Raw genomic sequence first — 257,166 nt, 5'->3', positions numbered from 1 at the left:
ACTGGTGATTGGTGGCCTTTAATACAGAAACTAGGAACTAAAGTGATTTTTTTGTAAGAGCAGTAAGCACTCCTAACCACTGACCCATCTCTCCAGCCATGCTAGGTAGGTTTTAAAGGGCATTAAAACGTGTCCTCAGTCTCCATAGGGACCTGTCTGTGTGGTTCAAGATGGATCTAAGAATACACCTTACCAGAATATTGATGTTGATTTCAAGAATGGTGTGGTGAGAACCAAGCTATCTGGAGAAGTCCCCATAGTGGATAAAGCTGAATGGCACTACCCAGAAGAGGCACTCTGGTTTGAAGTGACTGTTCCACTCAGGTCACCCAATAACTGGGAAGCAGAACTTGGTGCTCTGAGAGTATCTCAGGACATGTAGGCTCTCAGAACAGGGCCAGCAAATGTGCCCTGAACTCAGCAGAGCTGTGGCAGTTGAGTGGTGTGGAAAACAATTCACTGTTGGGATTGGTGTTTCTGGAGTAGTGTCAAAACATAAAATTGGCCGGGCGTGGTGGCGCACGTCTTTAATCCCATCACTCGGGAGCCAGAGGCAGGCAGATTTCTGCGTTCGAAGCCAGCCTGGTCTACAAAGTGAGTTCCAGGACAGCCAGGGCTATACAGAGAAACCCTGTCTCAAAAAAACAACAACAACAACAAAAAAACCATAAAATTCGCAACCTCATCCCTAGTCAGGATGTATATCTTTAAATGCCAGGCAGTAGGGCAGGTGACACTAGTTACTTTAACAAAAGAATTTAACTGTATTAAAGAGATTAAAAAATAAAATTAAAAAAAAAAGGCTAGTGAGATTGCTCAGCAGGGGAAAGTATTTGCTTATAAAGTCTGACAACCAGAGTTCAGTCTCCAGATTCCATACAAAGGTAGAGAATGGTCTTCACAAAATTGTTCTCCAGCCTGCACACATATATATACCATGGCCTTTGTGTCCACACATCATGCACACATACAATAATAGTATTTTATATTTTAAGAGGCAGTCAAGAGGGCTCAATGAGCAAGTGTTTGCTATCAAACGTGAGGATCCAAGTGTGGATCCTCAGCATCCACAGAAAAAGCCAGGTGTGGTGATGTAATCACACCTGTAATCCCAGGGCTGGGGAAGGACTGGACGATCCCTGGAGCTCACTGGCCACCTATTCAAGCCCAATCATCAAACTCTAGGTTCAGCAAGACCCTGTCTCAAAAACAAAAACAAAACAAAAATAAAAAGGTTGAGGAGCTGAAGAGATGGCTCAGCTGATAAAGATCTGAGTTTATTTCTAGGGCCCACGTGGTGTAAAGAAATAACCAATTTCAGTACATTGTTCTCTGACCTCCCTATGTGATGTGTGCCATGGTAGTACACACACACACACACAAAGTAATGAAACAAGGCCGCTGACATTAGACTCTGGTCTCCACATGTGTAGGCATGGGCAAATATATATACAGTGGACACACAGACACATAAAAAAGATGTTTCTAAGTCAATGTAAATAAAAGGAGAAAGTTAACAGTTGTGACCTGTGTCCTGGATCTGTGCTGGCTGCAAGTTCCATTCAGTTACTGGGATCCTCACTCTTACAAGGTTCTATCCACACTGATTTTTCCCCCCTAATAAACCTGAAACCAACCAAGTTAACTTTTCTTAGCTCAGAATCTGTTTCCTACAGGTCCAAAAAGTCTCAGAGAACAAAGACAACATGAGGCCAGACTCTAAGGCGGAAGCCAGGAAATGCTAGTGTGCACATGTGGGGACACACGAGCATTTTCTTGATCATGGGGATACTCTCTTTGCAAAACTCTGCCTCCTGCCTGCTATTGTTCCTTCATATGGTGGCCTTCAACTTGTATCAGGACATGCAGAGTGTCTGCTTAGTCTGGTCCCCAGACAAACAAGTCTGGGAGGTGTCTGATTCCAAAATAAACATTTCCTTGTTAGGAACATTTGCTGTGGCCAGCTCACTGTGGTTGGCGGAGCAGGCAGGGGTCATTAGGTCTCAGTGACAAACAGATATGGTTTAGTCGTATTAAAATATGGATCACCCAAAAGACCTTTCTGACAGGTCCAACCCAGGTGTGTGGGAGGAGTAAAGAAACCCAGGTGTGTGGGAGGAGTAAAGAAACAGTAGTCTCTCCCTGGAAACCATCACAGGATCCTGGCTTGCAGGAGATGGGAAGTTAGGAGTCAGAGTTTATGCAACCTAACCCTTTAAAAGAGTTTTCAGTCTGGGTCAAGGCTGCCCATTGTTTGGGGACCAGCTCAAATGTCTCCTTTAGAAAACCCTTGTGAGTGCCTGGAGAGAACTGTGTAACCTCAGTGCTATGCATTTGTTGTGATGCAGTCACTACCCAGCACAGAGCAGATCAAGACTTAGACCCCACTCTGCGGGTAGGTGGTGATGTCCTACAGGACAGAATAGTAAGGAAAGCACCTCAGAATCCCCAGGGACTGGTTGCAGACTGGGTACCAGGAAATATGGGTTGAGTAAAAAAAGACAGTTACTGTGTTAAAAAGGAGTCAAATAAAATCCTGAAGATAGACTTGCTTAGAAGAAAGGCAGAGGTTAGTTAGCACCTGGGAGGTGCTGGCAAGAACTCTGACTAGGCTGTGAGATGGCTCAGTAAAGGTGTACGTCACACAAACCTGGGGACCAGCATTCAAGCCCCAGGATCCACACACATAAAGGTGGAAGGAAAGAACTGACTCCACAAAGTTCTTCTCTGACCTCTACTTGTGTGCTGTGACACACACACACACTACACATACCTGCAGCTGTACCTTCCCTACCATGATAGGCCCTGGAACTGTATGCCAAAATAAACGCCTTTCTTTATATTAATTTTGCCGGCTATTTCATCACAATGAAGGAAGTAAAATATACCAGGTGTTAGTCAAGAATTCCTAAACATACAAGTCCTGAAATGATCACCTCCATATGCCAGTATCTACAGACTTATCTACCCACTCACAGCTGTCTGCAGATAAACAGGAAATTAAGATCAACATCCCGCCACAGCAACAGAGGATTCCTACCACGCAGTACAAAGAACCCCCAAACCAAGACTGAGGAGACCTTTCAAACATAAGCAATGATTTGGAAGAAAACACATCTTCCTGGGTCTCAGTTTCCCATTCTGTAAGAGCAAGACATAGCCATTGACGGTTTGTTAGGTCCCATTTTTTTTTTTTAAAGATTTATTTATTATATGTAAGTACACTGTAGCTGTCTTCAGACACTCCAGAAGAGGGCGCCAGATCTCATTACGGGTGGTTGTGAGCCACCATGTGGTTGCTGGGATTTGAACTTCAGACCTTCGGAAAAGCAGTCGGGTGCTCTTACCCACTGAGCCATCTCACCAGCCCCTGTTAGGTCCCATTCTACGTTTCTGTGGGAAATTCTAGATGAAGGCAATATTGTATACCCAGAGAACTCATAACCAGAAAAACAAAACAAAACAAGAGTGGAGAATCTGGTAGAGTACTGACCTTCAGCTTAGTCCAAAATCTGAGATTTGAGTTTCTGGATTCTGCATCAGGATCCAGGGCTGACCTGTCTGGCTAGGCTCTGTGGTTCTGCCAACCACAGAGCTCTTACTCCCAGTATCCTTCTCAGAGAGGCATTCATAGACGGACAAAATAAAGTCCTAGGCACAGCCTGCCATGGAGCAGGAAGGAAGTTAGAGGCCACTGAAGGTGGCTTCGTGTGCCCACACATGAATTATTCTCTGAGTCTGTGAGTGCCTGTTGCATTTGGCACTGTTGAGTGGATTAGATATGACCCTAGCCTGGACCTCTCAATGTGTCTCTCAAAAGATCATCCACTCTTCATTCTAGTGGTATATGCCTGGCCCAAATGAAGCCCATCCGATTCTAGAAATTTATAAAACGATATAAAACCTCAAGGTGGCTGGAACTGAGTCATGGGGTCGGGGTGGGGCCCAAAACCTAGAGGCGTGGCCCAAGAGGTTCTGCTCCTGAAGTCCCTGCTCCTGAGAGCTCCCCCCTGGCCCTGGCTCTCCAGCACTTCCTCTGATAGAGGATGCCACTCAGAATTCCTCCAGCCACCTCTGTTATCTCTATTGTTTTATGTTTCCCTGGTCCTAACCAGAGCCACCATCTTCTAGAGCAATGGGTTTTTTTGTTTGTTTGTTGTTTGTTTGTTTGTTTGTTTATTTGAGACAGGGTTTCTCTGTATATCCCTGCTGTCCTGGAACTCACTTTGTAGACCAGGTTGGCCTCGAACTCTGAAATCCACCTGCCTCTGCCTCCCAAGTGCTGGGATTAAAGATGTGTGCCACCACGCCCGGCTTTAGAGCAATAGTTCCTAACCTGTGGGTCACAACCCCTTTGGGAGTTTATTATCTGATACTTATATTATGATTCATAAACAGCAAGATTACAGTTACAAAGTATCAAGGAAAATCATTTTATGGCTGGGGTCACCACAACATGAGGAACTGTAGTAAATGGCTGCAGCATTGGGAAGGTTGAGAACCACTGTTCTAGTGTCCCAGCTGCCTTCTTGGGTTTAGGTGTTGTTCCTTCACAAAAATCCATGTCTGAATCTTCGCTAGACAATTTCTCGGTGCTTTATCCTTCTGGTACTGGTAGTGTTTCATCTCTTAGCCTTGGCACTCCAGTTATTAGTTCTCTTGCACTTGGTAGCGTAGCCATATTCATCACAGGTTGACCTCTGAAGGTGGTAGGCCTTAGAGCCACACCCGTGGCACAACGTGTGTGCCGTGTTGCAGCAATTTCCAGGGGATGCTTTCATCACCTTGTTTCTGGCCTCTGCCAGTTTAGTGATGGGACTACCAGACTGCATCACTGCCCTTAACCCCTTAAGTATTTCCAGTCATGGCAATGATCTGGAAATCTCTCTTGCCTAAACTGAGCTCAAAGAACCAGATGGCATTTTTAGGATGTTTTTGCAGGAAGCTGGTGAGTGCACTCCAATAGCCTATTCTTCCTTGGGAGAGGCTGGGGAAATGCTGGCACTGTGGACCGAATGGGGTTAGGAAAATTAATGACAAGAAATGAACACACCTCAGCATACTTTCAGTTAGAAAAAGAAGAAGCCCTGTGGGAATGGGTGAGGAGGCCAAAGAAGGTAGTACTTGGCCTCCTTGCCAGTGTGCTAAGCCAATGGGTCCCCTAGGTAACCCATACCATCTCATCTGCCCCAGATGTAGCCGGGCCATTCTCTTTCTGTTAACTGTCATGCCCCATCTCCCGCCGACCCCCGTCATCAGTTTGAAAGCTTCCTTGTCTCCTTAGTCCTGGCCCCTCTCCCAAATCCCCTGCTCCCAAACCCACCAGCTGTCCCTGGGAGAACATCAAGAATTTCTGTTGACAAAATAGAGACCTTAGACCCCCTGGCCACCTGACCCAGACCTAGGAAGTAGCCCATAGAGAGGCTGGAGTAAGACTCGAGTTGGAATCCAAGCCATGTCTAACTTAATTACACACCCTGGTCAAGTAGCCCCTGTCTCTGAGCCCCATCTGTAGGTATTGTTGGGTGACAATACTTACTTCAGAAGGCTGTGTTAACAGTTAAGTGGCAGAGCATAAGAACTTACAAACAAAGCCGAGTGAACGGCACACTGAGTTTACTAGTGTCCAGAATTAAGTTGTGCTCTGTGGCGGCCAGTTTTACAGACCAGGACTGGCAGGTGTGGGTGCCGAGAGCCCTGTCCTCAGGTCTCCTCCACAGAATGGGCTATGGAGGAGCATGGGGTGAATGTGGGAAGAAGGGTTGGGTGCCTTTCCTAAGTCTTCTCAGTTGGTTAGATTGGTCTTTGAGTGAGCTTTGGACAAAATGAAAAAAGAAAATATATCTAGATCCGCAGAACCATAGTGCAAGGAGAGGACCAACTCTTGAAAGTCAAACTCTGACTCATGTGTGCACACACAATAGTAATGATAATAAAGCAGAATATAGACCCAGAAGTTCAGATGGGGCTAGGCAGCACCGCCTAGGAGAACCTTCTGTCCACTTCTGTTTCACCTCTGCGCTGTTTAGTGCAGCTTGCATCAGGTCACATGGGCTCAGAAATGTGCCTGGCCGTTCTAAAAAAATGAATTTTGCCAGGTAGTGGCATTGCACACCTAAAAGCCCAGCAGTTAGGAGACAGAGGCAGGTGGATCTCTGAGTTCAAGGCCAGCCTGGTCTACAGAGTGAAGTTCTAGGACAGCCAGGGCTACACAGAGAAAACCTGTCTCAAAACAAAACAAAACAAAACCCAAATAAACAAATAAACAACAACAACAAAATAATTGAGTTTTAGGGGCTGGGATAGAGTACTCTAGTAGCACACAGGAAGCCCATGGCTCATTCCTAGCACTGCATAAATCGGGTACGGTGGTATATGCTTATAATCCCAGCTCTCGGGACGTAGAAGAAGAAAGGTCAGAAGTTCAGCTATATGGAAAAGTGGAGGATGGCCAGAATATGTGAGACACTGAGTCAAAACAAAGAAAAAAGAACCTGGGGAGGTAGCTCAGTTGGTAGGAACACTTGCTGTGCAGCCATGAGGACCTGAGTTCAAATCCCCCAGAGCCATGTAAAAAACATTCACTCATATACACCTGTAACCCCAGCTCTGAGGATGGGGAGGCAGAGACAGGAGGACCATGGAGTTTGCTGGCTACTAACCTAGCCCAAAAGTTCCACATTCAATGAGAGGCCTAATATCTAGGAGACTAGGTGGAGAGTGGTGGAGTAAGATACCTAATGTCTCCCTCTGGCCTCTATACACCTGTACACTCATGCACTTTTTAAAATGTAATGCAATTTTCCTTAAATAGCTGTGTGGCTAGTGGCTACAACACTAGGCAGCCAAGGATGCTTTGCGCTTGTCTCTTAGGGAGACCAGAGATGCTGGCATGCATCATAATGTACCCAATGTCCCAAAGCTGCTGAAAAATCCAGGAGGATGCCTCCTGCCTCCTCTACAGCTGCTCTCAATCAAGATGGGCTCAGTGAATGCTAGCCTGGGAAAGGATAGGCTGCCCTAGATAGACAGAAACAAAGAGCAGAAACATTCAAATGTTCTGGAAGCCCCACAGGGCTTGGCAGCCAGTTTAGGAAGTGCGGCTGTCCTTGCCCAACCTGAGATGCCCTTCACAGTGTCCTGGCACGTCCAGTGTATGCCGGCAAGAGCCAGACACAGGCAAAGGGACCACACCTGGGGCAGCCGCAACCTCTGGGACCCTCCTGACCAGCACAGTCGCTCTCTACCCCACTAGCCCAGCTTGGCTGGGGAAGGCCACCTGCAGTGGGGGGTGAAGGCCATCTCAGCAGTTAACCCAGATTCCCCCCCAACACACACACACACACATTCCCTCAGCCTGCCCACATAGATACCCAGGTGGAGGAGCAGATTAATCCAGCTCTGTATCCGGGGGCTGGCACTCATATCTTCATCTACCAGGGAGAGTGGGCTGCGTTATGGGCAAGGCTGATGACATCCAAGCCCTCAGGAGCAGAGGTGGGTGGAAGAGAGTCCTGGCACCTCTTTCAAACCATATGCTCCCAACCAAACCACGTAAGTACAGCGGAGTGTTCCAGGCACCCTGAGACCAGGCAGGAGCAGTGTCCGGCCCATTCCTTATCCCACTCTCCCCTTTACTTCCCCACCCCTTCCTGCTCTCTTCCTTTCTTCCCCTTCTCTTTTGTTCAGGTAAGTTTTGAATCGAGGTATAATGAGCACAGAAGAGGACACCAATCATGAACATATGAATCTTCCCGGCCACCTCGGCCTGAAGATTAAGAACTAGGACACAGGGGTGGAGAGAGTTCAGCAGTAAAGAGCACTAGTTGGTCATTCAGAGAATCCCAGCACTCACATGGTGATTCATAACCTTCTGATGCCCTCATCTGACCTCCCTGGGCACTAGGCACACATGTGGTACACATACATATGCATATGCTAAACATTCATAAACATAAAAATAAACGGTCAAGGAAGGAAATACACTGGGCTTGAGACGTCCCCTTCCTGTCCCTTACTGGCCGTTACCTGAATCTTAGGATTACCATTGCCGTGACAAAACATCATGACCAGAAGCAGCCTGGGGAAGAAAGGGTTTATTTCAGATTCTGTTCCACATCACAGTCCATCATCAAAGGAAGTCAGGGCAGGAAACTGAAAGAAAAACAGAAGTTAGCAATGGGAAAATACTGCTTACTGCCTTGCTCTCCATGGCTTGTTCAGCCTGCTTTCTTACACTACCCAGGAGTACTTACTAGATTAGCACCACCCACAATGGGCTGTGTCCTTTTTTGTAGAAGTTCTGTCAGACTGAAGAAGTCAATTTACTATAAACCTACCCCTAGTTTTAAAATTATTTATTTTTAGACGGTCTATTATTTTACATTGATTGATTGATAGGTGTAGGGGTGTTTTGTCCGCACTACATGTAGTCAGTGCCCTCACAGGGTAGAATAGGGTGTCAGATCCCCTGGACTGGAGTTGTAGCTGGCTGTAAGCTGTCACGTGGGTGCTGAGACTCAAACCTGGGTTCTCTGTTAGAGCAGCCAGTATTCTTAAACAATGAGCTGTTTCTCCAGGCCCCAAATTGTTATCTGTTTAATAGTTTATTTTTATCATTATTTTGTGTGCAGTGATGTTTACATGTGTGTATGTGTGAGAGCGTCAGATCCCCTGGGACTGGAGTTACAGACAGTTGTGAGTTACCATGTGGCTGCTGGGAATTGAACCTGGGACCTCTGGAGGAATAGCTAGTGCTCTTGACTGCTGAGCCATCACTTCAGCGTCAGTCGTTGATATGTTGCTATTATTTAATTTTATTTGAATGCATGTGTTGCCTGTCCACATGTCTGTTTACCATGTGCATGCCTCATGTCCTCAGAACTCAGAAGAGGGAATCAGATTCCCTGGGGCTGGAGTTACAATCAGTTGTGAGCTTCCATGTGGATACTTGAAATTGAACCTGGGTTCTCTGGAAGAGCAGCCAGTGCTCCTAACCACTGAACCATCTGAGGTGGTTTGAATGGCCCTCATAGGCTCATATATTTGAATGCTTTAGTCACCAGGGAGTGACACTATTTGAAATGATTAGAAGGCCTAGGAGGTGTGGCCTTATTGGAGAAAGTATGTCACATTTTTTGAGGTTTCAAAAGCCCATACCAGGTCCAGTCTCTCAGCTACTTCTCCAACATAATGTCTGCCTCCGTGCTCCCTATCATGATGATAATGGACTAACATCTGAAACTTCAGGAAAGCCCACAATTAAATGCTTTCTATTATAAAAGTTTCCTTAGTCATTACATCTCTTCACAGCAATAGAACAATGATTAAGAAGCCATTTCTCTATCCCTTATTTTATTTTGATTTATGTATATCTTTCTGAGTGTATTCCACATGTGTACAGGTACCCATAAAGGCCAGAGAGGGTCTCTAGTCCCCTGGAGCTGGAGTTACAGGTAGTTGTGAGCTGCCCATCATGGGTGCTGACACCCAGACTCGGGTCCTCTTCAAGAGCAGATGACCATTGAGTCATCTGTCTGGGCCCCCATTTTTTTTTTTTTCTTAAACTGAAATGTTTGTTTGGTTTTTGAGACAGGGTTTCTCTGTATAGCCCTGGCTGTCCTGGAACTCACTCTGTAGACCAGGCTGGCCTCGAACTCAGAAATCTGCCTGCCTCTGCCTCCCGAGTGCTGGAATTAAAGGTGTGCACCGCCACGCCATGCGAAAGGTTTCTTTTATATTGTGCTTGGAGTGGAGTACAGAAAATACTCTTGTAAAGGTCTGAGTGCATCTGAGTGCTCTTGCTTGTTTGCCTTGTTTCCTGTTTTGCTGACATAAGGTCCTGAGAATCCTGGCCTGGAAGTTACAGATGGTTTATGGTGTAAGAAAGCTTGCCAAGCAAGCCTGATGACGTGAATGTGGTGCCAGCACTGCAAGAGAAGAGCTCTTCACCCAGCCTGCTTCAGAGTACCCTGGGGAGTTTTAGCCAATACCTCCACACTGAGTCTCCCTGTCTAGAACTCTTCATCTGATTGATCTAGGCAAGCTGGGCCCTGGTATTTTTTTAGTGCTCACTAGGGGATCTTGGTGAGCAGGTGAGGTTGAGATGATCAGTTTGTTTTCATAGGCTTAAGGGCATGGCAGTGAGAGGGCTGGGCCTCTGAGTGCCTCCTTTGCTGCCTCTGTCTTACATGGGAGGATGAGAGCTGAGAAAGCCTATGGGCTGATGATAACTGGATTTTCATTCAGCCCCAATGACCTGCCTTGTCATTCTGTTTAGAAAGCGCAGCCTGGCACAGAGCCAGTACCTCATCCCTCACAACAAGTCAGGCTAGTGGCGAGATTCCAGGCCTGGGTGACCATAGCCTAGGCCACACTGGGCATCCCCACTGTCTACCAGACTCTCTGTGGCTGTCTTTCAAGCACCTCACAGGTGTTATTATGCATGCTACGTGGTGACAATTGTTTGGTCCAGTTGGTCCACACAGGATAAAGTGAGCCAGACTGGAAGCATTCGGAGTTGCTTGACTGTGAAGTCTGTGGGTATCTCATTAGTTCTTTCTGTTCCTTCTGTCTCAGGGAAGGAGGCCGTCAATACCGAAGCCAGCTAACTGGGGCCCTTCTGTAGGCAAAGCCATATTCCTTTAGCCTCAGCGTCTCTGGAAACCCAATGTCACCTGGTAATTGGTACAGAAAATATTTCCCAGGTCTCTTACCCAGCATGGTCTGGCTTCTGCAGCTTCACCTCTGGACACCTGCATATTCATCAGCAAATGTCTGCTTATTAAAGGCATGTTTGCTGTTTCACACCCATATGTTCTTCTCTGAAGGACAGACCGATGCTTGCTCTGCTCCAGAAATGAGTGAGCTTCAGCCACATGGCTGAGCGCACACCCTCCCGATTTGCAGGGGGATACATTGTTCTAAAAGGGGGGATACATTGTTCTAAAAGGAGGGATACATTGTTCTAAAAGGTCTCAATCTCGCTTCCTACTAGCAGGCTCTCTGTCCAGGCTCCAGCACCATGAAGATTCGTTCTTTCAAAGAAAATGTTTAAATATGCCAGCAGGAAGAGTATCTATCTCTCCTCACTCCACCTCCACCGCCAGCCACTCATAACCTTCCTCCTAGAAGTGCAACTCAGTTGGTCAAAAAACAAACAAACAAGCCACACACTTCTACCTTTTGAGTTTGAAAAACAAAAATGCCTTGGGCTCATTCAGTCAAATGCTTGCTGTGAAAATACAAGGACTTGGGTTAGAGCCATCCAAATCTATGTGGAAAAGCCAGGCGTGCTAAAAATAAACGCACAACCTCAGTCCTGGAGAGAGAGAAGCAGGCAATGGCCTTCCTCAAAGCAGCCATGTGGCTCCTGATTCGCATTTTCTTGCCTTCTAAAAAGTGCTAGGACCTTATTGGGTCTCTGATAGGGGCAGCCATCACAAGTTCCCCCAGCATCCTAGATCCTCTGAACTGGGCCAGTTACCCGTGATTCCTTCTTCCTTAGCCTCTGGAAAAGCTTATTCTGGAAAGCTCCAGTTGAGTACCCGAAGACTGCGAGGGGGCGTGGCCTGCACATATCATGTGACTTGGCTGAGGGGCCCTCTTGGCAGCCATTACTTCCTGAATCCTGACCTTGGTCCTTTTCAAGGGCATGGCAAGGCTCCTCCAGCAATGGGATCACACAGGTCATCTCGCAGCCAAGGGACCTTCAACTCTTTGTGGCTTTCAGAACTGCCAAGGACTCTGATTTTCAGTGGAGAAACAGCCTCAGAAATAGGCTTCATGTTGCTACTTCAGGAAGGTGGAGAGAACCAGCTTTAAAATACCAGGGAAGGCGGGGCATGGCGGCACAGAGGCAGAGGCAGGAGGATCTCTGTCAGTTTGAGGCCAGCTCAGTCTACATAGAGAGTTCTAGGACAGCCAGTGAGTTTTAGGACGGCTACACAGTGAGATTCCCACCTTTAAAAATAATTGCAGCTTTATACCCCAGTGACTTTCTGGAACAAAGAGAGCCAACACTCCAAAAGGGTCCATTACTAATATGCTCAGTGTTCAAATGATACGAGGCACACTCAGCCCCCAATGTACTTTTCTTTTTCCTCATGGAATCTGCAGTGAACTGGTTAAATGTGAACACGCATGAGGACCCTTCCCTAAGAGGTGCGCTCCAAGACCTGGCCATGCAGAAATGCTCAGCGCCAAGGCCACTTTCCTTTACTGTGAGTTTTGCAGGATAATAAGAAATACAAGACGGAACAAATGGCTGAAGCAATAGCCCAACAGTCACCGTTTGGTTCCCAGCAGCCACACTGAGGAGCTACTAAGGTAACTCTAGCTCCAGGGGCTCTGTCGCCCTCTTCTGGAACCATAAACACCAGCACACACATTAATTAAAAAGCAAAATCGAAAGAACGTTTTATGTGCACACATACAGAACCTTTCTTTTTTGTTTGTTTTGTTTTGTTTTGTTTGTTTTTCGAGACAGGGTTTCTCTGTATAGCCCTGGCTGTCCTGGAACTCACTTTGTAGACCAGGCTGGCCTCAAACTCAGAAATCCACCTGCCTCTGCCTCCCGAGTGCTGAGATTAAAGGTATGCACCACCACGCCCGGCAGAACCTATCTTTTCTTGCCAGTTTAGCTTTTAAAGTGCTGCACTGGAAAGCAGGTCTAGGTTCCTGTGAGAGATAGTAATGAGGTCCATGGGGCGAAAGGGACAAGAGATGGAAGAAGAGGGCTGGAGAGATGGCTCAGCAGTTGAGAGCACTCACTGGCTGCACTTTCAGAAGATCAGGGTTCGATTCCCACCACCCACCTGGTAGCCCACAACCATCTATGAATTCAGTCTCAGGGGATCAAACTCCTGATTCTGGCATCCCAAGGCACTGCACATATCCAGTGCACTCACATGCAGGCAAAACACCCATAGCCATACAAAAAAACAAATCCTAAGAGGTGGGAGATGTCTTCATTCAGGCCAGAAAACTGCATGTGATGCCACGGAAGGTGAAAGCCAAACTTGTTTTTTCTGTACGTAGTGGCTCACATTTGTAATCCCAAGAAGCTGCGGCGGCAAGAGAAACACTGTGTTCAAGGTCAGTCTGGGATACATGGCAAGATCATGTTTAAAAAATATAAACAAGGGCTTGAGAAATAATAGCTCAGCAGTTAAGACTGTATACATCTCAAAGATGGGAGTTTGATTCCCAGCTCTACAGCAGGTGACCCACAAACTCCTGAAACACCAAATCCAGGGGGTACACCGCCATCTACTGGCCTCTAAGGGCACTGCATCCACATACACAAATCTACATTTAGAGACACACAATTAAAACAAACAAATAAATAAATTGAGTTGGATGGTGATGGTGTATGCCTTTAATTTCAGCATTTGGAAGGTAGAGGCAGGCAGATCTTTGGTTTAAAGGCCAGCCTGGTCTACAGAGAGAGTTCCAGGAGAGCCCAAGCTATACAAGAACCCTTATCTGGAACAACCAAAAAAAGGTAGGTGTTGGGTATGGTGGTCTATGGACTAGGTAGGCAGAGACAGGAAGGTCTTTGTGAGCTCAAGGTCAGTCTCATCTCATTGCATAGTGAGTAATATAGTAAAACTCTGTCCCAAACAATATAACCCAAAGGGCTGGAGAGATGGCTCAGCAGTTAAGAGCACTGGCTGCTTTTCCAGAGGTCGTAAGTTCAATTCCCAGCAACCAGATGATGACTCACAACCATCTATACTGGAATCAATCAGATGCCCTCTTCTGGTGTGTCTGAAGACAGTGACAGAGTACTTCTTGCGCGCGTCCGACTCGACCAGCAAGAACAACGCTGCAACAGGATCCTTCTGCACACGTTTATTGGGAGAGCTTGATTGTAGAGGCGAATAGACCCCGAGCCCAGAGCTGGTGCTGCTTTATATAGGCCTAGGAGAGGCGTGTCTCTCACCCGGATTGGTTGTGCTTGGTTGATGCTTACCACCTCATTTGCATGCCTACATCTGATTGGTTAATTTCTCTCTCATCTGATTGGTTAACTTCTCTCTCTTCTGATTGGTTAACTTTTCTCTCATCTGATTGGTTAACTTCTCTCTCATCTGATTGGTCAATTTTGGTTAATTCTCAAAACCTCATCTTGGCAAAAAACTTTTCTGCCTATGTATGTGTGGTGGCCAGCAGAAGCCTGTGCCACTCTGCAACGGCATATGTGGCTTCCCACAAGTACTCACATATATTAAGTCTTTTTTTTTTTTTCTGGATTTTTTTTCGAGACAGGGTTTCTCTGTGTATCCCTGGCTGTCCCGGAACTCACTCTGTAGACCAGGCTGTCCTCGAACACAGAAATCTGCCTGCCTCTGCCTCCCAAGTGCTGAGATTAAAGGCGTGCACACCACTGCCAATGGTAAATTGGCCTTGCTCCAGTAAATAACCCTACAGCCATACTCCTGCAGGCAACCCCATTAAGTGCAGTGGGAACAGAAGCAAAACAGTTTGAGTAGGAGAGGGATTTGGTGGGAAGAAGGTTTCAGTGGGGTGGGGGGATGAGAGAGGGAAATGGGGGAAAATGATTGAAGAACATTTTATATATATGAAATTGTATGAGAATTAAAACATGTAAGTCTCCAATATTAACACAGTTGTCATGCATTTGCTTCAAAATTCATGAATTAAATAAAATTCATGAAATAAATAAAAATTCAAAATTAAAACGGACTGTGGTGACACGTGCCTTTAATCCCAGCACTGTGGAGACAGAGGCAAGAGATCTTTATGGTTTTGTGGGAAGTTCTCAGCCTAGTCTATACAGCAAGTTCTAGTACAGTACAGTACAGTACACTCTATCTCAAAAATAAACCAGTCCCCCAAAACCCAAAATTCATTTTAGAAGTAAAGTCTTCTTTTGTTGTTTTGTTTTTGCTTTTATTTTTGTTTTTCAAGAGAGGGTTTCTCTGTGTAGCCCTGGCTATCCTGGAACTGACTATGTTGGAGACCAGGCTGGCCTCCAGCTCACAGAGATCCACCTGCCTCTGCCTCCCGAGTGCTAGGATTAAAGGCGAGCGCCCCCTTGCTGAGCAAGAGAGTCTTCTTTCATCTGCAGAGTCGTCGTTCTGTAAGTTCTCTTCTCGGGGGCTGGAGGGATGGCTCAGGGGTTACCAGCTCTTGCTGCTTTTTCAGAGAACCTGAGTTATGTTCCCAGCACCCACGTTTGAGGTTCACAACCGTGTGCGACTCCAGTTCCAGGGGACCTGACGCTCTTTCGGCTCACACAGTGAGCATATGTACCTTCAGGTACACAAATATACAGATGAAATAAAACGAGTAGTTGCAAATACATATAGACACAAAATAAAATGAATAAGTAAATCTCTTTAAAATGTCTTTTTCTCTCCTCCTTCCTTCTTCTTCTTCCTTCTTCTTTTGAGACAGCGTCTACTATGAACATCGGGCAGGTCTGGAACTTATGATGATCACCTGTCTGTCCATGGGCCCTGCCCCTCTATAAGTACTCTTTGAAGGCCCTGCCTCCTGGATTCTTGGTGCCAAAGGCTCTTGGTCATTACAAGCCAGCCCTCTGAGATCAGCTGTACCTGCCTGTAATGTTTAAAACAGAATTTGGTGTAGCCATCCAGCAGCTATGGACAAACTGGGTATACCACAGAGGGGGACTGGAAATGAAAAAGGAAAGGGGAGAGAAGGATGAAGCCAAGACAAAAGTTTCTGGAATCAATGCTCAAAGTTTAATATTGAGCACTGTATTTATATAGGGAGAGCCCACAGACCCATCCTTTGTTTCAACTGGATTATGTTGCTTTGTTTCATTGGATTATGATGCAAAGCAAAGTCAGCGGGCAGTGTACTCCTGTAGGAAATGTGCTGCAGGTGCTGCAAGGCTGAAGACTCCACCTAGGTGGTTAAGGTTCAACTGTAGCAAACATTTGCGGTCTATTTAGCCTGCTCAAGGCTGGGGAAGGGCACAATGTGGGGCTGGTGATCATGCAGCCAGGGGAGCTGATGCAGGGCCTCCACTTCTGGCTCTTTTCCTGTGTTTAGCTGCTATGAGGTCATGGGTGCAGCTGCCATGTCAACTCCTGAACAGAGTCTTCCCCGAGACTCTTCCCACCTCCAGCTCTTACATCCTTTCTGCCCCATCTTCAGAGACTCCCTGTATCAGGTGATATAGATGTCATGTGTCATTTAGGGCTGAGCACTCAACAGGCACCTATTCTTAGCACTTAGACCAGCAATGAGTCTCCACATTAAAGGTGTCAACAAAGCAAAGCCTCTTTCTATGACAAGTCCCATCACATGACCCTGAGCAGTTGGTTTAGGCAACTTCTGTGTCCAAAGAGAGACCTGTGACTCTTGTATCCCTATACTAGAGAGAGGAATGGGACAATGGCATCAGCAGTGAAACAAACCGGTTGTGCAGGCTGCCTTGCTCCCCACCCCTGCCACAAAAGATAATAGGCAGGGAAGTGGGACTGGGAGGCAGTGGTGCTGTGGCTGAGGGAGGGGGTGTGGCCAGTACCTTACAACCCTAAGGAGTTGGGGTGCTGGCCAGAGGGGAGACTGGCAGCCCATCCTCATGCTGCTCTGAAGAGTTCCCCAACAGAGCCACTAGAGATAAACTTGGCAAAGCTCTCAGGCAAGTGAGAGAAGGCTGAATGCCATTTCTGAAGGAGTGTGAGGGTGACACAGCAGCTGAGGGTATGAGGTGAGGTCAGCCAGATGGTGAGTCACCTGCATCAGGGCTGTGTGATGCCAGAAGTCAGCTTTGGAGGGATAGCTGGGCCCTTACCACCTCCCCCCCACCCCAAGTCCCCAGTTTCAATGTACACTGAAGGAGACAGCAGTTACAAATCTGCCATCACAGAGGACAGTGTGAAAAGGAGGAGCCAAATAGAAATATACTTGTGGTGCTGTTGTTTGGTAGCTTGTGCTGGTTTGGGTTTTGTGAGATGGGGTCTTTAGGTAAGCCAGCCTGGCTCAGAACTTGAAGTTCACCTGCCTCTGCCTCTTGCTCTCTGGGACTACAGGTTTGTGCCACCACACTCTGTTTCCTTTTGCTCTTCTACTGACCCTTCCACCTCCCTGTTCTAAAGTGAGAGTCGCTGCAGGTGGGGATGGAGATGGGTTGTGGGGGACAGAGAAGATGGACCTCAACTCCTTCAGCTCTGCTTGGGGGAAGCTTCAAATTGGCATAGCATTATGGTTTACCTTGAGCCACACTCTTCACTACTTAAAAGAGGGCTGTTGCTCAACGCTGTCGGTGGGATGTGCTAAGTGTCATCTGGGAGGGGAGAATTAGCAGAGGAGCTCTGCACAGAGGATGGAAGGCCTGTGACTTACTACAAGGTTGAGAATGTTAAGAGGGCTCAGGGTGTGGCTCAGTTGGTAGAGTCCTTGGTTAGTATGCACAGCCCTCCAGGTGATACCCAGCACTGGATAAATGCACATGGTGACCTGTAACTTCATCCAGCACACAGAAGGTAGAGGTAGAGTTCAATATTGGCTAATAGCAAATGTAATAGTACCTAGACTACAAGAGCACAGCTGCAAAAGAAAAAAAAAAAGAAAGAGTAGGGAAAAAAAGGGCTGGGTGGTGGTATAAATTTTTAATCCCAGCAGAGGCAGGTGAATTTCAGTGAGCTTAAGGCCAGCCTGGTCTACAGAGCAAGTTCTGGGACAGCCAGGGTACACAGAGAAACCCTGTCTCAAAAACCAACAAACAAAAAAACAAAAACAAAAAAATAAAAGAAAAAAGCCACATTGCTGGGTACGAAGATGTGCATAATCGTAATCCCAACATTTGGGAGGTGGAGATGGTGTGGAAGTTTGCATGACAAATGTTCCCCATAGTTTCAGGCATGTGAATAATTGGTCCCTAAGTATGTTGCTAGGGCTGGGCTCCTAGAGTCCAAACCTCCCACCACTTCCAGATGGATTTCTCTGCTTGTGGTTTAGGACCTGAGCTCTCAGCTTTCTGTTCTTGCCGCCGATGCTGTCACCTGATGCCATGCCTCAGCTTCACCATCATGGACTCTCATCCCTCCGGAACCAGAAGCGGGAGCAGGGGGGGGGGGCACTCTATTCCTTAAGCTGCCTTTGGTCACGGTGACTTATCACAGCAACAGAAAAGTAATGAGTACAATCCATTACAGAGCAAGATGGAAGCCAGGCAGTGGTGGAGCACACCTTTAATCTCAGCACTCAGAGGTGGAGACAGACAGATCTCTGTGAGTTTGAGGCCAGCCTGGGCTACAGGGAGAGTTCCTGGACAGCCAGGGCTATGCAGAGAAACTCTGTCTCAAAAACAAAACAATAAAAACCAATCCACACCAAATCAAACCTAAGCAAACCAAACAAAAACCAGAGCAGGATGGAGGAGAGCCTGGACTGCATGAAAGACTGCCTCAAAAGAGAGGGTGGGGGGAGAAGGAGAAAGGGGGAGCTACCTGAAGTCCCTATAGCTCCTACTTTTCCTTCACACTTCATTTTAGGGTGTCCTTCTCTGAGGGTCTTTCTGTCTGGCCCTCATGATCACCTCTGTCCTAGAACACATTTGCCCTGCAACACAGCGTTTCTCTGGACTCTAAAGGCTGTGTTTTATATGTAACCATCATGTCTGTCATGTTAATGAATGAAAAGAAATGAAGACAGCAGGTCTAGATGTGAATCTGAAGATATATTCTACAAACAAACAATGACACTTGTCTCTACTCTTTGTCTGGACAAAACATCTACAATTGGATTTGATAGACTGTCACATCAAAACCTGAGAGTGTAACCCGGTGTTTGTTTTTCAGGTTTCTTTCCAGTGGCATCAAAATAGCCCCCAAACAAGAAAGAGCCCCACCCATGGCTATCAGTTAAGGAGGAAGAACACTTTTTGGGCAGTTTCTTTTTATGAAAAAATGCAGGGTTTGTTGCTAAGAGCCTACTGTTATTTCTAAACCAAAGTCAGGAGCCACTGACAATGGATTCTTCAGTAGGTGAGCATGGTTATCAAGGACCATAAAAGATCAGCTACCATGAAGAGTGCAGAGCACAGGGCTTCTCAAGTCCGTTTATCAGAATGAAAGGGAACAACTGTCGTCTGCCTTTTTCTTTTTCTTTCTTTTTTTTTTTTTTTTGACATTTATTTATTTTTAGTTTATATGTATGGGGGTTTGTCTATGTGTTTGTCTGGGCATGCAATGGCCTCAGAGGCCAGAGGAGGGCATCAGGGCTGGAATTAGAGGTATAGATACTTGTGAGTTACTATTTAGATGTTGAGAACTGAACCCGGGTCCTCTGGGAGAGTAACCTAGCCTCTTTACTGCTGAGCTATCTCTCTCCAGATTCTCCAAATTCTCTTTGGTTGGTTTACTTGTTTTTGAGACAGGTTTCATGTATCTCAGGCTAGACCTTAAAGTTCTGATCCTCTTATTTCCATTTGACACCATTTTTTTTTTTTTTGAGACAGGGTTTCTCTGTATAGCCCTGGCTGTCCTGGAACTCACTCTGTAGACCAGGCTGGCCTCAAACTCATAAATTCACCTGCCTCTGCCTCCCAAGTGCTAGGATTAAAGGCATGTGTCACCACTGCCCGGCTCGACGCCATTCTGTGTGTGTGTTGTGTGTGTGTTGTGTGTGTGTGTAGGTCAGAGGTTGATGTCTAGTGTTCATCGTCTTTTACTCTTCACCTTATTTTTTGAGAGAAAAGGTTGTTTCTTTGAACCTGGAGCTCAGCATTGGGCCAGACTGTCAGGATCTCCCTGTCCCTGCTGTCCTGTTCCTGCCTGCCCCTGCTGGATCACAGACACATGCTGCTATGCCTGGCATTTATGTGGGTGTGCAATTCCAAACTCAGGTCTTCATGCTTGCTCTGAAAACACTTTGCCAGTGAGTAAGCCATCTCTTCAGCCACTGGCCTCTTTCTTCTGAGACAGTCTCACAATGCCCAGGCCGGCGTGGAGACTCACAGTCTTACTCTTGAGTGCTAGTCTTACATTCACTGAAATGTCAGCATGAAGAGGGGTGGTTTTCCATCTTATCTTTTCCTGTGTGTATACTTGTCTCGTGTCTTTCTGAGAAACCAAAAGCCCAAGCTCTTTTGAAATAATGAGCTTGCTAAACACACCTCTGATTGCATTAGCCGGTGTGTATAAGCATACAACCCCGTAAGTCTAAGAGGCCTGGTAGATGCTATTGTTACCTTAGTTTAATTTTAAAGATGAAGAAACTGAGCTCAGAGAGATTAAGTGATATGTTCAAGTCATAGAAAATAGGCGGTGAGTCTGGCCAGGCCACCTCAGGAATCTGGCTTCCAATTTCTATGTGGACTTCCGTAACTCCCTAGTGCTCATCATAATGTCCCCAGGGTAAGAAGTGGGAGTGTTTCCAGGACAGCTATGGTTGCACAATGAGACACTGTCACAAAAAAAATAAAAAAATTAAAAAAAAAGTAAAACACAGTCTAATAATGATACGTTAAAATAACTGGTTTGTGGAAATACCTTAAAATTTTATCTGTAATTATCTCTTGTTTTGACATATATAAATAATTATTTTCTTCTTTATTCATACTGACATTCTAAATGTTTTATTAAGATATGAATTTGGGGGATGGTGTATGGCTCGGTAGACAAGTGTTTGCTCTGTGAGTATGAGGACCTCAGTTCAAATTCCTGGCATCCATGTAAAATACACAGCTATGTATGCTGGGAACATCAGCATTACAGAAGAGAGGTAGATCCTAGGGGCTCGCTGGTTAGCCAACCTAACTAAAACAGTGAACTTCCGAACCTAGCTGAAATAGTGAGCTGACTCAGTGAGAGTGCTTCCTCAAGGCAATAAGATGCAAATATATGTCCCCCTGTTATGATACACACATGTACACATACACTTAAATACTCACCTTCATGCAACACACACAGACACACACACACATGAGAGCACGAGAGAGAGAGAGAGAGAGAGAGAGAGAGAGAGAGAGAGAGAGAGAGAGGAGTTGGCAAGAGCTGGTGATAGAAGGGTCCCCGGTTTGCTATCCAACCAGCCAGATCTAGGCTCAGTGAGATAGACTGTGCTTTTCTCTTGTGTGTTGGTGTAATACAAAGGAGTGAACTTAGGACATCTGGGAAGTGCTGTACCACTGAGCTATGCCTCCGGCTCAAGAGATAACTATTCTTTTGTTTTCCTTCTACAGGAATAGAGCCCCAGACAGTGAGCCTGTAGCCAGTAGTGTTCCTGAGAACCCAGGGTGGGATGGGCTGTTTTCTTAGGCCCTAAATCCGGTTTGAAAAGTCAGATAGTCAGGAATGTCCTAGCAGAAAACTAGAGATGTTGCCAATATGTTATTGTCTGGACTAGGCCAACATGACGGACAATCCAAATAGAAAATCCAGAAACCAGATTGAGTCCATAGGGGAGGGAGGCAAGGTGCCACTCACTCTCTTGGACACATGGAGGTTGGGGGCTGATACAGGCCTTTGCCAAGTATGCTTAAATAAGCCTCGAGAGCCGGGCGTGGTGGCGCACGCCTTTAATCCCAGCACTCGGGAGGCAGAGGCAGGCGGATTTCTGAGTTCGAGGCCAGCCTGGTCTACAAAGTGAGTTCCAGGACAGCCAGGGCTACACAGAGAAACCCTGTCTCGAAAAACCAAAAAAAAAAAAAAAAAAAAAAAAAGCCTCGAGTATGCCCAGGAAAGGAATCATTAATATGCTGCCTTGACTGGTACTGGGCTTACAATTGCAGGAATACTGGCAAAGGCCATCATAGGGACCATTGCTTGTTTGGCCTGACAGACAGCTATGCCTGCTGCTCTATAAAGCACCATGTTCAACAGTCTTGGCAAACCCAAGACCACACGGAAACCAGTGTGGTCACATCAGTGACAAAGGCAGGAGCTATGGCCTCAAAGAGCCACAGATTAGCAGGATCTAGGAAGCGCAAACTCAAGGCCAGCAAGGGATGGGGAGATCATGAAAGTGGCTGTAGTGGCTAAAGGACAAAGATCTCAAGCCACCTAGGACTCAGGGGCTCAGGAGATCTGGGAAGCACAGCACTTTCCAGCAGGGAGGTCCAGATTTTACTTTGTCCTTTGGTGGCCCTAAGCCTGGTGTTGGCCCAGGTATGCAGAGCCTCATCAAAACCCCTCTGATGACATCCCATGCCTGTGTGGCAACCCTGCTATTGGACTCCATTGTTCTGTATCTGGAGTCAGTGTGCTCACCTAGATAAATGTTGATTCTTCCTCCCTTTCCCTTCCTCCCTCCCTTTCCTTTTCTTTGGGGGTGGGGCAGGGTCTCATGTGTTCCAGGCTAGCCAAGGATGACTTTAAACTTCTGATCCTCTTGCCTCTACGTCCTGAGTTTGGGAATATGGATAAGTGTCACTTCTGGAACTCTAGTGTAACTGTGCTACATTGCCAGCCCCACCTGTCTCTTTTCTCTACACATCTTGAAAGTTGCTTCCTTGAGACCAGGGGGACCATCCAAACCAGTTGTTCTGCCTCAGCATCTCTACCCATCCTGCAATGGCTGTATCTTAAAGCAATTTCTTTCCGGCTACCAGTCAATCTGCTGTTGATCAAATACCAGACACACACTATGTTTTGTTTTGTTTTTTTCTTCTAGACGGCAGGAGAGAAAACTGTCATGATGTCAGTATCTTATCAAGCCTTCATATTTCAACTTCTTGATTTTAGTTCTTTGGATGAATGAGGTGTTATCCAAATGCTGCAGCAAGTCCTTTTCCTTTGGGATCCAGACTCAGGCTTTAGAATCTCCTGGGGGAGCAGTTGAACAGTTCCTGTTGCCATGACACTGCAAATGATTTGTAAATGGCAACATGCCATGATTACACTAGATTCTTGAAGAATTCATGATGTTGCTACATGAGGATTGGGGCTATGTGTAGATTTATTCACCATATGACTGACATCAGAAACCACCCTCCAGGCATCATCTTTAGGTTTTAATCTGATCACTCAATCTGACTCTTCATTGACTGATTTGCAATGGGTGGTTCAAACAGCTAAATAAGCCACTTGATACAAGGATGCTGAACCACAGCTGCCAGATGAAGGACTTCTTGGCCTTGATCATTCATGGTACCTACTATACTTTAGGGCTGCTAGAGAGTCAGCCAAGAAATGTCTTTGTGTCAGCACTGACAATTGTCAGTCAATCTTTTCAGATATACTGCCTTCTTTTTAGCTCAGACTTAAAATTCATTTCTCTGCTTCTTCCAGGAGCAGATTTTTGTTGCTGTTGTTAAAGACAGAATCTTACTATGTAACTCTGGTCTGGAATTTGATATAGACCAAAAGGGCCTTAAACTCAGAGATCCTCCTGTTTCTGCCTCTGCCTCCAGAGTGGTAGGATTGAAACTATATGTCACCACACCTGACAGCAGCAGTCTCTTGACTCCATTATCAGTCATGCTCAGAATGGCACTCTTGTGTTTGGAAGACAGTGTCCACCCTAGGTATTAGAAGATGCATGAATCCCATAAAAAGATGCCCTGGAGTCCTCTTTTTCTACCCTTTACTTACAAGCTAGCTGGGCAGCCATTTGTTGGTGGAACAATGAAGGTAGACACATTCATTGTAGACATATTGACGGGATGCCTAGATTCTAAATAAGGATGCTACCCCTGAAGTTAATGGGATCTGTGATCAAACCCAGCTTAGCCTTCTTGTTGCCAGAATTTTTGTCTATTATTAGGTGCTAACCACAGGGACATTCCATGAGCTGGCCTTTATTATGGCATAGAGAATATGTACTTGGTAGTTTGGGAGGCCTTCCTTCTTTGTTCCTGCCCCTATGAATAAGAGGGAAAAATGAAAACCAGATGTACCTGTATGCACACAGTGTGTAAACATTCCTATGTGTACACACTTTGTAGAGCATGAACCTTAATTTCTATGTGCTATCATAATATACCACCTTAAGGATTTTACACAACAGAAAGGAATTTGCTCTCACAGTTCAAGAGGCTGAGACTTGGGAACCAGGTCACGGGCAGGGCAATGTTCCCTTCAAGGCTCTAGGGAGGAGGCTTCCCTGCTTGTTCCTAAGTTTTGGCACGCACAGCCATCCTTGGGGTTCTCCAGCTTCTAGGCTCATCACTCCAACCTGTTTTCTTTGTCATGTGACATTTTTGTCTTTTCTGTGCTCTTCTGTGCCTTCTCCTTGTAAAGACACTGCTCAGCCTTCCAGATTCTGTCTCTGCCTGTAGCAGATCCTCTGCCACAGGGCTCCATACCCAAATAGCGCCAGGAGGGATTGAGCCCCCCGGAGCGCAAACAGGCCTGTGAGTGTAGGTCGGACCACCACTGCTGCTCAGAGAAACCACCCAGAACCCTCAGGACACAGGAAAAGAGGGGCTGCCTGGAACAGGAGTCTTCTGGTCTCCATCTGTGTCCAGAGCTGATCCTGTGCCACAGAACTACATACACAAATACTGCCAGGGGAAATCTGGTCTCCCAGGAGTGCCTACACACCTTCGAGCACAGGTAAGACCACCACTTCTCTTCAAATTCCTGGCCCAAGAGGGATCTTCACAGAGCCATCAGGACACAGGAACCAAGGATCAGCTGGGGACAGGACCCTTCTGATCTCTGTCTGCACCCCAGAGCTGACCCTGTACCACAGCTCTCCATATCCAAATTCCTCCCTGAGAGAACTAGTCTCCCAGAAGTACTGACACACAGGCTTGCAGGAGAGACAAGCCAAAGTCAGAGACAGAAAGACCAGCTAAAACCAGAGATAACCAGATGGGGAAGGGCAAGCACAAGAACATAAGCAACAGAAACCAAGACTACTTGACATCATCAGCACCACAATGAACCCTGGTTATCTCAACACACCAGAAAAACAAGACTCTCATTTAAAATCACATCTCATGATGAATATAGAGGAACTTAAGATGGACATAAATAACTCCCTTAAAGAAATACAAGAGAACACAGGAAAACAAGTAGAAGACCTTAAAGAGGAAACACAAAAATGTCTTAAAGAATTACAGGAAAACACAACCAAACAGGTGAAGAAACTGAACAAAACCATCCAGGATCTAAAAATGGAAATAGAAACAATAAAGAAATAACAAAGGGCTGGGCAGTGGTGGCACATGCCTTTAATCCCAGCACTTGGGAGGCAGGGGCAGGCAGATTTCTGAGTTTGAGGCTAGCCTGGTCTACAGTGTGAGTTCCAGGACAGCCAGGGCCATACAGAGAAAGCCCTGTCTTGAAAATATCAAAATAACAACAACAACAACAACAAAAAAAAAAAAAGAAAAGAAAAAAAGAAAGACATCACAAAGGGAGACAACACTGGAGATAGAAGGCCTAGGAAAGTGACCAGGAGTCATAGATGCAAGCATCACCAACAGAATACAAGAAATAGAAGAGAGGTAGCCGGGCGTGGTGGCGCACGCCTTTAATCCCAGCACTCGGGAGGCAGAGGCAGGCGGATTTCTGAGTTCGAGGCCAGCCTGGTCTACAAAGTGAGTTCCAGGACAGGCAGGGCTATACAGAGAAACCCTGTCTCGAAAAACCAAAAAAAAAAAAAAAAAATAGAAGAGAGAATCTCAGGCGCAGAACATACCAAAGAACACATTGACACAACAGTAAAAGAAATTGCAAAATGCAAAAAGCTCCTAACCCAAAACATCCAGGAAATCCAGGACACAATGAGAAGACCAAACTTGAGGATAATAGGTATAGAAAAGAGTGAAGATTCCCAACTTAAAGGGCCAGTAAATATCTCCAACAAAATTATAGAAGAAAACTTCCCTAACCTAAAGAAAGAGATGCTCATGAACATGCAAGAAGCCTACAGCACTCTAAATAGGTTGGACTAGAAAAGAAATTCCTCCTATCACATAATAATCAAATCACCAAATGCAACTAAACAAAGAGTATTAAAAGCAGTAAGGGAAAAAGGTCAAGTAACATATAAAGGTAGACCTATCAGAATTACACCAGACTTCTCACCAGAGATTATGAAAGCTGGGCAGATCTCATATAGACCCTGAGAGAACACAAATGATAACCCAGACTACTATATCCAATTACCATAGATGGAGAAACCAAGATATTCCATGACAAAACCAAATTTAGACAAAATCTTTCCACAAATCCAGCCCTACAAAGGAGAATATATGGAAAATGCCAACACAAGGAGGGAAACTACACCCTAGAAAAAGCAAGAAAGTGGTCTTCTTCCAACAAACCCAATAAAAGATAACCACACAAACATAAAAATAACATCAATAATAACGGAGCAACAATCACTATTCCTTAATATCTTTTAACATCAATGCACTCAATTCCCCAATAAAAAGGCATACACTAACAGCGTGGATACATAAACAGGACCCAGAATATTGCTGAATACAGGAAACACACCTCAGTGTCAAAGACAAACACTACCTCAGAGTAAAAGGTTTGAAAGCAATTTTCCAAGCAAATGGTCCCAATAAAAACGCAGGAGTAGCCATTCTAATATCTGATAAAATCGACTTTCAACCAAAAGTCATCAAAAAAAGATAAGGAAGTACACTTAATACTCATCAAAGGAAAAATCTACCAAGAAGGACTCTCAATTCTGAACAACTATGCTCCAAATGCAAGGGTACCCACATTCATAAAAGAAACTTTACTAAAGCTAAAAGCACACATTGCACCACACACAATAATTGTGGGGAACTTCAACACCCCACTCTCATCAATGGACAGGTCAGGGAAATACAAACTAAAAGAGATACAATGAGACTAACAGAAGTTTTGGACCAAATGTATTTAGACGATATCTATAGAACATTTCATCCTAAATCAAAAGAATATACCTTCTCCTTGGCACCTCATGGTACCTTATCCAAAATTGACCATATAATTGGTCACAAATCAGACCTCAACAGATATAAGAAGACTGAAATAATTCCATGCCTTCTATCAGATCACTGTGGATTAAGGCTCGTCTTCAACAGCAACAAAAACATCAGAAAGTCCACATACACATGGAAGCTGAACAAGCCTCTACTCAATGATAACTTGGTCAAGGAAGAAATAAAGAAAGAAATTAAAGACTTTTTAGCATGTAATGAAAATGAAGATACAACATACCCAAACTTACGGGACACAATGAGAGCAGTACTAAGAGGAAAACTCATAGCTCTGAGTGCCTCCAAAAAGAAATTGGAGAGAGCATACATTAGCAGTTTAACAGCACACCAGAAAGCTCTAGAACAAAAAGAAGCAAAGAAGAGGAGTAGATGGCAGGAAATAATCAAACTCAGAGCTGAAATCAACCAAGTAGAAACAAAAATAACTATACAAAGAATCAACAAAACCAGGAGCTGGTTCTTTGAGAAAATCAACAAGATAGATAAACCCTTAGCCAGACTAAGCAGAAGGCACAGAGACAGTACCCAAATCAACAAAACCAGAAGTGAAAAAGGATATATAGCAATGGAAACTGAGGAAATTAAAAAAAAAAAAATCATGAGATCCTACTACAAAAGCTTATACTCAAGAAAACTGGAAAATCTGGATGAAATGGACTATTTTCTAGACAGATACCAGGTACCAAAGTTAAATCAAGATCAGAGAAATGATCTAAACCATCCCATATCCCCTAAAGAAATATAAACAACCATTAATAGTCTCTCAACCAAAAAAATAAAGCCCAGGACCAAATGGGTTTAGTGCAGAGTTCTATCAGACCTTCAAAGAAGGCCTAATTCCAATACTCCTCAAACTATTCCACAAAATAGAATTCATCTTCTATGAAGCCACAATTACTCTGATACCTAAACCACACAAAGACCCAACAAAGAAAGAGAACTTCAGACTAATTCCCCTTATGAATATCAATGCAAAAATACTCAATAAAATTCTCCCAAACCGAATCCAAGAACACATCAAAACGATCACTCATCATGATCAAGTAGGCTTCATCCCAGGGATGCAGGGATGGTTCAATATATAGAAATCCATTAACGTAATTCACTATATAAACAAACTCAAAGGAAAAAAATATGATAATTTCATTAGATGCTGAGAAAGCATTTGACAAAATCCAACACCCCTACATAATAAAAGTCTTGGAACGATCAGGAATTCAAGGCCCATACCTAAACATAGTAAAAGCAATATACAGCAAACCAGTAGCCAACATCAAACTAAATGGAGAGAAACTTGAAGCAATCCCACTAAAATCAGGGACTAGACAAGGCTGCCCACTCTCTCCTTACCTATTCAATATAGTACTTGAAGTCCTAGCCAGAGCAATTAGACAACAAAAGAAGGTCATTGGGATACAAACCTACATCCGATAGAGGGCTCATATCCAATATATACAAAGAACTCAAGACGTTAGACCAAATAACCCTATTGAAATGGGGTACAAAGCTAAACAAAGAATTTTCAACTGAGGAATACAGAATGGCTGAGAAGCACCTAAAGAAATGTTCAACATCCTTAGTCATCGGGGGAAATGAAAATCAAAACAACCCTGAGAGTTCACCTCACACCAATCAGAATGGCTAAGATCAAAAACTCAAGTGACAGCAGATGCTAGTGAGGATGTGGAGAAAAAGGAACACTCCTCCATTGCTGGTGGGACTGCAAGCTGGTATAACCACTCTGGAAATCAGTTTGGTGGTTCCTCAGAAAATTGGACATAGTACTACCTGAGGACCCAACAATACGACTCCTGGGCATATACCCAGAAGATACTCCAACATGTAATAAGGACACATACTCCACTATGTTCATAGCAGCCTTATTTATTTTTTAAGATTTATTTATTATATCTAAGTACACTGTAGCTGTCTTCAGACACACCAGAAGAGGGAGTCAGATCTCATTACAAGTGGTTGTGAGCCACCATGTGGTTGCTGGGATTTGAACTCAGGACCTTCAGAAGAACAGTCTTTTACCCACTGAGCCATCTCACCAGCCCCCAGCAGTCTTATTTATAATAGTCAGAAGCTGGAAAGAACCCAGATGTCCTTCAACAGAGGAATGGATACAGAAAGCGTGGCACATCTACACAATGGAGTACTACTCAGCTATTAAAAACAGTGAATTTAAGAAATTCTTAGGCAAATGGATGAAACCAGAAAATATCATCCTGAGTGAGGTAACCCAATCACAAAAGCACACACATGGTATGCACTCGCTGATAAGTGGATATTAGCTTAGAAGCTCAGAATACCCAAGATACAATTCATAGACCACATGAAGCTCAAGAAGAAGGAAGATCAAAGTGAGGATACTTCAGCCCTTCTTAGAAGGGGGAACAAAACACTCATATGAAGAGTTACAGAGACAAAGTGTGGAGCATCGACTGAAGGAAAGGCTATCCAGAGACTGCCCCGCCTGGGGATCCATCCCATATACAGTCACCAATCCCAGATACTATTGTGGATGCCAACAAGTGCTTGCTGACAGGATCCTGATATAGCTGTTTCCTGAGGGGCTCTACCAGTGCCTGACAAATATAGAGGTGGATGCTCTCAGCCAACCATTGGACTGATTACAGGGTCCCCAATGGAGGAACTAGAGAAAGGGCCCAAGGAGCTGACGGGGTTTGAAGCCCCATAGAAGGAACAACAATATGAATCAACCAGTACCCCCAGAGCTCCCAGGGGCTAAACCACCAACCAAAGAGTACATATGGAGGGACCCATGGCTCCAGCTGCATATTTACAGCCTTGTTGATCATCAATAGGAGAGGCCCTTGGTCCTGTGAAGGCTCCATGCCCCAGTAAAGGGGAATGCCAGGGCCAGGAAACAGGAGTGGGTGGGTGGGTGAGCAGGGGGAGAGGGGAGGGGATAACAGAAGGGAAACCAGGAAAGGGGATAACATTGGAATGTAAATAAAGAAAATATCTAATTAAAAAAAGGACACTGGTCACTGGTTTTAGGGTCTATCCTACTAATTACATTGAATGATTACATCTACAAAGTCACATTGTGAGGTGGCAGATAGGCATACAATTTGAGGGGACACCATTCAACCTTGTATATGAAATTAAGAAATAAAGAAGACCTTCAAGCCGGGCGTGGTGGCGCACGCCTTTAATCCCAGCACTCGGGAGGCAGAGGCAGGCGGATTTCTGAGTTCAAGGCCAGCCTGGTCTACAAAGTGAGTGCCAGGACAGCCAGGACTACACAGAGAGACCCTGTCTCGAAAAAACCAAAAAAAAAAAAAAAAAAAAAGAAGACCTTCACAGTAAAATGCATCTCATTAAAGAACATTAAATGCACAATATGCCCATTTGTGTGCGGGTACATATGCATGTGTGCATGCATGCACGTGGGCACATGTTGAGGCCAGAGTCAGCATTGTGTGTTGTCCTCAGTCTTCACCTTACATTTTACAGGTTTCTCCTGGAACCTGAAGCTTATTAATTTGAAAGGAATGGCAGTAAGCCCTAGGCATCCTCCTATCTTTACTTTCTTAGTACTGGGGTCATAGTCATGAACCCCCCATGCCCAGCTTTGTGTCTTTGTGTGCACATGCAGCAGTGTATGTATGGGGGGTGGGAGACAACTTTCAGAGTGGGCTCTCTCCTTTCTTCATCTAAGTCCTGAAGACTGAGCTCTGGTTGACAGGATTGGCAGCAGCTATCTCTACCCTTTGAACCATTTTGCCAACCTATGCCCAGCTCTTTTATGTGTTGTGCTGCAGATTCAAACTCAGGTTCTCATTGAAGTGGAAACGTTAAGGGTTCTTTGGAGAGTCAGTTGTGTTGGAAGATGTTTTACTGGAGCAAACACGTGAAGGAGTGTTTCACTGAAGCAGACACAGGTGAAAGGATGTTCTACTAAAGCACACACGTGAAAGGACACACGATGAAGGATTCTTTGCTAATAACATACATGTATTGGTTCACCTTACATTGCATAGTTGAGTTGCATTTGTCAGGATTCTGTGGACTTGGTCTGATTGGATGGATGTGTGTGCTGAGGCAAAACATGTGCTGAGGAGTACACATGGAGGACACCTGATGTTTGGAGGGTATAAATAGGACTCCACAGAGTGACGACGACAGAGTTTGGCTTGCTGGTACAGCTAGCTGTACAACCCTTGTGGGTCTCAAGTCTTCTTGAATCTTCCCTGATGTTCACTTCCCTGAGAAAGGCATAGCTGGGAACTTCTGGTGTTTCTGTTGGTTCCTCCTGCTGACTGCCAGGCTGAGGCCTGGCTGCTTCTGCGAGGTGGTTACTAAACCGACTCTATCAAACTGGACTCCTGGTGTATCTGTGAAGTGTTTGCAAGTGGATCACACTGCCACTATCTGCTAACCTGTGAACTGAACTGTAGATGTCCAGACAACAGAGATGGAAGTTGCTCCAAAGAACAGGTTCACGTCCCCCATATCCTTTCTTCTCCACTCCCTCTGGTGGATGGTAGGCTACAAGGGAGGTTAAAGTGTTTAAGAACCATCATTAAAAATAGGATTAAGGGGCTGGAGAGATGGCTCAGCGGTTAAGAGCACGGACTGTTCTTGCGAAGGTCCTGAGTTCAAATCCCAGCAACCACATGGTGGCTCATAACCATCTGTAATGGAATCTGATGCGCTCTTCTGTGGCACAAACTTTTTTTTTTTTTTAAAGATTTATTTATTATTATATGTAAGTACACTGTAGCTGTCTTCAGACACTCCAGAAGAGGGCGCCAGATCTCGTTACAGATGGTTGTGAGCCACCATGTGGTTGCTGGGATTTGAACTCTGGACCTTCGGAAGAGCAGTTGGGTGCTCTTACCCACTGAGCCATCTCACCAGCCCCTGATGCGCTCTTCTGGTGTGTCTGAAGACAGCGACGGTGTACTTACATACATAAAATAAATAATCCTTAAAATATAGGATTAAAAAAGATTGAAATTTCATCTGTATGGCAAGCATTTTTACCCACAGAGCCATCTCCACAGCCCTGCAAAAAGTCTATTTTAAATCTAACACAATATACGTCTTAATGTTTGTGTGCACACACACAATTCAACAATACAGGTGAAAAATATTTTTCAAAAATTACTTGATGATCTTTTGAGAGATCCCTGGTTGAGGTACTTAAACTTTTGTTTTTGTTTTTTCAAAACAGGATTTCTCTCTGTAGCTTTGTCTGTCCTGGAACTCACTCTGTAGACCAGGCTGGCCTTGAACTTTCAGAGATCTGCTTCCCTCTGCCTCCTGAGTGAGGTGTTCCAACTTTGCTTGAGCAGAGGCACTCGGGGTCTCCAGAATAGTTGGGAGTTTCTAAAAAATATATATTTATTGATTCATGATAAAGTGGATGCTACGGAATTGCTGGAGTCTGATTTAGCTTATTAAGATATCACGGTCATGCCAATGCTTCCCAGCAGTCTAATGTGATAAAAAATAAAGGTTAACATGTATGCAGGCTTACAACTTCATGTCCAAGGAGGGCTGTGCCCACATTCAAATGTGGGTCTAATGGGTTTTGAGAAGTCCCACTATTTTTTGAAAAAAAAAAAAAAAAGCCTCATTACCGAGTAAAAAAGAATAAGTCTTTGTGATTTCATAAATTCAAAGTCTGTTTGCCCTCAGGGCTCTAGCCATCCTTGCTAGGTGGATGCATCTTAGAATCCTACACATGACTTTTCCATATGTAGACTGACTAAGGAGGGAGGGGCAAATTCTAGAGCATTTGATCAGTTTCACATACTGACGAATTTTATACACTTTTTATGGTGGGTCAATCATTTTACAAGGAGTTAATAGACCGTGCCTAGAAGGAAAGGTGTTCATTTCTCTCTCTCTCTCCCCTCTCCCATTCCCTTCTGTCTACCATAGGAAAAGAAGACTTGGGGAAAATGGTTGGTTGGCCGAAGAACTGGAAGGGGACTTTGGGCTGATGAATAACTGAATGAGATTTTTCTGAAGCTCAATCTTGCTTTACCTTCTTTGTCAGGCTACAAGGTGGAGGCAACACACATACTCTTGTTTGGTTTTCCCAATAAATATAAAAAACTACTGTTCTTGCTCCCTAGTGAGTAAACAGAGGTCATCTGACTTGTTGTCTGGCTTAGGAACACAAGTTAGTTTTATGTAGCAGACCACAGCCTTCTTGTTGCGTAAGCCATAATAGTGAAAGGAAGGATCAGATATTGGGAGCATCTCATCCTGGCTTCAAATATCAACCAAAGTTTGAAATAAAGCACCAGTCTTTCAATTTCAATTTTATCTTATGAGTGTGTGTGCCTGAATGTATGTATGTGCACTGTGTCCATGCAGGAGCCCGCAGAAGCCCAAAGAGGGTGTCAGAGCTTCTGGTACTGGAGTTATGGGTAGTTGTGAGCTGTGATGTTAAATATAGTGACCCAAACCCAGCTCCTCTGGAAGGGCAGTAAGTGCTCTTACCTGCTCTTAACTGCTGAGCCACCTCTACAGATCAGAAACCCTGGTTGTTAAAAGTAAATGAAATTAACTCCTAAAGACAATGTCTAGGTGCTCATAAAAGTGACATAGGAAGCAGAGCACAGAAGGGAGAGTGATGTGACCTGAAGTCTGAGGCACAGGAGAGGTCCATGTGCTGTCCCTTTCACTCTGTAGATGTGCATGTTGTCATCTATCATCCAGTGATGCTTTATTCTAGTAACTACTCCAGTTCAGCCAGTGCCCCTGAAGGATGGGACTGATAGTGGCGTGAACCATAGGCTAAACAGCTGGTGTGCTGAAAAGCTAACGGGTCCTTCCTATTAACATTTTCATCAGGACTCAGAAACCATTTGCCTGTAAATCACAGTGCTTTCAGTTTTGCATTTTATTTACCAGCTGCTTGTTGCTTACAATCTGAGTCATGTGTGTGTTTCTGTGTGTCTGTGTGTACATGCATGTTTGCCTGTGTGTAATTATGTGGAGGATGTTGTATGTTCGTTCTCTCTCTCTCTCTCTCTCTCTCTCTCTCTCTCTCTCTCTCTCTCTCTCTCTCTCTCTCTCTCTCTGTCATTTGTTTTTGTTTTGTTTTGAAACAGGGTTTCTCTGTGCAGCCCTGGCTGCTCTGGAACTTGTAGACCAGGCTGGCCTCGAACTCACAGAGATCCACCTGCCTCTGCCACCTGAACACTGGGATTAAAGGTGTATGCCACCACTACCTAGCTGTGTGTCTTTTTAAATCACTTTCTACCTTACATATTGTGCAGGGTCTCTTGATAAACCCAGAACTTGTTTTGGCTAGTCCTGGTAGCCAGTTTATCCTGGAATTATGAGTGAGGCATCATGCCTGCTGACATTCATGTGGGTTCTCAGGATTCAAATTCTGGTCTTTGTGCTTGCATGGCAAACTTCTACCTGCTGAGTCACCTACCCAGCCCCATCAATGGTTTTTGTTTAAAGATTTATCTATTTTATTTTATATATATGCCTTGCATGCATGTCTGTGCACCACTTGTGTTCAGTGCCTACAAAGGCTAGAAGGCAACATAGGTTCCCTTGGAATTGGAGTTAACAGATGATTGGGAACCACCATGAGGTTGCTGGGACTTGAACTCACTGAGCCATCTCTCCAGCATCACCTTCCCATCAGTCATTTTTACTAAGCCAAAGTCAGATATCAATTTTTGGAATTCTTTTGGCATGTTGGAATTATAAAGTCACATTACATAAGAGATACTTTTTTGTCGTCTTCTGGAAGTTTTCTTGTACATATCTACATATGAAACATGATTGTAGCAAGGTTTATATTCAACAGCTTTTGTGATGAAAGGGATTCCCTATCTTTTTTGTCTATTTTTCAACTTTAGCTTGTTTATTTACTTTTATTTTTATTTTTTTCAAGACAAGGTTTCTATGTGTAGTCCTGGCTGTCCTGGAACTCACTCTGTGGACCAGGCTGGCCTCAGACTCAGAAATTCGACTGCCTCTACCTCCTAAGTGCTGGGATTAAAGGCATGTGCCACCACTGCCCGGCTGCTTATTTATTTTTAAATGGAAACAGAATTCCAAATCTCCTTCCACAGGGGACAGGCAGAACAGTAATCTGTATACAGGGATTATCTGGGGTAGTGTTGATAATCTGGGAAGATATTGTGAATAGCATACTTATTTTGTATATGAAATTTTATGTTCAAACCAAATTTTAAGCCAGGGAATGACTTTTATAATGAATGTACCATAATATTAAAGACTTGTTCATGTGGCTACTTCCATTTTATCCATGGAATATAATTTACCAGGCACATATTTTCCAGCAACAATGACATGTGGAGGTGGACTCCACCCCATGGATCAGGACTGCAGACAGCAGGCACATGTAAGTTCTTAGATCATTCCTCACTAAGCTGATTACCTAGTACAGATTTGATTTGACCTCAAAATCTGCCAAACAACAGAAGGCTGTCCCTGCAGCCTGCTGTGTCAGGGAACAGGGATTATGTCCTCAAAGGATGTGCTTAAATGTTATTCTCCAAGTAACTGGACCATAGTTCTCAGGAGTTTGCCTTCTTATTGGCTCTTCTTGTCTGGTTTTTGTTTTTGTTTTCTATTGTCTTTCTTCCCTTAGAGGAACAGTGGGATGTGTTAGAAGATACCTGATACTCTCCTCTTCTGGTCTTTGCTCAGTGTACACAGGTAAATACACTGGGCAAATATGCACACGTGCAGATACATCCACAAACCCAAGTTATTGAGTTGGAGTTTGAGGCTAGCCTGGACTACATGGTACTAGTGAGGTCATCAAAGCAACATAGTTAGTTACATCTTGTTTCAGAAAAAAATTAAGTTCATATTCTTATTCAATTTATTTATTTATTTATTTATTTCTGTTTTTCGAGACAGGGTTTCTCTGTATAGCTCTGGCTGTCCTGGAACTCATTCTGTAGATCAGGCTGGCCTTGAACTCAGAAATCCACCTGCCTCTGCCTCTGCTGGGATTAAAGGCCTGTGCCACCACGCCCAGCTCTATTTTTAATACCTGTATACACCCTCTAACATTTTCAATATCCAGGACATACCAGTAATTATCAAATCATCTAAACAAGGGGAAGTTCATCAGCAGTGCGTTCTAAATGTGTAAAGGCTGACAGGCTGGAGGTCACTATAGAACAAGTCATGCTTTATTTCTTTTTTTTTTTTGATTTTATTCATTTATTATATGTAAGTACACTGTAGCTGTCTTCAGACACTCCAGAAGACAGAGTCAGATCTCGTTACAGATGGTTGTGAGCCACCATGTGGTTGCTGGGATTTGAACTCTGGACCTTTGGAAGAGCAGTCGGGTGCTCTTACCCACTGAGCCATCACACCAGCCCCATGCTTTATTTCTTATGTGGAACAACTGAGGGAATCTGTGCTGGGCAGAAAGGTACGTTTAACAAATGTTTATAGCCATTATAAATCTGTTATATCAAAGGTCACAAAATGCTGCTCTTCATGGTTCCATATTAACCCTGAGGCTGCAAAGTGGGCTTTTTTCTTTGGTCCACTGTTTGAATGTGCATATTGTTTCCGAAGCAAATGAAATCACATGAGTCATTTTAGTTAACTCAAGAAACATTGGAATGACATCATGGATAGTCTCAAACACTTTGAAACAGCTTTAGCCTGCATTGTTTTTACAGCGACTGAAAGGAAAGGAACGACAAATAGCCACACATTCTTTTCTTTCTTTCTTTTGTTTTTGTTTTTTCGAGATCAGGGTTTCTCTGTGTAGCCCTGGCTGTCCTGGAACTCTCTCTGTAGACCAGGCTGGCCTCGAACTCACAAATCTGTCTGCCTCTGCCTCCCAAGTGCTGGGATTAAAGGCGTGTGCCACCACTGCCTGGCTAGCCACACATTCTTAACTGCCCTGTGTTGGAAGTACTTGTAGCTAATTTGCCACTGTACCATTTGGCAAAATGGCAGCATATTTTCAATTCCATAAGTGTTACATGATTAAGACATGTAATGAAGACTTTCAGATCTGTAATTTTATTCTTATGTATGAATTCATGCCTTTATGTACTATTTGTAGATGAGTGCAGGTATACATATATTTATGTATTCCTAATATGTGTACATGTGTGTAAGCATGAATATGTGCTTGGGATGATAGAGATACTGACTTGTCAATAGTGAGAAAAGTGGTTTATTAAAAACAATCAGGAAAATATTGCCTTGAATCCCTGATCTTCCTGACCCACCTATTTAGTACTGGGATTTTAGGCATATACTGCTAAGCCCAGGTCTTGACCTCTGGTTTCTTTTCCCTAAGTATGTGGCTATCCTTCTGCTCAAATACGTGGTTTGTGTGTACATGTATGAATGTCTGCATGTACGTCAGTATACATATCTATGCAGACATGCTTACAGACCTGTGTGAAGGTGCCTTCCTTGGTTGTTCTACACTTTAGAACCAAGAGCTTAAAAACTCTGGCTAGCGGGCTTGATCTGGAAATGCCTTCTCCACCTTTTGAATCCTGGAATGGGCCACCACACTCATCCAGCATTTATAGGAGTTCTAAGGATTTGAACTCAAGTCCTCATGCTTATGTGGCAAGTCTTTTACTTACTATTCTTTTTGAGATGGGGTAGTCTCACAAAACAGTCTTGTCTGGAACTCGCTATGCAGATCAGGTTGGCCTGGAACTTATAGAGATCCATTTGCCTCTGCCTCCCAAGTTCTGGGATTAAATACATGCACTACCACACAAGCCAGAATTACTTTTTTTAAATAGAAAAATATGCATTTATTTATTGATTCAGAGATAGCAAGCAAATATGAATTTGGCATGAATGTGAAGGTGAGGATCCGAGGACATTTACAGGAGCCAGTTCTTTTCTTCCACCATTTGGGTGCTGATGACTGAGCTCAGGCTAATCAGACTTGGTGATAGGTGCCTTTGCTGAGCCATCTTACTAGCTTCTGGGATGATGATGATGAAGAATATTTTTTTGTTGTTGTTTTTTCGAGACAGGGTTTCTCTGTGTAGCCCTGGCTGTCCTGGAACTCACTCTGTAGACCAGGCTGGCCTCGAACTCAGAAATCCGCCTGCCTTTGCCTCCCGAGTGCTGGGATTAAAGGCGTGCGCCACCACGCCCAGCTGAAGAATAATTTTTTTGTAAAGCACAAAATGAATGGCATTACAAGGAAACTGACTAAATTGAAATATTATCAAATATTTTTAAAGCCTGTAATATTCATTCATATGCTTCAATAATATATTAAATGACCAGATCCAATGACAGATCATTTAGCTACCATGGCTTTGAAGCTGTGAATATAAATCATATTTTGAGATGGACACAACCATAAGATAACTGGAGACAGAATCTATGCTTCTGGTGCTAAGCATAGGTCTGCTAAAGCTATTGCAGTTGCTGGTTGTGCTAATAAGTGATGCACATGCTACATCTTGGTTAATAATCAATGTGTATTTCCTTCCCATCCAAGTTGAGGGCCTGCTAGAGAGGATGAAGACCCTTGGGTTAGGTACTACCCCCTCCATCAGCTTGGACACAGACAGCCTTATTTGTCTCTACATTGGCACTTCTTCATACAGTGTCTGGTATAGATTCATTCTCCAAAAACCATTGTCTGATTAAACAAAATAGAAAACAAATCAAGTGCTTGTGAAGACTCCAATGACTTCCTGTCTCTTACCTTGCTAGGGCCTCAGTAACTACCAGGAAAATTGTATTTTGTGATTTTCTTTCTTTTCTTTTTCTTTCTTTCTTGTTTGCTTGTTTTTCTTTCCTTTTCTGAGTCAGACAGCATTTCTCTATGTAGCTCTAGTTATCCTAGAATTTACTGTGTAGACCAAGATGGCCTCAAGCTCATGGATATCCACCTGCCTCTGCTTTCCAAATGCTGGGATTAAAGGCGTGCACTGAAATGCCTGGCTGTACTTTGTGCTTTTCTGTTGAAGAAGCTGGGACTCAGAGAGCAGGGCACCAGATGCAGATGAGTCTAAGTGAACTCAGGATTGTTTGATTCCAAAGTTCATGCTTGTGCCACTCTCAGCTCTAGGTTCAGATGATACACAGTGAATTTATTTCAGACCCTGGCATGTCTTGTTGTTTCTCCCTGACCTCTTCCTCTTTGTTGTTTCTCCCTGACCTCTTCCTCTTTGGGTCTTATGGACCATCAGTCTCAGATTTTCACGCACCGTTGACAAGAGATCATCTACTGAGCTGCACTCACTTAAAAAGAATCAATAAAATAGCAACAATTCTCTCACAACTCAGTGAGTCTAGCTTATATGGACACCTGGTCAGAGAGTTATTAGACACACTTTAGTCTAACCATAGGGTGCTTTGTTCCTATTGCTGTAGGAAACCCAGGGAAGAAACACCAAAGCTGTGTGCTGGGAAGCTGTTTTAGATCCATGCAATAAGGCTCAGAGGATATGATATTAGACCAGTAATGGGCTGGTCCTCTTACTATCCCAAGACTGGGATTTGTATACATTTAAGAACATTTGTTCTCTTTCTATATAGCTCCATACTCTGTGATTGGGTGTTTTAAACTACTAAACAGTGATGGCTAGAATGAAAGGAAGAGAGAAAACAGGGAGCTGCAGAGGAGGCATGTGGTTAGTCTTTATGCACAAGAGTGCGTGCCAGCTAGCGTGTATGCCTGGGGTAGACACAGACCAGCCCACATGGCTGTTTCTTGTTCTTTCTCTCAGTCCTCTAGGGTTTCCTCTTCCCCCTACCATACTATAAGCATTAATTCCTGCCCCCAGGGTGAGACGTGGTATATATATGATGTATGTGTGTGCATGCACATTCATGTGAGTAAAAGTATGCATATGCCAAGGCCCAAGTGGAGGTCAGATGACAACTTTGGGTGTTGAAGCTCACCTTCCACTTTAAGGCTCCCTCTGTTGTCTACTGTAGTGGCTATTCCTGGTTGGTTTTGACTATATTTGGAATGAACTACAATCCAGAATTGGAAGGCTCACCAGTGACCCTTATCTGGAGGCCTGGAGATAGAAGATTCTGATCTGGATCTTGGTATGGAGATCTTGAGGCATAGTGGCTATTGATTCCAGAAGATTAAATCTCCGAGTTTAAGAAACACACCTTTAATCTGGGCTACACCTTTCATCTGGGTTTAAAGGTGTGGTGAAACTCACCTTTAATCTGGGCTACACCTTCTGCTGGAGACAATATAAGGACATTGGAAGAAGGGAGTCTTGCTCTTGCTCCTTCGCCTGCTTGCTGTGTGAGACTGAGTAACTGCTAGATCCTTGGACTTCCATTCACAGCTGCGACTGAACCATTGTTGGGAATTGGGCTGCCGACTGTAAGTCATCAATAAATTCTTTTACTATATAGAGACTATCCATAAGTTCTGTGACTCTAGAGAACCCTAATACATCTACCTTTGCATATGCTATACTAGCTGGCCCATGAACAGGGGAATCGCCTGTTCATCTCTTCCTCCTATCTTGTCTGAAAAGCACTGGGATTACAGATGTGAGACAGAACACCCATCGGTAAATAGGTTCTGAGGATGTGAACCCAGGCCGAAAAGCTTTGTGTGGCAAGTGCTTTTATTGCCCACTGAGCCATGCCTCCAGCCCCAGATGAGCTATATTATGTCTGATGCTTCACAAGTATATTTTGTCTGCTCACAGGAGATTTTGTTTTCCATGCAGTTTGTGGCTGGCATCCAGGAAGGCCACAGGAAAGTACTAGTTTCCCAAAAAGCAGTGTCCTTTGTTATAAGTGCCAACATGCAACAAAAGACTGCTCTGAATTTGACTTCCCTCCACCTTCTCTCCTTTGTTTGCAAAAGTGCTCAGATATACTGAAAACAAAACCTTTGCCTGGGCCTCATCCTTCACTGTGGCTGGTCCTCTATTTCCTGCCTTCCTCTCCTGGTCAAAGCGCCTGGACTGGTAGTCTGTAATCACTGCTTCAAAACCCACGCTCGGTTTCAGCTTTTGAAACTTGGCATCTGTCCCCATCATCCTACTGAGAACTGTTCTCTATAAGGTCAGTGAAGCTGTTTGTCAAATACACTGACCTTTTCTTTGTTCTGAGTTTCAAAATTTGCATGCTCCAATACTATTTGGGAATAATGTACTTGAGGCTCACTACACCTGCACCTTCAAGAATGTTGCACATTTTGCAATGTCCACCTTTCTTTTTCTGTTGGGAGTTTTCTTTCTTTCCTACTCTGGAAATTCCACAGTAACTACTCTATAGACAGACACCTCTGCTGTTCGTGTCCAGGGTCAGCCTAGTTCCTTGCTCCTAACAAGGCCCTGCTGCACTCTTCTGAATCCTGGATCAGTACACAACTGACCTCACCTTATCTAGTTCTGTCCAGGAGTTCCAATGGTCTTCATAGCACAGTCATGCAGTCCTCTGACTTTTGATTCTTTTTGTTGCCCCAGATTCAGGTACTGGCAAACCATAAATGGAAAGGTTCTAAACAAAGGCTTCCTCTAGTGAGTCTCATCACTCACTGCATTCCACTTCTGCCCCTCCTTTCCACTCCTGTTGGATACCTAGGTTTTAGCTCTGTGTCTCTCAATTGTTTTCTGTCCCCATTTCTATAGCTATGTATCACAGACATTCCATTCCAGGAAGGTAGTTCTCATATGGCACCTTATCATGCAAAACCCTTTTTGTGACTATTAAAAAAATATATTTTAAGTTGGGCGTGGTGGTGCATGCCTTTAATCCTAGCACCTGGGAGGCAAAGGCAGGCAGCCTCCTGTGAGTTAAGAGGTCAGCCTGGTCTAAATAGCAAAGTCTAGTTCAGTCAGTGATACCCAGAGAGTCTGAGTCTCCATCTCTATCTCTCTCTCCCTTCACACACACACACACACACACACACACACACATACACAATTTCTAAGTATGTGTATATGTGTGTGGGCATGTGCATGAGTGCAGGTACTCCTGGAATCCAGAAGGCATAGGATCCTCTGGAGCTGGAGTGACAGGTAGTTGTGAGCTGCCTAACATGGGTGCTGGGAACTGGAGTCCAGTCCTACCGGAGCCACTTCTCCAATCCTTGCTTTCCACTATTACAGAACGAAACAGAAGCCCTAAAATGGCAAACCAGAAAACATGATGGGATTATATTTTCCACAGGTAGCTCAGGAAACACCTAACAGAAAAGGTAGAACATATGATACTGCCCCTATACATGACCATGGTTGTAGCCTCCCCTCCCCCAGCCTTAATGGTTCCACTGTTTACACCTGGATGGAGCTTGCCGGCTCAATCATTCTGCCACGCCCACTGCTGGAACCTGCCACTTTACTGTTCGGAGCCATACACGTGGTCACCCTGCTACTGGTCTCCAGGACTATTTGGCGGGAATCGCCCCCCCCCCCCCGTTTCCCTCCTTCATAACTGCGAGCTGATATAGTAAAATTGAGCTTTGATCAGAATCTGCTTTGACTTAGCTACATTTCTTTCTCTCGTCGCCTAGTCCCTCTTCTCTTCCAGGTTTCCAAAATGCCTTTCCAGGCTCGAACCCAGACCTGTGATCTGCTGGCCAGACACAACACATGGTGGTTCTAAGAAACATACTAAAATATTACAGTTGGTGCCTTCAAATACTTCATTCTTTAAATGTGTGTGCCTGGAAGTGAGCAGCCCACTGGATTTGGTTTTTTGCTTCCACCATGTGAATCTCAGGAACCAAATTTAGGTCATCATGTTTGTGGCATGTTTACCACCAGGGAGAACTCTCAGGCCTCTAAATTAGTTTCTTAACTATGACCAAGTCAGTTGTTCTATTAGTTAGCATGTTAAATCACTTAATATTTCTAGGTATCGGTGTCCCCATGTGCAGACTTTGGGGGTAGGACTCCATCAGTAGTTTTCAAACCTGGCTGCACTTCAGAGTAGCTGAAGGGTGTTTAAGACTTATCTATGCTCAGATTCTCCTCTTAGGTGGAGCCCATGTTTAAAAAGCCATACTAGTGATTCTAATGTGTTGCTATGGTTGAAAACTAATACTTTTTTTTTTTTTTTTTTGTATATGTTCCTATGTGTGTATACAGGCCTGGGGCCAAAAGGACAAATGATACCTTGGGTGTCATCCATCCTTCAGGAACATCCACTTTTGTGTTTTAAGACAGGATCTCTCACTTGTCTGGGAGCTAGACTTAACTGGCTGGCTATGGAGCTCAGGGGTTCTCCTGTCTTCTCCTTTGGCACTGACATTATAAGCATGAACCTGGCTTTCTTACATGGATTCAGGGGACTGAACTCAAAGCACTTTATATACTGATCCATCACCTTAGGTCTGAGAACTACTAGATGCCTATCAAGAGTCTTTTTGTCTTCAATGCAGTCTTTAGACTTTGTTCTCCTTTTCAATTATAAGTTGATTTTCACTTTAATTTACTTAGCAATCCCGCTTTGCAATTGTGGTTATTTTGACTTAGCCTCTTTCTGTGCTATCATTTTTACCACTAAGATGGTCCTTCCTTATCTTTGTGTGTTTATTTCTTTTTTTTTTAATTTTAATATTTTTTATTACGTATTTTCCTCAATTACATTTCCAATGCTATCCCAAAAGTCCCCCATACCCCCCCCCAATTCCCTACCCACCCATTCCCATTCTTTTGGCCCTGGCATTCCCCTGTATTGGGGCATATAAAGTTTGCAAGTCCAATGGGCCTCTCTTTCCAGTGATGGCCGACTAGGCCATCTTTCGATACATATGCAGCTAGAGACAAGAGCTCCGGGTACTGGTTAGTTCATCATGTTGTTCCAACTATAGGGTTGCAGATCTTTAGCTCCTTGGGTACTTTCTCTAGCTTCTCCATTGGGAGCCCTGTGATCCATCCAATAGCTGACTGTGAGCATCCACTTCTGTGTTTGCTAGGCCCCTGTGTGTTTATTTCTTGGTGCAGATTTTTTTTTTACAAGACATTTAGTAAATCAAATTTAAAAGCTTCCTCTAAATCATATCCATTTTCTGACTAAAATAAGCTACAACTTGGACATCTTATTGTGTGATTGGTGTTTATTTGGAGGCAACATGCTATAAAGCTTTGATTCAGGAAGAGGAAGTGCATAAAGAAAGTGTTTCCAAAGTGTCAGCTGAACTACTGTTTTTATATAATAGCGTGGGATCCTACCTATAAATGAATTAATTATATCCTTGAGAATGTGTTGTTTTGTGTTGTTGTTTCCATTTAAACTTATGGATACGTTCTCAGACCAGGTGGGGGTTGCTGAAGGCCTCTACCCCATAGCAATGGCTATGGAGAGGAAGCACCGCACTGGTTGTGAAAGATGTTGGTGAGGGGAAAGTTATACAAAGTATTGTTCTTTGATGGCCATGGTACAGCTGTCTTATACCATTTTATGCAAATAACTCAAGACACCAAAGGCAGCTTCACAAAGTGAATTCCCACTCAAGTTTGGGAAACATCAAACTTCCAAGTAACGTGGTCATCGTTTTGGATCTGAGGTATCCAAACAACTCCTAAATGCCCTCCCAGATTGCTGTTAATGTTCCTTCAAGATTCTAATTAATTATTTTTACTTTTAATTATGTGTTTGTGCAAGTGAGTGTGGGTGTTGGTAGAGGCCACAAGAGGGCACTGAACCCCCTGGAGCTGGAGTCACAGGTGACTGTCCTCCACTGCAGTGGCTGCTGGGAGCAGAAAGTGCTCTTACACGCTGGCCGTTTCTCCAGCCCCCATATGACTATCTTTTTAAAAATTACATTTATTTATTTTGTGTGTAACCCAGAGAACAACGGTGGGAGTTGGTCTTCTTCTTCCACTCTGTAGGTACTGGGAATGGAACTCAGGCTGCCAGGCTTGGCAACTTTACCCAGTGAACTATTTCTACGGCCTTTAACACATTACTTTTCTTTTTTGGTTTTTCAAGACAGGGTTTCTCTGTGTAGCCCTGGCTGTCCTGGAACTCACTGTAGACCAGGCTGGCCTCGAACTCAGAAATCCACCTGCCTTTGCCTAACACATTACTTTTCAAGCAGTTTACATTTTGAAAAAGTTTGAAATAGGGCTAGGTGAAGCTAAGCGTAGTGGTGGCGTAAATGCAGCACTCCGGGGGCCGAGGCAGGAGATTTAAGAGTTCCGAGCCAGTCTCAGCTATTTAGAGGGGTTAGAAATAAATCGGGCTACAAGAGAACCTCGTCTAAAAACAAAATAAAATGCCAAGTAAGCAAGGCTTGTCATCTCAGCGCTCTTGGGGAGACTGAGGCAGGAAAATCGTTTAAGAGTTCCAGGCAAGCCTGAGCCCCAGAACGACAGCCTGGGTCAAATTATTGAAATTTAAAAAACTTTTTAAACAGCCGAAGGAACGGCCAAGCAGTCTCCCAGTTAGCAAACAGCTCACTTCTGAGCCGCAAGACTCACGCTTGATTCAAAGCTCTGGCGACTCTGCAGCAAAGAGCGGCCGGCGGCCAGGGGAAGACGGCTCCCACCTCCCAAGTGCATCCTGCACTTAGACTTGAAGACACTCACCCGGGAGGACGCGTCGCGGGACCGCGCGCGCCTTAGCCTCACAATCAGGACGCACGCTGCTGACGTCACGGCCGCAGCCCGCTCCTGCGCCGGGAAAGAGGCGGTCGCCTATTGGCTGCGCCTCCTGAGGCCTCGGGACCAATCACAGGACGGTGAGCAGCGAGGTCCAGTTCCTGACGTTGTGCGGCCGCCGCGGGGTTTATTTAGCTCTAGGGTCCTGACCGCCGCCATTCGGAGTCCTCTGCGCCCGAGGCCGTCCCCAGACCGCTCCGCCCCTGTCCCCGAGCCTCGGCCCCCGCCTCCGCGCCGCCTCTCCGCCCCTCGGGCCGCTGGGAGCCGCGCGCGGGCCCGCGGAGAACATGTCCTGACTGAGGCGGGAGGGCGGAGGCGGCAGCAGCGGGGTGGGCGGCGGCGCCGAGGGAGGCGGAGAGGGGCCGGGCTCGGCTCGTCGCCGCTGGCCGTGCGGGAGTCGCCGCCGCCGCCGCGGCCGCCGGGCGCCGCGCGTCAGACGGGGAGGAGGAGGATCCGCGGCCGCCAGGTAACCGGGCCTGGGTTGGGGGCGCCGCGCCGCAGGCCCCTCGCGGGTCGGCCGCGGCCTGACGGGGCGTCGCGGGGAGCAGGCTGCCGAGCCTCCGGGCGGCAGCGTTGCGGGATAGCTCATCGCAGGCCCGGGGTTGTCCGCGGCCGCGCGTCCATCTTGGGCTTCCCAGCGCGGGGACAACCCGGGAGATGAGGGAGAGTGGCCGCCCGGCTTGTTTACCGACCTCAGTTGGCCGCCTTCGTCAGCGGCTGGCGCTGCCCTTCTGCCCGCCTCATTCCGGCAACCGGGATCCCTCCCGAGTCCGAGTGTGTGGGTCTTATTCCCACTTCTTAGTAGGCCGTAAACACCCGGATTCGTCGCTCTAAGTTGGTGCTGGTCCCCAAACTTGTGTTTTGGTCCCTTGGCCACTTTCTTTCCCCTCATACGGTGGCCTCCGGTTGCCTTCAGCAAATCAGGGTGAAAGTTGATGTCTGGTGGCCACGGGCAGCTGGAACTCCGCTCCCGGTAACGACCGCTCTGTGCACCTACCTTGTGGGTTTTGTTGTTGTTTTGTTTTGGTTTTCTGCTCTAATTTGGCTGGTCAAAAAGAGCTGTAATACTTGCTGTTAGCGCCGGGGAGAGGCAGTTTACGTTAAGCCAGAAGTTTAAACCCGCCCATTATCTTGGAGACACTGGTTTTGAAACCACCTTACTTAGAATTTTGTATCTCAACCCCTGGATTTCCCCTTTCGGTTACCCCCTAAGTCACTTTCTATAAGTCCCTTCCACTGCTTGCAATGTTTGGTCTCTGTATAGTTGACCTGTGATGGTGTTAATAAACGTGATGTACAAATACTTGGAAGTGTTATATAATGAGTGGCTCCTGTACCCCGCAGTCTCTTTCAGTCGACTCCCTACCAACTTTTGCTACATGCATGGTACCTCTGTTGATCAAAAATGGGTGACTTGGCTTATATAGAGAAAACAGGGGAGACCCGAGGATCTTTGTGACAGAGGCCGTTAGAAAGTCGACTGAACTATGCTTGGGAAAAGTAAAGCTGGATCCTGTTAAATATTATTTTAATTAAACGAAGTATTTCGAAAGTATATTTGGAAGCCACTCTCTTGATTTGGAGGCTCTTAAAATAGTCTCATTAAATTTTTGTAACTTTTTCATTTTGGGGGGGTTATGAGGGGTTAAAAGGTAGGGCAGTAATGAGACATTTTACTTTTTTGGGGGGAGGATGTTATTTGAACGCCATGGGAGTTTTTTTCCTGGTTGCTGTTTTAACAACCTTTTATTAGTGCCGTTGAGCATTGGGGCACCCATTTATTTACTCTTGAGGTTGTATGAAGAACTTACAGCTCATGGTAATATATTTTAAACTAATTGGCCTTGATCCATAACTGTGTACTGATACGGATTGTGGCATATCGCTTTTAAGGTCTGAGGATTAAGCCAGGCAAGGTGGTGAATGGTGAACGCCTTTAACCCTAGCACTCAGGTAGCAGAGGCAGGTGGGTCTCTTGAGTTCTAGGCCATACTGGTCTACAGAGCGAGTTCCATGACAGGGTTACACTGAGAAAACCTTTCCCCCCCAAACCATAAACAAACAAACAATTAAAGTAAGTCTGAGTATGAACATTGATTCAGATGTACATTGTTTGAGGTAAATTGATTTATGTGTAATTGATTCAGTGAGAGCCATTACATGTAGTTTTATTTATATTGCTTTTATTAAATCAGTTAAAACTTAAATGTAGTTGCAAAAGTAGGATGCTAACTTTTTATATAACTTGGTTTGGTTTTATTTGAGCATTGCTTATGGCTTTCCCCTCTTCCCTAGAAATACCTTCTTATTTGAACATTTTTTTCTTCCAGTTTGTGGTGGTTTATTTGGAATTTTCATGTCCTCTTTATACCTTGGGTATATTTTCTGTGTTTAAATACACTCGCACCTCTGAGGCGCAGTGGTGGTGCATACCATTATTCTCAGCACTCAGAAGGATCTCTGAGTTCAAGGCCATTGTGGTTTACAGAATGAGTTCCAGGACAGCCAGGGCTACACAGAGAAAACTTGATTAAAACAAAACAAAACAAAAATAAAAACAAAAATCCCCCACAGAACCAAAAAACAAAGTACCCAACACATTCACTTCTTACCACAATAAATAAACCTATAAAAATGAAAAAAAAAAATTCAAACTCCTTTTGGTGTTTAAATTTCTCAGTAGTTTGGTCTCTCTCTCTCTCTCTCTCTCTCTCTCTCTCTCTCTCTCTCTCTCTCTCTCCTTTAATCTTTCTTCTTTCCTAAGTGAAGCTCAGTCCAACTAAACTTTTGTTTCTGTGAAGTCCCTCTTCTTGTCCTTTATTTATTTTACCCTTTCTTACTGTACATCAAGTTAAGTGCTATCTCCTAAGAACCCCTTTGAGAACTTACCCTGGAGGAACCTGTTTGCTCCTTTGTATGAGACTTTCCACCCTTTGTTGTTATTGTTGTTGTTAGTCTATGGTAGTGTAGATTTCTTTCTATGACTTCTGTTTTCCAACTATATTTTTAAGGCTCCGAGATTTGGTGTTAATTTTTTTAAGGCTCTGAGAAATGAGTTTGTATCTATGGAGACAGTATAGTTGGCTCTGAAAATATAGTCTGACAAAGTATTTCTGGCTACAGAGGTATTTCAGGATATACAATTTGTATGCTTTCTACTACTGGAGTTTCTGGGATTTTTGATGATTTATGAGAGAAAATATTTGAAACTATGGTCATACCATAAAAATACGTGGTCAGTTTGTTTACATTTGTTAGTACTGTTTTTACTAATACAAGGGATTGACATTTCCCATTGGCTGTGCTGTGTTACTCAAATGAAAATCTGTTTTTCCCTGAGTCTAAGATAGTTACTTGGCTTTGGCTTTGGTACTAGTGACATGAAAGGTGGCTATTTTGTATTTGTAAGTGTCATTGCAGATGACATTTATCATCATAGGAAGGGGGAGTAATCTGAAGCCTATTGGATTTCTAACCTCAGATGCTGATGGACTGTACAGCTGATCAAAAGGCTGATGAGGAGGGGAGTAGGATTTTGTTGCTCCCTGTTGGAAGAAAACATAAAACTGGCCTACATTATTCTTAAATACCAAAGCTAATACATGTAGTTATGTAGTAGGGATGTGGATATTTAGGCATTTGGAAAATAGGTGTGTGTGTTTCTGTTGTAAGTATGAGTAAGTTTCTTGGCAGTAAATTCTCCTGATAATGTCTCTGCCTTCTGTGAAAACTCACCCTTTTATAGTTTGTCAAAATATTTTTCCCTTCAAAATATTTTGTGTGTATGGGTGTTTTGCCTGCATGTTTGACTGTACCACATGCATGTAGTACCCTTGGAAGCCAAAAGAGAGTGTCATATACTCTGGGACTGGAGGTGTAGAAACTTGTCAGACACCGTGTGTGTTCTGATCCTCTGGAAGAACAGCCACTGTTTTTAAATGCTGAGCCAGCTTTTCAGCCCAAAATTGTCTAATTTTTATAAAATTATAAAATTTTATAGTTAAATTTATAGTTTTTTAAAAATAGTACTTTTTAACCTTTGTTTTATGGGAATGGACATTCAGCCTATATGTGTGTCTGTACACCATCTGCATGTTGGATCTCCTGAGATCTGAGTCACAGACAGTTGTGAGCTGCCATGTGGGTGCTGGGAATTGAACCCAGGTCTTCTGGAAGAGCAGCCAGAACTCTTAACCCCTGAGCCATCTAGCCCCCAAAAGTTGTTTATATAAGAACCTTTTTTTTTTTTAAGATTCATAAATCTTTCCAGTGTAACTGGAGATAAAACTAACCTTTAATAAACTTCCTGAAATGCTGGGTGTTTTTACAAGGCTATTTGAATTTGTAAAAAGCACTTTCATAGACCTATGCCAGTAATAAGAAGAAACCTAGATCAGTTTATCCTATTAATAATTAAGTTGGATCCCTTACTTCATATCATTTATAAATTTTAACTCAAACTGACTATAAATATAAATTTAAGAGCTAAACTACAAAATACTAGATGAATTAAGGTTTCCAGCCTAATTTTTTGAATATGGATGTTCATTCAAGCAGTGGGTTCTGCCACTGCTGTATGTTGAAATTTGCTGAACTTTAAGTCTAATTATTCTCAACTATAAGTTGATTATTTTAGGACAGCATTTTTTAGACGTATGGCAAAATCCCTGTTGTGTAGATGAAAGAAAGAATCCTTATAAATATTATGCTGCAAAAACACATTTGCAATTGAAATTCAGAAGACAGTATAATTGCTGTGATTTTTTTTAAAAAATAAACCACTTCAATTCTTTGCTTTCTTGTTTAGGACATATAATGAATCTTCTTTTATTTCTCTTTGTATTTAATGAAGCTAAAGCTTAGCTCTTTATCTGTCTCTCTGTCATATTTATTTTTATGGTGCTAGGTATCAAATTTAGGGCCTTGTGCTTGTTAGGTAAGCATTCTAGCTCTGAATTAAGTCATACCCCACCTCCCCTGATTTCTTTTTGAGGCTTGCTTTCTGTAGCCCATACTAGCTTTGAATTTGTGATTCCTCTTGCCTTAGCCTCTTGATGCTGGGATTATAGCTGTGTGTCCCTATACTTAGTGTAAGGTTTATTTTTAAATAGGGAAGCTACTGCAGTTCTAGAACTACTTTTTATTTTTCTGGGGAATGTTCTCCTTTGATAACTGGAATATTGAGTTGTTATTGACTTATTAATGAGTAGCTGCCATATACAGATACTGATTGAAGACAAATGAATTTTTCATTGTTGAATATTAGAAACAAACCATAGTGCACTTAGCTAAGAATTATGGGAGATAATTGTCTTGCTTACTGATCATAGTATTTTCACTATTAAGTGTGATGTTAGTGTAGGCTTTTTTCAAAATGTTCTTTAGCAAGTTAAGTTCTCTATGCAGGCTCTTTGTTTTTCTTCTGAGAAAAAGTCTTTCTGTATAGTTTAGGCTGACTTTAAACATGGTCCTTTTGCTTTAGCCTCTTAATGCTGGGGTTATTGGTACATACTAAAATGACTTCTGTCACTGAATTTTTAGTGCTGTTCTATATAGCTTGATAGGAATTTGCATTTCTTCTTCTTTAAGTCCATTGACTTGATAGGTTCCATTAATTTTGGGATATTGAACCAACTTGTTGATTTAATTATTTATCTCACTTGGATATATATAATTCCATCTGTCTATCCATCCATCCTGCCTAATCAGTTTTTCAAGGCAGGGTTTCTTGGTGTAGCCCTGGTTCTCCTGCGATTCACTCTGTAGACCAGGCTGGCTTGAGTTTACAGATATCTGCCTGCCGCTGCCTCCTTGGTGCTGGGATCAAGGCTTGTACCACCAGGCCCAGCTTTTTCCTTTTTCTTTTCTTTTTTACTTTTTGACAGGCTCTTACTCTGGCTCATTGCAGGCCCAGAACTTGGTATGTAGACCAGGCTGGCCTTGATCTCACAGAGATCTTTCTGCTTCTGTTTCCTCACTTGTGTGGGATTAAAGTTTTGTACACTATGTCTAGCTCAATGTATTTTGTAGATTTGTGCTTCTATATAAACTTTTTTCTCCTCTTCCTCCTCTCCTCTTGTTGTTGTTGTTGTGCCTCTGTGTCTACATCTTATAATTGGCAGTCAGGTCAGAGGCTTGATAGCGTTCTATTTCTATTACCATTTATATTACTTGGTACTTTTAATTCCTGGTAGTATACTTTGTAGATGTATGGCAGCATTAGAAACAGAGATCAGGTCTGTTATGTAGTAACAGATTAAATATTAGTTCTGTTTTAAAATTTGAGCTTAATTCAATATACGATAGTGGAAATGGAAAATTTAATTTTCATCATCTTTGGAAATAAGATATTTGCAAAATAAATTCATTTGTTTTCAAAAGTGAGCTTTACACAGAAGAACAGGGAGAGGCTTTGCTAAGTAGTGTAGTACTATGCTGGAGAGCACATTATTTGGCTGCCTTTTATTTTACAAGTTTACATTTTTGTCTCTAACAGATACATAGTCTGCTTACTAATCATATGGGCAATCATTGCATGCTTACCTTTAAAGCATGGTCATCTTTAGGCTCTGAGATTTGTATACATACCATTAAGATAGACTCACTCTTTCACTTGGCTTAATAAAAATGGAAGGCTTTTAAATTGTTATTAACATAGCATTTTTTTGTTTTGTTTTGGTTTGGTTTGGTTTTTGGTTTTTTAGATTGGCAGGGTCTCACTATAGAGCTCTGGCTATCCTGGAACTTACTATGTAGACCAGACTGGTCTCAACTCACAGAGTTCTGCCTGCCTCTGTTTCTTGAGTGTTGAATCTCCCCCCCCCCCCCTCTCTAAAATCTGGACTGGTGTATACTGGTCTAAAGTCAGGCTGTCTGTAGGCCCTCATAACCCCCCATTATAGGTGCTGAATTTAGTGTATTTTTAGTTTGTTTGTTTTGTTTTTTTCGAGACAGGGTTTCTCCGTATAGCCCTGGCTGTCCTGGAACTCACTTTGTAGACCAGGCTGGCCTCAAACTCAGAAATCTGCCTGCCTCTGCTTCCCAAGTGCTGGGATTAAAGGCATGTGTCACCACTGCCCGGGTAGTGTATTTTTTTTTTTTATTAGATATTTTCTTTATTTACATTTCAAATGTTATCCCCTTTCCTGGTTTCCCCTCCGAAAATCCCCTACCCCCAACCCACCCACTCCCATTCCTGGTCCTGGCATTCCCCTATACTGCTGCATAGAACCTTCACAGGACCTAGGACCTCTCCTCCCATTGATGGCCGACTAGGCCATCCTCTGCTACATATGCAGCTAGAGCCATGAGTTCCACCATTATATGTGTTTTCTTTGATTGCTGGTTTCCAAGGAGCTCTGGGAGTACTGGTTAATTTGTATTGATGTTCTTCCTATGGGGGCTTCAAACCCCTTCAGCTCCTTGGGTACTTTCTCTAGCTCCTTCATTGGGGACCTTGTGCTCTGTCCAATAGATGACTGTGAGCATCCACCTCTGTATTTGCCAAGCACTGGCAGAGCCCCTCAGGAGACAGCTATATCAGGCTCCTGTCAGCAAGCTCTTGTTGGGATCTGCCATAGTGTCTGGGATTGGCGGTTGTTTATGGGATGGATCCCCAAGTGGGGCAGTCTTTGGATGGTCATTTCCTCAGTCTCTACTCGGAACTTTGTCTCTGTAACTCCTTCCATGGGTATTTTGTGTTCCCCCTTCTAAGAGGCCCCCAAGCCCCCCCACTCCCCCATTATAGGTGCTGAATTTAGTGTATTTTTAAAAAAATATCTAGGTTTTACTTACTTGTTCAACTTTTTTCCCCTCCCTTCCCATGTTCAACTTTTTAGACATCATTTTTGTAGTTCTCAATCTAAAAAAACAAGATATGAATGAAGTACATCACCAAGTTTTTTGTTTTCGTTTTTATTTCTCAAAATGTTTAGGTATTGCCTATTGGTAGTCTAAGAAGGATTGCTCAGCAAGAAAGGCAAATTAATAGTTCAAGTTTTGGATAGTGGGAACAGGCCATTGAATGTGTGTGCTTGGATACAGAAGGCCTGGATTCAGATTCTGGCTGTACCACGTAGTGATTTTGTTTTAAGGATAGTCGCATGTTTTGTTTCCCGTTTTTAAAATTGGATATGAAAATAGTTCTGAGGAATAAATTGGTTAATATATTGATTTGTACAATGCTTAGCAATATTAGCTGTTATTGTTTACTTGTTGAACAGGGCTGACTTCGGCAGAATTGTGACATAGACAAAGTTGGCCTAGTGCTCACCCACTTAGAACAAACAGTGCTTTCAGTCTGCTGCTCTTCTGCACTCTTCTGCATGATGCCCTTTGTTGTCTCTGCAATGAAAGAAAAAATATCTTCATTCTGTTTTTATTGGCACACTATAGGAACCATGAGAAAAATGATCTAGTCTAGTTTCCATTATTAAGTAAGGAATTTTAAATAACTTATTTTGAGATGGGAGTCTCACTGTGTAACCCTTTTTGGCGTGAAGTTTGCTTTGTACACCAGGTTGGCCTTGACCTCACAGAGGTCTGCCAGTTTCTTCCTGAGTGCTGGGTTTAAAGATACATGTCCCCCTACCTGGTCTAAATTATGAGTTTTAACACAATTTTAATTCAAATAACTTTTATATTTCCAATGAGTAACAGAATTGGAATTGATTTGAGGGATTGGTATTTTGAAACAGATGGTAAATTGGAGTTGGCATTGCCTTGGGGTATTTTAGCTGTTTGCTTCTGCTACCTTTTACAACCTTGTTTCATATTATACTTTATGTAAAATTTCCAGGCACTAACTCCTATCCCTGTCAAACTGGAGCCCCTTAGCATCTGATATCAGCTGCTGTTAGTGAGCTAGATATACTTTCCAATGGCCTTCTTAAGGGTACTTTGTAATTTGGGAATCTGTTTGTAGTCTCTGGAATAATGAGAAAAGTTTTGAGCATGTTAAGCCTATTGCCTTATTCTTTTATGAATCTCAGGATGGAAGCCAGGATTTCAGGCATGCTAGATTGAACTTCCCAGCCCTCTTTTATATTTAAATGCTGGATTGAGAATATACTCTCAAGATTAATTGTCCCATTTCCATGCACATCTAAGAAGACTGTCATTTTTTAACTAGTTCTATCCATCTACTCTTTCCAAGCTGTCAGATGATTAGTTTTTTTGAGATTGTAATTTGAGGTGCATGACTCTAATTATGGTAAAATTGAGTTTACTATATGGTTGAAGGACGTATATGTAGTATTTCTTGCCTCCTTTTTCATACTATATAGCAACTGAAATGCTTAGAGAAAATTAATTTTGTATTTAAACAAAGTTGGTAAGTAAATAGAATTCCTGAAATGACTAGAAGATAGATGAAAAGAAATGTCACTTACTATTTATTGTTACATGCTAAAATTGTTAATAACTATCTTCTAGGTATTTTTCATTCTCACCAGTGGATTGCTAGTTTCTGTTTAATTACGAGTGGGAAACCTGTCAGAATTCTTTTATTATGTTTCCTTCCATAATTAATGTATTCTTACCATATTAAAATAGCAAATTTTAGTGGGGCTGGAGAGAACACTGAGTGGTTAAGATAATCTGCTTTTGCAGAAGACAGGAGTTGTGTTCCCAGTATCCACATCAGCTTACTCAGAGTGTGATGTAATTCTAGTTTCCGGGGTGGTGGTGGTGGTGGTGGTGGGGTGGCGGGGTCCAATACTTCTGGCCCCAAAGGCACCAGCACTCAACATGTACACACACACATAATTAAACTATTTGAAAGAAAGACAGCTCTATTTGGAATGAAGGTAGGTATTCTAGCTGTAGTATGGGTAATTGCCTCAGTTAAATAATAGCACAGTGCTGGGGTGGCCGGTGTCATTCTGATAGTTGTTACTTAACTTGAGTTTATTTTATTTTCTTTGTTCAGTTCAGTGTTTGATAACAGGTGACTCTGCAATAGTTAACAATGAGTTCTATAGAGGATGTATGTAGTATTTTCTGAAGATATTTAATTGACTGGAACTATAGCTCAGAGTACTTGCCAGTACATGCAAAGCTGTGGGTTTTATTCCTTAGTACCACTACCAAAAATTAATGATTGTAAAAAATTTGTACTTATGCCCTTTATGTACTGCTAATACAAATAATCAGCTCATAGATTGTCACAGTAGTTCAGGTTGCTCAGATTTTGAATACAGAAGTCTGGTATAGAATACTTTCAGGTAGCAAAGAATGGAACAAACACTTACTGAACAGTTTGTTATTCTTAGGAATTTAGTGCCTTTAAACCGTTGATAATTAATAATTAGAAGCACTCAGGACATCTGGCAAATCATGTGCAGTGAGCAAGACTTGGGATACTACCTTCACATTTTATTAGAAAACAACAGAAATTAATGAATATTAGCTGCACAACAAAATTTCAGATGTTCAATGAAAGTGTTTATTTTCCAATTCCAAAAAAATAAAAGAAACATGAATTTCTGATGAAGAATTCAGTTTTGGATATGTTAAGTTTGAGATGTATACTAAATAGTTGAATAGATATTCTGTAGGCAGGATTCATTAATCTGAACTTGGGTAGAATTTGGAAATCATCAGCATATAGGTAGTATTTAAACCCCACAGACTGGTGCTGGTCAACTGGCCCAGCAGGTACAAGTATTTGCTGCCAAAGCTGATGACCTGAATTTGATTCCTGTAGTACATATAGTAGAAAGAGAGAACTGACTCCTGAAAGCTCTCCTCTGACCTACAGGTGTATTGTTGAATGCTGTGTGCATGTATGCATGCATGCAAATAAATAAATAAATAAAAATAAAAATAAAACCCACAGAGTTATTGAAATTCCTAAGAGAGTGAGCTGGTAGTTTGAGAAGTGTTGACCAAAGAACTCTTGGTGCCTAAAATCAGAAATAAAAGCCAACACAGATTAAGGGAGGATAGCTAGTGAGAAATACAGGAAGCCAAAGGCAGTTTTTGAAGTCTAATAAGAACAATGTGTTTAGTTGTGGCTTATAGGATCACAAGGCTCTAGACTATGCTGTTGGACAGGTTGTATTTTTCCCATAAGTTATTTATATTCCAAATGTCAAAGTAGCAAGAAAGAAGTGTTTTATAATTTTATTGCACACATTATATTATTTATGTTATAAATTACATTGTATTTATGCAATGCACGTTTGTTTATTTTTGTCATACTGGCTATGCAGCCCGGGCTGGCCTGAAAGTTGATAATCTTCTGCTTGTACTTTTCCAGTACTGGGATTTCAGGCATGTGTCTACATGATCAATATTTATCTGTTTATTTGTTTTTATAAGTTAAAATTTATTACTTTATGTATCTTTATTTATTACTTTATGTGTATGGAAGTTTTGCCTGCATATATGTTTGTCTGTTCACAACTGTGTGGGTGGTGCCTGTGGAGACCAGAAGAGAATGTTGAATTTCCTGGAACTGGCATTATAGATGGTTGACCATGTGAGTGTTGGGAGTGGACCCTGGGTCCTTTGGAAGAGCAGCCCTGCTCTTGATTGCTGAGTCATCTCTCCAGCCCATTGTTTAAAATTTATGGGGGGGGGGGTGTGGAATGGGAGGATGACACAGTAAAGATCATGATTTTCAATGAAACACTTTAGATGTTTGCTGATACTTACACAACTGCCATGGTAAGATTATAGTATAGATTATTTTGGGGAAATCGAGTATAGTTTATAATCTGGCTAACTAGATAGGAATATATCTGAAATGTGTCAAACATGAACCCTAGCCTAAAATCTCAAGTAGAAAGAAGGTACTTCATTTGCTTTGTTTAAATCAACTTGATTTGAACGTTGAAATCTTGGCTGGAAATTCAACCTCAGTTATTCTCGAGGGCTTCCAGTACTTAGGTTTTTTGTTTGTTTGTTTGTTTGTTTTTAAGATTTTTGGCATTATTCATTTTAGGTTCTCTAGATAAAGTGTTGTCTTTCCTTGTATGCCATGGGGTTCCTTCTGGTTTCTCTAGCTCTGCTGTCTGGCTTGGCACTATTTATATATTTATTTATTTTAAAATAGTGCTGGGTACTAGAAATTAAATACAGGGCCTTGGAACATGACAGGCATGTGTAACATTGCTCAGCTATGTCATCAGCCACTGGTTTTTTGAGACACAGTTTGACTGTAGCTCAGGTTGGCCTTGTGCTTGTTGTCATTCTGTCTTTTGATTTCAACTGCTATGATTACAGACATGCACTATCTTGCTTTAAAAAAACAAAACAAGACAACAAATTTAATACTGTCTTGTAAGCACATTTCATCAAGGTCTTGATGCTTCTGCAGCTATATCCATGGAATTGATCTCACTCTATAATTTCTTCTGAGATTGCTCAGAAGCTTCACTGTTGCTTTTTTCCCAGGTCACTGAATATGATGTGATCTGTATTTTGTTGGTCTTATAAAATATAGTGTCTGGTCTGTAGGTCTTGTCTCTAAAATCCCTGAGATGGGGTTTCAGAAACCTATGTTGACCTGTTTGAAAATTGGTGGGAGTGAATGAAGGAAGAGAAACTTTTGAATTGATGTTCTAGAAATTAATCCTAAGAAGAGATGCAGTAAGTGCATGTCAGTAAAAGTTTGGTTGCTTGAAAGGTCCTTGGAGCGATCAGAGAGCATCCTATGAAAATGATGAGAGGTAACTGAGTTTTAAGGATGAGCACATCTAAGGCAATGGCTTCATATTTGCATTTTTGGGAGTGATGACATATCTAGAAGTTGAGGGTATGTGTAGTGTGTTTAGAAGTGGATGAGTAGGCTTGTGTGTTACAGGAGAGAGCTGAGAGCTTATATTGTTAGAGAAAGCTTCAGACAGGAGGATTGCTGTGGTAACCAACAGCTGGATATATTTAGAAAACAAAGATACTTGGGGAGGCTAGGATAGTAGTAGTTCTGACCTGAACTGAGGAAGGATTGATGCCAGCGGGGCAGAAGCAAATAACTGATCAGATAGAAAACCACTGGAAGAAAATTTGGACAGAAGGCAGAATTCAAGGTGATTCTGAGATTCTCAGCTAGGTATAGTGATATGAACGGTGTCATTTGTGGAAACTGAAGAAGTCAGGATAGGAGTTTCTTCTGAGAGGAAGATAAAAGGTCTAATGGGAGATTTGGTAAGTTATCTGAGGCCTAGAATGGGATTAGATTTCTAGTTAGGGAGTTTTCCATGGCAACAGGATACTGCTGTAGCACTACTGTTTTTCCTCATGATTATTGTAAGGAAGACAGTGATATAGGGAGATGAGAAAAGAGAAATTGAGTGGGGATTTTGGCTTGAGTCAAGCAGTGCTTTCAGTTTTTTTTATTATATAATTCAGAATCACTTTGTGATATTTTAAGATAATCTGAAATTTGTGTGTGGAATACCCTCTTTTTAATTTTGTGTAGTCCTTTAAGATGCCTGTGAGCATTTGTAAATCTCCACAGCTTTATATTAATAATTATGTACAGATAGTTAATTTTATGTTAAGAAAGTTAAAAGAGCTGGGCAGTGGTGGCACACACCTTTATTACCAGCCCTAGGAGGCAGAGAGGCAGAGAGGCAGAGAGGCAGAGAGGCAGAGGCAGCCAGAGCTCTCTGAAGCCAGCTTGGTCTATAGAGGGAGTTCCAGGACAGTCAGGGCTACGCACAGAAACCCCATCTTGAAAAACCAGAACAAACAAAAAAGTCAAACAAACAAACAAACACTTTAATATTGCCCTCTTTAATTCTTCTTTTGAATAGTTTCTTATTTGAAAGTACTGGCAACTGAGGTTGTCTGTTTCTTAGAGTTGGTACTTGATGAAGATTATTCACATGTGAGCTTTTCTTTGTTTGCTTATTTTGTTTTGCTTTCTTTATAGTGATGCAGGTGACCTGGAGCTTTTGGGCATGCTAGGCTAGCACTTCACCACTGAGCTACACTGCCATCTCATTGTATAAGGCCTTTAGTAGAGGGTCGGGATTGGTAGTATAATACCTGTTGTTTTGAGGCATGAATTAAATGTGGCCTTGTTTCTTAAATTTGGTTTTGTTTCTTAAATGTTTATTAACACTTCATAAATAAAGCTTACATAATTAAGTAGGAGAACATATTTGAAAAATTATTATTTTATGTGCAAGTGTTTTGCTTGAATGAGTATATATATATATATATATATATGTATGTATGTATGTGTGTGTGTGTATGTATATATATATACATACATACACACACACACAATCAGCTGGGAACTGAAATTAAGTCTTCTGCAAGAGCACCAAGTGCTTTGAAACCGTGAACAATCTCCCCAGGCCAAATGAAGACTAAAGAAAAAGTGGACATAATTGTGTCTCTTAAGATAAATGTTACTTGCTGGGCAGTGGTGGCACATGCCTTTAATCCCAGCACTTGGGAGGCAGAGGCAGGCGGATTTCTGAGTTCAAGGGCAGCCTGGTCTACTGACTGAGTTCCAGGATAGCCAGGGCTACACAGAGAAACCCTGTCCCAAAAAACCAAAAAAAAAAAAAAAAAAAGATAAATGTTACTTGGTTCAAGTGCAAAACATACAGTTTTATGGATAAATAAATCCGAGAGATAAAAAAATATTTTAAAAACCTGTGTTATGCAGATTTTATTGTATCGATTAATTGAAATATGAATCCTTGGATAGAATTTGAAATCCTTAATTGCATAGAGTATTAGAATTATTAAGTTAAACAACTTATCTATAACATGTTAACTTAACATGATATGTATTCACAGTTCCTTTTCAAAATGAAGCATTATGTCTTAAGAGCTGGGGTCTGGATAGATGCTCAGTGGTTTAGGGCATGTATTTTGTGGTAGAGCACTTGATTTGGTTTCCAGCTTACAGCCATCTGTAATTCCTCTTCTGGCCTCTGTAGGCACCTGCACTTATGTGCATATACACCCACACAGACACACAAACATGCACAGTAAAAAAGAAAACAACTGTTAAAAAATACTCTCAGAACTAGTTGCCTTGAAAATAATTTTATATACCTCAAGAGATGATGTGAAAAATCAGGAAGAAAAATGGCAGTGTTAATTCTTAGGAATGTAAAATTCTACATTGTCCTTACTTTGATTGGCACAGGTAAAAATGGCTCTCTGAGATGAGTGTCTCTAATGGAACATAGCTTCCAGTTACTAAAACTCAGTATCCTGTCAAGTTTCAACTCCCCAGAGTATGTATTTCTATTGAAAATAGTCTAGTGTACTTCTCTTGTCTTCCTTGAATTTCAGTTTGGAATTGCAGTTCTACCTATACTTTGAGAATGGGCAGGAAAATTCTTCATTATGATAGTCGTGATGATAATTACATAGTGCTGAAATTTAACCCAGGGCCTTGCATATGGGTAACATGCTTTCCATTGACCTCTGCCTCCAAGGCAGTCTTGATATTATTGTTATTTTGAATTTTATTACATTAAAATTTTCATTTTGTGTCCTTGTATGAGTTGTATACCTTGGCAAGCATGGGAAGGCCAGAGGACAACTTGTAGGAGTCACTTCTCTCCATCTAGAGTGTGGATCCTAGGAATTAACTCGGGTCGTCAGACTTGGCAGCAGGTACCTTTAACTACTGAGCCATCTTGCTCCAATAGGGTTTTGTCAGTGGCAGTTCTTTGTTTTTGTCAGCCTTGAAAATTTAAGTATGACAGTGTACAGGTTCCACAAAGTTTAAAGTCAGATTACATTACTGTTAGTTGAGCATCAGTTCAAGCATATACAAACATGTATCAAAGCAAGCATGAATTTCATTTTTAATGAAATAATGGAATTGCTTTAGTATATGTTTATGACATTTGTTTTTGTTAATAGTATCTTTGTGCATGCTCATGATAATTTCTTTTTTTTTTAATTAGGTATTTTCCTCAATTACATTTCCAATGCTATCCAAAAAGTCCCCAATACACTCCCCACCCCGTCCCCCACCCACCCACCCCCACCCCTTGGCCCTGGCATTCCCCTGTACTGGGGCATATAAAGTTGGCAAGTCCAATGGGCCTCTCTTTCCAGTGATGGCCGACTAGGCCATCTTTTGATACAAATGCAGCTAGAGTCAAGAGCTCTGGGGTACTGGTTAGTTCTCATGATAATTTCAAATACCATGAATAAGAAATTTATTTACATTTTATTTCTGAAAAACTAAAGGGCCTGTCAAATGAATATGAATATTGCCATTAAATTTCTGTTGTCCACTTTATGTATGCTTGTATGATTATAGTTCCCTGCCATTAAACATACTTTCAGATCACCATTAGATGTGTACAGTCAGTGTACAAAGTAAAATTTAAAAATTTAAGTAAGGGGTTGGAAGAATGCCTCAGTGGTAAAGCATTTATTTTGTAAACACAGAACTTGAGTTTGATTCCTATACTCAGGTTTAAAGGCAGTATGTTGTGTTCTTGGAACTCCAGTGCTAGGGAGGCTGGGCATGAGGATCCCTGGGGCTCGCCGACTAAGCTGTTTAGCCTAATTGGTGAGCTTCAGCCGAGTAAGAGAGCCTGTCAAAGGAGGTGGATGGTGTTCCTGAGGATCATACCTGAGGTTGTCATCTGGCTGCCATGCGTACATTTGCACCCGAGCACACATGCATTTCCCCCCCCCCCCACTTTAAATGTCTAAACAAGATTACTTAAATTACCTGGTTTTGAAGGAAGTGGGAAAAACCCTAACAAATGCAGTTACAACAGAAAAAGATTTTAAATTAAATTATAAGTAATTATTATTTTTTTTTTTTTACTTATTTGGATCATCTCACTGTTTCCTTTACAGTAGTAGTACAGATCGGAATTGACTCAGCACTGCTCAGACTCATATTATTGCTGGTTGTATTGGTACATGCCTACAACCACAGGCATCTAGGAAGCTGAAACAGAAGAAGTACAAGTTTGAGGCTAGTCTGGGCTACATGTAGAGACCCTAGCTCCAAAAAATAAGGAAACATGCATACACATGTACATGTGCTTGTGCACACACATAACACATTATGCAGGAAATTTTCTCATGTTTAATTTGGCTGATCAGCCCAGTAAATTAGCTGTTTTTATTGCGTTGTTAAAGTAAAAATCTAAATAGTATGTTATTAAAATAAGTATAATTAAAATAGAATGGATTAAAATTAAGGCTTTCTAAAAATACTTTTGAATATAGAAGGCTATAAGTGAAATTCAGTTTTGGTCTCCTTTACAGGAATAGCTATTCAGTCAGACAGAACCACTTACACGTTTTGCAGTATCTTCCGAGGAAGTCAGAATCTGAGCCAGCATGAAGATTGAATCTTGTCTTTGGTCTGATTTACCTTTATTGTAACCATGTGCAAGGTGGAGGTTATAGCATGGAAACTAAAATCTTAGTAAGTGTGATTTTTTTTTTTTTTTTTTTTTTAATTTTAGCTATCCAACAGTATCCTTTCTATGGTGAAGTTGTCCTCTTAGCAAACGTCACTGTGTATGTGGGCTGTAGATTTAATAGACAGGAACAGAATAAATACACTTATAAAGTGATTTGGCTTTCCAGGTTTAGGAAGGAGAAATACCTATCACTCTGCCTAGGAACCTTTTCTCTTTTCCTTGTTAAAATAGGTCATAGGGAAGTACTATGTTTAGAACAGATTGAAAAATTGAGAGGTTGTTTAGTGTTCTAATTTAAGTCATTAAAATATCATTAAGTTTGCCATATAAACTGCTTCACTTATGAATTAGTTGTCATTAAATAGTAAAGTCTTCATTATTGTGTATTGTTAGTAAATCCACGGTAGAGTCCTGAGAATGTTGACTGACTTACTTGTCTCTCATTACGTAGCCCAAGCTAGCTTCAATCTCAAGATCCTCCTGCTTCAGCCTCCTGGGTGCTAGGACTCCAGGCATGTCCAGCCCTCCCGCTTCTAGGACCTCTTAGATAGATAGCAAGTATATTTTTAATATAAACAAACATTTTAGTGTATGCTAATTTTTCAGATATCAAATATGAACATTTAGAAATAGATTGGCATGCTTATGCTAATAGTTTTCTTAGAGATGGTCTGTCCATTTGAATTTCTTGAGAGTATAAGTAATGTAGAATTTTTAATGTTCCAAATATAATTATATTTTGAGAATACAGAATATCAGAATCATTTCTAGTTTATAAAGTTATTTTGTTAATTGTGATTAGTGCTCATCAGCATATTTTCTGTCTGTGCTAATTCAAAGCAGTGAATAACTAGCCACTTTCAAGCTATTTTCCTCCCTTAGCAAGGATAATTAGGAAAGACTTTGAGCTTCTGAAATCATGGATTAGACATACTACAAATAGCACAGTCTACATTGTTTGCAATTTGTGAGTGGTTATTTAAGGTTCTATTTGGTTTGTGTTTTTTCTCTTGCCTGCAAGTCTTTTTAACTTTTCCTAAACTAATGGTGACAGCTGAGCTGAAATTAAGTAATTTCTATTAGTGACTCGCCTATTTTTATCTTCTTTCCCTGTAGAAAGACTCTGTATTCATCTCCTTTTATCACTTCAGCAGTCCAAAGTAAACTTTCATTAAACCCTGAAGTCTACGAGCTTTTTTTTTGAAATTTATCTTTACTATTTTTGGAAATCCCCCCAAAAAAGTAGAATAATCCAATAAGAAATATACATGTGTCTTTTAAGAAATATATATTTTCTAAGTTGAAGGGTATTTTTTATTTTGGGGGCATATTTTCAGAGATGTAATTATGTAGCTATTATTTTAATAACAATGTCCTAATTATTTATAGCTTCCTGCCTGACATAACTCACTTCAAGAAGTACACAATGTCAGAACATGGGATTAAGTGGGCCTGTGAATATTGTACGTATGAAAACTGGCCGTCTGCAATCAAGTGTACTATGTGTCGTGCCCAGAGACCCAGTGGAACAATTATTACAGAAGATCCATTTAAAAGTGGTTCAAGTGATGTTGGTAGAGACTGGGATCCTTCCAGTACTGAAGGGGGAAGTAGTCCTTTGATATGCCCAGACTCTAGTGCAAGACCAAGGGTTAAGTCTTCATACAGCATGGAAAATGCAAATAAATGGTCATGCCACATGTGTACATATTTGAACTGGCCAAGAGCAATCAGATGTACCCAGTGCTTATCCCAGCGTAGGACCAGGAGTCCCACAGAATCTCCTCAATCCTCAGGATCTGGTTCAAGACCAGTTGCTTTTTCTGTTGATCCTTGTGAAGAATACAATGATAGAAATAAATTGAATACAAGGACCCAGCATTGGACTTGTTCTGTTTGCACATATGAAAACTGGGCTAAGGCTAAAAAATGTGTTGTTTGTGACCACCCCAGACCTAATAACATTGAAGCAATAGAGTTGGCAGAGACTGAAGAGGCTTCTTCAATAATAAATGAGCAAGACAGAGCTCGATGGAGGGGAGGCTGCAGTAGTGGTAATAGCCAAAGAAGATCACCTCCAACTACAAAACGGGACTCGGAAGTGAAGATGGATTTTCAGAGGATCGAATTGGCTGGTGCTGTTGGTACCAAGGAGGAACTTGAAGTGGACTTTAAAAAACTAAAGCAGATTAAAAATAGGATGAAAAAGACTGATTGGCTATTCCTCAATGCCTGTGTGGGTAAGTTTCTGGGTTTTTGTTTGTTTGTTTTGGGTTTTTTGTTCATATGTTTGGGGTTTTTTTTGGCTTTATTTTGAATAAGATGGGAAAAGGCATTGAAATGGCTTGAAAATAAGAGGAGGGTCAGTATTACTTTGCATTTGACTTATTTGGTGTGATAGTTCATGTATGCTTGCATAAAGTTCTGTATCTGTGACCTTGTCTGCCTTGTGCCAAAGTGTCCACATTTACTTGTGAACATGCTTTTTAAGTTAAAGAGACTGTTAACACATCTGTGAGAAAGTATATACTTGGAGTTTGAAATTGTTTCTCTTATTTATTGTAACAAGATGTGACAGAGCAACACCAGCTGTTGTTTCTGAATGTTTGTAAACAGTGTGAGCATCTTGTGATGATAGAGGCTTTAGTCAGAAGTTAAAAATATCATAAAAATGTGTGACTCCAAGAAGTTGAACGAAGATAATATTTATTGACCTTGAAAATGCTGATGTTAACTTAATATGAATGTCATGTAGTAAATATTTATACACTGGGTAGAACTGATTTCACATAGCCAGCTAATGCGAATCCATAGTTCAGATTATGATTTATGGGTATTGTGTTTTTAGTTCTTTCATAAACATATAATGTTGGGCCCGGCTGTTTGTGTAGAAATGTTAAAGGACAGAGACATGTAAGAGGAAGTTTTTCTCCATCTACTAGCTTAATGAGTTAATAACTTGTGCTATAAATCATAAAAGCTGTTAATTCTGTTTTGTTTTGTTTGAGATAGGGGCTTTCACCTTGGTTGTCCTGGAACTCATTATATAGACTAGACTGGCCTTGAACGCACAGAAAGAACCCTCCCATCGGAAGGTGCTCATGTGACTTTAAGTCTCCCCTCCCATTAGTAGATTAGTTGTTTGCATTAGTTATTTATTTCCCAGACAGGGTTTCTCTGTGTAGCCCTGGCTGCCTTGAAACTCACTCTGTAGACAAGGCTGGCCTCAGACTGAGAAATCCCCTGCCTTTACCTCCCAAGAGCTGGGATTAAAAGCATGCGCCACCAGTGCTCAGCAGGTGTTTGGGTTTTATTTAAACTATTTCTATGGGCTGCTTACTTTGATGTTCACTTTTGTTTAGAAATACTTGAGTGGTTTATAAGGTTAAACTTGGTGTGGAACCATAGCTACCTTCCACTCCCCATGTGATTTACCCTTTTTGGATGTAGCCCCATGAGTCTGGAAGATATAGATGTAGTGCTCAAGAAACCTGGAGTTTCTTCTTTAGGCTAGAGACATGGCTCAGCACCAGAGCACTTTTTGCTCTTCCAGGGGACCTGAGTTTGGTTCTCAGCACCTATATCAGATGGGTTACAACCATCCATAACTCCAACTTTAGAGGATCTTCTGACTTTCATGGGCACCGGTACCCAGGTGTACCTAGCCACATGTACATACACACCTACATATAATTTAAAATAATAAAAATGAATCTTAAAAATAAAAGAAATCTGAAATTTTAGACATATTTTAAAAAAATTCATGTGTTTGATTGTTTTGCCTGAATATATGTCTGTTCATCACATGTACAGTCCCTTGCACAGACCAGAGGGGAATGAATTCCCTGGAACTGGAGTTAAGGAGGGATTGGGAACTGCATTGTGAGTGCTGGGAATTGAACTGTGATCCTCTGGAGAGCAGCCAGTGCTCTTAACCCATCTTTTCAGCTCTTAAATTTGAGGTTGGTTTTTTTGTTTTGTTTTGTTTTTCGAGACAGGGTTTCTCTGTATAGCCCTGGCTGTCCTGGAACTCACTTTGTAGACCAGGCTGGCCTCGAACTCAGAAATCCGCCTGCCTCTGCCTCCCGAGTGCTGGGATTAAAGGCGTGCGCCACCACGCCCGGCCGAGGTTGGTTTTTGTTATGATTGTTGTTTTTGTTTTTAATTTATAATGTCCAAAAGTATGTCCTAGCAGTTTGAAGCTTAGTCTTAGCTCCTAGAGTTCAGTCATGATAGACTTTTTTTATAGGTGCTGGGCATCTCAACTCAGGGCCTTTATGGTTGAGTGGCAAGTGCAGCTGACTGAGTCCTAACCTGTCTTTTAAATTGTCTTTTTCTTATTGTTTTATTATTTTTTTGAGCTGAGGTCTTTCTATGTATCCTTGGTTGTGCTATTTAGACCAAGCTTGCCTCCAACTCACAGACATCTGCCTGCCACTATGTCAGTTTTCTCCTTTTTACTATTATTTTGAGACTAGTTCTCAAATTAGTCCAGGTTGGCTTTGAACAGACCACGTAGCTTTCCTAATCTTCCTGCTTCTACCTTCTGGCTGGTAACAATCTGCTCATGTGCTTCGGAGTAAGTAAAGTTTTTCAAAGATTCTATAAGGTCATCTTTGCATTCTGACACCCTCATTCCCACCCCCAATTGTTTACCACGGGATTCATCTGCTGTTATACTTGGCTAATAGCTTTCTCTCTCTCTCTCTCTTTCTTTTTTCTTCTTTCTCATTTCTTCAGTCCTGGGGATTGAATCTAGGGCTTTGTGTATGCTGAGCTTGTCCACTGAGCTATATCCCCAATCCTCTTTTCTGAGACAGGTCCTGAAAAAGTTGTTCAGGCTAGCCTTGAACTCACTGTGTAGCCCGGGGAGGCTTTCACTTATGCTATTCCTGCCTTCAGAGTGTCTGTACCACCTTCTCTGGTAGCTACCTTTATTCTGTTTTTTATAGGTCAACCTCACAGACCTTTCCTCTCTCTGAATTGAATAGTTTGTTAAATTGGTTTCTTTGGGTCTTTTCTCTACTTTGTGTGTGCGCTGGGAGTCAAAACCAGGAATATGCTAGCTAAGTGTTTTATCCCTGAGCTAATACTATAGCCAGCATCAGGTTTTTCTCAGATTACGCCTTCTCAGGGAGACCCTCTTAACATTCCACCCTAGCCCTGTCCCACTGCTACTGGGCTTTCCTTTTTAATCGTATTTGCCACTTTCTGATGCATTTTTCATCTTGTTTACTATTTGTATTTTCTTTGAGATTTATGCTTCTTGAATGTCAGGAATTCTGTTTTGTTCATAGCTGTATCCTCATACTTAGAAAGGTCCATCCTCAATATTGTGTCATGTGTGAAAGTGGGTTACCTTTCTAAAGTATAGTAAGGTATTAAAATGTGCTTTTTTGTCAGCTGCAAAAATATTTTTATATTTGCGCTAATATTTCAGTTCTTATAACTTAATTCTCTGAAAAATCAGTATCTGAAGCAGTTTCCATCTTGATGCCAGTTGTCTTTTTGGCCCCTTGCTAGAATCCTGTGTACTGAGCCCAAGCTAGCTTGCCCAATTGTAACTAGAAACATAGCTTGATGATATAAGATTTGTCAGAATATGTTTGTCCATTTGGTTTTACAAGCACCCTGTTCATTAAAAAAAATACTGTGTAGGTTTTCTACATGGAAACAAATGTAACAGGGCTGAGGAGATGGCTCAGTGAGTTGTTTCCTAAGCATGAGGACCTGAGTTCACATTCCAAATACCCATGGAAAAAAACCCAAAGGCCCTGGTCCTATAATGCCTTCCTGCAATCTCAGAGCTTGAAAGTAAAGATAAGAGGATTCTCTCTGGCCTCCACACATGCACATAAATGTCAGTCCATCTTCACACGTGTGCATATACTTGCATGTAACACACGTATAAACACAACTTGCTTAGGTATTAATGGTAGAGCGATAGATATTTGCAACTTGTCTAATTGAAGATTTTTCTCAAGGAAGTAAACTGGTAAAATTGTATTAGTGGTATTTTTTTCTTTATCTGTGAAATACAAAATGATTAAACATGTAATTAGTCACATATTGTCATTAAAATTTAGTTTTGAAATCCATATGTAGTTAAGTGGAAAGGATATTTTACAATAATGCAAACAAAATTCGATTAAATTACACTGAAGAAAATCAGGCTAGTTTTTGAGAGATTGTTATACTATTACTTGGGATGGTATAAGGTTTTATATCAAGAAAATGAACATGTTAAAACAAAACTATTGAAGATACTTTGAGACTAGGGTGTCTATTTAGCTTAGGCTGACCCCAAATTCTGGATCCTCCCACCTCTAACTCGTGAACGCTGGGGTTAGAGGAGCATACCAGCACACTGGGCTGCTCCGTCTTAAGAGCTTCATTGTTGTAACTCAAGAGAGATCTATAGTAACTTGATAGAGCAGCAGTGGAAAATGAATAAAGCTTTTAATTATATTTAAAAAATTAAAAATATATTTATTTTATGTGTATAAGTGTTTTTCATTTATGTGTGCATGTATGTGTACCATGTGTGTAACTAGTGCCCATGGAGGCCAAAAGATAGCCTTGGAGTTATTGCTGGCTGCTTGGCGGTTTCGCTACCATGTAGGTGCTGGGAACTGATCGTGGTTGGTTGTTTTTGTTTTTTTGTTTTTGTTTTTTTTTTTCGAGACAGGGTTCCTCTGTGTATCCCTGGCTGTAATGGAACTCACTCTGTAGACCAGGCTGGCCTCGAACTCAGAGATCCGCCTGCCTCTGCCTCCCAAGTGCTGGGATTAAAGGCGAGCGCCCCACCCCCCCACTTGATCCTGGGTTTTAAAAGAGCAACAAATGCTCTTAACTACTGAGTCATCTCTCCAGCTCTCAACTAACTGGGGAGGGAGGAAGAGCACCAGAAAGATTCTATTTAGTTAACACCACTTCTCAGGTCCTTTAGAGTTCTTTGGTTGTATGGCAGAAGACATTGTGCAGAGGCTGACTTATGGAGGCATGCTGCTACTAGGCTTTTCTGCACAAAGGTGGTTGAAATTTCTGTATTGCTAGAGTACTAGATTGAAAGGATCAGGTTCTTGAACTTTTGAATAATATTTGATGCCTGTGAATGCTAATGTTTTCAGTGTTGCCTCTTTTTGAAGGTAGTAAAATAAAGGGACATATAGGAAGCTTATTGTTGCCTGCAGTTGTCTGTCTCCTGCTATAGTTCACAGCGTTCCAGGAGTCAGTTCAGTCACATTAGTTTCACTTAATGTTTTCTGTGTGTGTGTGTGTGCGCGTGTGTGCGCGCGAGCACGCTATTTGTGTTTGTATTTTACCAGCCAATATACTACATACACTACAACTATTTGGACAATTTATTTCTCATCTTTAGAGCTCTTCCCTTCTTTAGGAGTTCCTTTGTAGTCATTACTTCTGTGTTGTGGGCTCAATAGCAGATTTTCGTTCTAATGTGTCAGTTTTAGAAATCATTTCTTGGGAATTTAGAGAGGAAGTTAATAAAACAGTTCACTACCTTGTTAGTTTCAGTTGTGGTCAGTAGTGGTTATTCGAGTGCTAAATTGTAAAATGTAATTCATTAATTATTTTTTTTTTTTTTTTTTGAGACAGGGTCCATGTATATGTCCAGATCTGCCACCAACTGTCTTGGTAGTGGAGAGTGACTTTGAATTCCAGTCCCTCATGCTTCCACTTTTTGAGTACTGAGGCAATGTAACACTTTGCCTAGTAAACTTTCATTGTTATACTTGCCAAACTGATTATTTTACTGAAAGATTCCTGATTTAGTGTCCTGTTTCTTTTTCTTTTCTTCCCCACCCTCCTTGTTTTTTTGAGACAAGGTTTCTCTGTGTAGCCCTGGCTGTCCTGGAACTCACTCTGTAGACCAGGCTGGTGTCGAACTCACAGAGATCTGCCTGCTTTGGCTCTTGAGTGCTGGAACTAAAGGCGTGCGCCACCATTGCCCGGTGTGTCTTGTTTCTTAATATGTTACTTACGAATGAAGGCAGACCAAGAAAGATAGATCTGGGATAGTATTAGTTAATAGTCTTTGACATTTAAAACTGGACAATTCTGCCTTTTGATGAAAATATTCTATTAAAGGCTTTTAATTGAAGAAATATGTTCAGGCTCCTGTAGCAAATCTTTGGTACTGTATCTGTAAAAGGAAAGTAAACTTTTAAGATGCTGGCAGTGCATTTGTATGGCCTTACTTAACTGTGTTTGAACACTTCATGACACTGAGGATTTCATAAAACAAAACAAAACAAAACAAAAAACAACAACAAAAACCCAACAAACAAAACCAGAAAAGAAAAACAAAACTTCAGGAATGGAGTATGTAAAGCAAATTGGTGTTTGGTGCTGGTAGATGTAGAACTCTGTCAGTTTTCTTCAGGTTGTTTCTGGTATGTTTGAGACACAGTTTCTGGCCTTCAGAAATGATTGATTACATAGGCTTGCCAATTAGCACTTTGTACCTCTTATGCCAAGAAAGGAGATGTGGCTGACTGGCCGGCCTGCCTTCCAGCCTGACTTCCTTCCTTCTGCTTTTTATCAAACCCAGGGCCCTATGCTGGTGATTCTTGATTATGTATATGATTATATGATATAATGTATGCATCATTAAATTATTAAAGACCTTTATTTAATAAATGGACTGTAACTGGATGTAGTGGCATATATAAGTCTCAGCACTTAAGAATCTGAGGCAGGAAGATTGCCAGAAATTTGAGGACAGCCTGAACTACATAGTGGACTATAGAACTATGTACTTAGACTCCGAGTTACAGTAAGATTAAAATCATTACGTTTTCTTTCTTCATTCCCAGTCCTACAGACAGCTCCTATCATCAGCCTATTCTGAGAAACATCACAGTCTGTGTGAAAGACACAAGCAGAGCACAGGATGATATAGTCTTGCCTTCTTTTTTCATTGTCTACTTTGTCACTATTTGGTGCCTGTCTTCTCTCTTCCTGGCCTGTTGCTCCTGAAACACTTGAGTTAGTCAAAGACCTGTGACACTTTGCTCCTAAATCTTTCTTTTAGTATATTTTCCAATAACACGGGCATTTCCCCCACAAAACTCAGGATATAATTATGCAGGAGATGGAGTACTGAAGTCCACATTCATTAGTTCCTCTGATTGCTCTGCCCCACCCTGTTAAGTCAAGGCAGATGATATTGCATTCAGTTATTTTGTCTGTTCAGTGTTTTAGTCTAGAGCAGTAACAGTTTTTTTTAATTATAATTTTATGGCATTAATGTTTGTGAAAATTTCAGTTTTTTAGAATAACTCTCAATTTGGAATTTTAAGGTTTTCTGTGATAAAGATTCAACTAGGTGTTACTTTTAGGAGAGAGGAATACTACAGAGTTGACGTTATCTAACAGTGCTTCTGAGATCTCTGAATAATGCCTGTGTATCATTGTCTTCTATATTATAAGATTTATTTCTTTTATGTATATGAGTGTTTTGCCTGCCTGATGTACCATATGTATGTGGTGCACAGGAAAGCCAGAAATGTACATTGGATCCCTGGAACTGGAATGATAGGTGGTTGTTAGCTGCCAGGTATGGTGGCTCATATTTGTAATTCCAACTCTTGAAAAGTAGAGATAGGAAGATCAGAAGTTTTAAGTTTCCAGCTATGTAGTGAGTTGGGATGCACAATGCCCTGTCTCAAAAAAAAATTTTTTTTTCATCTTTTAAGACCTAAATATATGGGCCAAGGAGGTGGCTTAGTGGGTAAAACTCTCATTGCATAAACCTGAATTTGATCCCTGGAACCCATGTAAAGGCGGAAGGAGAGACCAGATTCCACGGAGTAGTTCTCTGAGCTCCACATGTGCACTCGGGCACACATGTCCCTCTTTCTCCATCACACCTACACAGCAACACAGTAGTTAATACAGATTAAAAAAAGAACTAAATAATATAATACAAACCTGAATTACTGTTTTAGTTACTTATCTCTTGCTGTGATAATACACCTTGACCAAAGCAACTTACAGAAGAAAGTGAGTTTATAGTTTCAGTAGAAGAGTCTATGAATGTCATGACAGGGTGCATGTCAGCAGATAGGCAGGCATGGTACTGGAGTTTGATCCCTTAGACTCACATGGTAGAAGGAGAGAACCAGCTATTACCCTCTGATTTCAATACATATGCATATCTGCTTCACCCCTCCCCTGGACATGGAATAAAAGAGGGAAAAAAGTTAAGGTAGAGAATGATGAAAGAGTTGACCTGAGTTTTACAGGCAGATACACAAAACTTAAGAGTCAAGAATGCACAGAAAGAATTCATCACAGTTGAACTGAAAAATAAAACATGGTAGACGTGACCTGTAGAAAAGGGTGAACTATTTGAGGTCTATTTACCTGGATAAGGAAATTTAGCTCTTGGTGTATCAAGGCAGCAGCAGCCTTTTGAACTGGACACCTGGGTTGGATAGTTATATAGAGAGAAGATAGGAAAGGACAGGATAATTTTAGACATGATGTGAGGACATATCATGTTTGTATTATGCATAAGGGCTTGAAACTGCTGTGCAGAATAAATGATCATTTTTGTAAGGGCCACCATTAGTTAAGCTATGGAACTTTTTCCTGCAGTAGCAAACGATGGAGACTTTGCTGTTTGATGTTTTTGGCTGTGATAGCTTTGTGCTCGTCTTCATGAACTCAGTATTTATATAACATGCTTTCTCACTTGATGATTCACTGACTGGATGACCACCAGCTCATGGTACTCACATCATATGCCACCAAGGATAGCGCTGAATGTGGCCCAATACAAAGAGCAAACTGAAAATATTCAGAGATGTGTGATTTCCTTCCCTAACCTCCCCCAACTTGATTACATGCTTGTTTTATTTTTGCACACAGGGAGTTGGGTAGGTTAGAGACCTTGGTTGTCTTGGAATTCAATCTGTAGACTAGGCTGACCTTGAACTCAGAGAGATCTGCCTTCTGCTTTCTGAGTGCTATGATTAAAGGTATGTGTTATCATGCACGGCTGATTACATGCATGGTTCATGAACTTTGAACTTTGTAGATGACAGTGTTGTATCCTAGTGTCTTAGTTTGGGTTTTATTGATGTGAAAAGGCACCATAATCCAGGTAACTCTTATAAACAATAACATTTAATTGGGACTGGCTTTCAGGTTAAGGGATTCAGTCCATCATCATCAAGGTGGGAAGCATGGCAGCATGCAGGCAGGTGTTACATGGTGTTGGAGGAGCAGAGAATTCTATATTTTGATTCAGAGGCAGGCAGAAGACTCTTCTGCAGTCAGCCAGGAGGAGGATCTCTCTTCCACTCTGGATGGAGCTTGAGCATAGGACATCAAAGCCCACCCCCACAGAAACACACTTCCTCCAACAAGGCCACACCTACTCCAACAAAGTTACACCTACTAATTTTGCCACTTCTCATGGGCCAAGCATATTCAAACCACCACACTTAGTGTTAGAAGGTTAGACACAGCTACCAGGCCTTTCTAAAATAGAATAATTTTAAACAAAGTCAATCAAGACACTGTGGCAGTATAGGATGTGTGTGTGTGTATAATTTTTTTTTTTTTTAAGATGGTGTTTCTCTATGTAGCATTGGCTATTCTACCCTGGAATTCACTTTGTAGACCAAGCTGCCCTTGAACTCAGATCTACCTGTCTCTGTTTCTTGAGTGTGTGTGTGCGCCGGGGATTAAATTTTTGTTGCTGTTTGGAAGTTAGAGAACCTTTGGGTTTGATTGCACTGGTGAATGTGGGTTTGGCATATACCATTTATGTAAATTCTGAAAGTACAGTTTTAAATTGTCCATTAAAAATAAAAAAACAAGACCCTTCCTTTCAATTGTATAGTTGAGTGATATTTTTGGTTATATCAAAACTGTAGGCCATGTTCATTTCTCTAACTTGCTAGTATTTATAAATACTTCTGATGGCCTCTACTAAAGATGGTTTTTATGATTTGTTCCTTTAAATCCTTTCAGTATGCATTTTGTAGTACTTTTATTTGCCCGTCAAGATCCCCTTTCTTTTGAAAGTACCTGTCATATTTATGACTTTGGAATTTATATTTTCATAATAGTTGGGTTAGTAATCTGATCAGAGATGGAAGAAAGAAAGAGCTCAGAGGTATAAACTATATTTGTTTCAGTGCTGTCATTGTTAATAGGTAATTTTAAAGGATTAGGAACTTTTTGACTTCCTTATTTCATTGAACCTTTCATTTTCCTAAAGAGGATGTTGTTTGTTTGTTTGTTTGTTTGTTTTCGAGACAGGGTTTCTCTGTATAGCCCTGGCTGTCCTGGAACTCACTCTGTAGACCAGGCTGGCCTCGAACTCAGAAATCCGCCTGCCTCTGCCTCCCGAGTGCTGGGATTAAAGGCATGCGCCACCACGCCCGGCTTAAAGAGGATGTTTTAATGAACAGTAAGATTGAAAAGAAGTTAGCCTTGATTATGTGTAAAAAAAAATTTTTTCAGAGAGATGGTCTAGTGTGCTGCTTTTGCAGAGGACCTGGGTTTAGTTCCCAATACTCACGTTGCAGCTTGCTGATTATAACTCCAATTCCAGGGATTCAACACCTTCTGGTATCCTCTGGTCCCAGGCATGTACATAGTACACATACATTCAGGAATGCAGTCAAAACACACATACGTATAAAATATAAATGAATAATTATTTTCAATTTCTGATTTCTCATTTATTGATTTTTTTTGAGGTCATTGTTCTGATACGCTGTTCTAGTAATAGAAATGGCAGGTCTGAGCTTGTTGACATTGGTTATAATGTGAAAAATGCAACTAGGAGGTAGTTTGTCTTGTCTGCTCCAATTATTTCTGTAATTTTGTCTGCTTGTGTGTAGTTGAAGGCACAGTTAAAAATACTAAGGGCATTTAAAATACAATTCAGCTTTTCACCTTGGAGAGATGACTTAATGAGTAAGAATGCTTGCTGTGTGAGTATGAGGACCTTAGCACCCTTAGGATCCTAGCACCCACGTAAAAAGCCAAGAGTAGCCAACAACACGTAACTCCTTTTCTTTATTAACGCCAGGGTTGTGGGCTCTCTGGCTTACCAGCCTATCTCCAGCTTCAGTGAGAGACTTTGTTGTAAAGGAATAAGATGGAAAATGATAGAGCAGGACACTCAGTGACATTTTCTCTGACTTCTGTAGCACACACACACATTCTTTCTCTCACACACACACAAAAATGCAATACTTGTTTGAGCATTAAAAGAGGTTCTTGCAAACATTTGAGTCCAGGTTATGATTAAACTACATCTAAGGATATTTTAAAAAATAGTTACTGGGTGGGATAGTTTCTTATTAGTATCAAAGTCAATTAAATAAGACTTAGGAAGAGAAAACTGCCTAATCAATACAACCAGCCACGTCTGCATCTTTCTACTGACCATCCTGCAGGACATTCTGAACACTACCACTTAAAACTAACTTTTCTCTTTAAGGGTTCCTGAAATTGTGCCTGCTGTCTCCAGGTCTACCCTCACCCCACAGCATAAACCATGCTGTGATGTTACACAGCTACCATAGAACTCCAGGGTAGTGTTGAGCTGGCCCATGTGGGTTCAGGTAAGTCCTGGCTTTTTTTTACCATTTGGCATTTTTTTCAAAGTTAGTTACCATTATGATTTTATGTCATAAAGGAAAATAAGGCAAAACTTTGAAAACTGTGCCATATATGGGGGAAAAAATAAGTCCATTATCTAAACATTTAATGAGCCAGCTCCAGATGCTTACCAATGGAGTTCCATAGTAGCTGTGAAGTCCTCAGTGAGTCTGACCCATGGCTTCAAAATATGTTAGGCTCCACTCTGGCCCAGTTTATTAGACAATGTGATGTGAGCTATTCCTGTTGTGGCAGCCTTTTAAAGATTTTATTTGGCAGCTAGTATTTGCTATACACTTTCATTTACTTAAAGTCTGAATAATTTAAAAAGTACATTAGCATCCTCCTTGTTTCTGATTGCCAGTAATTAGCTAATTTTGAGTGTGTAATGATATTGTGGTTGTTGGTTGGTTTGGAGTTAACCTCAGAGTCCTTCCAGTTCTCTTTTTATTTGCCTTTATAATAACACAAAGAAGGAGGGACAGGAAACACACAATATAAGTTTGTTAAATTAAAGGCTACTAAGGTATTTCAGTTACTTTTGGGAACATTATGAGTGGTCAGAAGCTTAAAGAGAAGGTATAGATAATACCTATCTCTTCTCTTAGAATGGTTTAACTTCCCTACTCCCAGCCGACCCCACCCAGCCTTTGTTCTATAAAGTGAGGGTTTATCGCTTAACATTTATTTGTGGCCCTTTCCTGCCCCTTCAGTGCTTCTGCTTTTTCTTACTTTTATCCCCGATGTTAGAAGTTGCTAAAAATGTAAAGAGCTCAGGGACATCTTTGTGGTTGTGTTGCCCTCCCACCTCCTAAGCAGAAAAATGTGGTGGCTAAAGTTTAATTTTATGACACAAGCCAGGTAGGTACTTTTAAACATCAAACTTACAGTGAAAGCTCAAGTGAAGAAACTCTAAACTTGATCAATAGTTCTTTCTAAGCAATATGTAGTAAAATATAACAAAACTTGGACAGTTTCATGATGCTCTCATGAACTTTGATCTGTAATAAATTAATAAATTTATTAATTTTTTTTTGTTTTTGTTTTTTCTTACAGATTAATTAAAAAATTAATCCTTGTAGATGAAAATTTACCAGTTAAACTATAAGCATGTATAGATAAAGAACACAATGGAATTACATATTCCAAAGTGTTATTAAAAAGAGGTATATTGGGCTGGAGAGATGGCTCAGTAGTTAAGAGTAGTTAAGACTGTTCTTCCGAAGGCCCTGAGTTCAAATTCCAACAACCACATGGTGACTCACAACCATCTGTAACAAGGTCTCATGTCTTCTTCTGGAGTGTCTGAAAACAGCTACAGTGTACTTACATATAATAAATAAATCTTTAAAAGAAAAAAAAGAAAAAGAGGTATAATATTGTACCTGTTTGTGTGCTGGGAGGTTGGAGTCTTTTTCCTGTCTCCTCTGTCTCCGGTCTGTGTTTTGGGGAACAACAGCATAGTCCTGCTTGAGTTTTAACAAAGACTTGAATGGGAGGGGAGAATTCACTATTTTTGATATTCAAATCAAATGAAAATTCTGACTGGCTCTGTGTATGTGACTCAGCGCTCTGAGGTGTGAGACATAAAGTATAGAGTTCAGTTTATAGTTTTGGAAAGGATATGTTGAAGACAGGCAGGCAGTAATGGCAGTTGTAGTTCCAGGTTTAGTTTGCTTAGGTTGGTGTGCCTTTGGTCTGATCTCACCCCATGTGCTAGTGCTAATTTCAGAAGTCCCTCGGAAACAAATGAAGAACTTGTAAGACATCAGCTATATAGTGACTTAACTGAAGAGGAAAGACAGAGTTAGAGGATCTTCTCTTCTTCCAAACCAAAGAGAGAAGTCACTTGGTATTTAGCTTTAGATTACCTGATATTTGTACTTTGGGGGAAAAGGTATTTGAGCACACAGCAGTTTCATACATGTCTAAATATGTGTACACATATGCATAAATCTTCCTCCTTGTCTATTCAGGTATACTGATCAAGCTCTTGGGCTACTTTTAGAACTTGGTGCATTTTATGTGTGATATGTATTTTATAAATAGATAATATTTTTAGGTTTTAAGCCAAAATCTGTAAAAGGTACAGAGATGTAGTGTTTTTTACTTCCTATTTTGGGGATCAGACCCATTGCCTTTTGATTGTTAGATATGTGTGCTATCACTGAATTATACTTCATCCCTAGTTCCTGCTCTGATAGAACTGAACGGGGGAAACACTTGTCTTTGTAAAGACTGTAGAGTAGGGTGCAGTGGCATATGCCTGTAGTCCTGTCAGTTGGGTGACTGAGGTGAAATTGCCTCAAGTTTGAGGTCATCCTTTAGTATACAGTGAGTTCTAGACTTGGACTACATTGAGAGGCCTTATCAATCAAAATAAAATAAATTACAGAAATAAAAGGAGATGGTGAGTATACCCAGTTTGAATACTACAAACTACATTAAATTATTTTCAGGCATTTTGTATACTTGAACATAATTAGAAATAGTAAACTCTTAACCCGATAGACAATTGTGATTTAAGCATTACTACTTATAAGTGCTCTTAAGGTTTGTGCTTCAGAAAGATGTTAGGTTGTCTCATGCTAACTCTACTACAGTTTGGTCCTAGTGACTTCTAGGGCACCGTTCTTCACAAGGATGTTTTGAAATCTCTATGTTTAAAGTGGATTAGGGTTGGCATTATAGTTGAACTGTGTGGCAAGCAATGTATTGACCCAAAATGCAAACTAAAATTTTTGTAAGAAGACATTCTTTTTTGTTTGTTTTGTTTTGTTGTGACAGGGTTTCTCTGTGTAGCCCTGGCTGTTCTGGAACTAGTTATGTGGACTAGGCTAGGTCTAAATGTGTGTGCCACCACTGCCTGGTGACATTCTTATTTAGTAACATGAGAGTTACAGTTGGTTGTTTTGTTTTTCTGGTTTTGAGATTAACCTAGGTCTTCATGCATGGCAAAAGGCTAGCCATCGGGCAAGCTTCACTCCTAGCCTAAATGTAGTCGGCTTTTATTTATAGTTTGAGTTGAAAAGTTTTGTTGTTATTACTTAGGCTCTCCTTAAGCTCTTAGACTCACTGGATCCTCCTGTCTGACAGACCTAAGAACTAGTACTATGCAGTCCACAACATCATGTATGTGCTCTTAGGAACCCTATCCTGAAAAGTTTGTATATACGTGTTGGGGTTTGGGGCCAGAGTTAGATTTGTAGAAAAGATCCATGACTTTTCAGAGTTTGAAAAATTGTAAAGCTGACCTTCATTCATGTCTCACAGATGTGATTTAAAAGGATTTTTGGGAAGATTGGTGTCATGTACTTACTGTCTTTTGTGCTTCTCATATTGCCTAGAGAGCACACCACAGATATCGTGTGAGTGTGAAAATTAAATGATCAATTTTAAGATTGGTTTCTTTAATAAAGAGGGGACTGTTGTGTTATACCAGGTGTAAAGAGCACCTTTATCTCAAGTCCTAATTCAACAGGCAATTAAAATGCCTTTCAAAAGCACACTAAGAATATGTTTAGTTAATTTTAGCATTTTACTTGTAAGAATGTTTTTTTCTGATATAACTTAGGAAACACAGAAAAAGTTTGGTAATTTGTTTTACTGTATTTATTAAAAGCTAGTGTGTATTATCACCCACCTCAAGGCTGTTTATTATCCATGCTGCTCAGTAAGTACTTTCTTTACTTAAAATTAATTTGTGTGATAGTTAATAACATAGTTAAATGGGAATAGAAGGTTTATGGCTTTGAAAAATGGTATTTATTTTATATTCCTATTCTAATTGTTTTATTTTAGCATATTTAAAATTGTATAAGGTTTCTTTTTAACAACTATCACTGCCCTGCCTGTGCAGTCCCCCCCCAACCCCCCCAAATAGACCATGCTGGCCATATGGAGATCTGTCTGCTTCTGTTTCCCAAGTGCTGGGATTAAAGGTATATACTATCCACTTTCTTTACAGACATTGTTTCTCTAGCATAGGCTAGCCTGAAAATCATTGTTGTAGTCCAGGCTTGTCATAAACATCCTGCCCTCTTGCTTTTATCTCCTAAGTAGAGGGCTGCAATGACAGTTGTGAATCAGTACACATAGACTCTTCATGAACAATTTGTAACATATATGAGGAAGTCTTAGGAGATTCTGAAATCAAAATGCTGTCAATTTTTACTTAAAATGAAAATTATTTTAGACCTACACGGCACAGTAGAAAGCTCTGTGTTTGTTCTGCTTTAAAAATGCAGTTAAAGGGGGCTGGAGAGATGACTCGGCAGTTAAGAGCACTGACCACTAGCGGTTCCAGTGGTCCTGAGTTTAATTCTCAGCAAAGACACGGTGACTCACAACCATCTGTAATGGGACCTGATGCCCTCTTCTGGTCTGTCTGAAGACAGCTACAGTGTTATCCTATACATAATATAAATAAATAATTCTTTTTATTAAAAAAAAAAAAAAGCAAGCAGCAGGTAAAGGGCAGAAACAGCCAAATAACAATTGAAAGCTCATGTACATCTCTTTGGGTTTTGCAATCAGGGTCAGTACAAAACAATAAAGATTCATTTCTTCTGTGAAGTCTAGTTTCTCAAACTAGGTTGTCCTCATTAATTTTAATCCATAGAATGGAGCCTAGCCGTGATGTGAGAGGTAAGTGCCAAACTAGGCAGTTCTAGTCTGGAAATTTTGAAATGTAGAGAAATACTAATTTTCCTTATTTTCTTTAGGTGATGTAAATGATATCCCAGGATCCAGGAAGGACAAAGAAATGTTTGAAAGAATTTAATGTGGTCACTTCATCTGTATATACCTTTTGAAACAAAATAAGTTCTTTTCTATGTTGGTGCTTGTTTTAGGTGTTGTGGAAGGTGACTTAGCAGCCATAGAAGCATACAAGTCATCAGGAGGAGACATTGCACGCCAGCTTACTGCAGATGAAGTACGCTTGCTGAACCGTCCTTCTGCTTTTGATGTTGGCTACACTCTGGTACATCTGGCTATACGCTTTCAGAGGCAGGACATGTTAGCGATATTGCTCACAGAGGTAAGTATGGTGTTGGGGTTATTGAATTTAGGGGTAAATAAATGTATTATCACTGAACTGTCACCAGCTTTAATGTTCTTATATATTGAAGAAATAAGTTCTTTAGTTTTTTTCATTATTATTGTTTTTGTTGTTACACTGTGGGTTGAGTATAGGGCCTTATATATACTAGTGTTTTATCACTGAGCTATGTTCCCAGCCCTAATTTTTATTTTTAATGTAACAGTGTTTTCTCAAACTATTCTTAAATGTTTTAAACATTTTACTTGGTTTTAAAAACTATTTTACATTTAAGAGATTTTAATAGTTTTTTTCAAGAAATATTTTTACTTATCATGTATGAATCTTTTGCTTGCGTGTATGTATATGAGTGCAGTGATTTCAAAGGCCGGAAGATATTGTTAGATCCCTTTGGAACTAGAGTTATAGTTGGTTGCTAGATGTTATGTAGGTGCCACAAACTAAACTCATATCCTCTGCAAGAGTAGCCAGTGTTCTTAACTACAGAGCCACCTCTCATGCTAGCTCCTTTCATAGTATTTTAAAGGAGACTCCTTCCCTGGTATGGTTTTTTTGGTTTTTTGATTTTTTGCTTCTTTTTTTTTTTTTTGGTTTTTCGAGACAGGGTTTCTCTGTGTAGCCTTGGCTGTCCTGGAACTCACTTTGTAGACCAGGCTGGCCTCGAACTCAGAAATCCCCCTGCCTCTGCCTCCCGAGTGCTGGGATTAAAGGCGTGCGCCACCACGCCCGGCTGATTTTTTGCTTCTTAAAAGATAGGGTCTCGTGTAACTCAAAGTGAGCTTTGTACGTAGCCAAGGATAGCCTTAAACTTCTGATCCTTCTCTGTTCCATCTCCCAAGTGCTTAGATTATAGACTGTCTTACCAATGTACCCTCTTCCCGTTTTGTGATGAGATATTACTGTGCTGCTTAGGCTGGCCTTGATCTCCCAGGGTCAAGTGATCCACCATGCACACAACATCTTGCTTTGAAATGCGTATACACACAGTTTTCTGAGTTGATGAAGTTGTTCATGTACACCATTGTCCCTAGCAATATAGCCTTTTGAAGCGGGGCTTTTCTCCACAATATTTGAGTCATTAGATTTTATTAAAACACATGGAGACTTATCTTTTATTTGTTCATTCAACTAAGAAATATTTATTCAGTACTTCTGCTGTATGCCAAGCTCTGTGGCTGAGGAGATATAATTGTGAGTATGCCAACTCTTCCTTTATTTAGTTCTAGAAAAGTGGAGACATGAATGGTGATTCTTACTGAGTACTTAGGGAAGAACTTGGGAGGTGTTTTCCCTTAATGCTTAGAGCAAATCCTATTTCAGCAAGTTTCTCTCTCTTCTTGCTCCTGCTCCTCCTGCCTTTCTTCCTTCCCCTTCACAGAATCTCATATATCTCATATGTCAAAACACAGACTAGTTTTCCACTTGTTATGAAACTGAGGATAACTTTGAACTTATAACCCTTTCCTTTACCTTCTGAGCACTGGAATTATAGGTGTGCACCGCCACACCTGTTTTATGTCATGTTAGGGATGGACATTGTGCATACAGGATACCTAAACCCCATTTCAAGTTAGCATGTGAGGTAAGCTTGGGGAGAAATTGAGTTAATTAAGACTATGATGGTATAAGGGATCCTATTCCTGAAGATATGACTTTATTATTCAGATAGGAGACTTTAGTTTTCATAACGAGATATAGAATAAAAGTACAGAAAGATAATTGTGGGTTCAGTTTTTGTCACTGTACATTTTTTGGGTATACTTTATATAAATATATAAATTGATTATTCAAATGTGCCAGTGTCCAGGATACTGTATGGAGATTAAAAAATATGCAAGGTAGATGAAAACTCAGTTTTATTGGCTAGCCATTGCATTTAATTTTCAAGATCCCAGTGACATCAGGAGAAGAGGTTGGGTAGACTGAGGGAAGGGAAGTTCAGAAAGAGTGGATGCTGTGATGAAAACAGTAGGCAGGCTGCTGAGTATTAGATATGCGTTACTAAAAGGGATCATTGTGAGTAGAGGGATTAGATTTTTGAAATGTGGGCTAGAATACAGTATCTTTGTAGTGTCCTAAATGTGACTGTATTGGTGTTGTAATATCTACTAGAATTGTTGCATTGCAGATGATGTCATCGTGATTGGTATAGTTGTCAATGGTGGCATGTGACCAGATAAAAGAAGATGACTGTGAGCCAGGGTTAAATTTTTTAAAGATATTAATAGATTCCTTTGGGCTTTTGAACACAGGGCTCAAAAAGGGACATTCTAGTTACTGGGCTCCTAAAAGCAGTCTGGGGACTAATGGTGAGATGGTGCTAAAGTATCTATGAATTCATAATTTATGTCACAAATTACCTCAAAATTTAGCAGCTTACAAGACATTTTGTTACTTAAACATTTTGCAGGAGTTGGGAATCTTAGCTGAATGGTTCAGGTCAAGATGCCATGAGAGGGCCTGGAAGATGACTCTGTGGGAAAAGGTTTGCCCTTAGAGTGTACAGATCAGAATTTAAGTCCTCAGCACTGACAGGGCTGGAGAGATGGCTCAGCGGTTAAGAGCACTGATTGCTCTTTCAGAGGTCCTGAGTTCAAACCCCAGCAACCACATGGTGGCTCACAACCGTCTGTAATGAGATCTGATGCCCTCTTTTGGGATGTCTGAAGACAGCTACAGTGTACTTACATATAATAAATAAATAAGATCTTAAAAAAAAAATGTTGGACAGGCATGGGGGCCTCCTGTAATCCCAGCACCCAGGAGGCAGAGTCAGAAGATCCCAGAAGCAAGCTGGCTCGATAGGCTAACTGAAATGATAAGCTCCAGGCTCAGTGAGAGACCTGTCTAGTAAAAGAGAATGGAGAGTCATGGCATCAAAATCTAGCTTCTTTAAAGCATTTGAATAATGTGTACGGGTACTCATACACATGTGCATACACGTGCACATGCATGCACTTCCCCATACATACATGGTATTGTGAAGCTGTTGGCCAGGGCAGTTGTCAGAAAACTTGATTAGCTCTAGAGGATCTGCTTTAAGGCTCATCCACAAAGGGCTATTGGCTATAGGCTTAAATCCCTGCTATGTGGGTTCATTCACAATGCTGTTCATGGCAGCTGGAGTCACCTAAAGCAGATGACTGAAGAGACCATGCAGAAATGTTATCAGAGTAGAAGTTGTGCTTCCTGAGGTTTTTGTTTTGTTTTGTTTTGTTTTGTTTTGTTTGTTTGTTTGTTTAAAAAAAAAACAGGGTCTTACTATGTAATCCTGGCTGGCCTTGAACTCAAGGTAATTTACCTCTGCCACCCTGCCTGGGATTAAAGGCAATGCCCAGCTTTATGAATCAATTTAAGAAACTCCTTATTTTCCACTTTTGTAATATTTTCTGGGGCTGATAGGCCAACTTGGGGTGAGGGAAGAGAAGTGTTGGTTGAGGTCAAGAACAAAATTAGTGTTAAATTTTTTCAGTGGAAAGTATAGGTGTTGCCAGCGATTGTTTTTAAAGGGGCCATTAGGGAGGGTACAAAGGTAGGGTGCAAATTTGACCTAAGAGGAGATGTTTATAGAAAAAGCACAGAACCAGTTTCTTCTTGGATGATGTTTATTAAAAGAGAATGCCTTATAGTTTAAGCCATTTGTTAAGGAAAGTGAAGGATTCTTATGTAGTAAACTCTGTGAATCTTTTCCAATTTATGGACTCCAAGTTAAGCACAACTGGCCTAAGGAGGATGGTTGAGGTCATAAGGCTGAAAAAGAGAGATAAGAAACAGATTTCAGGATTTTAAGGATGGTAGTGAAGGGAATATTCATGCTTTTCTTGAAATATATTCAAGGTCCATTGTATGTTGTTTAAAAAAATAATTTGTTAGCAGTGTTATCTGACAAATAGTCCATTCTGAAAATACCCAATAATTGTTTCTTAATTTTTAGTTACTTGAACTTTGAGTTTCTAGGTTCATGGAGCTAGAATGTAATGAAAAATTTTATAGTACTGGCACTCAATAAAATCAAAACAAAGAGTTCTGTAGCTGTGTTAATTCTGCTGCATTCTTACCAACTCTGGCTCCTTTAACATCAGAAATGTGCAGATGATACTGTTACCAAAATGCACTTTCAGTAAATTACTACAAGGCATGCTGCTCCAGGTCCCATTTATAATATGAAGGTATTTTTGTTGTTTTTGTTGTAGTTGTTGTTTGTTTATTTGTTTTTTGGTAAGGAGAAAACCAACTTGTTCTCACCAGATTGCTAACAGCAGAGAGCAGAACTGACTGGCTCACTCGGCATGCACTTTATTACTTACTAATAGATGCTCTTCCTATACTTAGAGTTCCTACAGAGGTTGGTTGGTTGGTTTGAGAGTAGTGAGGCAGGCCTCTTAATTTCTGATCTTCCAACCTCAGACTTTCTAGTGACATGATTACAAGTGTGTGCCATCATTCCCTGTCCATCATACAGTAACTACAATTGGAGTGCTAGATGAAGTCTGTACCATTTGTTGGCATTCCACATTTAATGACTGTTTTCTTGAACAGTCGTCCTGATGATGTAAATGTCCATTGGCAAGGAAATAACACCCAGTATATTTAACATTAAAAATGAATTTGGGGAAAATTTTGCTCTTAAGTGCTGTTGTGTTTTGTTTCTATTTATGATATACAAGATACAGAGGGAAGTTTCTTTCTGTATTTAAGGTATCTCAACAAGCAGCAAAGTGTATTCCAGCAATGGTGTGTCCTGAACTGACAGAACAAATCCGGAGAGAAATAGCTGCTTCTCTTCACCAGAGAAAGGGGGATTTTGCTTGCTATTTTCTGACTGACCTTGTAACATTTACATTACCAGCAGGTAACCCCAAAATTTATTATGAAAAGCACTCTGTTTTCTTAAGGTTACATTTTTATGTGGGGTAAAAATACAGTACAAAACTTACAAAAAGAAAGCAAGTAAGTTGGGAGTTTTAGGGTTTTTTATTTTATGTGTATGGATGTTTTGCCTACATGTATATTTGTGCCCCATATGTGTGCCTGGTACCCATGGAGGCCAGAAGAGGGTGTCAGATCCCTGGGAGGCAATAGTGAACTGCTGTGTGGGTGCTAGGAATCAAGCGAGGGTCCTCTGGAAAAGCAGCCAGTGCTTTTAGCTGCTGAGCCGTTTTGTTAGCTCCATAGGTTAGGATCTTACAATCTGTTCTGTTTATTCTTGAAATGACTCATCCAAGAACTGCTTGTAAACAAACACTTTGGTTAGAAGACAGTAAGTGCCCCCCACCCCACCCCCGTCCCCCCCTTTTTGAGATAGGATCTCATTGTGTAGTTCTGGCTGGGCCTTGAACTCAAAGAGATCTCCCTCTTAAGTGCTGGAATTAAAGGCATATGCCACCATACCTGGCATATTAAAGACAAACATACATATACTAATTTTCCCCCTTTTATTTTTGAATATTCTTTTTTTAGTCTCTTATTTTTAATTTTCCCTTTATTTTTAAGTCTGTCTGTTTACATACTCATTGGCTACTATTAAGAATTAGGATTAGGAAATTAGGTTTTTAATGGGTTAGGTTATTTGAATTAAAAATACTGGTAATCATGTGTATGAATGTTTTGTCTGCATGTGTCCATGTGTACCTGTGTGTGCCTGGTGTCCTCAGAGGTCAGAAGAGGGCATCAAATTCCCTGGAACTGGAGTTAAGGATGGTTATAATCCATCATGTGGGTGCTGTGAATTGAACCTGGGGTCTTCTACAAGAACAACCAGTTCTCTTAACCATTGAGCCATCTCTCCAGCTCCCCCAGAGGGTTTTTAAGGGCAATGCTCTTTATTACACTAGAGTGCTCTATGAAGTAACCTGGACAGAACATGGAATGTTTGAGGAATGTCACCAAAGCACTGTGTCAGAGTGACTTGGTTCATTAACTTTTATGAGAAAATTCTTAATTTTGAAAATAGCAGGTTTGTGCAGAAGCTGCCCATATGAAGAGAACAAATTAAAATGTTTAAGTAATTGTTTTTCTACAACTTTTATATTAACTTTAAATAAGAATTTTAGTAATGAAACCCAGAAAGGAAACTACATACACATAATCATGTTTCATATAATGTTATAGATATCTGAGACAACTTCAGTAAATAGGGGTTTTTATTAGAGGTTAGCATTCCACTTATTAAGTTATTAAGCACAAGATCTGCTTTTAAGTCTGACTTTTCTATGCAGATATTGAAGATTTGCCTCCAACAGTTCAAGAAAAATTATTTGATGAGGTGCTTGATAGAGATGTTCAAAAAGGTAAGGGTGTGATGAGTGCTATAAGGTGCCTTTACCCAGCTAGCTGCTTCATCGTGTGTAATGTCGGGAATGCTCCATTAGAGAGGTGTCCTGCCGTGTTGTAAATTAAACATGTAGCGTCATAGTGGTTTCATATGCAAGGTTTTGGATTTGACCCCCAGCCCTAAAACTTAACAATGTAAAACAGAAAAGACTGTGATAGAGTAAACAAACACAGATATTAAATCTTAAAATCTTTGTTTTCTACAACTTACTCTAGAATGGATATATTTCTGTGTTAAACATTTTTGGAAAACAAAATTGTAAAGTATTTGGAATTTGAATTATTTATTACAGAACCACAATGTATTTCACTTATTTAGAAAGTTTACATTAAGCCGGGCGTGGTGGCGCATGCCTTTAATCCCAGCACCCTAGAGACAGAGGCAGGGGGATTTCTGAGTTCAAGGCCAGCCTGGTTTACAAAGTGAGTTCCAGGACAGCCAGGGCTATACAGAGAAACCCTGTCTCGAAAAACAACAACAACAAAAAAAACAACAACAAAAAAAGAAAGTTCACATTAATAAATTACATATAAGCTGGGCGTGGTGGCGCACGCCTTTAATCCCAGCACTCGGGAGGCAGAGGCAGGCGGATTTCTGAGTTCGAGGCCAGCCTGGTCTACAGAGTGAGTCCAGGACAGCCAGGGCTACACAGAGAAACCCTGTCTCAAAAAACCAAAAAAAAAAAAAAAAAAAAAAATTACATATAAATATTCTTATAGGGAATATTTTTAGCCCATTAAATATTTTGTAATTGTGTAGACATGAAAATGAATGTATTATTTAAATTTCTTATAGAGCTAGAGGAAGAATCTCCAATTATAAACTGGTCTTTGGAGTTGGCTACACGTTTGGACAGTAGACTATATGCACTTTGGAACCGGACTGCCGGAGATTGTTTACTTGACTCAGTACTACAAGCTACATGGGGCATTTATGACAAAGACTCGGTGCTTCGGAAAGCCCTGCATGACAGCCTGCATGACTGTTCACATTGGTGAGCTGACTGCCTTCCTTGTTTCAGTGTAGAGTGGGCTACTTTTCTCACATACAATTTTTTTAAATGTGTACAGGCATTTTGTCTGCATCTCTGTGTCTGTGCACCTTGTATATGTCTGGTACCCAAGGAAGCCAGAATATTTGATCCCTTGGAGCTGAAGTTACAGGCTGCATTGTGAGCCGTAGAGTGCTAGGAATCAACTCAGGTCCTCTGGAAGAGCAGCAAGTACTCTAAACTATTGAGCCGTCTCAGCCAGGTGTGGTAGTGCTCACCTTTAATCCTCGCACTTGAGAGGTAGAAGCAGGCAAATCTCTTGAGTTCAGGACAGCCAGGGCTACACAGAGAAACCCTGTCTCAAAAAACAGCAACAACAAAAACCCAACCAAACAAAAACTATTGAGCCATCTTCCTAGCCCTTACATAAAAAAGTTTTAAAGATGTATTTCTCCCCCCCCCCCCGTCTGTCTGTCTGTCTGTCACATGCACTCACTTGTGTGTCAGTTCCTTCCTATACTATGGGGATGTGATTGGTTTGGTTTATGTGATGGCTCGCTCCCTCTGTCTTCCCTTCTCCTTCCTCCCTCCCCCCTCCCACCCCCAGATCTTATGAGTTTAATGTGATTGCCTTGTATAGTGGATATAGTCTCTGGTGCTGATGAAATATAGCTGGAATTTTATTGTGGTAAATCTTGTCATCTTACAAATCTTTGAAAAGTAGTTTGGATCAGGACATACTGGTGTACATCCCATGTAACTTGGGATGGAAGTGGCAAGAAGGCTACCTTTTGGCTATGTGTAAAGATCCTGTCTCAGATTTTTGCCCCACACAAAACCAGACATATCATCCAAGGCAGACTGCCTAAGGTAGTTTTCCTTTGGTAGTAATTGTCTTATCTTGCAAGGCTGAAAATAAATTGAGAATTTTAGTAGTTGATTCACTCTTTTCCCTAAATGAGAAAGTTTTATTTATTTTTTAATTCTTTAATTCTTAAGAGACATTTGTGGCTAATAATAGTAACTTTGGGATTTATTTTGTCTATTACTTAAAACTGGCAGTAGGGGATCTTCTCATATTTATATTTGAACTGTACTGAGTCATTTGAGATTCTGTTAGTCTAGTGCAGAGTGGGAAGAGGTAGAAAGAGCATGTAAATAGCTCAGTGGGGGCATTTTATTAGAGTTAGAAAACAGGAGATGCTTGTATCATTGTGGCATTGCAGCAGAACTTTCAGTTGTCTTGATTCTAATGTATAATTCAAGGTGAAGACCTAGAGCTGTTATCTCTGTTACGAGATACCTTTTCTTGGTATTTTAGAGTTCATATCAAAAGCTGGATTGAAAGCAAGGATCATAGAGCTATCCTTCCGGTATCTTGGGAATAGGGTCAGGCTAAAGAAAATGGGAAGAGATGGAGTGTTACTGTTATTGATTTGGGACTCAGTGACTAGTTCATTAAGCTCCACACATGACTGCTACCGTAGCAGAATGACAGTGGTGGGCAAACTTGGGTCCTGATCTAGGCTAGGAGGAGCCAACATATCACACTTGTATAGTTCCTTTAAAACTGCTCTTTGCTGAGTTGCTAATATGCATAGTCCAAAGTAACCAGGGTAGATTCTCTTCTGCCCTGTAAAATCCCTAGTGAAGCTGAGAAAGCAATGTTCTATTTTGTGAATCTGTGTCACTCTAGTTAGACTGTTTATATGTCTTTATGTGTTTGTAGCTGTGCAGTTCTGTTGGATACCTGTAATCTGAGCTGGCTGATGCTCTCGAGACTGAATATACAGTACTGTCCTTGCTTTGTTGTTGGGTTGGGTTTGGTTGGTTTGGTTTGGTTTTGTCTTAATGTCCCTTCCTGTTACTGCAATAAAATAACCTGGTGTTGTGTGACAGACTTCCTGGGGAGATGCAACACCGGTCTACTCAACTTAGAAAAGGGAGCTCCCAACAGATTGTGAACCAGCTTGATGAACCAATGAGTTTTATTGGGGGTGGGGGGGCTTACTTACCCAGCGTGGGTGGCAGCTTACAGAAACTGGAAACCTGGAGCACACTACACAGCTCACCAGGTTCTTTTCAGGTGGCTCAGTTGGTCTGAGCTTCTTATAGCCTGCTTCTTCCAGGCAACTAGGCGTGTCTCACTCCTCTCTTAGCAATCTTTACTGTTTATATTTTCTTGGGGAGATGAGGGTCTAATGAGTCTAGTTAGTTTCAGGGACTTTCTGAAGCTTTTTTGAGTTATGTGCTTACCTGTAGTATTCACCTCTCCTTAGAACATCCTGTTTTTTCACCTACCTGTAAACATCTCGTTTTAAATTTCCCTCCAAGATGAAAAATTACTCACCACAAAGGAAACTGTTTTACAATACCCTGAATAAAGCGATTTAAAGATTATTGGGCTCACATTCTAGATTACAGTCCATCGCTATGAGAACGTCAGGGTGGCAGGAGCTTGAAGCAGTCATCCATAGCCATGAGCAGACAGCAGTGGTCAGTGCATGCTCAGTCTCAGCTCTTCCACTCCATACAGTCCTGCTGTCCTGCCCAGGAGCTGCTGCTAAACACAGTGGGCAGGCAGGTCTTCCCAGCCCAATGAACATAATCAGTATAACTCCATACAGGCCAGCCTAGCCTTGAAGATCCTTCATTGAGTGAGCTTTGGTTCCTCAGCAACTCCAGATTGTGTCAAATTGGCAATTAAAACTGACACTATTTCATTGAAATATCTATCCAGTATCTCAGAAGAACAAGTTGGGATAATCTGTTAATAAAGGGGAAAAAATCATTAAGGGTCTTTTAGAATAATTACTGTTTATTTGGTAGTCATTTTAAGTTAGATTTTTCAGTATAGACTGCTACAAATTCTGTCTCAAGTAAAGATACATAAACACCTAGGCCTTCTCTGGATGCATACAGTTAATACTGGGTTGCCACAAATACTATACTCAAAATACTAAAAAGAAGACTAAAATGTTAAGTTCTAAGGCTGAATTTGTAATGTTTTCTAAAACAGTAGCTTTATTGAAGTACTATTTGCTCTAAAAAGTGTTGAAAGCATACTGTTCACTGTCTGTTATTTTACGTACATATGTAACACCCATCACTGCAGCAGAGTTAGAGAGCATTTATTACTGTCTGTTATTTTACGTACATATGTGACACCCGTCACTGCAGCAGAGTTAGAGAGCATTTATTCACCTCAAAAGAGAACTTGTGTCTCTTCTTCACTTCTTTCTGCTTCTTAGGCCCCAGCTGCAGGGAGTTATTCATCTGCTTCCTGTGCCTGTACATTTTTCTTGGACATTTCATGTAAATGGAGTCATAAAATATGTAGTCTATGATGGCAGCATATTCTGTAGTATAAACAAATATTGTTATTACCTGTAAACCAATGGAAGGACATTCGATTTATTTTCATTTTGGCTCTTACAGATAATTCTACTGTGACACATAAAATCTCTGTGGGACAAAATATTTTTATTTCATTAAATAATAGATTTGTGTAGGTACCTAAGAATGAAATTGTTGGATCATATAGTAAATCTATATATTTAACATTTTAACAAATGGCCAAACTATATTTTACAGTACCTGGACCCTTTTAAATTTCTGTCAACAATGTATTTGAAGTTCACATTTTTCACATCTTCACCAATACTTATTATCTGATTATGGCTTGTGAACATCACATGAAGTTGTATCTTTACTGTTACCTCATGGATGATGATACTGAATATTTTTTTCATGTGCTTATTGTTCATTTATACATCTTCTTTGTTGAAATACCTCTCTAATTTACCTAGCTTTTTCTAGTTACTTGGTTTTTGCTTCTCAGATCAGGGCTTCAGTGAAGCAAGCATCTACTACTGAGCTAGGCCCCAGCATTATATGGTCAATCTTCAAGAGTACTTTTTCTATTATGGATATACTTTCTGTGTCAGGTATCTCTTTAGATACATAATCTGTAAATGTTTTCTTCTATCTGTGGCTTATATTTTCTGGGACAAAGTCATTATTAGTTTTAATATGTAATTATTATTTTGTGTGTATGTATGGGTGTTTTGTCTGCAAGTATGTTTGTATACCATATGCATGAAGTATTCCTGGAGGCCAGAAAAGAGCATCGTATTCCCTGGGACTGGAATTAGAGATGCTTATGGGATGCCATGAGGGTGCTGAGGCTAGGACCTGGATCTTCTGCAAGAACACCCAATTCTCTTAACCACTGAGCCCACTCTAGCTTTAAAGTCGTGGTCATAATGACTGTCACTTGTCAGTATTTTTTTTTAATCAAACATGCTATTGTGTCATAGCTAACAACATCTTCTCTAGTTGAAGGCATGTGCTGGCTAGTGTTTTGTCGACTTGATATAAGTTCCCAAAGAATCATTTGGGAAGAAGGAATCTCAATTGAGAGAATGCCCCTACCAGATTGGCCTTTGGGCAAGCCTGTGGGAATTTTCATGTTTAATGATTGATATGGGTGAGCCCAACTCACTGGAAGTGTTGCCACCCCTGGGCAGGTGGTGCTTAGATGATATAAGAAAGCAGGCTGCAAGCCAGTAGGCCTCAATTCTCCTTGGCCTTCTTTCTGCCTTGAGTTCCCATCTTGATTTCCCCTTAATGATGAGGTGTGATTGAAAGTTAAAAGTTGCCTTTGGTTGTGGAGTTTTATCATAGCCATAGAAACCCAAAACCTGATCTAAGACAAGGCCGTAAACTCCTCTGTTTTTGTCTTTGGAGTTTTGTAATTTTAATTTTTGACATTAAGTATTTCATCCATTTATTATGAACTAACTTAATTCTGTAGAAATCTTAATTGTACAGTTTACTGAAAAGATTGTTCTCCATTCTGGGCAGTTTTGTTGAAAATTAACTGACTATAAGAGGTTTCTTACCTGAGCAGTGGTGCCTTTAATCCTAGCACTTGGGAGGCAGAGGCAGGCGGATTTCTGAGTTCGAGGCCAGCCTGGTTTACAGAGTGAATTTCAGGACAGCCAAGGCTATACAGAGAAACCCTGTCTAGAAGAAAAAGAAAAAAACAAAACAAAAAAGTTTGTTTGTTTTCTGGAGTCTTGTTTTTTCCCATCAGAAGTGTAAATCCTTTGACTTTGTACTTCCGTTTGAAGAATTTTTATTCTGAGTCCTTTAGACTTTTTTTTTTTTTTTGAATAAACTTTAGGATCCGCTTAACAATTTTTACAAAATGCTAGCCAGGATTTTGGTTGTATTCACAGAGAGACGTTGTAGATTAATGGCAGGGATATTGTCAGATATGATAGTTTTGAGTCTTAGAATCCATGGACAGGGACTTGATTTTTCAAAAATTAATCTAAACTTGCCTGGCACCACTTGGTTATACATTAGGTTTAGGCTGACTGTCTGTCCTTGTGTGCCCACTGTCTTCAGGGGCTGAGAATTTGGTCTTAGTCCCTGGGTATGATTATTTGAGCGTGTGTGGTGTAGAGAACTCTTAGCTTCCTGGAGTTTTGATTGTAGTCACTGCTTAATTTCTGGCTAATTTAGAGCTGTCTCATTAATAAATAACTTTAAGTACTAACCAAGAAATTTCTGGACCAGTGAGATTGTTCCACAAGTAAAAGAACTTGTAACCAAGCCCGACAACCTGGCTTTAATCTTCAGAACCCATGTGGAAGGAGAGAACCTACCCCTGAAAGTTGTTTTTTGACTCTATACACTATGGTTCATACACTCACACACATCAAATATAATACAACCATACACACACACACACACACACACACACACACACACACACAGAGAAATGTCTAACTATAAATCTTCAGTTTGAAAAAATGTTTGATATTTTTCTTAAGCTTTTTAAACTGTATATTTATTGCCCTTCAAATGTAGTGCTGTGACCACTAACCTATTGTGAAAAAGAAATGCTTTTTTTTTCAAAAACATGTTATTATATTAGAAACCCTCTTGAATATTTTGAATGTAAAAATACTTAAACTTGTTTTCAGATTTTTTTTTTTTAATTTTCGGGGCTGTCTTATAGTTTCAGAAGATCACCATGGCTGAGAGTATGGCAGCATGCAGGGAGACTTGTTGCTGGAGGAGTTGAGAGTTCTTCATCTTGATCTACAGGTAGCAGAAGGAGACTCTGTGCCACACTGGGCATATGAGCTTGAGCATATGAGACCTCAGAGCCTGCCCGCATTGTAATATCCTTCCTCCAGCCAGGCCACACCTCCTAATAATGCCAGTCTGTATGGGCCAAGCATTCACACACAGGAGTCAATGGGGCCACACCTTTGCAAACCACCACAAGCATCATGGTTTAGAAACTCAGAACTTTATAAGCTTATTAATTTTTATAAATAAAAATATGTATAAGCTTAGTTTATAAGCTTTATTAAATTACTTTAAAGATATAGTTAACTTTTTTCTGCCATAGCTTTCTTGTCTTTTATTTCTTGTCTCTGGATTTAAATGATTAGGAAGATGTGGTCTTTCAAATTTAAACGACTGTCCTTACTTCACACAGCTTTGCTGGTTTTTGTTCTGTTGTTTTTGTTTGGTTTTGTTATTGTTGTAGAAGACTGCATGACAGTTCTGGCAAAATTCTGGTCTTAAACTTTTAAAAATGTTAAGATTTGTTTCTGGACTTAAGAGATTTATGTGTCAGTCACTGTATCAATACCAGATTAGCTTTGCTGTTTGCATTTTTAGGTTCAGTTCCATGAGATCATTCATTCATTCACAGATGATTCTAATACTATCACTTTGGTAATTCCTTCAAGTGATCCTCCTAGTCCATGACATTCTAATTAGAATTGCAGCTGGTCACCTTGGCTGGTATGGAACTTGGAGGTCTCCTGTCTCAGCCCCCATAGACTAGGATCACAGGTGTACACTGCCATACCCAGTCTTTGTTTCTAATTTTATACCTAATATAAACTTATTTTGAGTTGTTTGCCTAAATTATGTGAAGACATCTTATAGGTTATTAAATAAAAGAAGGAATTGATTTTCTAGTTAAAGTAACTTTTATTTTAGATTATCATATAATCATGAGATCTTATTGACAGAAAGAACTCTCAGGGGGTGATACATGTCTTGGCCTTTTGATGTGAGGGAGGCCTTAAATAGCCCAAACCAGCCTAAACCTTTCTACATTCTTGATTCTTCTAATGTCTACCTCCCAAATGTTGGTTGGGATTACAAGCATGTCTAGGACCCATGTGATCTTGATATTCTTAAGACAATGATGGGAAGTTTCAGAGGCATTGTCTTTACACAGTGATACATCATTGAAGAAATAAGGCATCTTTGTGTCTTATACCTCAAATGACATTTTGACCATCTTCTTTGTTTTTGCATCAGAGTCTCACTGAATAGCCTAGGCTGACTGCAAATTCTGTAGTGCTAAGATTATAGGTGTGGGCTACCATGGCTATAGATACTATTAAATAACAATAAAACTGTTTTCTTCACTCTTTTAGAGTTAATTAGATAGGTAGTGAATTTTGCTAACAGAATGTAGGCATTAATATCCTGAGAGAAATTGCCAAAGTTCTACTTCTCATGATTCTGTTTGCCTTTTGCTTGCCAGGTTTTACACTCGCTGGAAAGACTGGGAATCGTGGTATTCCCAGAGCTTTGGTTTACATTTTTCACTGAGGGAAGAACAATGGCAAGAAGACTGGGCATTCATACTCTCTCTAGCTAGTCAGGTAAGACTGCATCAAGCTTTTTCGGTTTTGTCTTTGTTTGAAAGAGAAGAGGGGTAATCCACACACTCTTGAGTTCTTCAGGCTGATCAGACCATGCTTAAAGCTGGCAGTCAACTTAGCTTTTAACAGACAGTAGTCAATACCTATCACTGTAGAACTCTGCTGCATAAATAATTGAGGCTAACAGCCATCAAAAACAAGTTCTCATTCTTCTTAATATCAGACAGTGACAATATGCCATCTTACCTCCACTAGCTTCAGCTGTTGAGTTCAGGCTCACACTGTAGGGAATTAAAGGATGGAACTGAACAGTCAGTCATGGTGTTAGAAATTGACATTCTTTAGATCGTTCCTTCATGACTGCATTCATGTGTTATAGATTAAGAGGAAAAAAAGCAAGCACAGTCTAGCTTACTTTGAACAAATGACCATTTGTCTAACCAGGTTCTTTGAACCCTGATACAGTAAGTTCCTTTTGTTGGACCATTTGTGGTGAAATTGTGCAACAGTGTCCCCTGTGGCCATGTGATTAGAGTGGCTGTAGTTGGAGGGTGAACTCCAACTGGTTAATGTTGCCTTTTAACTTTGTACACAGTAAAGCTGTCTTCAGAACTTGATAGTAAAATGTCACTTTATAAAGTGTTCCTTGCTATCTCAACCTGTTTCCTGAGATTGGAGAGTAAATGCTAAGATTGGATAGCAAGGGATACCTCAAAATCATTGTCTATATCTGTTCTGTTCATGAGTTTGGATATGAACAGAGTAACTTAGACAGAGACTTAGATTTCTATTATAATTCCATTGGACTTTGCTATTTGTCGAGTTAGTTTCTTTAATTAGACAAGACTTTCTTCTTGGAAGTGGATTGAAAGAGTACACTGAAGATAGTAATTTTTACACAGCAGTTTTTGAGACTGATAATAAATGCTTTTAAGAAAAATTCTCTTTTCTTTTTTTTATGTGTGTACAGCCTGGAGCAAGTTTGGAACAGACACACATTTTTGTACTTGCACATATTCTTAGACGACCAATTATAGTTTATGGAGTAAAATATTATAAGAGTTTCCGGGGAGAAACTTTAGGATATACTCGGTTTCAAGGTAAGCCATTCCTCAAGAACACCCTAGTTGTCTTGTTTACAATGATTATATAGCTGTGGCCTCAAAGGAAAAAAATATGGGGAGGAGGGTCAGAGCAGCTTCTGTACTTCAGGAGGTAGAAACAGTGGGTGTGGGTGTGGGTGGTTGGCCAGGCACTTGCTCCTTGTGCTCTTTCTTTTTCCAGGAGTTTATCTGCCTTTGTTGTGGGAACAGAGTTTTTGTTGGAAAAGTCCAATTGCTCTGGGCTATACAAGGGGCCACTTCTCTGCTTTGGTTGCCATGGAGAACGATGGCTATGGCAACCGAGGTGCTGGTGCTAATCTGAACACTGATGATGATGTCACCATCACATTTTTGCCTCTGGTTGACAGTGAAAGGAAGCTCCTCCATGTGCACTTCCTGTCTGCTCAGGAGGTAAGTAGCGTGCTGTCCTGTTACCTGAGGTAGTGGCCTTACATCAGGAGCCCCCAGATGTGATGGCGCCTGTCGTGCACTCCTATACTTGGGAATGACAGTAAGCACGAGAGAGTTTGACTTGTGCCTTAAATATAGAGAGAGCTGTTAGTCTTGACAGATTTCTAAGATTTTTTTTTTTTTGAGCGTTTTTTTATTCCTTGCTGTGTAGAGTATGGCCTTGAATTTCAGCCCCTCTATCTGGGGTTAAAAGGCCTGCCTGTGTTACCACTCCCGGGTAGAGTTGAGAGGGCGTGGGGCAAGGAGCTGAGGGTACATATAAGGCAGTGGCAGCAGTGTAGACCAGCCAGAGAGGAAGTGAGGATGTATAAAAGATACCCAGGAAGCCCATGGTCTGGAAAATGATTGGCTATTTATTATGTATTCTAGTAATTCCCACAAACACGAGCAGTGTCAAGGAAAAGAGTAGCCCATGACGTGTACAGTTCAGCCCAGATGTAGTTTACCCAGCAGACTTACCTTGTCACGTCTGAAGCTGAGACCCTTCTCTTGGTATTTTTCTGAAGGGCATGTCAAATAATTTAACCTTCTAGGGTGTTTTCTTAGACTTTTGTGAAGAAGGCTGTTTCCTCATTTAATTCCAACACAAAAACCTTCTGGGTTTTACTGATAAAACTGAGAAAAGGTTGCAGTTGGGGTGGAGACAGTTGTTTGCTTTTTCATTATCGCAGGAGCTGCCAGTTATTTCTACCAAGTGCCTGACATACTGTGTGACTTGCCTTTTCCTTGTGTTCCTTTAAAAGCTAGGTAATGAGGAGCAGCAAGAGAAACTGCTCAGAGAGTGGCTGGACTGCTGTGTGACAGAAGGGGGAGTTCTAGTGGCCATGCAGAAAAGCTCTCGGCGGAGAAACCACCCCTTGGTCACACAAATGGTAGAAAAATGGCTTGACCGCTACAGACAGATCCGGCCTTGTACATCCCTGTCTGATGGAGAGGAAGACGAGGATGATGAGGATGAATGAGAACAAACACCTAAGGAGAACAAAAGACCAAGGCATCAGGTCTGAGGTGGCCTCAAAGTTAGTGTGGTATCCTAAACAGAATATGCAGCATGGAGCGAGCCATACCCTGCCGGACCTGCTCCCAGTTACCTTTCTGTCCCACACTCACTGGAGAGAACCGAGTGCGTCTGCATGAGGAGATGGAGAACTTCGGTTGAACGACAGTTTGTAAAAAAGAAAAAAAAAAAAAGAAAAAAGAAAAAAAATAACCTAATTTTATTGACAGAACTTTTTTTTCTTTCAAATTGTAAATCTGTCTATGAATGTAACGCATGTGGTTGTTTGAGAAGTTGTGTACTAGGAAAAGTGCACCAGCATCTTCATGTTACTGAGACCATTTTCCCAGCATGGGCACTCATAAACAGCACATAGCAGACAGACCAGTGAGATGCTCTCTCCTTAGCACCTGACATCCTGCTCCCACCACACAAGACCCATTTCCCATTGTTTTAGAGATTTGGAAACTTTGTACAAATTATTCACGGCAAGATAAAAATAAACAAGCCTTTATTTTATTAATAATTTAGTTCCTGTTGTGCCCAATGAAAGTAAAAAAAAAAAAAAAAAAAAAAAATCAAACCCTTAGGAACAAACTACAAGAAAAACTACCAAGCTTTTGGAGTGAACTTAACATAAACAGTGTCTCTTGTTTTTGAAGAGGGTTTTAGTTTCTGTTGTTTTCAATTTTTCCGATTTGCCCCTTTCATTATTTAGGTATTTGTTTGGAAGAGTGCCCTGTAAAGGGGGTTCTTACTCGACTCTGGGCAGGTGCATTTGTGCACTTCTTCCCTGGATGGATGGATGGAAAGGGAGCAGGCCCACTCATCTCTGGGTGGGTTCTGTGACAGTCACTTCGACTCAACCTGTTCTGTTCCCAGGCGGCCATGCAGACAGTCTTCAGATACTTCCTGTCTCTGTCACCTCTGCTCTAAGCAGATCCTGTATTAAGGGCATGCCTTTGGTTAGGCTGATTGGGAATACAGTTCAGTACAGAATAAAGATTTTTAAAATGCAGTAAGGTGGTCAATGCATTGTATGATCAGTTTCTGTGTAGTCTGAGAATTTTTGCATGTTGGTTAGTTGTAGCATTATTTAAAGTTAAAACCATACTTTTTAGAAAAAAAATTTATGGAGAGTGTTAATTGACCACTTCAGGTATATGTTAGTACTGGGTAAACATTTCTGACCTCCTCAGGCACACAACACATAGTGTCCTGATAAGCACTTAGACTGATGTGGCAAGCAAGCAGTTGCAAAGTAGCAAATACACATTTCCTCTTTTCCTCCCCTTTAATGAAAAGGCTGTGAAACCTTGAAATCTTGTTTTTCTGATGAGATGGTATTAAAGTGTATACAACTTTTAAGTTTGCTGGAATACTAAAAAGAAAAAACTTATGAGCTGTTATGTCTTTAGTTCTCTCTCTCTCTCTTGTGAACACTTAGTAAAAAGGTGTTCCCAGGATGAAAGATCATTTATGCTGCATGCTAAAACCAGAAAGTAATTTTCACAGTAGGTGACTCCATATAAATGAATTGTGGTAACAATACTGGTAAATGTTACTGTTCCAGTAGTTAGTGTTTTTCTACAAATTGACTATTTCATTTTCATTTTGATCAGTGAATGATAACCAAGTCAATAGAAGGCTGTCATTCTAAGTACTTAGCATCCATAGCATCTAGAATAGCTGATCTCCGTGTGTAGAGTTGATTTTTCAGGAGGCAGAGATCCAGTTAAGCAACACCTTCCTCCCAAATAAGCCAGAGAGAGCTGAGAGGGTAAAACTGGTCTCTAGGTGCATCTAGAGTGTTGTATCCAAACCTTGTGGTACAGAGTCAGGCTCAGGATTGAGCCTTGTTCTGCATATTGTCGATTCTTGAGTGTCCTTTCCTGAGTTCCCTCTGTATTTATGTTATTTATTTATTTATTTATGACCAGTGACCCTGACCACACATAATTTGGTAGGTGCCCATTCTTCCCTGTGGGAAAGAATTAAAGAAGGCTCCATTTCTTGGACTCTTTAAGATAGGAATGGGGCTTTCATTAGTTTCTCTAGCAGACTGCTGGCTGTGAAATGGCCAACCCCTTTGGGAAATCAGCGCTATGGTAAGCTCTTGAACTAAACCAAGAAAGTGTAATGCCGTCCTTTGTAAAAGATTATACATGGCTGGGTGGCAGGTATAGTATCTTCAGATGGACTGGACAGTAGGACTTTTATAACTATGTGGACTTTATGGTTCTTTTTCTAGGGTGAGACCAGTACTTTGTTTTTATCCTGATGTTGTCGTTCCTTGTAGTCAGTTTATAATCATTTCTAAAGGACTGTTTGAGCAACCACAATCTAATTAAACAAAACCTAGGCACACCATGAATTCAGATCTGACTTTCTGTCTCTCACTGTTAGGTTTACTACACTAGACATAACAAATGTTAAGTAAAATACTGCTGTGTAGATGGTTGGGGCCTCTCTTTCACAGTCACTGACAAGATCTGTGATACTGAAGGTAGCATTCTCCATGTGAGCTCATTTTATAGGCCTCCTAAAAAGAAGGCAGCCAGGCAGGCTTACATTGTAAGACACCTCATTCTCTCAGGAGCAGGAACCTTGGAATTGTGAGCATTGAGTGCTACGTTAGAAGGTAAGTAGTACAAGTGGAAGTTTTCAGTCACTTTATAAATATTAGGTTATTCCCTCCTCCCCCAAACAAAGAGGTCACATCTACATTTGGGCATATTAAAATCAAAATTCTAAAAATTAACCAGTTTCTGGAATTGACTTCACTCCAAAGCACTGCCTCATCTTCAGGATAGCCTACCTAATTTGGACTTCTGTGAGATAAGACACTGTTACCACAAGAGTTGGAAACTGACTGACTGACAGTGTCAAGGGCTAGCTTTTACATAGGTGAGATGTAAATGTACATCTCAAGGGCTAGCTTTTACATAGGTGAGATGTACTTAAATGTCAGGACTTAAAAGAAATTTTAATTACTTTTTATTGAAAACTGCACTGAATGCTAAAATGTCCACCTTTACAATAAACAAATACAGTAACGATAACTCACACTAAAACAAAACATACTTCTGATAGCCATTATTTTTCTGTTTGGGACAGTTTAAAGTTTTTTTTTTTCTTTTGTGTCACAAAAACAGGAATGTACCTATACAAAGGCTCAAAATAGGCCATCTTTAAAAACAAAAAGGCAATGATTCACAAAAGACTATGAATAGAACATGTAACTAGCTGATACAAATCTAATAGGATTTGTTAAAATCAGTCACATCTAATAGCACATCTGAAGTGTTCTTGTATAAAATATCACGTGAAGAAAAGAATTTATCAATGTCTAAAAAAGTGGGTTTGTTCATAGACAATCTGACAAGTTACCATAAAAAGTGTTTCCTGAGACATAAGGAAATGCAACATTATTCTTCTTGAACCCTTCTCGTCCAAGACTTTCCACTCAATAAAATAGCTGAGGATCTGAAACTGAGAAAATAGATTTGAGTACAAACAGCTTGTGAAACTTAATACTTTTTTCTTTTGTTCTTTTCCTTTTTTTTTTTTTTTTGTTTTTGTTTTTGTTTTGTTTTTGTATCAGAGGGTTTTACTGAACCGACTCTGCTGCTCAGATGTGAAACCTTCTGTATAGGAGCTTTTACTTCTTCAATCCTGTGCGTGGAGAGGTCTACACAGGCAAACAATGTCCTCCCCATCTTGGCTTAATTTTAATCTTCCTATCAGCAGAGGCACCAGCCCCTGGAGACCAAAGGGACTAGTCTTGATGGGGATTTCCTCTCAACTTTTTATTGATATTCGGAGCTCTTGATGCAACATTCTAGAGCAAGCTCTGTAGGACCTGCTGTGCCCAGGGGATTGATAAAGGAAAAGCTCTATTTATTCTTTGTGATTTGATGCACAGATGAAAAACTTAACACACAATAACAGAAGTTGGTCGTAAATAGTCATGTCCTAGTCTCCCACGCCTCTGGAAGCAGATACCATCTTCAGTTTTCTAGCTTTGTAGCTTTAACACTGTAGTATCAGTGATGTCCAGGATCGGTTTAAAAGACCATCAAATTCATCCGTTTTCTACTGTCTCTTGGTCCCAAGTTTATCTGATTAGCTTCAGGCATTCTCTGCTATTGCTCGTTGGGGTGCTCTCGATTGTCCCCGTGTTTTGTGGGCTGGTTGGGGGAAGGAGCTTGGGAAGGGTGTGCCACTGTGGGGAGGTTGTGAGTCACGGGGATGCCTCCAGGGATGATCCCTTCCATCGCTGAAGGAAGCCCTCCTGGAGCCACACCTACAATGCCGGGTGGATACCTAAGGAACACAGAAAAAAGGTCTTAAGTTCAGGCCAGTACACAAAGGTTTGTTATCCTTAACCCAAAGTACCAGTTAAGATCAAGGTTTCCTTTGGAAAATAACCAGTCAGGTAAAGTGACTTTGTGATGACCCTGTTTATTTCACAAAGTACTTAAAAAAGTGGCTATTAAGCTTGTTTCCTTCCTAAATTTTCATGTTCAAATCTTAATCTCTAATATACTGAGAAGATGGAAGTTTGGGGTAAATGGGGAGAATGGGGCATAGTCATGTCTTGGACTTTGGCTTCCAGAACTGAGGAAGGGCTTTGTAAGTCCCTCCTGAGATGGCTGAGACCTCTAGGATAGCTAGTTAGTCCTGTGTTCCCAGGAGAGGATGACCGTGCCTTTCTCTGTATGTGAAGACATTCATTAGGCACTATGCATGAGCCGCCTACAGAGCATGTGCTTCTTACAAACAAGTCGGCGGATTAACTCTCATTCAGTATGAGAGTTACCAAACCCTTTGTAACTGAGGGTTATAGCTCACCGTGGAAGCCAATCTGGCCCCAGGACCTCTTGGCACCATTCGTTTTAAGTGGCAGAGGAAGTCTTAGAAGCTCTGACACCTTGAAGCCCTATGGAATGTTCTAGAGGGCCAAAGAGATTTATGAGTTGAAGGAAGAGAGGGGGAGGTGCTTTTAGGGTGGGCACTAACATGAATGAACATGATTGTGATGCTGTAATGTGCACAATTATGCCTGAGGGCAGAGGAGATAAGATTGGCCTGGTGGCTCACCAGAACTCAAGGTCATGAGGGTTTCCATGAGTTTGAGGCTCACTTGGACTATGTCATAAAAGAACTAAAGAATGTCAACAAAGATGGAGACTGGGTAGAATAAAAGAGCCATGTGATCCAGAAGCTTCAGAGCTTTCACAAAGTAAACCCAGTCTCATAGTTCCAACTTGTTCAAGCACCAGAACTAGAATAGATAACGTGATAATGTCCTGTCACACTTTTAGTTGTCATGGCAGCATTAAGGTACATACATCAGTAAAACATGGTTTGGCCCACATGGTGCTAAGTACTCAGAGAGCCAAAGGATACCTTTCTCCTTTATAAACAGTGCAATTGATTAATTTCCCTTGAAGCCAGCAATGATGGAGAGGTCGATCATGATGACCCCCACAAATGACGCTACTGCTTCCTAGACAGAAGAGTCAAACCAGAAAATGCTGACCTTATTTAAGAGGTTGCAGAGTCTGCAGTGGCCTCCCATGAAGGTGGTTCTACCTGGGATTATTACCGTAAACTCAAGGTGACTACAATGGAGCCCTTCTTGTCTGCATCTCCTATATTCTACACGGAATTTGCTGGGCTGATCATACACATATAAATGACGTTCTCAAACAAACAAACAAACAAAAAAAATCAGACCAACCTGAACAGCTTCTCACCCTAACACCTTAGAAAAAGTGATTTACCTTGGGGATTTTAGGCATTGAAAATAGAATACAGTAGACATTAAAATGGCTGATTTTCTTTTAAGGGCCAAGGTTATATCAACTACCTAGGTCTGGGCTTTTATTGCCTCCATGATTCAGGCCCAGATAACTTCAGTTCTTCTCACCTGTATGTGGCACCATTGAGCTCGGGGTGAATTGCTTGCTGGTCAATGACTGACCAAGGAGCTGAAGTCACGAAGAATTCTTTGTTGACACAGTTTCGTAAGCTTTCTGGGATGCGACCTAGAACAAGAGGGTTGCAATCAGTCATACTCATTTTTTGAAGCATATGCTTAGTGTGTGTGCACCATGACACATGCCTGGTAGTCAGAGGACACCTCCTCTATGTGGGATCTTGTCATTGAACTTAGGGTGGGAAGCAGGTTCCATTAGCAGCTTGAGCCAAATGTTTATTTTTAAGGTTACAGAACTTTCCTATTATACATAATGGCTTCAGCTTATGCTTGTCTTCAGCTACCCTCTCTCTGTAATTCAAATATAGGATTCCTCGAAATCTAGTTCAGAGTTCAAATAAAACCACCCAAATACAAAAAGCCACATGTTGGGTGTTGGGGACTCACCTGTGATTGCTCGGCGGATCTCAGTGGCAGCTGCTTCCCTCATCTCTAGTGATGCTTGTTCACTGTACCAGGCTGTGTGTGGTGTGCAGATGAGATTTGGAGCATCCTTCAATGGGCCCTGGGCGAAGCTGGGTGAATGGAAAGTATTCAGTAAAACAATGGGTTAAGTTTAATACAATTACTACCGGTATGGGAGGCCTTGAGGCCACGTGAGACAGTAGCCGTATGTATTAACAGAGAGCAGGGAAGCCCTGTGTCAGATTTCACTAGCGTTGGGTACTGTGACCACAACTACAGGAACAGGTGTGCCAGAGAGGAAAAAAGTCAGTCAAGAGATCCCTTCCAGCCAGAATAAATACTCCAGGGTCTACAGACCAAAAAGACACCCCTTTTTTTTTTTTGCCTCTGCCCTCTCTAATGTCCTTTGGGGATCTTTTCACAGTACTGCAGAGTCCTTAGAACAAAACAGTGACTCCACTAAGCATCATTTGCAGTTTCCTGCCCAGGAACTGGTGTTAGAAAGTTCTTCAAAGCCGGGCGTGGTGGCGCACGCCTTTAATCCCAGCACTCGGGAGGCAGAGGCAGGCGGATTTCTGAGTTCGAGGCCAGCCTGGTCTACAAAGTGAGTGCCAGGACAGCCAGGGCTACACAGAGAAACCCTGTCTCGAAAAACCAAAAAAAAAAAAAAAAAAAAAAAAAAAAAAAAAAAAGAAAGTTCTTCAAATTCCAAGTGACAGATCAGATGTGGAATTAGCGTCCCACCCCAACCCCACCCCTGTACCCAGTAGGAAGCTAGAAGCACACATACCTGAAGGGCTCAGACTCGTGCACATCCAGAGCAGCTCCTCGTATCCTGCCCTCTTTGAGGGCCTGAGCTAGGGCTTTCTCATCCACCAGGCCACCTCGGGCTGCATTCACAAGGAATGCACCTTGCCTCATCTGCAGAAGGAAAGAGAACTGGCTGTTTCTGTATCTCATCATAGTAGCAGGAAGCGTCTCTGGAACGGAAGCTTACAAGACAGAGTTGGGCAAGCTTGGAGCTCTGTGGCTCGGGTGCTTCTCCACCATAGGCAGCAGCAGGTCAGGGGAAGAGGTTGGGGAGTCTTGATCGTAAAAGTAGGCCAGAAGTATTTTCTTTCTTGACAGGGCCATAAGGTACACAATGTTGGAGCTGTGCTTGTCTGCCTTGAAGGGATGAATGGAAGCCAGCTGGGTCCTAAGCCCTATTACTGATTTGTCCCAGGGACACTTCCCTGTAGTCTGCTGTGCCCATGGCAGGTGCTATTCAACTCTGCAGTGAAGCTAAGTCTGAGCTCATTTGCTTTCAAATTACCTGCTTGATAGTGAAGTCGTTGATGAGGTGATGGTTGTGCTCGTTCAGGTTGCAGTGCAAGGAGACACAGTCGCTCTGATATAGCAAGTCCTGCAGAGTGTAGACCCTTTGCACGCCCAGAGATCGCTCTATCCCATCCTGTAAGTAGGGGTCATAAAATATGACGCTGAATCCAAAGGCCTTGGCTCGAACAGCAACTGCCTGCCCTGTGCGACCTGTGCAGAGATAGAATGTCCAAGTGAGTAAGGCTGGGCTGGCAGATCTGCTGTCCCCTTTATCCCATGACTGGCCAGAGATCATCATCTTTCCTGGGAAGTGCTACTGAGTTACCATGCCAAAGCAGAACGTGTCTCCTCAGACTGTCAAGATGCCACAGGCTTTAAAAAAAAAAGACTTTAAATTATGCTTTATGTCTGTGGGTCTGTACATGTAAGTGCAGGTACCCAGAGGCCGGGAGGGCATCTATGCTGGCTATCAACTTGACAGGGAGGAAACCTCAACTGAGAAACTGCCTCCCCAGAGCTAGCATTACAGAGAGATGTAAAGTGCCCAGTATGGATGCTGGGAACAGCACATACCTTAGTTGACTAGCCACCTCCAGCCCCAGAGGACTCTTTCAAACCAATACCCATTTAGACTGTAATGAATGTCACATGTCCTTTCCTCGGGTCCAGACATCACCAACGTTTCCCTGTCCTGTTCTTTCATTTTTGTTTGTATGGCAGCTTTAAGTGGCGCTGTCCTTCCTTCTTGTTCTCAGTATGTGAACATCAATGTTTCTGCCCTAAGCTCTCTGTTGGATTTGTCTCTCAGGGAGGTATGAGGGTCAAAGCACCATTGGCCCTAAAGCTTAATAGATTCTGATGTGCAGTTCTAACCTGTCGTCTAGGATACTCCAAATCATAATGGATGTCAGATAGTGGGCCACAAAAACCCTCTGAACTCCACAATGGCCATCCTTTGCTCAAATCCACAGTTGCTCCTTGACAGCACTACCAGTTTTTTGGCTTGAAAATGATGGTTTGACTGGATTTCAACTAGGCAGACTCCAAAGTACATCTTATCTAAAACCCTATTCAACAGAGGCTTAGTGCTGCATGCCTTTAATTCTAGCACTCCGGAAGCAGAGGCAGGTAGATCTCTGTGAGTTCGAGGCCAGCCTGGTCTACAGAGTGAGTTTCAAGACAGTCAGAGCTAACTACACAGTGAGTAGACAACAAAAGACAACAAAAACAAACAAAAAAAATCCCACACAACAGTAACAACAAAACTACCCAACAACAAGCCCCACCCTCAAACAACAACAAGACTATTCAAAGACGTGAGCAGGTCAGTGTTGATGGTTCCGTGGGTAAAATCCTGGTTGCCAGGTCTGACAAACCCACATTGTAGAAGGGGAACCAGCTCTGCTTGTTCTCTGACCCCCGAGCACACCCTGGCAGGTGCACACCCACATATACTGGCTTTGAAAAGGATAGGAAGATGCGGATTTCCCAACAGCCGGCAGCTGACAGTTAATCTGGTTGATAGTCTCCCCCCCCCGCCCCCCAACAAAGGACTAATAAGGTCACCCTGACAGAGAGGGACAGCTGCAGTGACAACATCATCTCTCTTGGAAGACATAGCTGACCAGGAGCTGGACTAGCCACACTGCAGTGCGTGGCAATGGAGCAAGCAGGATTGGACAGTGGAAGGTGGCAGGAAGTGTGGCAGAGTCAGGGACTCAGTGATATCCCTAAAACATGGGATTGAGGACCCCACCATGTGGTCCATGCCTAAGAGGATAACGATTCCTTCTTGTAACTGTGTGCTACACGGTGGCCTGAGGCCAGTACCTCAGGAGGTGGCAGGAGCCCAGACACTACCAAGACAGATCTAAACACCCCATATTGACAGTGCCATTCTCAGTGGAGGTGTGTCTCATTGCCTCCCACACAGGTTTTCACTGCTCTCTAAGCTGACCCAGAGAGCTTCTGTCAAAATCACAGACCCTGTAGATGAAAACCTAAGGGCACAGGCCATATTAAAACAAAACCCTTTTATTTGGCAGTACATATATAGTTAAATGTGGACCCTGGATCATGGTGACATGATGAGAAGTATTCTTGTTTTTAATAAAGCACATTTTTTAAAAAATGCCGTAATGGTACCTAAAGCCCTGTGTGCCAAATTAAAAACAAAATCAAGTCCGGATAGGCAAATAAATACCTAGACAATTTTTATAAATATGGTACGAAGCCTGAGAAACCTCTGCTCAGTTCTGTTGCAGGTTCACTTGAGGCTCTCCTGTTGTTATTGCTAAGAGGATGCTCTTGGTCCCCACCAGGGGCTCTAATGAGGAGCTAGCAAATAGCCTTCTTCCTATCTGTCCTCTACAGCTCAGGGGGTCAGATCTGTGCAGAGAGCCAGGGAGACCGCAGCAGCCATGAGTGTAGAGGAGCTAAGCACGGGAGCTTAGAAAAGCTGAAAGACACCACCCACCTGAAGGCCCTAGAATACGGAGAGCTTCCCACCAGCTGGCTGGCTGCTCGGAGCTGCCCACAGGTTCTACAGCCTCGCCAGAGACCATACATCCCAAACCACAGGAAGGGCTTCCAGAACTTGATGAGCACTTTAGAGTCACAGGAAGCACACGAGGATACCAGCAGAGGGTGCTGCAGTGTTCACCCGTGGTACCTGCATTCTGAAGCCCGGTGAAACCTCACAGAGCCTTCCCAGCACCTGATCACTTGAACTCAGACCCCGACTGCTCCAGAGGCCAGAGAGTCACACCCTGGAGGAAGATGAGTAGCCCTGCAGCCAACTGCCCCTCTTTTCACGCTGCCTCTCAGAAGCCGAGAGCCTCACCTGGCTCTGAGCTAAATAAAGGTGATGCAAACTGGAAATGTTTTCTGCAAGCCAGAATTGAACTATGCCATGTTGCACTTGGGTCTCAAAAGAGGTAGCAACCATATATCCCCTGCTGCCGTCTCTAGTTACAGAGCTAGAAATGGAGGCAGTGAAGCCAAATAATTCCCTGCTTGTTACAGAGTAGGTGAGTGGCAGCCAGCTAGGGGGCCTATTCCAGCCCACACTTGCCTGCTTCTCTGGTCCCCCCTACCGCACTTGCTGATATTGCCAGGGCCTCTGCTCAACTATCTCCATGGCAACAACCAGGTCCAGAAAGATCATGCCTTGTCCCATCCTCACAAGAGATTTCCAAGACCGTGGCCTGGCATTACCCTCAGGCTTGAATCTTTAAGTGGCTTCATGTTACTGCTGCAGGGTGCCATCTGCATTCAGTAGCCTTCAGGACCCACGGGCTCAGGTTGCTATACACACACACAGCCAATTATCCTCTGCCCCAGGGAGATTTACCAAGCACACCCCTTTTCCAGTGACAGCAGAGGGTACACTCGTGCTGTGTCCCTGACTATCCACGTAGGAAACATTCTTGTAGAACAGGCTCGGATCATATCTCTGAGCAAGTTGACCCTTTACCTCCCCACACACCAAACCTTTCAAGGGGCACGTACCAAAGCCAATGAGGCCCAGTGTTTCCCCTCGGATCCGAGCAGCTCCTGAGGCGACCTCTCGGATCTGTTCCACACTCTGTACTCGTGTGCCTTCTCGGAGGGCCTGGTAGAGCCATGTGTTCCGCCGATACAGATTGAGGATGTGGCAGACTGTCGAATCTGCCGTCTCCTCCACTGCAGCAGATGGGATGTTGCACACAGCGATTCCTGAAAGGGCAATGGCCAGGCACAGAGGTGAGCGACGGATCCCTAAGTACCCTGCTTAGAAATGGAGGACCACTCCAGTGTACTCAGCAGACTGTTTCTGAAGCTCAACAGACCTCGACCCTCCACCCAAAGGTTCTTCTGCCTCAGCTCTACCTGGGCAGGACTCAAGAGTGGAGGGCCAGGGGCCCAGACCTTTTCCAGAGCTATAATGGTCAAGGAGACTGTTTGAACCTTATGCACTCTTAATGAAAAGACCACACCACCACTACTAATCACTGTTTGCAAATGTAGCTCAGGCCAAGCATGGCAATACACGCCAACTCTGAAGGCCAGAGGCAGGAGGATCTTGATTTTAAAGCTATCCACATTCCTAAAGCTTGTGGCTGATAGAAAACAGGAGGCCACTGGGGGAACTAACTACCTAATGGGCCTGAGGGCACCTGAGGTGGATTGCTCATTCCTCAGTTAAGTAACCCAAGTCCCCAGGAGATGTCTGGACACTCCCTTCTTGGGCAGAGGGCATTTTGAGGAAATGGGTAGCTCTCCTGGCCACTCTTCAGGGCAAGGTCTAGATGTCTTGTGGACAGCCTAGTAAAGAGGAGAAAGCAGAGGCCCTGACTGCTCACACGTGACCTTTCTAAGCAGTGGCACAGGCAATGTGGCTATCCTGTTGCTCAGGACAAATGGCTTCCTCTTGACCTACAGATGGTATCTGGGCACCTACTTTCAGGCTGGCCTTGGGTTCTGTTAGTGTTAAGACTGAGGGCTAGAACTGAAATCATAAGACAGGAAAGAGATGAACAGTTCCCTAAGGCTCTTTAGCAGCAGTGGCATGTCTCATTCTGCTACCATGGCTGCCCTGGCTCCAGGGCTCGATGAGTGACTCCCTCAGAAGAACAGATAGCTCAGAGTGAGGCAAGGCCCCCTGAGCAGGTCACCCTGGCTGCCTGGCTGCAGAGGACATTTCTGGACCGCAGGCATTTGCTAAGGGTCCTTGATGATGGGTACTATTGCTCTTATGAGGTGAGGGGTGGTAAACCTGCGTTAGCAGAGGGGTCTCATGCATGAGCACAGACCTCAGGCATTGTGAGGCAATGCTGTTATTAGACTGGAAGGGCAGAAGAAACCTTGGGCACTAACGCCAATCTTGAGTCCTCTAAGGAAAAGCCCAGTGGAAGGTAAGTCAGACTGTGCTGTGTGCCCAGCTGTGGCTCAGTGCTGCCCTCAGCTGACCAATGGCAACCAGTGCTGCAGGTCCCCATGTGATAAAGGTTGAGAGTGGAACACACAGAAGGAGAGCAAAGAAGATGAGCAAGGAAGTGTCTGCTCAACCCAACCCACAAGGTGCTCAATGTAGCTTCTTGACTCCAGTCCCCATGTGGAGAGGTGGGACCTACGCCTAGAAGCAAGTGTAGTTATAAGCGGGCATTAATAACTGAACAAGAAGAACCATCTTGACAGAAATTGTTAGTTCATCACTTGAGGTGGGTCTTCTGCAAGCACGCCAAAGAGTTCCTCGGACATGTTCTCCCCTCAGGGTTATCTTCAAGTACCTATTTCTAATGTCCACAGAGAAAAGCCATGGTTACATGAGATAACATAGGAGCCACCATTAAATGGCTCCAAATAGCTAGACAGCTTTTTGAGAACTGACCAAGGGTGTTCCTCTGTCTTATGCAGGCTCTCTGCAGTGCTAGGGTCAGGTGTGAATTTCTGAGCCTGTCTTGCCCTTAAGTGCTGCCGCTGGGTGCACAGATGATGGGCCGCAGGGACAATTACAGAAGGCTCCACACAGGAGCTGGCGAGTTCCTTGCTAGGTCCACTGTAGAATGCACTGCTTCTGGAACCCCTTCCAGAAACTGGGCATACCTGCCATTCCTTGCCTTACCGACTTCAAAGGCTCTGCTGGCTCAGAGATAAAGACACTCTCATTAGAGGGGAGTTCACTTGGCTTCTCTAGCTACCCTCCCAAGTAGATGTCTTCTGGGCAGTTACTCCTGTCACAGTGGACCAGCCCAGAGATGGCACTAACATTCACATTGCCTGCCTGTCTGTAACTGGACTCTTTCCAGCTGGAGGAGAAAAGAGAGGCTGATCACGGGCAGGACCTACCTGTGTGAGAAGAGGGGTGATGGGCTAGAGAGCCCTGTCTCCCACCACTGTTCCAACTCAGCTCCCTTCCTGACAAGACACCTGTTTTTAAACACAAGCATACTTGCTTGTGCCACAGAAATGACACAGACTTTCCTATTTTGGGAGTCAGGGTCTCACTACATAGTTAAGGCTAGCTTTGAACTTGCTATGCAGACCAGGCTGGCCTTAAACTCAGATCCGCCTGCCTCTGCCTCCCCCACGCTGGGATTAAAGGTGTGAGCCACCACATAGGGAGCTGTTGTGGCCTCAGAGAAGATATAACTGGAAATGTACGTAGGTGGCTGGGCTGATAAGAGGAAGACACCATTCCCTGGGACTTGGGTAGAAAGCCTGGGACTGAGTATGACCATTCCTCCTTTCCCTGAGATGTCTCCCATCTTCCCCTGTGAGGCTGTCCTAAGAATGTACTGTGGACACGGGCTGGTGCCACCCAAGGTACAGCTTTCTTTGCCCTGATCTTAACCTTCTGGATCAGGTACATAAAATGGCTTCCCTAAGTGCAAAGAGACTGAAAACCAAAACAAGGGACCCCCTCTCTCAAAGCTGTGGGCTCGGACTGTGAGCCACCAGTATGGCAGGCATATCCCTGTGACAGAACCGTCAGGTCTAGCTTCAGGCCTAGTGGAGAGAGAACTGTGTGAGGCATTACAGACACCTGGCTTTCCCTGTGCTAGGAGACAGGAGCCCTTAGGGGTGAGGCAGGAGCAGGTGGCAGGCCCAGGCGTGTGCTAGGGATGGCCAGGCTGCTGTGGCTGCCTTCAAGGCTTGGGTTTCCAGCGATTCTGAGGCATCTCTTACAAAGCCTTATGAATGGGGGGTGGCACGCTTCAGACGCAGACCAAATGCTGGGACTCTGAGGCCACTCCAAATGTGTCCCTAAGCCCAGGCTCAGTGTCTTGAGAGTCTGCTAACAGTTATGCCAAGCCTCATGGAGTCCCCAGTGCCTTCCCGTTTGGCTTTCTGCTTGTCATTTTGTCTCTGGGAAGCGCTCTGGACATGGGTGCTTGTTGTGGTGTGTTGACTGGGCCTCTTGGGGAGGACACCTCACTAGTCTACTGCTTATCTCGTCAAGACCTTCCAGTCCCTGAGCCTTCTGGGAGCGCTAAGGCAAGGAGGTGAAGCTACAGTTGCATGGGGAAGGGGGAATAAATAAGACTCCTTTAGGAATCAGCTTCCAGGACAACAGCCCTGAATCCTGCCTTCTACTCATTCTCCTGTTCACTGAGCATGGCTCCCGGGCATCCGATCTAACTCTCTGACTCACCGAGCTCGCCAGCAGCCTTGATGTCCACGTTGTCGTAGCCACTACCGATTCGCACGATCACTCTCAGGGCCTTGAACTTCTCCAGGTCTTCCCTGGTGAGGGTGATGGTGTGGTACATCATGGCACCCACAGCCTCATTCAACACCTGTCAGGGAACACGAGCCACAGGTCAGAGCCCCCGGGGTACCATGGAGATTGTGTTGGCAGAATTATAGGATGGAGCCATGGCTGGATGGTACCCATCTGATGAGCAAGTGCCTGAGGTGGCAGAGTGGGCTAAGGAGATCAGGAATGCTGTCACACACATGCGCTCTTGTGGATGACTGTGTTTACTGACATCCGCTGGCCCGGAGGGACTCAGGTAAAGGTGGGGTGCAACCCACCTTCTCATGGATTTCCTGAGTGGACTGTGCATCACAGAAGGCCACGGTGGCCAGGTCCTTCAGGATGGGCATCTCCACAGTGCAGTCTCTGCCGTCCAGCAGTGCCACCAAGGGGCGGGGGTGCAGGGGGCCGTTCATGATCTGGGGGCGGATACCTGTGAGGAGAGAGGAAAAGTGGGATGAGAACATGGCGCGAAGGGGCTCGAGGGGACACCCTGAACATCTCAGTGGCCAATGCCAAGGTAAGCAGAGAGCATACCCGCCTGCTGGAGCCAGCTGTGATGTCCGAGGCAGGACAGGACACAGCCTTACCAGCTAACAAGGGCAGTGCTCATAGATCACAGGTTTAATGACTGTGGGTTAAGTGCAGGGCTCTGGCATGAAGTCACGTTTAAGACTAGGTTCACACACACACAAATGATAGATATCCCCACGTGCCCTGGGTCTTCAAATAAACTAACAAACAAAAAACAGGCCAGCATAAAGTCAAATGGAGGAAGCTTGCAGGTGTCTTTGCTCTGAAAGAACTTTCCAGAGAACTCCTAGGGCCAGCAGGCAGCCCAAGCCTATCAATCACCCTGTGAAGTGAGATAGCCAGGGCCATTCTGGAAATGGGATAGGGGTGGCCCTCGTCAGTACTCCCTATGATACTCAAGTGCATATTCTCTGGTCCTCCAGGACGCAGCTCGGCCCAGGCCCCTTCCCCTTCAATTGTCTAGACAGCAGACTGGGGACACCCACAGCACAGCACCTGATCGACATCACTGCACCTTTGGGATCACCTGCCTGTGGGGGTGGGGGAGGGAGGGTTTCCTGACTGTTGTACTTCCCAGCCTCTTCTTGACTGGAGTCCTCACAGCCTCCTGCTTTGGACCCAGATTTGGGGACACTTCCCTAGGCCAGCTGTTTCCTTGTCAAGGAAGGAGATAAGTATGATGGACTAAACAGGACAGCCTTCAGTTATCCAGATAAAAGTCTCAGAGCAGCCTAACAGCCACACCATGCACAGGGAGATCTGTGGCCAGGGCTGTTGCCCCTCCCCTTTTGCAGAGGCTCCGAGCTGGGCTGTCTCCTTCCTCCTAGTCTGTTCATCCTCTCAGAGGCTGCCCAACGTATGGGAGAACGTGGCTGTCCCTAGGTTAAGTGTCCCTCAGATCCTATATGGAGCACAGGCTGTTCTAGGAGCCGCATGGCCTTTATGTGACCATTGAGACACTCAAAGCAAACTCACCTTCAGGCCTCCACCTCTTTGCTAAGGGGCATCGTCTTGACTAATGATTGGTGTGGGGGACCCAGCTCACTGTGGCCTCTATCACCACTTGGACTGGTAGGCCTGGATGCAGGCTTAGCCAACCATGGGGCAAGCCTGTAAGCAGCACTCTTTTGCTTCAGTTCCTGCCTGCTTAAGTTCAGCCATGGATTGTGACCTGGCAGTTATAAGCTGGAACAAACCCTCTCCTCCCCAAGTGGTTTTTGGTCCTGATGTTTCCGCCACAGCAATAGAAACACGAAGACGACCCTCCTAACTGGACATGTGCGGATCCTCTTGTACCTCACAGGCTAGCCACACACTCCTCTGGTACTCTTACCACCAGCCACTGCACCAATCACATCATACCTGTACCATCTCAGGACAGACTAGGGGCCTGGAGCAGAGAGAATGTTTAGAACAAGCTGGGGTTGGAAGGGAATCATGGACCATCACTGACTGAACGGCAGTCAGGGTCCTGATGTTGAGGCGTTCCTTCTATGCACCCGCCACCTACCTGAGAATCTCTGACCCATAAGTACAGTAAGGTGCCCAAGTGGTCCCAAGTGCTAACATCCTTTTGCCCCATATGCCCTCACTGGTCCATGGTTCTTATAACGGACAGCTTAGCCCTATAAAAAAACAAAAGCCCTAAATGCTCCGCCTATCCTTAGTAGGTCAAGGTGAGGTGCTGGAGATGGTTACTGTGCCCAGGTCACAGAGGGGCAAGTGAGGTGGCAGTGATCTCACACAGCTCTACCTGGATTCATCCTGGAGTCAATCAGCCATGGAGCACCATCCGCTAAGCAGATGAGCACTCAGGCTGCGGCAGGCACATGAGCATGACATCAGCCCTGCCTGCTCTCTACCGAGGGCCAAACTCCAAGACGTGGGTGGAGGGGCTGGCAGCACCAGGACACACAAGGAAGAACCCCTACCACTCACGGTCTGTAAAAAGCTTGGCTCATTGCACAGTCAGAAGTTTAGGCATAGATTTAGTAGTAATTTATCCCACCTCACCAAGGGGGACAGCACCGGGGACAAGAGCCATCCAGTGCATCTGGAGTGGCTGAGAGCCACCAACTAAGATGTCCATCTGCAATATCAGAGCATGTATCTGTTACCCGGGTAACAGACTCCAGGTTGCCTAGCGATCGTTTCCCTTCCTGACTTGGTCTCCTTTTTCTTTGGTGGATCCCATTCTTTGTTCTTTCCCTAGGCTGAGGTGAGTCCGTGGTACATCTTGTTAAGGCTAGAGGTATGAATCCCAGCAGCCAATCTGCTAATAGCAGGGCAAACTAGAGGGGGTAGGGTGGGGTGTGTGCGTGCAGAGACCTATTGGCTGGAAAAGGGTGCTAAACAGGGGTGGCAGGGTAGGTGACAGGAGCCACCTGACACCAGGTGTGAGGAGAACTGGGAACACAAAATCAGAGGCAGAGGCCCAAACACAGACAGCTACCAGCAGATTTCCCATCTCTTTCAACAATTCTGACAAACTGAACCATTTTTAATATATTAGGTACATCCCACTGTAAACTACATTAGCATGATATGCACGTGGCCCTCAGAGGTGGGGGTTAGGTTGACCACTGGCTTGGAGCCATGGCTCACTTCTTCAATAGCCAGGGGAATTTGGGGGAAGGAAGCCAAAGGCACGGTGCTTGATGAGGATTCCTTCCAAAATGGAGTTTAGGCTCCCAGTTACAAGACACTGCTCAAGGCCGTCCCACATGTCTAAAACCTAAGACTGGCAAGGACCCGGCAATGCTGCCGCCCTTCTGCCCTTCTCAGCCTTCCCCACTGGGGAGACACCTGACCAGACAAGGTGTTCAATGACTATCCAAAATGGTAATGTGTCCCTCTACATTCCCTAAAGACTTGCTCTGTCCAGCAACAATTAGGCTTGTTACAGGAACTTGGTCAGTGCCCTGCTGCCAACGGCCTACTCAGCATTATATGTGAGGCAGAGAGCTCAGCCAGTCCCCCTGGTGTCAATTACTAGCTGGCTCCAGGATTGCCTCTATACAATATGGGGGCCTTGTTCATCTGCGTGGTACCATGGTGCTGCAGTTTGCAGCCAGGCTGCTGCCGGTCCCTGGGTGCTCAGAGTTGAAGCTATCCCAGTAATGTTAAGTTAGAGAAAGCCGAAGCCAACACCAAGCCAAGATGTTCACATTTGTGCTGGCCACCTCAGTGAAGCCAGGTTCAAGGTTCCAAGGCCTTGTAGATCCCAAGTGACTTCCAGAGAGATGCTGGCTGCTTTCTGACCACCTAGTCTCCCTGTCATACTATATAGACAGGAGAGAAAAGAAAAAGAAAAAGGCATTGTACTCCTGTATGATGCTGCATATCCAGAAACACATGATCTCACCCAACACACAGACAAAGCTACAAGTAGATGTGCCATCAACTCCTTTAAACTAATGGGATATTATGGCTACATTCTAGTCTAACCTGCAGTTACATTAACACAATACACAGATGACCCTTGGTGCTTAAGGACAGGAAGGCCATCTCCTGGCTTGGGATCCCATGGCTGTCATGCTTCCAGAAGTATTAGCAGGAAGAGAATGTGGTGATCCTGTCCCACAAGCCTGCCCTGTATTTCCGAGGAGCACTCACCATTTTCTTGAATGATATATGTGTAAAGTTGAAGAAGGAAAAGGACCCATGTCTAAAATGTGGTCTGAATCGGTTCCTGTTGCTTGCAGATTAAGAACCTAATGTCAGGGGATGGAGGGATGGGGCTCAGCAGCTAGGATCACATGTTCTTGCAGAGGATTTGAGCTTCCTTCCCTGCCCCCACAGATGGTGGCTGACAACCATCTGGAACTAGTTCTAGGAGCTGTGGCATCCTCTTGTGGCCTCCACTGGTACTGCCTGCGCCTACCCACATGCAGGCAAAAACACCCAGACATATAACAGAAATAAGAACCTAGCTGCCTTTGCATTTCAACAACTGGAATGCTTTCCTCCAGTTTGGCATAGTCTTTGTGAAGTTGGCCATATTGAGACTTTGGTCCTTGGTCCTTAGTACAGCCAGGAGGTGTTCTTGGAGGGAGTAAGAATTTCTGAGTTATCTCCAGTGGCTGTTATAAAATGTGCTCACCCTGCTTCCCATTCATTATAGCTGCTGTCACCCTCCTCTATACACACTTATAATGATGCTATCTGCCGTTGGGACAGCATGAAGAAGATGGCCATGAAGACTGTTAGTCCTAGTAGGGCCTGGGGATCGGAAGAGTCAGAGACCAGGGAACTCACAGGTAGCATTCAAGACAGCCTCTTGTATGCTGAAATTCTCTAGGTGTTTTCCATCAGTTGCCCTGACTTTCTGGGTCATGTCAGGCTGTTTCTAGGTTAATCTGCTGTTCAGCAAAACCTAAGGGGTGCATGCAGGAAGGCAAGGACACGTCAAGGCAGTCAGGGTGTAAGGAAGTTGGTTAGCTCCAACAGTCCCTAGAGAGATCCCAAGGTAAACATGTATTGCCATAGGACGACCTAGCAAGAAGCTGAGTCTGTGGTCTCATCACCTGCTCTGAGACCCATGAGGTGATCTGGGAGGCCACTGAGTCACATCGGTAAGTTCTCAGCTTCATCCACGGGAGCACAAACAAAGCTAAAAGGTGAAATGCGCAGGAGCCCCTATCACCTGCAAGGTAAACTCCTCCTGAGACCCAGTCAAGTCTTCCCAGGATCATAAGGCAAGCTCCCCTTTTGCTATAGCCTTCTCCCTGATTTTACGGCCATTTCCCAATGTGGCCCGATCTTCCTGGCCAGGCACAGTGCCTTCATTTCTACAAAATCAGGTGGAAAACCCGAACAGGATATCTGTGGTGTGTGTGTGTGTGTGTGTGTGTATGTATGTATTATTTCACAATACAGACCCAACATTGGGACTCAGGTCAGGTCAGGGGCTAGGTACTGACATGTAGCTCCACCTTAAAGCACCCAACACATGACTATGTTGTTCTGCCAACACATTCAAGCACATTGTAGAATGGCTTCCATCCTGCCTATACACAACAGCAAAAGTGTTCTGGGAGCAGTAAAAACAACTGTGGCAGTTGCAGGAGGCAGGGACAGACAGGATGTCTTGCTAAGAGTCACCACTTTATGTCACATCATTTCAAAGATCAGAAAACACCACTGTCATCAGAAGCCCCAGCATCCCAGAAGAGGGACAGCCACAAGAATGCCCTATGCAAGTTACTTTGCCTAATGCACCTTGTATTTTGATGGTTGAAGGCCTGTTGAAATCTCCCTGCTGAATGCTAGTGACCTTGACCTCTCTTATAATGAGGAAAGGAGCCTGAAGTTTAATGTTTATCCACCACAGGAACAAAATGAGCCTGGAATGAAGCGGGGGCCACCTGGGGATAACCCAGGAGAAGGAAGCAAGGACCACCAGCCCAAGCATAAGCTACCAAATAGGTGCGCAGCAGGGCAGTGGCCCACTTAGGATTCCATAATCCCCTAAAACCTGAGGGCTAAGCTGTGACAGATTCTGAGTGTCCTATAAAATGCCTACCATGAAGAACTACTGGCTGAGAGGTCACCATTATTTCTAGGATGGCCTACTAGGAAGCAAAATCTAACAAGTAGGCCCAGGAAGGGCACAGGCCAGGTAGTCTGGTTCATGCTGGGCCCCAGGAACAGGCAAAGATGGTGTGACTAGCTTACAGCTACTGCAAAAACCCCGAGGAACTTGTAACCAGGCCTTTCCGGGAGAGACTGGAGCCTTCTTAACTCAAGAGGCTGGCGTACTCGGAGACCCAGAAGGGATGCTTCAAGCTGCTGGAGCTAGAAAGTTCTGGGAGGGTGACAGCCACGAGAACGCCCTAAGCAAGTTAGTGTGCCTAATGCACCTTGTTACTTTGATGGTTGAAGCTCCCAAGGGAGAATCTAGGCTCCCCTGATCACCCACCAGGTGCCCAGCCGCCTGCAGCTCCAAATACCTGAGCCCTGGTCGTGGGCCCTGCAGGCTTCCTGGGCGACTCCCACTAATCCAGCCTGCATGTTTGGGGATGATGCCTTCCTTGCAGAGCGAAAGTAGAGTCCTACACTGGTGGGAAACACTGGGTTTCAGTTCAGTAACAGGAAACGGAACTTAAGACTACCCTGTCACCCCAGAAAGACCAGCATCTGTTTACTTAACTCGCCACGCACAGAACTCGAGTCAGATGTCTCTGCAGCTTGTCCGGGATGCTCACCCGGAGGAAAATGACAGACGCTTTCCCTTTTCACGACTGCCTTGTCTGTGATTCTCATGCTGAGGTTCTATCGCCTGCCACTCGCCAGAAGCTAATGGGTGCTCCGGAATGAAATGTCTCCTAGTGAGTCCCCAGGTCACGAGAAGCCAGTCAGTGGTCAGCGCGCACCTGCAGCACTCCCCCGCCCCGAGGAACACTACCAGGAACTGACCACAAATGGCACGTCCAAGTGCTGAGCCAAGGGCGCAAGCTCAGCTGCTGCTTTTGTTAAGATGGGTTGCATGTCCTATTCACCTGGCGGCCTGCCTCACCTGGGTGGCCCTTGGGCATCGGGCTTGTGGGTCCAGTGATCTCTGGGCGCGAGGATATATTAGTCGCCCTATGAGCGAGGCCCCAAGAGATAAATTCCCACTTCCCAGAGTAGCACCCAGGTCCCTGGAGACCCCTCATCTGCCTTTTGGAAGGAACATGAGCCTACTTCACAATCAGCAGATATCTCCAGGGGAGGTACACCCATCTCCTCCTGCAACCTTGCTCAGAGATCCCATTACAGGCCCTCACATATGAACCTGTGTTGCCTTAGCCTCTTCCACATGTGGCCATGACACCCTGGCTCAGCCAGCTGCAGATGAAATCTCAGGAGACTTGGCCAGAGATGAATCTTAAGGGAGCTAGGGTTGGGGGTGGGGTTGCTGGTAACAAGCTGCCAGAACCCTCCCCCCCCAAGCTTCCCGTTCAAGGCCTGGGATTCTGCAGCATGCCTGGGCATGAAGACGTCAAGCCTGGTCCTGTGGACTCACTTTGTCTTCTCTGCTGCTGTGACCACGTGAGGTCGAGCTGTGGATATCCAGGCTGTATTTCTTCAGGGGTGATTGCTACCCATAGCCTTTAAAAAACAAGGCCTGGCTGTCAAGGTCATGGGTTGGGTGGATGGGACCTGCTGGAAAGATCCTAGAGAGTATGTCCCTCTAGGCTATGGTCATGATGGGAAGGAAAAGGGCACTGGGGGTGCAGTTCCTAGGCCCCACCCTGGGATCTCTCACTGGAGTCATGGCTCCCATCCCCATGTGAATTACATTCAGTATTATGGTAATTAGACTGGCTACAGAGTAGAGTTCCCAGCTATGAACCTAGGGACCAGCCTAAAGGTAGAGAGTAGTAAGCCTGGCTCTAGGCAAACCACCACCCACTTTTCTATAACTGGTTTTCAATATACATTAAAAATAAACAAACAACCAAAACCAAAACAACAACAACAAAACCAAACCAAACCAAAACCAAAAAACCCCAAAACCTTTCAATTTTTGAGACAGGGTCTCACTTTGCAGCCCAGGCTAGCTGGAACTTGCTATGAAACAGTAACTCTGTACTGTCTACATGGTCTTAAGCTAAGAAGTCAAGCCAGCCTTATAATAGTGATGTGGATGCAGGTCATAGGAGCATCCCCACTTTCTCTGCAGGGGACTGAAAAGATGGCTCAATTCTTATCAGCCACATGGCAGCTCTGTAACTCCTGTTCCAGGGGATCCGACATCCTTACACAGATCTATACATCCAGTCAAATCACCAGATATACATAAATAAAAATGAATAAGTTATTTTTTTTTTAAAAAAAGAGAGATAGAGGTGCAAGCGGAATTCTTTCAAGGTCACAGAGAATGGCTTGATCTAGGGCAACTTGATTTTAGATTCTTGCTCAGGCTCAGTGGTGTGAAGGGGACTACCTGGTCCAAGGCACCATTCCTAGTCACTGCAACAGTGACCTAAAGATCAGGCTCAGCCAGGGATTCATCCAAGAAAACACACTAAGCTAAGAAAGAACACCAAAACCACCTCCCTCTGTTGCTACCACAGAGCAGACCCTACCCATCAATTAAAAGCATAAGCTGGAGACTCCTCAGTCAAGAACCACACAGGCTGAGGACCTCACCAGGAAGGCTCCCTCCTTCCACGGTGGTCTTAGGCTTTGAGGCCTAAGAGAAAAAAAAAGTCATGATAATAACTGTTACCCCAATGCCCTTCTGTAAACTTCCTTTGATTTTACAAGGGCTTGTTGGCCGGTCCCCAGAGTCCACGGAACCATGGTTGAAGAGTAACGGGTGCTTAATCGCTTTTGTCTTACTCCCCAGCTCGACTGGGGGATACCTGGTCACTCTTCACCATGGCCCTGTGACTCAACATATACTGATGGACATGCCAGAGAAGACACGCCCTGATAGAAACACAGGCTCCTATGAAGCCCGGTCTTTCTTTGCAGGAACAGCCTTGAGGTGCCTGTGGCTGAGCTTTGCAAGCGCTATCCCATGGCCAGATAAGGTTCGATGAACCCCTGAGATAGCAGGGGACTCTTGGGCCTCTGCCAAGGGACTGACTCAGGAGGAAAACCCTCCCAACGGAGCCTCAGGCAGAGAAACAAGATGCGGGGACCACACTGCCCCGGCTCTGGGGCCTCCCACGGATGCTCACCAGCAGCCTAGGTGGGACACCCCTTGCACACAGTTAAGGGGTGGGAGAGGATGAAGACGAAGGACAGAGCCCAAGGTGAACGCCTGTCAATCAGGGCTCCCAGCATAAATCTGTGGGAAAGTCCCTGTGGCACTTGGGGTGTTTACTTTACTGCGCGTCTGTTTCCTCCGTTCAATTGGGCCAGAGAAGAGAGCTCCGGGTCCCTCAGATGCACTCGCTGAGCTCTGGGGAGAAAGAGCAGCCTGGAACATGTGTACCCAGACACCTCTCTCCCCTTTCCTGTCGTGAGACTCATTTACCAGATTTGATGAATGGACCTGTGCACCAGGCCAGAAAAGTAGGAAACCATTCTTGCAAGCTAGTGACCAAATAGCAGACAACCACCCGCTCTGCAGAGGCTGTAGAATTGCATGGTGACACAGGAGAACACTGCGGAGGACTGCATGCAGGGACCACCAAACATCTTTCCCTGGTACAGCCTGTGCCCTGTGTGGCCCCAGAGCAAGGCCTGGCTGATTCAGAGGCACGTCCTTCCTGGCCTTAGAAGAAACTTCAGGGTATAAAATCCCAAGCCCCCGAAGTAACCTAAGCAGCTAGATCCTGATGGCTTTGCTCTGGTCTCCAGCCAGCCCTGCAACCCTGGATGCTCATAAGGTACCTCCTTGACAGGACAAGTAGTTCTTAAATGCTAAAACTGTGCCCATGGCAACGACAATTGAGACTGGAACAGAAAAGAAACCTGCAGAGCCCATTGGGTAGTGGTCCCTGAAGAGAGGCCTATCTTCCTTATCTCACACTGATACTGTGATGCCAAGGTCATCTGACACAGGTTTCCCTATGTAGCCCAGGCTAGATCAGAATTTATAATGACACTTCTGCCTCCCAAGTATAGGGTCATAGGTCTGTGCTTTCATGCTTGGCCTCTCCTTATGAAAACTGAGAGCATCTACTATGATCAAGGGCCTGGAGTCCCCATACCCAGCACAGGGGAAGCTTTGGCCAGCCAAAGGGATGTGTAAAGATGTGCCAGTTTCTTTTCGCACCTGCAGGGCCTTTTATGCAAAAGCCAAGAGGCAGTTGCAACTGAAATGCCAATGGCCCGGGAACCCCATGCACTCAGATCACAAAGGCACAGTGAGAGCCACAGCTGACTCATGCCAGAGGGCTGGGGTTGTCTGTGGGCATCGAGTCCATTGAAATGAAGGAGCCTCATGGGTGACCCTGAGAATGGAACACATGTCCTCTTTCCCTTCCAAAGGGGGCCAGTGAGCCAGGCAGACCTGGCTCAGTTTTCTCTCCACATCACCAAGACCAAATGCCCATAAGCACAGATGCTACTGTCATTCTGAGGCTAAGGCAGCCCCGAACCAGCAGAAGAGGGAAGAGGCCCTGTACACTCAACTTTCTTAATTCTGCATGAGGTTTTAAGGCCCACAAAGACAGTGACTCTTGAGGACCCTTTTGTAGGCTCACCAGCCATGAGGCCAGCAGGAGGACTTTGCCAAGTGCAGCAGCTGGCCAGTTCCCTCCCTCCTCCCCGTAGCAGTCACCTTTTCTTCTAAGTATTCTGGGCTCAAATCCCCACATATAGGAAACCACTAGAAAACACCAAGTCATAGTTACCCCTCTGTATCAAAGGCAAGTGAGAGTAAAGGCCTCACACAGAGAAAGGAGCCAGGACCTGAGGCCAGCTGAACACAGCTCCTCTTGACCATTCCAGCCTATAGATGAACTGCAGAGGGGGAAGCCACTCTGCTGGGGCCCAAAACTACAAGGAAGGAGGAGGCTTGGAGAAGTTTGAATGAGAATAAAAAAAGGTCAATAAAATAACAGATAGCGGCTCTAACATGAGGGCCAAGACCACAACTGTAGAGAGGTTACAAGAAAGTAAACTTCAACCTGGAGCCAGCACTTCTTTAGCTAAGCAGTCAGGAAAAGACATGAGGGTCATTCGGGAAAGCTTCCCCACAGTAAAAGGTTGTGGGTCCCGCCCTCAGTGGAATGTTGAGTTTTTCTAGTGCTCCCCTCATTGAATGCTGGGAAGGCCCCAAAAGAATCTACCTTTCTTGTGGACAGGCTCATCAGGAATGGTCTCTTGTGCTCTGGCCTGGTTCCCCGGCTCTGAAGTTTTTTCTCTAGCCATTTAATCTTTTCCTTGTTACAGGTGCTGGTAGGTTGGCCCTGGTCCTCTTGGGACCAAAGAACAGCTCACATTCCGTTTACTCAAAGGAGAATGTTCTTCACTGTAAGAATAAAATACCCCAACATGGAAGGGAAGAGTTCAGTCCCGAGGTCAGAGTACCTCAAGGCCAAGTGTCGTCCTGATTCAGGCACCAGACAGGGACGGGCAAGCATTTGACAGAGGTCTACAGAGTCTCACACACAAACAGTTACACAGGTCCTTCTACAGCTTTCTCCACCTAGAGAGGCGCCCATGTTCAGCATCCTTCCAAACCAAAGAGCCTGTCCACAGCATACAGAGAACGCATCAGACACATGAAGAGATCACTGGGGTCCGGTGGGAACAGCTGCCACCCTGATTCTGATGGTACTGGAGAATGCCACATGTATAAATAGCCATAGACTTCCCCCCCCCCCAACTGACCTTAAGAGTCCTTAGAAACAGCCAGGGCAACGAGAGAAATGTAGAATGGAGCCTTCAGGTGCTTCGTCGGTGCTGCTACATTAAGGAAAATTGCTGGGTTGCAGCGTGTGTGAGACAGCATTTCTCACAAAAGAGAGAGACTGAACCTTGGGCCTAGCTCTTGACAGGCTGTGCCTTGCTGGATTCAGGGAAGATGGGACAGGGAAATGGCTGCCCCCATACCAATGTTTGTATGATGCTCTCCTTTGGCATTTGGCAGAGAGAGGCTCAGACTCTTGGCCACGGGTGACAACATGTGACAGCCATTGACAGAAGGCTTGGTGGCTTGTGTTAGCTGGCCATGTCAGTGTGGGATGGAGAGCTGACCCACCAGGTACCATCACTCACAAAGCTCTGGCCAATAATCCTGTGCATCTGTGTGCCTCACCTCACCTGTGTGTTCTGAACTGCTTGGTTGCTGAGCTGGGCAAGACTGGCAAACAGAAGCTGATTGTGTACACACACACACACCAAACAAAGCAAACATTAATGTCTCTACACTGTGTCCTAAGACCCTTAAAAAATTCCCCAAACAATCCTGCAAACAGTTGACATCACTTCACCATACAGGCAGGAGAACAGAAAAAAAAAAAAAAATTTTTTTTTCTCAGTTATTCCAAGACCCTCCACATTGGGTGAAAACCAACAGATTTGGTGAAATCAAAATGAAGAATCAGTCAAGCTGACTGACCCTGTTGCTAATGAGAAACACACAGGGCTCCACTTTAAGATCCCAGGTTGCCTCCTGGCTTGAAGGTAGGCAGGCTGCCCGGCAATGCATCTCGGGTCTCCGATGCTTCTCCTTGGTCTAAGCCTGTTTTCCTCTGGGGCTCGGCACCTCTCTCTTTGCCTGGAGCCACGCCTAGAGATACTCCATTGCTGCTTTCAGCAAACCCCGGATCTCGATGTAGACTTCCATGAAACCTGTCATGCAAATGTCATTCACGGAGCTGAACTGCAGCCAGGAAGCCAAGGCCCTGCCCCCAGCCCCGACAGGGTAGAGTCATAAATGGCACACAGAATGTAGGATAGGGAACAAGGATGACAACTGCTGCTCTGGGGTAGATCATTTGACAGAGAAATTTATTTGCTGGCAGACTTCCGACTGCAGGCTTGCTCGGCACTGGCTCGCTGCCATGCAAATGAAATAAAAAAATCAATATCCTTGGGTCTGTAAAACAGTGTGTCACCAATCACACTCCAAACAACTTATATAATATCCTTCACCCTATACCCAAATAGCAGTGAGTGTTTTCTGCTCGGGTGCTGTACAAAATAAACAGAAAGGAAAGGGGGGGGGGGCAATTCTCCAGGACCTCCTCCTTCAGCAAAACCTTTCCAGGACTTCAATGAGGAGATAATCTTTCTGTGATTATGACCAAACCCTTCTGTTGCTTAGCAACATATAATTAAGGAATATGTTTTCAGATCCGCTTTGCAAGCCCAGCCATTATCAGATGAAATTACTGGAGCAACAAATGTCATCGCCATGCAAATTAGTTGGTTGCAAAGAAAGAATGTTTGACTGAGAAAGAAGGCATGGCCCCTGAAAAAAAATTTTTTTTTCTGACACTCCCCTCCCCAGGGAAGGCAAAGTATATAATCACGATTTAAAAAAATAAGAATAAGGAAAGGAGACAAAGCCAGAATCACTAGGCAAGAGAAAAACAAGAAAAAACAAAAACAAACAAACAAACAAACAAACAAAAAAATCACAACCCAAACTGTTAGCCAGTCTCTCTCAGAAAAACAGGTTCTCTGGAGGGCTTAGTCTTTAGTCATGACAGCAGCTCTATGCTGTCCTTCATAAAGCAAACAAACAAACATACAACAAAACAAAAATAATCCATCTCAGAGAGGATATTTTTGAGGATATTGTAAAAAATATAGTCTTTCTCACTCTACTACCCCTATCCTAAATACTACATACTTTAAATTAATTTTTAAACTTTTTTGAGTGTTCAGTGGTTAAGACCACTTGCTACTCTTGTAGAGGACCTAGGTTCAGCTCCTAGAACCTCGCTGGGACATCTAACCTGCAGCTCCAATACCAGGGGATTGGATGCCCCCCCTTCTGGCTTCTGCAAGCCCTGGCACACGTATGTATACACTCAGGAACTCGTACATACACAGACAGCAATATAGAAAAAAATTAATAGAAATGATTTGACTTTTCTGAACTAAGCAAGGTGGGAGGCAAAGAAGAGAAGAAAACTGATGAAGGTTTTTCAGTCAGGATTCTAGAGTTAAACACTAACTGAGACACCCACCACGAAGTTTAACCAGTGTCCAATGAAAAGCACGTAGTGACTCACGCTTGGCGTTGCCTTGAAGAAAACCACCTAGCATCCATCCACCCCCTCTCTACTCAGAAATAGTATCTTCCCCACGAACAAGCAGAATTCCCAACAGTATTTTCTAAAATGAGAGGCTAAGTCTGTTTTTCAAATAGTTCTAAGGGATTTCAACATTTGCTTTGTTTAGCCCACAACTGTGGAAACAGACACAGTCTTATCAGCAGTAGATAATCTCTGCCTTTGATACTGCATGCCGGCCTTGCAGAGGGGCGCTGCCGACAGCACCAGGCGCTCTTCCCAGCATATTTATTATCCATGAGCAACTTACGGGGGCATTCTGTCAGATGCTCCTGACTTTTCCAAAGCCATCCAACGGAACTAGAGAACCACCCCTCCTGTATATAAAATGGAACAGTCACTCAGAATGGCTTCTGATCCTCTCGGGAAAGAAGCTATGTATCGGCAACAGAAGGAGCTATCTGCAAACAAACTGGGGCTTAACCTAATACATAAATCTGTGGAACTCAAGAGTAGCCGGTGGGAGGAGGGAATTGGCAACACTCACCCTGATGCTTTGGTGTGGTGTGTTGGGGGAAGAGTATGTGTTGGGGGGGGGGGGGGGGGTGCTGGTATGTGTTGGGGGGGGGGGCAGGGTGAGGGTGGTGTGTGACAAGACAGACACTATCTGTGCTTTAAACATGACCAGTAGGAATATGGACATACTATCCCCTTCTCAAACCTCTATGCCTTCCCTGCCCCCGATCTCCCAGCCAGAAAGTTACTTGGTTCTGGAGTTAGCATGGTTGACACGATGATGGGAGCCCCTGTCCGCCGGGCCACCTTCTGGTACGGTGAATGAGGTGTGTGGAGACTCTGGCTGACTGGTGGCAGGGTAGACGGCTCCACGGGGGCTGCTCCAGGTTTCCGCAGGAGCTGGGGGCTGCCGTGCGGGCTGGGCAGCGGAGAGGTGGTCAGGCTGCGCTCCCTCTTAAGCAGTTCCATGGGCACCGTGTACGAGGTGGAGTAGGCAGTTCTGGGATTTGAGTGAAGGGGAGCAGAGGGGCCTGGGTTAGCAGTCAAGGCTACCCCAGCTTGTGAAGGATATGAGGAGGCCAGCCGTGCTGTTAGGGCACATGGGGTAGGAGAGCTATATCCAGAGTTGGAGGGTAAGTGGGGGGTTTGGGACCCCACCACTGGGGTGGAATAAGTAGCTGCTGTCTCCAGGAGGTGCTGGGAAGGTGCACTGGAGGGGCGACGACCTAGATCTCCAGCTCGGGGGGAAGGTGTCTGCAAAGGTCCAGCAGGGTGAAACTGCAGGGCTGTGGTACCCAGTGAGGCCATGTCATTGGGTAGCAGCTCACTTCGGTGGCTGAAGCTACTGGACCTATTGCGGGGTAGAGGGCCCGTCCGGTCCTGTCTCCGAAACTGCATCTCTGTCCTGCAGCTGCTGGCTAGGCGGCTTAGGACGCGGGCCTGGCCCAGGTTGGGCGCAACAGACTTGATGTCAGCATCCTCCAGGGTGGCCAAGACAGCTGGGGAGTCAAAGCCTTGCTGTAACAGGGCTGCTAGGGTGGCCTCTGCCACACCCTCTGCCCTCAGCAGGGCCAAAAACTCAGGGTACACGGTCCTCTTGCCCCCAGGTCCTTGGAATGTAGACAAGTCAGCTTCGTAATTCTCATAAGCCAGCTTTGAATGGATGCTTTCTCGGGTAGGCCCATAGCCTCTATTCAGGGAACCCGGGGCCACCCCCGTGCTGTTCTCAGGAGGGACAGTTGAGCTGGGGTCCACAACCAGGCATGTTGGGGCCACCTGTCTGGCAGGGGTAGAGTCAACAGGTCTTTCACAGATATCGTTGTAGACCTGACTGGAGTTGGGGGAATAGGTAGGTACCTCTATCCCTAATCTACTATCAGTCTGTTCCCTTCCATACCTCCCAGGAGATGGAGCCCTGCCGTGTGTCCGCTGCCCATGTGGGACAGTTTTACTCCCAGACTCCCGGTACAGGTGGCCAGCGTCCTGCAGAGCAGATAACTGCCCTTGTACCTGCTCCCATGGCATTCTGCTGCCAAGCATTCCGTAGCTGGGCACCGGCCGGCTGGTTCCTGGGTCCCGATAGAAGGGAGGCTCCTTGGGTACCCTGGTGCCCCTGGATGGGTCGCCATAGTAGTCTTGTGGCAGCACGGAACCACGGCCAGACATCACTGCCTGCCTGCTGTCGTAGAAGGTGAAGTCAGGCACGGAGCCCTTTCTTGATGCCAGTGAATTATAAAAAGCTTCCCGGGACAGGTAGGACTCAGTGTCCTGGGCACGATGGTTTAGCAGCTCACACCAGGTCCCTTCTCCAGGGCCATACGTCAGAGAACTTCTCCTCCCTGGAGGCCCAGCATTCTCCCAAGGGCCCTCATACCAGCCAGCAGCATCCCAGCTCTGAGAACGGCCAATATTGATGTGCCTGCTGGGAACCGGCATTGGCAGAGCAAATGACTACAGCAAAGGCAGGGAGGAAGCCTTTCTTTATAAATCTTCAATTACATACATCAAAACCAGACCTGGCCACACGCAAGCCCTTCCGAGACGGCAGGAACAAACAACTGGGGGTTTCTGTTTCAAGGCACGACCTAAATTATTAATCCTCTGAAACCTTAGTAGGCAAAAAGCAGACTCACGGTAACTTTGCCTCACTCCCCAATGGTAGCCCGCAAGGTCTGTCCTGTGTGCTTCTAAGCCCAGGCAGGAGGCTGTGCTCCGGCCTGCTGGGCCCCCTTTCCAGTGGCTGTGCTCACATGGCCCCCTCAGCTCTTGCAGCGTGAGGATTAGGAGCTAAATAAAACCCCTAAAGCTTTTGTTCCATGTGACATCTCGGACTGATGAAGCCGGCTGCTTGCTTTAGCCAGGCCTTACAGGCAGCTGGAATGATCCCACATGGCTTTGCCCCGAGTCTGATCCCCCTTCCCCCCTCCCCCCCCCCCCCCCGCCCCATCCTTGCCTGGGTCTCTCTCATCCCTCTTGGGGGAACCTCTGACCAGTACCCTCTTCACTAAGTGCAAGAGAAGCAAACTGGAACTACTTAGCTGTCCATCCAGTCCCAATCCCTCTGCGAGAGACATTACATTAATCTAGCAGCAAACAGCTACAACAGATCAAATGGAGAGCCCCCGGGACCAATGATTCCAGAATGGGAGGTATTCTGGGAGGCAGGGACTCTGACGAACCCCGGAACCTGACTTCTAGGATTCTGTTATAGATCAAATAGATTATACAGTCCAAACCCAAATTCTCTCTACCTCTAGATTCTTTCATACCACAGAGAAAAAGACAAAGTATGGGTTAGGACCTGGAATTCTCACTGTAAGACAACAACAGGATTGGGCTGAGTAGAGGGTTGGCCACCAGGGAAGAAAAACAGGAACTCCTGTGTCTCCCATCTCAGTCTGTGCAGCAGTACAAAGCTCCCTCTTGACACCTTTGTGTTAACAGATCACACAAAATAAACTGAGGGGGTAATCAAGAAGTATATTTAAATGAGTTCATGTAGCTAACTGTACACAGCCACAAGACCAAAAAGTTCTCGCAACTAGACAAATGCTAGTCATTTAAAAGGAAAACAAGAAACAAAAAACAAATATGAGAAACATGGAAAACTTACTTTGAGGTGGAGATTTAGATAACAGTACCATTTCTATTAAGTAGGTTTATGGTCTTTCCAGCCTTTCACCATGCCCATGCCCAGTCCCCAATATCCAACACAAATCCCAGGAGAAGAGCTGTGTCACACTCCTCCCTAAGGGGTTCTGATCCAGCCAAACCAGCCTTCAAGAAGCCACAGATGTCACCTTCCCAGTGTGGCTGTGACCAAGGCTGGACCACTGTGCAATTAATCCGAACACAATTAACCCGCAAAGACTAGGGACCACCACGCTGGCACCACAGCCCCCATTCCTGACCCAATGTCATAGAAGATGGAAATTTCCTGGTACTCAGAATGAAAACCCGGGAATGGCAAAGACCGCCAAGCATCACTGTAAAGCCTCGGCTGGCCACTCATGAACTACAGCCATACCTTGTTGGGCCAGTGTCAGGAACCTACCCACAACACACTGTGCCTGATGACAGGCAGAGAGGGCAGGTAAAGAAGCCCAAGGCGGGGCGGGCGTGGTGGCGCACGCCTTTAATCCCAGCACTTGCCTGGTCTACAAAGTGAGTTCCAGGACAGCCACGGCTACACAGAGAAACCTGTGTGTGTGTGTGTGTGTGTGTGTGGGGGGGGGGTGTCCAAGGGGATACGCCGGGAAACACCCAAGCCAGAATTTACAATTCTCTGCCTCTAAGCAGGACCACATTGAGGGGGGTGGGAAGCACGTGAAACAGTACAGAGCCTGGGACGCCATACACGCCAGCTCACTGAAGTAAGATAGTAGTAGTCTGTCAGGGCCCAGGGAAGGTGAGCTGGGGAAGCTGTTTGCAGGGTTCTCTACTTGGCACTATTCAGAAGAACATCTCAGCAAGCAGACAGGTGGGGGAGGGGGTGTGTGTGCCAGTGTGCACACACATACACTGACACAGAAAGGGTGCTAACGCCTGGGCCCAGATCTGTCTTGTTACCTCCTTTTCCATTATTGGAGTTTTTTGAAGCACTAAACCTCATGGAGATTAATGTCTCTACTGCATAACTGGCTAGAGAACACAGCTGACCAAGCAAGATGGATATCCCAGGTTATCACCCACCCTTCACAAGCAAGGGATACAAAGTAAGACAAGGCACTCACCACCCAGTTGCCAGGCCAACTTGGGGGCGAGGGGGGGGGGGATGCGCATCAATTATGTACCTGGCCACATGTGAGCACCACAGGTAGTGACGACATCATACCAAATACTGAGGAATGCAGAGTCGGGATCCTGTCTGGGGTCATAGGTCATAGCAAAGCTGGGCCAAGAACTCCCAAAGCTGGGGTCACTGTGCCCTCCTGGGACGAGGAAAGGGAACCATATTTAACAAAGTAATTCTGGAAGTTTCTGGGGATCATCGTACCTGAAAGTACTAGCAATGCCCACTGATGAGAAGACTTGGATGATGAGGTGGTATGTTCCTGTCATAGCTGGATCTGTGGCCTTCAAAGGCTGGCAGCTATTCAGTCCTTCTTGGGTATTCCCCTCTCTCAAGACAAGAGACAGCTTTAACGCCAGTGCGGGTGTTTGTAGTGTGGACATACATGGAGGCAAAACACCAGTCTCCTCCAGACATAACTAGATCTGGAAATGCTCTACCAATCCCCTGTGGCTCTGGCTGGGTGCCTTACCCGTTTGCTGTCAGGGGTTTTGTTACTGGCTAGCTAGGTCCACAAATCTAAATGATGTAGAGTTACTAATATGAGACTAGGTTAAGAATGACGTAGGCAGCCCCTGAGACTGTGCCAAGGTGTGATCATGCAGCCAGGGGGGGGTGTGGGGTGTGGGTGTGTGTGGTGGCAGATGACAGGCCCTGCTCGTTGCCCCTCTGAAGTAGAATCAGGAGGTCCAGATTCCATTCCCAGCAACCTGCAGCTGGTTCTGTCTGGAAGCCAATCAAATTAACCAAGTCTCAGCTCACCAAAATATTTCGACAGATGTTTTCTCCTGTTAGACAGAAAACGCCTGTGCTTGGACTTAATCCTTCCCAAATAACCCTGGAAGTTGTTTAAAAAAACCAAACCAAACCAAACAAACAACCAAACCAAACCAAACCAAACCAACAAAACAAACTTGTCACAGCATTTGAGAAAGGACTGATTTCCTGAGAAATCTCATGCTGTCTGAAAAGGGCAGGATGGGTCCAGTTTCTGAAGGCTAACGAGTTTCAGGGATATAGCCTTATCCAAAAAAAAAAAAAAAAAAAAAAAAAAAAAAAAAATCCTCTCTGGGGCTGGAGAGAGGGCTCCAGCACCCACATGGCAGCTCAGAACTATAACTCCAAGATCTGACACCCTCACCCAGACATACACCCGGGGAAACCACCAGTGCATATGAAATAAACCCATTAAAGAGTGGACTGTAAAAAAAGAACTGAGTGGCTGACATGGAGCGGCAAGTGGTATTTGCTGGCAGCCTGTTCCCGAACTCTGCAATAGAGGGCGCGACTCTAGCTTAGGGAAGAGAACTGGCAGATGAGGGTCAAGACACCCCATGGGCAGGCCTCGGAAAAATACCCCTCCCCAAAGCGCTTCACAACCAGTCAACCAGCTGCAAAACTACTTTAAGCCTATCAGAAGGGTGACTGAGAGGAATCACCTAAAAGACAAAATCAGACAACACCATCTAAATGTGAAGGTCACTTGGCCCTTCTTCAGGGGCCCCCTGCAGCTTCCTGCTCATCCGGTGGGATGATGCCTGTGGGTAGCTCTCAGTCTCTTGGGAGTTGCTTGGGCTTGGTGGGCAGCCGGCCCCAACCTGGGACGCTATGGAGGTCCCCGAGACACGGAAGCACTAAGTCAGGCCCCCAGTGTTGGTGCTCTTCCAACACCTAGGCCATGCACGAGACTAATGAAGCCCTGAGAATAAAGAACCTGCTGGGGGAAGTGGGGCCTCTTGTCCCTCATGGACACCAGGACAAAGCGATGGCCGTGGACTGCCATAGTCAGCGGTGCTGCTCAGGTCAGTGGGTTACACATTGCCTTCTAGCTGAGACAGAGTCAAAAATAGGCCCAATTGAACAGGCTGTGCTTGCCTTTTCCCTTTTTCAAAATCCCATTTTTCTTTGAAGATAAGTGATCTAGAGTTTGTGTTGAAATGCAGTGTTTCTGCCTTTAACAACAGCAACAACAAAAAATGGCCTTTTCTCTTGTGTACCCAATGTTCTTTACTAAAGAAAGGTGTTACTTCTATAAAGCACTGGGAAAAGAGCCACAGGAAATGTGGGTGGGGCTTAAAGCACTTTTATTCAAATGGCCGGAGCACAGGAATTAAGAGCTGTGACCCAGGGTCGGCTCAGCTGTCAAGAATAAAGCTTTCGCCACAAACAGGGTGTAGAACACCACTTCTTGGCTAGAGCGTTAAGGCTGGGGAGCATATTTACCCTGCTCCAAAGAGACTGTGTGTGTGTGTGTGTGTGTGTGTGTGTGTCTGTGTCTGTGTTAGTTCGACAGCCAGGGCATGGGCTGCAAAGCTCTTCCATGGGACCAGGAAGGGTGAGTGTCCACCCTCCTCTTTGTAGAATCTGTGCTTCTCACAGTGCCAGTGGGAAGGAAGGAAGGGAGGGAGGTGCACTATGTTTTACATGTGCCTCTCTGAGGAGTAAGACACGTGGGAAGAGGGATAACGGATGGGGAGAGCCACCACCCACAAGCACGGGCCACCTTCAAAGATTCTTTCCAGGAAGCCACAGAATCACAATAGCACACGGATGCTCTCGACAGACAGGAGAATGAACACAGCAAAAGCTTAGCAAGAGATCCAACCACTGCTCGGGTCACATCAAACAACCGTCTGGGCAGCGTGACATAAGCCAAACTGCGCTGGTCCTGCTGCACACTCTAACACTTGTGGCTTCTGAAAGGGAAGAAGGGCAAGGCTCAGAGGGACAAGTCCATGTCCTGACTCAGCAGTCCATGCGTCTGTGGCTGCCTGCAGACCTACTATATAGCTAAGATGACTGTCCTGGTTCCTCCCTAGGAAATCATCACTGTCCTAAATATGACTAGGAGGAGGGAAATGCACCAATAAGAAACCAGGCTGGGAAGATGACCAGGTGGCCCTAGCCAGTACTGACTGGCAGAGTGACTGAGCTCAAGTAGTCATGGAATCAGGGCACCAGTGCCCAGAGTCTACCGGAAGTGGTAGGTGACAGCGAAAGCAGCAACCAAAAGAGCAAACTGGAAAAGAACAGGGCATCCTGTGCAACAGGGTCTCCAGTGGTACCACACATCACTGAGCCCCGTGGAGAAGCGAAGCAGCCCACATCAGAGGTGGAATGAGCCCACCCAGTGGAGAAGCGAAGCAGCCCACATCAGAGGTGGAATGAGCCCAGGAACAACACTTGCACCAGACCAGTGATAAAGGGAGCGTGAATTCAGCCTGGAACTTGAGTCTTCTTGACAAGGTAAGGCCTGTCCAGGACAGGACGACACTGTGAACCTACTCCCCAGGGGCCGGGAGGCTGGACTCCCACAGGCGGAGTCAGTGCTCCTATTATCAAATAAGACAAAACAAGACAAAACAGGATTTTTATCACTTGCAGATTATGGCTTCGGCTTCCATGTCTGAGCATTTCTTTACAATGCTGAGCATGATCTGGGACATTTGTTTGTATTGTAGAGTTTTGAGCCACGTCTAGTTGACTATTGTATATTTATTTACACAGCCAAAGTAATTGCAGCTAATCACTTAATTACTGGAAATGTGCATAATTGCCTGATCTCAACATATAATTAAAATGTACAGCAACATTATGAATCCCATTTTTAAGATGTAGGTTTGGGAGCCGTCGAAAGACAGCTCGTTGAAAATGATCAGGAGGGCCTGTGGACTGTAGGATTCAAGCCCGCTCCTATGCAAACCCAAACAAATCCACAAAGGCATAATACATTCAATTAAAGAGGGACAGGTGAACCCAAACAGCATCTTGAATGTGGAAATTCAAATAAGAAAACCAAACATGACACAAACTGCTCCTGCTCCTTCTGTACAGGTGCTGTGATGGGCAGGCCAGACAGGCCACTGGAGAAGCCCCATTAGCCAACCCATGCCATCATGCCCTCCTCGGGACTTTGAGCTGATTTCTTCCACGACTCGGAAACAAACATCTCGGGGACGTTAGACCACGCAGGCACCTGCTGGGGTGGCTCAGCCATGGTGGTAGGCAGATCCAACTCAGAGTGGGAAGACACTACCCGTGAAAGCACCCTGGCTCACCTTTGCAGCACTTTCTGTGAGTTTCTTGGTGACCAAGAGGACACAGAGAAGCCGCACGTTTCTTTTATTCTGTGCCCATGAGAGTGCTCAGGAGAAGTCTCTAATCACAACTTTGATGTAAAAGCAGCTCCCGACACTTCCGGGTATTTCCCGTATTTCTTCTGCTTATCCTAACTCAGCTGACACCGTGCTTGAAACTCATTTCCACCACATCTCTAAAGAAACGCTTAAACACAATGAACTAAAATACCTACTTTACTTTTTATTTTTTTTCCTCCAGATCACACTTCAACAGCTATAGGAAAGCACTGTGTTTAGGGAGTGACTCTATCCTAGCCATTGTAAGATGTTCATAGGCAAAGCCAGAGAGGAGTACTACATACAATTCTCCAGACCCAAACCTTGGCTTAGCTCTGCAAGGCTGGAGTGACGACAGCAAGCCTGCTCTCTGACCCATAAATATTTGGGAAAAGCCAAACTACCCCGGCATGATCCAATACAGTATTCAAATCCTCTGGTAAGTGCAATCCACAAATGCACTGCGTCAATTATGTCAGCAAACCAGAGAGAAGAAAGGCAGCATCTAAATTATACATCAGAAAGAAAGCAGGTTCAATCTAGGGATGAACAGCCTGTGTTATCAAAGGCTGTTCTGTAATTATTCCATACAACGTACTCAAGGATTGTCTGAGAGCAGGCATCAAGAAAACCAGCAGAGAACAAATTACAGATATCAAAAAGGGTCAATTACAAAAGCACATTAAAATCTGGCTTTTAAGTAAGCCTCAAAGATTTTATTATTCCAGATGATTTCGATGGAGTCCCAAAGACTTTGGCTGCCTCTTCAATATGGAGCAGAGATGTACTCTGGTTATGTATATGTGAGTGAAGGTTCACATTCCAAGTCAAGGTAGAGAGAAAGATGGGGCTTCATTCAGGTCATGGCCCCTGGCATTAACTCAGAGGGGAACATGCAAGCATCCCCTAAAGAGACTGGGAAGAGGCTGAGTGGGCTTCAGTGGAAAGTTCTGGAGATGAATCCTCACAGGGATGAAGCTAAACTTTCATCTGGTCAGCTCCTATGGCACTGAGAGCAGCTCACCCAACTCTGCCAAGGGATCCCAGAAACAGTGATCGATGGGTACAGGGTAGCAGGTGTTCGATGAGAGAGGTTTAAGGGATGGTTAGCACTATCAAGACCAGCAGAAGGCAGCTCTCCAAAACCCAGGGTGAAAGGGTTGCTACAGAATGTAGGAGACATGTGCATTTAATCAATTAAAAACAAAACCAAAGCTGGATATGGTGGTAGCACTCACCAATTAACCCAGTACCAAAGAAACTGAGACAAGAGGATTGGTCAAGGACAGTCTAATATACACAGCAAAACCTTATTGCAAAAAATAGCACTGACTGCTCTTCCAAAGGTCCCGAGTTCAAATCCCAGCAACCACATAGTGGCTCACAACCACCTGTAAAGTGATCTGACACCTTCTTCTGGTGCATCTGAAGACAGCTACAGTGTACTTATTTATAATAATAAATAAATAAATCGTTGAGCCAGAGCAAGCAGGAAATGAGCGAGCGGTGTTGACTGGAGAGAGCAGGGCTGACCGGAGCAAGCAGAAGTCGTCTTAAAATTCATTTCCCAACAACCATATGAAGGCTCACAGCCATCTGTATAGTTACAGTGTACTCATATACATAAAATAAATACGTAACCGGGCAGTGGTGGTGCACGCCTTTAATCCCAGCACTTGGGAGGCAGAGGCAGGTGGATTTCTGAGTTCGAGGCCAGCCTGGTCTACAAAGTGAGTTCCAGGACAGCCAGGACTACACAGAGAAATCCTGTCTCGAAAAACCAAAAAAATAAAAATAAATAAATATATAATAAATAAATCTTAAAAAAAAAATAGCAAAGTGCTGGGCAGTAGTGGCACACGGCTTTAATCCCAGCACTCGGGAGGCAAAGGCAGGCAGATTTCTGAGCCAGGTCTACAGAGTGAGTTCCAGGACAGCCAGGACTATACAGAGAAACCCTATCTCAGAAAAACAAAAGAAAAGAAAAAGAAAAAGAAAAAAAGAGAGGGCAGAACAGTCCGACAGGCTATCTTATCTGCAAGTCTAAGTTCAACAGGCACGGTGAGAATGCACAGCTATGTGGTAGCTGTACAACGCCTTCAGTCTAAACAGCAAAATCTACAGAGCGCCGGGCTCTCGGAACAGCTAAAGAAGAGAGCTGTCTTGGGAACCAGTCACAAATCATCAACTAATCAATAAAACAGGTGCTACCTCTCCAGACCAGTCACTCCTTCAGGTCACATCTGCATCAGCTGTGACTTTCTTAGACACTGGGCAAACAGGACCGACCACAGGTGAGGAGCTACACCTGGCATACTTCAAAGCATGACTGCTCCTAACTCTGCAACACCACTCACATTTAGATAAAGATGGCACTGAACTTTCCATTGTAAGTTATGGCCGAAGATCCCCAGTCACAGATAGAGGATGGGTGAGAGTTAGTGAGCCATGTTTGGGACAGAGAACATGATCAATAAATAGCTGGCTCAAGTCTTGAGTTGTGGAAGTTGACTCACTAGAGGCTTTCTGGAGAGAGGACTTGGCATCTAACCCCAGTGAAGGTTTCTCCTCTAAAAATAAAAGTCAATGTCTGCAATCAGGTGAGGCCAGATTGTGGACTATTCTGTGAGCCACCAGGTCCCAAATCTTCCAACACACTGATCTTTCCAAAGTCAAAAAAAATGCCAGGTTATTGTTTGAGACTCAGACAACCAAACAGAATACGAAAGCCCGGACGGCTACACAAACGGACAGGATAAACCCAAGATAGCTACAAACAGACCCATGCGGGAGACACGCACATGTAATCGGCATCAGATGGATCTCGGGGGAGGGTTGTGCCATTGTGGTTATGTCGGAAACTGTCCTAAAAGGAGACACATGCCATAGTGTGGTAACAGGAAACCACTGCCATCTACAAGCTTGTTTCAGAGTTTCAGATACTTCTGGAAACAATTCACACACACACACACACACACACACACACACTTACTTTACCTCATTTAAAAAAAATAAATAAACAAATGTTATCTGTTAGTAAACACAGTTGGAAGACTACTGGTATTCATGATGCCAGCCTGTCAGTCTTTCTATAGGGCTTAAACCATCTTGTCAGAGACCAATAGCAGAAATTTAGTGATTTTAATGTTTACTTTTAAAAACTGGTTAAATGCCAAGCTCCATAAACTAAACTATAGCAGAACCCAAGGGACATGGGGGTGGAGCTCATGCATACTTCCCACAGAGTGCTCAAGGGCTGTCTCAAACAGAATGGCTTTGATGTCCCCATCCCATGTGGCTTGAGCTACATCTATTTAAAGGACAAGCAATTCCATATGGGTGGCTACAGGGGAAGTTGTTGGGGTGGGGGGGTGGGGGGTAGCCTGCCTGAGAGTTGGTACGGCAGCTTTGCCTGTGCGCCCTCTGCTACAGGCTGGAATACACCTAACATACCAAGAGCCAAGCTAGCCTTGAAAACACTCCTAGACAAGGCTAGTCCTGCAGCACTGACTCTAGGCTGGCACAGCTCGTATAAACCCCGAGTTGCAGGCTTGGCGATCCTTGCTCCTCACTAATTAGGAAAGGACAGTGCTTAATCAATGTTTCAGAATTTTATCCCCGGGTTTCCATTAGATTTTAATTATGTTTATTTTTCCTTTCATGAATAAAACACTTCCAGACATTTTCAAAAATACTGAAAGACTTGAAAACATCAAGAGGGCTAGAGTGGGTTCCTCGGAAATATCTTGGAATTCATTGTTGTAAATATCTTAATAGAAAACAGATAAAGTCAAGAAACTTCAGGAAGCTAAAAGAGCTGGTCCTGATATATGGTGTCTTTCATATGCAAAATAACCCTAGGTATATATAGGGGTGGGGGAAAGGTACCTCACAGCCTACAGCCCTCCCTCATGTTCCACCCAGCCCCCACACAAGCCAAGGGCCAGCCAAGAAAGTGAGGTGCCACAAAGCCAGTACCTGAAAAGGTGAGAGGTGGGGAGACTCTGGGGGTCCTAGTGTCAGAGTGTGGTGACACAGCCAGGCCCAGCTACCTCAAATGAGCAGCTCTGAGAGGATCTGCGTGAGGGGCTACGTGCCTTTCAAGAAACCCCCGCCAACCGTGCTGGCTCTTACCTTCACAAATCCTGTCCAATCGCTGCCGCTTGACTTTGTGCTTATCCACAAGGGCCATTCTTTATCGAACTTTGCAACTCTGATTCAAAAGGCAAAGCAGTCCGCTAAGAGCTTAGGGGAATTCGCAGGAGTCTGCGTGCATTGCGCCACTATGAACCCTGAAACAAGGAGAAAAGAAGCCTTAACTGTCTGGAGACCTCCAGGACACAGGCTGACAGGTCATTCACGACTTCCTGTCGCTTTCTAAGTAAGAGGGGACGGACCTGCTCTTTGGGCAAAACATGGGTGGAGGCTGCTCCCTCCACTCAAGCCTTAGCAATCTCCTGTTTTCTGCCCTGCATCGGTTAGAAGGCAAGCAGGCACCGAGAGGGACGTTTGCCACACATTGCTGGAAACAGCAAACGGCAGTGTATGGGCCTCTCAACTATAGACACCAATTGCTATAGACACCAATTGCAGACCAACTTCAATTATTTCAACTCCAAGGCCAGGGACCAAGAGACAGCTAGCTGGATCTGCCATTTATTTCTCTGAACCACAGAAGTGCTGCACAACCAGGAGACAGTCTCACAGACAGCTCTGGACCCCTGGGCTGTACGTAGGTCCTAAGTGCACAGTGGTATGATAGCAAGCTCACTCTGGCTACCTCCACAGAGGCTCTCTGGAGGCCTGCACTGCGCAGTCTTTACAGCTGCTTTCTTCCATGAAGGACTTGCAGGGGCCACACACCAAAACCAAAAACAAAAAAACCCCACAACACAGAGCAGCCCAGCACAACGCAACACAAGCTCCTGCTACACTGTGTAAGAAGAACGGGCCTGCCCATGTCATCTTCTAGAACCTTCCTCAAATGTAGAGGGGGCTGCAGGGGGCTTTTAATCCCACATTCCTCAACTAGTTGAGCAGTGGCTGTTAAGCCTTTTCTAAGCCTTCTCACGCTGGCTCAGAGGCGGAAGAGCCTGTTCCACACATGCTAGGATCCAAAGAACCCTGTCTCTAAGCACCAGCTCACAAATTACCAGGCCGGGCTCTGATTCTCTCCTTCAAAACTGCAGCCTGTCAATCACTGTGAGAAGAGTGGGGACCCATTCTCTGGGGTCCTGTTCTTCACTGTAAAACTTCACAATGGGTATTGTTTTCAACCTAACAGTAATCCATGTACACACACACACACACACACACACACGTGTGCACGCTCACATGCACATGGGGCTGTTCTCAGCTAACAGGCGAATTGTGCAGAGAAAGATAAGGACGGAAAATTAAGGCTTAAGAGAAACCTGGTGGTATATGGGCGTCAATTATGCTGAATGCTAGGAGTTCCTTTATCAGACACAGGTCTAACTACTAAAAGGTAAGGCGAGTTCAATTTGGCTAGAAAAGCATCCTTAAGATTTATAGCAATAATTATGTGAATAATTAGGAAAGGGAAAAATAGAAAAAGTACAGTTTCTAACCATTTAAATAATGATCAAAATAGCCAAAAGGACACCAAACTCTAACACAGGCAACTGCCTAAAACAAGCCAGTCACCACACGTACAGAAGTATAGAACTCTGGTGTCATGGTTCCTGGGCTCTTTCATGAGGGTAGCCAGCCACGTGTGAACAAACCCCTGACTCCAGGAAAATGGAGATGGGACAGAAGAACCAAGACCTACAAATGTCAACCTCAAATGCACATCAGAAAGCCTAGGCTCTTTTACTTTGTTGAGGCTGGGGCTCCAATGTCCACACTACAGTGAGGCACCTCCTAGACTCTGGTATGAAAACCCAAGCCTCATTATCTACCCCATCCAAAGGACAAGCTAATATTTGTGAAGGACTACAGAGATAAAAACTGCCAGAGTTATGATCAGCGGCAGGATTGGCTTTGCAGTCTCCTCCTCTAGTGAGGCATAATCATTCCTTTTGCTTTCCTTTGAATTTTAATTTGTATAATTAGGCGGCTTCTTGAAAAATTGGTAAGTAGGCTCTTGATCATGCAGTCAGAGCGATAGCCAACAGCTTACACAAATGTCTTCATCGTAGACTGTCATTGATTCCCTTGCCTGGCTTTTCTGTGTGGTTCTTCTGTGGAGTCCAGGCCAGACCCCGAGGGGAGGTGCCCACCCATCATATCAGCAGCGAATACAGACTTCAGATGCAACAGCCAGTATGAGTTTTGACGCATAACTGCCACCCTCTCCCACCATATTTCTGCTTCAAAACGGGGGGGTGGGAGGGGGTGGGATAAAAGATGTTTTTCTCATTTTCCCTCCCGAGAAGTAAGCTATTTATGAAGACAACACAGCCACTGCACAAATGTCAGGGACAAATACACCTTGTGGTGGTTCTATGCACGGTGGCCCTCACTGCACCAGCCATACTGGCTCTGGGCTCCTAGACAATCAATCACATCTCTGTGATTAGGTTTGCCATGAAAACCAACTTTGCCCTTTAAGTCAGTCCTTCCTCCCAAGTCATAAGCTTCCACAGCCAAAGAAATTTGTCAGCTATTGATATCATTAGTCAAAATGTTCAACAAAAGTACTAACTAAAGTATACATCAGGGCGGGCAGAAGAGAGGCAGTGCTATGGTTCCTCTATCTTTGCTGGAATCAAAACTGGAATCGTTCTGGAATCCAGGGGTTCCGTCCTGGAGACTGGGGCTCTGTGCTTATGAAGCAGGAAAGGGATTCCTTGTATGCCACCACATCTATGACAGACAGAGGAGAGAGAATGTGCATGAGCCTCTAGGAAGTGCTCTCCCCAATGCAGGTAAAGTTCAAAGTCAAGAGGAAAGTGGGGTCCTCTTCTCACGGAGGAGGATAAAGGGGAAACAGCACAAAGCCCAACTTCACAGGAGAAAGCCAGAGGAATGCCAGGCCTAACCCCAACCCAGAGATATAAGCGCTCTGAAAATCGGAATGGACCGAAGTGAAATGTAATTTACAGTAGTCTTCTTCCCACATGGAGGTGCTGTTTCCACAGCTTCAGTTACTCTGGGTATACTCAGGTCTGAACAGCATTACATTTAATTTAAAGCCCACCATTTCAAGTTGTACGTGGTTCAGAGCATCACAATAAAATCCCATGGAACCCTGGCTGCTTCCCAGCTGGGGCTAGAACCACCCTGCGGTCTCGCGTATCCACATAGTATATGCCACCTGACCGTTAGCAACTCAGTAGCTCAGTTTGGATTATCCAGTGGATCCTTACAGTGTTGAAATCCATGTTACAGTAACTATTTCGCTTAATGCGCAAAGAACAGGAATCACAACATTGGCAAGTTGGTTATGCTAAGCGAAGCCAAAAGTTCCTCCTGTGAGTGGGAAGGTGAGCGCAGCGCTCATCACAGGTGCACATACGGGAGGAAACCCACATTTCATACAACAAGATCTGGAATTCTCTACTTATCAGGCACCTACTGCAGGTCTTGGGACACGTCTGCCAGGGAGGAGGAAGTAATGTAAGCCATAGATCTTCAGATAAGAAAGCTCAGCAAGAAGCTACCGGGTGTGGCGCACTGTTTCACGGCAGTGTCATCGAGATTTGAGAAAAGAACAAAAATGAAGAGCAACCCATTTTAAAATCAGTCATCTTGACATTAAACATCCATGATTAAAAGCAAAAGAAACCACTTGTCCACGTTTGGGTAGATAAGCATTTTCTACTGTTGCTACCAACAGCCACCTCTTGGCCAAACCAAACCAGCACAAAGTTCTAACAGGAAAACCCCAGTTCTCACCAACTCTTTTTTAACAAAAGGGCCTCTCTGTTTCTCCATTCTAGTCCAGACTCTGCAAAGACTAGGTGGAGGGGAGCTGCAGAGCAGGGGTGCATCTTCAATGGTGTGTCTCAAAACAGGAGGCTTCTAGAACTCATCCAAAGCTTCCTTTCAAGGGACTCTGCTTATCTTCATGGTAATGAAGAAAGAGCTCGTTTTGCAACAGTTTAAAAGGATTCATTATCACTGTAGTTAAGCGCACACACCCCATTGTTAATCACAAACTAGGTTCAGATTTAAAGCCCAAGTGGTGGGGAGATCTAATGCAAACACAAAAGGATCCCTATACCCAGGGGTGTGTGGTCATACTGGGCCCCTCCTTTACAAGGTCTTCTTGTATACATAACCCAGGTGAGGCACAGGGAGGACCTTGGACCTGTCTAGGAAAAGCGAGGACCCTGCTCTTAATGAGGCCTAACTTACACCTGCCCTGGGTGGACCCAGGAGGAAAAAACAAAAAACAAGCCACGGGTACTTACAAGGAAGCCATTCCATGGGCTTCGGGAGGCAAGCACAGCCAAGGAACTATGGGCAGACTGTAGGCATGACTGTGGGGGAGTAACAGCCAGACCCTGAGACTGCTAATCAAAATTACTAAGTTTGCAAAGAAATTTACATATCCGTTTCTAAAATGATTCCTATAGGCAGAATGTTTGTGTGTTCCCTGAATCCTTCCATGTTTGAAGCAGTCCTTCGACATGCACCGTTCTCTTGAGCCTTCTGAGCTCCCATCACCTGGAATGATTGATAGCTGTCAGAGAGGACTGTTGTCACTCCCTGAGCACATAATAGATTCTGTAAATGTCCCCGATTCCCTTCTTTTTCCAGTATGGGTTAGGGAGTGGGAAGAGAAAACCTCCCTATACCAGAGTCCCCCAATCAGGTCCTAGAAGTTTCCTAAAAGAACCCCATCCTGAGATATGCACTCACAGACAGGCCAGTCCACCATCCAATAACAACAGGAAGCTGCTTCTCCATGCAGCCCAGCCCAGCGCCGGGCGGGCGGGCGGGCGTCTCGTCCTCTCAGTTGGTTAGAGCCCCACCCTCAATCCCCAAAGCACAAGCACTTGGGGTGCACACACAGGTAGCTCGGCGCTTCAGCCGTGGCCTCTTTCCACGCGGCATAGCTTCAGAGTACTGCAGAGTGGGGACTGACACAGGTGACATGTCCTTCTAATGCCTGCCCCCGGCCCAGCCACTGACTCCACACTAGAAAAATAAAATCGCATACTGTGTGACCACACTGACTCAATTAGACAAATCCAGATTGTAAAAATGAAAGACACTGTCAATACTTTAGGCCAGCTCAGAGTGTGCCACTGTCGGGGGTTTCACAGAATCTCGAGGGTATATGTTGGAGGTAGAGGGCTGGCCTTTATTAACTTGTAAATGGCCTTGGGTTTGAAATGCAACATAAGAGAGGGGATGAGGGGGAGTTACATGGTTTGTAAATCCAAAGAAAGGGCTGCACTGTGCCACGGAAATCCACCAGGCCAAAGGTGAACCAGTTGAGGGGGGGTGTGTTTGGGGGGGTGGGGGGAGAATATGAGGATTAACTTTAAAATCATGATTTTCCTGGAATAAGCAAGTGGTGTGGTCTTACTTTGAGCTGGGACTCTTAGCCCATACAAATACATTCCTAGTGTCAAATGCGAGCCTCAAGACTTCTGTATACTTTTCGCTTGCTAAAAGTGATAAACAAGGCATGAGAACTTAAGCAGAAAGATCCTTTCATGTTCTTAATTGGCTGTTTTATTTGGGTCATGTTGAGAATCCAGCGTGGGTCGTCACATTCTACAGAGACTCTCTAGAATTTTCACACATTTTAAAAGCCCTTGTCCTCCAAATATGCCTTGAAAATAAATATTTTAGTTAATAATAGAGGCAGAACAGAGAGGGATAAAAGCAAACAAGCAAATGTCCATTCAAATTAAGAGGCATAGAATGATGGCGTGCGCTCAGGCTGCTTAGGCTGAGGAGTAGCTAACTCTTCCCCACCTAGGCATGTGATGTGTGCTCTGTGGCCAAAGAGCCTGTCTGTGCAGTGGAATGCGGATCTGTCATCTCATCTGCTATGGGACAGAAAAGTTTGTCCCCGTTGCAAGAGAAAATTTCATTTAACCAAGTAGAGAATGCGACCAACAGGAGAAAACATACACAATATTGGAAGTTCTCACAGAATGTCTGCAGAGGGGTCACAATACAGCTGTTGGGGGGGGGGGGTTGATGACCCAGTACCCCAGTGATCACTGTGGGCAGAGTCCATGGCTTGTGACAAAAATGTACATATACAATGCATTTCCTGGGGTTCAGTGATGTGTCCAAGCATAGGTAGGATGGCCGACAGCAGCCTGGACCTGAGAGTTAGACCACAGTGAGACCCACCAGGCTGTGCATCTTTGACAACATGGAAATTACAGGATAGACATAAGAGGCACACGACATAATATATCATTATATTTTAATAAATAGTGAACACAGACTGGAGAGATGGCTCAGCGGTTAAGAACACTAACTGCTCTTCCAGAGGTCCTGAATTCAATTTCCAGAAACCACATGGTGGCTCACAACCATCTGTAATGGGATCGGATACTATCCTCTGGTGTGTCTGAAGTGTACTCATATAAATAAATCTTTAAAAATAAAAGTGAACACAAGTCTAATGAAATAGCAAAATAAACACATACTTATTGTTAAGCTTGACTATTTGCCTATAGAAAAATTACTATTCTAATATAACTTCAATTTAAAGTGAACACGTATGAAGCCATAATCTATGTCTAGTAAAAGCAATTTTAGAGGTTAGTTACAAATTACAACAATAAAACATTTTTAAAACGCCTTAGGATCTTGATTTGTTTTTGTTTTAAACACACCTGCCTCTTGACTTCAGTTTGACCCTACAGAAAGAAGTCCCTGACTTTGGACTGTCCCAATTTGGCAACACCCTGTCCCATAAGAGACTTCAGTGGGTTACCTCTTGACACGGTGAGGTCCAAAACACATGTCTCTTACAGCCTATACCTGCTTATCAAAAAAGCAATGGAAAACAAGACCAGTCCCACCCTACTCCTACCCCGTGGTCAACCTGTCTTGCTGGGAGCAAGATCAGCCCACGGGAAACATTGTACCCAGCAATGAGGCTCTTGATCCAGCAGAGGGCACTGCTCACCCTGCCTGGACATCCCCAGACTGCAAAGCCTGGATATCTTTGCCTGGGTCTCAATATGGACTCCATAAGAACCCAGAGAAAATACGTCAAATACCCTTGATGGAAAGGCCTGAGCACTGTGTGTCTTAGGAAGCAAGAGAGGCAGAAGGCACCTGGCCTCCCTTCTAGCCATGGATGCTGAATGGTGGGATGTGACTAGCAAAGAAAAGAGAACTGTGCCAAGCCCTCCCCATTGTCTCACACCTCCCCTGAGAGCCAAGGCTTCCCCCCAGCCCCTAGGGTAGGCTAAGGAAAGGTGGTCCTAGAGCCCGTGAGTTTCCTGACCCACAGTGTGAGGTTTTGTCTCGCAAAGGGGCACGAACTGCCCTAAGGGGTAATTTTCCTTTATGCTTGCAACTCTCATTCAAAGATATGTGGATCCTGGTAAGGGATGATGGGAACAACTTGGCAGTGACAGGATTTAAGACAGAATAAATAAGAGGGTATACAGTTCTCCAAAAGCCTGATAGAGTTTCCATCAGACTAAAACTTGGGGGGGGGGGGTGCGCACACAATTGAGCAATTGTTCCTTGACCCTAAGGTCCCTTTGTTGTAAGACTTCAGGGTACACGCCTTTCCCCCCAGAGCAGACACTAAGCAGGCGGAGGGAAGGTAAGACGGATTTCCCATTTAAATATAATTATATCTTATTAATTTACTTTGGGGAGGAGCATATTCAACCAGACCTGTGGGAGGCAAAGAACAGCTTTCAGGAATTGGGCTCTCTCCTTCCCACCATTTGGGTCCTGGGTTTAAGCTCCAGATGTCAAGCTTGGTGGCAAGTACCTTCCGTTTAGTACTAAACTACCTCCCTGGCCTGGATTTCCCGATTTTAGATAGGGAGGGCTTAAAACCAGCAGAGCCTCCCTCTGCCTAACCCACCAGCTTGCCAGTCAGGAGCCACCGGATGATTCAGGAAAGGGCTGTGCTTTAACCTAGTGATGTTCCAGGAGTGACACCATGCTCCACCTAACCCCAGACACTCCATGGGACAACATTCTCGGACCATTACTTCAAACACAGTTGCTGTGGCAACAGGATACCACTTAGAGCACACAGCTATTTCTTGATTGTGATATGGCATACTTAGTTTTTTAGTAAGAATGCTCCAAAATGTGGGAGGTGCCAAATGGGAGTCGAGGAGCCCCCAACCCCATCTCCATACAACCTGCCATCTCCTTTGCCACGACTCTTCCATCACAGAGTACCTGGTGGCCAAAGACAGGCTAACAAGGATTATCTAGGAGGGGTTTTGAATTTGCCTCAATGTCCTGCTAGAATGACAGCTATGTCTTCAGAAAGGCCTCAGCACACGGTGAACCTATTGAAAGATTTTCTCTGCTCTTCCCTTATTCTAAAGAGACAGTCAGAGAGAAAGCCTTAGTCCCTGCTGCTCACCCTATCTGCCTGGTGGCTATGTCACCCCAATGAAAGATGCCTGCCTTCTCCAGTCACCAACCCAAGTTTCACCAAGAGCAGGGCCCACAGCCTTGTGTGGCTCCCAGAGCCTACTGGCTGCCTGAAATCCCAAGGCCAAAGAAAAATCAAGTCTCTGCCACGGGGGACAGGAAGGAGCAAAGAAATGGGCAGGCAGCATTCCACTGGCTTCAGGACCAACATCCCAGGTGTGTTGTGTGAGGGGGGGAAGAGTGTGCTTCCTCTTTCACCTCTGACACCTGGCTCTGGGGTTGGCCTGGGGACCCGGATACGGTGGGAGAGTCTCAAATTTTAGGAGGAAGAACAATCAAATAGGAAGCAGACACACAGCTTTGCTTCTCGGAAGTAGGGCGTTGGCCAGAGGCGGAGTGCTTGCCAGTGGAGGTCCTGCTTCCTCTGGGAGGACCTGGCTTAGGCTCCAGGGTAAGGACCTACTCATCTACCCAGACCCTTACAGGTTCAGCCAGACCCAGAAGTCACACATGGGAAGGGGAACGAGGAGAAAGAAAAGCTGCATCTTGGCTTAATGACCAAATCCTTCCTCTGGCTGAGGCAGAACCCAATTTTTCAGTAAGTTGCAAAACAAAGTAAACAAAATCCAAAACAAACAAACAGAACCTGAGCTCCTGGGCTGGGGAGTTAAGAGCACTGACTGCTGTTATAATGAATGAGGGTCCAGTTTCCAGTACTCATACTGGTGGGCCACAGCCTCCGTGACTCAATTCCAGGGGATCTAATGCCCTCTCTGGCATCCACACGTACCAGGCATGTATGTGCAGACATATATCATACATGCATGCCTGTGTGCACACAAACACATATGAAATAATAATAATCATAATTTTTTTAGAAAAAAAAGAGAGAGATTTAGACCTTGTGGCTGGACCACCATTTAAGAGTTCTGTGGGATGGAGAAACGCACAGCAAAGCCCTGCTTCTCAAATTATTTACAAACAAAACTTTTATTAGGAAGAATACTGAGGCTCCTGGCCCTTTGGGGACCCTCATTGCCAGGCATCAGCATCCTTTTGCTATATTTGCTTGTAACAAGCTGGCTTCTAGCATGGCCTTGTTCTTGCTATCAACTCTGGGGATGTCCTATGGAGAAGTCTGAGCAATCAAGCATCAGTGGGGACCAGGGTCAATATCCAGACGGCACTACCATAGGTCTCTGTGTCAGAACACCCTAGCCACAGGCACCCAGTTAAGCCGGGTAGATTTTGACCCCAGGAAATGAAGATGACCAGGCTTGGTGGTCTAAATCTCTACGTTCTGAGGTAATTTGTCACACAGCAATAGATAAATAACAGAACCCTTTATGCAACCCATCAAATTTACTATGGTCACTGATAGAGTGCCGTTCAACAGAAGACACAAAGCCACGAATCTATTCGTGACGCTTGACACCAAGCTCCACGCAGCTTGTTAGAACACTAACAGACCTACCCAAAGCTGTAAATCCCAGCAGCCTGTGCTAACGTTAGGTCTGTGATATCTCCACTCTGAGCTCCTGGGGTAAACTATGCTGCTCACATCAGCAATACCAAACAGCCCCAAGAGTGGAACGTCTGTTGCTCTTTTCACTTACCCCAGACACTTAAAATAAATTAAATTTAAAATAAATTTAATTTAAAATAAATTTTAAAATAAATTCCAGAGTTACACTCCGCAAATACACGGTTAACTAAGGCACCCTGGGGTCTCCACACTTACTCATGCGCACCCAGAAGTCTGGGGGACATTAGAAACGTCTATCAGAGCCTGGGCCCCACATTAAGAAGGCATTTCCCAGGTCACCCTCTGCATGATAATTTGCTGGCCCTCTGGCTGAACAATACCTATTAGCAAATATGAGGCTCCTCCCAGAGACAGAAGATTCAGGCAAACCCCTCAAGGCAGTCCCTAAGTCTGCAGTCCCAGATATAGCTGGTTCTTGTGACAAGAAACCACCAAGTGTGAGCTTAGAGATGCTGAAATCCCCACCTGAAACCCAGGAAGAACACAGAAGCTGCAAGGCCAGATGTGGCCACACGTGCAAAAGAAAAAAGCTATGTGACCGCATGCACGAGAGGAATGTGTGCCTAGAGTAATGCAATCAGGGGCCTCAAGGCTTGTGTGGCCTTCATGACATCATGGGGGCATGGCATCCCTGAAGCCTACTCCCCTCTTAGAAGTCAAACTCAACAGCTGGCTACCTTCAAATAACCAGACTTAATAAGACCAGCTCACCCACCTTTTGTGCTTTCTTCTGACCCTACCTTTACCAGGAACAGCTCTGCTGCAAAAGCTTATTGGAGCAAAAGCCTGGGGGAGTGCGATCCAGCCCAGGGGACCAGGCTGAAAGCACAACACCCTGTGGCTTAGGACCACTCAAAGGCCATGATCCCTAGAACCCACGGGACTGGTTTGAGAAGGCATTGACAGAAAGACAAAGAAAAGCCAGGGGGACACAGACTTGATGTGAGCAGAGCTCTCTCTGAAGGACAAGATTTTGGGGGGGGGGGTATCCCAGCAGTTGTTGGAAGGCTTTACACAGGCAAGCATTCTTTTTAAAGCTCAGTATGCAGAGACACTTCCGAGTGGGTCTGGGTGCTCAGTCACACGTGTGCAATAGCAGCAGCCCATCAGACTCCTTGTGATGAACCTTACACCTAAGACCACCAATACAACCACCATCTGGGTCTTCATATCAGTTCTCTAGCTAAGCCTCCCAAATTTCAGATGTTTGCAAACATAGGCACCTAAACCCTACCCCAGAATTCTAAGAGTAGGCTACTGATTTAAGTAAGGGTGGGGAACAGGATGGGAGGGGCTGCACTTGCTATCTGCTCAAGGTTCGTTCTCTATTTTACAGAAATTTTACAGCTCACTTTACAGAAAGGCTAAGAACCAGCTCTATCTTCTAAAGTTCTGACAGTAGCCTAGTGCTATTAACTCTTGTGTGCTCAAGACCTCTAAGGTCACTCTCAGATCCTGCAGGATACAGGAGGATCCCAGATCCTGGGCCACACCCTTACACATAGAGTCCTGGGAGCCCATATTATCATGTGTTTGTCACTCTGCAGTCTACCCCTCTGTGGAAGACACTAGTTTTCCCTCTATTCAGCTTTGGGGCACAGAACGCTTCGGGGACACGGGCCAGACCCCAAACTCCACACAAGATGCAGCAGGGCAGAAGCCAGGCTGCAAACTCAGAAGGCATGACAATAAAATAAGAGGGAACCCGGGAAGGGTTAAATGGGTTTTAAGAACAAAATGGATGAAAATGGCTTCAATACAACTTGATGAGGTCAGCGAGTATGGAGGCCTAATGACAGCTGTAAGAAAAAACATCTGGCGGTGTCAAAAGGTCGGCAGGAAGTGAGTGGGGCTTATATGGCTCTGATTGGCTGGACTGATACTCCTGGAAAGAGACACACATGGCTTAACTTAGCCCTAGAGGGCCAACAAAACCCCTTTTAATTGTCCTCTGACCAGCTCCGCCTCTGGGGTCCCCTGTCTGGGATCCTGACAGGCAAATAGTCTTTGTTCACCCACGGAGGGTCAATGGGTCTAAAGCCCTCTGAAGCAGTAGTCTTTGGGGTGTGGCAAGTGGCAGGTGTGCCCTCCCCTCCTGGGCCCCAGAATCTCTTAGCTTCATTTTGTCCTGGAACAAGCTTGGGTCACTCCGCTAGCACATGCTTCAATAAATCCATCCCCATGAAAACCCAAACAAGAGCTTCCTTTGGAATAACAGGAAGTGCTGGTACACAGCATGGCCTAAAATAGGGTTCATTTTATCTGGAGACAAAGCTGTGGCCTCAGAGCTAGCTCACCTCTCAGAGCTCTTGCAAGAACCCAGGCTGTTCCCCCAGGGCTCATGGGGCCTGGTCTTTGTTATATGATCAACCCTGGCACATCTTGTTTCCTGTTCATAAGCCCCAAAAACGGCCTCATGGGAAACCAAACCAGCCCTGCAGCAGGGATCAGGTCTGGTGCGTTCCCTAAGCTGTGAGGCTTGCTTGCATCCTTCATGTTCGGCAAGACCCACAGGCCTTTGGAATCAGTGACTGTTCTCTCTGAATTCTTAGTTTTTACCTAAGCCGGAGCAGAGAAGGAAAGAGGTCTCTGTGGACATGACCAACATGCAGTGGGGCAAAGCTGGGTGCATGGAAAGGCCAGGCTGGAAGACAGGAATGGTTTCCATTTTTCCAAAGGGCATGAGCACTAAGAAAGCCCCAATGAACACTTGAGACCCTTCCACTGGCAGCCTGAACACCTCCCAGAACACGACTGGAGCCTTGCAAGGTGCTCCCTTGCAGTACTTAGTGCATGCTCGTGCCTGAAGCCCAAATGCCTAATCCTCAATGGTCTTCTGCATTTATATATTTCTTTTAATTTGTAAAGGAGGGTGAGGAAGAACAGGGTCTCAATCCATTGCTAAGCATGACCTTGAATTCCTAATCTTCCCAAGCACCAGGATTACAGGCACATACTCCATTCATGCAGCACTGAGATAGAACTCGGGACTTAGTAGATAGACGCAAGGCAAGCGAGTACTCTACCAACTGGGCTACAGTGTCAGCCCTGTTATCTTTTTGAAAGCTAAAAGACCTCACAGAGCGTGAATCCTCTCAGTAATGTGAGGCCAGGACACACATAAGAATCAACTGCATCGCCAAAGTCACTGCTCAAAGTTCAGATGGATTCTATGTTTCTTTACTAGTAAGAAAGGAAAAGATTTGGGCTGGAAGCCGGGAGTGGTGGTGCACGCCTTTAATCCCAGCACTCGGGAGGCAGAGGCAGGTGGATTTCTGAGTTTGAGGCCAGCCTGGTCTACAAGGTGAGTTCCAGGACAGCCAGAGCTATACAGAGAAACCCTGTCTCAAAAAAAAAAAAAAAAAAAAAAAAAAAAAGGATTTGGGCTGGAGAGAGGGCTCAGTGGTTAAGAGCACTGGCTGTTCTTTCAAAGGACCTGGGCTTGTTCCCAGCACTCACATGGTAGTTCACTAACACCTGTAATTCTAGTTTCAAGAGGGCACTGTATGACACTGACATTCATGCAGATATACACACACCACATGCAGACAAAACACTCATATACATGAAATAAAAATAAAATGTAAAAAGAAAGATTTTATACACAGAGGTTTACAATGTCACCTGTCTGAGCATTGGGTCATTAAATAAAATAATGAGGTGGTGGGTGGATGGATAGATAAAAGACATGCAGGCAGGTAGACAAGACACACAGACAGTGTGTGCAACACAGAGCCAGATGTTGGCAGATGCTGGTGGTTTCTTCTGCTGGCTTATACAGGAAGACAACTACAGAAAGCTTCATAAAAGATAACATATAATTTCATATCAGGCAAGTGGAAAATTGTCGAGAGAGAGAGAGAGAGAGAGAGAGAGAGAGAGAGAGAGAGAGAGAGAGAGAACGAGAACACGAGAACGAACAGGCTAAGCCAGAGCATTCAGGGTAAATTTTGAATTTTGCTTGGATCTAAGAAATGCCAGCACCTATTCTGATTCACACAGATCCTGCTGGACCCATCAGTAGGAAGGAGCCAAACCTGGCAACATCACACCTTTCCCTACTCAATAGTCCAAAATCAGGGTTTTACCTTCAACCTTGACCTTGGGAGCAACCATCTATGGGAGTTGAAGATATGGGGTATTGGCTCACAGGGTGTTGCCAGTCTTTCTCTCTGCTTGCTGTGGGGGCCAAAAAAAAAAAAAAAAAAAAAAAAAAAAACCAGTGTGCATTTGGAAGATTATATAGGGCTTGACTTTGCTGATCTTTTGAGCGAGACACTGAGGCAGAAAACAGGCTCATCTTTGGGACTTCACAGTTCACTAGTGAGTTCAGCAAACCACAATACAAGGCCTGCTTCCCTGGGGATCATCTCTCCCAGGGAAAGATCCAAGATGTCAGGCCTCATCTTTAGAACTTGTGGGGGTGGGTGAAGTGGTTCTCTGAAGGAACACTGGAGGCTGGATGTATGTGGCTGTGCATTGGATCCACACACACTCCACATGGCACTTATTTTAAGGCACCACCAGCTATTTTTACCCTCCCCAGAAACACTGGAAAGGGAATCCACACAGGAAAACAAAGGCTGCAAGCCTCTTGAGCTACTCCACTTCACACTTCCACTGAATCACCATGGTACACACACTGTCTGCTCCTTTGTCTCAGGGACAAATCTCACAAACAAGTCACAGGGGATTGAATCTAAGAAAAGTCAGAGTCAAAAAAAGCTTTTAGATGACAACACCATTTCTCCCCAGCAGCCATGATACTCCACCAGCAGCGCTTGGTGCCCAGTGTGTGACTAACAGGATGCTACAGGACCGAATGCCTATTGCTTTCGCTTCAGAAGGCCCAGAGACTCCATCTTGACTGTCTACAGTTACATGCAGGATACTCCTAAGGGGAAGATGCTAGAGTACCACGTGGGCAGACCGCGACCAGGAGACAGGAAGCTGGAAGGAGGGGTCTTAGAGGAGTACATTTGTTTTATGTCATATAAACCAAACTGACCCACTTTCCCACAGGAGACATATAAAGCTTGGTCCAGGACTATCTACCCAAGGAAAGGGAAGGGAAGAAGGGCACGTAGTGTGACATCTGTGTATGATTTATGCTGTTCTGGAATCTTCTAGCTGGCCCAGGAGGTATGCCTGAGGGCACCTCACAGCCAGCCCTATTAGACCCTGGCCTTGCAATGCTGGCCTCTTACTGGATTCCTGCAGAGGCAAACAGCCCTGGTATGTATCATTTTATTTGTACTAAAAACATCCTTCCTGGAGCCAATCCAACACGCTGAGCACACTGTTCTCAACTAAGGCCTTACCAGTATCTGGGAATGTGTTGGGGCTCAGCAGCTCACTATAGCAAACATTTTATCCTCTGCTGGTTTTTTTTGTTGTTGTTGTTGTTTAAAAAAAGATAAAAGAAAAAAAAAGAAAAAAAAAAAGCTTGCTGATGTCCCATGGGTGGAACTGCCCCCTCTGGTGGAGCAGCTGGCTCAGGGGCACTCTCTGAGGCAGTGGTTCTCACCTCTATCACATTCAATAGCCACTCTGCCCCTCCCCCTCCCCTAACAGCCCGTGGGCAACAGGTGTGGTGAGAAGAACATTCCAGAGCCCAAAGAGCCCAGTGCATCTCAAATGTACTCACTTCCTCTCCAGAAGTTTAAGAAATAAGTGTTGTTACCCTATTCAAAATTGTAGGACATCAGATTTATCGTCTAGAGGTGGAGGGGGTGAGGACACTGAACCTCAGAGGTCCAGGTGTGTCTAGAGTTAACAGGACCCATACTCTCACAGGTTTCAGTTCATTTATTTGGAATGTGAAGATGAAGGGCCTCACACAATCACAGAGGCAAAAGTGAGTAAGCCTGCAGCAGGGCTCAGAGGGAAGCTAGTACACAGGGGTCAGCTCAAGCCGGGGTTCTCTATCCTGAGTCCTAGACGCCTAGGAGGAGTGACCCTGAACTGGGAGGTTCAGGGTACTCTCAGAGGAGACCATCTTTGTCTTTTAATGACACACAATGCAAAATAGCGCTGTTAGGAGACTATGGGGAAGATTTGCTTTTTAAAAAAAAATGTAGCAGGGCAGGAGTTTGTGACACAGACCAGGCCCCTTAGCTTCCATAAATAATGCTTTCACGAAGAAACAAACCTGCCCATCTATGGGCTGAGGAGCTGGGTCTGTGGTGAGGCTAGGCTAGCCTTGTAAGCAGCAGGACCACGCTTTGCTTCCCAGAAGAGCCAGGTGTGGTTGGTGGCATGCCCTTGAAATCTCAGGAAAATGTGTGGATTCCTGGGTCAACCAGCCAACCAGCCTAGCCTGCTTGGTAAGTTCCAGGCCAATGGGAGAGAGCTTATCTCAAAGGGGAAGGGGTGTGCCTAGGGGTGGGGCTTCAGAACTAAACCTGAAAGGGTGTCCTCTTGGCTCAACACATACTCAGGAATGAACATGAATGAACAAACCAAACACACACACACACACATACACACACACACCCTCTCTCCCTCCCAAATAAAACCTGTGAAATGGGGAAGGTGCCATTATTTTTGCGGAACTGTTAGGAAGCCTCTGGGAACAGACACAACTCTTCATACAGTGGAGTTTCTAGTGAAGCCCACCAGAGCACTTAGTTCTGGAGCCTACGCATGGCGAGCCTCGGCAAAGGGCTCACCGCTGGGCCTCTGGGAGGCTGGCTGACTTCAGATCACTTTCTTTGGACCAGGCCCCTGCAAAGTCACTCCCAGCCAGGACACTCAGTCCCTTTGGAAGGGTCCTGGGGAGCAGTGCTCAGCCTTGACCAGCTGCCCTGACAGACCTTAGCTGCCACGGCCCCACTACGCTGCAGAGCATCCATTAGCCCCAGCAAGAAAGACCCACAAGCTACCTCATTCACACGGTCACCCTCTACAGAAAGCTTGCTGGAAGGCTAAAGTTATTCTGGGCACTCTTTGAAGAAATCTGGATTGGGTTTATCTGCAAACTACATCTGTAAACACGCCATAAGGCCCATCCTATCCCAAAGAGGAGTGAGCATTTGTTCACTGCCTCTGCCTTTACCAGGGGAAGAAACCAATGGAGCATGCTAGGTCACCTATGAGGAGGCCACCTTAACATAGCAATCCATATGACATTCCTTACACAGAATTTCCTAGTTCTTCTCAATAAGCACAAAGACAAATTCCTCATCCTTTGGCTTCCGTTGAGTAGAAAAAAATTAATTGCCACATAAAACTGCTGATTCCTACCAAGTGAAGCTATACAATTTATCAACTCACAGGGCGAGCAAACGCAATAGGGGTTTAGCTACATCACCTGAAATAAATGTGGTGTTTGCTGTGGGTGACAGTTTTAGGAGGAATGTAAAGTTTTGTGAATTCATTCAGATAGGACAAACTTCTAACGTAAACGTAGACATGAGGTGGTGAGAGCTTCCGGGTATGCTTGCCACAGGATTGATTCTCAAAGCTCGAAGCCTCTTGGAGCCTTCTCTGACAAAGAAACCCTAGGGTGGGGGACTCATTCCCAACAGTCACCGGCCACTCCCCCGGCTGCAGCAGCAGCATCGCCCTGCCCAGGGATGCTAAGGCGACCCAATTCTCAGCCCCTAACTGTATAGCTCATGGTTTCCTCTGTGTAAAATCCAGTTTCTTAAAATGCACAGAAAGTCAACCTCTGTCAACAGCTTGTCTGATTTTCTGCAAAAGAGTCATGAATTTGTAAATAAACCACACAGTTCAGGACATTTAAGCATGGAGCACCTGAGGAAAGAGGACCAAATGACAGGAACAGAAGAGAGAGAAGGGGCAGGTGGCGTCATGCACTCCAAGGACAGAGTGTCATCTTTATTAGACTAGATATACCTCATTTCGTGGACCATTTCTGTCTACCTAGTCTCTGCCCCATTGTTAAGGTGCCAGCGGGCCATTTCTGCAGGGCACTCTTCTCACGCGAACAAGGCCAAACACGAGGACCTATTCCATTCTCTCTCCAGTTATGGTGAAAGACTAGGAGTTAGACTCCTGGTAGGCAACAGATTGTAGGGAGAAGGTCCACTAAGTCTAAGGTAATAAAGGTAATAATATCTCCAAGAAAGCCAGCTTCTTCCTCAACTTCCTGACTTCAGACCAAAGCTTGGCAACTTTAGTCTCCCACCAGCTGATGGGCTGATTCAGCAAGTCCGAGGCGGGATCGGTGGGTGTCATACGCAGTTGCGGACCACCCTGTGTATCTTCAGACTGGGCAACCCTAAATGTGGGGAAGAAAACTGCTAGGCTCTAACCCCAGCCCTCAAGCAGAGACCAGGGGTCCCTCTTGGCGTCACAAAAGGTCTTTTTGTCTGTGTCAGCTGCATGAGTGTTTCCTTGTCCCCCAGTAAATGTCTTTCTTCAACTGTTGGTTCTGTCTACGGTGTTTGAGATTGCTCTGCTGCTGCAACCTGCTGCACTTGGGATTCTTCCTGCCTTTTCATTCTTTAACTGGCAGAAGAAAAAGAAAAAGAAAAGGAAAGAGAAAAGGAAAAAAAAAAAAAACAAAAAAAAACAAAACCACGAACCTGAATCAGACTGTATCATTTGGAACAGAACAGTCCTCAATTTCCCAACTTAGCAATGCAAGCCTCTGTCCTCGAGAAGAAAGTAAAGGGTTCCAACTGAAGGTAGGCCAGCTGTTAAGTCCAACAGTGAAGAACCACAGTGAGAGGATAGCATGACGGGTGCCATGCGTGCGTTAGACCCTGTTCATGAGCTCAGACCCGTGTTAGGACTGTGCTCTTTAAAAAATAATAATAATAAAAATAAAAAAATAAAAAAAGTATTAATTTAAAAAGTAGGAAGTAGGCATCCACGCATGACACAGTCTACAAGTTGAGGTCAGAGGAAAACCAGGGGAGTTTCTCCATCCTTCATATGGGTTCTGGGGACTGAACTCAAGATCTTCAAGCACCTTTACCTAATCACCCTCTTGTTAATTAAAAACTTTACTATGTTTATTTATGGGGTAAATGTGCATATACCCACATGGAGGGCACAGGCTACCTGGCCAAAGGATTTTCTACCACGTGCCATGTGGGCTCTAGGAAGCCAACTCCCATCACCCTTATCCACAGAGCTGTCTTACCAGTCCCCCAGGATCCTGCGAGCCTGGTAAGTAGAGTGGGAACAACTCAATTTGGGTTTCCCTGTGGTCACAGCTACTAACTATCGCATGTTGATTTTTCCCATCTCTAGCTACTCCAATTTGTCCCTTTGTCAACCTTGGCTCCCTCTGAAGGTGGGAGGTAGGGATTCTGCCTAGGGCCATAGGAAGCAGGATGAAGAATGAGCCCTTTCTGGTTTAGTTGCTCACCTCAAAGACAGTTTTGTTCTTTTCTTCTTTCTTGGTGAAGTTTTATGTTTTAACATTTCAGTTTCGAAAGGTTCTCCACCCCACTGGTTTTACTACTTAATGAGCAGAGACTATTCTGGAATGACTATCTTAAGTGCACCTGCAGCTAACCTACCACTGCTCTGCAGAGAACAAGACATGCCCAGGAGAACTGCAGTCTGGTGATGAAACGCTTGCTTCTAGGAAACACACTCTGCTCTCCCCACAGCCCGACAGCTGCTTCAGAGAAGCTAGAATCCAAGGGAAGCTGTGAGGCCCACCCAGCAAGGGCCTGTTTATTACACTTAGAACTCAGTGTGCTGTCTACCCCTATGATTTGTGTGTATTCCTGGATATGTGATAGTATTAAATGTTGCAAAGACTCCAGGGAAAAGTCAACATTGGGATGCCCCCACCTGGCTGCTCAGTCCCTTCCTCTCAAAGGAGGGGAACTTTTGGCTAAATGGGGTAAGGTTCCCAGGGGATTTGTTCCCGTGGATTTTGCATAGGGAAGTAAATGGGGGCTCCAGACAAAGTGAAGAGCAGAGACTGAGCTGAGCCAGCTGTCTCTTATGCTACAAAAAGGACCAAACTACTGGAGAAGGAAGGCATCCTCCCAAGGCTGTATAGAAAGCTGTCAGTCCTCACTTCAGCTTCCATGAGTATGGCGGAAGCAAAGGCCACAGTGGCCACTCCTCTACTGAGCCACGTCTACATTCACACTCCCAACTTCACAGAGAGAGGAGCCACACACATCGGGCATCGGGACCAACAGAAGTTCAGGAATTGACATTCCAAACGGCATGGAGTGACACCATCATGCATACGGAGCCGTGAGGGATGGACGGCACAGACCAAGACTAGCAAGATGGCTGGGCAGTGCTGGCCACATCTAGGCAGCATCTTTGCAGTGAAAAGGTTGAGGAGGAAGACAACAGCCGAACATCTGACAGATGATACTGTGCTCTGGTCACGTGGTGCTGGGTGCATCACCTGAACCTTCACATTTGGGGATCCTGAGCTGTAACAGGAACTACTTCATCGAGATTTCTAACTGTGGCTCAAGACAGGGACTAGCGCAGCGCTTGGCATCTCTTAATAAATGCCTTGAGGTGAACAGGAGAAGCTGTGGCAGGCTGGCTTCCTCCTCCCTATCTGTTCCCACAAGTCTTCCCTGGTGACTGTAAAAAGGACTGGCCAATGGCAATGCCACCAAGTTCCCAAAGCTCAGGCTGACTTCGGTGCGAGGCAAGGAGAGCTCCTTTCAAAGACACCACAACCTCCCTAAGAATACCTTGCTACACGGGCAACGTGAAACCAAGTTCTGGGGTTTATTCTCACGGGAAAACTGCCTCCTATAAAACTCACTCTATTGCCCAGGCTAATCGTGAGATATCAGACAAACTATAGGACAGCCCAGATTGCCCAAAGCCGAGCCTTCAATGCTCTCCGAAGCAGCACATCACCGGGAAAGGCTACTTGCTGGGAACCTGGGCAGGGGGACGGGGGTGTGGAAGTGGAATTACTCACTGTACCATCTTCAGCTATTTTGTAATTCCCAAACCATTCAAATCTTGCCATCTAGAGCTCAGGCTGCCAAGGTCTCATTAGCAAGCTTAGTTGAAAGAAGGCTCTGATTTTTCCCATTTGCTGGATCCAACAGGAAACACCAGAGGGGTACATGTTTCACCCAGCCTGACTCTAGACACCCGTGGCTGTCCCCAAGGGTCAACCCCTAAGTACTTGCTACCTGCAGAAAGGAGTCCAAAGTGCACATCCGATGAAGTCATCTCCCCAGGCAGGGTTTCATCTAACTACTTTAAAGAGGGAGGGCCCGTCATTCCCGAGGCCCATCCTGTGGTAGCAAGCAGTGTTAAACTGGGTATCCACCACCCCATACAACTGGATGGTCCTCACCTCAGCTGCCATATACAATAAGCAGAAGCCACAGGAAGAGGAAGATGCAACACTGCAAGTGAATTTTGTTGCCAGGCAATAAGCCCTGGTGACCCCAACTCCAGAGGATTCTGGGAAGGGTTATGGTGGATCCAGAGTTCTGCTACAATGATCTTCCTGAACTGTGGAGGCCGTGTCTCTTCTGGCCAGGTGAACTGTTTCTAGTTATCACTCTAAAAGTCTCACATCCAGATAGTTACAAAGCTACTAACTTAAAACTAAGGAAAACATCAATTTACACACACAGACTCATCCTTTTTCTCTCAAAACAGCAACCAGAAAGCAGATGGGCAGGGTGGTGCGGTTCCAGCTCCTTGGGAGGTTCTAGCAAGAGAACAGCAATTGCAAGGCCTTAGGTCAACTGCCAGTACTAGATTAGTGGTTAATAAAAATGAGACTGTCCTTCCCACAAAACAGGCTGTGGGCTACAATGAAACAAGAAACATAGCCAGCAGCAAGCACCCAGGAGCCTTACCTGGGACTGGCCCTGTGAGTTCTCAAACCGTGCCTACCACTCAGCCCTCAGCAGCTGAACTCTTAGGTTCTGTGGACTCCTGCGTGTGACCTTATACAATTCAGTTACACTTCTAATCTTCTGTCTCCTGGATCTAAGCTGGGAGATAACGCTTACAGGGGTGTACCAGAGTTCACGGAAGGGCCTGGGGCAGAGCAGCCTCCCACCCCCAGCAGGCACCCTCCCAGAACACATCCCTGGACAGCCCTCTGGAGGCTGGTCACTCACAGCTAACTACCCCTTCCCTAGGCTTGCCAGGGTCACAACACCCAACCCCTCTCAGAACAATCTGGAGTGGCCAATAGCTCCTTCTGTTGATATTAATTATCACAGCAATCTTCAGGTTTAAAATTCTTAACAATCAGAGTCAGGAGAGGTCTGACCCACAAAGCATCTATGACAACGGGCTCAAAGTTTCCAGTTACTTCCAAGGCCGGCAGGGAGGGCACTGCTAACGAGGAGGAGACTTTACCACTGCCCAACTCATAAAGGGTCACACTGGATGGTCTACTGAGTCACCTCCTCCCTCCCCCAAAACAGGAAGCTGAACAGAAACCAGGGGTATGAAATTATTTCTTTGTCCTCATGGGGCCCCCAACAGAGGAATTTAACAAAACTGACAGAAAAGACCACCCTCTCCAAATATAATGTAGCCTTTAGTTATTAACAATGTGTAAAGTTTGATTCATTAACTGTAACAAACATGACCATAACTCAAGAGGCTAATAAGAACGTTTGGGTAGGAGACACACAGGCATATACCATTTTCTCAATTTTTCTGCCAAATTGCTCTTTGTTAGAATTTTAAAATAATTTTTTAGACTCAATTTTGTTTTTAAAGTTACCCGTTTGCTCCTACTGTCTCCCTGTGGTGATTTCTTCCCTCAGCTCCTTTATGTAGAAGCTATTCCCCTCCACACTCAAATGTTCAGTGTCCCAGGAAGGGTCTATAAGTCCTGTGGTCTGTAAGTCATAGGGGAAGTCCTGGTGAGAGGAAATAGCTGGGCTAACAGACAGTTTGGGCATGGCACTAGAGAAGGGGTGGGAGATGCTGGACAAACCAAGAAATGAACACCACACACTCTGTGTGAACTGTCTGCTGTCTGAGGAAGAAGGGGCAGTTGGCTAACAAAAGTCAGCTACTTGTGTGGCTGGCTCCAGCCTAAGCCAACAGGGCATCAATCCAGCATCCAAGACTCCAATCCTTGAACAGAAGATGGGAGCAAGACTAGAAAGACCTCAGTAAAAATCTGAGACTCAATGGAAAATGGAGCAAGTAGCCCCAAGATCCAGCCAAAGTGCCCAAGAATGGACAAGTAGGCCAGGTTTCCAGAGGAAATCACAAAAGTGAGGCTCACTAGGGGTGCTGAGGGGAACGATGGCAAATGAAGCCTCTAGCCAACAGAGCAATCCTAGAACCAGAGTCCAGCAACCTTTCTTCCAAGAACAGATTAGCAAACTAACTCAACTTTGCAAAGTACAGAGATGCAGACCACCGTATCAAAACACATCTCCAAACTCCTTGGCACCGATGGTCACTGAAAGCTAGCAAGCCACAAACAGAAGGCAAGCCAGAGAGGAAATCTGGCAAGTTTCATATGCAGGAGTCCCCATGCTGCACACAGATGTGACAGACACAGCAGGGCCAGGGCAGTAGATCAAAGGTTTGGATGGGGTTTCTTCCAAGTTGTAAGGATACAACTCCATATGCCAAACCCAGCTCCAAACCAGAACCAGCCAATGCAAAAAGACAAGGAAGTACCAGGTGCTAACTTCTGGTTGCTTCCAATGGTATGGCACACTGAATACCAAGAGGTTTGCCCTACCCCCAACCACCTGCAGGTTTCTGTTCAGGCACATGAACAAGCCCAAGGCAACAGAGAACAAGCCCAGGGCAATTGGCTCTGCACTGCTGCAAAAGTTAAACCAGAGAAAAGGTTGTTCTCCGAGACTCTGATACACCTGCCCCTGCGTTGCATGTGTACCACCTTACTTACAAGGTCCCAAATCATTAACAAGAATATTGATTACAGTTCTGGAAATCATTACTGAAGTCATTACTTTAACTGATGGATACAACAGATAGTCAGACAGACAGATATAGCAGAGTGACATGGCTGAGATTCTACCTTCAGAGAACGCATCACTAGGGAAGGGAGCGCAGCCATGGTGGATCCCAAACCAGGCTCACCCTGGTCAAGTGAAATCCTGGCTCAAGATTTTTTCCCCCCCTTACAAAATTGCAGAGGCTACTACTGCTGGTACAGATTTGCAAATTCATCTACAACTGCTGATGTCTGTTTTTAAAAAAAGTTCAAATATACCTGATTAAATCTATGGGATCCACATTGCTGACCCATGAGTAATCTTGCACAAAATGGACATATAAACAATCAGAAACCAACTGGTATGGGACACTTTTTTTTTTTTACAACTTTATACACACATGCACACACACACACACACACACACACACACACACACACACAGGAAGCATCATGCATGAGGATGACCTGAGGCATTGAACCTAGCTTGTTTGAGATGGTCTCATTTGCTGCTACATCCACCAAGTGAAAGCTTGACAGATCTCATCAAAAGATTCTTCCAGAATATTGGTTTGTTGGGACTTGGCATATAAAATGGCCTGTGTTCAGACTTGCTGCCAGGAGCCAAGGGTCATGAAGACTTGAGTGGTCCAAGGGCTGGATGCTGTGTGGTCCTCTCTCATTGAACCTCAGTGAGAGGGGGTTCTGCTCTTAATTCTACAGTCCAGATGTGGACACCTTGGGCCCCATCCCCAAACTAGGCAGTGGCTATGAGATCTTGTCAACTTTATAAGCACCATGAGTACCAGAGGCTCACCCAGCTTAAGCACCGATGATGTGATATGTGGGATAAGTCTTTGAGGTAGGTTCTATGCATTGCGGTGAGTTTGTTAGCATTCCTGACCTAGATGCCAGTAGCAGTCCCAACTCTGGTCATGCTGGCACCATAACCCAGATGTGGTGGTGTAGACCTGAACTCCCAGAACTTGGGAGGTAAAAAAAGGTGGATCAGAAGTTCAAGGTCAGTGTGCATCTATGGATCCTCTGCATACAACCTGTAAAAGACACCTTGCTTGCAATGTTAGTAAGGCCATAAAGACCTGGCTGGGAGCTATCTTTCACAGCAAACACTGCTCTTTCAACACGAAAGTAACTGTGATTCAGGGAACATTGTGAAACCAAAGCACTAAATTTTTTTCTTCTCCTTCAGTAATTGCTTGCTGTCCCTTTAAGAACCTTGCACACTACTTCCTGCTGCCTTAGCCTTTCTACCAGGTATTTCATAGCGCCCTGAGGCTGTTCTGCCTTAGCAGTTGCTGATTCAACGAGATAGTAAGGTCTAAGTAGGGGAGAAGTCACAGCGCACAGCCAAGCCAAGCCAAACCGGACTGGCCTCTGTCTGGGAATGCCATGTGGCCTTGAAGCTGGGTCTGTACGCCCTTTCCTTGACACCTGGAGGTTCTCCCCGCAAACCCTCACTTGCTTTCTGACACATTTTTGCAGAGACATGACGGGCCTGTCTACATGTGAGCTCTGTCTGAAGATTCACGAATTCGTCTGATTTTGACCACCACATGCAGAGTCCAGGACATTGAAAATGAGAACCTGGACCCACCACTCTTTTCTCACTGGTCATGAGAAAAGAATCCAGAAAGTTAAACCCCCAGACTTCTACATGAAACCAGGAAAATGGCAAGGGACCTCAGGTGCCGAAATGAACCATTAAAAGTGCTAACACTGAACAGTAGATTTAGTTCAGAACAAAACAGACAGGCTATAGAGAGATGGCTCAGCAGGTTAAGAGCATATACGGTCCTTACAGGAACCAAGTTTGGTTTCCAGCATCTAAAATGGGCAATTTTTCACTAACTACCTGTTCTCCCAGCTCCAGCAGGATCTAATATAATAACTCCGCAGGCACCTGTGTTCCTGTGCATATTCTCACACAAGCATATTTAAAAATAAAATAAATCTTTAAGGGAAAACAACAACAAAAATGACTTTAAGGCAGAGAGAACACAAAAGAGGAGACTATTTTAACACAAGCATCCTACATGAGCCTAACAGTCAGAATATGCCAGGGATTCCTACGTTTCTAATACAGTAAGACTGGGATGTCCTGCCAAACACAAACGTAGAGAAAATCTCCCTGGACCAAGAATTCGGAGGATGGATGATTCTAGAACAGATAAGGCCAAGGAGCGGCGACCTCAGGGTTCAGATTCCAGTTCAGGGAAAGGCAAGAAAAGAAAGAGGGGGCAAGCTCTGCCCCTTTTTTATCTGCTTTCCGTCCCTTTTTTTATTTTTCTGATGTGAAATGGCTGAGCACAAGGCCCTCATCACGCTGGGTCCTTTGACCCTAGACCTCTGACCTAGCCATCAGAACTATAGGCCAGTCAATTTCCCTTCACTGTAAGTTATCGGCCTCCACCATTCTATAATAGCATAAGCCAGATGATGGCACAGACTGAAGTCTGGTGGATACTGCTCAGGACACTGCCAACACAGCATCAGGACCCAATCGCATCGGGAATACACAACTGAAAATACCTTCAAACACTACAAATCCACAGAATCACCAAAATCCACCACAGGGGTGCTAAGAAGTGGGAAGGCTATATAAGGTGGCAAGAGAATTCTCTCGAGTGGACATTTGTGTCTCAATTCCACCTCCACAGAGGACAATAAATAGAAACACTAATGGGAATATGGCCACAGAAGCAGATAAAATGACCAATGGGCATTTTATATCCACTAAAAGAAAATCCAGCCGGGCGTGGTGGCGCACGCCTTTAATCCCAGCACTCGGGAGGCAGAGGCAGGCAGATTTCTGAGTTCGAGGCCAGCCTGGTCTACAAAGTGAGTTCCAGGACAGCCAGGACGACACAGAGAAACCCTGTCTCGAAAAACCAAAAAATAAATAAATAAATAAAAGAAAATCCAAGATGCCTGACCAAACAGCCCACAGACAACCTTCCCCTCGCTGTTCCATATTCAAGATCCCTACAAACCAGGAAACCTTGTAAATAGGGACATAACACGCCAACCCTGACACTTTGCATCTTCCCCAAACCAGGGTTCCAGTCCCAGTTTCCCTAACAAGGATCCCTTTGGTCAGCTCAAGATGCCCCACCCCACCCCCACCCTCTACAGCTTGACCTAAAAGATGGGCCAATGCTACTTTTCAGTCTTAGAAACCAGAATTTCTCCCAGGAATCTTCTTCATCTAGTTCCTCTGTGGGTGCCGCACTCTGCCCTGCCCCTCCCCACTCTGTGCTCACCCACCTCAGCACCTGGGATCAGAGAGGCAGAGCCTGTTCCCAAAGCACAGCTCACTGAGTGATGGTGTGGTACACTGGACATATCTGACACCAACGCTGGTCAGGGCAGTGTGGCTTTGGGGTGGCCATGGGAAAGGGGCTTGAGAGAATTACGCCCATACAATCAAGAGGCAGCTCCGTTCCCAGGGACGTCCGTGTGCCTCCAGATTCTTCCCTGAAGAGTCTGAACTTGCAAAACGCTGTTTCCTCTCCAGGCCTCCTTCTTGACCTTCCTCCTCCAAATGGTCTGTTCTGCCAAGAATCATCTGTCCAGCGACTTCCTGCTAGTCTACTAATTACAGCAACAAGAAATAACACCATGGTGATGTCATGCAAACTTTCACTTCCTGTAGTGGATGAATCGGTTGGGCCAGCAACCATGCCCAGATGCATCATGCCTCCATTTTGGAAGGGAACCAAGACAAAGGCTCCCATATGCCATAAGAGCTCTTCTGTTTACAGAGGCATTCTGAAGGTTTCCTAGGTTAGATAGAAAACGAGGCTTATGGGAGACAGGAAGTGGCTTATTTGGTAAGGTGCTTGCTGTACAAACACGAGGACCCGAGTTTGAACCTTCAAATCTTCAGCATTCATATAAAACACTGGGCATGTGTGCGAGTGTTTGTCTGTGTCCGTATAAACCACAGCGCAGGGTCACTGGGGTATGCTGGCTGACAGCCTAGCTCCATGTTCAGTAAGAGACCCTGCCCGAAGGGGATAAAGTGGAGAGTGATAAAGGAAGACACAAAATACCATCTTCTGGTTTCTTGATACGCATGATAGTACGGTCTTTCCATAAACCCAAATACAACATACACGTGCCAACGGCACAGAGGTAGACGTGTTCTCCATATGGGTGTGCACTTACATACACAAGTACACTTTTATCACATAATACACATATGTACTCATGCACACATACAGATTCGTGCGGCACCACTACCAACAGAAAGGAAAAAAAGACCGATCATGTATATAAAGAAAAGCTAGTTTCACAACACGTCATGAGATGCGGGACAGAAAACACCACCGGCTCCCGGCATGTACCAGCCAAGGAGAGCCGGATGGAGTTCCTTCATAGGAACATGGAGGCAAGAAGCGTGGATTGACAAGGACACAAAGGCAGGTGTTTCTTCTCATCCAGGTTCCTAGAGTAAGAGGAGGAGCTAAAGACAGGGAAGGAAGGACCGAGTGCCAGGCTCCAAGCTGCCTGGACTCAAACAATGGCTTTCCTCACTGCCCCCCACCCGCTTCGCTTGACCTGGCAGCCAACACCAGCCAGAGTTTAATCTTCTGAAGGGATCAAAGAATAAAGCTGTGCCCAACAACACATTCTGGAAAGCTCTGTGCTTGGGATTTTCAACAAAAAGGTCTTTCTCTGTGGAGGACAAACAGGAACCTGCCCAGAAGAACAGATCGGGTTAGCTGATAAAATTTACCTTGAAAAGGCTGGGAGGAGGATGTGGCCGGTAGCCATGCTCTGTAGACACACCCAAACTAGCCTCTTGGATCCATCCTCAGTTTACCTCTCTAAGCAGTTAGTCTCAGGACGGCTACCGCTTGGAGCCTGCCTTTTCTATCAGCAATCTTGGCCAAAGAGGATTAAGAATGCAGCCTGACCTTGGAGACAGACACTGGTAGGGGAAGGAAGCTGGTTGACCAGCTCACCTCTAAAACCATCCTGTGAACTTGTGACAACTTTTGTAGATACAAGCAGACTCTTATCTTGGGGGCGTCACAGGTGTGGATACTGAGAATGACATTTGAGGACGTATCTGGGAAATGCTTCCTGTGGGGCCAAAGGCTTCAATATGCCCGAGAAGAGTGGCTTTTTGTATTGTCCAGGCCCCAGGTATTGGTACCATTTCCCTTTTTATAATTTTCATTTATCTTTATGTTTATGGGAATCTTGCTGGAATGTTTATCTGTGCACCATATACACACCTGGTGCCAGAAGATGGCGCTGGATGCCCTGAACTGGAGTTACTGAGCCAGGTGCTTGGAAACCAAACCCGGGCCCCTCCCTGTTAGCTGTTAGCCTCTCAGCCATTAAAGCTGATATTACCAATTATCACACGCATTCTTTCCAAGTGAGCTCCTCTGACCAGTTAGTTAGTCTACGGGTCAATGCCATCCCAATTCTAAGAGATATTGGCCCTGTAGCCACCCCAAGATTCTCTCCTAACTTCTACAGCTTTCTAAACCCAAAACACACCTCCAATCTCTGTAAATTTGGTCATAGCTGGCTTCGGGACTATGCCACTTTGAGATGTTGTAAGGCCATAGGCAGGCCAAAGAAAGGCAAAGACAAGCAGAGCCCACATTGGATGCTACCAAGATGGCCGCACTCATGAGAATCTTTAAATACCTACAGGTATTCTGGCCCTCCCCGTCATTTTAATCTGAGCCTCATCAAAGGCAAAGTTCCTTTCCACCTGTTACATGGCCATCGTGAATCTTACAGACCAATTTAAAATTGAAGGTCGGGGGAGATGGCACACGCTAGATACCTGCCCTCTTAACTGGTGAGTGCCTCGATTTTCCCTGGAAGTTCAGGAGCCAGCAGGATGTCGCCTGGCTCTGTGGGCCGGGCCCTGGACCTTTGCTCAACTGGCCTGCAGTGAGCGGGAAGCACCATTCTGCATACCTTTTAATTCAGAGGCTGGTGGGGCACAGCCAGACAGAGGGACATACTTGAAACCCTGTCACATAGTCTGTAATCTACTTGGGTGACCTTCCAGGCTTAAAGAGGTAGTTCCCTCAGTACTCAGGACCCTATTCCATCAGGTTATATTATATTTACACAGACTGAGACTTATAAATAGCGGCTAGCTTTGCCTGAGATGACAAAGAAGAGGAGAAATGTCATTTTTGAAACAGCTCACTACATATAGAAAAATCAAATCAATGTTTGGATGTTGTATTAGTCAGGGTTCTCTAGAGTCATAGAGCTTATGGGTAGTCTCTATATAGTAAGGGAATTGGTTGATGACTTACAGTCTGTAGTCCGACGCCCCAACAATGGTCAGCAGCAGCTGTGAAATGGAAGTCCAAGGATCTATCTAGCAGTTGCTCAGTCCGAACAAGGCAATCAGGCAAAGGAGAGAATCTTCCTTCTTCACATCCTTAAGTAGGTCTCCAGCAGAAGGTGTGGCCCAGATTAAAGGTGTGAGCCACCACGCCTGGAACTGGGACTGGCTTTGTCCCAGATGACCTTGAACTCAGAGATCTCCCTGTCTTTAATCTTCTGGGATTCATAGCCACTATGTCTCAATCCGGGTCAGAAACTTGTATCTCCCAGCCTCCAGATTAGGATTCACTGGTGAGCCTTCCAATTCTGGATTATAGTTCATTCCAGATATAATCACGCTAACAACCAGGAATGCCACTACAGGTGTAAACACCATAGTGCATGAAGAACCAGCAGTCTATTCATTTCCCTGATGTGTCCCAATATGGACTCACTCACTGGCCCATTCTCAGAGGATCGTGTGTTCCCACTGACAGAAGATCCAAATAATTGTCGGGGTTACTAATTTGCATACAATCAGCTCCAAAATCAGGACAAAGGTCTACCTTCAGCAGTGATGTTATTAACCAGGCAGTCTCTCAAATGAAACAGGGCCCAACAGAAAGCACAGCTCTTCTTCAATGAAAACCACTTCCACTCTACACCAGCAAAGAAGCACTTACAGCTTTTCCTGTTGATTTTCAATGTTTTAGGCAGAATTTTAAAACCCTAGCTGGCATTCTCTGCCCATTACTGGCCACCATGCTAAATGGTTCTGAACCTATCTGTACCTCAGCACTTGCTGCGATCCTGTCAAATAAAATCTTCCCCCGAGTTAACACTGCTGAATATTTATGCATCTAATATCACGGCTTTCTGCAAAGTGCACAAATCATTTTAACAGAGTGTAAATTCAACTACCATGAAGGCATTTTACACTCTGCTTAACTTCACTAAGTAAGGGGCAGGTAAATCAAGCTTCCATAAGTCTACTTAAGGAAAACAGGAGTCAGAACTTGTAAAGAGAAATATACAAGTCTCTGGATTAGAGAGCAAACACATGCCCATATGCAGCACCAAGAGTCTACTCTCTTACCAAGCACAGAGCAACCCAGAAGGGTCCGGGTAGTGGGGTGTCCGCACTGTAGAATGATGGGGACTGATTACACCCCAACATTCCCTAGGGCTGATATATGGGCTGTCTTGAGTGTCCCCCTAGGAAACACTATCCCTTCTGGCTCTCTCCTTAAGTGAACTCAGCGGCCTAAAGCCAAAAGGTCCCCAGATGCACTCAAGGAACATAAAAATGGAAAAAGAAGGGAGAAGAAGAAATGCATGCCCAAAGCAGCTGAAGTCATAAATTATTTACAGAATGAGGGAACTTTAGCCATGGCCCATCTGGAAGGGCCTGACGTGGGTCTCGGCTGTGCCCCAAAGGTCAACAGTAGGGGCTCCTGTCTGAGAGGCCAAGAACCTCTGAATTCACTGGGAACCATGACTCGCTTTGTCCACAGCAGATGATCCCACGTGGGTGACACCCACCAGCAAAGATGGATCATTCACTCAGCACTGTCTGCTCCGTCCATCCCATATCCAGATGCAGCACAACCCAACACGAAGACAGAGAAGGGTACTGCACACCTTCTTCAGTTCTGGTCAAAGAGTTAAGGCATGACAAAGAGACACAAGATAATAGAGCCTACCCAAAGAAAGCATTGGTCACATGGGAATGAATCTAAAGGCCAAGCTATAACGACAACACCCAGATGTAACACACTAGATGAAGAAGCCAGGAATCCCCACAAGTTAAAGGAATGTCTCCAAGGAAAGAAACGTAAGCAATGTCTGCCCACTCAGCAATCACTGTGACTACAGATCGGACGAGCAAGATCTGTCAAGGTTGAGAGTCAGCGGGAAGTCCCGTGGCACTGTGGCATAGCCCCAGAGCTTTACAGAGAAAAAATGGTGAGGTGACATCGTTACCATGTCGTTGAACTTAACCTCTTCAGTAATCAAACCAAGTGGACCACACAGCTAACAAGATGGGACCAGGGGGACGGGGCCTGCCATGCTTTACCAGGCTCTGACTGACCTGGGCATCGAATGGGACAGCAAATGACTCAGCCCCTCTGGTCCCTCGGGCAGACCAACAGTAGCACATCCAGGAGAACTTCTTGCTTGTGTTAACGACTTATGACTTTACAATCAATCCTTAATAAAATACTCTTGCCTCAGGTACCATTTTCAGATAATTATGACTCTCCCCTGTGACTATGGTAGCTGCTCAGGTCACATCTGCATATGGTCTCCATGATCACTGTACCCGGCCAGCTGATTGTGGACAAGTGCTTTAGCATTTGGATCAGATGCCAGAGGACCAGGAAAGGTCTGTGTGAGGCCCAACAAGCAAGAATAAAGTATCCATTTCTGAGCCAGACTAGGGGAGAGAGCTAAGTTTGTCAGGAGGCCCAAGGGAGCCCCTGGCCACCTCTGCATCTCAGCTGTTGATACTCAGCACCCATAGAACTAAATGATGCAGCTCTAAGATTTTACCTCTAAGATTCTGGCATAACTGACACCAAAGCCACCTATAAAGCAGTCTGGGCAGCACACGTTCTCAACACACTTACACTAAGCTGAAACCCTGTGCTGAAGAGAAGGAAGTCCTGAAGACATCTGCTGCCCACCCTACAGCTCCACCACCAAGAACACGTCAATGACTGTTGGTCAGCACTGGGTAGGGTTGGGCTGTGCACACAAACATGTCCCGCAAGAACATCAGTTGCCCAGACTCAGTTTCCTCACCTGGAAGAGGAAATGGTGCCATGTTACTATAGCTATGTAAACCAAACAATGACCGATGGGGATAAAAGGTGAGGCCGCTTTTGTTCCTCACAGCCCAAAAGCACACGCCAGCCCACAGCTCTGAAGCTACCTTCAGCACCATTGGAGCGATGCAGCCAGGGAGACTGGCCCAGTCATCTTTCTATTTTGAGCCCATAGCAGCCACAGAAAAGTGACTGACTGACTGAGTTAAGTGTCTGATTCAGCAGGAGGTGATGGAGAGGGCACCCTCACTTACTTCAGAGGGGCCACCTTCTAAGTACAGCCTCTAAACCCAGGAACCGCCCACCCAACACAGTGCTCCTGTCTGGGAAGGGAAGAAGACATTGAGAGCTGGTATTCTAAAACTAAACTCCTCCAGGCCCCACAACTTCAGTCTCAAAGGCCCTCAGCAGCTGCCTCCATTACAGCAGAGTTCTAGCCAGGATGTCAGAAGCACCTCCGATAAGCTCTCCACCCATCCTTTGTTCCCTGGCCTGGTGTATGGTTCAATGGGGCAGGTCAGACCCACCCAGGATGCTGTAGTCACCTCCGGACCCTGCCTACACTTCCTTCCTTCACTTTGGCCTTCGTGACCGTTGTTACTCTTTCCCACCAAGGTGTCCTGTGGTTCCACACCAACTGTCCCCCTCTTTGCTAACCCAATCTGTCCCTAGGGGGTTGACCTTGCCACCTGTTACAGCTGGTACTCAACACCTAACGCTGAGCTGTCTCCCTCACATCAGCAAATCTTCATCAAAGTCTACTTGTCCTTGGACATTCCCCAGGCTCCATGAAAACAAAGCCCACTTCTTAGCAACGGCACACCAGGCTCCTAGACCAGGGACATCCGACCCAGGAACAGCAGTCCAACCTGGAGCCCCTCCAACAGCCCGGGTCTTGGCTGGAGACAACAAAAAGCACCTTCAGCCCTCAAGTCGCCACCTATCACCTACGCCTTCATTCACACTAATCCATCAACAGGAACAAGGAGGCAGATTGCAAGCAGCTGCCTGGTTCGAAGATCCAGGGTTTTATAAGAGACGCCAACATTTTTACTAACGGCATAATTACATCAGAGAAAACTTCCTCGTCTAAGATTCCTGCGCTGCCCTGACAGCAATTTAAGCAGCTGAGAAAAGATGGTGTAGACAGTGATTCCAGCAGGATCCTGTCTCCTCGTCGTGCACAGGGCTGACTCTCTTTAATGACAGTGAACAAGAGCTCCGCAGACATATGGTGAGGGGAGCTACCCTGGGTGCAACAGCAGTTACATAAAGTGTTTAGTGGAGGATTTAGCTGTTGTAAAGATCCTATTAGCCGGAGACAATTTCCATCTCTGACTCCAGGGAGAACTGGAAGCTTTGCTTCTGAAATCAGGGCAAAGAGCCTCCAACAGCAGTGCTGAGGGGGAGTGCTCTACTCCGAGGGGAGGCTCAGGAAAGGCACTCCAGGATGCAGTATGGTAACTTTGCCTCCCTTCCAAGCTGCCACCTCGGATGGAGTGTTCTTACCTCTTCCTCATTCATTCATTCATTCATTCTCTTCCCCACCTCTCACCCATCCCCTCTCTAAAGTATCTACTGTGTGGTCCAGGCTGCTTTTAAACGAAGTCCTTGCCTCAGCCTCCAGAGTGCTAGTGTTTGAGATGGCCCTGATTCAATATGCAGCTCAATCATAGCTTTCTCTGCTCTTCTCTATCCCTTTATTCACATCATTTCCAGGTAAAATAGACACCTCCCCCGCAAACGAAAACAGCAAGTCTGGAAACACCATGCCAGCCTTAGTAATTCACTAAAGGCACCTCGATGGACCTTGATGGCAACATAAAGATTTGCTATGTTGGCTGCAACTCATTCCCCCAGGCTCCTCCACCTGCTCTCTGCTCATTGGCTCTCTGCCTGCTCTTGCTAGAGGCTCCTTCCTCAGATCTTCCCCACACACAATCTCCTTTAGCTCTAATCTAGTGCTCCCTTCAGAGGCCCATGCCCAACAGGCCTACCAAAGGCTCCTGGCCCAAGGTATATATGTCTTGGTGTACATGCTTGGGTACCGTCAAGTTCCTATGGAGAAAGTGCCAGCACCAGGTGACAGTATTAACAGAGGTGGGCCATCAGAGAGTTGGCTGGACAATGACTACCAAGCCCTCAGGGTGGATCTGAGCTCTCCCAGGAAAGCTCCTTCGCCCTCCATCTGAGCACAGAGCAAGAAAAGTGCCACCTGGGGGGCCTCCAACAGATATTGACTCTGCAGGTCTCTTTCTTATTTCTTATTTACTTAGAAATAGTGAGGATTCAACCCAGAATGTCATGTGTGCTGGGCAAATGCTAAACCACTGAGCTAATTCCCAGCCTGTTTCCCGCCACCCTCCACTTTTTTATATAACACAAGGTCTCAGTTAAATGGCTCAGGCTAGTCTTGAACTCACTCTAATTCAGACAAGCTTCAACCTTTCTTTCTGTCTTTTCAAATCTTTCTGCCTCAGCCTCTTGAGGAGGTGAGATTATAGATCTATACAACCTTGCCTGGCTTCTGCTCATCTTGATCTTGGCCATCCAGGCATCCAAAAAGCATTCAGATTTCTGTTGTTTACAAGCTGCCTGGTTATGACTGTTCCTTGTAAGAGCCCAGCAAGTCGGACTGAAGCAACCTATCATCAATTTGATACAAAGTCAGCAAGAAAACAAGCGACCTGGAGGCGTGTTTTGCCTCTAAAACGGAATCTCAGCATAAGCTTGCCCAAGGCAGCTGTAGAACATGAAGAACTGCGCCTTGCATGTATGTGTGTGCACATCAGCACAGGTGTGTGAGTCAGACACACACCTACACACCCACACACTAATGTCTAAATGAATAAATATGTAGCAAGAACACAACCTCATCTTTCAGTCCTGATCTCAACCCTAAAGAGATGACGGCTGGCCACCCCCATATCCCAGGCCAGTCCTCAACAGACTGGATCTATGCAGAAGGAATAAACAGAGACAGGATGTCTTACTGGAACCACCTATCTCAGGCTGCTTCAGTCATTCCTTTCATTGACCCACTACTCCACTCATAAGCCTCACAATTCCTGTCTTAACACATTTCTCCTCCAATCTTTTTGCTGGGCTAAGAAGTTAAGAGCCGCCACCCAGGAACACACCTAATTCACTTGAGTATTCAAGACTTCCATGTTTCTTCTACTGCCAGAAGTGCACCAACCCCTTTAGGGGAGGCCTGGTGTCCTGTCACACAATTCATCAGCACGTAAGATTTGTCCCAGAAGTGAACTAGTGTGGGTCTCAGTGTCTTTACCTCTGAACTAGCCATTTTTCCTGATCCCCAACTAAGCTGTACTCTTGGGGACAAGGGTTCTTTCCTCTGCACCAGACCTTACAGGAACTCTCTAAGGACCAAGGTAGCACGGATACCCAGCTCTGGAACCTAAGCATGGTACTACTCGGAGGGCAAACCAGTTTTCCTCTTTGACTCTAAAGGCTTTGACTTGTGGAGCCATGAGGAAAAGGGTGACAAGCCCAGAAGCCAAAACAAAACACCACTGAGACAAAGATGAAAAGACCTAGAATGTGTCAAGGATGCAGCACACAGAAGACAGCAGCTAGTTAGTAGGAGTGAAAAGTTGATAGGAGGAATAAGAAGTCAGCCAGCCACAGGCATGGGCAGGACAACTACCATGGTAATGAAGAACCAACAGGAAGGGTGTAAATTATAAACCACAACAAGCCGGGCGTGGTAGCGCACACCTTTAATCCCAGCACTGGGGAGGCGGATTTCTGAGTTTGAGGCCAGCCTGGTCTACAAAGTGAGTTCCAGGACAGCCAGGGCTATACAGAGAAACCCTGTCTCAAAAAACCAAAAAATAAATAAATAAATAGACCACAACCTAGGTCTCTTTACCACCCAAAGAGCAGCTGGAGGCATAGCTACAGCGCCTTCTGGAACCTCCTTGGTGAATAAATTGAGAGGTCCTCTGAACCTGGCATCACAGATCACTTCAAGTAACAAGAAGTGTTACAAGCAATCCAGTGGGAATGTTGAAGTCACTCCAATGACCAGGAACTGCCTGTTGTTTCCAAGCTATAGGAGATGAGTCAACACGTCTGAATGTCTCTCCTGGAAAGACCTTAGTGCTTCCAGTCCCTAGATGTCAACAGCCCTGACCAAGGCCTCACAATGCTGCCATGCATTAAAAACAGAAACACAGGGATGGAGAGACTCTTCAGTGAGTAAAGTTCTTGCCATGTAAGTGGGAGGATTGGCGATCAGACCCTAGCACACCCATGGGCTAACCTCTAACTAACTCTAAGCTTGAGAGGGGAAGACAGGGGATTCACAAAGCAAGCTGGCTAGTTATAGCCAAGTGAAAGGCTCTACTTCTGTATATTGTATATAAGGTGGAGAACTGAGGAAGACACCCAGTTAAGCACTAGCCTCCACATGCAAATGCTCTCCTCTCCACAGGAGAGTGATAACCATATTCAGAATCCCTGCTTCACAGCACTATATGATGCTTGATGGAAGGGGACAGCGGAGACCCTTCTGAGCCCTCTAACCACCTCCCAGAGTCCAATCATCAGAAGGTAATGGTAAAATGCTAGACTAAACCTCTCCACTCTCCTACCCCAAACTTGTCTTCTGCTCCAGCCAGGGGTATCACATAGTTCTGTGGGCTTATATAAAGACAGACCAGCCTTACTCCAGCTTCCCTCTCAACCAAGCAGCAATGTGAATCACAGCTCCCATAGGGAAGCTATTTACGCCTCAAAACAAGCTGAAACCTACAAGGATTATTTCAGCACCAGGTAATATGATGTAAAATACTTTTTTACTTTAACAGATATGATCTGTCTCTGACAGATTTTTTTCCATCGGAATTAAATGAGCATGCAAACACACACACACACATATACACACATGCACACACACACACACACACACGTGCATGCGCACACACCAATGCTTGTCCACAAAAGGATGCAAAAGGAAAACAAACACTGCTAACAGGAAACTGCTTCTAGACATCAGGAGACTCAGAAGAATATGAAATTGACAGAAAAATTCTAAATCAGAGTAACAAAGCCCAAAATTTCCCTGAAAGCTGACCAACTACGGTGACAGCTACACCTTACAAGAACAATCTGACTGACCTCGAAAGAATGTGAACCCCACACAAGTTAGAGCCACAGGCAGACACAGCCCCAGTACCTGATCAACCCAGGAATGAACACCTAGGGAACAAATGAGTATTTCACACAGGCCAACTCCCCTAGTAAAACCCCCAACACACAGTAGGCTCTTCATAATGCTCAACCAAAGAAAGCACTCCTGGAATCTAGCTGCTTCAGGGGAGCTCACAGTGAGGGGAACGGAGATCAGGCTTGTCCGCTGCTGGCTCGAGCTCAACTAGCCAATTCTGGAGACTGGGGCCCCAGGGACCAAATAGTTTCAGGACTGAGCACCCCAAATCTATCACAAATCAAAGACGACTTCCTACAGACCAGTTACCATGCTGGTGTTAGGAAAGAGGATGGAAGTGGGGCCAAGGGGCTATTCTTTTGAATAGAACATCTGGGAAAAACACCAGGGAGAGAGGACTTGGCTGACACCTACTCTAGAAAGAAATCTTGATTAGGAACTGAATTCTCCTCTGAACTGAGTTCTCCTCTCCAGAACATTCTATGCTTCTGGGTGACTTCTGGGGGAGAGGTATTTAAAGACATAGAAACAGGAGAAAAAGCAATGACAATGACCACAATTAGCAATGCACTTCTTTGTTTTTGGTTTGGTTTTGGTTTTTTTCGAGACAGGGTTTCTCTGTATAGCCCTGGCTGTCCTGGAACTCACTCTGTAGACCAGGCTGGCCTCGAACTCAGAAATCCGCCTGCCTGTGCCTCCCAAATGCTGGGATTAAAGGTGTGTGCCACCACGCCTGGCAGCAATGCACTTCTTAACAGATCGCCAGACATCGATGTGGAATTTATAAATGTTCAATCGTTTATTCCTTGTAAGACCCCTTTTCTTTCATTTTAGGGGCTGAGTGTGGAGTGAGCCTTGTTTGTACCAGGTTTAAGTGCTCTGCCATACATTACACCCGAGGCCCTAACTCCTCACACTCTATCCACCTGCCCCCACTTACAAAGCACTGGGAACACAGGCTTGGGGCAAATCACCTGGTTTAAAGCAGTGCTGGAATTGAACCCTGGATTCCATGCATGCTAGGTAAGCACTCTACGCTGAGCTTCAGCTTCAGCCCTGCTTGCTTATTGCTTAGTTCTACAAGCCTATGAGGCAGAAGGAAGAAAACTGCGGCAGAGAAGAAGAGCGCAGTCATCCTCCCGAGGTAGCAGAGCCAACACAGAGGTGGGCTTGAGCCCAGGCAGCTGCCAGGGAAGGGATAAGGTTTGACCAAGACATGAAAACAAGTGATTCCTCTTACACATACCAAAACCACTGCCAGGAAATCCAGAGTCCTCCCATGTGCTAACATAGCAGGCCACAGAGAGAAACAAGAACACCATCTACTGTCACAAATGGGCATACAGGAAGAGCCGGTCTCTGGGAGGAAAATGAACACAGCCTGTCTTCTGTATGCTGGGAGCCGATCAGGTCTCAGCCTTCAGAGGGTGCTAAGATCACTGTATATGTTAAGCTTCAGACCTTGAAAAGCCAGGGAGAGGGAGGCAGTGCTGGGATCCTGAGGGGGGAGGGGCACGGGATTTGTTTTGCCTCTGCTTCTTCACATTAGATGGCTTCCCTCTTCACATATAAGCAGTAGGTAGCCAATATTTTCCTCCACCAAAAATAACAGGCATTCGTGACATGTTTAGGAAGAAGGGAGAGAAGGAATGTAAAATGTCAAAACCACCCAAATTCTACCATATGAAGATAAGCACGCTATTCACCAGGCAAGAGCATCTCTCTGAGTTCAAGGCCAGCCTGGTTCCAGACCAGCATGGAACATAGTAAGAATCTGTCTAATATGGCGCACGCCTTTAATCCCAGCACTTGGGAGGCAGAGGCAGGTGGATTTCTGAGTTCGAGGCCAGCCTGGTTTACAGGATGCTGGGAAGGGAACCTGGGTCTAAGAGGTGTTCTTAAATGTTATGCCATCTTTCCAACCCTAATTTCTTGATTTAAAAGAACAACGAGCTAGGTATAGTGGACAACACCTTCAATCCCAGCACTGAGGAGGCAGAGGCAGGTGGATCTCTGAAGGTTCCAGGCCAACCTGATCTATAGAGTTGTAGGACAGTCAGGAAGTTACACAAAGAAACTGTCTCAAAAACCCAAAAGAACCAACAACTAATTAGTAGGTAGGAGATACTGGCTTCTACATCTGCTTGAAGTTCTAAGCGATTAACTTCCCAGTGACAGCACATTACCTTCTTCCAGCTTGCCTAGCAAGTACTAGACTGACCCAGTCCGCTGGTCAGTCAACAGGGTCTGCAAGAAAGAGAGTGGGGACTGAGGGGCAAGAGACTCAAAGAACAGAAACAAAACAGGCTATCAAGGATCAAGTCTCATGTCTCGAGTCTTGTTTACTGAAAGGCAAGTACGGGTATATATGCACTCGCTGGAGAGTGCAGCTGGAGACACTTAACCACGGGTCCAGGATGTATAGGAGAAAAGCAAGATGTTATCAGAGTGTGGTGGGCTTCTTGCAAGAACATCATGCTAGGAAAACAAGTCTCTCATCAGGGTGGAAAAGTACCACCTGTAAGTATATAGCCTGAGATGGCTGCAGAGATGATGGCCGCTTTCTGCTAAGAGTCGGCTACCAACACTAGTCTAGACCCAAAGAGGGAAGATCCTTGTGCACAGCAGCGGTCTCATCTCACTAGACTTAGCTCTTTGACGGGCAAGTCAAATACCCATACACATAAGTACAAGTCAGGCCCAGCACAGGCCTAAAGCAGGACAGAGATGGCTCATCACTGTGTAGCCAGCATCTACGTCAACATAAGGCCTGAGACAGGGTAGGTAGGGGAAGCTGCTGCTTCCTCTGCAAAGTGCCAAGCAGGAATATGGGCTTATTTACATCCAGGGGCCAGAGAACTTGCAAAACACTCATTTTTATGCGCTAATGACACAGGTATTCACACAGCACATGGGGCCGGTGACCCCCAGAAGGCTAGGGTGGCAGTGTCGTTGTGCCCTGTTCCTCAGGGGCAGCATGTGCTGCCCAACTTTAGCAGGCCTCACAGACCAGCCCTTGTCCCAAAGCCAGCACACATACTCAGACCTTGAATGGTGCCCAACCAAACACCAGGTAGCCCCTGTCAAGTTTCTCCTGCCTCGGTCTGGGTCCTTCACCTTCAACTATTAAATACTCATTGGCCTGAAAGTATCTTGGCTATGTACTTCCACCTGTGGTTTCCGGCCTATCGGGAAAGCAGCAGAGAGCCTTGGTAAGGAAGAGAATTACCGCCGAAGACCGCTAAAGCCTAAATGTTCTTTCTAATCCCGCCTGCTGCCCGGGAGACCATTTTACCACTTCCAAGTACACGGGACAGCCACCGACTGTGACAAATCCTATTTTGAGCAGACTTTCAGCATTAAAAAGCACAAAGGTTAAAGATAGTTTCGTGACATATTGCCATCCCAGGCACATTTTAAAACTCAAGAGTCAAATACCAAAGCAGGAGAGACTGTTTACCACATTTAGGTTTATGCATGGTCTTCCCAGTCACTCAGGCTGCCCTGCCCTGCCCCCACGCCTCCCCCCCCCCCCACACACACACACAGCTGGGTGGGAATTCACTGACCTAATATCATTGGACAGATAATTCCTTGCCTTGGGGAAAGACTGGCAAAGCCCATGGCATCTGCCGTTTCCAATCTATGCTTGGGAACACTAACTAGGAGCTTGTGCCAAGAAGGGAGGAGGAGGGGTAAGTAGCACAAATGCCTGACAGTGGCTGTATGTGAAAACTTTAAAAAAAAAAAAAAAAAATTCCACCCCCAGCCTTGTGGGGAGTCACTGCTTTGCAGTAGGAAAGCCCGGCATTTGATTCGTCTAAATCATCTCCAAGCCTACGTTAGAGAAAATAATTGAATTAAAGAGTTGCCATAACTCATTCAACTGAGATAAAACCCAGCCAGTGGGAAGCAAGAGGGCCACGCAAAGGCATATCTGCAAAGATTCACCATCTTCTCGAGATAGTAAAGGGGGTGGGGGGAGCAATATAATATGGTTCAAAGGACAGATGGGACTTTCCTAATTGTCCCCAGATTCCTAACAGCAGGGGTGGTAACTAAGCGGTTTCAATTAAAAGTTAAAGAAACAGGGGAAGCAGGCAGTTAAGTTATGCCTGCTGCCGATAAGCCTCTCCCCAGTCTGAGGGATGTCGTATCCTGACTTCAGACAGCCAAGTGTCAATGGCACATGAGCGGTGAAGCCATCCCAACATGTCACCATGACAAGGTGATAAATAAATCTGTCTGTCAAAGGCACTGCCATGAGCAGTCATGTGAGTAAAGAAGCCAGGCACCAGGCAGGAGGAGGGCGGCAATGTCAGAGGCAAGGCCTCTGTGTAAGTGCCTTCCTCCCTCATAGAGCCCTGCCTCTGCCTCTGCCTCTGCCTCTGCCTCTGCCTCTGCCTCTGCCTCTGCCTCTGCCTCTGCCTCTACCATGGAGGCTCAAAGAAGGGAGTGTGGGGGCTCTGGGACAGTCAGAGAGGACACAGCACTTCTCCATCCTGTGGAAGGCAGAAAGCTGACTGCTGGACCACAAAGGGGCTCCACTGTGGAGTGGACTGCAAGAAGCTTAAGCAGAATAGGAAAATGGACCCACAATACATTCCTTAAACCAGGGCTGCTTGAGCTTATCCTACTCAGGGAACCTAAGGCAGTGTCTGTAGACGACTGACTGCCTACTTGGAGACTCCCATGCTTTGAACAGTGCCCACAACAGGCTCATAATGACATCATATCTGCCCCAAAATGTCAGTCAGTGAGGCCAAAGTCGAGAAAGGTTACCTTAAAAGAATCATGAAATTTCTAAGGAACCAGAAACTAGAAACTAGATGGTGCTGATTATAGCCAAGTTAATTTTTCGCCGATGTAGGATACCAGAGACTTGCTACCTTGAAGGCACCTGATGAAAGGGGGCACATGGCAGGAACATTGGGTCATCCTCTGCTACATCATGAATTTGGGACCAGCCTGGGATACACGAGACCCTCACTCAAAAGAAAAAAAAAATGAAGGAGGAAGAAGAGGGCAAGAGAACCAACAGCTGCAGGCACACATGCTGTGACTGAAGCCTACACAGGCACAAACACGCACATATACAATTATTAAATAAAATATTTCTTACTGATGAGAGCAAACCATGTTTGGTCCACAAGCCCAATACAGACGACCAATCACTAGCAGACAAGCTAGATATTTAAATTCATGGCTAACAACAGACAATCAAGTCTAAAAGTAAGTTCTCTGTGCTCAGAAGTGAGGTGGGGGGAGGGGGGGAGGGGTGGCCTGTGGTCACTGACAGGTTGAGTTACAGAGACCTGGCTCCTCTTGACAGATTCTTGCATAAGACAGTCAATCTCACATGTGTAGAGGCTGAGAAAAGGGCAGATGCAGGTAGGAAATACCAACATCACCGCAGCAAGAAGCACGTCCCGGATACTTGTTTAGTGAAATTAACTAGTGGTTTAATGCACGCATGCATGAGGATGGGGGGGGGGGTTGTCTGATATTCAAGAGAGCCCCGATTTCTTCAGAGAAATTAACATTTCAATCCTGTTTTTATCTAGAAGTCATTAAACTGTGCAACATGAATTATTGGAAGTGTAGAGGCGAATTAACTCTATTCATCAGCGAAGTCCAAACACTTTAGAGCGCGTCGGTAATGAAAAAATAGCTCCGCATCCTATCTCTTCTCATTAAAGGAAACCAGTTTTGCCTCTCTCAGTATATAAAGCTGTCTTCTCCTTCTGTAATTTATATCACCGTAAGCCAGCTCACATTCTAAACTATTACACGTCTCCAATTAATTTTTGCAGCTTTTGCCTGAAAATTTAATGAGATAGTAGTGTATGAACCTGCTGACTCCCTGATTATGTGTGTGCTCCTGATTTTCATGTTCATGTAATAAAATAATCTGATCTGGACAGAATGAGAAAGCATCTCCCCTGGCCAGAGTGCTGGAGGTAATGTGTAAAGCAGGGGCCCCCACACTTGACTTATTTACATCCAATTATAAAATTTACTGGCCTCAAAATAAACTGGCCCAACTTATCAGCCTAGGAGAACAGCCTAAGGCCTGGTGGAGTTATCACCTGATACCATTTCTAGAGCTTCTAGTGAACAGTAAGGACGAGTAACTGTTTGTCCAAGAGTCAAGTTCTCTGTGGGGCACAAAAGCAAAATGCATGGCGCCTTCTCACATCCAGCCCCCAGAGGCTGCAAAAGGCAAAAGTGGGCCAAACACCAGAAACAAAAACTACTCTGTCCAGCCTCAGGGAGTCTGCAGCTACACACACCACAGGCAAACGGCATCCAGTGCACATGTGGCTGTGTACAGGTGTACACATATCCATGCATGTTCTGTGATATTGAGCATGTACATGTGCATACACGTAGGCTGCACCATCTCTGCCTGCATAAGCAAGCATGGCCACCCATACATTTGGGTATGCCTGAGCCTGTGCATCTGTGGGCACAGGAGCATGCAGCCATGTGAGTTTGTGTCTAAGTGTTTGCGCATGAGTGCATCTCAATGTGCCTTCGGGAGTCAGACAGAAAATAACAGGTCAGAAACACTGGAGCTCCAATCTCGGTCAAGGCTCTCTTGTTACTGCCTTTTGACAAAAGATCTAGATGCAAAGAAAGAGCCCCCCCAAAAGCCGGCAATAATAGCTTGCAGTCACTGTTCATAAAGGACCTACCATGTTGTCTCTTTATTTTTAAGTTAGTCTGTGTGATGTACATGTGTGGGCATGCAACTTTGTGTGTGCATCCAGCAGAGGCCAGAATAGGACACCAGATATCTTCCTATATTGCTCCCTAGTTTGTGTGTGTGTGTGTGTGTGTAGATCAATATATAGATATACAGAGAGACAGACAGACAGACAGATAGACAGGCAGACTCTCCCATTGAACCAGCTCACCATTTTGGCTAGGTCAGCTGGCCTTCAGACTCTAGAGAACCTTCCATCTCTGCCCTCCACTGCTACCTGGGTTTCTCACAAGAGTGCTGAGAGTTCTAACTCAGGTCCTCCTGCTTGCAGAGCAAACCCTATTGGCCACTAGGCCATCTCCCTAGCCCCTGTCTCTCTCTTTTAAACAGAGCCCAAACTCCACACACAAAGGGAAGTGCACTGGCAGAAATCCTACTGTTATGAACCAGAGTGTTGAGTGTTCTGGGGAAAAGTTGCTGGGCCTTGGGGAACCAGGAGGCCATTTCCTCCTGTGTTGCTCATGGGCGTGATGTCAGTGCCCCCTCATTGGTCACACTGCTCAGCTTGTTATGTGTGACTGTGGTTGTGGCCTCTGCTGTGCCTGCTTGTTGCCGTTAATGAAAGCCAGGACCTAGGGGAAAAGAGGACAGAATTCTGGAAAGTTATGCCCAGAATAATCCTGGGGTTAAAGATAGATGGCGAAGAGACAGACAGACAGAGAGACAGCATGCCAATCTAAGCTGCCCTTTTATGGTGGTCCATCTGAGGCTCTGGCGGTAGCGGGTAATTCCCTAGCTTCTCCTAGCTTGGTGTCACCCCTACCAGGCTGGATGTGTAAAGAAAAGTTCTGAACACCAGACAGTAAGAGCCACAAGCCAAAAAGTCACGAGCAGAGAGCCAACTGGGAAATGTGGGGAACCTTAGAGGCAAAGCAGAAAAGGCCATCCAGGAACTTGTGGCCTTCAGCCTCCAATCCCGGATTAGATTCAAAGTCCATCAGTGAGAAGAAACAGAAGATATAGGAGTGGTTCAAATCCCACCTCTGCTCCTGCCATCCACCATGAAGTCAGCATGTCTGTTCACTCACGGGAATGCATGGGTTATGGTCCCAGTCACTCGGTCTGAGCCTCAGCTGCAGCTGGGCTGACCTGCGTAGTTGTCCAGGCTCTTCTTTGGAACCAACATAACCTAGCCTATCTGGCCAGAGGCCTCTTCAAAACACAAATTCACATGGTGACAGGCCCAGGTCAAGCAAGTTTGACAGGACGGAGCCCTGGGAAGCCAGGGCAGGCCTCCCCACGATCATGTGAACAAATCAAATCTCTGCCTGCTGATGAACAGAGGCTATCAACTGTGTGTTACTGGCACACACAGATGTCTGTTTCTAAAATCCCCAAATAGACCAATTAGCATATTATAAAGAATTTACTTCCATTTTCCCTTGACAGATCATAAAAGGCAAAACACAATGCTCAGTCTGAAACTGACAAGTGTATATAGCAGGAGAGTCGGGATTAGCAGCAGACAGCCGCAAAAGAAAACGGTATTTATAATGATTAGACACCTAATTAATTCTAAGAGTAGAATGTCAAAAGCTATACATGCATGTCTTTGGTTACCGAAGCTCAACATCAAACAAGTCACTTGTACTGTGTGAAGGGAGCCTGAACACGTTCCCTAACATTTGCCTGGAGGCTGCTGCACTGGCTTTTCAGGTAAGCTACTGGGGTGTGCATAAAAAAGGAAGGGAAGGGATGGGGAGGTACCCTAGTAAGTAGGAAGCTAGTGAGGTGTTCTGGTTGCCGTGCAAAGCCCGAGGACCAGAATTTGAGCCCCCCAAACCACGTGGAAACAGAAGGGCATGGTGGCATGTGTCTGTAATCCTAGCACTGGGGAGGCAGAGACAAGATCCATGCATGGGCCCGCTGACCAGCCAGCCAAGCCTACATGGCAAGTTCCAGAGTGAGACTCTCTCAAAAACAGAAGAGGGTGGATAATGGCAAGGACTGTCCTTTGGCACACACACAAGCATGTGTCCGTGCCTGCACAGACATGTATGAGCATACACACACCGAGAGACAGTGTGTGTGTGTGTGTGTGTGTAGGGTAAAGAGCCAGTAACACATAAAATCCAGCGTATCAGATTTGAAAATTAAACTAAGCTTAAATAGACAGAATATGTAAATATTAACAGGGTTCTAGGATGTGTGTCCATCCCCTACTGTGGCAATTAACTCAGTGTAAAGGAAGAAATTCTCAGGCTCCTGTCATGTGAGAAAAATCCAAAGCCTTTTGTGTTTCTTCAACTTGACTGTGGGTGGGGGAGGGGGAGGGACATCGGACAATGCTAAGACAGACAAAGGTATAATAACATTATTATTCTCTGAAACTTTAGCTCTCTCCTTTACTTGCGTGTTTCGACATGACCCTTTGGCAGAGGTGGGGGGAGGAGAGCACAAGAGTAAGATGTGAACCCAAAATTAAGTTAATAGATGCAGACTTGTCCTGATGCATTCTTCCAGAATTCTCTTCCTAGATTGCAAATCAAAATCTGCATTTAAATAGAATTTTTTTAATGTAGAAAAGAGGAAGCCCTAGGGCACAAGGTATTTCATTCAATACCTATGGGCACAGCATCGCATTCAAAATGAGATGCGGCATTTTCAAAGTTACTGAATAGATTACACACTCCAGATTGTCTAGTTATTACTGTTTTTACTAAATTCTTCTCTTAATAAGTACGTTTCTTTTACGGCCAGGGATGTTAATAAAAGTAACTTGGTATTACATCATTCTATCAATTTAATCTTGAGAAAAGATTGCACGATCCCAGATCTCAAAAGCTGTGGGCTCTGATAATTCTAGCCATTATTCAGCGTGAAATTCAAACAGTCTGAATTCATTAACGTTCGTTGTTACAAATCTGCATTTTTAGACTTTGCCATAAAACGCAGGAGTCCAAACCCAGTGACCTGAATCTAACAGCTTTTCATGTCTAGTGGTGGGTGCTCACCAGCGTTTCCCCCAATCCTCTCAGATAAAGCCCCATCATGTCCTCATCCTCTCCCAGACTGGGGAGAGATGGAGGCTGCAAGAGACCTCACTCAGGCCCTGCTAACTGAGTTGAAGGTATCCCCCTCCCATAGGTCAAGTGTTGGACGCTTGATCCTAAATTCAGATGAGGTCATGTATTTGGAGCTGTCTTTGAGAAATAAACAAAAAAAATCAGGGAAAGCTACAAGGGTGGTGCCCTGTGGCAGTTTAACTAGCTCCGTGCCCTAACCACCTTGTGAGAGGCCCTCTCTCACTCACCCTATGGCGCACAAGGCAGCCCTCTAATGACTGTGTTTCCAGAGTCCTTGGCTCTGAGCAGATTGAAAATAATTTTTTTTTCTTCATAAGTCAACAGTCTTTAGTATACAGATAGAAGTTTCAGGCAAATTGTGGGGTCTCAAGCCATCAAGAGGGACAAGAAGGATGCACACTGTTAGCAGGTAGGTGTCCACTCTACTGCATGCACCCATCATAGGAGCAGGCGGCTAACGCATTGCATCATGGTACCAGCATATCCCCCACAAAAGTGGGCAAGAATTAGACTTGAACCCGGAGACAATCCCAAACCTGCCATTGCTGGGTGAAGACCACTAGGCTGCTGCAAAGGAAGGACGCATCCCACCCCCAATTCTCACAAAGAAAACAATCATTCTATATTCCTTGTTGCCTACCAAGTTTTCATTATTATTGACCACAGGTGCTGGTACCCTGGGCAGCTTTGTCTCCAGATGGAGCAGCCCCTCCTATGCTGAACCCATGGCCCTGCAGGTCCTGTGGCTGCTACAGGTGATGACAGTGAAGGAGGGGATTTCCTTAACTGTACCAGGTGCTAAAGACCTCTTCCGTTCACTTCCATGAAATCCCAACTGCCTAAGATTAACTACGACTGTTAACTCCATTTGATAGTGTGGACCTGGATCTCAGGAAATTAGGCTCAGAAATGCTGACTTTTCCCAAGGCAATTGTCATCAAAGGAAGTCAGTGTCCCGCTGTCTAGAGTTTCTTGGCCACGGTACCAGGACTCTGCCCCTCTACCCTCACCAGGACCTTGGAATTTTTACCTTCCCTTGCAAACACAAGACAGAGCAGCCAAAGTCCCTGGGGCTGCTGGAGAAAGACTGCTCGGGTGCAATTCCACAAAGCACCCGAGCTGTTTCCTGGCCAAGTCTGATGCTGCGTCAATCTGCTCTGTTTAAACAGAAGGCTTGCTGGCTTGAATCAGTCCCATAAGCCCAGGGGAGACCAAGGCACAAATCAATATGGATATTCCTTCCTAGGGGAAGCTGCAGCCCGGCACTGCGGATTAGAGGTCATCCTCGGCTGTAATTAGGGAGAGGCAGTGGGTAGCGATTCAATCATGGAAAGCCCCAGTACCGTGTGCTCATCCAAGTGAAGGTTTCAAAAAAAAAAAAAAATGTGGGACTGGGCTGTCAGTTACACACAGGAAACACAAGCTTCCAGGACTCTGATGGTGACAACACAGAGGCAGCTGCCGCCCCTGAAGGAGTCTCATAATCATTCCGGTATCACTCTCAATGGATCCAGGGCTTAGGGATGCAGAGAGCCACTTAAAGGGCTGTGCCGTCTTCATGGTCACTACTTGGATCTAGTCCAAGCAGAACCCTAACACCCCTCATCTATGAGGTAGCACAGCATCCCCAGGACAGGAGAGCATAGGCAGGTTTTCCACACAGGGCTCAGACTCCTGATTCAATCTACATGTAGGAAGGCAGGTCATGCCTCTCTACTTTCTGGCGGTGAAAAGGTTAGTTTTGCTCACCTTCTAGAAGAATCAGAAGGGACATCACGAGACTATCAGAAGAGATGTGACCATAGTGACCACCGGAGACAGTAGGCTATCTCCCTGCATTCAGAGAACTTTGGTGATACAAGCATGTGGGAAGGGTAGGGGTGCCTCAGCAGTGACCATCCAAGTAATGTTTCCAAGAAGGCCAAGCTATGGGCTGCCAACACTGCTGGACACAAATGGCCACAGTCTCCACGAGATGAGAGTCCATCCCTCTCCAATGAGTCCCGTCTAAGCTTACTACCAAGTCCCTGGGTTATGGAAATGCATTGTGTCTTAACAGTTAACACTGTGACTAGTGCTTGAGAAAAGAACAAATCTAACTTGGACTCTGGGACCCTTCTCCAGGGAAACCCACTTGTCCCCATGGCCTGATCAATCATCAACATGCTTCTGATTCATTCCCTGAGAACTGCAGAGGCACTGGCCCAGGGTAACACAGGTTCCCTCTGAATTCAATAGTGTATGTGTGTGTGCTATGAAAGACTTCCCAAGAGCTGTGCAGTTTCAAGGCAAACAGGGAACATCCCCTAAGTCTTTTTCAAACCCATCCATACACAGCACAATGGCATTTGGAGAAATCTGGTCCTTCTCAGAACACATCTGATGAGAAGCTCACAGACAAGGAAGCCAGAACCAAGCCCAGACAGCAGGATGGAGAGGACCCTTTGAGGCTGCCACCGCTGACAGTAAATGCATCTATGGAAAATGGGAATTAGAAACCACTATCAGGTGCTCTGACTGGCTCACCAGCTGCAGTTTTTGATCAACTGTTTTTGTTTTTAGAGACAGTGTGTCACTGTAAAGCCCTGGCTTTCCTGGAACTCCCTCTTTAGCCCAGATCCACCTACCTGGGGTGCTGGGATTAAGGGTGTGTGCCATCGACCACCTGGTGTTTTTTGTTTTCCCTTTAAATCCTTGCCCATCTTGCCCATTAGCAATTTTGTATGCAATGTATGTATGTATGTACGTATGTATACACATGTGTGTGTGTGTGTGTGTGTGTGTGTGTGCGCGCGCGCTGTGTATGACTGATTAATTTTAACAGCTCTGCGACTTAACCCTACATGTTGTTGCTATTTCAATAGTCCACAGCAGAGAAACCCGATTTGTCTGCTCCTCATGCTAAAAGAAAACAGCCATGTTAAATATGTGTAAATGTCACTATTAAGGCCACTTCTCAGAGAAAGTCCAGAGACATGTCCCACTTCCTTTCATGAATGGTCACTCACACAAGACATTCTCATGGACTACCGCACCCCGAAAGGGCAAATTACACAGCATTTTCTTTTTAAAGCCTGCTATTTATCCTTAGCTGGTATAAGTCTAGGGGAATTATCTTAATTGCTATGTGGAAAGAATGAATTGCAAAATGCATTTAGTTAGCAGGAAGACTTTATTTGTAAGCAGCTTGGGGCCAGGTGGGAGTCTTGAAGTTTGCCAAAAATAAACGAGTCAATCAATAAAGAAAGTAAGTGTGCTAGACTGGGGTTAGGTGGATGCCAAACGGAAGGATGCAGCCATGGCCCAGTAGCATCCTCCTGTCAGACCCAGACAAACTATTAGGCTAAGCCCAGGTCTAAGAGGACGTGGGATTCCTGGTAGCTCTTGGAGCTCTGCTTTGGAAAATGAACTTGACTCTCTGCTCTTTAAGCAAAGAGAAAACAGGGACCTGAACCAGTTTTTTTAAAAAAAAAAAAAAAAACCTCTACCATCTCTTGGGCTACCTGAAGCTAGAGCCACTGTTAAGATCTCATTAGCATTTATAGTTAGTTATACTCCAAGTTCAAGTTTAAGCCCTACTGGTCTCTAAGCCGGGCATGTCCAAGCACATCACGGAGGAGGTCCTGCCTTGAAAAATCAACTCAGAGTGATTTAACCTGAGGCCGTATTAAAAAATAAAACCCACAGAGGCTGGAGAGATGGCTTTGTAGTTAAGAGCACATTTGGCCCAACACCTATGTTAGGTGGCTCAGGAACACCTGTAACTCCATCTCCAGGAACTCCCACTTTTTCTGGCTTTCGTAGGCACTACATACATATACAAACCCACACTTGACACACACAAACACATACACAAAACTAAAAAGAAAAACTGTTAAAGGAGATGTTACTTCTTGCCCCATGCATTTATTTATTTATTTATTTATTTATTTATTTATTTATTTATTTATTTATTGTTTTGTCTTGTTTTCAAGACAGGGTTTTTCTATATAGCCCTGGCTGTCCTAGAACTCTGTAGACCAGGCTGTCCTCGAACTCAGAAATCCACCTGTCTCTGCCTCCCAAGTGCTGGGATTAAAGGTGCGCGCCACCACTGCCTGGTGTCTTGTGCATTTATAAACAGTCACAAGGCCAGTAGCAATGGTAACATGATAACCCCCGTTGTTTCTGTGAAACCCCACATGTGAAACACCCCATTTGAAATCTAGCTCAAATGTTTAACAAGAAAGCTCATTCTCCTGCCTCCTGACTTATCTATAACCCCAAACTTGACAACGAACAAAATACCATTTCTTCCCAATAAATCCGATCCTCTCGAAATACCCTTCTCCTTTCTATTCTCTGGAATGCAATCTCCAGCCTCAGGCAAAGGGAGGGCAGTGAGGGGTCACTGATCCTTGCATCTAATATCCCCACCACAGTGCATCTGTGGTTCCTACACCTACAGGGGAGACCTCAGGGAGACCAGAAGCCTTCTTGTGTGGCTTGCTCAAGTCTCCATGCAGCTGGCTACAGAGAGAGAGGGGACGTTGACTCCACCCAAAGCCACCCGTGAGGAAGCATCCTGAGGCTAGCCTCCATCCCCTGAGAACCATGTGCTGGTCTCTCATCAGCTTAGGCATGACCTAGTGCCATTACACACTTGAGAGAACCTTTCGGAAGATCAAAGTCCCTAGAATGTCCTCCCTGATTACAAAATCTCCCTAACACTGGCAAAGCTGATCTTCGAACCGAACCGGGTTTGGGATGATAGCGCCGTATCTCAACCCAAGATCTGCAGAAAGCTCCACGTGCAAACGAATGGAACAAAAAATTGAGCTCCTCGCTGGTCCCAAGGTCTACAGATTAGGAGATATGTACGCCCAATTCTACCTGAGGGCTCCACATACAGATCGGCACGCCAGAGGGTCTCAGTTCTGGTCATTAGAATCTTGAGCAAAGAGATGGCTATCTCACTATCTACCAGTGTCCAAACTGTGTATGCCCATAAAGACGACAGGTGACTGTGCGCTCATGGGCTATGCTAAATAAAGCCTGCCAGGAGTCATCTTCGAGAGGGCCCTGCAGCAGGAATCACATGCTAGCAGAGAACCCTGGAAAACAGAATTCTGCCCCAAGTGTGACAAAGCGAAAATGTATTTCCTCTTTAACCTTGAATAAAACCAACTGGATGGAGCAGGAGGCCAAGAGAACTGGTTAACACTTGAGACAACCAAACCCACCAGGAGGTGCAGGGAGCCCTGGAACGCTAGAGATCCTGCAGCTTAGGCCCATTCAGGAAGTGACACTTGGACTCTCTCAGGAGGAAGAAGTGTGGTTTTCCCTAACGCTTCCCATTTATTCTTGGGAGTGGCTAGGATGGGCTTGGCTTCCACTGGGGAAATCAAGTAAAACAGGAAGCTGGACTCCAGCTGCAGTCCCATTCACAACGAGGCAGTCCATTCCTTGTCCAGCACACCCATTTTCACACCCAACTCCGTGCTCCTTACAGACTTTCCCCTTCTGGCTTTTGGTTTCCCACTGTGACCTAACAACCTACAGCAGGACCACACGCCCTTCAGTAGCCACTGAGACACTGAGTGGAGCTAGCAACCACCACTGAGGACCCTGAAAACCGTCACATTGACACCTTAGCCCCGTTTGGGCATTTGTTTCTAATAAGGCAAGACTTGTCTGTTCTTTTCTGTTTTTCATGAAAGAAAGATTAAGTTCCTGCCAGAAACAGATTGGAAGCCCATTGACTAGAGTGGTGACCTCACTTGATGCCATTGGACGGCTGATAACCCAGCTCAGGTCAGCCTGGCCTGGTTCCTAAGTCCCTTTTCCACTACACCGAGAGACCAGCAATGGCACTCTGTTAACTCTAATGGCCTCACCCAGGGGTCCAAATCTATACTGTGATCATGATCTGTCAAAATACAGGGTATGGGGCTGGAGAAGGGGCTTAGTGATTTCGAGCACTTTGAGCTATTGCAGAGGCTCATGGTTTGGTTTCCAGCCCACATATAACAAGTCATAACCATCTGTAACTCTAGTTCCAGTGGACCAGATGTCCTCTTCAGGCCTCTGAGGTGACCAGGCAAACACTCGTAAATATAAAATATTAAAAATAAATAAAAGCAGTGTGCATAAGCAGCCGGCTCCAGGTCCTCAGCCACCAGGATTCTGATACTGTTTTATGTAAAAACAGCTATGGGCTCTAATGTGACTTCCATCCTTTTTACAGATATTTACAAAATTATTCCTTTTCCAAACCCCAAGAGTATATCATCCATTAAAATATACCAAGTGTCCCTCTGAGGAACTGCTCTCCAGTCAAGGAGCGACTGGGCCCAGGTAAGGGTGAGTGTCCATTTGTGGTGGGTACTTCCAGTTCCTAGAAGGAACTTGAACACCACAGTCCACCATGATAAGAAATCATGGCAGGAACCCGGAGGTGGCAACTGAAGCAGAGGCCACGGGGCAGTGCTCATCATGGTTTGGTCAGCCTGCTTTCTTATTATGCCCAACACAGAGATGCTACCTCCCATAGTGAGCTGAGTCCTCCCTCACCAATCACTAATTTAATACAATGTCCCTCAGGATTGCCCTTTCCAAACAAGTCTAGCTTGTAGAAGCAGGCGTAACAGTAGCCAGAGCTGAGCCTACTGGGCTTTCCTCATAGGTCCCCCAAAGAAGGTTCGTGGATACTCTTAAGTCCATTATCCTTCCTGCTGCTAAGACTGGCAATTGTCTAAAGACCACCAAGCACTCCTCTGTTAACCAATGTGAGTGCCTATTCATTTTATCAAAGAATGTCTGGGAAAGGTAGACCAAATCTTAGAGGGCATGCGGGGCAGAGGTGGGGCATTGCAGCCAACCTACCCTCTTCCTTCCTCCATGCAAAGGGATATTATTTGCTGACAGGCACAAAGCTGGAGCAACATCTATGAGCCTAGGACCCGGCTAACTCCACTGATCTTGCCCCATGAAGAAGAAAGGGATGGGCCCAAGCAACCCTCTTTCAATCTGTAACACTGTAACCTCCCTCTACCATTCTGTTCGCACTTGAGACTTATCTTGGTCCCCTGTGGGTCACCAGTTGTTGCTCCCAGAAGATGAGAAAGCTGGGTTAGAGGCCACAATGTCAGCTGTGACCGTCTTGACCATAGCTTGAACCTCTAAACTACGGAGCTACGCTCAAGATTGATGCCCTGTTTTTTGAATGGCGCTGTTAGTTCCGGGGAAAATACCTTTTTATTTTTAAAGCAAGGGTTGGAGGAGGGAGGGGTGTCAATCATATCAATGAAGTTGACTTTTGAGCAAGACCCCCCCCCTTTTTGTGCACGATAGCTAAAAGCACATTGAGTGGAAATTAAAAACCAAGCCTCTCTGCTGGTGCAGGACTGAACTACACCTGATCAATATTCTCTCTGCCACATCCCTCCTCCACTACACCCCTAGTCCCCATCGACTCTCAGGGAAAAAAAAAAAGTCATCAGATGCACAAGACATCCCCAAGGCTGGAACTCCAAAAGCATAAGCCACGCCGGCCGCCATTGCCAGCCGGCCACTACCCTTTAATGCCGTCCATCTCCCATCTTACAAAGTAACTGGATGGCAAGAAACCATCTCCCTAATTCATTTTTATTCTTTTTAATTAATATGTCCAAAAGTCCTACCATCCTAGAGTTTCCTTGTAAGATAATTTCCGCTGACGACTTATCTCCAGAGCAGCAGCGGCAGCAGCAGGGATCTCTTGCCACTGGACTGTATTGCTTCAGAGTTAATTACATGTATTTTGCTTTTGATAAATGAAAATACCAGATGCAATTAATTGAAAGACAATCAATATGCTCCCGCCATGAGACATCCCGAGGAAGCATCCAGAGGCTGCCAGCGATCCATAGTCATCTGCTAATTGAAAACACCTTCCAAAGGGGATTTTAGAAAACTCAACTTTTACCTGGAGATATTTTACAGTAACTCACCGATAGAAATGTGTCCACAAACTCTACAGCTCGCGAGATGGGCTGTCCGTCTTTGTCAGGAGGTGCAGCTTTGTCGGCTTGCAACCATTTACAGTGATGAAGCCCTGCAAACGCAATGGATGGAGTCAGCGAGGATACAGCCCTGATCTGTTTACATCCAGCCATTCTTTAATTGCATTTTCCCAATGCCTTCAACTCAAAGCTACCAGGGTTATTAAATGGTTTCATTAAAAATACTATTTGTCTTGCTGTAGCCGCAGAGCTGATCAAATTAAACAGTAGAGCACCAGAACAAATGGACCCTTTCCATCCACTCTGACACAAAGCCAAGAGTGCAGAACCAGAAAGGTGATAGTGTCATCGGCATGAAAATGTCACTTGGCTTCCTTTACAGGGCCACATAGCACGCCAAGGAACCAAACAATCAATACCTCCAAGCAAAAAGCGTTAGCAAGTGTTCTAAGAAATACAGAATTATAAAGTGCATTTCATAAGCTCCTGGTTTATAAGTGCTATTAGCATAAATGCTGACAACTGCTAATCTACTGGAACTCTGATGAACGGCTGCCGCTGTCCATTAATAGAAGGCATTTTAACTCACTACTGAAATTGATTACCCAGTTAAGAATTCAATCCTAACGTTCAATAAAATCGCACTTTTCTTGGCAAATGCAATATGAAGCTAGGTATTGCATTAAACAGCACTCACATTCATTTTACCCAGGTAGAGCAGGGGGAAATATATGGTTGCATCCCAGGCACCTGACCTGCTGCTCAAGCAGGCAGAGCAGCAGCAGGGGTAGGGTACTGAAGCCAGTCCTGTGGACGAGAGGAAAAAGCCAACATCTGGCCTGGAAGCGTGGCCAGGTGTCTTTCTCTGTGGCTTTTCCATGAAGATGGAATTCCACCAGTGGGGGTTGCTATGCAACTACAGTGCTCACACACGGAAAACACCCTGCTAGAAAGGGGAAAGCCACACTTTACATACCTGAACCCTTGCCGACAATCTTAACCTGTCTGCCCTCTCCCCCCAAACTCACCAGTTAACCTGGTCAGTATCACCACAAGCAAGCAAAAAACCACCACACTCTAACAAAAGCCATAAAGTCACTAACGAGCTCCTCAACCAACCATGATGTCCCCCCCGACCATTAACAATGTGGGGGTCAGGAAGGGACTGTGTACCTCAGGGGTGCTACGGTAAAGGCATGCAGCAAGATGCCCAGTCCTATCCACTCTGATCTGAAGATGCTCTAGGTCGCTAACAACGCATTCCTCATTTAAAACAAGGAGGCCGGGCTAACAGGCAAAGAAGCAGTTCACTGCCCACTGTATCACCTCTATCTTACAAACCTAGTACCCAGTATCCCAAGTATGGTAGGACAGTGTAGACATTCTAAGTCTCTCGAGTGTCAGGAACAGAAGGACATGCACAGCTCTGAAAGGTCTAGAGCCTCCATGCAAAGAACCATCCTCCTCCTGTGGTGGCAGCACGAGTTACCTGCACACCTCTCCTCCTATACGTCCTTTAAAGCCTAGCTCGTGGGTATCTCCTCTAACGCCTTCCCTTCTCTTTAGTCAGTGTTCAATATTCTTTAGTCTCTGAACACAGGAGGGAATCAAGTATTAATGATCAAAACAGTTCATCTCCGTGTAGTATGGCTTGTCCTGGTGTGCCAGAATTCTTCCCGTTTTCAATTATTCGCTTGGTAGAATACAAAATGTTTATGTCTGTCTCTCTCATACACACACACTATATATGTAAACGTGTGTGTGTGTGTGTGTGTGTGTGTGTGTGTGAATTTCCAGGTGTAATGGTAAACAAACACTTTTAATCCCAGCCAGCATTTAGGATACTGAGGCAGGTAGATCTGTGATACAGAGTGAGACTGTCTCAAAAAGAAAAAAAAAAAAAAGAAAAGAAAGAAAGAAAGAACTCCCGAAGCATAAAGAAATAACATAGCCACTTGACAAAACTGGCCCTCTTAGAAATAGATGAAGTATGATCAGTCTAGTGTTTCTCCATCAAGAGCCAGATCTGAGGAAAAGAGAAACACTCCTTCCCTGCCTGATCGTAGTAGGTAGTGGCACAGGCTGTCTAGTTGACAGCCCATACATAGTGAGGAGGGAACACAATTGCGCCTCCAAGAGGGCTTCACGGAGGTGGCCATCCATACCTGGTGGAATTTCAAGCTGGAGATTCGACAGAGCCTGTAGCCTTCAGCCTGAGCCTAGGATGCCAGCTTATTTAGTGGATTAAAAACATTAAAAGGCTTGGAAGACTGTCAGAACCTTTCAGGCAGGTACCCACTGTTACTTGAGGGTTGGAAGAAGTACTTACAAAGAGTGGAGCTACAGAGCACCTATGAATTCACACACTTGTTTCAGCAGATACTTGCTGACAGTGCAGCCTTGAGTGGTGCCCTGAGGATGTACCAGGGGAAATTGTCTTGGCAGGTTTCTCTAAGAACTTCCAGGAGTATACAGCCAGACACAGAAATGACTTAGCCGATTAAGATCACGCCGTTCCTAAAGCAGGAACCACAGGATCCTAAGCAGCCTCCGTACAGGCTTGCCTGGCAACCTTTCCTGCCTCAGCAAGGGAGGGGCAGCCAGGCCCACTAACCCTCACCTTTCCCTTCTTCCACTCGGGGTCAGAGATAGCGCACATGAACGGAACAGAGATAGCAGACATGAACGGAACAGTAGGCGCCATGGGGATTCGCACCAGTCCAGTAAGCAGAAAGCGATGGATGTGTAGACACGTGGGACTGAGGATCAGACAGGACATCCAGAAATAAGTGGGGTTCAAGGGCCAGCAGCTGAAGGGGTGCAATCTCTTCCACTGAGCTCAACTTTCTAGGTCCCGTGGTGATCCAGGTCCTGGGGCATCACAGCTCCTGAATCACCACTTTGAGTATCATGTGCCTGATCTAAGTACAAGTCTACTCCAGAAAGGCCTGACCTATTGAAGCAATGTGTTTTGGTTGTTCCACGGGGAAAAGCAATTTATACAACAGTCCACTGCAGGGCAGAATTAAGCAGCCCCTATCAGACACACAGAGCAGACACCAGCATGGTGCCATCTGGGCAGGTCTGGGATGCTGTGACTTTTGAGCAGGCAGGTTCTCAATTCCATCAACCACCGCCTTCATAATAAATAAGCCACATTTACTAACCTGGAAACAATTTCCTTCATGGAGGATGAAAATGATCCTGTAAACTAATTCTTCTGGTGTCCTTCATAGCCAGGTGGGTATCACCACACTTGAAGTCAACCTATCCTTAACCCGGGAGGCTCAAGAGTGCCAATGGCAAGGAAGAAGGCATCCTTTGGGCAGGACTTTATATATCCAGGCTTTGTGGAATGCAGCAAACTGAGGAAGAGCAAACATGTTCGGCTGGCTTTAGGTTGTTGTAAGAATGTGAAAAGCCTCAACATCTATCTGTGTCTTGGGGAACTCATATGTCTTCAAATAGGACAACCAGTGACAACTGTAGGCAAGCCTTGGAAGCCCCATACGTAAGGACAGTAAAATAGACAGTGTCCCAGCGCGGAAATAGACATAGCCATTCAAGTGCCCAAGCCTTGGCTGTGTCTCCAGAGACTACTAGGTGACAAGAAGCACAGTTCTGGGAGACTCGAGGGGGCATTGGGTAACAAGAGCATCCCTACCTAACTGGCTCCTAGAAGGAGGGGGAGGGGAAAGGGGATGGCATAGCAGGTGGGGAGTCTTGGCAGTCACTGGAAACAAGGAATGTCCCTTGATTATTGGGATCTGCTAAGCAAGGCTGCTTGAGGCCAGGTTTTAAATGAAAAGTTGGACCCATGAACATCAACAACCCACACACCGATGTCATTTTGTGACCTCAACATGAGTCGCCACACCCAAACCTGCCCAGCTGGCCAGGAAAGAGAAGGCAGCTGCTGTGATCAGCCTAACCACAGGCTCCCCAGGATAGGGTGTGAGGCCGTGTCGATAGGAACTTGAAGGACTACATACAGGACTAACCATCTTCTCTTAGAACAGGGGCACGAGGAACGCCTGTCAGCTGATCAGGAGTCCCTGAAATCCAACCTAGCTCAAAGACGTCTGACCCCCAAAATCTTCAGCCAAAACTCACTAGGGCACCTTTCAACCTCTGCCCAAACATCACCTAAAGGAGTCTCACCTCGGGCCCATCATTCCAAACAGTACCCAGGTCAAAATGACCACTGAAGACCAAGCTACTGTTTGAGAGATTCAGGAACAGGCAGGGAAGAAGTAGATACAAGAGTAAGCCCAGGTTGAACTAGCACCAGCTAGGCATCCCTCTGCCCATGGCAGTGAGCTGCTACCTGAGAGCCTAAGCATGAGGTAGCTACCAACACTCACCTGAACAAAGGACAAGGGGCATAGAGCGGAGTCCAGAGAGGTGTGGCCAGACATTTGGGACACTGACTGTCACTATAACAAGATGGAACCTAGACACTTCAGGTTCCATCTTCAGCCTAAGGCTGAAGGTCAGGGGGAGGCAGGATGGGAGCATGAAGAATCTACAGGGCAGAGTTCTCACAGAGCCACTAAAGGAAGCATTGATCATCTAGCTCTAGGAACCTTCTCTGAAACTTTGGCTGGCAAGATGGCCCAGTGGGTGACTCCGAAGGTCCTGAGTTCAAATCCCAGCAACCACATGGTGGCTCACAACCACCTGCAATGAGATCTGACGCCCTCTTCTGGTGCATCAGAAGACAGCTACAGTGTACTTATGTATAATAATAAATAAATCTCTGGGATGGAGCAAGGAGCAAGGAGGGACTGAGTGAACAGAGCTGACTGGAGCAAGCAGAGGTCCTAAAATTCAATTCCCAACAACCACATGAAGGCTCACAACCATCTGTACAGCTACAGTGTACTCACATACATCAAATAAATAAATCTTTAAAAAAGAAAAAAAATGAAAAATCAACTTTGGCATATTTTCCCTAGTCTGAGACAGGTGGTCAATATTTGCAGAAAAGTAAAAAATCGCTACATGAGAGGTTTGGCAGCACGAGGAATATTGTGCTACCTATATATACCATATATTATGTGAGAGGCCATACATATAGTTTGGTGTGATGAGAGATACAGATTTCAAGCATTCCAAAATATGTAAAAATATAAGAATATCTATAGGTCAAATGGAAAATGAAATATAAAACATATGCAGATTTTTTATTTAAAAGTATTCTCTAGTGAATGAATTTAATCTAAATATATACATATATGCATGAGACAAAAAAAAAAGTGTTATCTCTTCATGCTACAGTTGAAAGTGATTCCCTAAAATATATAATGGAACAGTTATTTGTTCGCTTTCTTCCCACTGCCCTGTATGTGGCCATGTTCTGCTCGGAGCATGTGTTTCCTGACATCAAGAAAACACTGCAAGTTCCCAGGACAGCGGGGACAGAACTGCAGCTGGGAACAGAGGCAGGGTGCTCCCTAGGCTGCTTCTGTCTGGTTTTCCAGCCACCCGGACCCTGACTTGGAGCGTGAGTCCTTAAAAGAGCTACAGTACAAGTAGGTATATGAAAGTGGAGTGTCCTTCAGAGTTCAAGCTACTACAAAATGATACCTGTCCCCTCCCGGGAATCTCAATTCAGAAGTCAGAATTGGAGTGGCCAATTATCTCTGAGACAGGGAGAGCCTTGGAACGTTGCATCCATGAGGACAGTCATTTGTAAATGCTAGATGGTATCCCCCTCCATACAATGTGCCAAGGCATATATGTCTTAAAACCAGCTTGAGCCAGGTGTGGTGATACACTCCTGCAATCCAAACACTTGGGAGGCGTAGACAGAGGGCTAGAGATCAAAAAAAGACCAGCCTGAGCTAAACAAACAGCAAGTTCAGGGATAGCCTTAACAATCCATATATAGGGTCTCAAAAAAACAAACAAACAAGCTGGGTGGTGGTGGCGCACGCCTTTAATCCCAGCACTCGGGAGGCAGAAGCAGGCGGATTTCTGAGTTCGAGGCTAGCCTGGTCTACAAAGTGAGTACCAGGACAGCCAGGGCTATACAGAGAATCCCTGTCTCAAAAAACAAAACAAAACACAGCACTCAAATATTTTATGTGGAATTAAGGTTCCCAGAACTTGCAGTTTTTACAGTTCTCACTGAAACATGTCACAGCCAGAGGGCTGTGGAGCTTCTACTTGAAAAAGCAGGCCCACACAGCCCCTGCTGGGCTTGTGCATCAAGTGAACACCCCTTGCTATTCTCAGGACATAACTGCTGCTAACAATGTCTATTAGTCCTTTGGACAGGATCTGTTTCTTACTAGTTACTGTGCTCTACACAATACAAGGAAGAAAACTGACAAAGCTATGGGCTTTTCTTAACCAAATCATGGTGACACAAGCCCCACTGGGCACCTGAGAAATAGGACATGGTGTGCAGGGGCTATGAAGATGTCCAGGTTTCCTTAGACTGATATCATGCAAGCAAGGCTGCATAAATGTCCCACTGAGGAACATCTCGATGCCTACATCCAGCCACTGTTACTGTTACTGATGGGGAGAGAGAAGAGGGAGGAAGTCATTTGACATCTCACTGCATCTATTACTTCTGCTACATCTTTATGTGCATCTAGCAAGATAAGAGGTTGGAGAGGTCGTTCAGTGGGTAAAAAAAAACTGCCTCCCATCTGTAAGGACCTAAGTTTCCATTCCCAGAAACCAAGTAAATAAAGTCAGAGAGGAGACATGAAGTGTAATCCCACTTCTCTGATGGTTCAAATGAGAGGCAGACACAGGAGAAAAGGCCCGGTCCTGTTGGCAAGAACAGGCACTGGTCTCAGGTCCCTGCCTTCTGGCACCAAGCCCATAAGAACACACAGCTCCCTGAACTCTGACCTTCCACTGGAGCCGGTAGTTCTAAGAAATTCTGCCTGGCTTGTTTTCTTCCAGATGCTACATCCCAGTTACCCCCAAGCCACATCTGACAGAAGGCTTCTGATCTGAGGCCTAGGGTGAGGGGGGAAAAAAAAAAATGAGCCCTGGGGCAGCTGGGAAAGTGGGCAGCTTGGGATCAGAACTCCCTGATCCAGCCTGGGTGAATCGAAACTCCAGGCAGCAGGCTGGAAACAGGCTACAACGGTCCCAGGCACCATGCGTATACACACTGGGCTGGCTGGCTTCCAATGCCCAGCTCACTCAAAACAGTTCTGGAACTGGAGTGTTCCAACAGATCGCCAGGGTCGGCCGAGCTGCCTGGCCCAGAGCAGACCCACGGTTATGCCCCTCTTCCTCTGGAAGCTCCGGGACCCAGTCGGTGGCCTGCCTCAGCCTCTGTGCCAGCCTTTTACATCAGGCAAAAGGTCTTTTCCTAGCACTGGGTCTGTCCTCCCACACCCTCCCTTTTAAGGAGTGGAGTGCTGGCTCTGCGGCTAGCACTCACAGTAACTCCCTGCTGATTCAAAGACTCCAAAAGAAGAAAATTACAGGAGCGTCCTTGCTATTTCCGCCTTCATTGTCTCCGGGCTTGCACTTTTCTCAATTCACCCCAGAGTTTATCCTTACTATCACCAGGCAACAATCATGAAAAAATACCTCTCTCCCCAAAATGCTCAGTGATGTACAGTGTGAGGGTGAAAAAAAAAGATTTCAATACTAATACTGCTCCCCCACCCCTAGATTTTTATGAAACCTTAAATGGCCGTTTTCTTGAAGAAGTGAGCCATTTTCAAACACCAGCATCACTTGGCTCCAAAGCTGCTGCTGGGGGGGAAAAAAAACACCCATGAATCTTCCACATGAATAAAAATTACATTCTACATAAATTAAATATATAATTTGATTAAACATGTTTATGTCTTTGTGATGACATTTAAAATAGAAGTAATCATTTTCTTTTTTTTTAAACAAGAAAAACTCTTTCAAATATAATTCGAAGCTGTCAAACCAATCTTCTGCTACAGATCTTTTAAATGTCACATACCTTCAAAAGGAGATGGCAGTTTCCTTTTAAATATGCAATTCCAAACAGTGTGCTCTGAATCAAGACTGTATTAAAATACACCGCTGGCATTTATCCCGACTTAAGTAGCGCCCTTTCCCCCTCTCTGAGTGGATGGGCTTCTATGGTGGATGTGCTTGGAAGTCCTGCAGAGGTGTTCCTCCCCGGGACAGCTCTCGGGACAGCTCTCTCGGTTCGGGGAAGAGCCAGTAAGTGCGACAGCAGTTGACTGCACACCACAGGGCTTGACACCAAACCCACTCTTCATACCGTAAGAGGGCAAAGGTGTCCTCTGCTGAATCTGGCTCATCCCCAACCCAGATGCCTCACTGAACTCTGTGTAACCCAGTTTTGGCATAGCGTTGATGGCCCATTGTAAGACAGTGTTAATCAAATGCAAGAAAAACTCCCAGCTCATTCTCATAAGTCAATGACCTACATATTCAATTGCTTATTCACCATCCCGGTAGCAAACACTGCTATATTTAAACCCAGCACAGCTATATCTTTTTTCTCTAAAATGCTTAGAGACAAATAATCCTTATGTCCCAGCCTTCTTCCTCTTGTCGGCATCAAGCGTTTGGGGAACTCAAAGGAGCCCACTGTTCCAGCTCTCTAACCAGGGATAGGAAGAGACATTTCCCTCTGCAACTCTACATAGCACCTGGCTCACAGTAAGTGCTCAGGGGATAAAAACAGATCAGATGACTTCAAGTTAGTTAAACACAGGTGACAAGCATGTCACATACAAAGCATGCAGCATATATCACGGCAAGGACCAACATCTTAATTAGCTTGGGCCACAAGAGAGGAAAGGGAAAGATAGAGCTTGGCGATAAAATGAAAGACTGGTGGGAACCGCGCCGCTCAGCCACTCCCATCCCTTAGTGTTTCACCCAAGCTTTAAGGAAGAGCATGAATTAAGCACCGAATGCCCAAGATGACGTGAACTATTGGGGCAGAGTATCTGAAATTAAACAAGGAATCCACCCATTTCCCCCCACCAAGAGGCAGATAGCTGCAGCACTAAGGTGGAGCCAATAGGATTGGGAAACTTCAAGAGAGCCAATCATGTAGAGGAGTGCGGAGCGGGCGGAGCACACTTCTCTGTGGTGCTCAGGTACAGCCAAGGGAGAATGTCACTCATCAATCCTGAATGGGAACTAACCACTTACAAGCTCCAAGCCATCACCTTGAAGATAACAGGATCTGGCTGGCAGTAAGTAGTGGCTCGACCAGAGGATCGGTATGGACTACATAATAAGACTCATCTAAAACTACAAAAGGTTTCGAATGGAGGTCAAGTGAGGAGGGAGGGCAAGGAGACAGGAAAGAGCAGGAGCAACTACCACCAAAATTCTTACTACAGTGAAAGCAGATTCCAGGCACTGAGGCTTGAAGAAATCCAGCGAGAGTCCAGGGACCTACCTGTTCTCTTTAGAATTCGGGCAATTTCCTTTCCAGGGTGGCAAGGCCCTCCCTCCCGGTGCAGAGGACTAGAACTTGGTAACACCATTCTGAAATCTGGCATTTGGTGCATCCACAACTGTGCGGAGAGCTGAGGATGAGCTGGAATTCAGGGCAGAGCAGGGCAGGGCCAGGCCCATCAACCCCATCCTCAAGCCCCACCCTTCATACTTCCCTAGAAAGGATGCTGCCTTCGTTACCACCTCCTCTCCCAGGTACCAGCATTCCAATACTGGGTCTTGCTCTCAGCCCCTGGGTCAGATGGTATCTAATATCCACACATAGCAAATAAGCATATGCTCTTATGGTGGTTTGACCTTACCATGGCGTGCATGGCGCACATTCAATAGAAGCTGCATTTGGAATGCAGAAATCTGACCTTTTTCCTCAAGTCAGCGATGCATGCTATAGCCTGCTGCTAAGACTGGGCCGTCGCACCAGGCCTCAGTTCCCTCCCAGGTAGTAACAGCTCGGACACCTAGCTCTTTGGAATAAAATGGAAACATCAACTGAACTAGTAGTATAGTTTTCAAATCCTACTTGGAATCAAATGACTCTAGACAGGGCTCCTCACCACACCCCTTCTCTCAATACTGTGCTTCTTTTTAAAGAGGTCTCAGACAGGAGCCAAAAATTGCAAAAATGCAAACCTAGATAAGTTCCTGGTGACAAAGGACCTCATTGCCACGATGGCAATGCTAGGTATGGCACCGGGAACAGGTCACAGGTCACATTCAAATCATAATATATCACAGAGCATATACATCAGAATAGCTCCTTAGTTTGGAGACCACAGGCCTGAGCACACCCACCTAGCATCCAGTGGTAAGTCCTCAAGGTGGTTCGTGGAAGGAGGCCATAAATCAGTAAGATGGAATCCATTCAAGGACATCCTGCAACTCTATAAAAACATCCCTCAGAAACTAACAGCCCCATAGAGACCCTCCTCCTGCCTCAGGCTGCACTTTTTGGGAGCCTGGCATTTTGATGGGAAGAGGCAGCAGGAAGAGAGAGAGAGAGAGAGAGAGAGAGAGAGAGAGAGAGAGAAGAACCAATCATGTTGAATAAGTAGAAAGGTGAGTGCCCTCACCTAGGGACTCCACACCCCATTTCCAACAGAAAAAGAGTACAAGCCATCTTGATAAGGGCAGAATCCTGGACTTGATCCCCAAATCCAGCCAAGCAGAAAGCCAGAGTTCATTGAGTGGCTTATAAAACATCTGTTTTTTTTTTTTTTTCCATTTGTTTTTTGAGACGGGGTCCTGGTATCACAGCTTAGCCTGTGACTACATAGTGATCCCACCTACCACAGCATCCAAGCTACTATAATTACAGACATGTGCCACCACATGTTTTACAACTTGAAAAGATCTATTGATTAAAGGTAAAAGAGCTTCAGGCAAAATGAGTATACACGGTGCCAACATACATCATACTGTGTGGTGTGTGTGTGTTACATATAACATACAGATGAAGTATTATATGGAAAATTCTAGAATAAGTAAGACTTGTTGGCCAGGCGTGGTGGCACACGCCTTTAATCCCAGCACTGGGGAGGCAGAGGCAGGCGGATTTCTGAGTTCGAGGCCAGCCTGGTCTACAAAATGAGTTCCAGGACAGCCAGGGCTACACAGAGAAACCCTGTCTCGAAAAAACAAAAACAAACAAACAAACAAAAAAAAGTAAGACTTGTTGGGGGCGGGGGTGGGGGGGTGGGATGGGGGGAATCAAGCTATACCAACCAACCAGCCAAACAAACAAACAAAATACATATTGGCTGCCTGTGGTAAACATGGAGGTGGTAAAGGACACGAGCCACACCACACAAGGCCAGCAAGAAACTTTCTAGATGGACCTGTTAAGTTCTCTATTATCTTGATAGGGTGTACGTGTCAGAATTCATCGATGGCACAGTGATGGCCAACATAGGTCATATGGCTGCTCTTTCCCAACCAATCCCCATTGCAGCCCACCAATACATCCTCTACATGACATGATGCGGAAATATTCTAGGTGAAGCTGAGGTCTGAAAGGCAGCCCAGTGATGTGGGCAAGAGCAAGGAAGAGCAGAGAGCAGAGGGAGAGTGCGCAGTGCTGGCTGGAAAGGCTGATCTGTGCTCGCTGTTGACTGACAAAGATCAAACCAGAATCAAGCTGATCTTCTAAGGAAATCACAGTAGCTCATTAGGGAAACCCTCCACTCCATCAGTTCAGGGTCTGTCTAGGGAATGAACCACCAAGGACCAGCAGCACCCTACGATGAACAGACCCATGAACAAACAGACCTGTGACTTTCAAAGCTCCTGCTCATATACTGAAGGCCATACAAATTCAGGCCAATAAAGCTCAAGGTTTCTGGCCTGGGGAGATGGCACAATGAGTATGGTGGCCTGCCTAGAGTCCCAGTGCTGGAGAGATGGGAGGCAGAGATGAGATTCCCCAAGACAACTGGCTATCCAGCTCAATCAGCAAGCTCTTGTAGAAAGCAGCGGTGGAAGACACACACTGTGCTTCACCCATGTGTACACACATACACACACTTCACACACACACACACACACACATATATATACATTAAAACAAACAAAAAACAACTTGTGATCTCATCTCAGAAAAAGGACCAGAATACAAGGGTAACAACTCACAGGTTTCCCCATGGCTTTGAGGCTCATCAAGGCCAGCCCACAGGGCATTTGACTCTCTCATTCCAAGCCTTGTCAGGGTGGTACAGCCTTTTCTTGGCTCAACAACTTGTCAGGTCCCTTTGGAAGGACGCTGCTAAACAGCACATGATTCTAACAAGGCTGCCATTAAATAAAGTGGGATTTCTCAATGTGAAGTTGCCGTTCCAGAGTAGGTCACAGGCAGCTGTACTTACAAGCCTCTCTTAGTACCCAAGAGGCTTTTTAAAGTATTAAGTAGAAAAAATGCATGTAACTTCCCAGTTAAAATACAGTGCAGACACTCTGAAAGGTGGAGGCGGCATCCACTCCATTTTCATTGCCAGATGGCAGGACACTGCGATAAAAGCACGTACTTCAATAAAAGACTCAACTGCTGTGACCCTTGATGCAATACTAGCCATCTCTCTTGCATCAGGGAAGATCCTGAAACCACCTGGTAGAGGATCCTCAGTTTTGGAGGGATGCATCCTGAAATCCTAGGGAAGAAATTTAGCCTCCTGTCCAGAATGGCCAAAAAAAAAAAAAAAAAAAAAAAAAAAAAAAAAAAATCCTGATTTCTCTAACTCACTTGATTATAAACAGATGTGTGTTGGAATCAGGCTCTTCCACAGGCAGAAGCCAAGCCAACAGACTCTTGGGGGAAGCTAGAGGGCCTGGGAGGCAGAGGGAGATGACCATCCATGCAGTACATGTAGTCCAGAGATGGCAGGGAGCTGGGTAGGAGACTGAGACAGGAGGATTACAAACTTAGTTGTTGTGGCCCTATCTTAAAATAGAAGAGCAAACTGTGTAGTACATGAGAAGCTCTGGGTTAAGTCTCTGGCACCATAAAGTAAAACTTAGACCAGAATGACTTTATAAACCACAAGCGAGGAAAAACAGCTGTCAAGATATGGCGTGGATTGATTTAATAACCACGATTACAGAGATGTTAAAATGTTATCAACCAGTGAAATAGAGTACGCACTGAAGTACCTTACTCTAACCAGTAAGGTTAGAAACACAGGCATCTCCACTTCAGATAAAAAAAAAAAAAAACCCTGGAGCTCCCCCCAGGATTAGACTTGTCTATCACTCCACTGGCAGAATGGGGAAGGAGTTTCCGGCCAGTCTCTGAACCAGTTGCCTGGAGCAGGTTAAGTTCTCCACAATTGCCTTCTGCCACACAAACTCCAAGCAACCGTGCCAAGCTCCGAGACCTCACATCCAGACTCACCAAGTGCTTCTGTATAGAAGAATATTCTATCAACTCTTGGGGGGGGGGGAGCCACTAAAACATGACATTCAAGTGAGAATGGATGTTCAAAAATATCAAAAATAAGCATCCAAGTTAGAAAACCGCTAAGGGTTATTTTCACATTCTAATGAATTTAGTTTCATAAACACAAATCAAGCAGACACTCTCAAAATTCTAATGGTATGGTACAAAAAACAAACAAACAAACAAGAAACAAAAAACTCTTATTGCCAGAGTATGGATGCCATTGAGAAAAATATGTAAGGAACGGCTCACTGCAAAGGGTCTCCCTCGTGATCTGTGTTCATGAACTTGGCTCTGAGCTGGCTTGCCAGGACAGTTGCTGAAGCAGCAAGGAGTTTGAGATACAGGGCTAGGGGTCATGCTCTCAGTCAGCAGAGCATGGGGATCTGAGTTCAAACCCTGGCACAGACTTAAAAACATCTATCCATGTCTATCCATGATCTTGATGCTGGGGAAGGGGCATACAAGGGAGGGAGATAGGGTGAATCCCAGGGTTGTAGCTCAGTTGGTGAGTTCAATAAGGGACCCTCTCTCAGAGATTAGATATCTGATATGTGTTTGCACACAAACACCGGAGCTTGAGGCCTTCTATCCCCACTCAGGCATTTCAGTCAGGTGTCTGGTAAGCACGCAGCAGGTGGGGGCGGGGGGGACACACAGAGGGCATCCACCTCATGGGGACTACCAGCAACAAGTGTAGACAGACTGCTGGGCAGCATGAAAGTGTTTGGAAAGAACCTGGAGATGTTGAGGCAAAAGTAGACCCAGACAGCTCACCTTGCTGTGTAGCTTCAATCTGTGTCAAGCCCATCCATCACACAGAAAGCACCCAAGTTCAAACCCCAAGAGTTGAACAAACTAATCACAAGTATGCAAAATTAGCAGGCTGGAAACACAAAACCAGGAGCTAGGGAAACACGTTGAAGGCCTGTTCCACAGGCTCTGCAGCCTGGTGGGATACAGAACGGGTGGTTACCTTAAGCAGAGCCCCTCCATCGGAGAACAAAGGCTTTTGGTTTGGAAACTGTAATTAGAACTCATCCAAACATGACTGTACAACTGTCTATCACTACATGAGCACAGGCGATCTGTTTAGCCTTTTAAAGAACAAGGCACCAAGAAGAATCTCTCCTCTAAGAAGAATCCTAAAGCCTAACCACTTCCCGAAAATACAAGTATAGCATCCCTTATCCAACCAGGGAACCTTGGGGACAAGGATGCCTCATTCCTGCAGAGTCTACTGTATGGATCAATCAATCAATCAATACCCAAGTCACTGTCCTGGATGGCAAACACTCACCACCACGTTCAAGACTAGAGCTTATTTGGCATGAGTAAAAGTCTGGTTCCTAAAAGAACGTAAAGGAGAATGGCATAACTGGACTTGCGAGATGGCTCAACAGTTAAGAGCACCAACTACTCTTCCAGAGGTTCTGAGTTCAATTCCCAGCAACCACATGGGGGCTCACAACCACCTGTAATAAGATCTGATGCCCTCTTCTGGTGTGTCTGAAGAAAGCAATGGTGTACTCATATACATAAAATAATTTTTTTTATTTATTAAGACTGTCCCAAGGACTAGATTAAGTGCTATGCTGAGGGAGCCATCAATAGCCATCATAATCCTGCACCCTTCCCAGCTCACAGGCTCTAAATGCCTGTGCAAAGAGTTCATTCACAGTAGATTCAGATTGAAACTTGGGCTAGCTTAAGCCCATCTTGACCCTTGACATACTCAGGTGACCCAACCCAACTGGAGGACCATCCGGCAGGGGGTACAGGACCCTCTACTTCCTGTCCTTCCCTGCCTCCACCCCTCCCCTGACCCCACCACCCCACCCGCTAGGAAGACTGGCGGTCAAGGTTGACTAGATCTTCCACCTGCAGGACATTCCGAGGAACAGCTTTCTGACACACGAGTAAGCATGTTCCCAGCGTGAGAGTCTGCAGGTTTTCAGTGTCAGGAACCAATCAACTCACCTCACCCTCCAGGCTTCCAAACCCCAGAGAACAACACATCATGGGCCTCCAGCCTTTGTAGGCCAAGGATGAGTTCCTGGGAAAAGGTGCCCCTTTTCTACAAAAATACGCATGACCTTTCCCACCCTTATCCCTTGTGGCTTGTGCCTCTACGAGGTTCACACCCCTCCTCACAGGTTGGAACACTGGAGGTCCCCAAGGTGCCCAGCCCGAGTCCCAACTAAACTAGTTGCTGTTTCCTAGGCAACAGCTGCTTTCTCTCTCCAGATACCCAGGGATCCGCAGGAAGAGCATTCCTGCTCCTACATCTGCTGCTTCACAATGGCAAGAGATAGGCCGGTTCACTTTAAGATTCATGGATGCTGGCTGGACCAATAGCAATCTCACAGCAACCTCCTCCTATAATGTATCTCCCTGTTTGAAGGGCATACATTGACATAAGACGACCTTCACCCTGTTGATAGGAAGCCAGTGCCCCTTTTCAGGGGAAAGTGGAGGCATTTCATGGTACTGCTCAACTATTCAGCCTCGAGGGAGATGGATACACACTGTCATTCAGGTATTTTGTGAAAGGCTGAGGCTCTCACAGCAGCCCTTAGTCCCTGCACTGACTATGCCAAGCCTGGGAGGCAGGAAAGTTAGGGCTTCCAGATGTTCTTTCCAGCTCTCAGTGGAACGGAGAGACGGTGTTAAAGGTGTGTTGGTGGCCCACTAGAATCACCAGAAACAGGTCTCTCCCTAAGCCACTGATAGTTTGAGAGAGTGAGCTACAAGTTTTTAAGTTTCCCAGGGAATTCTCAGGTCCACACAGGGATGAGGATGCAGAGTACGGAGCTCAGGGCAATCTGGGCAGGAGACCAAGTGAGAGGGGATGTAGCCTAGCCCCTACCTTTCCAGCTCATGACCTTCAGGCATGTGTGTGTGTGACACCTCCTCCCAGGACTCCCACGTTTCTACTGCTCACTGATTGCCCACTGCCCTCTGGGAGGGTGATGGGATCCTCATGGGATCCTTTTCAGCAGGGCTCCAGCAGGCTTGTTCAGGCCACTATCCTAGAGCCCTGCCGGGAAGGGCCACATGTGCTACCCTACCCCTAACCCCGAGACCCAACAAGGGAGTAAAGATCCACCTCTCTACTGTATGAGAGAAAGACAAGGAAGGAAGGGAGGCTACAATCCTGTTCTTGTGGGCACTCTGCCCTTAACACCTCCCAAGCCTCCCACTTAGGTCTGACCTGCTCCAAAGCAAACTCCCGCAGGGAATTCGTTCACTTGGCCCTGCTGCATCTCCTACATGCCAGGGCCTGAGGAACTTGAACCCAGAGGTCTGTTACAAGATGTCATCCAGAACACTATTAAACCCCTGCCCCACTCCTCACATAGTTGAACATCCAGGGACACGCAGGAGCCAAGACTGAACATGTCTCTCCAGAATAGTAACCAGAAGCTCGCTCTCCTACCAGTGTAGCCCACGGCCTGGGAAGAGCCAGGTGACTTCAGATGGACTCTGGGAAGGCAGAAAGGAGGGGAACATTAGCTAACCATCATCACCAGAAGAGAACTGTTTGTTTATTATAGTCTCATGTTCCTGGGTATTCTTTTTAACTTTAAAATCTAAGTTTTCACTGGGTAGTGGTAGTGCATGCCTTTAGCCCAAGCACTCGGGAGGCAGAGGCAGGCAGATCTATGAGCCAGCCTGGTCTACAGAGCAAGCTTCAGGACAGTCAAGACTACACAAAGAACCCCGTCTCAGCAAATGAACAGATCTGTTTCTCAGCTGAAGCTTTACACCCATCAGAACCACAGATTCACCGAGATACACGGGAAACACTAGCAATTCTGAAAGCAGTTTACACACATGGAAAGGTTTACTCAAAAAAGAAAAGACACACACACACACAATCAGGGTCACAGTAAGAAACCTATGAAAGATGAGTTTTCACAGTGTATGTTCTAGACCAGCCAGAGTTGAGTCCCTTAGCCTGGCGTGGCCCCAGTGAGTATAGTGGGCTGCTGTTCTAAGGACCAACACCCCATCCCCGCCTTGCCATCCTGCCCTGCCCCAGTTAGCTCCAGCCGGTTCTCTTCACGGATGGGGAGCTGTGCATTCCAGGGTCAGACTTTATCTTCTAAATGCACAATGTGCTCAGGCCAAAAGCAAAACAAAAGGCCTTTCCAGGATGCTTTCCAAATTCCTGAAACACACTGGGTGGAAAAAAAAAAATGGAACCCCGTTTCCTCTTATTTTTTAATTTTACACTGACTATGTTTATAATAAAATAGAATAACTTATTTATTTGCTTACCTTACTTGGAAAGACAATAAATTGGAAAGCTTCATAAATCTCACAGGGAATTCCTTTAAACAAGGATCGTCAGCAAAAATCCGTAAATAACCCCCTGGCAGCCTTGAGCCGTCACCTCCAGCAAGCATTCTTGTCCCTCCAGCCTTGGTGCATAACCACTTGCAAACAAATCAAACTAAGAACTACTCTTGCTTTTTCTGATACCGTAAGGTTCCGAAAGCACCCAGAGTACAGGGGAGGTCTGGAAATCAGGCTGTGAGGGGTCTGAGGAGAATGACCTTCGAAGTTCAGAACCCATGAAGATGGACAGTCTCACACAGAGGTTTCAAGGGCTGTGCTAAAAATAAGTTTAAATAAGAGGCAGAAAGAAGCCCGGTGGATAATCAAACTGCACCCTCGAATGAGCCGAGCCGCAGTAATCAATTTACATATCACTCAAAAGGAAAATTACCATAGCTAAAAGGGACAGTTCTCCAAGCCAAAGGTTATAAAGAAATTCAGCCCAACTCACCACTATTCAAAAGTGATTAAATATGTATTTTCAGCAGGGAGCAAACTCAAAACCGCTACACACCTTTGCCCAGAGACCTTGACTTGGGTGTGAGATCCACACAGCTTCACATCCGCCCTGCACATCTCTTCCCTCAGCTGCTTAGCTGGATAAAATAACTGGATTTTAAGTTCCACTGAGGTTCCCGTATAGCACCAAAGAGCCAGCACGATGTCTACATGCTAGCTATGCGTCACTAGTGCCTGCTGGGTAATTAGTCCAGCCAGTGTGGTATGGATGGCATTTATATACTGAGCATCAACAGTCTGAAAATACTTCAAAATCCACAGCTTTTTGAGTGCTGGCATAACACAGGTTAAACTTTCTACACCGTACCAATGTCCATGTGCGGAGCGGAGAGCGTTACAAGAGGCTAACCACTTACACCTGGGTCTCAGGCACAAGCAGAACATTAATCAGTCCGGGGTAAGGCTCGAGGTCTCAGCATGCATATGCAAATTGTGGTCTCCCCCCACCTGCTTGAACCTGCTTGCTCAAGGGTGGAGCTTCCTGCTCATTCGTCCTGCCACGCCTACTGCTGGACCCTGTCGCTTTGTTGCCTGGAGGCACACACGTGTTCGTCCTGCTACTGGACCCTGAGTTACTTGGCGGGAAATCGGGTTCCCTCCCCTTTCCTTTAAAACTGAGTGTCTGGAAATAGTAAAATTGAGCTTTGATCAGAATCTTGTCTTAGCTTCATTCCCTTCTCTCGCCGCCTAGCCCCTCTTCTCTTCCAGGTTTCCAAAATGCCTTTCCAGGCTAGAACCCAGGCTGTGATCTGCTGGCCGGACACAACACAAATGAGTCCACTGGGGTGGGGGTGACTGGAGAGCTGGCTCAGAGATGCTTTTTACAGCATGGTTCCTAAGACCATGCCGGTTCACAACATGTCACTTCCAGGGAATCTGACCTCCACGGGCACTGCATGCCTGTGATGCACATACATACATGCAGGCAAAAGATTTGTTTTGCATGTACGAAGGAAATCCTTCTTTTTTTTTTTTTTTTTTTGAGACAGAGGACTGGACTGGCCTCAAGCTCAGAGATCTGCCTGCCTCTGCTTCCCACGTGGAACTAAAGGCCACCTGGCACGGAAGAAGCAAATCTTAAATTTAAAAAAAAAAAAATTCTCATTATGTATAGGCAAATATTCCCCAAATTAGAAAACTCCAAAATCTGAAAATCCAAGCATTTTGGATAAAGGGTACTCAGCCGTGACTCCGAGGGATATCGTGCCAAACACATTTCCACCTCCTCCCTCATTTATAAATGAAGCCCGTTTATAAAAAGCTCATTTATAACTGGTGTTATTTCCTAATGTGCACCCTAACAAAAGGCCTTTCTAAAGAAGTGCCTTTCGGTTGACTCTGAAGACACGCTGGGAGCTTGGGTCCAGACCAAGGCACCAGGCGTCCCTGATCAGCACAGCTGGCTGGCTGTCTCCCCTTAAGAAGCCAGCTGGGGTTTTCCAGTCCACAAGGAACACTGCTACCCAAAGGTGGAGACAGGAGTAGAGGCCCTAGAGAGAACTGGGAACAGCCTGTGCCCAACACACCACCAGGCTCTCTAGCTGCTGAGTGCTGCAGCTTAGCTGTGCTCCGGGCTTCGTCTTCTAGAGTGCAGCTCTGGCTGGTGAGGTCTGTGGGTTACTTCCTGTTGGGGATGACAGCTCCTTAACAAGTTTGCCAATGTTCCGCATGCCAGCCAATCACTTCCCTCCTTATGCTTATTTTTTAAAGAGCTTATTTGAGGTATAGTTGAAAAAAAAAGCAAGGATGACTATACCTGTGAACCCTCGCCACAGCTGTGGTAATAAACATAGCCCTCTCCAAAAGCTAGTAAGTGCTGCTTCGTGTGTTCGATTAAAATCTAGTAATCTATTTGCCCTATAAGAAATCCCAATGGTCAGGCTGTCCAGGGATGGAGGAGAGAACTGCCAATGGGGAGCACCATGGAGCGGGAGATCCCTCCCTTCCACAGCTCCCTCTCATGTAAGACCTGATGAAGCAGACTTCTCACACTTCCAACAGTCCTTGACCCATGGCCCTATGTGCCTTTTAACTTATAATCCAGATTCAGCTCACACTTTCAGGCCCCAGTCTGAATTCTATAAGCAGGTGCCTGGGTTCCCATTACCTTCCCTGTACAGGACACCTCAGGTGACTACACCAAAGAATCCAACATTATATATAAAGGTCTCAGCTCCCATACATCTAAGCCAGATAACAGTGCAATCCCAGTGAAAGCTGGCAGAGGTGGCCAACCAGCCCTGGGCTGCTCTGATGAATGTACCGAGGGGAAGTGATCATAAGCGCCGAAAAGGCGGTTCCAGCAATAATCAGTTATTTAACAAATGCAGTGATTCCTCAACTTAATCATCTTAAGAATTCATAGCCAAGCCGTGGTGGCACACGCCTTTAATCCCAGCACTCGAGAGCCAGAAGCAGGCTGATCTCCTAGTTTGAGGCCAACCTGGTCTACATGAGTTCCAGGACAGCCAGAGCTACATAGACGATGTTGGCATGTTCACAGGAACCAGCACACCAGGGGGCTCCCTCGGGTATTCAATTAATTCTCCACTACCTGCAAATGATCAATGTGGCTGACCCTTCCCCACCTGGAAAGTTCTCCAGTTCCCAGGGCTTTTCACAAACTACACTCTCTGAACCACAGGAAGGCAGCTGGCCCAGCTGGCCTCTACCTTCAATAAACAAATCATGACCCAAGAGCCACCCAGGATTCCTGGGAACAGAAGCAGGCCCAGCACTGTGAAACAGCACACTTCCCAGCTCTCTCCAAAACCATTTCCCTTAAGGAGAAAGGATGAAGCAGCAGTCAGTGTCCTGTTGATCACTCTGGATCTGGAGCCATGGCAGACAGAACAGACACCTGTTCCTGGCCCTTCCAAGAGAGGCTGGAGGGGACCCTGTGGAGAAGCTGTAGAAAGGCAGTGAACAGCTGTTGTGTGTCCCCAGGGAGCTCAAGGGCCGAGGCATGGCCTTAGATGCACCAGGCTCTCAAGTGTGAGCCCAGAACTGCCCACTTGAGATGGGAGGGTACTTTGAGGTGACAGGTGGCTTAAAGAGGCACATAAGACTTAGGTTTCATTAACTAGCTTGATGCTATCTATCTAGTATGAGCCAAAGTCTGTCTTGGGCATGCCTGGCATGGCACCAGTGGGAGGGCACCCAGGCATGCCCCTCTTCTCTGCCTGCTGTTCTTGTGAGCACACATAAATTCTTAGTTACTACAAAGGACCAAGAACTCCCAGTCTCTTACATGAAGATCTAACAACTTCTACTAAACTCCTAAACTTTCCTACTAACAAAAAAAAGGGAGGGGGGGAACAACTTGGATCAGCAAGATGTCTCAATGGCTAAGGGTGCTTGTTTGCTGTAAAGCCTGACTATCTTAATCTTAGTTCAATCCCTAAAACCCAGATAGTGGAAAGCAAGAACTGATCCCTGAAAGTTGTCTTTTGACATCTACATACATACATACATACATGTGTACATAGGCACACAGGGAGCAGAATATATATTTCCTCAGCACAGAACTCGTTTGCAACAAAGTGATATATCTCATTTTGCAAAATCTGCAAAACTGCCCACTACAAGCAAGTTCTACTGTCCATAAGTGTATCTACATGGCATGGTAGGGAGCCAGCACCCTCGGAACATGAGTACCAGCAATGACTTAGTGGGGTGAACTGCGAAGCTCACTAATACGGGGGCTAATGGGGGGGCCTTGCAGTCTGGCCCTGAAACCATCTACCCCAGGGCTCCCTGGAAGGCACTGAAGCAGGGGTTTGGAAAACACACTTAACATTCATAGGGAGGGAAAATCTTTTGGCTACCTCTCATAATTTCATGGCCAGGGAAACGAGAAAGGAAGTCCCTTCAAGTCCCTCTCCTTACCAGTTCTAACCTCATCACAGCTCTTACCTGTCACAGCTAGGGCCATCACACTCCCTTAACAACCTCAGTCCAAATCCAGTGGTGTCTACTCAAGCAGGAAGAGACAACCCCACCGACTTGGCTAGGCCACGTTGCTTGAGAAACTGCCTACCAACCAAAACAGAACCCGCACTTGTGTGTACATCAGCATCCTGCATCCTTCTTAAACTTGTACTCCAAAACACAACTCTGCCCCTTCCACCGACATCTAGGAAAAAAAAACACACAAAAAACCCCACTCACACACACACATGGGGCAGACCAGCAACCCTTCTCAGATGCCATCCATCTCTTGGCAGGAAACAATGGGACCCTGAGATGAGTCATGGGCCTCTTTAAAATATGCTTCTGTGCCGGGTGTGGTGGCGCACGCCTTTAACCCCAGCACTCAGGAGGCAGAGGCAGGCGAATTTCTGAGTTCGAGGCCAGCCTGGTCTACAAAGTGAGTTCCAGGCCAGCCAGGGCTGCACAGAGAAACCCTGTCTCAAAAAAAAACAAGAAAAAAAAAAAAAGATATGCTTCTGCCACGACTTAGGCATGCTCTGAAGCAGACCAAACACAAACACACACACACACACACACACACACACACCCCTCTGCTCTTAAGGTCTTCATCTATGATACAGGACATGGCTCAAAAAGTCCAGAAGAACTCCTGGCACACAGCAGTCCACATTACAGTCTCGACCCAACAACCAAGACCTTGGCCAATGTACACAAGTCGGCTGCCACCTGCCAACTGGAAAACCCTAGAGTCCTTTGTCACATAATCCAACCACTGCTCCAGAAGCAAAACGGCCAATGTGAGAGTTCCACAGCCTTCCATGGATGCTGCACTTGAGGGCAATACCAATCACCCCTAGGATTCCAAATGCTTCACAAGGCTGATTCCATTTGTAAGCAGAAGACCTTAAACACATGCGGCAAAAACCTAGCTCACCAAACTCCACAGGAAGACCAACAGAGTCAACTAACCTGGATCCTTGGGGACTCTCAGAGACTGAACCACCAACCACAGAGACTGGCACATATGTAGCAGATGTACAGCTGTCCCCATGTGGGTCCCCCAACAACTGGAGTAGGAGCTGTCCCTAAAGCTGCTGCCTGTCTGTGGACCCCGTTTCCCTAACTTGACTGCCTTGTCTGGCCTCAGTGAGAAAGGATATGTCTAGGCCTGCAGAGACTTAATGTGCCAGGTGAGGGTATACCCAAGGGGGCCTCCACTCTCTCAGAGAAGGGTAGGGAGGGAACTATGTGAGGAGGAAACCTGGAGGAGGCAAGGACGGCAATCAGGATGTAAAGTAATTAAATTAATGAAGAAAAATGCATAAAAAGTAAAAATAAATAAAAGCCAAGTTCACCTTCTCTGCCCACTCCTCAACGGCCGCCTGTAAATCCCAGAGCTCCCTCCCTACAGTCTGCCCTCCAGTCAAGCTGCGTAGGCATCAGCTCCACCAGGTTAGATCTACTCTTATAGTGAGCACACCGGTTCATTTTCCCAGGCACAGCAATGGCTTTTATAGGAAATAACTTCAGCTGGGAGGGTGTGGTATCCTTTAATCCCAGCACAGGAGGCAGAGGCAAAGAGAATTGTTTTGAGTGTGAGACCAGCCATGGGAGCTACTCACAGCAAGTTCCAGGCTAGCTGGAGCTATCCAGTAAAACCCAGGCTATCTGTCTCACTCACTATATAGCTGAAGACTGATTCTTTTGACTCCCCCCTTCTCGGTGCTTATGTGGCGCTGCGATGGAAGCAAGCACTCTTATCAATTGAGCTACCTCAGCAGCCCACCATCATCTTCAAATGAAGTGGAAACTCACAGCCAAAACCTCCCAAACACTACTTCTCTCCAGACTCATCTTACCTAATGCTCCTTACTTCAGAGGGAGAGAGAGAGGAAAGAGAGAGAGAGAGGAGAGAGAGAGACAACGAGGGCCACCCAAGAACTTTAACAAACCTCAACGCTCACCCACACCCTGCATGAAACCATAAAGCCAGGGAGGTGGTATCTTGGCCCAGCTTCCCCAGGAAGTACCTGGAGCACATCTGGAGATGATGCACCTATCCACTCACAGCAGAAGTCAATCACGTGGCCCAACCCACTAGGAGAAAAGGACTCTGACCCTAGGAATGGCCCACCTCTTGTTCCAGCTGCCCCTGAAGCTCCAGGCTCTCCTGGAACTATAGCACACAGTATATCTACCTGATTTTAATCAGGTCAGAAAAGCATTTTCTAAAGACGTAACCGTATATGACACCCCACACTGGACATCTCTTTTCACTTGACTTACTAAATTATAAAGCTTTTCCAAAAAGCTTAGAGATAGTTCCTCCAGTGACGTCTGTTTAATTGGGACGTGTACAGAACATAATTAGACTGTCTAACACTACAATATTGCTTATGGGAGTATCTCTGCCCATGCACCGGCTTCCCTCTGTACTTAATCTCTATTAAGATGTCTGTGTGGAAGCAGATAGGTGTGTGTGCCAGACTTCATAAACACAGTAAATCACAAAGTCAGGAAGGTCGTTAGGTCCCAAAGACTCCACTTTACACTTATTCCAGCAGGCTGGCCCCTTCCCTTTTCCTCAGGTGTCTCTCCAGTGTACCCAGGCTTCCGTGAGAGTTGAAGTCATGGCCACAATGGCTCTCACAGTCACAGCCTAAAACCACCCCGGAAAGCAGCTACCCTAACCAAGAGTGAAGCTTTTCTGACCAAGGTCCCAGTTACCAACCTTGGACTCCAGCAAACTGAGGTCTCTTGTGTTGACCCTCAGCTCAGACACCTATGGACATCCTTTTAAATTAAGTTCATTTCCCCTGGTGGATTCAGGAGACTACCACCAAAGGCTCCAAACTCTACGGGATAAGCTCACACACGTACACACACACACACACACACACACACACACAGAGGCATGGATATACACACAAACAGTCTTCAAACTTGTGCACTTCTGGGGGCTGGAGAGATGGCTCAGCAGTTAGGGGCACTGACTTCTCTCCCAGAGGTCCTGAGTTCAAATCCCAGCAACCACATACATGGTGGCTCACAACCATCTGTAATGAGATCTGATTGCCCTCTTCTGGTGTGTCTGAGGACAGCTACAGTGTACTTATATATAAGGAATAAATAAATTTTTTAAAAAATTGTGCACTTCCACCCACCCCTAAGCTCACATTATCTGAGAACACAGCCATTCTTTATACAGCTTGGCACCAGTGGAGAACCCACAAAATGGTCTCACTCTTTCCAGAACTGTGAGGCGATCCACACGGCTTTGACAGGGTGGAAAGTTCCTTTCTGCATTATATAGGGTTAGTAGTAAACTAAAATTAAATAAGCCAATAATAAAGCATTTATACAAACAGAAAACAAGGGAAGGGCTGGGGAGATGGCTCACTGGTTAAGGCCACTTGTTGCTCTTACAGAGGGCTCATGCCCAATGCCAGCACTCATACGGTGGCTCATAACCACCCATAACCCCAGTTCTAGAGGATCTAATAGGCATGCTGGTGCACATACATGCATGCAGAGAAGACATTTATCCACATAAATTAGAATAAGTAAATCCTTTTTTAAAAGGGAATAAGATGGGATAGCATTGGAAATGTAATTGAGGAAAATACGTAATAAAAAAAAAAAAAGGGAATAAGAGGGCTGGAGAGAAGCCTCAGCGGGTAAGAGCACTGACTGTCCTTTCAAAGGTCCTGAGTTCAAATCCCTGCAACCACATGGTGGCAAACAACCACTCATAATGAGATCTGATGTCCCCCTCTGGTGCGTCAGAAGGCAGCTACAGGGTGCATATGTATAATAATAAATAAATCTTTGGGTTGGAGCAAGCGTGGCCGACCTGAGTGAGCAGAGGTCCTAAAAATTCAATTCCCAACAACCACATGAAGCTCACAACCATCAGTTCAGCTACAGTGTACTCACATACATAAAATAAATAAATCTTTAAAAAAGGGGGGGGGGATAAGAAAGTGAGGTAGGCAGCTGGGTGATAGCACAGGCTGTAATCCCTGCATGAGAAGCTATCTACTCAAGGCCAAACTCAGTTAAATATGGAATTAAAAGGCCAGTTGGAACTACATGACCCTTGTAGGAAGGAAGGAAGGAAGGAAGGAAGGAAGGAAGGAAGGAAGGAAGGAAAGAATCAACTGGTGACCAACCTTGAAAACAGTGATAATAAAGAGCAGCTTTCTCATGCAAAGCCCCCAGCAGTTAAAGCTAAAGTAGGAGGGAAAACTGACTTTGGGCCACCTGTCTTAAGAAAGGAGAGAGAGAGAGGGAAATGCCACAAAATGCATTCAATGTCGTTTCTAAAACAGAAGGTATTTGTTCCCAAATCTGTTTGAGTGCCTAGTATTTTTTAATCAAACAATGCTATCTGCATGGGTAGATAAAGGTAGATTTGGTTTGTTGGTAGAGGCGCAAATGCCCATAATCCATGCATGTTAATGCTGGTATCAACTAGTATTAAGCCTATCAACTTCCATGTTGCTTCTATCTATAATTCCAGCACTAAGGAGGAGGGCCCCCTCAGGCAGGAGGATTGCCACAAGTTCTGATCCAGCCTGGGCTAGAGAGTAAGACCCTGTCTCAAAACAAACAAGCTGAGCTTCACGCATCTATCATGTGAACATGGATATTCATGATGCACTTCACCAAGCCAAGCCTTAAAATGTTTCTTTGCTTACATGCTATGACTCTCATCATAGGCTCATCTGAATAAACACTGCTGTGTGCACATAGAGTTCAAGGCCCATCTCCACATGAGACCAGCCCGGAGAGTAATAGACACACGCGCGCACACACACACACACACAAAATTTCCTCTCAAGTTCCTAGGAATGTCTGGTGATGTTCTAGAGACTTTTAAAGCAAAGACAGAAAGACACAAATACATGTGTCAAATTTCAAATGTATTCATTCAATCTGGGGGTTATTCAAGCTATATAAAACCTTCTTTCAACCATGTTTGCATGCCAAATGTTCAATAACTAGACTCAAGTGTGTGGGTGTAGCACTGAGGGAGTGGTTTGTGTTTAGAGAAAGACAGACTGTGTGTGGTTGGCAGGTTCTGGGATGACTACACGGAGAACCACCTGGAGGAGTTTGCTAAAAATACAGATGTTGGGGTTTGTCCAACATGATGATGTGCAGAGCCCAGGAGATGGACTCCTAGAAGGGGTGCCCCAGGGATCCCCCTTCTCTGGCAGCCAGCCTCTCTGGAACCACCCAGCCATTAGGTCCTCCCTGGGGACTGCAGGAGTCACTCATGTGAAAACCACCAAACCCACAGCCAACTTCTTAACTTAAAATGCACAGGTCACCTGGAGAGCAGGGCAGAGCAAGGGCTGGTTAAAGGGTCCTGGCACTCACCCAAGGGACCTCTCTGTTCTACTGGAGGCCTCTAACTCCATCCCCATGCCAATCTGCAGAGGGGCAGGGAACTAGAGTACTGCAAACAGCCCAGGGGAGGCAGACGAGAATACAACTTCTACAAGTTCTATTAATTGTGTTGTAACTTCAGTCAGCGTTCCTCCCTCTGGGGCACCAGAACCACAGTGGCAATAGAAACTACTGGCAAACGCCACAGGCATCAGCAACTTCTGGGCTTACCCACCCTCAGTCTGGCTCCTACGCATGACCTATTATATATTCTATGCCCTTGCACTGCAGACCCCCAGTTTTCCAAATGCATCTTCAAGAACCATCTCCAAAAGAAATTCTGAATGGCATGAACTGACTGCAAAGAAATAGCTGGTCTATGAAATGACCAGCCCTCCTCGGAGGCAACACACAGTGCCTTCTACATTGGCACATGCACACAGCCTTACAACACACACCTAGAACCTGCCAGGTAACAGAGGAGTGGCATTGCCTAAAGGGAGCAGCTCACACTAAAACTGGAATCAGCCTGTGAACTTGGCATTCAGGAGGCTGAAGCAGGCAGGTCAAGAGTTCAAGGCCAGATTGGGCTATGCAGCAAGATTGTCTTACAAACAAAACACAAAAAAGGGGGGAAAGAGAAGGGTGGTAGTGGTGCACACATTTAATCCCTGTACTAGAGAGGCAAGAGGCAGGAGGATCTCAATACTAGCCTGGTCTACATAGTGAGCTTCAGGACAGCCAGAGCTACACAGAGAAACTATCTCAAAAAAAAAGGATTAAAATTGGATTCTCACTAATCACTCCATAAAGACACACACATGCATGTCTGGGTCATATCGGGTGCTTCATCAGTATCCGGTAGTATGCATGGATTCTGGTAGTGGATAGATAGATACCCTGGAGACCCTGGAGACCATTTCCAGGTTTTGAAGGGCCTGGATCAGAAACCTGCTTAGACACACAGAGCCAACTGCTACTCCACTGAATCACAGCTCTTCACCAACCAAGAACACAATACCACATACCAGGCAGATGACCCACACCAGATCCAATGTCCTGCTCTTCCAAAAGCACACAGATCCTCCTGCCTTCCGACCAAGAGAATGAGCCAGTCCACCAGCCAGGGAGGGGCAGGCTCTAAGGAGTGTGTGGCCTGCCGGCCTGCCCATGCTGTGGCTCCCTGCTCCATGCGGTGGGAACTGGGCTCCCAGGGTACACAATCAAACCCTGAGCCTTTTCCTCAGCAGCTTCCACCTGCCGAAAGCAGCTGAACCAGGCACAGCTCCCACGTTGGGTGTCCACCACGACAGCCAGTTTTCTTCCTTTCCACGGAAAGGGAGGAGGTCTCCGGTAACACATGAATATTTTACTAGGCATTTCTTGGACTTAGCTAATACATACACAGTAACATTCTGCTGTCTAAAAACAACTTCTTGCAAGTTTTTTTGTTATTGTTGTTGTTGTTGTTGTTGTTGTTTAATTTATCACATTGGCCCCATTAACCAATGAGAAGCAAACCAAACCCGGTGCCCTTCCCTAAACAGGTCGATACCTATCCCAGGTATCCTTTTAATGGCCTCCAACTAAGTCCAGGAATTCTTTCCATTCTAGCAGACCCTCCCACCTTCTTGATGTCTGAAGGGAACCCATGCACTTTGACGTGCACAATGGGCCGGCCTTTCTCTGCACAAAAGCAGCAGGTTTATTTTATATTTTACTATACAGCATTTGTTTATACCATATAGTATTTTTTTAATTTAACGATCCAATCTAATACGCCAGCCTGTTCTAAGCACTTATAAAATATTACCTCGTGGGATCTTATTACATACCACCATTCTACAGACTCAGAAACCTAAGCCCCTGTTCAAGGGCTAAGTAAATGAAAATGAAGGAAGGCTTACAGCATTTTTCCATGCCACCTTTGCCACACATTCTAGAATAATCTACCCCCTGCGTACACTGATCCTCCTACTGGGCTCTAGAAGGGCGTCTCTCTTGTCTAACGGTATGTCTAAAAGAATTGACGCCATCTTCTAGATCAGAGCTTCCCACCCACTCTAATGCTGTGACCCTTTATTACCGCTCCTCGGGCTGTGCTGGGGAACTATAAAACACAAAACCCCTCAACCATAAAACTATTTAGTTGCTACTTCATAACCTTGCTACTGTTAGGAATCATAATGTAAATATTTCTGCAAGATGTAGGTCTGTCTAAAGAATTTGACCCACTCTACTATTCCTCACCTCAATACAGAACAGGGCACCCAGTGCCCACCCCACACCCCCCAAAGCAAAGTTTATATATCACCAGCTTGAAAAATTACTGGAATGCCAGCTTTAAGCCTGACCCTACTCTAGGTGACAGGCAGCAGCTGGGAAATCTTTTCCCAGGCTTCCTTTTGGGATAGCAGTTATGAATTTACCTCCAAGCTCACAGGCCTAACTGGCATGCGCGGACAGAGCCCAACCAAACAACCCTGGAATCAATCACTCTATCTCCCTGCAATCCTTGTACACAACAAACTCAGCTGTATGAAGTTCCCAGTCATCAAGGAGACAAAATTCAGAAGCAAGCTCGAATGAGTTCGTTAGTTCCCTGGGGTGCACCTGGCCATTTTAGGAAGAAACGGAATTACCCACTGGTCCAGTGAAAATACTCAGAGGGAATCTCAGCTTGATCCTTACTGGCTCCTGGCTTTTGCTTAAGTCACAGTTTAGTCTTCCATTCAGGTGAGGCATGAAAGGATGTTGCATGGGGAGGTAGGGGGAGGGGTCTCCACCCCCTGCGGGTCGGAGGGAGGGGTCTCCATCCCAGAGGGTTAGGGGGAGGGGGTCTCCATCTCAGAGGGTCAGGAGGAGGGGGTCTCCATCTCAGAGGGTCAGGGGGAGGGGGTCTCCATCTCAGAGGGTCAGGGGGAGGGGGTCTCCATCCCCAAGTTAAAAGCAACAGAACTGCACAAATGCTGGATGGGGAAACCAGATGATCAGGAAACCAGCGTGTCCCTCCATGGGGTGGGCAGAACTCAGGCACCCCTACCTTGTGTTGAAGGAGTTAGCTTAAGTGCCAGCCTCAGTGGCTTTTCTTCAGAGCAAAGGACCCCTGAACCCTAGGGGTATATACTTTCTGCATGCCAGAACCACCGGCATGGTTCAGAGACTACCTGAAACCATGCCTAGCAGGGAATGACTGTCCATAAGAAAGTTACATGCAGTCACAGTGGTCAGCAAGCAAAGGGGCTTTATCCTCTCCTGTCCCATCACCTAGGCCTGTAGAGTTAAAGCCAATACAGAATTAGCACCCCCAATAGACCTCCTGTGTGATGAAGTACAATGGCGACCTGTTTGAAAACTCAGGAGGAGGGAGGGCTCTTAAAATAGACAGAAATATAATCATTACCCAAGCTGGAGCAGGGCCAGGACGCCAGGGCAAACATGAGTAATTTGTTAAGAGACACCTCTGGCACATTATCCTATCAGGGTTGAACCCACCATGCAGCCAAGCCCCCAGCCTTTCAGCCTCAGACCGGTCCCCCAACATAACTACAGGGATTTCCCCAGCTCACAGGCCCACACCTGTTCTCGATGGGGAAGGAAGAGCTGCAGAGCAGGAAGGCACTCACTCTTTCAATGGAAGCCTGTTTTTCAGGAAAATCCCCAGCATATGGGGACCTTAGGTCCAAAGCTCCTGCCCTGGGTGCCTTTCCGGTTGAGTTATTCACCACAGGGGCAGGGCTGGGCTCTGGATCTTAGGGCACGCCCAACTTCATGCCATTCCCTTCAGTTCGGATGGCCACTCTGAAAGGAAGACCAATCCTTTTGTTCTGGAGAACTCACTCAAATTCCTGGCTAAGGCCAGGGTTACACAAAAGCAAGGCTGTAACCTAGAACTTCCTTGAAAGGAAGTTTTTACTGGTTTGACAAGAGTGGAGCAGACAGACCATCCCATCGTCCTGAGGGGAGATCTTGCCCAGCTTTCTCCAGATATCTATGTGTAGAAATTGAGGAACAGTGGGGTACAGGGTTCCTGTCTCTCCCTCCAAGGGAGGGGCACTCACCAGAAAGGTAAGTGCCTGCTTTGAGCAAAGTCTGAATCTACTTACTGAAAAAGTGATGCCTGTCCCTAAGCACAAGGAATTGCTTATGTACGGGTGTGTGTGTGTGTGTGTGTGTGTGTGTGTGTGTGAAAGTGATGCCTGTGTGTGTGTGTGTGTGTGTGAAAGTGATGCCTGTCCCTAAGCACAAGGAATTGCTTATGTACGGGTGTGTGTGTGTGTGTGTGTGTGTGTGTATGCCCTCGCATACAGAGGGCAATAATGAGTCAGTAATCCAGAGAATTCTTTCCAGACAGCCAGAAACTTTCAGAGACCTCCCAGGTGTGAATCGTCACTTCAAGATTACACTGAGGGTAATTGGAGAGAAAGCTCAACAACAGTTAAGACCACTGACTGCTCTTTCAGGACCTGGATGCATACAGGCACACACACACCCATGCACCCACAATGGCTGTTAACTCCAGTTTCATCCAGAGGGTCAGATGCCCTCTTCTGGTGTTTGCATGTACTGTGTGCACAAAGTTTTGTGCAGGCAAAACATACACATAAAATAAAAGTAAGTGTGTTTTTAAAGTACAGAGAAGCCTGATCTCGTGGTACAGGTCTTGCACCTTAGCTGCTCAGGAGACTGAGGCTGGAGTGAATTTAAGAGCAGCCTGGTATCTTCGGGAGAAAAGGGATGAGATATAGCTCAGTGTGCTTGCCTAGCTTATTCAGGAGACCCTAGGTACCCTACACTAGATCTCCAGTACAAACGTGCAGGGAACCTACCAGCAGGTGGTGATGCACGCATACACACCTCATTCCAGTACTTGGGGAACGAAGGCAGGAAGATCGTGAGTTGGAAGCCACCCTACAAAACATAGCAAGACTGTCCCCAAAGAAGGGTGTGTGTGTGTTAAGGGATAGCTCTGTTGATAAGCCTGATAGCCGGAGCCCAGTCCCCAGAACATACAGGTTAGAGATAATTGACTCTTGAAAGTTGTCCACCTGCAACCTGGACACACACACATGCACACCCACAAATATACACAAATGGGACCCAAATGTTTTTAAGTGCAATAAATGTTTAAAGGCCTAGAGAGTCTACTCTAGGAAAGTCTCCCTGCTTTAGGGTGGATCACTCTATCAAAAAGATCACTCAAAGGACAAAATGAACAGAAGCCAGACTTCTCACAGCTCCGGGGCTCTGAGGAACCTATGAGCTGAGGGCAGGGTAAAATGGAGTAATTATTTCTGAGACTTCAGTCTGAATTCGGGAAGAACACAGAGCCTACCCCTTCCCTCTGCTCCCATGGAGGAAGGAGGGAGGAACCAGGAAGTCCTACTCTGACCATTTTCTAAACGTCAGGTCCCAGCTCCATGGAGAGGTCATAAGCAAGTCACCTCAAAGTCCTTCCTTCCTCAGTCTGCCATCATTCCACCTAGGGAGACTGGTGGGCCAGAGCCAGATACAAGTGAGGGCTCAACTGACCATCCCTACATCGTTGAACTCTATCATAAGTAACAACGCTGCAAGGAGATCCGAAGTCGTGAATTAAGTCTACAAAGACAGAGAAAGTTTAACGTTCAGAAATTGGTTCACCATGGTGAACCCTCAATCCAAGTCTAGATCCCGCTGCCCCCCCCCCCAATGCCCAGCACCTCCGGCTAAGATCCCCAGGCCCCTGAGCGGCCACCATAACAAACACCCGCAGCAGTTGGCGGAAATGGTAGGTCTCAGTCCTGGCAGTTATGTGTCAAGCTCTATGGCCGTTTGTAGAGCAAATAAAACAGCACTTTAGAACTTACTGCACAGCAAACCTGCCACAAGGATGGTACCCCTGTACCCCTGTGGGCCTTTCGCCCTCTGGCAGTCTATCTACAAAGCTCTCTGAAAGCCTACTGGAGGCGCTAGAAACATCTTGACCCCTCCCCCCCAGGTCAGAAACATTGGGTCAGGATCACTGTGGGCAGAAAAGTGTTCAGGACAGGGTCCCGCCACGCACGTGGCTCAGCTGAGCTGAAGGTGGGGGCCCACTTGAATGTCCTCCCCACCAAGGAATCTCGTCACCCCGCAGCTCCCTCCAGGCCATAGAGGCCAGCTGGTGAGAGGGAAGCGGCAGGAGGAAGGAAGTGGGGGCTGGGGCACAGGGTCTTTTACCACCACCTTCCATCACTTCCCTGCTGTTTAGATTAGCAAGTGAAAAGGCCCGGACTTGGGGAGTTTTCCCCGGGTCGGATGCCTCACCCTGGGCACAGAGATAGACGGGCGGGGTCGCCAGGTGCACACACCCCAGGGGCTAGAAGCCCACTTGGAGTCCTGAGATTCCAGATCCTCAAAAGCCAAATGAAAGGCCCCCCACGCTCCTTCCCCTCGCTTCCCATCCAGACCACGCCCCCTCCCGGGGCGGGGCCAGGTGTGACCGAGACCTTCCTCTTAGACCCAGCCTCTCTTGCCCGCCTGGAAGGTCGCTCAGGACACCGGAAGTTGGTGTCCGACTGGGTAGAAAGCAGAGGGTCCTGGAGGGCCCAACTCTGCTCTACCGGAACAAGGGTAGGGGAAGAAAAAAAAAAAAAAAAAACACCCAGCCCCTCCGTGTGACTTGGAAAAAGCACCCTATTTCTTCCTTGCAATAAACAGGAATTATTGTATTTACCCAGCTCGCAGAGCCTCGTGAAGATTAATGGCTGTGAACTGTTTTTAAGATAAAAAACACTCCCATATCTTACTTGTAACATTCATATATGCATATGGACATCTGATGCACTTAAAAAAAAAAATCACTCTATCCAAGTGGCATTCATCACCAGATCTTAGAGCAACGAAAGAAAGCGATGGGTGCTCTCCGGACAATATCTGACCATGGCACGCACCTAAGCTACCAGCTCCAAAAGGCAGCGGGGCTATCCAGCCAGCGGTGTAGATTAGGATAACATCTATAGAGAAGGCAGGGAAACATGAAACTAAAAATATCCGTCGTCCACTCCATTAGGAAAGAAAATGAAAGAGCATCTTCCTAATGAAGCCTATTAGACTCGGCCTCCACCTGGTTTCTGGTGTTTGGAAACTCCTAAACCCGGGGCCCCGTGGTCATTCAAGCTTTGCCAGTGCCTGGAGCTTGCACGGTCCGGTCCTATCTGGCCAGGCTGTTCCAACAGCAAACCCCTCTCTGGAGGAACCAGCGCCCTTCCTGGAGTATGCAAGGTCACGTGACCGCCGAGGGCACTTTTGGAGTGGAAATGGGAGTTGGGGGTTCAGGATGTTAACCTCTTTCTTTCAACCATCCCAAGACTTGGTTTTTAAGGCAGGCAGATCTGAGTGTAAGCACACCAGCGTTTCTCCGTGTGCGAGGCATTAAGAGCTAGCAGTGAAGCACTTTATTTGGACTCCCGAGTAGAACACACTAAAATTCTCCATCAGCGAGAATAGTCACAACTAGGGTTCATTTAAAGGGAAAGTACGGAGATCCTCGCCAGCAAGTCATTTTCACCTGCTGCTCCTTGCCCTTCCCACTCCTCTCTTCGATCAGGCGTAAATACACTTCCAGGTTTCATTAGGCCCGTTCGCACCCATAAAGCAATATTTTGCTGGCCTCCATATTAATTTTTTTTTAACTTTCATAATAGGACCAAGAACAACAAAGTATCCCATTAGGCCATGAGTTTGGTCTCTTAGTTCCTTCCAGGCAAACTTCCTAGGATTCCATGACTTCAATAATAAAGTTTTTGTTCTTCCTGAGATAACAAGAGGCATGATGGGAGCAGAGCCACAATGAGGCCTGAGAAGGAAGCCTGGTGCTATTTTCCACATCATCTGAGCAGGCCTCACTATGGACTGCTCCAGTAATACCCAGAGCCACTTGCTCTCTTTATCTCCTAGCAAACAATCTGTAAGCCAAGCAGTGTAAATCATAATTAGGATGTAGTAATACAAGAAGCAAGAAGCACATGCTGACCAGAATCCAGAAAGAAAAAAAATCAACACCATAAACCTGGTAAGGAGTTCATTGCATGTCTGTAATCTCTGCACTTGTGAGGTAGGAACAAGGAAGGAACTCAAGTCTAGCCCTTGTTACATGAGACTAGACCAAAAAACAAACAAACAAACATAGGGTAAGGTATTATTTCCTTTTCTAGTTTACAAAAGAGCACCCCCACACAGACATATTCACCAGGGTTTTCCTGGTCACCTGAGGTCTAGACAAACCTAGTCACCTGCGACTTAGGATTAACATCCTCCAAACACCACCCAGCTTGGGGATGAGAAAAGAAAGTTCTAGTACTTAGGACAGAAGTCACAATTCTTTGTAAAACTAGCATGACTGCTTGCCCCATTAGTCAGAACCCAACCATTTTATCACAATTTCTATGAAATTTAAGTCCACTCTAGCAGCCAACTGTTAAATCTACGTTAGGCCTACAGCTCAAGCCGGGCACTTCTAAGCACCCACAGGGGACTAAGCTTGGTGGATGGAAACTGCCAGGGGGCCTCAAAGTTATGACTGCACATTGCTAAATACCAGGTAGACGCAGCCCTGGGAATAGACAATTACCCACATGGTTCCAGTTTGGATGGAGATTTTTACGAGGTACCAGGAATGCCTGTCACCTGAGCCATCATGGGTCCCACGTGGAAGTGCGAGGAAAGGCTTTGAGAATGAAGACTCAAAAAAGCCTTTTCAGAAAGAACAGCAGGAGCCACACAACAGGCAGGTCCTATAGCAAATACTCAAGTGTAGGATCTGGTCCCTAAGGGCAAAGCAGAAGCACAGGGAGGAATTAAACACAAACTCAGCTCCTTCCTGGGATTTCAGTTGCCTCAGTGTCTGGCACTGTATATATAGTGTTCTCCTAAGATCAAATTTGAAGGGGGGGGGGGGGAGGTGAGGGAGTTGTCATTTTTAATGCTTTTCTTGGAAACTGCTTCTATTTGCCCTTGTAATCTTTCCTCAAAAAGAATGCAGATTGCTAAGAACCAAAGCATGTATTCTCCTGGAGTCCAGAAAGACCACCTTCTAAGAAAAACTCAGGAAGGGAAGCTGGCCAAATTTCCATGCCTGACCAAGGCAGATGAATGCCAGGCTGGTTCCCATCCCTGTTCTGTTCTCCTGCAGAAGGGGAAAACCGCCCCTTGGCTCCCTTTGTCAACATTCCGCACAAACAATGGCCGGGCTCTTTCACCACTTTAGACTCTATATTCATCTGTGAATCCCCCTCTTCCACACAATGTGCAAGGCCCTTCTTTTCACAGGAGAAGTTCTGAATGCCCAAGAGCAGCCATAATTTAGGCCTTCCACATTAATAATGACATCTAAAAGCAAACTCCAGATTAGGCCCAAACATTCATTTGTGACTATCATTAGAGTCACACTGATAGCTTTTGGATACTTTTCATTAAATCATGATCAAAAGAGCCACTATAAAGATGGTTCTGAAGATTTTGGCGATTATTAAATATAATTTTCTGAACTCAGAGATAGGGCTTTAAAAAAAAAAAAAACCTTTCATAACTCCATGACACATATTCCATTAAAGCCAGACTTGAATAAAAATTAACTTCAAAAGGTGGGACTGGGGAAAGCTTCGGATATTCCCAGCTCTCCCCGGGGGGCTGTAACTTTAAGTTGCAGCCAAAGTAAATTAGGACATGCTTAGTAGCTGTAATAGGTAAGGTGATCCACCTAGGCAATACGCCCACCCAAACATTCCTGTACCCCCTAACTTTTCAGCATACACAAGCCTCGTGAGCATTCATTCCTGACCTATCAGTCCATGGAAAGACGGTTAGTAAGAGACCCCAAGATTTCACCAAAAGGTGGCATTTCTTTGTTAAGGATCAAGCTGTATTTTTTTTTTAAGACTACAAAATTGTGTTCTACCCTCTGTAATGGAGCTGTTATTACCTGTGCATGGTAGTAGCCGAGTTGTTCGTACCCAGCACAATAGGTAAGTTAGTCCCTTCCCAACCATGTGCTATGCGAATCCTTGTGTTTCCGTGTGGCCTGCTGCTTTCTGCTGATAGAAAGTTTATTAACAGAGGGACCCAAGCTGAACTCACATACATTATAATGAGTCCCTCTATATTGAAGTGTCAGTGGGAAAAAGTGAGAACTGAGACCACCATTCCATCGATGAGATTTAGCAGAGCCCTGAGTGCAGAAGAGATAACTGCGCCTTCAAATGTGACTCTTGATGCCAGGGTGTGTTGTTGGCAAAAGACATGTCCCTTCTACATACAACACAGCAGTAGCCCTCCCTGAAAGGTGTCCCTGAAAGGTGTCCTTTTTGAAAGTCCTTTTCCGTTTTTTCATAAATCAGTAAGAAGGCCAGGTGTGGTGGCACACAGCTTTATGTGGGAGGCTGAAGCTGGAGGATTTTGAGTTCTAGACCAGCATGGTCTACAGAGAGAGTTCTGGGTCAGCGTGCATGGTGACTTCCAGGCCAGTCAAGGCTATGTTAAAAGACCTGGTCACCAAAAAAAAAAAAAAAAAAAGAAAAAGGAAAGGAAGGAAGGAAGGAAGGAAGGAAGGAAGGAAGGAAGGAAAAGAAATTCAAACAAAATATGCCATCCTAGGCTCACTTTCCTGCTGGTTCAGTATACCTCTGACCTGACTGCTCTCTCAGCACACCCTAAACGGCTTGTTTTTATAGTTTGTTGTCCCTACTTGTTTGTTTCTCTAACCCAATTTTTCTTTACAACCCTTTCTAGACTAACAGGACAATTCCTATTTGGAGTTTTTAAAGTCAAGAGCGAGGTTATTGATTATTCCCTGAAAGGGTAATGGATGGAGTAGTTAATAATTATTCCACTAGCAAGTTTTACCGTTTCATCTTGTGTACAAGAGCTAGATTAACAATGCCAGGGAAATCAAAACGACTCAGCAGGGACAGGAACAGGTGTGCCTGAGTCTGAAAAGGCCAAAATATTTCACCAAGTATGTCACAGGTTTTTTACAGAGGCAGTGTTTGGGGCTTGGTGGATGATTTTTATTTTCTTTTTTTTAAGTTTCTTAACTCTGAAATGACACTCTTAAATTTTACAGACATTTCTTCACTTAAATTGACGACTAAATCCCACACATAAATTGCCAACTCAAGCTCAGCAAGGAAAATGCATTTTGCGGGACAAAGAGTTGAGTTTTTTTGGTTTTGTTTTGTTTTGTTTTTTTTAAATCACAGCTAAGAAAAGGTAATTCACCCTGCCCCTCCCCCACAAGAACACCCATTCAAGAGCCCAGTTTCAAAGCTCCCAAGTGAAACCGTAAATAACTCACGTGGCAGCGAGCTCCCCTCAGCAGGGCACACCACACCGCTCTCCACTCTCCCTTATTAACGTGCCATTACCACGGGGGAGGGAGGCGGGCATTATACTCCTTCAGCTTAAGTATCTCCCCAGACAAGAAACCAAAACGCACCTTGTCAGGTTCGGAACTCACTGCAAACCTGAGATCTTTTAATTCCCTCTAATAGCTGCTTTCCACAGAGACGTACCCGTGTCCCCTACCCCTGGGGCACAGAAAAACCAATCAGTGTCATAAATCCCCCTAGCTTTCAACCCTCTCTCCCTTGAACTGGGGCAGAGTGGGGGGAGGGGCGACCCAACATCAACACTTACACTAAACCTCTCAATGCACTACAGAAATATGCTGGCTTATTTCCTTTGTTTGGTCATGTTATACTTGATCAAGTGTGAACGATTAAACTGGTTTCATTAAAGGCAAGTACATTCACGGCTAACATTCAACTTCAATGGCGACTATAAGCATATTTTGCAAGAGGGAGGACCTGCTTCTTGCTTGAAACCTACCAGCTCATTAACTTTTCTTTGGGGGGCTATAAAAAGGGCACTGGGGGTTTTTCCAGGAGTGTGTCAGAGCCAGACAAAAGGATATTCAATGTTCCAACTTTAAGATACAGTTGTTATTTGGAACACTAAAAAGGAAACCTTGTTTTCACGTTAAAGTTGCTGGGGCTGAAAATGTTGAATTGGCATTTAAAATATTACTCTGTAATTGCTGTTAAGAAGTACTCTTTGAGATGAAGTAATTATAAAAACAAGATCCTTTTAAAGTCACATTACTAAAGATATGAAAGATTTATTTAAAAAAAAATGCTTCAAACCAGAATTGTCCGAAATAGATGGGAACTAGTTCTTTGAGAATCTATCTAGAGGCAAACGGCAGCCCCGAGAGCCGAACGCGAGGTAATTTTAAAACTGTCTTTGAACTCAGCACGAGGAGAGAAGGCCGTATCTCCTTCAAAAAGAGATCCCACCGTTGATGCATCCCGTCAAAGTTAGAAAGCAGAACTACTTTTGTAATCCCTCTACCCCAATACAATGTTCCCTCAAAAATCACCCATCTCTGATAAAAATATACATGTCCCCAAAAAAACTGCAAATAAAGGCCTTTGGACTTCAACTTTCCAATGCATAGAGTTCTATTACCACTCGCATCCAAGGACTCTCAAAAGTTCCCTAGTTTTTGTTTTTGTTTTTTTTTTTTTTAAAGAAAACAGGGCAAATATCCAGGAAGGTCTATTTGCCCGAGGTTGGGAGCCTGGCGTGGCGACGTAGGCCATTGCCAGCAGCCTCCAAGCACGCAGAGATTTCATAAGATATTCCCTCCGGTCCCCTACAAAATCCCAAACCTGAAGGTCCCCTAAAGCCAACCACTGCTTGGGCCACATCTGAGAAAAGTAGGGGGTGGGGGCTGGGCAAGGGTACCACACACACGCGCGCACACGCACTCCCCGTGTCGGCGACTATCGTCGCCGGCGTTAAGCAAGCCACCGGAGGGAGTGTGTGCGCGCGAGGGTTTACCCGCGGTGACCGCGCCGAGCTCTCGGGCCCGCGGCCTCCGAGTCCCTGGGCGCAGCGTGGGCTGCAGGCGACCGGCCACGCCGCGGGGCCTCCCGCAAAAGCAAGGCCTGGGCGCACCCGCACTCCCGCGCTGCCCGGCCTCAGTCGCCCAAGGCAGAGGGAAGGGCGCGAGCCGGAGAAGAAAGGCTCTTCCCGCCGGTCGATCCGGCTCCGCGAGCGAAACACCCCAGGCGCAAGGAGGCGACTGCGGCGGCCGGACCGTCCCCGCGCCACTCTAGGTCCCCGGTGCCCAAGGCGCTCCCAGCCAGCCCCTTTTACGAAACTTTCTTTTTTGCTTCGCCCCACCCGAAAAGTGCGGTCCCAGCGAGGGCGCCGAGGACAGCGGGCGGAGGGCGAGGAGGAAGTGGTGCCCGCGGGAGCGCGGCTGGGCAGAGGAAATGCCCGCGCCGCCCGCCCCCGCCCTTGCAGCCCGCCCCGGCCCCCCGCCCAGCCGCGACTTTGGCGGGCCGAGCCCCGCGCGCCACTGGCGGCGGCGGCGGCAGATGTGGCCCCGGCTGCCCCAAGGAGCCAACAATGCCGGGCCGGCAAAACAAAAGGGATTCGCTTCGCGTCTTTCCCGGCCTCTCACTTACACTCTGGGGGAACCGCGCGGGATCCCGGGCCGATAGGGGCCGCGCCCCCAGGGGCCCCGAGCCACGCGCGCCCCGACTTGTCCCCGCCGACCCCGGTGTCTACTCCCCCCTTGCCCGCCCGCCTCCTAGGCGCAAGGCCTGCCGCACCCCGTCATGCTCGGACTCCTGATCCCCAGGGATCTGGCCGTATTGTCCCCGCGGCGCGCAGCGCGCTCGTCCGAGATCGCCAGCGGCCCCCGCGCGCGCACCCACCGGGCTCTAGGAGCAAGCCCGGGGCGCCTAGGAAACCGTCGCCAGACGCCGCCGCCGCTGCCCTCCGGACGCCGCTGCGCGCCGGGTTTTTCTTTCCTTTTTTTTTTTTTCCCCCAATCCTGATGGGAAGGAAGGTGACCGCCTACTTCGCATTCATCAACTCTCATCACAACAACAAAAATCCTGGAGCAAAGGGCGGCCAGCAAGCGCAATCGGTGGCGAGGGGCGGAGGGCGAGAACCCCCAGGAAGAGGTCCACCCCCGGGCGTAGTGTGTGGACACAGGGCTGGGGGCGCTGACCAAAGATGTCCTCGGATGCCGGCCCGGTGTCCTTCGCCCTCCTCCTTCTCCCGGAGTGGCGCAGTGAGGCGCGGGCACGGCGCCCCAGCCAGCGGCCGCAGGTGAGGCGGGGGCGGCGACAGCCCCAGCCCTCCCCGGGTACCCCCGCCCTTACCTCGTCCTGGGTCGCCGGCGTCCAAGGAGAAGGGCGCCCACCCGGGAGGCGGCGGCGGTAGCGGTGGCTCCCGCCCCTCCCACCCCACCCGGCGGCGGCGGCGGTGGTGGTGGTGGCGCTGGTGGTGCGGCCCCCCCCTCTCAGCGCGGCATGGCTCCCAGCTCGGTCTCTTGCTCCTCCGGCCGCAGCTGGCTCCTCTGGGCCGCTCCCGAGCCACCTTAAAATGACACACGCACACAGAGACACACACACAAAAACTTAATCTCTCCAGCTCCGCGCCCCACCCCCTCCCGCCCTCCCCTCCCTTCCTTTGCCTTCCCTTCCCTCCCTTCCTTCCCTTCCTCCTCCTCCCGTCGCCGCCGAGCCTCTTCCTACTTCCCCACCCACCCCACCCCCTTCCCCCGCCCACCGGCTCCCGATCCAGTCCCCCCCTCGTCCTGGCCGCGCGCCTTCTTGCCAGCCCCGCGGCCTGGCGGGGGCTGCGTTGGGGGTCCCTGGCCCGCGCCTCTCTCACCCCCCGAGAGGATGCTGGCTGTAACTTGGATCCGGGGAGGGAAGGTCCTGGAAGCCGAGCGCCTCCCGGCTATTTGCTCTTCTTTATTTGTTTTCTCCTCCCGGGAAGGAGGAGGAAAGCGCAGAGAAAAAGGAAAGGGAAGGACGGAAGCGGCGCGGGCCGCTGCTCCGGTGCCCTCCGGCTGCGCAGGAGCGAGGCGGGAGGCGAGGTGAGGGTCCCCTCGCTCACTCGTTTTTTTTTTTTTTTTCAAAGGCGGGGTCTCTCTTTGCAAACCAATGACACAACCCCACATGGTCCGGTCTCGCCCCTACAGATACTTCTCACTACAAATCGGCTCTCTCCGGGGATTAGCAGCTACACGAAAGTGCACACTGGCGCTGCGGGCAGCCGAGGGGGCCGGGCAAGGCAGACACTCCCCGGCCCAGCCCCGCGCCTCCCTTGAGACTCTGGGGACTCGCAGGGGTCCCGCAGCCGGTGGGGTGACTTCACCCTCCTTCCTTCTCCTCCCCTTCCACGTGGGGCACGCCACGTGGGGAGACGCGAGCTCTGGCGGGCCTCCGTATGGTCCCCCGGGTGGCCCCGGCTCGATAAGGCCCCCACCACGCCCGCTCAGCCGACCTGCACTCTACTCGGCCCCGAGGCTCCAACTTCCTCCAGGGCCCCGCGCAGGCCACGGGTGCCGTCCCAGGCTCGTGAGGTCAGGCGCGGGCCGGCCACAGGGGGCACTTGCGCTCCCAGATCCCAGATCCGGGAGACCGTGCCAGGGAGGTAGCGCTGGCTGCGGGGCGCGCGGAGACTGGTCTATGTGCTGGAACTTGCCACGATGTGTTCGCTACAAGAAGCCAACTGTTTTTACACATTTAGAAATGTCTTTCTGTTGTCTGGATGTCGCTGGGGCTATTTTGAAAGCCTTGCTTCGGTCAGGTCACCAGCCTCTCTAGAGGCCTTGCGGGCCCGGGGGTCGCGTGTGTGGTGCCTTTTCGTGATCACGAGTCCACAAGTGTCTAGGTGCATTGCGACTGGAATCAGGACTCTTAACGACGATGGGACACAGCGGCAGCGCGAGACTAGTTAGCATCTGGGCTGGATTCCTTGGCCATGACCCGCGACACTGGAGCGCTGTCCCCGGAAGGGAGCCGGTTCCCTGTACTCAGGGCCTCAGGATTACCAGACTTTAAGCGCGCGTCTTCTAAGGACCCCTGTGGCGCTGAACAGAGCCCTTGGATGCAATTGTTTTTTAAAAAAATCTTTAGGGTGCTAGCGACTGGATTGAGATGGGGTGTCCAAGGTCACAAGTTTGAAGACCACAGGGACCGCCATTCAGAGAGCCATGTAGAGTGTGGTATGGGTGGCTTCCTCCGGTCCTTCGCGACCAGAGAAATTTATAGAAGAGGTGGGCCTCTGCTCCGGAGGCCTCCGAGCCCCTGAACCCATCGCTGTGCGTTCTGGAGAGCGCTGCCTTTCTCGGGCTTTATCTCGGCCTGTTTGCTAAACTGCTCACCCAGATGACGGCCGTAAGACTGGCACTGTTAAGGTTTCTATGTTTTATAGCCAAACTAGTCTGAATGGCAAGGCGGGAATGGTCCCTCTCCAACACACCTCTCAAGATATTCACATGCCCCCAATAGGCCTGGGGCTGCCCTTGATGTTCTGGGAACGAATCACAGGTGTGCACCCGCCTCTGACCCAGTTGTCTCCATCTTCCAGGGCTTTGTGTTCTCATAGATTCCTCTTAAGAGTTTGCCTCTCCTCAGCAGCTTCATTCCAAGGCCACGGGGCCCAGGATTTGCTTGCAAACCGATCTTGTCCATACCCGGGCTTCTGTATCACCAGTGCCAGCTTCCTGGCCCTAACTATGGTAGTTCCTGCATTTTTATGTTTCTCAGATCTCTGCCCTTCATGGTCCTCTATTCTCACCAAGAAACCACAGTCAGCTGGCTTTCTGTCTTTCCTATTACTTCTTCAGCTTTCCTACAGTCTGATTTTGAATTCCACTTTAGAAAATTACTACCGTGGGCCTTGCAGGATGCCTCAGCCTGCAAAGGTGCTACCGAGCCAGAGGAGCTGAGTTCAATCCTCAAATGCTAGGGAAAGATGGAAGAAAAGAGTAGACTAAGTTGTCTCAGACCCCTGCACATGTACCAGATATCACAATAAGAAAACACTACCCCCTTTCTTATGAACTCAGAACTAAAAGTTATTTCTAACTTCAGCCTGACCACCTGCATTTTAAAATATGGAGCCAAGGCTGGGGGGGGGGGGGTAGGAGCGTAGCACAGCGGGTAGAACACTTGACTGGTACATATGAGGTTCTTGGCTCATCTCTTGCTCCTGAAGACAGGGGAATCTGGCAATCACCCAGATAAGGTTGCACTGCTAATACTTTGGGGCTGGCAAGATTGCTCAGTGGGTAAAGCCCTTGGTCCCAAGCTTGAGAACCCAGAAAGAGCAAACTGACTTCCTCAGGTTGTCTTCTCAGCTCCATACATGTAACATACAATGCATGCCAACCCCACGAGATAAAAACAAGTGTACTAACATGTTTAAGAAACTAACTCTAGCTACCATCAACATGTGACTTGGTTCAGACTCTAGTCATTTCTCAAAAGATGTCAAATATAAACAAGACCAGAAATAAAACCCCAGGGCTGGAAAGATGGCTAAGCAGTTAAGAGCATTGGCGGCTCTTCCAGAGGCACTGACTTCAGTTCCCCGTAACCACATCCACCTGTAACTCCAGCTCTAAGGGGTCTGATACCCTCTTCTGATCTCCAAGTGTTCTCCCTTCACCCCCAAGTGCACACACATACACACACACACACACACACACACACGCGCAAATGAAAATCTTTAAAATTCAAAACTGTAACCAGACTCCAATAGATGCTTCTCTGAGGATGATGTACAAACAGCCACTGAGCAGACAGACTCACTCAATGCTCAGCCCCAGTCAGCAGGGAAATACAAATGAGAACCACAGTAAGATACCACTTCTTGTCCACTGGGATGGCTGTCATCAACAAAAGAGAAAATGGAGAAATGGGAGCCTTTGTGAGGGCTGATGGGGAAGTAAATGGTGCTGCCACAGTGGGAAATGGCCTGGCAGCGCCTCGGAAACTTAAACATAGAGTTGCCGTATGATCCAGCAATTTCATTTCTGACTGTGTGCCCAAAAGAACTGGAAGCAGAGGCTTAAGTGGATATAAGTACACCCACGATCATAGCAAAACTATTCCCAACAATCAGTAGGTGAAATCTGAGCGACAGATGAATAAATGAAATGCAGATGGACTATTATTTGGCCTTTAAAAAGGAATGAAGAGCCGGGCGTGGTGGCGCACGCCTTTAATCCCAGCACTTGGGAGGCAGAGGCAGGCGGATTTCTGAGTTCGAGGCCAGCCTGGTCTACAAAGTGAGTTCCAGGACAGCCAAGCCTATACAGAAAAACCCTGTCTCGAAAAACCAAAAAAAAAAAAAAAAAAAAAAAAGGAATGAAGAACCAGGTGTGGTGGCACAAACCTTTACACACAGCACTTGGTGAACAGAGGCAGGTGCAACTCAGTTCAAGGCCAGCCTGGTCTATATAATGAGTTCCAGGCCAGCCAGGGATACTTAAGTCTCAAAACAAACCAGGAAATGAAGGAAGGGCTAAGGAGATTGCTCAGTGGGCAAGAACACTTGCTGCACAAACATGAGGACCTGAGTTCAGATCCAAACATCCAGGTAAAACGGCACAGCTGCCTAGGTCAGTAGCCCCAACAGTGAAATGGCACATAATCGGGGAAGAGGCAAGACAGTCACTAGCGCTTGACAGCCATCCTGTCTAGGTGAAAAAATGCCCCCAGTTCAATAAAAGACCCTGACTCGAGCAGAAAGTGACACAGCAGAACACCCACGTCCTCTTTTGGTCTATGCCATAGCATGGGTCTACACATACATACATGCACACCACTGAAAAGAGACGAACTGTGGAGTTGTCATATCAATGAACATGGAAAAAAGGCTAATGAAGCGAACATGACACAAAAGAGCAAATAACTTATAACTCCATTTACAAGTGATCAGCAAATAGGCAAAACCATAAGAAACACTGCGGGGGTGACTGGGGACTAAAGGGGGGACGCATGGGCATTCTTTTTCAGCATGTACAGCGTGGATTTGGAGCCCAAGAACCCCATACATACTGTGGCATGAATATGCACACACAAAAATTGTAGTTTTTTTATATATATAAGATAGAAAAGGGCTGGCGAGATGGCTCAGCAGGTAAGAGCACCCGACTGCTCTTCCAAAGGTCCTTAGTTCAAATCCCAGCAACCACATGGTGGCTCACAACCATCCTGAACAAGATCTGACTCCCTCTTCTGGTGTGTCTGAAGACAGCTACAGTGTACTTACATGTAATAAATAAATAAATCTTTAAAAAAAAAAAAAGATAGAAAAAACAAAGACAGCTGTGGTGGTTCATATGCACGATTCTACCTGGGGCAGGATTGCCATGATTTCAGGTTGGTCCTGAGCTGCAAAGTGAGATGACCATGAAATGTGGGGAGGCAAAGTTGAGTACAGAGGGGTGGCTCCTGAGGCTCGATTTCTGCACACTGGCAAAGCTGTGCTGAGAAAACCAGAGGTAAATTCTCATCCTCTGGGAATAAACATTCCATGTGTGCTTTGATATTCAAGAGGAAGTAGTAACCGAGTCCTAAAAGTTACAGCAAACTTTTTTTTTTGTTTTTTTTTGTTTTTCGAGACAGGGTTTCTCTGTGTAGCCCTGGCTGTCCTGGAACTCACTTTGTAGACCAGGCTAGCCTCGAACTCAGAAATCCACCTGCCTCTGCCTCCCAAGTGCTGGGATTAAAGGCATGCGCCACCACGCCCCGCCCAGCAGGTTTTTTTTTTTTCTTCATAATATTTACTTATGATCAGGCTAGGCTTAGTGACTCACAATCGTAAGTCCAGCTCTTAAGAGACTGAAGCAAGAGGACCCCTGCAAGTTCAGGGTCTTGTGTGGAGGAACTTTAGTCCAGCAGCCTGCCTGCTCTCGCTCGCAAGGGATCGTACCTAAAGACCTTTTAGATCTGTGTGATTTCACTGGGATACAGATATACCTTTAGTCCCAGGAGACAGAGACAAGCAGATCTCTGAGTTCAAGACTAGCCTGATACAGTACACTTTTCAGGTAAAGAAAAGCTTAGGTCCAGGTGGGGTGGTACATGCCTTTAATCCCAACACTCAGGAGACAGAAACATGCAAATCTGAGTTCAGTCAGCCAATTGAGTTCAAATCAATCAGTTCGGTGCAATTCAGAGTTAAGGAGTCGAGAACTAGTGCAGTTGAGTGTAGGCAGTGGCATTGAGTTTTGATCAGTTCTCTTCAGACATTTTTTTTTTTTTTTTTTTTGGTTTTTCGAGACAGGGTTTCTCTGTGTAGCCCTGGCTGTCCTGGAACTCACTCTGTAGACCAGGCTGGCCTCTAACTCAGAAATTCGCCTGCCTCTGCCTCCCAAGTGCTGAGATTAAAGGCGTGTTCCACCACGCCGGGCTGCTCTTCAGTCATTTTGAGATCAGTGCAGTGGAGTCAAGTCAGTCAGTTGGGAGACAGTGCAGGAAGTGTGCAGTGCACTGGAGTAGAGTTAAAATTCAGGAGTTCACGCAGGTCAGTGCAGGTCAGCAGAGGAGATTGAAACCAGAGAATAAGAAGGAGCCAGAAGATTAGAACAAGTTGCCAGCCGTTAGTTTGAAGCCAAGCAGAGCAATTCAGTGAAAAGCTGAGGAGCCAGATTGAATCAGTCAGCTTGGAGAGGAGTTTGAGCCAGAAATTCTGAGTTGAACCAGCCAGCCAGAGATCAGGAGGAACTAGAAAGGGTGAGCCTATTCAGCAGTAAGTCTCAGAGGCTGAAAACATTTTAGGCCTGGGTTAGATTGTACAAAAGCTAGAAGCTTCCAGGACTAGGCCTGGGTTGGCAGATGGAGACAGTAAGCCTCTAAGACAACAATTACATCAGGTGAATAAGTTTACATCTTGTCTCTAGGCCCTATTCTCTTTTTCCTGATGGTTTTCATTAACTCAGTATTGCCCCCCCCCTCGGGCAATGTCATTAACCAAGCCTCTGAGGGTTTGCAATGCCCACACAGCACTGGTACACAATGGGCTTCTACTTCATTCTGGGAACTCAGCTCTTTTGCCAAGGACTCTCCATTCCCCCTGGCTTCCATCTTTCCTGGTTGGTTGCTCGTGGTTCAGACTCTCCATCCAAAGTTTCTTTCTTTGTTCCAGGGTTATTCATTCCCTCTCTATTTCTAGGAACCCAAATTTGGGGTTCAGGGGGAAATGTCCTAGCTTTGAGAGGTCTGGCCTGGTGAAGCCTCACAACTCCAAGATGAAGGCAGGTATGCCTTTTGCAGGTGTGAGGGTACAGACCAGGCAGAAACAACACCACTGGCAGTGCCATCCTACCCCTCTTAATTTGGGTGCCCATTCTGTTTCTCTCAGCCTTGGGTTCCATCTGGCCACAAGGAAAGGTGATGGGGACATTCTCATGGCTGGCCTCTACATCAACCCACTGCATTCACTGCTAGTATGCAATGGAATGGGGGCAGTAGCAATGGCCTAGACTCTCATCAACATCTGAGATAAAAAAAAAAGAGGTCCTGTGGTGTACAGCCATAATCCCAGCACCCTCTGGGTGTGGAGGCAAGGGGATCAGAAGTTTAAGGTCATCTTTAGACACATAGGGAGTTCAAGCCCAACCTAGGCTACCCAAGACCCTGTCAAAAAAAATCAGAACAAACAAAAATAGATACCTGGTGGTTAGTGTCTATAACTTCTGTGCTGCATTCCTACCTACAAGAGAAACAGTGCATCTCTGAGGCAGGTGGTGAATCCCAGGAGTGAATAGACACAGGCGGGCTGATCTTGGTGAATTTGAGGCAAGTCTGGCCTACATAGCAAGCGACAGGATAGCCAGGGCTACTGTATTAGTCTAATCAGGGTTCTCTAGAGTCACAGAACTTATGGGTAGTCTCTATATAGTAAGGAAATTTGTTAATGACTTACAGTCTGTTGTTCAACTCCCCAACAATGGTCAGCCTCAGCTGTGAATGGAAGTCCAAGGATCTAGCAGTTGCTCAGTCCCACAAGGCAAGCAGGCAAAGAAGAGAGCATGAATCTTCTTCCAATGTCCTTATGTAAAATCTCCAGCAGAAGGTGTGCCCAGATTAAAGGTATGTGCCACCACGCTTGGATCTGGGACTTGCTTTGTCCTAGATGGCCTTGAACTCAGAGATCTCCCTTTCTGAATCTTCTGGTATTCATAGCCACTATGCTTCAAGATCTCTATGCCAAGATCCAGGTCAGAAACTTGGATCTCCTAGCCTCCAGATTAGGATCACAGGTGAGACTTCCAATTCTGCATTGTAGTTTGTTCCAGATATAGTCAAGTTGACAACCTAGAATAGCCACTACAGCTATGTAGAGAGAAAAAAAGACCCTGTCTCCAAAACAAAACAAACAAACAAATAAAACAAAGTGTGTTTCTTTTGTTTTGTTTGTTTTGTTTTTGTTTTTCGAGACAGGGAGTGTCTTTTGAAGAGCTAAGGAACTTTCTTCCTCACACATCCTGACTCATTGTTACCTTGGTCCACAGGAAGCTCGAAATTTAATGTAATGCTTAAAGATGCCAGCCATTCTAGTTCCTTTTCTAGGAAGCCACATTCCCTTTCCTCCATGAAAAGTGATTCTGTACTTACTGTGGGAGAGGGATGGTTTGTGGTGTTTGAAAAGCCAATGTAAATATTTTCATTTGATCATATTTATAAAGAATAAAGCGTTTTTTTAGGGGCAGCACTGAAACAGGATCTCATGTTGCTCGGGCAACCTGGCCCACGAGCTTCCTGGAATTCTTATGTCTTCAATTCTCTTCTTGCCATAGCAGCACCAGGATCACAGACACACATTATCGCATCTGGCTGTTTTCTGTAGCTCCTAGGAATCTGAACTCAAGCTCTCTCACTTATGCTTTACCTACTAATCTACCTCCCCAGTCCCCTGTGGTTTGCAAACCTGACATAGTCTGACGAGTTTATCTATTAGTAGGTCTGGCCCTTCAGAGGCACTCGGGATGTTGCTTGGACATTTGAATGGGTGGGTGGGAATATTAATGGATGTGTGGGTATGGGAATAGGTGGATGGATGGATGGATGGATGGTGGGTGGATGGATGGACAGGTAGATGGGTGGGTGGATCAGATGGATAAATGGAGAAATGAGTGAATGGGGTGGTAAGGTGGGTGGTTGAATGGCAGGTGGGTGGGTGGGTGGGTGGGTGGATGGATGAAAAGATAAGATTGGGTAAGAGGGTATATCACTCACTGAATATGAGATCCAAGTTATTAAAAATTGTATGTTAAGCGCTGGATACCCGAGTAGTTCAACACACACACAGTCTAAATCCTTCATAAATAAAAACAAACATGCAGATTCACAGGCATGAATGACTGTAGTGTAACTTGAAGAAAAATAAACACACTGAAACACTGTCACATAAGAGCACAATGGAAAGCCCTGTCAACTCTGACCTGACCCAGGCTGGACTCTTTTTTTGTGAGGAGGAGTGGCAGAGGTCAAAGCAAGGTTTCTCTGTGTAGCCCTGGCTACCCTTGGTCTCACTCTGTAGACCAGGCTGGCCTTGAACTCAGAGATCTGCCTGCTTCTGCTTCAGGCTGGACTTTTGGTGCCAGCCTCCTAAATTCCAGTAGGTTGATAATAGTCTTCCATCACTGAAACCTCAAGGGACAGGCTAAGAGTCCACAGTTAGCTTTATGAATGGTGAAGCTTCCAGAAAGCTCATTGCTGGGCTGGCTGCAGGGGCATGTGACCTATACTCCAGAGATGCTCCAGAAGGTCCCCCTGGGGCCCCCCTGTTACCTGGTTCTCATGGAAATTAGCCTGGTCTTGAACTTGTGTAGCTGAGGATGAACTTTAAATTATGATCCTCCTGTCTCCACCACTCCCTAGTGCTGGGACTGCAGGCACAAACCACCATGCCCAGTTTATGCACAGCTGAGGATTGAAGTTGGGGCTTCATGCGTGATTGACAAGCATTTACCGACCGAGTTACATCACCACCACCACCCAATTCATTGTTATGTTTTTTTTTATGTTTTTATTTTATTTATGTGTATGGTGTTTTGCCTGTATGTATGTCTGTGTACTGTGTATGTGCCTGGTATCCATGGAGATGGACTTACAGATGGTTTTCAGCCACCTTTGGGTGCTGGGAATTGAATCCGGATCCTCTGGAAGAGCAGCCATCTCTTCAGCCCCCTAAAATTCTTATGCTTTTGAGGAATAGATATTTCATGTCTATTTTGTTCTGTCTCTGCTTTCTAAGTGTTGGGTTTACTGGCCTGTGCTACCATGCCTAATTTAGAGCATGAAGTATTTTGCCACAGAGACAGACCCGCTCTGTACAAAGTCCTTAACCCCTTGGAGTTCTTGTACTTCAACTGCTTTGAGAGTCTAACTTAAATACTAGATAAAGTAGACCTTAGCCTTATCCAGCAGGCTGGAGAGCAGAGAACTCCTGTAGCGTCAAACGGAAGCCACCATGAGTCTCAAACATCCTTGCATGTTCAGCTTTGAGTTCTGCCCTTGGAATGTTCTTTTTCTGTATCAGGGCAGGGATGTGACACACAAAGCTTCAGACATATGAGCAATGGTGACTAAGAACAGAGTCACAGGGACCACTGGCACCACTCAGTTGGGTCAGCGTGGGGCTGTGTTGGAGAAATGAAGTAGAGGGTCCAGGGCAGGGATAGAGTTGTCAGTCTCCCCTTGCTGTAAGCAACAGTTGAATGGAGCCTCATTGTGAATGGAGATAATACAACCCCAAGTAGAACTGGTGTTAGTGCTGTAGCCTGTAGTTCAGTCACCTGCAAGACATCTTGTCTGATGGGGTGGCTTCTGTTTATCTGGGTGTTCTGCTTTGAGATTAGCTCTCATATCATTCAGACTGGCCTTGAACTCCTGATCCTCCAGCCTCTGTCTCAGAAGTGCTGGGATTACAGGTAAATGTCCCCATGCCTAGCAATATCCAACATCTCTAAGAAGTCTCTTGTGAGACTATGCCGGGGCCCTAGCAAACACAGAAGTGGATGCTCACAGTCAGCTAGTGGATGGATCACAGGGCTCCCAATGGAGGAGCTAGAGAAAGTACCCAAGGAGCTAAAGGGATCTGCAACCCTATAGGTGGAACAACATTATGAACTAACCAGTACCCCGGAGCTCTTGACTCTAGCTGCATATGTATCAAAAGATGGCCTAGTCGGCCGTCACTGGAAAAAGAGGCCCATTGGACATGCAAACTTTATATGCCCCAGTACAGGGGAACGCCAGGGCCAAAAAAATGGGAATGGGTGGGTAGGGAAGTGGGGGGGGAGGGTATGGGGGACTTTTGGGATAGCATTGGAAATGTAATTGAGGAAAATATGTAATAAAAAATATTAAAAAACAAAACAAAAAACCATAAAGACAAGATGGGCAGTGGTGGCACACACCTTTAATCCCAGCACTTAGGAGGTAGAAGCAGAAGGATTTCTGAGTTTGAGGCCAGCCTGGTCTACAGAGTGAGTTCCAGGACAGCCAGGGTTATACAGAGAAACCCTGTCTCAAAAAACAAACAAAAACAAAAAACAAAAACAAAAACCCCATACAAACAAACAAACCACAGAACCTGTAGCACTGAATGCCCTTAGATTGAAGAATGGAGGAAGGTCAGTTACAGAGGTAGCACCTAAAGGAACCAGTACAGTACTTGGGCTGGAGAGATGGCTCAGAGGTTGAGAGCACCGAGTGCTCTTCCAGAGGTCAAGTTCAATTCCCAGCAACCACGTGGTGGTTCATAACCATTTGTAATGGGACCGGATGCCCTCTGCTGGCGTGGAGGTGTACATGCAGCTAGAGTACTCATACATAAAGGGATCTAAAATTCTTGCTTAAATGTTGTATTTCACAAAGTTCTTACAGTTGGTTTCATATTACTTCATAGTCTCTAGCAGAAGTTCATTTTATTGGTCCCTCCTGAGACAGAAGAATAAGTAGTACAAAACCATTCTCAGATATAGACACACACACACACACACACACACACACACACACATATGTTTGAGGGCAGCCTGAGATTCTTAAGACCCAGACTTGAAACAAACAACAACAAAAGCAGCAAGGAGCCCTCAAAGCCTATTGAAACCATCGGATTCATGTTTGATCATCTATAGTTCAGCTTTGGTCCCTCTTTGTAGAGATACTGTTTGTTTTGAATTTTTAGGATTAAGGGCAGCGGGCACGGTGGTGCATACTTTTCATCTCAGCACTCAGAAGGCAGATGCAGGCAGATCTCTGAGTTCAAGGCCTGCCTGGTCTACAAAATGAGTTCTGGGACAGCCAGGGCTACACAGGGAAAACTTGTCTCAAAACACTGGAAAAGGAGGGCTGGAGAGATGGCTTAGAGGTGAAGATCACTGACTGTTCTAGAGATCCCGAGTTCAATTCCCAGCATTCTCAGCAGCCTCATGGTGGCTCACAACCATTTACAATAGGATCTGATGCCCTCTTCTGGTGTACATGAAGACAGTGACAGGGGGCTCATCTAAATAAAATAAATAAATAAACCAAAGGTTGGGGTTTTTAAAGGAAAACTGAAAAGAAAGAAAAAAAAAGATTAAGGGAAATTTTATTGGTGTTTAAAAAGAGAATAACAGTTACAGGCAAACTGAAAACCAGCAGTTGCTGGGAGGAGGGGAGATGGAGAAAAAGTAACTTTAAAAAAGTATTTATTTATTTATTATAATTACACTGTAGCTGTTTTCAGACACTCCAGAAGAGGGCGCCAGATCTCATTACGGATGGTTGTGAGCCACCATGTGGTTGTTGGGATTTGAACTCAGAAGAAAGCAGTCAGTGCTCCTAACCACTGAGCCATCTCTCCAGGCCAAAAGTAACTCCTTAAAGTTAGCCATGGAGGTCAGAAAAGCGGTGGGAAAGTCCAAAGTCTCAGAAGAGCTGAGCCTCAGCTGTGAGTTCAGAGGACACTGAGTTCTAGGCTGTGGTGTCCTGGGGCAAAGTATCCCACCAAGGACACATGAACTAGAGAAACAGAAAGAGAATGCTTATTAAGACTCGGTGTGGGCTAGTAAGCCTCTTGAAGAAGGAACCCAGAAGACTCCTCCTTCTTTTTGGCTTTGGAAATAGAATCTCACTATGTAGCCTAAACTGTCCTGAGCTGGAAGCCCTCCTGCCTCTGCCTTCCTGGGGCTGGCTTTATAGGAGTGTGTCAGCATGCTTGCCTACACAGACACCAAACCATTCCAAAGCATGTTGCAGACATCCTGATGTTTCACTCCTGCTGTAGTTTGGATTGGATAAGTGTTCTCTATGGCCGATGTTTTAAAGGTTCGTCTCTAGAGTTGGCAAGGGGTGGAGTCTTAGGCTGCTGGGAGGTCTTTAGGTCGCTGGAGACATATAAGCCTTTGAAGGGGCTAGTGTGATCATTTGCTGACTCTTCTCTTTTGTACCTAGCTGTAAAATATAGGGGCTTGCTTCTTTCATGATATACCTCACTAAAGGCCTCAACTGACCATGGGACTCACGCCTCTAAAACTGGCCATAATGAACCTTTCTTCTTTATAAGTAAGTTGTCTCAAGGTGTTTTCTACAGTAGCAGAAAACTAACTGATGGCTGGGTGTAGTGACACATCTTTAATCCCAGCACTTGGGAAGGAGAGGCAAGGGGAATCTCTGTGAGTTCAAAGTCAGCCTGGTTTACAAAGGGAGTTCCAGGACAGCCAGGGATGTTAGATAGAGAAACAAAAATGTCTCAAAAAAGAAACACCCAAACAAACAAACAACCCAAAAATCAAACAAAAAAGAAAGAAAAATTAAAAATAAAAAATAAAAAAAAGGGCTGGTGAGATGGCTCAGTGGGTAAGAGCACCCGACTGCTCTTCCGAAGGTTCAGAGTTCAAATCCCAGCAACCACATGGTGGCTCACAACCATCCGTAACAAGATCTGGCGCCCTCTTCTGGAGTGTCTGAAGACAGCTACAGTGTACTTACATATAATAAATAAATAAATCTTTAAAAAAAAAAAATCTGACTGGTGCATGATACAATTCCTAACCACAGTTGTACAATATCTAAGAAAAAAAGAATTCCTACAGAATCTTAATACTTTACCATATCAGCACCGGGCTGGTCACTCTCTTTGGTCATTATACTGTGGTTAACTGTGAACTATTTATTACAGAGCAACAAGGTAAATACCAAAACTGATCGATCGAAGTTTTCTTAGAATCTTTCATGGCAATCTGACAGAGTAACATCAGATATATTAAGTGGAATAAAAATATTTCTACTAAGAATATGTTGGGTTGAGGCAGGAGGATCTCAGAATTGCCATCAGCTTGGGTTATGTACTGCGCTCCATCTTTCAAACTAAACAGTAACACTGGATTTGCTCAGCCTGGTGGTACATACATTTAATCCCAGCATCAGTGTGTGTGTGTGTCTGTGTGTGTTTCTGTGTCTGTGTGTGTGTATCTGTGTGTTCCAGGCCAACCTGTTCTACACAACAAGTTTCAGGCCATTTGGGTAAATCTTGTCTCAAAAAACACAAACACTATTAGGCTTACATTGTATTGTATATTGGGTTTTATAAGAGAACCACTTTTACTATAACATGTATGTATTTATTTATGGAAATCAGAGGACAGTCCTCTCCTCCTACCAGGGATTGAACTCAGGTTGTCAGGGTTGGCAGCAAGCTCCTTTACCCACTGAGCCACCTCACCAGCCCTACTGTCTTTTTTTTTTTTTTTTTTTTTTTGGTTTTTCGAGACAGGGTTTCTCTGTGTAGTCGTGGCTATCCTGGAACTCACTCTGTAGCCCAGGCTGGCCTCGAACTCAGAAATCCGCCTGCCTCTGCCTCCCGAGTGCTGGGATTAAAGGCGTGCGCCACCACGCCCGGCTTCTACTGTCTTTTAAAAAAAATCATCAGTCAGACATTCTGGAAACCACAAGCTGTCTCTTCACCACAGATGCCTTGAGATGTGCTGGTCTCACAGTTTCTTGAATGTTCCAAATGTCAACTGCAGAACATTGTTTTGGATCCGGATTGCTCCGAAGTCACAAACCACACTGAGTGGTCGTGGGGACCTGGGGGCCTTTCCCAGCAGGTATTGGGCTTCCTTCCTCACTTTTCTTTGCAGTGTGTAGGTAGCTCCAGTTCTGAGCCAGGAATTTCACTATTAGGAGACTTGGGTCAAGGGTGGGGTGTCACTTCTCCTTGGGGCCCCATAGAAATTACTGGCCATGGGGCTGGAGAGATGGCTCAAGAGTTAAGAGCAGTGCTGCTCTTCTAGAGGTCGTGAGTTCAATTCCACATGGTGGCTCACAACCATCTGTAATTAGGTCCAATGCCCTCTTCTGGTGTGTTAGTGACAGTGTGCTCATATACATAAATAAATAACTCTTTAAAAAAAAAGAAAGAAAGAAATTACAGGCCATAAAGTTGTAAAAATGCAAGGCCAGCAATCTGAAAGTTCATTTATTTTATGTATGTCCGTGTCTTGTTTGCATGTATGTGTGTGCACCACATGCATGCCTAGTGTCTGTGGGGGTCAAAAGGGGATGTCAGGTCCCTAGAGCTGGAGTTTATAGGTGGTTACAGACTACCACATGGCCACATGGGTGCTGGGATTGGAACTCTAATCTTCTGTAAAGCAACAAGTGCTCCTAGTCTTCTCTAGCCTCGTCAACATTTTTTGTTTGTTTGTTTGTTTTTGTTTTTCGAGACAGGGTTTCTCTGTATAGCCCTGGCTGTCCTGGAACTCACTCTGTAGACCAAGCTGGACTTGAACTCAGAAATCTGCCTGCCTCTGTCTCTGCCTCCCAAGTGCTGGGATTAAAGATGTGTCACTACACCCAGCCATCATTTAGTTTTCTGCTACTGTAGAAAACACCTTGAGACAACTTACTTATAAAGAAGAAAGGTTCATTATGGCCAGTTTTAGAGGTGTGAGTCCCATGGTCAGTTGAGGCCTTTGGTGAGGTATATCATTAAATGACCACTGCCTGGCTCTCGTCATTTTCTTTTAAACATTTTTTTAATAGGCAGACCCGAACTTGAACTTTTGATCCTTCTGCCTCCACCTCTCAAGTGCAGGGATTACAATGTGTATGCTACTATGTCTGATTTATATGTGCAGGGGATTGAAAGCCACGGACTCTGTCCACTGAGTACATTCCCAGCCTCTGACAATTCATTTCAAATTTCATATGAATGACTTGTTGATGGGAGGAGAGACATCATAAACTAAACGTAGCATTTGGGCAGAAGGATATTGAATGAGGCCGCAGAAACTGAGCTCGTGCTAAATATCAGTATCAGGTCTGTGAGCAGAGACATCAGAGAGGTTGGGGCAGGAAAGCTCGAGCTCTGTGCTCACACAGAACTGAGGGCTGGGAAAACGTTTACAGAATGATCAAATGTTGTGAGCTGGGAGTGGTGGTCCATACCTTTAATCCCAGCACTCGAGAGGCAGAGGCAAGTGGATCTCTGTAGACTTGAAGTCAGCCTGGTCTACATACTGAGTTCCAAGACAGCCAGGGCTAGTTAGAGAGACCCTGTTTCAAAAAGCCAAACAAATGAACTTGAATGCTGTGCAATTCTAGTTCCAGGTGTTTCTCACTTACTGAGTACAAGTCCCAGTGTTGAGCCAGTGACTCCTCAGCTGAGAAGCAATATCCATCTCTCTAGATCCGTTCCTACTACAGAGGAAAGATTCAGGACATAGACTCCTCCGTATGGTAATAGCACCATCATTCATTGCATGTCTAAAGCACCAGCGCGATGTGCAGTAGTGGTACTTACAGCAAGTACCCTGGGCGCTGCCTATAGTCTATGTAGGTGCATGGAGTCCTATGCTTAGAAATATCCCATGTTTATTTAATTCTCTGCAACCACCCTCTCTATTTTTTTTAAGATTTATTTATTTATTTGGTTTTTCAAGACAGGGTTTCTCTGTATAGCCCTGGCTGTCCTGGAACTCATTTTGTAGACCAGGCTGGCCTCAAACCCAGAAATCTGCCTGCCTCTGCCTCCCGAGGGCTGGGATTAAAGGCGTGCACCATCACCGCCTGGTTATGTATTTATTATATGTAAGTACACTGTAGCTAACTTCAGACACCCCAGAAGAGGGAGTCGGATCTCATTACAGATGGTTGTGAGCCATCATGTGGTTCTTGGGATTTGAACTCACGACCTTTCGGAAGAGCAGTTGGTGCTCTTAACCGCTGAGCCATCTCTCCAGCCCCACCCTCTCTATCTTGAATATCTTAGTTTTGTGGCAGTAACCCCAGCATGGGAGGCAGAAGCAGGCCCACAAATTTGACCTGGACTACACAGTAGCAGTGGGACAGCCATGGCTACTTAGGAAGACATTGTCTCAGTATACCTCTCTCCAACAAAGATTGTTAATTGTTACTAACAAGAATTTTCTTTTGGTCTAGACCCTGTAGCTCTGTGGCTGCTGCTCCCCACTCTGATTTCAGCAGCAGGTGCAGTGGGCAGTAGGGTAAAAGCTCACTCCCTTCACACCTCAGCAGATACCTGTAGCCCAGGGAGCCAGCCCTACATCCTGCATTTGGTTTGACCACCTCTGCCACCACCCACTCATCCCTCAAACTGCCTTGAAGCTCAGGGAGACAATAGAGAGGGAAACCCACAGGCACGCGCCACTGAGGAGCAGGAGCAAAGATGCTGGGCTCTTGTCTTTTACGTCCTGGAATGTGTTCTGTGGACTTTCTTCAGAACTCCCAGTATGGTCCAGCAGTAGGGCCCATGTGTACATTCCCTTCCATATATTCCTGGGTAACGAGTTATCCAGGGACTTAAAATGACAGATTTGTATTATCCCCCAATTATTTATTTTATTATTATTATTATTTATTTTATTTTTTTTTTTGGTTTTTCGAGACAGGGTTTCTCTGTGTAGCCTTGGCTGTCCTGGAACTCACTTTGTAGACCAGGCTGGCCTCGAACTCAGAAATCCGCCTGCCTCTGCCTCTCGAGTGCTGGGATTAAAGGCGTGCGCCATTATCCCCCAATTCCAGAAACAAGAAACACTGTTAGAGGTCTCTGTCTCTCTGTCTCTCCTTCTGAAGGTAGAGGGGAGGCTCTTCCTGCTCCTTGGTATTCGACACATGTTCCTGTAGCTGCCTGAGTCATCACGTGACTAGCTGGGTTTCTGTGTTTTTCTCCCCTTAGATGGACACAATTTCTAATTTGTGGATCCCTCCTAATCCAAAATTACCTCACCTAAAATTGATCACTGCTGTAAGGACCCTCTTTCCAAATATGGTCTTACGCACAGGCACCATGTGTTAGAACTTGACTCTCATCATGCTGTACCCACCTGAGATGAAAACAGGACTTGTTTAAAATGCTTACCTTAAATGGACAATATTGACACTATTGTATCATTCTAAGCT

General features: G+C 45.2%; 2 protein-coding genes and 2 long non-coding RNA genes across 13 annotated transcripts; 2 read left to right on the top strand and 2 right to left on the bottom strand.

The window, feature by feature from the left end:
• Positions 1 to 29,866: 29,866 nt before the first annotated feature.
• Positions 29,867 to 45,460, bottom strand: LOC110299439 (uncharacterized). The gene is made up of 4 exons (XR_015047800.1): positions 45,418 to 45,460; positions 40,078 to 40,245; positions 30,222 to 31,414; positions 29,867 to 30,045 (listed from the first exon to the last, which is right to left on the bottom strand). It is a non-coding gene; the product is annotated as an uncharacterized LOC110299439 (long non-coding RNA).
• A 155-nt stretch (positions 45,461 to 45,615) lies between these two features.
• Zranb1 (zinc finger RANBP2-type containing 1) lies at positions 45,616 to 99,397 on the top strand. 2 transcript variants are annotated; one of them, XM_021169126.3, is made up of 11 exons: positions 45,616 to 45,955; positions 62,707 to 62,869; positions 64,257 to 65,107; positions 81,371 to 81,558; positions 86,278 to 86,431; positions 87,798 to 87,869; positions 88,709 to 88,907; positions 96,493 to 96,613; positions 97,584 to 97,713; positions 97,898 to 98,127; positions 98,931 to 99,397. In XM_021169126.3, exons 2-11 carry the CDS (start codon positions 62,829 to 62,831, stop codon positions 99,147 to 99,149), a joined length of 2,205 nt encoding a protein of 734 aa, XP_021024785.1. In that variant the 5' UTR covers positions 45,616 to 45,955; positions 62,707 to 62,828; the 3' UTR covers positions 99,150 to 99,397. The 2 variants fall into 2 exon arrangements, with proteins under 2 accessions (XP_021024785.1, XP_021024786.1); XM_021169127.3 differs by lacking the exon at positions 62,707 to 62,869.
• A 344-nt stretch (positions 99,398 to 99,741) lies between these two features.
• Ctbp2 (C-terminal binding protein 2) lies at positions 99,742 to 239,695 on the bottom strand. Of its 9 annotated transcripts, XM_021169123.3 has the most exons (12): positions 239,621 to 239,695; positions 239,107 to 239,323; positions 197,323 to 197,426; positions 141,396 to 141,553; positions 114,432 to 114,586; positions 114,049 to 114,193; positions 110,424 to 110,630; positions 106,909 to 107,123; positions 106,384 to 106,514; positions 105,576 to 105,703; positions 105,120 to 105,237; positions 99,742 to 103,510 (listed from the first exon to the last, which is right to left on the bottom strand). In XM_021169123.3, exons 4-12 carry the CDS (start codon positions 141,451 to 141,453, stop codon positions 103,330 to 103,332), a joined length of 1,338 nt encoding a protein of 445 aa, XP_021024782.2. In that variant the 5' UTR covers positions 141,454 to 141,553; positions 197,323 to 197,426; positions 239,107 to 239,323; positions 239,621 to 239,695; the 3' UTR covers positions 99,742 to 103,329. The 9 variants fall into 9 exon arrangements, with proteins under 9 accessions (XP_021024782.2, XP_085697347.1, XP_085697348.1 ...); XM_085841221.1 differs by lacking the exon at positions 239,621 to 239,695 and having other exon boundaries at positions 239,107 to 239,379; XM_085841222.1 differs by lacking the exons at positions 239,107 to 239,323; positions 239,621 to 239,695 and adding an exon at positions 238,953 to 238,974.
• On the top strand, positions 238,953 to 241,745 carry LOC147002841 (uncharacterized). Its single transcript, XR_015047799.1, has 3 exons — positions 238,953 to 239,053; positions 239,729 to 239,828; positions 239,934 to 241,745. It is a non-coding gene; the product is annotated as an uncharacterized LOC147002841 (long non-coding RNA).
• Positions 241,746 to 257,166: the final 15,421 nt, after the last annotated feature.

This window comes from Mus caroli, unplaced genomic scaffold, assembly GCF_978045245.1.
Source record: "Mus caroli unplaced genomic scaffold, Mus_caroli_1 scaffold_8, whole genome shotgun sequence".
NCBI classification, from domain to species: Eukaryota; Metazoa; Chordata; class Mammalia; order Rodentia; family Muridae; genus Mus; species Mus caroli.
This window is presented reverse-complemented; position numbering and strand designations above follow the sequence as displayed.

What these genes read in the sequence shown, in the direction of transcription:
- Zranb1 (XM_021169126.3), top strand. Translation starts at nt 62,829, where the DNA reads ATGTGCAAGGTGGAGGTTATAGCATGGAAACTAAAATCTTA. An exon ending in CTGCATGACTGTTCACATTG is followed by an intron (nt 88,908 to 96,492) that starts GTGAGCTGACTG and finishes TTTGCTTGCCAG; the next exon opens with GTTTTACACTCGCTGGAAAG. An exon ending in ACTTCCTGTCTGCTCAGGAG is followed by an intron (nt 98,128 to 98,930) that starts GTAAGTAGCGTG and finishes TTCCTTTAAAAG; the next exon opens with CTAGGTAATGAGGAGCAGCA.
- Ctbp2 (XM_021169121.3), bottom strand. Translation starts at nt 130,769, where the DNA reads ATGCCGGTTCCCAGCAGGCACATCAATATTGGCCGTTCTCAGAGCTGG. An exon ending in CAAGGCTGCTGGCGAGCTCG is followed by an intron (nt 110,631 to 114,048) that starts GTGAGTCAGAGA and finishes TTGCCCTTTCAG; the next exon opens with GAATCGCTGTGTGCAACATC. An exon ending in ACGACTTCACTATCAAGCAG is followed by an intron (nt 106,515 to 106,908) that starts GTAATTTGAAAG and finishes TTCCTTCTGCAG; the next exon opens with ATGAGGCAAGGTGCATTCCT.